Source organism: Chroicocephalus ridibundus, chromosome 1 (assembly GCF_963924245.1).
Source record: "Chroicocephalus ridibundus chromosome 1, bChrRid1.1, whole genome shotgun sequence".
NCBI lineage: Eukaryota > Metazoa > Chordata > Aves > Charadriiformes > Laridae > Chroicocephalus > Chroicocephalus ridibundus.
This window is the reverse complement of record NC_086284.1, coordinates 23486460-23774817: the sequence shown is the minus strand read 5'-3', so window position 1 is coordinate 23774817 and position 288358 is coordinate 23486460. Positions and strand designations below refer to the sequence as shown.

General features: G+C 39.0%; 2 protein-coding genes across 7 annotated transcripts in view; one reads left to right on the top strand and one right to left on the bottom strand.

The window, feature by feature from the left end:
* SACS (sacsin molecular chaperone) overlaps positions 1 to 42270 on the top strand; it is a 64998-nt gene extending 22728 nt beyond the window's left edge. For 2 of the 3 annotated variants that reach the window (XM_063331218.1, XM_063331224.1), the window contains 8 exons: positions 7977 to 8127; positions 11057 to 11144; positions 14212 to 14297; positions 19024 to 19135; positions 20430 to 20576; positions 21629 to 23111; positions 25537 to 25628; positions 29646 to 42270. In XM_063331218.1, the coding sequence (XP_063187288.1) occupies positions 7977 to 8127; positions 11057 to 11144; positions 14212 to 14297; positions 19024 to 19135; positions 20430 to 20576; positions 21629 to 23111; positions 25537 to 25628; positions 29646 to 41209 (13723 nt within the window). In that variant the 3' untranslated portion in view covers positions 41210 to 42270. Of the gene's footprint in view, positions 1 to 7702; positions 7725 to 7976; positions 8128 to 11056; positions 11145 to 14211; positions 14298 to 19023; positions 19136 to 20429; positions 20577 to 21628; positions 23112 to 25536; positions 25629 to 29645 lie in introns of those variants that run through there. The other variant, XM_063331232.1, reaches the window with a different exon arrangement.
* Positions 42271 to 47545: 5275 nt separating this feature from the next.
* Positions 47546 to 188679, bottom strand: SGCG (sarcoglycan gamma). 4 transcript variants are annotated; one of them, XM_063331254.1, is made up of 9 exons: positions 188417 to 188679; positions 146451 to 146542; positions 116319 to 116513; positions 103617 to 103718; positions 99761 to 99848; positions 82874 to 82993; positions 71874 to 71946; positions 51703 to 51826; positions 47546 to 48908 (listed from the first exon to the last, which is right to left on the bottom strand). In XM_063331254.1, the coding sequence occupies exons 3-9, from the start codon at positions 116511 to 116513 to the stop codon at positions 48735 to 48737; spliced, it is 876 nt and encodes a 291-aa protein (XP_063187324.1). In that variant the 5' UTR covers positions 146451 to 146542; positions 188417 to 188679; the 3' UTR covers positions 47546 to 48734. The 4 variants fall into 4 exon arrangements, with proteins under 4 accessions (XP_063187324.1, XP_063187314.1, XP_063187333.1 ...); XM_063331244.1 differs by having other exon boundaries at positions 116319 to 116516; positions 188417 to 188678; XM_063331263.1 differs by lacking the exons at positions 146451 to 146542; positions 188417 to 188679 and adding an exon at positions 144594 to 144718 and having other exon boundaries at positions 116319 to 116516.
* Positions 188680 to 288358: the final 99679 nt, after the last annotated feature.

Genomic DNA, 288358 nt, shown 5'->3' with positions numbered 1-288358 from the left:
AGGCTAACTGAAGAGAAGTTAACTTAGTTAACTTTGTACTTAAGTCATACCCATATTTCAATACAGATTTTACATAAATTATAATAGACATATTGTACCTAATCAACTCCTTCCATAAGTGTGTATGTGTAAATATGAATACATATGCATAATAAATGCGCATCTAATCTGTTGTACATTTAAAAATCTGCTCTGTAACCTCTATAGGTGTCCTGTTCCCCATCTCACTTTCCTTAAACTCCCTTGACTTCTACATTTCCTGCTTCCTTTGTGTCCACATATAGAAGTATACCAAGCAGCATACCATATCTCTTCTGTCACACTGACAGAGATGTAAACAATGACAGCATTTTCAAAAAGCACCCTGCCCCCAACTAGTGAAAGTTTTGCCGTCCACTTCACCTGAAGCAGTTAGCATGTCTTTATGTCTTATCCTTGATGAAGCTACAGGCCAGCACACCTGCCATGCTGAAGATATCACAGCTGCCTTGTGTTTTGCATCTCAGCTCCATCAAAATGAGCCAAATTAGCTCAAACAATCCAAACCGTAAGAATTTCTTAAATTGGGTAATACCATCTGAACCGGGGTAAGGGGCAATTATGTAAGAAGCTCCACCAGTAAATCAGAAAGAAGAGTGGAATGCAGTGGGGGTGCAAGAGGCTGGAGGCAGTTGATGTCTTGCCCCATGCTGCCTTATGCAGGACGGGACATGGAAACAAGCACATCCTCTGATTCCCAGTGAACGATTCTGCAACTCTCGTGTATGAACTAGTGTTTGGAGCGGTATTTACTTCCAGCTATTACAGTTGTGTGACTGGACTTGTCACGTAAGCCAGGAATCCCTTTCACTTCTTCTCTGTGTTTTCCCAGAAGAGGATGCCCTGCGTCGTTTCTTCCCCTTTCCTTCCCTTCCTCTCACTAGGCCTTAGATGTGGCTCATGTTTCTTCCTCTGTGCCACCCATCCTTCAGTTGTTGGAAGGATAAATTGTTGCTTGCATTTCTGTACGAAACCCTGTTACGAAGGAGACAGAACCGATACAGAGCTGGTAAAGAGCTAGTACTACATGAGAGGATATTACTGGGTATCATCCCCTATCCGATGTACAGATACTTGCAGAGGTGCTTGAATTTGTGGCTTTTCATAATTTAAGAAAATTGTATTTCCTTCTTTTTCTCCAAATACATAGGGCTCCATTCGCTGATGCCTAGAAAATATTACGAAGCTTTGGAGCATGATTAGATGCAGTATTCAGAAGCAATAGGGATGGGGAAATGCTTCTTAAAATGATTAATGTGTGTGTAATCTGGGGCCACTGATCTCATTTTAGTTATTGAGTGGATTTTCTTCACTTATGTAGAAGGATAATAGCTTCAATAAGTACTCTGGAATGAAAATAAGAAAAACGTCTTAACGTAGTATGGAAAAAAATACCTTTGATAAACTGCTGACCGTGTGTCCTAAATGGAGGCAAAAAACCAAGGCCTGGATTCATTATGGTATTTAGGAAGCTACTTTAGGCACTGAAATAAATTTGCAAATTTAGGCTCTGCTTTTTTTGATGTTTCAAGGTTAAAGGGGGTGTTCTAAATCTTGCCCTTTTATTGGCACCAAAGGCTGTAAGAAAATACCACCAGTAATTTAACATATTGCTTATTAAAAATGTATGCCAACAGAAGTTCTTGCAACACTGTAGTTCCTCCTAATGCAATTCTCTAAAGAGCAATTGAGTAGTTTATTTTTATCACTATTTCGGTTTAATCTTTTGCATAATTTGAAATGCCAAGCATTTTGTACTGGTATTTTGTTATTTGTACCATCTGGAATAGCAAACCCTGTGATTCTTAGCAATTCAAATTTGTGGAGTAATGGTTACTGTACTATAGTTAAGACTAAGGTTAGGTCTTCTCTTCAAGGACTTAATTTAAAGTAGTCTTTTCCTAGAGGTAGATCTAAGAGGACATTTTACTTTGGCATTTGAGAAGATTTTGGAATTTTATCATTTATTTGTGCCTTCTTGCTCTGGTCTTTATTTCCAAAGAATAAACTGAAACAAGTTTTATGGGCCTTTTAAAGTACTTTCCATTAGCATTTCCTTAGTGCCATCAAGGAACTGGCTTGAACATTAAAGCAAATAACTGAGAGATCAAAATCATTAGATGGAAATAAATGGCTGTTCCTGGCCTCTGTGCCCTTAAATCTTTTGTTTGTTTTTAGTAGCATTTCAAAAGCATCCTGTTCTTTTGATATTTGACATTTATAAACACATCAGTTTGCAAAGGGAATAAGATAATACCTTTCTTCAGTTCTTTAATATTTGACAAAGCCACGATCATACAGATATTTTGCTTAGAAGCTGCCTATAATGGTTTCACATGAGGAGTGCAGAGTAGGAGAATTGATTTAAACTCACTACACCAATCTATTATAAAACAGTTTCAGCAAATTACATTGTGTAACAGATTTTAGGGCAAAACTAGATGTTTTGTTTGAATCAAATGCTTCACAGGCGAGAGGGTTGGTTTGTTTTTTTTTTTTTTGGTCATTTGTACTAGATAGGACTATAGCCATTTCAGTGATTTGTTTAAGAAAAAAAAAAATTACTTGTTTTCTGTTAATGGAGCTATTCAAATGAAATAGAAACTTTCCAGTAAGGGGTGGCTTTCCAATGAGTAGCACATGTGTCATCAGCAAATGGTAGGTTTATTCTCAAACTTCTTGAAAAGGCATTAGTAAGCAAGGATAAAGCAAGCTTCTGGCAGTGACCAATGCAATCCGTAATCTCCGGCTAATGTGAAATATATACAACGTAATGTTTAAAACATCTGTTAGAAACACTTAAGGAATTGATTTAAGAAGGAAGGTAAGTGCTTGTTGTGTTGTAGAGAGTTTTGATTTTGTTTGGTGTGCACTGTCTCAAATCTAGACGTCGTTGTTGAGTCATTGAGTCACTGCCGCTTGCCTGCCAGCACTGCAGGGTGTTATTTGCTGCGCTGGAAGCTACTGTACTGCAGTGGGTTTCCTCTTGTGACCTCATCATGTTTATTTCTTAACACACCGTGTACTCATTTTGCAGACTCCATTCCATCTTTCTAAGCACAGTGATAAGGAAGGGAAGGGGCTTGCATCCATCTCTTTCTGCTACTGCATACTTATTTTAAATTATTGGAAATATGAAGTCATTCCACAACACAGAATTTTCTCTTTTCAGGGAAATGTCACTATAAAAATGGCTTTAATTTCATTTTATAAAAATACTTTAATATTGCGGAGACTCTTCCCATTTTTCTATTGCATGTCTCTTCTTGTAGGGGTTATATGACCTCATGCTGAACCAAACAGAACCCTTGTTTATAGCCACAGGAGAATTTTCCACATGTATTTTTAAATCAAAATGTTGTTCTGCTTGCAAAAGTGGTACAAAAATGTTACCATAGGTATTTCTAGATGTACTACTTAAAAATTCTCAAATCAGTCCCAATCATTTTAGATTTAAAGTATATTTATTTTTCTAACTGCCATGGTTACAAAATTCCCACCTGGTCAGGTCAAATGGATTTTTTTGCATTGTCATGTACAATCATTAATAGTAGTTCTGCATAACAAATATGTATGCGGTATCTTCAACTTCACTAGGATTACACAGCTCCCATAGTTCTGTTTTCCAAAGGGATAAGCAAGATTAAAATTAAAAAAAGGTTGGGGTTTTTTGCTGTTGTTGTTGTGAAAATCTGCAAACTGGATTATGTAAACTCCTTTTTGGTCAGATAGTGTAATTTCTATATAGTCACTTTTCTAGGATACTCTTATTTAGATATCAGGATGTCACTGTCATAAGCTGTAAAAAAGACAGAGTTTGATAATGGGTAACAGGATATGTATAAATCACTTTGTAACAAAAAGGAGATTTATATTCTATATTTCTTGCCAGATGAATGGCCAAGATGTTGCTGCTAGAAATCAGCATTACAATTAATGCTGTAGGAGTGGCTTTAAGTTCCAATTAAATTTCTGCAAATAGGTTTCTACTGAAACTGTACTTGGAATACTTCTACTCTTCTATTTTATTTTTTTTGCAGAGTCTGAGGAGAGCTCATTTTTCCCCTTTCTTTGGATCTGGTGTCAGTACCAGTGTTCATTTTCCTTATCTTTGTTACCTAAATCGGTGCCTTCTCTTGTTAGGAGGCTACGCCATGAAATCGGTAATTTGAAATTTTGGGATCACTGAAATCAGTGGGAGTCCTGCTTATTATCATCAATAGTAACATCTATACAATAAATAAAATGGGATGGGGCTGTAGGGAAGGGGCCAGAACTCAAAGGGTCAGTGGCATAGCACAGCTCACGTCTAAAAAACTTAACAGTCTTTGGCCCTAAACCACAATGTCCTTGTCCGTTCTGCCTGTGAGGAGTTGTCCCTGGTTTATGAACCATGACTGATCAATTGTCCTGACGACTGGTGCTGGTTACGGGTCAAAACTGTGCCAAGAAGCATGCCAACAATTAAACAGTGTGGATGATCAAAAGGGCTGCATTGGAACACATGCCTTAGCCATGCTTACTCTACTAATACAGAGGTACTAAGAGGATGAACATCTTGCTTCTATCTGGATGGACAGAAAAGTAAAAAAATTAACCCAAAGGCAGAAATTATCAGAGTAGAAAACACATGATAAAGGAGAGGCAAATGAAAGGTGTCCCATGGTAAATAGAAATGGGACATTCATTCCTGCCAGTAAAAAAACCAAAACAGTCTCCCTTTTAACAAGAGGATCAGATTTATGAGGGGAACAGGTATGGCTGATTTCCAGGAACTCAGGAGTCCAACTCCTTTGTCCAGAACCTTGCAAGGTTCCATTTCTGTATCACCGGTTCTTCCCAACTCCTCCCCCTCTACTGCAGAGGTCACATACTGCACAGAATCCTTTGTACCCAGAGTTTTTTCCTCCAATATTAATGTTAAATTATCACAGGACATAATTTAGGAGCATTGCCTTGTCATGTGATGTGACATGTGCTGGGGAACTTTGGCCAATCATTGACAGCAGGATTGTCTGTGCCCCTGAATGCATCCCACCATTTGAGATGTTCGGCATAGAGAGTCGAGATGGCTCTGTTTCTCTCCAGGGTCCCACTCAAACAATTGTGCATGCTTCATAAAATGCTAAATCACTCCTCTGATCCCAGCTTGTGAAGAAGAATTTGGTTTTGCCAGCGTGGCTGGGTGGTTCAACTGGTCTGGAAACTTAGTAGCTGATATGGATGGGACTGCACCAGGTTTCACTCCTTTCATTTTGTCCAGTCCTCCACACTTGTGCCCCTCCTGCCACTACCCTTCTGCAGCTAGTATATTCCCTTGGTATCAAGACATGAAAAGTAACAGAAGAGATAATCAGAAGAGATTGGAAGACAGCCTTCTCATTCCTTTGGACATAGTATGAAAATATCTGTGACAACAAACTGTGAAGGGGATGCAAGAAAATGGAAAGTAAAAAAGATGAAATGATAGAAAAAATGAACAAAGTCCTAAACTAAAGCAAAGAGTTAGATCTGTATGGTTTAAGTTAAAATAGGTTGGTTTTTTTTTTTTTAATTATTTCTGGTGAAGGCAGGATCAGACCCACAAAATTTCTATCATTTTCTTATAATCCTGTAGTATTCAATATCCAAGTATTGCTGATGAATGAAATAAGATGTTGCAGTAGTGGCAAAGCTCTGTTTACCTAGATACCCTGTTGGATCCTGGTCCACCTGACCTTTATGCTTTTTAGGCTTCCTTCCATTTTAGTGGGCTCATCTTTTTCTTAGCTTGATACACTTTCTGCAAACAGTTTCATTGTGCCTTTCCCCCCTTCCACAGAAACTTTGCTCTCTGTTGCTGCCAACTGGCAGTTTTAACTCCCTGTCACTGAGTAAAGTCGTAAATGTTTTAGTTTGGTCAGGGACGGGAATTGAGGACCTGTTGGAACGAAATGGAATTGTTGGCTGGAGGTCTGTAGTCCATCATCCCCCTCAAAGCAGGAGGATCACCAATAGTGGATCAGGTCAGTCACAGCTAAGCCTTGAAAATGTCCCAATATGAAGAGTGCCTCTAGACAACCCGTGCCAGTATTGTGCTACTCTCCTAGGGACAGTTTTTTTCCTACTGTCCAGTGTGAACCTCCCAAGCTGCAGTTTGTTGCCACTGACCCTTGTTAGTCTTGCACCACTAAGAGTTCCATCGCCTTTGTAACTGCCCTTCATGTAGTTGCGGGATGTTACTATATTGCACCTTAGTCTCCTCCTTATCAGACTAAACAAGCCCAGCTCCCCCATCTTCTCCTTGCAGGTCACATGCTTTGGGTGCCTGACCATGTTAGTAGTAGTCCCCTGCTGCGATCTGGAACTGAGGAAGCTCAAAACATCACATTCTGGTCATGACATCCTAGATCCAGCCTCATCAGCACTGAGCAGTGACTCGCTTCCCTTGATCTGCTGGTCATCTTCCTTCCAGAGAGAGCATACTGTTACCTTATGTTCAGCCTGGTATCCCCCAACTCCTTTGAAGCAGGGCTGCTATTAATCCCATCACTGATGCACAGACCATGGTCCCAGCTGAACTTCGCACACATTGAAACTTGGGAGGTTTCTGTTGTCCCCTTCCACAAGTTTCTCAAGGTCCCATAGCTCACTGGGGTCACAGTGAGACTAAAACTGTTTTGAGGAGAGACAGCACACTCCATGAGACTTGAGTAGCATGAGGGCTTACCATATACCCTATGAGATAAAGCAGAAAATGCATACCAATAAATCATAGAATGGTTAGAGTTAGAAGGGACCTTAAAAATCACCTAGTTCCAACCCCCCTGCCCTGGGCAGGGACACCTCCCACTAGACCAGGCTGCTCAAAGCCCCATCCAGCCTGGCCTTGAACACTTCCAGGGATGGGGCATCCACAGCTTCTCTGGGCAACCTGTTCCAGTGCCTCACCACCCTCACAGGAAAGAATTTCGTACTAGTATCTAATCTAAATCTCCCCTCTTTCAGTTTAAAACTGTTACCCCTTGTCCTACCACCACACTCCCTGATAAAAGAGTCCCTCCCCATCCTTCCTGTAGGGAGCCCCCTTTAGGGACTCATGATCAATAAAATGACTGACAGAAGAGCAGAAAAATGAGGTTTCCTTCTGTGTTCTGCACCCTTGAGAGACGTGATGTTTGTCAGCTGTAACTCTGCTCCATGCGCTGGTGCCTGAATACTGGGAACCATGTGAAGTGCCCGTGTGCTTCCCCGCCGGCCTGCCCCGCTGAAGGAGGGATTTCCATGCGGGAACGTCCCTGGATCTCAGCGTTAGTCACGGCTCTGTCAGCCTCACGCCGTACCACACACCGCCGCCCGAGACAAGCTACATCCTCCCCCTCGCCCGAGGGCCCCGGCAGCGACGAGCTGCGCGGAGCGGGCGGAGGGCCGCGAGCAGCCCGGGAAATCCCGCCTGCGGGGCCGCCCTGCGCGGAGGCAGGGCCGGGGGGAGCCGCTGAGGCGCCGGGCCGCCAGCCGCCGCGGGGGGTGACTCGCTGAGGGGCCGAGCGGGCCTCCTGCCCGCAGCCGCCGCTTTTAGGGCGGCTTCTCCGCTCGCAGCCTCCTCCCCTCCTTCCTCTTCCTCCGCGGTGCGGGCCCCACCCCTTCCCCGTGTGGGGAGCGGCGGCGACGGCAGCTAACGGTCCTTTGTGTGCAGCGGACGGCATGTGAGTGACGGCGGGACGGACGGGGGGCCGCGGGCGTGCGGTGCTGCGGGAACCGCTCCGCTCGCAGGCCCGGCGGCTCCTTTCCCCGCGGAGTGGGGGGCAAGCGGTTGCTTGCTCATCCCTGTGCTCTCCCCGGCTCCGGCACCCGTCCCGGGCCTCCGGGGCGCCCGAGGGGGAGGGCGAGTGGGCGGCGGGGCAGGGGCGTTGCGTGTCTCTTTCTTCAGCTGGTGTCTGTCGTGTTGTCTGTCGCAGGCTGGCCCGGGTGACCGTCCTCCATGACTGCCTGGGCTGCAGGACCTTCGAGCTGCCGCCTTCCGCGGCTGTGGGGGACGTGAAGGCGCGGGTGGAGGCGGAAGGCGGCTTCCCCCGCGCCGAGCAGCGGCTGTGGCACCGCGGGAGAGAGGTGAGGGGGCGCGGCGGGGCGGGCGGGGGGCGGCGGGGGCACCTCCGCTTCTCCGGTGGCCTCTCGCACCGCCGTGGGGATGAAGTCCCCACCCGGCGGCCTTCTGCATCTTGCCAGGTCTTCTGGTGGGTGGGCAGCGGGGCGTGCGTGCGGCCTCGGGTGGGGGCTTCTCATGGGAAGCATGGTTTGGAGAAGCAGGTAACCCTTGTACTTCTCTTGATGGTGCCAGCTCTTATCATTGGAGTTTTTGTGTCTCTTCCTGACGTAATCCATGTGCTTTATCCTTACTTCTTTGGCGGGGGTGGGGGGGAGCATAAGATTCGCCTGGGAGCACTGATGTGTGTGTGCTGGCGTCCTTTCCATCTTTAATTTTCTGCCTGCTCGCCAGCTTCAACAGCAGAGTTGACGTTACCATGACAGGAAGCTTTTACAAGTTAAAAATTGAGGTCTGGGTACAGGGGAGGGAGATGAATGAATGAATGAATGACCTCGTTCTGTTGAAGGCAGCAGCCTGGTGTCACCGTTTCAGTACTGCTTGGTGTGCTTCTAGCCACGCTCCTGGGAAACGGGCACCTGGAGATATGGGTGGGGTAGGATGGGTAGAGGCAAGAAGGGGAGAGAGAGGAGGTTGGAAATCAGGGTTAAACATCACAAGGGGGCTTGCCAGTGCATAAAGGAGAAGGCGGCTGTGGTGACACCTCATTGCGGCCTTTCAACATACAAAAAGGGCTTATAGGAAAGATGGAGAGAGGCTTTATACCAAGGCCTGTATAGTGACAGGACAAGGGGCAATGGTTTTAAACTGAAAGAGGATAGGTTTCAATTGGACGTAAGGAAGAAATATTTTACTCTGAGGATGGCGAGACACTGGAACAGGTTGCCCAGAGAAGTTGTGGATGCCCCATCATTGGAAGTTTTCAAGGTCAGATAGGGCAAGGCTTTGAGCAACCTGCTGTAGTGGAAGATGTCCCTGCAGGGAGGGTTGGATGTGATGATCTTTAAGGTCTCTTCCAACCCAGAACATTCTATGATGCTAGGAAAGAATTAGATGTTAGTAGTTGTATTGCTCAAGAAGCTTTTAAGAACCTACATGGGGAACACAAGTAATCTTTGAGTGCTCAGGTTTGAAACAGACCGCCCACGTACTTTATCTTTTATTTTCCTGCCTGGTTTTGTGTGTCCTTGATTTTGTTCTCTCCAGGCCTTCCTGTTTTGGGAGGAAGGAGGTCTGTGTATCACTTTCTAAAATGTGCCTGTAACTGAAGATCTGAGTAGCACTCTGGCACAGAAAACTATCTTTTGGCAGGGAACAGTCAGTAAGCAAACTGTAATAGCTATTCTTTTTTTTTTTTAAATATTAAACTAAAATACATGTGAGAATATTCGTACTGTAGCAGTTTTGAAAATCCTTTATAAACTTTTGAACTCCTGTCTACTGGGATCAAGTTATTTTTTAATTTACTGAGGTAGTAGAATATTCATCAGTAGATCTTTTTTCCATTACTTGCAAGTTACAGACATTAAGTAAAATCCAGTATCTCGTTCTCTCATAGTTCCTTACAGTGTTAAACTTGGAATCTATTCATTCTTCTATCTTCTGCTGGTGTTTTGCTACAAAAATCCTACCTGAGAAGATTTGGTTATTCTATCCCTTTAATGCTTGGTGATGTGTTAGAGCATTCTGTGAATTCTTTATTTTAGTGAGTCTTGAGTGGGTGTTATACCCAGTTTAAGCTGTTTTACATCTTGAGACAAGATTTATGTAGGAATTTACAATAAACACGTTGTTGTTCTAAGTACTATTTAAAACTGGCTTAAGTAAAAAGGGATGTAATTTTTTCTTACAATGTTTTTAAATTATGGCTACATACTGTGGACTAGAACTGTCTTTTGCTTATTAAATGTAGTTAGATTGTAAGCATCTATGTCTGTGTAAGCACCTGCTTCTTTCTAGTGATTTGGTTTTGCCCATTGAAGTGAGGAAATAGTCTTGAACTTTGCTAAAAACTGAGACTAATATAATAATATAATTTCACATAATAAAATTTTAATATAGTTAACTATAAATGGAAACTAATTTGAATTGGTTAAGTTTCTGATTAGCACAGCACAACTTCTACTCGTGCAATTGTTACTGTGGTATGCAGGATAACGTCATGGTGTATATGACTATTTTAGCATCGTATCATATATGACTGGGACACACATATAATATGAAACTAGAATTGCAGCAAAACCATAATGCGCCATGTTTACTAAATAGTTTACCAGTGGCTACTAAGGAATTTGTTGCTTAGTTTGCTCCAGTTTCTCTGTGATGTTCCCAGTGAGTCCATAGGTCTGCATATAGAGGTAATGGGGAGTTGAGGCTGTCAAATTTTTCAGGGGTGTTTCTGTGATACACTTTTGCCTCTAAGCATTCTGTATTACTAGCTGCTTTGAGCTGATACTACTTAGTTTAAAACTCCTGTGAAATTGCATACCCATATGTACTTTTTGGAGTACATACACCACATACTTCCTGTATGTATGTTTTCTTTATAGGCTTGCACCTTAGAACAATAACTCTTTTAGTTGTATGCTTCCAAGAAGTTCCCAGAATATAGAACTTTTCAAATGTGAAAACAGGAGGCCATGTCTTGCTCTTCGTATGCTTCTGTAGGCATTTTTCCACCTGATTTGTTTGGCCGGTTTTTTTGATCGCGTTGCTGACAAACTGATACTTCATCTGAAGAGTATCATTAGTCAAAGGAGGCCATCCTAGACCTCAGGGACTGACAGTGCTGCTCAAACTGAATACTGGATATTTCAGAGTATTTGTATACTTTTAGATAAAACCAGACTTCATAGAATGTAGGAAATGAAGCTGCAGTAAACTACTTATGCTGCAGAATGTTCTGATCAAGATCTGTCTTATTTTTTATTTCAGTTATTTGATGGTACCAAGATTGTGGATCTTCAGAAGTCTCAAAATCAAGTTTTTCTGAAGCTTCAGTCAAAAGGGTTGAAAGGAGGAGGTATGAAAAATACTTGTCTCTGTTTATAAACTGAAAGGTCAAAGCATTTTTGAACAACAGTCTGGAGTTAACAGAAATTATTCTCCTCTTTAGATGGGAAGCAGTTATTTTTCTTCTAAGTCCTAGGTATCCCTTCACTTGTTCTTTTCGTTCTGCTCCAAGAAAACTGAACTTCTCTTTTTAAGTGCGTTGGTGTTTTAATTTTTTCTTTGTAATTTCATGTGTAGAAATTAGAATATTGCTGTCCTTTAGAATCAATAAAACCGGCCTTGCAGTAGTGTTAATAGCTGCCTTGTCTCATATAAAATAAGCTGAATACTTTTAAGCAATTCAGATACTGAAAAGTTATCTTTTCAGTATAGAAAACTATACCACTGGTAAAGAGCTTTTGATTGCCTCTGATTTTTTTTCTTGTTCATTTGTTTTTCTTTTAATTCTGTATGTTTAGTTCATTTTTATTACAAAAATTGCAGGTATATCTGTTTATATGGTATCTTGAGTTAGATTATGATACCTGAATATCTTCAGAAGTGTTCTGATTAAAATGTGTAATGATTATGTTACTTGGTTGCTAGCATTAATGTAGGGGAACGAAATAAATGCTAATGGAATGGTAGGATGAAGAAGGAAGCCCTTCTTTTCATGCAGGTATTTTATTTGGTGTCACAAAATGTTTTATTTCTTAGTTATATCAGCTATGAGTGTACTGGCTGATGGTTTTCTAGTGACAGAGGGATATGAAGCATTTCTATATTAGCCAGAAGTTCATGTTCACATTCCCTAGAACCTGCAATGGTTAGAAAATACCCGTGGAAGCGGGCCGCATAGCTCTATGGCATCAAATGTTTTTCTTTCTCTTATTCTTGACTGTTTGATAATTTTTTGCTGTATGTAGGCTGTGATAGACCAATGAGATCAATTTCTTCTCTGAGCTGATTTTTTGCTGTGCAAGTGTATGGACAAGATAGTGTAGTAGCCCTAAGAAATCTTTCATGGGAAAGAAAAACCGTTGCTGTTGTTTGTGCCTAGGAATGGAATATTTGTCTGTGAGCTTTTCTTAGAGATATCACTCTAAGCAGTCCATGTCTAGGTAAAGCACTTAACTTTTTCTGACCCACAACTCTGATGTAAGTCAATCTAAAAGATCTGAGGGCTTTAGTACCAGCCTTTTGTGTTCATTCTGGAGTCTTTCAGTTCTGAGATTTTTCCTTACAGCAGGTGAATCAAGGAAGGCTCTGAATTTTGAACTTCAGGAAGTGCATGGTCAGTAGAGCCAAGCATATTGGTTGCTGAAGTACTCTGAAGATCACGCGTGTCACCTCTGTGTTTGTTCAGCACTGGTGTCTACCAAAGAATTCATAAACTTTTCATGTGATCGCAAAATAATTCATGTTGGAAGGGACATCAGGAGGTCTCTATTCCAACTTTCTACACAAAGCAGGGTCAGCTCTGAGGGTAGACCAGGTTGCTCAAGGGTTGATCTGGTCCAGTTTGGAAAGCCTCCAAGGATGGAGACCCCACAGGAAGAAGTTTACCCTTAAGATTTGTGGAACCAGTTTTGTGTTAAACATGACCAGCTCTAATACTCAAGAAAAATCACTTCAGCCTTTGACAGGATGCAGTAAGTCATGATCTCAAGATAGAGTAATTTTTGTGACATACATAGAGCAGCCCTGCTCTTAGACATAAAGAGTTAGAATAATGTCTGTCTTCAGTCCTATCACTTAAAAGTTACTTGTCTGGCTTTGTGGTTTCCATGGTGAAATGCGTTGTTTAAACACTTACGTCTGCCTGCCCAAGTTAGACTTAGAGAAGATTGGTTTCTTGATTCTTAGAGAATTTTTCCTAAGAAAAGAAACACCCAAACTTTCCTACTGTTGATCAGTTCACCTTATTTTGGAAGTTTGCATATTGCGTGTTGACTTTCATATACTTCTATATACTGTAAAAATAATAACAAAAATTATAAAGTACTTTCCACACTCTGAGCTGTACATTGCAATTTCTTGTTGTTTTTTTTTTAATTGATGCTATTAAGTTACCTTAAATAAAGGGTGATATGAAAATTTTGTAAAGACAAGATGTTTGACGTTTTTACTTGATGTTTTCTCAGCAAATAAATGTCTCATACCTATACCCTTTTTTCCACATTGCTAAGTATTCTGTGTTCGTTTCCATGATATATATAATACGTGTTTTTGAATCTGTGTACTTCATAAACACACATATATGCGGAAGGAGAGGGAGAGAGACGGAATAAGTACTTTTAATAAACTTTAAAGGGAAGTGATAGATGGAGCATCAGTAGAGTCTGTTTTCCTTGTGGGAATTGCATCTTTAATATTTGAAGCACATGTTTTACGGGTTTGGGTTTAGGGAGCTACTCTTTAGTCTCAGGCTGGAGTTTGAATTGAAGATTATTGATCCATTCATTCTGTGATAGACTCTTTCTTCTAGAGCAGAACTTCATAACACTTGTTAGTACCTTTTTGAGACTCTTTTTTTTCCCCTCCTGTGCTAAGCACAGGATACAGAAAAGTTAGCACCAGGCCCAGCACCACCGTATGCCAGAACAGGAAGCGTGCGCTAGAGCCAAAGTATACTGTGCCTGTGTGTAGCTGTCAGTAGGGATTATCACTGACTAAGAAAAAGTTAGATCTATTGCTGCCCTAGAATACAGCCCTGCTACTTAAAAATACTAGTAGTCCTTTAGCAGTTGCTGTACTTGAACATCCAGCAGTTGGAGTTGGGGTATAACAGATGCAAAGACCCCAAATTTCTTTCATCCAGATGTGAAGCAGCACGCTGACATTAACATAAAGATAGCCATTTTATTTTTTTTAATAAAAAGATGTATAGTGTAGTATTTTTACAGTTGATGTTTGAAATACAAGATTTTACAGTATCAGGCCTTGAGTTAGTTCAAATTTTTTTTTTTAAAATTCCCAGTAATTGTTTAGTGAGGTGTTTGGGTTTTTTTATTCTGAAATTAAGCGCACAATTAAGTAATTAATCTGAAATTAAGTAGCACAATACACAGGTTATTTTTTATTTGCTTGTTTTTTAGGTCGTTTTGGACAAACAACTCCACCACTTGTTGATTTTCTCAAGGATATTTTACGAAGATACCCAGAGGGAGGACAGATTCTTAAGGTATAAAACAAATGGTATTTTTAGCAGTCATTTAATATGCATGACATAATACCATTAGTTTAACAGTTTTCAGCAAATCTTGCAGTTGTCATACCTCATTAGATATTCATTCTAGCGCAGGAGATCCATGTTTCCATTTCTGTGGACAAAGTGAAGTGAATTGCGTGGCTTTTTGTGTGTGTGTGTTTAACGTATCTGAGTTTGCTTGTCACAGATGCCATTGTAATTTATAAAGAAATAGAGATGAAATGAAGCTGTTACAATTCAGTCAGAGACTTCACGATGTATTTAATGTGAGCAAGATATCAAAAATGTTTATTTTGCTTGTTACTTTATTGTTCATCTCTGCTGTAAGCTATGGTAAAACCACATAATCACAGAATCACAGAAACTTCAGAGTTGGAAGGGACCTCTAGAGATCATCTAGTCCAACTCCCCTGCTAAAGCAGGACTGCCTAGAGCGCAGCACTCAGGACTGCATCCAGGCGGGTCTTGAATGTCTCCAGAGAAGGGAACTCCACAACCTCCATGGGCAGGCTGTTCCAGTGCTCTGTCACCCTCACTGTAAAGAAGCTTTTTCTTATATTTGAGCGGAACTTCCTATGTTCCAGCTTGTGCCCATTGCCCCTCGTCCTGTCACTGGGAACCAATGAAAAGAGTCTGGCTCCATCCTCTTTCAGCCCACCCTTTAGATACTTGTATGCCATAATAAGGTCTCCCCTCAGCCTTCTCTTCTCCAGGCTAAAGAGTCCCAGCTCTCTCAGCCTTTCCTTATAAGGGAGATGCTCCAGTCCCTCAATCATCTTTGTTGCCCCCCGCTGGACTCTCTCCAGCAGTTCCCTGTCCCTCTTGAACTGGGGAGCCCAAAACTGGATGCAGTACTCCAGATGTGGCCTCACCACTGCAGAGTAGAGGGGGAGAATGACCTCCTTCGACCTACTGGCCACACTCTTCCCTATGCAGCCCAGGATTCCATTGGCCTTTTTGGCAACAAGGGCACATTGTTGGCTCATGGATAATTTACTGTCTACCAGGACCCCCAGATCCTTCTCCTCAGAGCTGCTTCCCAGCAGGTCCACCCCTAACCTATACTGGTGCTTAGCATTCTTCCTCCCCAGGTGCAAGACTCTACACTTGTTTTTGTTGAACCTCATTAGGTTCTTCTCTGCCCAGCTCTCCAGCCTGTCCAGGTCATGCTGGATGGCAGCATGGCCCTCCGGAGTGTCAGCCACCCCACCCAGTTTGGTATCATCGGTGAACTTGCTGAGGATACACTCTGTCCCATCATCCAAGTCATTAATGAATAATACTATATACAATTCTTTGGGAGGGGTTATTTTAGTATAAGATTGGGGTAAACTGGAGACATTAATATAAGATTTTGCTGTAGAATTTCTGGGTGGCTAAGTATATTTTCCTCGGTGAACTTTGACAGCGTCACAAAGTTTTATCATTAGATTAAGAGCATTTTTAAGATGGGGATCTTTGAGTAGCTTTTGCGAGATTTACTCTAGAGTGATAAGAATAATGAACACATCAGGTTTGTATGGGCTGAAAAACATTTTTAGTCTAGACATTGGATCCTATTACAAAAGAATGTCACAGGATTTTCTGAACTGAGGTTAGGGTTCTTCATGGTGTTTTATCGTTGGTCATGGAGACTTCAAAGTATGCAACAGTGGGGCACGTTATGTTGTGATGCTCCACATTTGAATGTTATGTATACAAGCCTAACAATGGAAATGATAACATTGATTTAAGAACTAAAAAACATTTCAGTAAATAGGATGGTGGACTGGTAGGTGGAGTTCACATCACCTTACTTTAGACATGGCTGGAACACGTCTCCTCTGAAGAAGGGCTGAGAGAGTTGTGATTGTTCAGCCTGGAGAAGAGAAGGCTCTGGTGGGACCTTATTGTGGCCTTTCAGCATACAAAAAAGGCTTGTAAGAAAGATGGAGAGAGACTTTATACCAAGGCCTGTGTAGTGACAGGACAAGAAGCAATGGTTTTAAACTGAAAGAGGGTAGGTTTAGATTGGATATAAGGGAGAAATATTTTACTCTGAGGATGGCGAGACACTGGAAGAGGTTGCCTGGAGAAGTTGTGGATGCCCCATCATTGGAAGTTTTGAAGGTCGGGTTGGATGAGGCTTTGAGCAGCCAGTTTAGTGAAAGATGTCCCTGCCCATGGCAAGGGGTTGGACTTGATGATCTTTAAAGGCCCCCTTCTGTGATTCTATGATCTGAAAAAATGCAGATCATTCTAAATTCTGAAGTCCCACAAGGGGAAATACAGGTACATGTAGAAGATGATTTGTCTAATTTATTGTAGTTTTCTATGCTAATGTCTGGAAGTGCCAGTTTGTTTTTTTTGAAGAGCATCTGGTTTGATTAGTTCATAGTTCAATGTTAAACTTCTCATCCAGAATGCTTCATCACATAGATGTTAGGAGATTCATTTCCTTAGTGTATGGGAATACTAGGTTCTAACTAATAGGATTTGGTACAGATAAATGTATATATCTATTTATGTATATAAAACACACCAATACAAATGGTGACAGATGATTAGAGTTCCTGCTGTCTCTTGGAAGGTTTTCTTTGCAACCGTGGAACTAGAAGTTGATTATTTTTAATGTGAATGCTTCAGATAAGCGTATCTTCAATTGTTTTGCCAAACCGCCTCCTGGATGTGTTCCGAGCAGTGTCCATTCATAGGATGGGTGCCTACCTTTCTACTATTTCCCAGTACTAGTTGAATCCGCAAGGTGCATTTGAATCATGAAACGTTCAGACCTTCTTAACAATTTAAATTAATTTTTTCATTCCAATGTGAAGAAATAGGACCTGTCCTTAGAAATCAGATAGGTAAATCTGAAAGTAGATATGTTCCTCTTTTCATGGTTTGCAATTTAGAGTTAACAGACTGGTAGGGAGGCATTACTACCAGGAATTTTGCTGATCTATTAAAATGGATTTCACTGTTTGGATTCTTCAAATACAATGCTGTTACAGCTGAATGTAGCAGATATTCCATGTGCCACAGCATGAATGCAAATCTCTGACTACGTGGTGGTTTCCATACTTATTATTTAATATTTCTAGAGGCTTTTGCTATCTTTCTGTATCTTTTCGAATGATTGCTGTAATTATTCTTTTAGAAGAAGAATTGTGTGTTTTTTGTAATTAAATACGTCATGGAGATTCTTTAAAAATGTATTATGTATGCTGAACTGTGGGTATATTTCTTGTTATCTCATCTCGCTTCAAAATTATGTAGAAGTATCAATACAGAATCCTAGAATGTGTTGGGTTGGAAGGGATCTTTAAAGGTCATCTAGCCCAACCCCCCTGCAGTAAGCAGGGACATCTTCAACTAGATCAGATTGCTCAGAGCCTCATCAAGCCTGGCGTGATATAAAGATATAAAATATAAAGATATAAACAATATCTTTTGGTTATATGTGTGATACGCCTTATGGACTGAACATACTGTCACAAAGTGAAAAATTGAGGGGTTATGTTTTTGATACTAGATAACAGTGAGCTTATTTTATTGTCAAGAGTATATTGGAATGCAACCTAATCTGAAATATCTGCTGCTAGTTGATGCATTTTTAAAGTAAAGATTCATCTTGCTAGCAAGTCTTTTATTTTTATGCATAATTGAGTGAAATTTTTGTTGTATGAATACATTGGATGTGGTGTGATGTACCTGCATAGCTTTTCAATTTAGCTCAGATACTTCCTTATGCCAAACTTAGATATACCCACACAAACATACACACATGTGTGTACATGTGTATATGTATGTATGAGTGTGTGTCTTTGGAGCCCTGATACACTTTGATGATTCAGTGTAAACAGAGCATTGTGTGAAGCTCTAATCCTGTAGGTATTTATAATCATGCTTACGTGTCTGCACTGTAGAATGCTATTGATGAAAATGGACCGGATAGGCAAATTTTATTAAATGGTAGTGTTTACAGAACTGGTTTACTGACATTTTAGTTATTAGAGTTTTCCATAGCTCTCACCGCTACTAATACTACTAAACAAATACTCGGTCTCAACATAAGCCGCCTCCTAGTCTATGGGCTTTATTCAACAGGTGAGCTCTGTTGGTTCACGATTTACAGAGTTACTGGTCAGAACTGTTTTGCAGACCTTTGCTGAAGGAGTGTTAGAAGTGAGCACCATGCCTCGTGAACAGTTGGTTCATACTGTGAAATGTTAACTTAAATGGAATTCAGTTGATGTAAAGAAAGAGTGCTGTGTATTGCCTTTTTACGACTCATTGCCTCACTGTTGTCTTACAGCTGTTGTGTGGGCTTAACAGTAAACTTTAATTTTTTTTTTCTTTTCTTCTGCTATCATGCATTGTTTTGAGACTTACACAAATGTGTCTGATTTGTGATAATGCAGTTATAGTAGTAACAGTTTAGTAGCTTATTTCTAAACTTTACAAATACTGCTTGTGTCTGGTATTTGGGCTCCAAATTCAAATCACTTTTTTATTATATGTCTGAATATTCTTTTTGTAATGTTGTCTATTTTCATTAAGGTAAGCTGGCTAAAATTATTTTGGTTGAAAAGTATGAAAACAATTACACTTGAGACAGTTGCTTATTATTTTCTATGGTTTAAGTTCTAAAGCCGTTCCTAGAATCTGTACAACATTACTGCATTATACTTTGGTTTTGTTTGTTTTTTTGCTGTCTCAGGAACTGATACAGAATGCAGAAGATGCTGGTGCCACAGAAGTTAGGTTTTTATATGATGAAACTCAGTATGGAACGGAAACGCTCTGGTCAAAGGAGATGGCACAATATCAGGGTAAACATAATTTTTATTAATTTTGGCCATTATTCTTCAATATGCATGTGGTTCTGTGTTTTTTCTCCTTGCTGTATGGAGATGACCATATAGGGATGACTCCGTTGCTACTTCCACCTTACTAGGTGCATATTTTGGCGATGTTATAATGTTGATAATTCTTTTCCAACGCCAGTATTTGGTATTGAAGGCCTTACGCTGTCTTCTTGCAGGTTGTCAGTAGCAGCTTTCCAATGGCTTCCACCTTGAGGAAAGTCTTCATGTGCTGCATCATTCTAAATCACTTCTCCCAGGGTGACTGTGTATCCTGGCATTTATTTCCCTGGGTTCACGCCATATCCCAAAATACAAAAAAGGATTTTTTTAATAGAGCAAGTAAACAAAATCTAATAAGTAAGGCTTAGGATAAAAGAATGTTTGGGGTATTAGACAATCATGTTCAGTTTTTTTACATATTAACCTCTACCTTTTGAGAGCTATCTCCAGTTCTTAATGTAAAGATTACCCTAGCCCCTTACATTTCAGCACTCTCCAGGCAGTTCTGTTTTCTGCCCCGTCTCTTATTCTCTCCCCCTTATACTAAATTTGCTCCATACAGAGGTTTTTACATCATCTAACATGGCTTCGTGTGATAGGGGTCAGTTATGTATTTGTCAATCAAATCAGTTTGCGTAATCATCCCAAAAGGCATGATTTGAAGATTTCAATGATGAATGGTCTGCTGCTACTTGTTTCTAGCTTTTTCCAGTTGTTAATCAGCCGCATTATGTCTTCTAATTTGAATTTGTCTGTCTTACTTGCTAGACATAGGTTATTGTTACATCTTGACATGTATTCCCTTCCAGTGGAGGTATTAATAGACTGTGATCAGTCCATCTTTCAAACATCTTTTTGATGGACTGAACAGATTGAGTTTAAGCGTTTTGCCACAGGAAGCTTCTTTCAGAAGTTTTGTTGGTTTCTGCTTGCTGTTCATTTTTTCAGAATCATTCTATTAAAATGTGGACACCAGAAGTAGATACTATGTAAGAATCTTTTGATTCTTTCGAATCTTTCAAATACCATGTACAGAGGTAAATCTATCTTCTTGCTTTTGTTTTTGCTGCAACTCTACACCTTCCTTTCATGCCCAAGCATAATTTGATGTCAGCTTGAGTTATAGCTTCCCCATTAAATTTGCACATGCATACTTTAAAGAAGCACTTTCTCAGTTCTGTAAGTTTGTTTCTTAGAAATTTTTAACAGTAAATGGTTTTCTTCTGTCATCTTTTTAACACTTTCCTATTTATTATAGGGCCAGCATTTTATGCATACAATGATGCAATTTTCACCCCTGAGGACTGGCATGGTATACAGGAAATAGCAAGAAGCAGGAAGAAAGATGATCCCCTGAAAGTTGGAAGATTTGGAATTGGCTTTAATTCAGTTTATCATATAACAGGTACTCTCAGTAGATATTTTAAAATGAAAGTGTTGAAGTTTTGAATTGTTTAATTATTTTAGATCTTTATCAAACGTTTAATATTTTCTCTGTAGTGCATTTTTAAATTAGATCCCTGGCTAAGTTTCCTTAAGAAGCGTTCATATTTTTCTGAAACTTTTTGGAGTTGGCTTTTGGAGGAGATTTGTTTCTTCTAGTAACATCATTATGTACTTAGTCCCTTACATTGAAATGATATAGGGTAGATATGCAAATAGAAGTGTGAAAATTTAGACTAGACCAAAACTTTTATGCATGTTTTTTGCATAATAAGCAATGATTTTATTTTCTGCTAGAAGGGATATTCCATAATAGAGTTATATGCACATTTACATTTGAGAGATATAGTACGTACTCTTTCACAAGCTGGTAATATTCAGTCTTGAAATCTGTTATTTTCACAAAGTGTTCTACTGCTGTACAGAAGAAACATGTAGTGTAAATAGTGCTTACAGTCTACATGGTAGTTACAATAGCACAGGATAAGAGGCAAAGTTTTGCTAAACTAACATTTGTAACTCGTGAAGCGAGTTTGTAAGACACGGGATGTTTTTTCACAATATTGTACCTAGTAGAGCATGAATAAAAGCTTAGTTAATAAGTTCAGTGGTTTAATAATTCTGGGAATTTATGTTTTTAAATGTACAAGATAACTGTTTGCAAGCCTTCAAGATCTGCAAAGTATGAATGTAACAGAATACATCTTTAGTAAATTAAATTGTTTTTTTTTTCCCCTGAAAATATTGGAAAGATAAAAGTATAGAATAGAAAAAATCATACTTTTTGTTGCTCACGATTTGCTAAAATTCAAATATTTAATCACAGAATAGTGATGTGCTTGTTTCTTCCTGTCAATAAGCACTGAATTGTACATTATCAGATTTATACTATGTTCATTGCAGTTTTATAACATTGGTTTTTTTCTTTCCTTTTTAAAATTTATTCCTTAAGACTGTATTTGAAAAGCATGTTGTTTTAGGATTACTAATATGTGTTCTTTTTTATGTATACAGATGTCCCTAGTATTTTCAGTGGTGACCAGATTGGAATGCTTGATCCCCATCAAACCCTTTTTGGACCTCATGAATCAGGCCAGTGCTGGAATCTAAAAGAAGATAGCAAGGAAATCAATGAACTTACAGACCAGTTTGCTCCATTCATTGGTGTATTTGGCAGCACTAAGGAAACCTTTAAGAATGGAAACTTTCCTGGTACCTTTTTTCGTTTCCCACTTCGTCTGCAGCCTTCCCAACTTAGCAGCAACGTTTATGACAAACAGAAGGTTTTGGAGCTGTTTGAATCCTTCAGAGCAGATGCAGACACAGTATTGCTCTTCTTGAAGAGTGTTCAGGATGTTTCATTGCATGTTAGGGAAGCTGATGGAACCGAGAGGCTGATTTTTAGAGTAACCGCTAGTGAGAACAAGGCCTTGAAACACGAAAGACCCAATTCTATCAAGATCTTAGGAACTGCAATAAATCAGTATTGTAAGGGAGTTCCAAGCAATAGTATAACATGTGTGACATACCATGTAAATATAGTTGTAGAAGATGAGAGTGTTAAGGACGCACAGAAGACATCTTGGTTAGTGTGTAATTGTGTAGGTGGTCGAGGAATGTGTACTGAACTGGATAGTTTAGCTGATGACTTGAAATTTGTTCCTACTATTGGAATAGCCATGTCTTTATCAACTAATGAGGAGGAAAAAGGAGCTGTGGCAGACTTTTCAGGAAGAGCATTTTGTTTTCTGCCTTTGCCTCCAGGTGAAGAAAGCAAAACTGGACTCCCAGTTCACGTTAGTGGTTTCTTTGGTCTCACGGACAATAGGAGGAGTATCAAATGGCGAGAGCTGGATCAGTGGAGAGATCCAGCAGCTTTGTGGAATGATCTTCTTGTGGTGAATATAGTGCCAAAGGCATATACCACCCTTATTTTGGAAGCTATCAAACGAATGGAGACTGAGAAGAATGCGGATTTTCCATTGTCAGCTGAAAGAATTTATAGGTTATGGCCTGATGAGAACAAAATCAGGGTACCTTGGAAACCAATTGTAGTACCTCTCTTTAAAGAGCTGCTCCAGCATACAGTTATTTACTCAATGAGTAATCAGTGGATACAGGTGGAACAGGTGCACTTTTCTGAAATGGATGAGAGTTTGGCGTACACACAGTCTGTTCTCAACTACCTCCAGAATTCAGGGAAGCAGATTGCCAAGGTACCAGCAAATATTGCTAGTGCAGTGCATCTTACTATTTCTACTGCTAAAGCTGTGAAAAAAGTGACTCCTGCTGTAGTACGGCAAGTACTAAGGAAATCTGGACACAGTGGACCTGCTGAAGAAAAGCTTCATCTCTTAGAATTTGTGCTTTCTGATGGAGTCTACAGTGAACTGATTGGATTGGAGCTTTTACCATTACAAAATGGAAATTTTATTCCTTTTTCCTCATCTGTGTCGGAACAGGATGTAGTTTACATAACCTCAGAAGAATATCCCAGGTATACTTAGTATTTTAAATACTGTTGGGTTTTTTCAGTTTAAATCCCAAAGCAGAGCTTCAGACTGTTACTTGCTTATCAGCAAACAAGACGATATGCGGCAGCCCATAATGTAATGGAATAATGCATAGATAGAACTCAGTTTTCTGTATATATGTACATGTTTGTGTGCAGGTGTCTCATTTGAAAAGTTTGACAGCTGCTTGCCGTTAAGTTTATAAAGAATCGATTGATCTAGGCTTTAGGGGAATACTGCAGGATGTATTTCAAATTAGCTTTCTTCCGAGAATTATCAATAGGAGGAGGTTAGAAACATGCATAGTAGGAAGTACATTAAATTAGGTATTGATAAGATATTGATAAGAGCTTTTATTAAACTTGAAGCTTGAGATTGCTTCAGGCTTTTTTTTTTTTAAACATAACACCCTTACTTTCAGTGAAGGGCTTAGTACTAAACGCTTATTGGTTTTAGGAAGTAAAAAGATACTTCCATGGGAAGAAGTGGGCTTGTCTTCTACATCTGCTCTTTCTGTTCTTTCTAGTCCCTCTCCAATTAATTTTGCTGTCCTCGTTTATTTCCCAGCTGCATCAGCGTTCCAATTAGGTTCACACTTCATCTGCCAAAAAAGCTTGCACTGACACTGGGGAGGGGATAGGAAAGAGCAGGTTAGCTGGAATGAGTGAGCTTGGGGTCACTGGGGACAAAGCATGACTACTACTTTTTTATGTCCGTACTGGATTATGCATGTAAAAAAATTTTAGCTTAAAACTGGACCCTTCCCCAAGTAATCTCATACGAGGTACTGGTTGAAGTCACTCAGACACACCAGATACCTTAACTGTAGCTGTTTCTGGTCATAAAGTGTTACCCGTATCCTTCTCCTTTCCCTCAGAGTTCCACTAATTTTCAACTTGAGAGAATGTGACACTTGGCATGTGCTTTGCTGCTTTTACTGCCCTATGGACTGTTTGTATGGGAAGTAGAGGTGGGTTGTGGTGTGCTAATGTAGATGGTTATCCAGGTAAAAAGTGCTCCAAATAAGGTCCTTGCATAAATTGTGGCTTGAATATATGTATAGACAACACATCTTCAAGAGAAGGAGCTGGATGCAGGTAACTGGTCTTCCCATGTTGCTTGAGAGGGGTTTGCTTTTTTCAAGCCTGCTTCTGTTCTTTTTCTATTACATTCTAAACCCATAATCTTTCTTGTTCTAGACAATTCAGATTATTTATCAGAGGATTAACAGTACTCAGAGCCTGTGATTCTTGTGTCTCCTTTAAAAAATAATAATAATAATGTTAAAAAAATTTTCTCTGGCATCTGCTGTGAGATGATTTATCTCTTGCTATTCTTCTGCTTTGTTTCTCCTTCCAGAATTTAAGCCAGTATACTAATAATACACAAAACATTCCCATGATGAGACTGACAAATTGCAGCCCTGCTTCAGACTACTACTAAGATACTTTTTGGGGAATGTAATGATACCTTTATATCTTATTGTGTTCTGTTGCTAATGGACTAAGTTTGGTTAGTCCTGTAGAACTGATACAAAAGCATGCTATACCAGGCATAAATCTACTTGCTAGGTATGATAATACAGAAATCTGAAATAGTAATGCTTTATTTGCCTCTTTTCTTGCCTTCAGTAATTATTTTTAATTCTAATGTTATAAATGTTATAAATGACTTATGCTAGATGTTTTAAAACACTTTAAACTTGAGAGTTTGGCTCTTTGCATATTCAAATTTGGAGCCTTCTTAAAAAGCTGAAATAAGCTCTTATGAATTTCTTTCTGTTAACACCTGTGGAAGAACAAGAAAGATTCTGTGTTGGTTTATGTATAACTGACGTGTCTGCTGTCAGAATTAAGCTAGATGATAGTTATTTTTCATTTCAGGAAGACCAAAGCTCAGAAAAATTATTTAGTTTTAAGTGCTAACATAAAGGAAGGGGAGGGATGGGCAGGATGAGACTGACTCTTGTCTATAATAATCTTAACCGCTGTCCGCACATCTCTCGGAATCCACAGATCTTTTGAGGTCCTAGAATTACATGTTGTATTTTTAGTATGCTTTCAAATAGAACCTTTAAGAGACATAGAATAGTGGGTGCTATTTTCTTTTTGTTAGAATACAAATAGATGACAATAACTTTCTAATAACAGTTTTTAATTTCTTACTACCCTCTGCTTCTAAACATATGATTTTCTCATTTATAAGAAAAGGCCCACGGAAAGCCCTGTTCTGCATATGTAAGCAACTGTTTTGCATGTGACTGTCCTACCATGATGATTACTGTGGTGGTAATTCCTATGCGGCAACATAAAATAAATTAGATGCTTTGCTAATGTGTGTTTTGTTTTTTGTTGGTTTTTTTTGTGTTGGTTTTGTTTTGGGTTTTTTTTGTGTGCGTGGTGTGCTTAGGTCACTCTTTCCTGGCCTGGAAGGAAGGTTACTTTCTGATGACCTGAAGCCTGAGGTTCTAGCTGCTTTGAAAGAAGCTGCCAAAAGCCGAGGTAATATCTCTTTTGTATTCTCCTATAGTGAAACAGATTGCTAATAGTTGAACAGACTGGTTCTAAATCCAAGCTTAAAGCGATGTCTTTTTTGAAACTGAGTTCACATAAATAAATAGGTCGTCTAAAAAAATATGTTTAAAATAGACTATGTTGTTTGAATTGGAAATGACACAAATGAAAATTACAAATTAATAAAAAGGCAATGGAAGGAGGATGAAAAATTGCAGTAAAAGAATAGATATTCACTTAGTAAAGCATGTATTCAAGGTTCAGTAATTTTGTGTAAATAGCATTCCTCCACTTAAGACAGTCTGAATTCTGTGTTGTGTTTGTAGTATCTGCAGTATCTATGTCATGGTTTTGGTATTGTGGATCATTTCTTGTCTCACAATCGCAAGTGATCACATCAGTGTGTCTTTTTAAAACCAGACGAAACTAGTTTAAGCATCTAGCCTCAAGCGTACTGTAGACCATGTAATTTCATCAAGTGTTCCCTGAGGCTTATTTCATAGCTTATGGTTGTGTCAATGTGGACCTACTGAAATACTTCCAATCTTGATCAAAAGACTTGGTGAAGAAGTTTGCTGCATCTATGTTTAACAGCCCTCAGATTTAAGTTTTTTTGCCTCTTTTCTACTCAGCGTTTGTCTGTATTTACCTTTGCACCCTTGTGTTTCATTATGCATTTGATCGGTAAGTTTGAGTCTCAGAAGTCTTTTTCTGTAAACATGGTGCAAAGAAGTCACTCCAGCTTATCTTTAAATAGTATATGGTGAGCTGTCTTATTCTTCAATGTCTAGAAAATGTGCCTTTCAGAAAAAGATCCTTGTCTCTCTTCTTTTTTTTTAAATTGCTCCATTTATCAGAATGGTTTTTTAGACTGAGGCCGTTAGGACCAGGCATAGAATACTATAAATCATTGTGTTCATTTGCTTTTCTTGATACCATTTATCATGGTCTTCAGTCATTCAGTCACACTCTGTATTTCTTCAGTCTGTATTCTGACTTTCTTTACGCTTCACTCCTTTATAAGTTCTATGTTTATTGTTCTTCCTGTTCAGTTGGAAACTTACTCCTTTCTCTGTGGTTTGATAATTACTTCGTTATAAAATACAATAGAAAAGCTAAGATGATAAAATTTTAAAGTATGGCAGAGCATCTAGGAAAAAACTGAAAGAACTGGGAGTAACTTGTTGCACAGGGTAAATAATGTGGATATTTAAAATATTATAAATTGTTTAAAAGATATTAAATCAGTGCTGGGACTTTCTTTGAATATGAAGAAGAGCAAGTCTGAAACTACTACAAAGAAAAACTTTTTTCTGAAAAGCAGAATTGTCAAGCCTTATGGCCATATTATATGATGGGTGTTATGTCTATTGTTGCAGTAGAATATGCTTGTTTTAATTATTTTTTACTCTTACTTTCCCCTGGTACTGTTTTTAATTTATTTTGTTTTGTTTTAATACAGACTATAAATTGTTGAAAGTAGTGACTACTTTAAATCGTGTATTCAAACAGTGGATATTCATAATCTGGGATAGAACCATAAAGAACTACTGTTGAGTAGTAATTGCTGGGACTTTAAAAGAACAGGATCAAGACAGCCCCAGTAAGATCAGATGGATGAAAATTTTTATGGAAGACAGGAATCTTCGCTTTGAATAATGCCAGTTCCTCATGATGATATCTTAAATTGGCTTTTAAGATGTATTGTCCTAGATAATTTTCTCCAAGTGAATGTCACAAAGCAGTCAAAACCATGCTTAAATTAAAAAACAGAGCAAAACAAAACAGAGGTTTGACAGACAATATGCTTGAATACATCTTAAACAGAAAAAGCAGATGTGACTAAAATGAAAAAAACTCACCCTATATATTTATAGAGCAATCCCTTACTGAGTTCTTCTAGGACATTCCTTCATTTTCAGTCTTGGTCTCTGAGTTGCAACAAAGTCTGTCTTGGCTCTTTAGTTCCTGGGAAGATTTTTGGTCACATTTGAGGTCTTGCTCCTGTCTCTCTTATTTCTCTGGCAGTTTCTTTGAATGACATTTCTGTAGGAACTTGTTCTTGGTTGGAAGTATGCCTCTCACTGATTAGAAGAACATACATTTGTAAAAGAATATGACAAGTATAGTTCTTCTTAATCTTCTAGAAATGCCTAAAGACTTTTAGATAATCCTTTGCAAGATTGTAACACTCTACTTTTTATTCTACCTCCTCCTAAATTGTTCTTAATTCCAAAATTTTGCATAATGGTAAAATACAGCTGCATTACTATCAAAATTGTACATTATTATAAATAAAAAGTATGTGAGGGGTTCTTGGCAGGCTTTGAAACTTTGCCTCTTTAAGAATTTTACTTACGTAGCTGTAGGAATGATATCAGAGAGATTCCTGATACAGTTGCAGAAATAGAAACTTTTTTCTTTGGGAAGAAATTGTTTCTTTGGGAAGATGGGATGCTTTCCAGATCTTACTTTTTCTCTCCTAAAATGTGTACTGTATTTTGGTAGTTAATAACTGTTTCTATATTTAGTATGTTAATGTGTAACTCGCAAGATGTTTTCTAAAAATGGCTTTGATTATATTCTAGCCCAACAGCTTCTCTGGGGATTTTCAGGTATGGTTGTTAACCGAAGATGTATTGGTTTGGATTGAAGCTTGATATTTGTGTGAATTTGGTGATGAGCTATTTTCATTACCCTAGCTTTCTTGTAAACAAAACTTGCCAAATCGAGCTGCCAAAAGATAGTTATGAAAAGATAGTTATGAAAGAGCTCTAAATACAGTTGAGAGGAAAATACATATTGATGAAGAAAACCTTGTAGCTATGTTACACAGAAGTGATCAGTATTTTCTTTTTTTAATACTTTTTAAAAATAAATTCCCATGCTGTAGGAAGATCTCCAGTATGTATATTCCACATGTATAAATTTTAAAGCAGTATTTCTAAAGCTCTGTGCTCAAGTAATGGGATTTAAGTTTAGTTTTTACGTAGATTCTTATCTTGCTGGCTCACTGCTGCAAGTATTTCTCACTTTCACAAGGCTGCGGTGTTTACCTGTGTTTTCTGTTCAGTGAAACTAACAGAATGTGTAGGTCTCTAGGCATGAAGTGAAATGAAAACTATTTTTTTCTGAAGGATGTCTTGCTATAGATTTCCAGCAGAGCAGGGACTGTAGATTGGATTTAATTGGACTGTTGCTTTTAAGAAAATGGCAGTGCTATGTAGATGGAAGAAACATCTGAAATCCAAATAGATGTCTTGCTTACATTTTTGTCATTGTTTTTGGTGGTGTTGGGAGATAGTGGTATTTTTATATTCTGTACTATTTTCTTACCCCTAGACATTGTGTAGTTCTTAAGTTTAAGCTGTCTTAATGATAATTAAGACACGAGTGTTAGCATATATTTCTTTTAGTGAGGACTTTAATAATAAGTATAAAAGTATATACATCTAAACTTAGTTTTAGCAGTCCTTGCACAACTGAGTTTTGTTGCTTATCTGTTTTAGTGTAGGATCATTTGCACCCGAGCTGCTCTTTGCTATATCTAATAAATTATCTTTCAAATCTATTTGCATCTTTGCAATTATAGACAAACAAATAATGGATTAGATTCTAAGTTACTGCTAGGCAGATAGGTCGTGTAAAGAACCAAGCAAAAAATGTTTGAAGCTTCTACTTTGATTGTAAATCCATAGTTGCTATGTATGCCTGAGGACTCTTGTGTCAAACTAACAAATGCGATAACATATTAATCACTTTCAATTTATTTTTATACTAATATGGAACGTATTTGCTTTTAATTAACTCCTAAAAGCAAGGGGAGCTGGTATCTGCAGTTTTATTTAACAGTTTTTTCCACAAAAAGAAAAGGCAGGGCACAAGTTAGGTTTTTTCTATTTTTTTTTTCCTCCTCTTTCTCCCTTCTGCCCTCAACCAAAAGCATTTTGTTATGTAACTCTGCTCTGTGATTTTCATGGCTTTGCACTTTTGCTATAATTTCAGGAAGGCCGTGCACTCAGCTGCAGCTTCTGAACCCAGAAAGATTTGCCCGGCTCATTAAAGAAGTTATGAATAGCACATGGCCTGGCAGAGACATGGTGGTACAGTGGTTTCCAGGTTTGGAAGACAAAAATCACCCATCAGTTTCCTGGCTTAAGATGGTCTGGAAGAACCTATATATACATTTTTCTGATGACTTGAGTGTGTTTGATGATATGCCGCTTATCCCCAAGACGCTGCTGGAGGAAAACCAAACATCAGTGGAACTGGTTAGACTTAGGAATCCATCACCTATCATTCTGGAAGACGAATCTGAGACTCAGCTCCCAGAATACTTGGCTGATATTATTCCGAAAGTTGGTGGAGTTGTACTTAAGAAGCTAGATACTTCTATCCAGCATCCACTTATAAAAAAATATGTGCATCCACCATTACCAAGTGCTGTTTTACAAATAATGGAAAAAATGTCCTTACAGAAACTATGCAGTCAGGTTGCATCATTCCCGTCGACACATAAAGATGCTCTTAGGGCATTCTTAGCTAGTTTAACTGATGCAAGTGAAAAAGAGAGAAAAATTATTCAGGAATTGCTAATATTTAAAAAAATTGAAGAATCATCTGATGAAAGCGTGCCTGTTTTTACTGCGCTAAAAGGTAGTAAGGTGTTACACCACACTGCCAAAATTCCTCCTGGTCTAAGATTCTCTATTCCAATCATTGACAGCAGCGATGAAGCTACTATTCGCTTAGCTAACCTGCTGAAAATAGAACAGCTAAAGAGCACAGATTGCTTGAAGTTTGTTATACAAGACATAAGAAGTGACTTTTATTCAAGTGACGAAACAACACAGATAATGCAATGGGTTCTTGAAAATCTGACTTTTCTGAAAAATGAGAATACAGACGTGATAGATTGGCTGACATCATTAAAGTTTATAAAGATTTCACAGGAAAAGATAATGTCAGCAAATGAGCTCTTTGATCCTGAGGTAGAACTTCTGCAAAACTTGTTCTATGCTGAGGAGGAAATTTGCTTCCCCCCTGTTATTTTTACATCTTCAGATATTCTTCATTCTCTGAGACAAATAGGCTTGAAAAATGAGGCCAATCTCGAGGAAAGTGATATTATGAGAGTGGCAAATAAAATTGAAAGTTTGCATGCTAACTCTAGCACCGATCATGATTTACTGTTAAGAAAAGCTAGAACTCTCGTGATGGTTTTGAACAAAAACCATACGCTGCTTCACTCATCAGAAACAAAAGCTGCGCTGAAAAAAATAAAATGGATCCCTGCATGTAAGGAAAGACCTCCAAATTATCCAGGGTCCTTAGTTTGGAAAGGAGATCATTGCAATCTGTGTTCACCACCGGAAATGTGTGATGTAGCTCATGCAATTTTAGTTGGTTCCTCAGTTCCCCTTGTGGAAAATGTGCTGTTGGATACTGAAAAAGCCCTCGGCATCCCCACCAAGCCCAGCATAAAAGCAGTCTTAAAACATTTCAAGGTGGTGGTTGATTGGCACAGCTCTAAAACCTTCAGTGATGAGGACTATTATCAATTTCAGCATATCTTGCTTGAGATCTATGGATTTATGCATGATCATCTAGAAGAAGGCAAAGAAGCTTTTAAAGCCCTGAAATTTCCCTGGGTTTGGACAGGTAAAACATTTTGTTCCCTCACACAAGCAGTAATAAAGTCAGTACCTGATCTTGATCTCCAACCTTATCTACATTACGTGCCAAAAACGATGGCAAAGTTTCACCAGTTGTTTATATGTTGTGGTTCAATTGAGCAGTTAACACCAGACCATGTTTCTATGGTCATTCAGAAAATATATCTAAAGAGTGAGCAGTCTCTCTCAGAACAAGAGAGTAAACAAAATCTTCACATTATGCTGAGCATCATTAGGTGGCTGTACAGCAATCAGATCCCTGCAAGTCTGCATACGCCCATGCCACTATACAGCGGAAAAATTCCTTATAAACTTGCAATGAGGCCAATTCATGAGTGCTGCTACTGTGATATCAAAGTTGATGACTTAAACGATTTGCTGGAAGATTCTGTTGAACCAATAATTTTGGTGCATGAAGACATACCAATGAAAACCGCTGAGTGGTTAAATGTCCCATGCCTTAGCACAAGATTGATTAATCCAGAAAATATGGGGTTTGAGCAATCTGGGCAAAGAGAGCCTCTGACTGTAAGAATTAAAAACATTTTGGAAGAATACCCTTCCATTTCAGATATCTTTAAAGAGCTTCTTCAAAATGCTGATGATGCCAATGCAACAGAATGTAATTTCCTGATTGACATGAGAAGAAATATGGATATAAGAGAGAATCTTTTGGATCCAGGAATGGCAGCATGTCATGGTCCAGCTTTGTGGTCATTCAATAATTCTGAATTTTCTGACTCCGATTTCCTAAATATAACTCGATTAGGAGAGTCTTTAAAAAGGAGTGAAGTTGACAAAGTAGGAAAATTTGGACTGGGATTCAATTCTGTCTATCATATCACTGATGTTCCCATTATTTTGAGCCGGGAGTTCATGATTATGTTTGATCCAAATGTTAACCATATCAGTAAGCATATTAGAGATAAATCTAACCCTGGGATCAAAATCAACTGGAGTAAACAACAGAAGAGGCTGCGAAAATTTCCCAATCAGTTTAAGCCATTTATAGGAGTTTTTGGTTGCCAGCTGCCACTGACTGTAGAATCTCCTTACAGCTACAAAGGAACTCTTTTCAGGCTATCCTTTAGAACTCAGCAGGAAGCTAAAGTGAGCGAAGTCAGCAATGCGTGTTACAATACAGCAGACATTTACTCTCTTGTGGATGAATTTAGCATTTGTGGTCATAGACTGATAATATTTGCCCAGAGCGTAAATTCAATGGTTTTGAAATACTTGAAAATTGAAGCAGATGATCCTGGGGTGGCACAAGATGTTGTCACTATCAAAAAGAATCTGTGTTCTTCCAAAGCCTTGACTGCCCCAAATGTAAGTGTTTTAAAGGAAGCGGCTAAACTCATGAAGGTCTGCAACAGCAGTAATAAAAAGCATCCCACTGAAACACCAAAGTCCTCGTGTATCTTACAGATAGTAGTAGAAGAATTTCACCATGTATTTAGACGGATTGCTGATTTACAGTCTCCCCTTTTCAGAGGTACAGAAGACGATCCAGCTTCTTTCTTTGAAATGGCTAAATCAGGACAGATAAAAAGATCAGCTGATGAATTGCCACAGAAAACAGTAGATTCAACAACATGGCTTATATGTTCTTGCATGGACACTGGAGATGCTTTAAAATTTTCATTACATGAAAGCGGACGAAGACTAGGTCTTGTTCCCTGTGGTGGAGTAGGAGTGTTGCTCTCTGAAACCCAGGATCAAAAGTGGATTGTGAAACCTAATTGCAACAACATAGGTGAAGTATTCTGCTATTTACCTCTGCGAATCAAAACAGGCTTACCTCTTCATATAAATGGCTGCTTTGCAGTTACTTCAAATCGGAAAGAGATCTGGAAAACAGACACAAAAGGAAGATGGAATACAGTATTCATGAGGCATGTTATTGTAAAAGCCTACATAGAAGCACTTTGTGTTCTACGTGACATGGCAATCAATGGCGAGCTGGTTGACTACAGTTACTGTGCAGTGTGGCCAGACCCTGATTCAGTTCATGATGATTTTTCTGTTATTTGTCAAGGATTTTATGAAGACATAGCTCACATGAAAAGCAAAGAAGGGATCAAAGTGTTTTCTGATGGTTTCTCTTGGGTTTCCATGAAGAATGTAAGGTTTTTAGATGACTCTATACTGAAACGACCAGATGTTGGACCGTCGGCCTTTAAGATCTTTCTGAAGTACCTTAAAAAAACTGGTTCCAAAAATCTGTGTGCTGTAGATCTCCCGTCCTGGGTAAAGACAGGATTTGAAGAAGCGGGATGCAAATACATATTATTGGAGAACACTTACTCTGAGAAACAGTTCTTTTCTGAGGTATTTTTCCCTAATGTTCAGGAGATTGACGCAGAGCTGCGTGATCCTTTGATGCGTTATGTTCTCAATGAAAAGGTTGAGGAGTTCTCAGGAATTCTTCGTGTTACTCCATGTATTCCCTGTTCATTGGACGGACATCCATTAGTTACACCATCCAGACTGATCCATCCTGAAGGAAGAGTTGCAAAGTTATATGATGCTGAAGATGGAAGATTTCCTTATGGCACCACTCAGGATTATCTTAACCCAGTTATTTTGATTAAACTTGTTCAGTTGGGAATGGCTAAAGATGATATTTTATGGGAAGATCTGATAGAACGTGCAGAGTCAGTAGCCGAAATTAACAAGACTGATCATGCTGCAGCTTGTCTTAGAAGCAGCATTATATTGAGTCTTATTGATGAAAAACTAAAATCTAGGGACCCTAGAGCTAAAGAATTTGCTGCAAAATGTCAAACCATCCCTTTCCTTCCTTTCCTTAGCAAACCAGCGGGCTTCTCACTGCACTGGAAAGGCAGTGATTTTGAGCCTGAAGCAATGTTTTCAGCAACTGATCTTTTCACTGCTGATCATCAAGATACAGTTTGCCTAATGCAACCAATTCTTAATGAGAATTCCCACTCCTTTAAAGGTTGTGGTGCTTTGTCATTAGCTGTCAAAGAATTTTTAGGTTTACTGAAGAAACCAGCTGTTAATTTGGTCATAAATCAGTTAGAAGAAGTTGCGAAGTCATTTGATGGAATCACATTATATCAAGAAAATATCACTAATGCTTGTTACAAATATCTACATGAAGCAATGTTACAGAATGAATCGACAAAAGCTATGATAATTGAACAACTGACAAACTGTAGTTTTATTCTGGTTGAGAATGTGTATGTTGATCCAACAAAAGTGTCTTTTCATTTGAATTTTGAAGCGGCACCCTACCTCTATCAGTTGCCTAATAAATATAAAAATAGTTTCCGTGAGCTGTTTGAAAGTGTGGGTGTAAGACAGGCTTTTACAGTTGAAGATTTTGCTGTAGTTCTGGAATTAATAGATCAGGAAAGAGGGACCAAACAACTAACAGAAGACAACTTTCAGCTTTGCAGGAGAATAATTAGTGAAGGAATATGGGGCCTCATTAGAGAGAAGAAGCAGGAATTTTGTGAGAGAAAGTATGGTGAGATTTTGTTACCCGATACTCGTCTTGCACTTCTGCCTGCAAAATCTTTGTGTTACAATGACTGCCCATGGATTAAAGTTAAAGACACAACTGTTAAATATTGTCATGGCGATATTCCAAGAGAAGTTGCAGTAAAGCTTGGAGCAATACCAAAACGCCATAAAGCTTTAGAAAGATACGCATCCAATATCTGCTTTACTACCCTTGGAACAGAATTTGGCCAGAAAGAAAAGTTGACAAGTAGAATTAAAAGCATTCTTAATGCCTACCCTTCAGAAAAAGAAATGCTGAAAGAGCTCCTTCAGAACGCAGATGATGCAAAAGCTACAGAGATCTGTTTTGTGTTTGATCCTAGGCAGCATCCAGCCGATAGAATATTTGATGAGAAATGGGCACCACTTCAAGGACCAGCACTCTGTGTTTACAACAATCAGCCTTTTACAGAAGATGATATTCGAGGGATTCAGAACCTTGGAAAAGGTACAAAAGTAGGAAATCCCTGTAAAACTGGACAATATGGTATAGGTTTCAATTCTGTTTATCACATTACTGATTGCCCTTCTTTCATATCTGGCAACGACATACTTTGTATTTTTGATCCTCATGCTAGATATGCACCAGGTTCAACATCAACCAGTCCTGGCCGTATGTTTAGAGATTTAGATGCAGATTTCAGAACACAGTTCTCAGATGTACTGGACCTCTACTTAGGAAATCACTTTAAACTGGATAATTGCACAATGTTTAGGTTTCCTCTTCGAAATGGAGAAATGGCAAAAGTATCAGAAATTTCCTCAGTTCCATGCTCAGATAGAATGGTCCAGAACCTTTTAGATAAGCTGCGTACAGATGGAGCAGAACTCTTAATGTTTTTGAACCATATGGAAAAAATTTCTATTTGTGAAATAGAAAAAACAACAGGAGCACTGAATGTGTTGTATTCTGTACAAGGCAAAATCACTGACGGAGACAGACTGAAACGAAAGCAATTCCATGCATCTGTAATTGACAGTGTAACTAAAAAAAAGCAGCTAAGTGAAATACCTGTGCAGCAGATTACTTACACAATGGATACTGAAGACTCTGAAGGAAATCTTACAACTTGGTTAATTTGTAACAGGTCGGGCTTTTCTGCCATGGAAAAGGTATCCAAAAGCGTGGTTTCAGCCCACAAGAATGAGGACATTACTCTTTTTCCACGTGGCGGGGTAGCAGCTTGCATTACTCATAATTACAAAAAACCCCACAGAGCGTTCTGTTTCTTACCATTGTCATTAGAAACTGGATTGCCTTTTCATGTGAATGGACACTTTGCTCTGGATTCTGCAAGAAGAAATCTGTGGCGTGATGATAACGGCGTTGGAGTAAGAAGTGACTGGAATAGTAGCCTAATGACAGCGCTGATAGCACCGGCCTATGTTGAACTGCTGATTCAGCTGAAGAAACGGTATTTTCCAGGCACTGATCCTACGGTATCAGTGCTGCAAAGCACACCTGTTCATGTTGTGAAAGACACTTTAAAAAAATTTTTATCCTTTTTTCCAGTTAATAGACTTGATATTCAGCCGGATTGGTATTGTTTAGTGAAAGCAGTTTACAGTTGCATTTATGAAGATCTGAAGCGCCTTTTACCTGTTATGCGAGCTCCAAATATTGATGGTTCTGATTTGCATTCTGCTGTTATCATCACATGGGTTAACATGTCTACTGTGAACAAGGGCAGGCCATTCTTTGACAATTTACTACAAGATGAATTGCAACATCTCAAAAATACAGAATACAACATCACAACGCGGAAGACAGTGGCTGAGAATGTCTACAGACTGAAGCATTTACTCTTAGAAATTGGATTTAATTTGGTATATAACTGTGATGAAACTGCAAATCTTTACCACTGTTTGGTAGATGCAGATATTCCTGTCACCTATGTGACACCTGCTGATGTCCGATCATTTTTGATGACATTTTCTTTTCCAGACTCTAACTGCCACATTGGAAAGTTACCCTGTCGTCTTCAGCAGACAAATTTGAAACTCTTCCATAGTCTCAAACTTCTGGTTGACTACTGTTTTAAAGATGCGGAAGAAAGTGAAATCCAAATTGAGGGCTTGCCACTCCTTATTACTCTTGACAATGTTTTGCAGATTTTTGACTCGAAGCGACCAAAGTTCTTAACAACATACCATGAACTGATTCCATCTCGTAAGGATCTCTTTATGAACACGTTGTATTTGAGATACAACAATATTTTACTTAGCAGTGAAGTAGCGAAAGTCTTTGATATCAGAAGTTTTGCTGAATTGTTATCATCTGTGTTGCCTAGAGAATATAAAACTAGAAATTGTATGAAATGGAAGGAAAACTTCGCAAGTGAATCTTGGCTAAAAAATGCCTGGCATTTTATTAGTGAGTCTATAAACATTAAGGAAGAGCAAGAAGATACGCAAGCAAAATTCGATGATGTTGTTGAAACTTTGAAGGACTGGACTCTGCTCCCAGGTGTGAGGTTTACTGTCTCAGCTAATCATCTTGTTGTGCCAGAGTGTGATGTTCTGCTGCCTCTCAGTATTATGCATATAGCTGTTTTTCCAAATGCTCAGAGTGATAAAGTCTTTCATGCTTTAATGAAAACAGGCTGTATTCAGCTGGCATTGAACAAAATCTGCTCCAAAGACAGTGCTTTAGTGCCTTTGTTGTCAGGATGTACAGCAAATATAGATAATCCTTCAAGCATTCTGAAAGCCATACAATATATGGTACAGACATCAACTTTCAGGACTGAAAAGTTAGCAGAAAGTGACTTTGAGGCTCTCTTAATGTACTTCAATTGCAATTTATGTCATTTGACATCTCAGGATGACATTAAAATTTTAAAGTCTCTTCCATGTTATAAATCGATTAGTGGCCGATACATCAGCATTTCAAAATACGGGACGTGTTACGTACTCACAAAAAGCATCCCATCAGTAGAAGTAGACAGATGGACACAGTCAACTTCATCAGCTTTTCTTGAAGAGAAGGTTCATTTGACAGACTTGTATACTGTGCTTGGCTGTGTCTCTGTGGATGATCTTGAAGTGTACTTGAAACATCTTTTGCCAAAAATTGAAAATCTGTCTTACGATGCAAAATTAGAACACTTGATCTACTTAAAGAATAGGCTAACTAGCATTGAAGAAGCTTCAGAAATGAAAGAACAGCTGTTTGAAAAGCTTGAAAGCATTTTGATCATTCATGATGCAAGCAATAGATTAAAACCTGCAAAATATTTTTATGACAGGACTGTAAAAGTCTTTGAAGTTATGCTTGCTGAAAAATTCTTTATACCTCAGGATTTTTTTAAGAAACTAGAGCAACTTACAAAACCGAAAAACCAAGCTGCATTCCTTCCATCGTGGGTAACTTTTCTGCGACATATCGGATTGAAATTCATCATTTCACAGCAACAGTTATTGCAGTTTGCTAAGGAGATCAGCATGCGAGCGAATACAGAAAACTGGTCTAAAGAAACACTGCAGAATACTGTCGATGTCCTCCTTCATCACATATTTCAAGAAAGAACTGACCTTTTGTCAGGAAATTTTCTGAAAGAATTGTCATTAATTCCTTTTCTGTGCCCTGAACGAGCTCCAGCAGAATTTGTTAGATTTCACCCTCAGTATCAAGAAGTTAATGGGACCCTTCCTCTTATACGATTCAACGGGGCACAGGTGAATCCTAAATTCAAACAGACTGATGTGTTGCAGTTGCTGTGGACTTCATGTCCCATTCTTCCTGAGAAAGCAACACCTTTAAACATCAAAGAGCAAGAGGGAAGTAGTCTTGGTGCGCAAGAACAACTCGAGCAAGTTTTAACTATGCTGAATGTTAATTTGGACCCTCCCCTGGACAAAGTTATCAATAACTGCAGGAACATATGCAATATAACAACTTTGGATGAGGACATGGTGAAAACTAGGGCCAAGGTCCTAAGAAGCATTTATGAATTTCTTAGTACAGAGAAAAGGGAATTCCGCTTTCAGCTTCGAGGAGTTTCTTTTGTAATGGTGGAAGAAGGTTGGAAGCTCCTTAAGCCTGAGGAGGTGGTAATAAACCTTGAGTATGAATCTGATTTTAAACCTTATCTTTACAAACTTCCTTTAGAACTTGGTACTTTCCATCAGTTATTTAAACATTTGGGTACTGAAGATATTATTTCAACAAAGCAGTATGTTGAAGTTCTAGGTCGCATATTCAAGAACTCTGAAGGAAAGCAATTGGATCCTAATGAAATGCGCACAGTTAAAAGAGTAGTTTCTGGCCTGTTCAAAAGTCTTCAGAATGATTCTGTCAAGGTTAGGAATGACCTTGAGAATATGAGGGATTTTCCCCTTTACCTTCCGAGTCAAGATGGTAGGTTGGTGAAGTCTAGTATCTTAGTTTTTGACGATGCACCTCACTACAAAAGCAGAATCCAGGGTAACATTGGTGTGCAAATGCTTGTTGATCTTAGCCAGTGTTACTTAGGTAAAGACCATGGTTTTCACACTAAATTGATAATGTTATTCCCTCAGAAACTGAGGCCTCGCTTACTTAGCAGTATTCTTGAAGAACAATTGGATGAAGAGTCTCCCAAAATTTGTCAGTTTGGAGCATTATGTTCTTTGCAGGGAAGGTTGCAGTTACTGTTATCCTCGGAACAATTCATCACGGGACTCATTAGGATTATGAAGCATGAAAATGACAATGCTTTTTTAGCTAATGAAGAAAAAGCAGTAAGACTTTGCAAAGCTTTGCGAGAAGGTTTGAAAGTTTCCTGTTTTGAGAAGCTGCAAACGACATTAAGAGTTAAAGGTTTTGCTCCTATTCCCCACAGCAAAAGCGAAACATTTGCTTTCCTGAAGAGATACGGAAATGCAGTAATATTGCTTTACATACAGCATTCTGACAGCAAAGACATAAATTTCCTGTTGGCGTTAGCCATGACCTTAAAATCTGCAACTGACAACCTGATTTCTGATACCTCGTACTTAATTGCCATGCTGGGTTGTAATGATATTTACCGGATCAGTGAGAAGCTTGACAGTTTAGGAGTGAAGTACGACTCTTCTGAGCCATCAAAACTTGAACTACCAACACCTGGCACTCCTATACCGGCTGAAATTCACTATACGCTGCTTATGGATCCAATGAATGTATTTTACCCTGGTGAATATGTTGGTTACCTTGTTGATGCTGAAGGTGGTGATATATATGGATCATATCAACCAACTTACACCTATGCAATCATTGTGCAAGAAGTAGAAAGGGAAGATGATGAAAGTCCCGGTTTTCTAGGGAAGATTTACCAGATTGATATTGGATATAGTGAATATAAAATAGTGAGCTCTCTTGACTTGTACAAATTTTCAAGACCGGAGGAAAGTTCTCAAAGCAGGGATAGCACACCTTCTACCCCAACCAGTCCTACAGAATTTCCAGCACATGGACCGAGGTCTATTCCACCTCTCTTTGCTGGTAGAGAGAGCCACAAGACAATGTCCTCAAAACATCATTCTCCAAAAAAGATAAAGTCAAACTCATTGCCAGAAATATTAAGAGAAGTAACATCTGTGATTGAACAGGCTTGGAAGCTTCCAGAATCTGAAAGAAAAAAGATTATTAGGAGGCTGTATCTTAAATGGCACCCAGATAAAAATGCAGAGAATCTTGATATAGCTAATGAAGTTTTCAAACATTTACAGAATGAGATTAACAGGCTAGAAAAACAGGCCTTTATGGATCAAAATATGGACAGAGCCTCAAGAAGACCATTTTCATCCTCTGCTTCTCGATTTCAGTCAGATAAATTTTCGTTTCAGAGATTTTATACTTCATGGAATCAAGAAGCAACAAGCCACAAATCTGAAAGGCAACAGTATAAAGAAAAGTGTCCATCTTCCACGGGGCCATCATCTCACTCGCAACGCTTTTTTGTCCCACCTACGTTCAGGTCTGTTGGCAATCCTGTAGAGGCACGTCGATGGCTTAGGCAGGCCCGAGCTAACTTTTCAGCTGCAAGAAACGACCTTCATAAAAATGCCAATGAGTGGGTATGCTTTAAATGCTACCTTTCTACTAAACTAGCCTTGATTGCAGCTGACTACGCTGTGAAGGGCAAATCAGACAAAGATGTAAAACCAGCAGCCCTTGCACAAAAAATAGAGGAATATAGTCAGCAACTCGAAGGGCTTACAAATGATGTTCAGACATTGGAAGCTTATGGAGTAGACAGCTTAAAAACTAGGTATCCTGACTTACTTCCTTTTCCGCAGATTCCCAATGATAGGTTTACTTCAGAAGTTGCGATGAGAGTGATGGAATGTACTGCTTGTATCATAATAAAACTCGAGAACTTTATACAACAAAAAGTCTAAGTGATTTGAAGAGGTTAGGCAACTGTTTTGTCAAGAGCGTAGGTATTTCATGTGACGGGATACAAATGCGATTGTGCAGATCACCGGACGTCCAAGAGGTTGCACATTGCCAAGCAGTTCAGAAGCGTAGTGCACAAAGGTGGAGGGTACTGAAGTACTTAGAACTGAAATTTATTTAAACAGGAGTTTTTTTTTTTAACTGAGCCTGCTGTATAAGCAAACTGTAAAACCTGAATATTTTTTAAAATTTGCAAGGAAACTGAGCTGCAAAAATTAGCTGTATATACAATATTGTAATTAATTGGCATATTATTAAACTGCACTTTATATAACCAAAGCTTAGCTTTCTGTTAGATGAAGCCTGTAATTATAACTCCTTATTAGATTTTTATTTCATTGAATATAATGTTTCCAAAATGGTAATGTCAGCTTTCAGTGTAATAATCTTAAGACTGGACATACTATGAAATGGGAAGGAAGGTGGGATGCAAATTAAAATAACTTTGGAGGTACTGCTCCAAGGTGTTTCTGTAGTCTTTTGTGTTCTGTGGACGTTTGTGTCACTCAAAGTAATACTCTTATCAGCTGGATCTGATTATAAATTTGCTGCAGCATCACATTGTGAACATTTAAAGGATTGTTTAGTACCTCTGAACTGGTACAATTATTTTAATGCTGAATAATGATACTTGATGAAACATGCAACTTCATGTCATGCATTGATTGCATTTACTTTATTATAAAATAATTAAGTATTTAATTTACTTTTTTTCTAGAGCCTGTCATCTTTTGTTTAATGAAAAATGCATGTGGATGATATAAAATTGGTGAACATTATTATATGGTGTTTGATGATTTTTTTTTTTTTTTTTTGAACACCAAACTCAGTTTTTGGATGTCTAAATGTTTGAGTTTCCTTTTTTTTTTCCTGTGTGTGTGCCTTTGTGTATGTACATATATATATATATTTTTCCACAAACAAACATTGATAATAGTACAATTCAGTAACCCATTTTTGGTGTACACTGAACACTGGTTTTTGTTACATGTTTAAAGGTGCTGCAATGTAATGCTCTTTATTTTGTTGTTCACTACAGCCCTAGAGAAGTCTGATTTTTAGTTCACACTCTTTTCTTTTATAGTTTGTAATACTTTTGGTAATGTCATGCAATATGTTCAATGTTAGCTATTTGTAAAAAAAAAAAAAAATAAAAAAAATAAAAAAAATTAAAAAAATATGGGAGGATAATGCTAAATGGAAGGATTTTTCTTTGCTGGATCAGCCACATTTAACATAAATGTTAAACATTTTCCAGTGACATGCTATTACAGTTGTTTACTTGACAGCACAGTGAATCTGTAATTTAACCTACAGAATACAAAGGATAATAAACAACAATGAGCTTGCAGGGCTGATAAAGCTGCCATAGTGTTGTAATCCAAAAATAAAAAATCATGGTGAAGGCTTCTCCAGTTTTGTGCAAATTATAAAGGGCTTGTTCTCTTCTGAAAAATCTTGCAAATTGTAGTGGGAAGAAACGTGATGTTTGGAAAACGATACTGCTTCTGATTGTGAAGCCCTATTATTTCTGCTATTAAGTGCCATAATTTTAATAAAGAAAAATGCAAACATGTATTTCAGTCTGATGTGTTTTGGTTTTATAAAGTAGACTAAATTTACCTGTTATTTCATGCTTTTTTTTATATAGGTCAATACGCAACTTCTTTTCAATTAGTTCTAAATAATTGCACCAATATTAAAATACTATTGAAAAGGAAAAATGCTTTTTTCTTGCAATGATAAATGTTTGCAGTTTTCTCAAAGAAATTGTACATTTTGCTGAATTTTGCAATAAATAGCATGTAAGCAAAACACAAATCCTGGTGTGCCATGGAATAAATCAGTTTAGTTAATTCCCTATGTTTTTGAAACAGATTCCTTTGTGGCTCTTACGTACTTTGTGCACAAAGTCAGATGAACGGTATTCGGGGTAAGCAAAATACTAACAAAAGGAAACAGTTCTCATTGTGTTTTTCAGTTTAAATGGAGCTAAAACATAAGGTAACAGAGTAGCACAAAAACAAATAAGAGGAGCAACGTGAACGCTTTCCCGTTTTCAGGTGGGATCTTGGGGAAGGAAATTGTTGAAGCACAGAACTGTGTTTTGTAAGCAACTTATGTTGCCTTACCCATATTATAAGGAACCATTAAAATGGCTGTGCAGAACTACTAAACTGTTTTGTTATGTTTTTATTTTGTTTAGTTTGTATATATTGTTGAGTGCTGACACTGTGAGAAAGAAGATGGTCCCAGGTCTTAGGAAGCTGATGGTCTGAAGTAATTTTAAATCTTGAATCAAGGTGAGCAAGAAAACCCGAATGACACAGAAAAATTCACTTTATTATTCCTGGGTCGATACCATCCATCAGTTGCACTAAAATTTACATACGGATGCAGAGAGACAGGCAAGAGTGGTGTCTCGGTTGGAAGTCTCTTATTCTCTTTTTTTATTTGCTTAACTCACGGTAACAGGTGGCCTAAAGAAGGAGGCCTTATGAAACCAGGAAACCATATTGTCATAGAAACTGATTTCGTAAGTGCCATTTAATTCCTGTTTATAAATAACGCTTAATTCCTGCTTCCTTCTGTCTCAGCCGAGGGCCTTGGGAAATGCAGAATAAGATATTTGTTCCCAAGTTGTGCACGGAAGCTCAGAACCATTAGCATGTGCCGATTCCTTAGTAAGGTTCTGTGGAAGTTAATGTTAGCATGTAGGTTCCACAAAAATACATTTTATAAGCAATTCTGCATATTACACAAGTTCACATGAGAGGAAGGGTCTTTTCAGCCAGGTGTATGTCCTAGTTACCTTCCACGGGTACTGGTAATGTGTCTGGGAAAAGCAGCTCCCGTGGTCCTGTCTCCCCAGTGTGCGGTTTAGCAAAGATCAGCGGTACAGGAAACTGGTTTAACTATACATTTAGTAGCTTAAATCTAAGGAATTGTGGTTGTAACAAGCCTTGGCAGGTTTGTTACTATTTATCTTCTTGTGGAAGCTTTAAAAGTTTTCCTCTAAAACAAGGGCATTAGCACCTATTGTAAAAAGCACTGGTCACTTGACTCAGCAATTAGTGACAAGACCAAGACTTTTTTTCTTTTTTTAAGGAAACACGATTTCTGTGTAGCCAATTACCAAAAGAAATGGTTTGTTGTATAAAGAAATGCAGTTTTGCAATATTTGTTCTCAAATCATCATCAAAATAAAAGTTACTGTGGTGATTTGGAAATCACCATAGGTTTAAGAATTATTACTATAAGGATTGCATTCATTTGGTACTTGGGTTGCTTTAAATGAGCCTTTCATACACTCTATTGTAATTGCTCCAGTTAAAATAAAGGAGGGTAGTACCAGCTTTGAGATTTCCTGTTGCTGGATCTGAACACTTTGAAGGTGGCTGGATTGGTATTGCAGAACACGGGCAGAAGTAATAGTTCAGTAATTAAACTTGGCAGCCAAAGTAGATGTTGTCATTTGAAGAAGACACACGTTTCTGGCATATGGATGTGTTTGTCAATGACTTTTTCGTCAAAACTCTTTTATCTTTTCTTTGGTTTGCTTTCTGGATGATTAATTCAGTAGCACTGGCATATTTTTTTATTTATTTTCACCTACTAGAGGGGAAGACAAAGGAATTCTAGGTGTCCAATGAAACCTAATTGTAAAGCATTTTCTAAATTCTAGAACGTAAGTTTTTAGTCGGGGACAAGATTGTCATTCATATTTTTAAATAATGTACATTTCACATTCTTAGAGTCTTGGGAAGATAATTTTGTTTTAAAAAAGAAAACATTCATTTAAGCTGTGTTTCATTTGAACACAAAAGGAGAAGCAGACTTTTCAAAATGTATAAAGTTTATTCAAGAACTCAGTTTTCAGTTAATTCTTGCAATTTCCTTTTGCATAAAGCTGTATAAAGACAGACAAATGTCAATACGGAAGGACTGTGAAATGGCAACAAAGAGGGTTGTGTTTGGGCAATCACCAATAAAGTTTTACTATCATTTAGATATTTTTGCTTTTCCGCTGTGTAAAAATCCCAACCAGTTACAAGAACTGCTGTAAATAATCCTTTTTGAGGGAAAAAAAATATGCAAACAATACAGTTTACTATGCTGGGTAGTGGTTGGTTTTTTTTTCTCCATTTGGATAACGCTTTGGAAAATAAACTAGATGTGCGTACTCTCACTTTCCTGTGCCATAATTTTCTGTTAATCTGTAAGTAGTTACTGAAGTTTGATTCAAGCAGAAACAATAATTTTTAAGTATTAAAGAGAGATGGAAAGACACTGACATGGCAATATCAGAAGTGATAATGTAGCGATGCATGAACTATATTGAAATTAACAATAATTCAGATTATAGCATCAGCTGATTACACTGTGGTAATTTTAGCATAAACTTTGTTTCTCCACTAACCACCACTAAAAGAAGAAAATCCCAAAAATGTTCTTCAGTGAGAAGACATTGTCATCCATGCTTTAGAAAACCTGCCCAACTTACATGATGGAACTATATTTTCAATGACAATTTTGTAGCATCACGAAGAATGACATTTAAAGAATGACGAGGGGCGAATTGGAGCTGAACTAAACCGCAGACCCATTTAGGTTTTGGTACTACTCAGAATCCAGCTGCGAACTGAGGAAGGTCCAAAAGGTTGATCTCCACAAGAACGGCGGTCGCTATTGCAATGTCTAAGCCAGGTGCCACGATGCTTAGCAGTGCTACCCGCCAGGGAACTGCGCCCTGCGATTCCTAGCTGTATACCACAGCTTTCCAAAAAACGTTAACTAAAACAGAGCCACCTCAATGCAAGAAGATGCAACAGAAGTGGCTTCCAAATACCCAGTATTTTAGGGGCTATTTACTCTTGTGATACATGGAAAGCCTGGCTTCAATCCCTTGCTCTGCATTAGCTGGCAAACACATTTGAAAGTATGCCTCCAAAACAAAAGCTTAAACCGCGTGACTTAGAATGCTGTTTCCATCGCCAGCAGAATGGGTGGATTGTAACCAATGTACTTATTTACATTATCTGGCTAACATCTAGGGATTTGATTAGGTGAACGAGTAGTTCGGTACCACACGGAAGTGGGTGTATGTTCCTTGATGTCAGAAACATAGGTATGAGGACAGTTCAAACGCTTTGGAAACTAGATAGTGGCTGAGTTCTCTAAGGACTAAAGTCCCAGTTTTATCGTTGCACTACATCTATAAAAGGCTGTAGACATTACAGTCCTCCAGGTTACTTGTCGCAGGGGTTTTTAAGTATCTATCTATCTGGCACATGCAATGGAATTTGCTGCCCTTCATTTAAATGCACAGATTTTCTAGCCAATGAATAATCCAAGATGGCTCGTAATTTGTATTGTAAAAACTTGCACATATGGCTGGAACCACCTACACCGACTTTAAAGGAATGCTGAAGGCAGGTTTCGGTTCAAGCCTGTCTTGGCTGAGGGCGTAGTTCGAGAGGCACAGTTGAGAGATACAGTTGTAGAGAGATGTATCCCTCTCTTGAGGACCAACACCCCTGTATTCAGGGTGTACTCAGTCCTGCATGCTCCTGAAGGTAGATGTCTAAGCCCAGGTAAAAGGAATTTCAGAAATGGAAGCTGCGTGGCTTCCCATTTCTCCCTCAGGCAGAATGTTGGCAATCAGAGCGCTCTCCAAATAACATGGGAGGCCTTGATTCACTTGCCCCCTTCGCCTGAAGGGACCCAAAACCTCAGCTGACGCACGTCTCTCCGACTTTTCCTATCGAAGCTCTTCTAGTTTGCATTAATTGCTGAGGCCTCCGCCCTGCTAATGAAGGACAATTTCAGTATTGTACGTTAGACTCATTGGATAAATTACAAAGGCAGCCCTTGAGGCAGGGACTACCCAGGGCTTTGCTACAATAGCAGCAGATGCTGTTAACTGGGGGCTCTTTCTCAACTCAGCCTTTTGTGGGTATCTGGGATCATAACCGAGAGCTGCGTTTCTTTGTTTGTCCACCAAAGCTGAAGTAGCAAGTTTAAAGAACGGCCCAGTCTTAGTCATTCTTTGTTCTGATTCTCCTGCCTTAAGGATGACGATTCTTTTCTCTAAAGGATGGACATTCTGCAGTTTAGTAACGATTATGGGTAAAAATCTTTTTGTGAATAGACACCAAGGCACTATGTGATAGCAGCTCCTACCTGGGTAATAGTATCATCAAGTATATACAAAACAGCATCAAAGGAGTTAAAAACCCATGCAGTTTAAACAACAGACTATCGAATACAAATTCTGCTACCCAGAGGTGTGCAAACGATTTATTCGTGTTCAGTGCAAGGCTGTACAGGGGAATGGGTCTGCAGTCGTGTTTCTCTACAAGGTCAATAAATGGTTTGTCAACTCTGGTGAGCATTTACTCGGTATCCAAACTCCTAATGTAAAAAATAATAAAGAGTAGTTTTACCCTCTCTGTTTGTGATGGAGTCTCACTCTGGCAGCATCAGAAATACCAGTCGATGGCTGCACGTGGAAATTAAATAGTCCTCTTAATTGAATCCTGTGGGCTGCAAAAAAGGATTTTTTTTTTCCCACCGCCCAAACAGTTCCTTGTGTCAGACAATCTGGAGCCACAGTAAGGATTTTTTTTTTTCCTTTTTACTAGTCCAGCTGGCAGAGCAAATTGCCTTGTTGAATTAGCATGTTCTAAAATTTTTATAAAAGAGTTTAAATGAGTACGATGGTACAGGCAGTACAACAAACTATTGCTGTTATAAAATATACTAACATATTTCTCTAGTGTATAGCGAACAGATTTGAGACACAGGGAGATGTCAATGACTCCTGGAGATTTTTGTATTAGTTATTTTTATATGAATCTCAGTAATCGGCAAATCAGCATATATTTTTGCCAAATTAAAATAGAAAGCTATTAGCAAATTAACACCTTTTACACAGAACTTATACAAATACCACATTTTTCATATCTTGTGTTATTGCAAGAACAAAATTGCATAGACCATTTGCTGGCACTTTCTGAGTTCCCCAAATAATGCTTTGTCTTAGCAAACAGTTCAAGTAGTTCCTTCAATTTAATTTCACCCACTAATGCAGTAAGGGTTTACATGTAGTGAGAGAAAAAACCACAGAGCTCAAAAATATTAACAATGACATAACCATCTGACTGAATAATAGTTCAGCAAGGGAACATATTCCTTTTATTTTATTTTTATCCTCTCTGTAAGGCTGTTTTCAAAGTGTTACTGACAGAACAAATAATTTGATTCAAGTCATTCTTCAGAAGTTAAAATGTCATTTGTGCTCTTCTTCCCCTTTCACCCTGTAGTCCAGAATTGTAGATACAGATTTTTTTTCCTAAACTGAAGTGCTCTGTTTTTAAAATTCTGAAAATTCTGCTTTCGGTAATGCTCTTCAGCAATAATATAAAACTTGGACTCGGAGCGGGGTGTGTGGCCTTTTCTGGTGCCTCACTGGCAGACGCGGCTGTATTCTTGGCAAGTGGAGCCCACGCCAGCCACTGACAAGTAGAGCTTTCCGTCCGGACACACGCAGATTTCATAAAGCCCCTGAGAAATACCAGATCCACCCCTTGTACCCTCAGGCAATTTGGGCAGTCGCACAGTTTCAGCATCGAGCAAAAGCTGCATGGGAGACAGTAGGACAAATAGGCTCATTAGAGATAATAACGCAACAGCGTGCCATAAACCAACTTGACTTTATCTAGGCAGTGGTTTAAGAATAGCCTACCCGAACATACACAAAGCTGCTCTTTGGGCCAGGCTCTTGGCAGACACTGGAACAAGGGAGAGGGATAAGCTGGTGCCCATCCTCTTCCTTAGCAGAGACCTCCTGAAGTTCAACAAGGCCAAGTGAAAGGTCCTGCACATGGGTTGGGGCAATTCCAAGCACAAATACAGACTGGGGGATGAGTGGATTGAGAATAGCCCTGAGGAGAAGGACTCGGGGGGTATTGGTAGATGAAAAACTGAATATGACCTGGCAATGCGCGCCCGCAGCCCAGAAAGCCAACTGTATCCTGGGCTGCATCAAAAGCAGCGTGGCCAACAGGTCAAGGGAGGTGATTCTGCCCCTCTGCTCCGCTCTCGTGAGCACCTGGAGTACTGCGCCCAGCCCTGGGGCCCCAAACATAAGAAGGACGTGGATCTGTTGGAGCAGGTCCAGAGGAGGGCCACGAAGATGATCAGAGAGCTGGAGCACTTCTCCTCTGAAGATAGGCTGAGAGATCAGCCTGGAGAAGAGAAGGCTCCAGGCAGACCTTATAGTGGCCTTTCAGTACCTGAATGGGGCCTACAGGAAAGATGGGGAGGGACTCTTTATCAGGGGGTGTAGTGATAGCACGAGGGGTGATGGTTTAACTGTGAAAGGAGGTAGATTTAGATCAGGTATCAGGAAGAACTTCTTTACTGTGAGGGTGGTGAGACACTGGAACAGGTTGCCCAGAGAAGCTGTGGATGCCCCATCCCTGGAAGTGTTCAAGGCCAGGCTGGATGGGGCTTTGAGCAGCCTGGTCTAGTGGGAGGTGTCCCTGCCCATGGCAGGGGGTTGGAACTAGGTGATCTTCAAGGTTACTTCCAACCCAAACCAGTCTATGATTCTATAATAAGAATCACAGAATCACAGAATCTTCATGGTTGGAAAGGACCCTTCAGATCATCGAGTCCAACCAAACAACCTACAATCTCTGCCACTAGAGCATGCCCTGAAGTGCCACATCTAGACGTTTCTTAAACACCTCTAGGGATGGTGACTCAACCGCCTCCCTGGGCAGGCTGTTCCAGTGCCTGACCACTCTGTCAGTAAAGTAATTCCTCCTAATATCTAACCTAAACCTCCCCTGATGCAACTTCAGACCATTTCCTCCGGTCCTGTCATTATTCACCTGGGAGAAGAGGCCAACACCCACCTCTCTCCAACCTCCTTTCAGGTAGTTGTAGAGGGCAATGAGGTCTCCCCTCAGCCTCCTCTTCTCCAAGCTAAACATGCCCAGCTCCCTCAGCCTCTCCTCGTATGACCTGGTCTCCAGACCCCTCACCAGCCTGGTAGCTCTCCTCTGGACACGCTCCAGCACTTCAATGTCCCTCTTGTACAGGGGGGCCCAGAACTGAACACAGGACTCGAGGTGAGGCCTCACCAGTGCCGAGTACAGAGGCACGATCACTTCCCTGCTCCTGCTGACCACGCTATTCCTCATACAAGCCAGAATGCTGTTGGCCTTCTTGGCCACCTGGGCACACTGCTGGCTCATGTTAAGCTGGCCGTCCACCAGCACCCCCAGGTCCTTTTCTGCCGGGCAGCTTTCCAGCCACTCTTCCCCAAGCCTGTAGCGTTGCTTGGGGTTGTTGTGACCGAAATGCAGGACCCGGCACTTGGCCTTATTAAACCTCATACAGTTGGCCTTGGCCCATCGATCCAGCCTGTCCAGGTCCCTCTGTAGAGCCTTCCTACCCTCAAGCAGATCAACACTCCCACCTAGTTTGGTGTCATCTGCAGACTTACTGAGGGTGCACTCAATCCCCTCATCCAGATCATCCATAAAGATATTAAACAGAACCGGCCCAAAACTGAGCCCTGAGGGACACCACTGGTGACCGGCCGCCAAGAGGATTTCACCCCATTAATCACAACTCTCTGGGCACGGCCATCCAGCCAGTTTTTAACCCAGCAGAGAGTACACTTGTCTATGCCATGATCCGCCAGCTTCTCCAGGAGAATGCTGTGGGGGACGGTGTCAAAGGCCTTACCAAAGTCCAGATAGACAACGTCCACAGCCTTCCCCGCATCCAGAAGGTGGGCCACATGGTCAGACGAGGTGACCATCAGAGACGAGGCCCCTGCCTGTACACTGAATAGCGGGCCATGGGGGCTGCTACTGCCGCTGGACCCAGGTCTGTCCTGGCCTGACACTGAAGCCTCTCAGCTGTGCTAGCTGGTCAGGGATGGACATAGAGGTTGGTCTGGAGTTCCTCTGTAGCAGAACTGGCATTGTATAGCCTCGCAGAGGGGATAAACAGGCTGCTGCATGTCACGTGCTGTTGCTGATGTGGCAGCTCTTAACGATACCTGCAGAGCTTCACTCCTTAATTTAGCAACTCTGGGGCCGAATGTCTACCTCTGGGCCAAGGACCCCACTGGGGTGCGTGGGGATCACTGTGCTAGTGGGGAGCTGAGCGCTATCAGGGTTGTATTAGACAGCATTTCTCTAAGCTAATACAACATGATGTCAATTGGTAGTATTATTTAATCTGACCCAAAAATAAAAGTCTTATTATTGGCACCATTAATTTTTATATCCTATCTATCTCCTAAAATCTGAGGAATTAAATTAACAGAATTTGAAAAAAACTTGGAAGTTACTAGTTATATTCAGACAGCAAGATCAACCATGGTTATGGAAACAGAAGGACTTGTACTTACCACACCATCACTGCTGTGTAGTTTGATATCCATCTGGGAAAGAGCTTCAATATTCCCAGCTTGCGCTTTGATATTAATTCCTCGTGGTGCATCCATGCTCAAAGATCGAGTTGGTGATTCCAGCCTGAAAGCAGGAGCGGGAAATCTGACAGTAGCACATTCTCATATGTTCCTTTATTTTTGAAAAGGAAGTAAACTTTGAACATGCACTTGAAGGATCTCGCCTGAAGTCATATAAAAGATGCAGCTTCTTTTTTCTTCAGGCAGACTTGAAAAAGGAGGTAGCTATTTAAAAACACTAAAGTATCCCAAATGAAAAATATAGATGAATTCAGAATAGAAATGCAAGGTATTATTTGAGATATAACTTCAGATTATTTCAGTATAGCAGTAATTTACTCTTTAAAACTGAAACCCATTTTAATATTCTTTAGTTTGAATTTATTTTCATTTTTTACACAATAAGATATTGTAATTAATACAATCAGTGCAGTCTGGAAGTTTTTTAATCAACAAGAGTTTTGACACTGCTATCACTCGGACCAAGATTTCACTTTCTCTGTGTGTGTTGTTTAACTACACGGCACCTGAAACTTAAAAACCAATAATTTTGTTTGAAATAAAAATTACGCAATGTAACAGAAAGTTGCAAACCCTGCAGTGCCACAAGATGGCAGGAAGGTACTGTATTAGCTGAGTAATCACATCATCATGTCAGCTGTGCAGGATTAATGATTTTTATTTTCCGAAGAGACAAGGCTTTGTTTCCTCAGAATTCTGGTATCATTTCCATGGTAAGTATCAGGGATAGAACTACTAATTAAAAACCGTGTTAAGGAAAGAAGAAGTCCAAGCTCAGCAGCAAGCTAGTGATTATATTGCTTCTTTTGACCATTACCTAGAACTGCTTCACCTGGAGGCACTGGAACACGACAGGATCAGATCCAGGTTTTGTTCCTCAATATTGGCTCACCCTTCCTGATGACACCAGCTTGAATTTTACACTATCAGCCAACATTAAACAGGTGAATATTAAGGCTAGAGGAAGTGAATCAACTGGTGGTCCCAGTTTACTTCACATCCGTGTTACCTCCTAAATTCTGTACGTTCCCTGGACACATATAAAATAATGTGGGCTTCATCCATAATGCAGAACTCAGTCACGTGTTCCTGTTACCAGCTCTGCATGTGCTCACCACTGTATCTTCCGAAAATGTAGAGGGGGGGTGTGTTTGTGTGTGTATGTGCACGCACTCCCAGCAGATGCTGTGTCAGCTCCATGCGTGATCAACAGGCACCCATCTGGATGAGTGGAGGACCAGGAGGTATGCATCAGATAGTGAGTCTAGACGCTGACTGCCAATCATGCTAAAGGAACGAAACAACTTCACATGCAGCCCTGATGTAGCTGTCTGATGGGTTTCATTTACTCAGACTGCTTCAGGTCTTCCTTTTTTTGCAGTTACTTCATTAAAACTAGAATTTAAAAGAAGTCAGTTTGTGCTTGTGAGAACCTTCAGTTGTATCTTAGAGTTCTACAGAAGTTAAATCCAGCTGATATCTTAAAACCTAAACCCATGATAGATGAGCGCAATCCAGCACAGTCGCTGAAACTTCATTTTTTAGCCCCAAATCTGAAAATAACTCAGGCAATATTGGCTTATCACCACTGGCCAGAGGTAACAGGAGATTCTATCTTCTTTGATCTTCAGAGGTCTCTTCCAACCAAAACCATTCTATGGCTCTATGTTTCTATGAGCTGCCTCTCCTGAACATCTCCTGGGTTAGTCACCTTCAATTAGTTTAAACTCCAGATTGCTAATTTTAATTCCTAACAATGGATAACTGCATCATGGTTCCACATTAGGACCATAACCATAAAATACTTTGATGCCTTATCCCACGACGCTGAGATGGTGCAAACTTCTGTCATGATCATGCTGAGTACAAGGCCATGAGTACTAGTCTGTTCTGCATCAGCCATCTAGCATAAAGGTAGCAATCTTTATTAATCAGTGTTTGTGATTTAACAACTCTTCTATGACTTTTTGGTTTAGATCCTTAGATTTAAACTTTTATGAAATTGGAAATCAGTTTTTCCCTGAAGGATTTACATGGGAGGTCTGCTTCATGGGACTGTTTTCCAATGCATATTTGTATGCATTATATAATGAAAAATAAATCAAAGTTTGTATTTTTAATATTTAAAGTTTAATATATTTTCATAAGTCAGTGTCACGGTAGTTGAATACAACTGTTCCTTACTTTGTTTTAGCAAAAAGCTATAAACATTGAAATAGCTCATGTTTTTCTATAAAGTATTTAATCTATGTAAGTAATCTATACATAGGCATACATTTTTATTTTTAAGCTCTATTGAATATTACAAGAAGGCTAACTGGGACAGATTTTTGAAGAGCATATCAGACCTGGAGTTTGAAAAGCAATTAAACATGGAGAAATACTTCTTACTTTCTACCAAAATTAATGCTGGCAAGAAGCCTACAGACTTCGGAAGCATTTACAGATTTATGATGTGACTTACATATAATTTAAATTACATGGCAGACTTACATTTGCTATATTAATCACAATCCTAAATTTCTGCTGTTTATACAGGCCCTATTTCTAGATTAACTAAGGGTAGATTTACCTAATTAAGTCATTGGAGCTTCCTGGCAATGGAAACTGCAGTGAAGCTTAAGCAAGGATTTTAAAGCCTTCTGGAACTATTGTGTGAGATTTTAGCAAAGGCAACATTCAGTAGCACTAATGATATATTTCTTCATCCAGCATTCAGAGATTCAGCGCCTCAAGTCCAGATGCAACCAAAGGGAAACAGGCACCCAGTGTAGAAATGACATGACTGAGTTGAACCTTGACTTTAAATGTCCCTTCTCAGTCCCCACTTGGTCCTGAAGACACGTGACTTCTCAGCGCTTTAGACATTGACCTTAAAGTCACCTAAAATTCTTCTGTGACCCTGGCCCTGAGGCGCTTCCAGTTTGTCGCTGGTGGGCAGGTTTGAACTTCTCTTGTATGCTTAAGGGCCTGGGGACCATAGAGCTGCCCTAGCAGAAGAGCTGACTGGTGGAGATACTTGCATAAACTCAGGGTGTCTGAGAAAGGTATGACTAGAGCACTGTAATTCTTAACACCGGTCGTGTTTTAAGTAGAAATTAATAAAGTAAAATGTGCTATTTTTTTTAATACATATCAGGGAACAGATGACGGGAGGAAGTTGCTCTGCATTGTGAATGATTTGGTCAGTCACAAAGAAGATACATGACTGAGTGCAGATGATGGCTGATACGAAATTTTCAAGATTTATTCCCTAGGCAATAAAAGGGGGGAGAGAGTAGGCTAGGCTGAACAAAATGTTGATGTGCATCCCTCAAAAGTCTTGGCAAAACCAGAATTCAATTTGCTTGCAAATGCTGGAGGGTGCATGGACGCTCAGAGGACAGAAGTTGATTGTCTTAAGAGGTTTTGGTCCTTTTTTAGTGTTTGTTTGAATTCAGGCAGTAGAATGACGAAGAAATATATTGTTACCAGTCACTTTATCTTTTTGGAAAATTACAGGCATATAAATTACATTTAACAGAATGGAGTGACTGTCTTTACCATCTAGAGGAATTAATCTATGTAATGTGCTGTCCTAAATGAGACATCTGTCACAGCCTGTATCTCATTTGGGAAGATGGATTCTGTACTTATGAGTAGCTTCTAGGTACTGCGGTAGCTGCCAGGGGTCTATTAGCAAGTGGTGAGGTGCAAGAGGAGTTGATCGGGACAGCACAACATTTATTTGATGCCAAGGACCTGACACCCCCATTATATGTGTTCAGAGGAGTACTCCGGACTAGCTGTTGGCCGACCCCAAAGACTGGACATGCAGAAAGGTTGGGGCATGTTAGGCATTCTCCAGGAGAGCATAGCTTTCGGGTTAATTTAATCCAAATGCAATCCTGTTCATGTGCCCCAAACAATTTCACAATGAGAACGAAGATTTGGGGAGCTCAGGCAGTTTGGAGTTTTCGCTCAAAAGCATGTTCCTAATTTTAAATTAAAACAGTCATGTAGACATATCCATGGAACGTGAAGCAATGGAAACCATACCTAGGCTGACTTGCAGAGCAGGTATTTTGCCTTGCTGTCCTTCACCTTGATCCCACCTGGAGGTTTGTTGGCCAAATGCAGAGAAACTGCTCTGTCTTGGCGAATGAAGGGCAGGGAAAGGCGGGGAAGAAGTGGTCCCTGCTAATATTTCATTGCTCTGTCATCTGCTGGATATTGGTCCTCCAGCAGTCCATTACAATTGAAGCAACTGATTACAAGAAATATAGTATTTTTATCACTGTCTTCTTCCTTGTTGGTAAAATAGTTCCAGAAGCTGACTACACTGTCTTGGCTGGCTGCCAAGGAAATTTGGTGCCGAGGTGTGCAGAATAATTTATGAAGGACTGTGTGAAAGTCTTCTGAGGGAATCTGGACAGCATTCAGGCTCTGGATCTGAAACCGTCCCAACAACCTAACAGGCTGGGAAATTCCCACCCCTTCCTATAAGCATGTTGCTAACTCACGGAGACACCAGATCACCAGAAATTGCTCAGTTGGCTGCGTTCAGGGAGGATGTGAGAGAAGTGACAACCTGCTCTGGTTGTGGTAAAGAAGCAGCTGAACTGAACCCGGACTTTCAAAATCCCTTCTCAGCTGGTACATGCTGCAGGAATATTGATCTCTTCTTTCATCCTGTTCTGGCAGGAGCTGGAAGGATACCTTGCTGATCTACTTAGAAGTACCACAATGCATTATAAATCCGGTTTTAGTACTGCAAAAGAGTACCACAGTCTTCTGGAGCCCAAATTTCCTACCACAATGTGGGACAGCTTGACTCCTCAAGCAGGACGGAGGAACCAAATTGCTCTTGTGAATTTGGGAAATAGTTTATTCCTTCCTTCTGGTCAGTTTTTGTCCTTTCCATATATGAGTCAGCATCTCTCCTGAATTTAATGGGGACAGAAATCCTGGATATGACTTTAGATAAAAGTTCCCCAAATGTATGCATTCCTCCCAGCACCTACCTGAGGAATACCAGGGTTACTGAAAGCGGACTAGACAGACAGATGGACCCAACTGTGGGGGCACCCAACAACTGGTGTGCCCATACATACAGCTGACTCTTCTTTTTTTTTTTTTTTTTTTTTTAGTTAAAATAGCCTGATCAATTTTACCATACAGAAAAGATTTTGTAAAATGTAAACCTGGCACTAAAGTGTTAAAGGTATGGTAAAGAATTTAGCAATGTATAGTGTATTAAGTACTTAAGTGTGTCCTTATATCAATAAAAGAGAAAAACCTAGGGCCCTTGTACACAGGAGAAAATAAAATGCCAAATATACCAGACCTGATTTATTTTACTTTATAACAGATTATTTCACAGCAGTACGTTTGTTTAGATCATTAATAAGATATTGGTCTGGTGTTCACCTATACGGTGGGGTTTTTTTGTGTGATGCCCTTTTAAATAATGAAAGAACATGAGGTGGGTCCAGGCAGAACCTAAATGCTGACTAGTTCGTAATGTCTTTTCATTAAAAGTTTTTCACAAAGCTTGTTGGTATCGATTTTTATGAGAATCATAAAATATTCTAATCCATCTCTTTCACTTCTCTAATATGCTCAGTCTTCCTCTCATAGTGCTTTAGTATAATTAAACAGAAGGATCCATGCACAAGGGTCAAATAAACATCTATATTAAGGTTTTATTTAAGAGCAAAGTCATATGAGGGGGCAGAAGACAGCAAAAGATCCCAAGCCCCTTTCCTTCTCTCAATTAGTCTTTGTAGGACAGAAGACAGTGCTTCACACTTGTTCCTAAGCATTGATACGGGAGCATGCATGGGAAATACACTATTAGAGAAAAGATTGAAGAATGTAAAGAAAAAAAGAGGAGATTTAGAAAATGTAATTCAGAAGAGCTGGAATAATGGAACATGCTCCACTGGTGTGTATTTGCACATGGTCCTTGTTTCCCTTGAACTTCCATGAAGATGCTAACCTGATGACCTCATCAGGATGTCTCCCACGCTCCTTTTTTGAGTCCATGGCTGTTTGACCCACCTCTCAGTAAACAATCTCCATGACTTCTCAGAGTTAGAACACATTTTTAAAAATATGAAGTGCTTTGACTAAACTGTTCCATGGCCAAATAAAACCATTACAGTGAGTTCAATAAAGCTGCCCGTTATGGCACTGAACATCTGATCCTGCAAGCCTGCATTCCTGTGAAAGTAAGCACTGTGCAACTCTCCGTGCAGGAGTACTTCCGCAGCTAGGCTCATCTTTTTCTGAGATTATGAATATATGTAACTTCTCCGTCCTACTTTATTTCCTTGAGAGAAACAGAAGAGTTAGGAGAGCAATGGCGACAGGTCTTATTACAGTCCATAAAGAGGCAGAATTACTGAGGCTGCATAGGGGACAGGCTGTGAAAATGTAGCACAGAACCTCAGATGCTGCTGGCACATAACCAAACCAGCTTTTTCACATTGTAAAGTAAGGAAGAAACCCTCATATGCCTTGGCGTGCAGACAGGAGTCTGGCCATGGACACCTGCCCTTGAGTTCAACTCTGACTTGAAAGGTGAAAGGGGAACAGAAATGAAATTAGGCAGCGATTGGAGGTTGTGAAGCAGAGGAAGAACAGAAAATAAGAAGAAATGGAGGAAAAAAAAACATGAGGAAAAAGCAGGGAAAAGGAGAATCTTTAACTTGTCAAGAAACTAATGTCTTGGAAGTCAAAAAGCAACGTAGAGGATTCTGTGGGCTTAATTGGCCTTGGTTCTCTGTAGGTGTCTGCTTTCAGCTCTGCTCTTTGAACGCATGTTAACCTTTAAAAGGCAATAGGAGTATATTGACTTTTTGATTAGTCTGAAAGCAGTCTCATTCACTGGCAATGCAGCTAGGCATCGTGAGAGAGTAAACCACAGCCAGAGCACGCGCTAGTTACACAGGAAACAGAGATCGTCGCTATTTGTTTATGGTCCAACATATGGAGTTTCAAACCACATTCTCTCTTTTTGAGGAAGCTGGATTCATTTTGACACAAGCTGAGCAAAACTGAACCCGAGCTGCAGAGGTGGATAGCGAGCAGCAGGCGCGCACTAACGCCGGCTGCCAGTTCCCACCCGTACCCGCTTCTCTCCCAGCAGGCAAGTGGGGAGGGCGAGCGGAGTGGGGGAAGAAGAATATGATTACCCACAGCTACGGATCTTGGTGTTCTGCCTTGTGGCTTTTGGTTGTTTGCCAGCAGGTGCAAAGGCAAAGAAGGACGAAACAACAGGACTGAGACCTCAAGTCTCGGTATGTGCCTCATTTCTGGTTTGTTTCGTAAAATTATTTGCTTTGGAATGGCTCCTAAAATTACAGCTTATTTTTGCAAACAGGAAAGATAAGTTTCACAGTATGATCCGCCAACTGTGTATATCTTAAGGACACGGAAGTATTAGTATTCAATGGTAAACTCTGATAGCTCTTACTGAATGTCAAAAACCACAAAATACTAATGAGTCATTAAATCTTCTTCCCTGATCAGTTTCCGCACAGTAATGGAAACGTAGCAGTTACTCAGCCAAGCCTCGGTGCAAAATTCTGATTTGACATAACTACTGTAAATCTTTCAAATGTTGACTGATTTTTCTTCCTAAGACGTACCATTTTGCACCACACATATCGAACGTCTTCATTTAAACATGGAATAATTGCTCCCTACCTGGATGATGCTGTCTTCCATATTTCTTCCTTTCACTTTGACCCTCTAAGTCTGAGTTTCACTGAATTAAACTAAATGAACTATAATGAAAAAAAAATTGACTGAAAACCAGCATCCATTTCCCCTGTCAAGTCCATTAGTTTGCCAATGGTTATATTACATCCTCCCAATTTTTGTAGCTTAGTTCAAAGAAACCATTTTCCAAAGATTATTGCTCCTGGGAGTTGCCTGCATTAGGACACATATTCTGTTTCAGGAAGACTAATGTCGATAGCTACAGCTCCCTTACCCTGAATCCCTGTCTATTATCTATGCCACAATAAAATGTAATATGCCTAACAGTACATTTTAAAGAATCTAATTTGAATAATAATTATTTAAAAGGAAAAAAGAACTTTTTTTGCAGTTTCTTCCAAGTACATCTGACTATTTCATTGCAGGCAAATTCACAGGAAAGCTTATAATAGCACAAAATACAGCTTGATATTAGAATTGTACCTTCACCTTAAGCATGCCAAGGCTAATACCTCTCCAAAATAAAGGTACTGTGCCAGTAATAGAAAAGAAGATCAACAGCACCTTGTGAAAACACAGAAAAGTTGCCTGATAATATCAGAAGAAAACTGATAGTACAATTGAATTCAGAGAAACATACGATGAGGGTGTCTGTTCAGAGGCAAGTGTACATACATAGGAAACGCATTAAAGAAAATTTATTTGGCTGGAATGTCTGTACATAAAGCACCTCATTTTTCTAGTAATTCTGAAGCTTTTTTTTTTTAAATCTTCAGTGGCACTATGCTGCAATTTAGACACTATAAAATAATGGAGCCATTTGTTGTAATTTGATTTTAAAAGTCACTTTTTTCTTGACTCTCGTCCGCTTATTGCTTAAACGCATTAATGAAAATGTCATTTTGGAAGGTCTATCATTTTGTCTTCAATCACTTGGGAAAGTCTCAAAAACATGCTGGGCTTTGCTGGGGAGTTTGTAACATCTCTGACCTCTTAAAAATAGGGACAAATGCATGTTGTAATGAACATCCCAAATACTCCAGTAACAGCAGAGCTACTCTGAAATAATTACACAAGGATGCAGTAGGCTCTGCTTATTCTGGTAGCCTTCTTTCTTGGGACAACGTTTTTAACATTTACATATCGGTACTGACAGTCCTAATGTGTGAAGCACTGGCAGTTGTTACAAGAGGGCTACTAACAGCAGTACAGGACTTTTGTATGGCACGTGCCATATTGCTGCAGGACTCTTTCTTTAAAAAAAAATAATTACTTTTGGAAAATAAAACTAAGATTAAGTTAATTATTTTTTCCTGATATCAGCAAAGTGTAAAGTGTTCATAGTGTATGGCTACTGAGCTTAAAGAATAAACTCTCAAATCTGTAATGGATTCTACATGGTAAAGGAAAATAATATGTTCTAAAAAGCTGCTGTTACCTTTATAGCTAGATTTTCTGGAGGGCACAAAGTTTATTAGATTCCCCTTCCAGGTGTCTGTGTTGGTAAGGGCTAGGAGCACTTCATTATTCTACCACTTCAGGGTTGAGTTCTCAACTCTGGAGAGGAAAAAAAGACCATTGAACCATTTTCATATTCTGCCTTCTGCCAGCTCTCAGGAAGGAGCCGTCATCCTACGTGACACAGCCAGGCTCGTTGTGCTTGGCTGGAACGAAGCAGAGACACAGGGAAATGACAAAATCCCATTGATAACAATGCAGTCAGTATTTCATGAAGAGCCATGTGGTGGTGGAATGGAGAAACCAAGAAGTCAGATCACAAATAATCATTAGGCTCAACTGAGCATAGCTCACGTACAGGGAATGCATTTTCTAAAGCTAAAACAATCTTATAATGACCTCATAGGATCTTGAGCCACTGCAGGAATGGATTCTTTACCTCTTTGTGTGCTTTACATTAGACAATCATTGGATAGAAATAAAATCATAATTAATCAGATTCTGTGGATAAATTGATTTGTCCATAGATAAATCTATCCACTTATCCATGAATCTGTATTTAAATTATTTCATTCATGGACTTATTACACTCTCTTACGCCAAACGGCTTGGAAGCGTCACGTCTGCTACGTGCTGTGCTGCTGAATCAGGGTGCCTAAATTGTAAGTATGGCAACATCAGAGCCAAAGGACCCAAGAAACCAAAAGGGACTGTGTTCCTCCAATGAATTCTTTGTTAAGAGCTCCATGAAAGAAAAGCACAAACAACATAAGATTGCTCTATCCTCTCTTGCGCTTCGGGGCAATCTGGTGATAAGAAGAAAAGACAGATTGTGCTGTTTTCCAAATAAAAATTTGCAGATTTCTAAGCTTTAAGAAAGGAGTAAATTGCAGGAAGACATTGGAGATGAGTGGTGCAGAGCAGTACAGAAAATCAGAAAAACCCTCAGAACTAGAACTGCTGGAGTCAACGGCACAACCGTAAAAGGTAATAAATATACATGCAAACACAAGCATGGGAGGCTGACACACAATTACCAAGATTAGTATAAAAAAGAAGTCTGAATTGGATGCAGAAGATTTGAAGAAAGAAGAGATTCAGAAAATGAAAACATTAGGATTGTATTTTGAAATTCTCAAAGTCTTTAGTGACTATAAGACAACTATGGATTTTTACCAACTTAGAAAGAAAAGACACTTATTTTAGGCAAATATGATGGTGTCATGACTTTTCTGAGAAGATAAGGTTCTAGCACGGCCAGGGCCTCCAAGCTAATTATTAGCTTGGAAGGACTCATTACCTCCTGCCTGATATCAAACAAGAGCCAGTAATTGACAGCTTTTGCTAATCCTAGTTACAAGGTTATATAAACTGTGATTAACAATTTAGATGAATTTATGGACTATAGGGTTACAAGTGGAAAAGCTTTACTCTGGGATTTGAACATTTCCCAGCACAGTGCGTGGCCTTGTTTCTTATGATGAATTTTCATTTCTTTAGAGCTTAACCAAACACGGCATAGTTGATAAATGCGCGATTCCTCTGAACAAATGCAGTTGCCTACAGTAAGGAGTATAGGTGATCCCTCGTGCACCCTTCAAATTAAAAGAGAGAAATAGGCACTGCTAGGGCATAATTAATCTGATCTATTTTAGATGTCTCTGTTAGGATAAAATGTAATACCCCCTAACAGAACCTGTTGCCTTCCACAAAGAGGTGATGAGACCTGGCGTAGATAGCTATGCTCTAGATGTCTAAATGAGCTGAATCAATTCCACCTGAACTATCTGCCCGAGCAGTTGTAAACCCTTGGGGCTGTGCTCCAAGTACATGAATGTCTCTGAAAACACATCTGCATGGGTTTGTGGGAGGATCCCTTCACATTTCAGTCGGTGAATGAATGAATGGTGAATCAGTGTTTCTGCTCCAAGAGAGGGAATTCTAAATCTGGATGAGCATCTGAGATGCATCTGCTCATCCCGGGCACACACAGGTCGTCTAGGTTTGGACTCTGTTGTATGAATGCAGCCTGAGTGGTAACCAGAAGTGTGTGCTGAACTATTAGCTGAATCACACACATGAACAATAAAGAAATCATTTTGGATCAGCGAAACAGATACAAACAATGAGGGTTGGTTTGTTTGGTTTTGTTTTTTTAACCCTACTCCAGATGTATAGGAAGTGTCGTTGACTTTTAAATAAATGAGTCTATTGGGTTTTATTTTAAGCATATCTTGTCTTATGCTAGAAATGATCAAGGATAAAGGGCACTCCATCCCTTTTGGGTGGCATTCTTAGGTGTTGGGAGTATTTGCTGCTCTTCTGTCAGCTGGTGTGTTCTTCAGCATATTTTCCTTTAATTTAAATTAAAAATTATCATCGTAGTTTTATTTCTTGAAATAGTCCGTGTTTCAAATTTGTTTTGTACCTATGTTCCAAATCTGAAAGATTCTATGTTCTAAATCTATGTTCTAAATCTGATGATTCCAGTAAACCTCAGTTATGAGATGCCGGATTCAAGGGAATTGCTCAGCGAAAGCACAGGAGGCACTAACACTGCTTATGGCTTAGGGGGGATGCCTGTGCACAGCACAATTACGAAGCCAGATTTGAATAACAGATGTTTCCAGTTCCCAAGATTTTGGTTAACAGAACTTATATTATGTAAGCAACATAAAAGACATGTTCAAATTTCTAGGACAAATGCACTTACAAGTTCTCTTAAAAAGAGAATAAAACAGTGCCCAGTTTTAATGTTACTTTGAAAAGACTATAAAAGCAATTTAAAACAACACTTATAACCTATTCAAAAACATAACAGATGTGATTATTACAGTGTAGTTATTCGTTTACTAATTCTCCATCCATCTTAAATGTTGCGGCGTTTTTGCCTCTTTGTCCACCGTCACTCAACGCAGACTTGTTGAAGGAATTAAGACTAAAGATCAGAACTGAGATATGATTAAAATAGAAGTTTCTCTCAAGACTGACAGTTGTGATAAAGAGTTGTAAGCAGAGCTAATTCAAAAGAGGTCTCTGTGATGACCTCAATTTTATGATGTGCTGACTCTCCAGGTAATTAAAAATGGCCAAGGCCCCAGTGAATGGGATTGAATCTGGCACATCACAGATGTTTCCAGCATAGCTATCTATTTCAAATTACTTTAATGATATTTTAAAACAACTTAGCGTATTATAAAATTTTACTCTCATATAATAACACTTTTTGCATCACTGTTGTAAAAATCTGGTTAGTATTTTTATTATGAGTCTTTGTTTTCATAAAATTATCTTCCAGGTGGAAGAAATTTCTACGCCTTTCTTTTATATACCTCAAGCAAATTTTTTCTTTAATATGCAGAAGCATATAGAAAGATTTCAAGTAACCGAAATTCTTCAGTACATGCTGCTCATACTGTCCATTTGTTCTGCATGAAAAGAAACACTCAAGCGAAGAGGTCTTTGCTGACAAGCAGGTCATCCCCTTCCCCTCTTGTGATCCATTAGTACAGTGGCTGAACGCACCGCGCTCTCTTCCGGTTCCTCACAACTGAAGTGTTGTATCACAGCTGCACACATGGGCTGAGGGAGAGGGGAAAGAGCACGAGTAGTGACCGCGCACACGTACAATATATCTCGGAAGAATCACTGTTATTAGAAATGCTTCCCTTTCTTCTTCCAGTGTTTGCCACGTGCACAACCTTATGGTGGGTGACTCCTCCTCTTCCATGTCTCCCCCCCCAGCTCCCTTGACACATGTGCAGACAGTTATGTAGGTGAAAGATAATGTAAAGGATGCTCTACCCAGCTCAACATTATGCCTTAGGCCAGTGACAGCACAATCACAGACTTCCAAATAGAGCTCCAGGTGGTCATCTGCAAGGTGTCTATAACTGCGACAATCATTAATGAAAATTTCACGGTAGCTTGCGCTCTGGTGGAGTATCCTGTAATCACCGACGACAAGTTCACTTTAGCAATCTCACCGAGCAGTCTGACATTGTCAAGTACTCAGTTCAGCAGCGCAGGTGTAGAAACCATTACACCTTTGCACTACTGACATAAGCAGCTATGCAAAACACGTAAATGGCTTTGTCCCATACAAGAAGTAGAAACAACTCCTATAGATTTTAATGTGTTAAGCTACATCTCTGAAAACCTGAGGCTTTAGGAAGAACATCAGCCACCTGACCGGCTTAAGGGAAAGCCACTGATGATGGTGGGCAGAAACCCGGCATGCGTTCTCAGGGAGATCTTGCCTGGCAAAAAGGCTACTAACATCGGTGCACGGATTTCCTCTCCTGCTGTTACTGAGACATCTACCGCTCACTCACGGGTTTCAGAGGCCAGCAGTCCTTCGAAACACTAACATGTTGTAGGTGCTCCGGAGAGCAGCTCTGACTGCCAGTATGGGCTCCCAGGGAGAGCTGAGGCTCTGTTCCCACCGGTCACCAAACGCCCCTCCTACCTCAGGAGGGAAACATCTTCTGTGAGAGCAGGACAGAGTCCCTCTGCAGACTCAGAATTAAAGAAGATCTAATAAGTAGAGGTCAATCTATCTCCCAAGGTTGCAGGGTCCACACACATTCAATGGTATATAAGCCCTGCAGGTGAAGCACTGTAGTTTGTAAACTAAATTGCAATGAACAAGAATACGGGTGCACACAAATAGCTAGCAACACAAGATGGAGAAAACAGATTGTACTTGGAAAATTCTTTTCACTTTAAGATTAATATTTTCATGAAAAACCCCTGCTTAAAAGAAGACTAGATGGGAAGTAGTACCCAAACATTTGCTAATAAGGTATTTTTAAATATCCGAGTCATAAACGTTTCTGAAAAGTTGATAAACATGATGTCCTGTACCATCCAATGCTTTTAAACTATACCTTTTCATAGATTTGGGTTCATCAAATGAATAGAAAGAAATTCTTTAAGCTCCCAAAAGAAGTATTTGATGGTGTTCTTAGTTAACCTGAATGCAGTAAAGTATAAGAATGCAAATTTATATAAAATTAATACCAGTGCTCATAAAATTACATTGCAGTAGAAATATCTCACTAGTCAGGGAGCAGAGATGCTTTACAAAAACTGAATCCTAACCGCAGGCTTACTTTGCCATTACGTACTTCATTCTCTTCTGACTGACTGGGCTTTTGATTTGCATAATGAATGCAAATAAAAATCACTGTACTTCAATTAGTCAGATGGTTTTTTTAGGCAATTAGCATGTAAGCATTATTATTACAAACATGATTAAGCAATGATTTAGCAAATGTTTTTACCCTGCTTGGCTTCTATACATCTCCTTCTAGATTTCATTCGTAATTCTTACTCGTACATGCATAAAACCCCACAACTTCAGTTTCCAGCCTTTCTCTCTGTCGTCTTATACAGCTTACCCTCGCAAATCTACACTTTGAGTGCAAAAGGAAGTCATATGGTGAATGGGGAATGGAAAGGATAAAAGCAAGCCTTTTCATAAAGAGTCAGAGAGAAGTAAAAGCCATAAGAAAAGTGGAGCTAGTGGATACCACAGAACAAAAGCCAAAATTAAAGGGGACATATTTATTCTGAATATACAGATAGGGAGATCTACCAGCAACCCATCAGCACCGTAATTTGCCTTAACCAAATACCTCGAAGGTGTATAATTATGCCCTGAAACTATCAATATTCTACAACACGTAAGTCACAAGCTAGTAAATATATATTTTGATGCTTTTGAGTGTTGGACATAAGTATTTCATTAAAATATAAAGCAATGCTTCTTAAATTATATATTATAAAGTTTTAGTCAATGCTGATATTATACATTTGTCTAAAATACGTCTCTTGCCCTGGGAAATACTGAAATCTTTTCAGAGTATACCCACATAAGCTATTAAATAATATTTTAAATGATAACATTATATATATGTATATTTATAATCATAGTCTGACAAATGTTGACTGCCTGGAATAGCGACACCATCCTGCTATAGTGCTTTTCAAATGCAAGAAGGGTGGAATGACGCGGGTCACTTTTGAACTTGGATGTAAACCCCTCAGTTGAAGAACTGGCAAAATACCACAAACTGACTGCACTAAAAGTGATTTCCCATGGGATTTGTGCTCAGAAGACACAGTTGCTGGCTGTCAGACATCCACTTATGGCAAACACAAGAACAAAGCTACTACCATGAGCAGTATATTCATTATGCATAGTATACAGTTAGTTAATAAATGGTAGGACGTCACTTCTGTAAGCACATTTCCATTACTTCGGGAGCTACAAGCGCTCAGTTCAGAAACATTGTTTTGAGATTTACACGGCTTTGCTGATCCATTGTTTTCCCTTAGAAAACCGCAAGGCGTGTAGATCACAAGAAGCGAACGGTATCAAAATGACAAAACTATGTCTGAATTACGTGTTATTCAAGGATATGAAATGTAGGGGGAATAGAATAATATGCTAAATAATATTCTGAGGTGCTGTAAGCTATCAGAAAAATATGTTAGCATCAGACTGGAAAAACGTCTAAACTGAGACAGTATTTTTTTCACAAAGAGAGCGTTATTTGCTAACTGGGGATAAAAGGGTGTGTGTGCTGGCGTGAAACTCTGGATAATATCGGAAGAGCGAAGAGGCTACTTCCAGTACCTAACATGGAACCTGGGGAGAAGCTGGCTTCTAGGGAATTGCTAAAAACGTCTCTGTCTACAGCAGCTCATTCCAGTAGTTGCTTAGTTATGTATTTCCCACCTACATTTTGGGTCACAAGTTACGTATCTGAACACAGGCTTCTATATTTCTGTTTAAATTCCTTCTTTTGGAAAGCAAGGTACCTGGTTTCCATTAGAACTTTGCTGTGATCCAGTAAGAACTAAAGTCCACAGAAGCCCCAGGAGACCTGATTGAGGCAAGTTCTCAACATGCCAAATACACACCAAAGCACAAGGGCTGTGGCCACTTTTATGGAAAACCACGGAAGAGATAACACTTTCCATACTTTTATAATATTCTAAATAATATCTAAAAATATATTATAATATATATAATGTTATACTACATATAATACAATCCTATTGATTTTGCTATTCAGCAAGGATTATGAAGCATCAGTTCAATTCCTTCCTCATCGTGAGGGGAATGAAACTTCTATCTGGTACCTCTGTTTACCAGACTATAAAACAGCTTGGTGGGAGTAAAGAGCTGGATTATGGCCAACCCTGGGTTGAATGTCAGTCTTTGCACAACCAAGTAATCCGTCAAGAAACAGAACAAATAAAGAGGAGATAATCTAGTGGTCAGGACAGTCACCTCGTTCTTCTTCCAGGATTATGCTTTAAATTATAACTACAAACCACTGGTCTCCTCCTGTTCTTGGCAGAAGGCCCTAAACACAAGAATAACCTGTGCTTCCTCTTGCTTGCTCTCCTGTGGTCCCACGACCATACAGAAGAACAGATTCAGCCCAAGGAAAGGAGACATCTCCCAATAGATAGGGCCTTGCTGTCAAAGCAGCACTCCTGCACCTGGAAGCTGTGTCGGCACTTGACTATACCAGGCAACTAGACTGCAGAGAGAAGTAGGAGTCCAGACATATTTCTGTTCTCACAAATTACAATTGGCTAATTTTAACCAGGTACCTCCTCAGTGGCGTTTGTCTGAGGGGGATATTTTCTGGATATAGCCAAGTCTTCCTGTTGCCTGTAACCACGCCACTGAGATGTTTGTCGGACACTCATTACATGTGAGACCCTGTTTTTGTGTCTCCGCTACGTCTTAATGTCTTAACAAAGTTGGTAAATGGAAACTAGGTACCTTATGTAGAGATAAGAATTCCAGGAAAGGAATTCAAAAGTCGGCAGTGTTATTTTAAACTTAGGAATGCTTCAATTTTGAAATGCAGATTTTTGTTATTCTAATTCTTCCTACCAGTTGGAAGTAAGTGCAAGCACATCTTCTTTTCCTTATGGGCGAGTCAGGAATTCAACCTATCAGACTGAAAAAGGCCTCTATGTGTTTCCTTCAAATCACAGGATGGAAAGACAGTTACTGACCACAGTATAATTGCATTGCTCTGTCTCCGTTACTTGGCTATAAAAGGACACGTTCTAAGACACTTATCTCTCTGTTTCCAGAAAAGCAGTCTATCCTGAAAAGCGGCATTTGGACAGGAAAGCCAGCAGAATGTGTAATTCAGAGGGCCATTTGTGTCAGCTTTGTTTGTGATACTGCCCTAGATCTGAATGACAGGGAAGGAACGTGGCCACCGTTAGTATGACACAAGCTGAAAAGCGATGAGCATGAACAGCTTTCCAGTCAGCCCCTTGAAACGCACAACTACACTGGAAGCGGATGGGTTTTCTTGAAGCGGTCGTCCCTATATTTGAGGCTGCATGCCGTGGCACTTTATATCGCATTCACCCAGCGTGTCACACTCCCATGGCACAGCACAACCCCTGAAGGAAAAACAGCAGAAGATAAATAGATGGTGAAAGCGTGGAGCTAAGGCTTGAGGTGAGCAAATAGGTTATACTACCTATAACTTGATACTCACTTCCTTAATCTGGAAAGGAAGCATATTCAAATTTAAAACAGAAACGCAAAACTTAAAATTGCATTTTAAATTTTCATACTGACGTGCTTTCCATCAGGTAGCTTCCTACATTTAACAGCACGGAATGAAACAGAATATTTATAAAGCATTACAAAATTGCCATTCACTGGTAAACTTGTCTCCGCCCCTTCACACCAGAATGCACAGTTTTGTTTACGCTGGCGTTTAAGGTTACCCTTGAAAATAACCTTTTCCCAGTATGAGCCTTGTAAATTGCTCTTCTCTGTTTACATCTTAACTTCGCATCTGCGCTGCAGACTGCATTTGCTTCTCGATCCCCCCCAGAAGCCCTCCATGGAATCACTGCCATCTCTGCTTCCAGACTCGACAGTGATTACGGGTGGTAAAGACAGCAAAAAAAAAAAAAAACAAAAAAAAGCCCACCACCATGTAAAAGGAATGAGGCGTTTCGAACTGCTCTGGGCAAGCTTCGGGTCTTCTGAGCCAGCCAGGACACGAGTGAGCGATGTATTCGTTGCACAGCTTCATGCCCTGATGTTCAGCATCTTTCTTAGGGTTAAGCTAACTTGGTTTCTAGCACAGCTGTTCAGCAGCTCTAGATTTATGTCAGATATTAATGTCAGTCACAAGTGTCAGTGTTGACGACCCATATAGGTACTTCCTTGACATTGTGATAAGTATTAGCGTAACTTCTGTAAGTTCTGGAAGAATCTGTAGTTTCTACTATTGTAAGACAGAACTTACGGGGTTTCAGACAGAACCGAATGGGATTTTAACTGTTACACTCGACCTCTGCTAACACAAAGCAACATTCTAGATTGAAACACGTGCTTATAGTTGACATGGTGAAAATCAGAAAGAGATAAGCCACGAGGTAAACTTATCCACGCAGAAGAACTTTACAAACACTTGGAATTCATCTCAATGATTTCCTTCAAATGACATCCTATTTCAAGAACAGATGAAAATTTTATAATAACAACAGTTGTATGTAGTCCAGAACAGTGTAATTGTTTTTAAACAAAGTGCAGATAAGAACTTAAAATGTAACTTAGCATAACGGCTGCAGGATAAAACTATTAGCTTTAAGCCTATTAAAATATTATTAATTGATGATACATTTGAAGCAAAGTAACCACCACAGAAAATAATTGATATGCATCCAATTAAAATTTGCAGAGAGCTTCTTGGCTTTGTAACTACAAAATTCGATGTCCTACTTATCAAAATTGAGATAATCACAGGAAATGACAAATCTACAACATAATGAACCCACTCCCTCCAAAACCAGACAACGTTCGCTACAATGCGGAATCCTACGTATTGGTCAAAGTCTGTCACATCCAAATTCTACCGTAGTAGAAGAAACATATTTTTGAAAGTGGAGATCAATATGTAAAAACTAATGTCTTGAGCTCATTCTATCTTCAAATGCAAGCACAAGGTATCTCACTGTGATTAAATTTTAAATATAAAGGAGAAAATTAAAAGAAGTATCTTAATAGTCTCCCTCTCATTTGCCATTTTCAATTTGAAAATTCAGTCACCAAGAACCAGACAGTGTTCTTGAAAGCTTTAATCATCTTCCGCTACTCCCTAATAGTCATCCCTATTGGAAAAGAAACACTAAGAAGAAATTATGACAGAACATAGCAGACTGCCAAGGTATGAAAGGACAGAAGTATAATTGTTAAAGAGATCCTCTTTCACTTCAAATCTTACTTTGAACTGGCTCATAAAATGAAACAACATGTTCATGAACAGAACATGAACTGAGTTTATTATCTCACCATAACCAACATACTATAAACTAATTTTGGATACTCAAAGTTACGTAGAATAGTGCACAAAGAAATGCTATCCCAGAGTTAAGGGGCTCTGAAACATACAAGGTACTTTATAATGATTTTCTTCCACCAAACTGCTTTTTAGTTATACAGAGCTTTGCACATTTCCAAACTTTTCTTATTAGTCTGTTTCCTCAGATTGATACTAATTTCTAAAAATCTTGTCTAAGAATAGGCTGATGACCTACTGCAGACAAGCGACTTCTATTGCAGAAAAGGTCATACTTAAGTGTTTCAAAATTGACAAACATAAGTTTGCAGAAAAACTTTCCACAATATTTTATGTCGCCTTAAATATTAACCAATGGCAATAAGTCATTCATAATATATTTCAAAATTGCAGAACAACGTATAGTTTTCCTTCAAAACAATGTCACATAAAATAGAAAAACCAGGTTATTAGCAGTTCTGGAAACGCTGATGAAATTCCCTTGTTCAGCAAAATGTTAATATCTATATAGCAAATAACATTTGCTTATTAGATTTAAGTTTTTTATGTATAAGTTCTTACCTAAGCTGTTTAAAAGCTTCTGCCTTCACAAGTGGTGTTTCTACAGAGTGTTCAAAAAGTGCTCCTTCAGGCCCTGAAAAAAAAAAAGAAAAATACCATATTGTAAAAGTTCAAATGTAAAAAAAAATAAATAGCAACAGTGATTTATATGGCCACTTTGATACCAGAAATTAAGATACAAAACCATATATTAACAATTAATGAGACAATTAAAATACAGATACAGTTTTACTATTACAGTATTGATCGGAACAACACGACATTGGTAAAAGTACAGGTGTAATTTCTTAAAACAAAACCTAACAAGTCTGAAGACAGAGAAATTTTAAACTACTTGGGACCACAAAATAAGAAAATACGATTTTTACAATGTAACTTCTATTACAGTTCATAGAGATAGTGAAAATCCCTCAAAACCTTTGCAAATATTACAGACGCATAATCGTATTTATTTCAGGGTATTATATTCATAGCACAAAATCTGGCACGTAGCTTCATCAAAGATTTCCCTCTAGTTTTAGGCAGACTTGCTGAAAATAAAATCATATTTATGCACATAAAATGGCAATGACTATGGGATCAGATAGTTTACCTCTTGAAATAAGAGTAGTTTCGTCCTAACAGGAAAGAAACAGCACATCTTTCTATTTTCAGCACTAAAGATAAGCCCTACCAAAAGAACTTGACCAAAACTACAAGCTCCAAACTGTCCCCACAATAGGAAGGGCACCCAACCTCACCAGGAGCCTCCCTCTTGGACCTCAAAGTTCTCCAAGCGCCTCCATTTCTGTTCTCCTGAGGACTAGCGTCATTGCAGCATCACCAGCTCAGCGACCCTCTCCTGACCAAGCTTCACTGGGGTCAAGAAGCTAGCTGAAGTAGTACAAAAGCCTCTCAGCCTGAGCCCTCTTTTTGAGCAGCAAAAAAGCAGCTAAACACCATCAACTGCAGCAGGGGTGGAGCTTCTCACCTTCTGTTCCTTGGCTTTGTGAAGGTACTCATCCAAAACTAGGGAGGCCTTAGGTTGAGTGAACATCTTCACTTTAGAGGATTCACATATCTAAGCACTTTTCGGGTAACTATGTAACAAGGCGATATATTTTAGTAGCTAGGATATTACTCAACATGGCTTTTCTGGCTGCTCTTAGAATGAAAAAAGAATGCAGTTACCCTCAGGAAAGAATTCTGGGCTGCAGAAAGCCTTAAGTCGGGGCTTTGGACTCCATCTAGAGAAGCAAACTCTTAAGAGCCCTCCTGAGCATGCACGCATGCGCATGCTTATTTAAATATTAATATTAGCATAGTTAACATATTAAATACAAATATAGGTGGAAACAAAAGAAAACTGCTTTTTACTGTGTTCTGTCTGGAAGACCTGATGATATTGGGATGAAAAAGTGAAAGTACAGATAGAATCAGGGAGAGGGAAGGAAAGACAAGGGGAAATGGATGATTAGAAAGTTATGGTGCAGATGGTATAGATGCAGTGTTAGATGTGGTATAAAAGGAAAATAAATATTGGGGGGGGCACAACAGAGATCATGAAAAGGAAAAAAAGGCAGATCAAGAGATACCACTAAAAATGAACACATCACGGAGCCAGCTGATGGGAACACTTGTCACTTCATGAGGGCTGGGGGAAAGTTCTCCGGATATCCTAAGAAAGCATGAAACTTGCTGCTTTCCGAGAAAAGCTCTAGCTGAAATCATTGTTCCTTAGAATGAAATCTCCTTAGATGTATGGAAGAGAAGTGCACAAAATATAAGACTTGACATACTGAATCACTTCACCACTTCAAGGAAGCATGGCTTTCTAAGCTTCTGTTTAAATTTTGTTTAGCTGTTGATACCCTCCTCATCAATTTAAATAGATGAGTCTTTCTGGAATCTGCTAGCCGCCATGAATATAAAACTGGAAAATACAAAATTCATTAATTCAGACAGGACTTTAATCCTTCTTCATTAGCAGTAAGATTATTTTGCAAGACAAAACTCAATTGCTGGCCTGACATAGTTAATTATTCTCCTGTTCTTGTATTTGTGCTGGTGGGTGTTACAAGGTGACAACCTTACACATTAGAGATGATGAAGAAAAAACCCTAAGGAATGAAAGAAGTTCATTGGAAAATGCTGATTTGGTACAACAAGAGTATTTTGCAGCAATATGCTGAGCTGTCAAAAATTCTGATGTAGTTTACTTGCCAGCTAGATGTGGCAATGAATTCAAGTTTTTCTCAAATGTGATTCTTCTGACACTGTGTTCCTCTGAGAATGTATCACGATGCCTCACTGTCCTTCATTCCACTACGTCCTACATGACAATTCTTAGCAAAGCAAGCATTTCGCTGTTTTCCTCACTCAGATTTTCATCTTGGATTACAGTGAATGAGTTGTAATTTCAGTGAAATATATACTGTCACTACACTTCCCGTGCTAACAAAAGACTTATCTTGTCAGTAACTTTGAATGAGCTCCAAATACATTATTTATGAGGGAAGATAGCTTGATCTTAATGTCTTCCAACTGTAGTTCTGGGAAGTCTTTAGGTATGTCTACATCAGGAGGCAGTGTGACCTGAAAAGGGTGGATTTATAGAGTGATACACTTGGTGCTAAAGATCTGCTGCTCATACTATGCAGATTTAGGGGATTTCACTTTGGACCAATTCTAGTCTCATCCTGTGGGCTTAAAACATATTTGCTATTTTGATGAAGCAAATGCATTCTTAGAGCCCATTTCTCAGTTCGGTTTCACCCAAAAGGAATCCACTGTATTCACTCCCTGACTCCTCCATGGTATAAACCAGTAGGACGCGAGAGCTCCCAGAACCATCAGATCTGCAGCAAAAGTGCAGTCCTGACTGAACAAAATGCTGTTGCAGATGCCTATTTTGGCTTGATAACTTTGGAAGGCATTTTTTAATTTCGTTTATTTTCCCCTTCCTTTTTCTTACTCATGCAGGCGTCTACCATACCAACATACATTATATGGTGTATTCTTCCACTTGAGTATAGTTTGGAATCCATTTCCTTTTCCATTAGACAGTTGTTAAATTTTTTCAGCAATTTTCAGTACCAGCTTAACTGTCCTGTGTCACAGGATGAGGTGTAATGAAGACATGATACAAGTGAATTCCCACTCTTAGATAAGCCACATAGCTTCTTATAATGCCAATTGTATGGAAGTGCACAGTTTGAAATTTCATGTCTTGCTACACTGCTGCACATCCTAGCATGCAACGGCCATGGTGGTAGAGTTCAACTTTGTGCGAATTTCTTGATATCTAAATAACAGCGTCACATAGCGAGGATATTGGCACAGTTTCTGGATAAAAGCTCCATTTCCATCTGGTTTTAAGGTCTGTAGGAAAAGCCAAGTGTTTGGTAACACTGCCATTCTGGACAGAAAGACATATCAATTATCATCTGGCTTCTTCCCGTTGTCTGAAGAAGGCCTCGTCTGCTTCTTCCCAATCAGGTGGTCGGTGGTATCCGCTCCTCATCCATCCCGAGGCCGAGCACCGGGCATTCCCGCTGCTCTCCCACATAAAGGGCAACTCCCCCCTCGCCTTTCCAGCCTGTTCTTGAAGAGCTTCTATTCCAGTGAGGTATTCTGAGTGGCACATTTGTAAAGCACCTTAAGTGTTCGCGTGTTATAGTGCATCGTTACTGCAGATGTGGTCCTCAGAGTGAAAGCACTAAAACAGCCAGTGCACGCTGGAGCAGCTGCACGGAACCTAATGGTATGACACTGTTTTACTGCTATTAAAAATCTAGTCTTATGATTGCATTTTTATAGATTTTTCCTGCTACGGCCATGTGTAAAAAAAAAATTATTATTATTTTTTTAATTTAGTCCACTTGCTGTAAACCATATAGTTTCAATTATTAGAAAGATCAGGCAAGGAAATCAGCACTTCTATTAATATTTTGCAAAAGTAACATTAATGGCTAGTCATAGAATCATGAAAAAGCATATCTAGCTATCAAAGTAATAATCAGAGTAATAAAACGTAAGTGGAGCCTAGTAGTTTAACAACACGAACACACCGTATTATCTGCTACTGCAACACAATAAATCATGACTTCAAAAGGAAAAGATGTGTCTCTCAAACTCAGCTGGTGAATTCTGTCTCCACATTAGACATCACCTGAAAAACGAACCTGGAAAAGCTCTGCTCTGTGCTCTGCCTGATTTTCATATAATTCCGCTGTCACCTTTAGAAATCCATACAATCACTATAGCTCATCATTATTGATTTTTAGTTCCAAAATGGATTAAAAGTGGCATTAAAAGTTGTAAGTATCTGTACCAATGGCTTCAGGGAAAACCATGAGAAATTCAGTTGCGCTCTTTCTCACCTACTCACTCGCACTCAGGTGAAAGTCCAGAAACTCAGGTACCAGAATATGAAAGGCAAGCACAAAATACTAAGGTCCTCTAGCAGAGTAATTAAACACCATCTTCTGCTCTTCTTCCGCCTTTTTTGTATGCAGTATAGCACTGAGTATGAATACATTTATAGCTTCGAATTGAAAATGAGACGACAAGCTTGGCTGATAAAGGTAATAGTATGGGTGTAATAAAACTCCATAGACATTTACTTTGATATCACATCACATTTTGATTAAGAGATTAGAGCAACACAAATCAGCCTGGAAAGCATTATATGCATTAAAATTGACTGATAGGTTTTAAAACATAACAGCAAACAGAGAACTATGAGTGAGGGGACGTGTTACTAGTGGTGCCAAATGCGATGTAACATTTTATCATGGACTTGGAAGAAAAAAGGTAATTACTAATGATGTCAGATGACACAGACAGTGGGAAAGAGGCGATAGGAATGAAAAGGACAAGTCACTGATAAAGGGATATCTCAATTATTTTGCAAATATGACTTTATCAGGTCATCCAGGTTTAGTACCTCTCTAGGCAGAAGCTCCCTTCTCAATTATTTAAGCTCAAACTAACTTGTCTAGTAATATTTTCTGATCCTGATGGCTTTGCTTTGACAACATTCCTAAACTTTAGTAGTCAGAAATCTTCTTCTCTTCTAACTAAAGTTTGGAATACCCTACCGAGTCTTGAGCACCCCAAAACCAGCTCTGCAGCTTGCTCATGAGAGGGCCGTCAGGCTGCCGGGATGCCACATGCCAAAAGTGCCCTCACGATGTCTTGCTATGGGATGTGCAGAGCTGCAAGGCACAAGGAAGGAAGAGCTCATGGCAGCGGAGGCAACTCTTGTGTCTCACAGGCTTTCCTCGTTTCACCCTGGCACCTCTTTATATACAGCCTTTTATGTTTCTCCTACAGCACCTTTTAGACATAATTTCACACTTGGTGATATAAAAATGAATAGTGTGTTTGCATTTGAGGTGTATCTTGATAAGATTATAAAAGAAATTATATGACCTACTTGTCTATGAAAGGGATGTGAGCTGATAAATCAGATGCCTCTCCTAGTCCAACTTTTACATTCCTATCGAGGTTTGGACTTTGTGTTAAAGATGACCAGATACACACAGAGAGATGTCAGCAAGAGGAGTCTGCTAAAATCAACTGGAGGAGGGGAGTGAACATCTATACACAGAGAGATTTGTGAGGCCTGAGTGCAATCACGGGCGCTGAAGCCGTGTTTGAAACGAAGCAGATGCTCGTTTTAGGGATCTGCTCCGGTCTCTTGGTCCAGGATGGCAGGTCTCTGACTACACATCACTTTGTCTCAGAAACAAGGCAGAGAGAGCAGAGAGAGACCAAAATCCCCAGGGGAGCTCAAGTGTATTGCTACCAGAGTCAGCGTTAAAACCCAGGAATTACAGCATTTTAATTAAAAATCATCTTTCTGAATGCCTTTATAAGACACCACTGCCATTGGAGCATTCCCTCCTCACTGGAGGAGACTGAAGCCCATGCTTAGCAGTGAACAGCTCTGTGCATCTCACCCTCTGCTTCTCTTTTCGAAGGTGAACCACGGCAGAGGAAGAAACGAGGGAGCACCCAGCCAGCGGTGGACCTTCACTTTGCTGGCAGACATGAAGCGTGCTTGCTCCCAGCTGTCCCCTCACGCTGGGCACCCAACATGTTGTGTGGCGTTACACAGCACTGTCCTGGGAGGTGGGACTGCAGGAGTGACTTCTCCTGGGCCGAGGGGGGAATTCAGCCTAGGCCTCCCGCTTCCTACAACGGGCACCCTGCTCTGAAAGACAGGTCGGTGGAGACAGAGATAGTATTGCTGGCATGGAAATAGGGGCTAATGGAAGCAAGCCAACTGGAAACAACAGTGTTAATGGTAGCATGGGGGGTGGGGGTGGTGTAAAAGGGAATGAAAAGGCTTATTTACATACTCTAGAGCTGTCACCTCTAAACAGGCAACCTTGCCTTCCTGTGAGAAAACTTCGTCATCAAACAGCATTAAGTTTGAAGAGTATGACAACAAAAGAAAAAAAATAATCTCCAGGCAATTTTTTTTTTAAAATGGCCCTAAATTGATTTCTTGTCTTCATTACCTACTTTATCTTTTAAACTGTGAAGAAATAACATTATTTATGGTATGAATATTACCCTATTTACTATTCTGTAGACTATTGTTTATGAATATAGCATAATTTAATCCTTAATTACACAAGATCAAGATATTAGAGGATCAAAGTCAGCAAGTTTCATTAACACCCCCACACACACTATCAAGCAAGGATATCTGCCTCTTCAAAGTCTAACAGAATGTTTATTCATATCCTCAAACTGTCTCCTACTTAACTTACCTTCTGAGCAGAAGTGTTTAAATTAAACACACATCTTCACATTGCACTTCAGCGTTAGCTACTCAAACTCAAAAAACCTTTCCATAGAACAGAGCACTAGAAAATCACCGACAATACTCAGCAAATACTTTAAGGTATTATGAAAGACAAGGAAGAAGAAGGATAAGTAGTAACCTGGAGAAAGGGTGATATAATACGCTTCTCCATAAAGGTACTGATCCCCTCTGCCTTGCCAGCTTTTCTTCAAGAAGAGTGGAGGGTAAGCAACCGCCTTCTATTAATTACTTATCTATTAATCACCAAAATATTACCCGATACAACAGTCATGATACGTAAATTATTATTTGAACTTGTTAAAAAGTTCTTTTGTGCAGTAGTTGAGATCATTTTATAACTGCTGAATGATAATTATTTTTCTATCGTATGTAATTTTATTTACTTGAGCCTGTTTTCTCCCTTCTATGGACAGGCTTCTAGTTGGCAAGTTTGCAGAGCAGGCAAGGGAGTGGAAAAACAGGAGTCCTGTGTCCATGGACTCTAGTCATTTGTCCAGAAGATCTTTGTTTCCAGCCAGTGCTGTGATTTCACTCCTTCTGCCATGGCAATGTTGTTAGTTATAAAGCAATCGGCTCTTTGCCAGCCAATATACTGTTACAAGGTGGGCTTGACTGTCGTCAATGCCAAGTGAACGTATAAAACCCTACCAGAACAAAACGCTGATGCTCGATACCTCTGTAGCAGCACAATAACTGTCTGCGAAAGATGCAGGCCATTACTGAAATAATATTAGAGAAGATGTGCCTGGAGTACAGGCTCCTTCAGGCAGCATTAATAGTCATGAAAGGTTAAGCTGAACTTAATTTTCACAGATTTAGATTTAAGCATCTATGATGTAGGTGTCACAGATGAGCAAGAGGCACAATTTAGTTGCCTAATTGTATGTACCTACTGTCATCTAAAATACCTTTGTACACCCTGCCTGGCCTCCAGCTGCCACAATCAAAGGAAGTGTCTCCTGCAGGTACAGTGATACCACGCAGTGTCTCACGTAGCCTAAGGTGTTTCAAACACTGCTGGATGCTTATGTTTAAGCATGTGAACTCAGCCACTATGTTCAAGGGAGCTGAGTGAGCCATTGAGCTCATCCTAAAGCAGACAACCGCGTCTGGTCAGCAGAAAAGCTCTCTGCGTGCCCGAACTAGGTGTCTCCTTCAAGGTGAGATGAATCATGCTCTAGGCTGCATTGATGGGGCATTCAACCCAGTTGTCTGAACGTGGGTGGGCATCTAGACCCATCTGTGACCCTGTGGGCTATCTGAGACACTTAGCTGATCGTGGCTTTCCCCAGGCATTTGCTCTTCTTAGGAAAACAGGGAGAGGGTCTGCCACAATTTTATTCTACCACATGGGCCAGAAAAGGTCTGAACTGCAATAGGATGAGTTATGAGATATGACAGTATTCTAACATACCGAATTGTTGGAAAATGACAATTCCTGAGGTATTGGGTTGGATTAGCTTATTCTTAGACTTTTAAATTTTCCTGAAATACCATAAATCGCAGACATTTGCACTTTACTGTATTATATTTTACTTGAAAACTGTCAAGTTTTCTTACAAATTGTTACTGAGCTTTTCAGAATTCACATAAATAAGGAGAAGTAAGATCAAATAGTTCACTATATTGTACATAAAAAACTGCAAAATGTTCATTGTGTATTTTAAGCCTGAGATAGTCTGTTTCTTATGGTATGAACTTTTCAAAATTTATTTCACATTGATCTTGTTCTCTATCTAAAATGTTTAAAAAATTATCTCAGTACGCAAAGTATTACTAATTTATCCTTCATGCTAATAGTATCATTTAAATCACAATTTTAATAAATTAATTTGAAGCAAAGTAGGCATGAATCTCCTCTCACTTATATAATTTTACAGTGAAATAACCTCACTGACTTTAATGGATTTGCTTTTGAATTGTACTACAGCGTAAAAAAGAAACAGGCAATGTGTCTTCCTACGATATCTGTTAAAGTAAACTATTATCCTTGCAGTGTAAAGATTAATATTGGACAAGTCAGAATACATGTTTCAGCATAACAATTTCAACTCGTGTGAATGATTTTTACTTACTTTGAGCAGAGACAGACCTTTTCCAAATCAGTTAACAATTATGCAGTTTTTCATATCTTTGTTAAACATGCTTTTCTATTAAAGTTTAGCATCCCTTGGGCAAACAATAATTATTTGATACGGTTTCCTTCTTAAGCAAAGTTATAATTTCAATTAGGTTAAAAAGTAAAAAAACCTTAAGATAAAACCCTCAGGTGTAAACAAATTTTATGAACACATTTATTATAACTTCAGTTTGTCTTTGAGGCACTAATTGTATAGTTACTACCACATTTGTAGTGGTGCACAGTGAAAGAATATGAATATATACATTCAAATTAAGACCTCAAGATTTCAGAAGACCAATAATTATCAAAAGTTAAACATGATAGTTGCTGTATTGGGTTTGCGTGGCAGGGTTTTGGTAGCAGGGGGGCTACAGAGGTGGCTTCTGTGAGAAGCTGCTCGAAGCTTCCCCCTGTCTGACAGTCAGTGCCAGCCGCCTCCAAGATGGACCCGCTGCTGGCCAAAGCCAAGCCCACCAGCAATGGTGGTAGCGGCTCTGGGATAACATATTTAAGAAGGGGAAAAAAAACCCGGGCAACTGCAGCCGAAGAGAGGAGTGAGAATACGTGAGAGAAACAACTCTGCAGACCCCAAGGCCAGTGAAGAAGGAGGGGGAGGAGGTGCTCCAGGCGCTGAAGCAGAGATTCCCTGGCAGCCCGTGGTGAAGACATGGAGGTCCACAGTGGAGCAGAGATCCACCGGCAGCCCGTGGAGGACCCCACTGGAGCAGGTGGATTGGCCTGAAGGAGGCTGTGACCGCATGGGAAGCCTGTGCTGGAGCAGGCTCCTGGCAGGACCTGTGGACCCGTGAGAGAGAGAAGCCCACACTGGAGCAGGTTTGCTGGCAGGACTTGTGACCCCGTGGGGGACCCACGCTGGAGCAGTCTGCTCCTGAAGGACTGCACCCCGTGCTAAGGGCCCACACTGGAGCAGTTCATGAAGAACTGCAGCCCATGGGAAGGACTCACATTGGAGACTGTGGAGAACTGTCTCCCGTGGGAGGGACCCGATGCTGGAGCAGGGGAGGAGTGTGAGGAGTCCTCCCCCTGAGGAGGAAGGAGTGTCAGAGACGTGTGATGAACTGACCACAACCCCCATTCCCATTGTTTTCTCATTATCCTACTCTGATTTTGATATTGATAATAAACTAATTTCCCCAAGTTGAGTCTGTTTTGCCTGTGACAGTAATCACTGAACTGTCTCTCCCTGCCCTTACCTCGACCCAGGAGCCTTTTGTTATATTTTCTCTCCCACGTCCAGCGACAGAGCGGTTTTGGTGGGCACCTGGCCTCCAGCTAAGGTGAACCCACCACAGTTGCAATCAGATTAAAAACGTAACTGAAAACAAGTTATAGGATAATTTCAGTATTTCCTTTGATGGATTCTTCCGCTTAAAGAGAAATCACACCTTGATGTACCTGTTTTAATGGAACCTTACATCTGGAAAATGAAGGTTGACTTTATCGGGTCATATGAAACGAAATAGTTTTTCACGTGATAACTTTGACATCTTAGTTTGAAAATGTGTACTCTGGTGAGCTGCAGAAATAGCCTAAGACAAACTTGTCTTTTGACAGACGACATTTTAAATATACTACAAAAACCATCCTGTGACATATGTGCTACACACAGAGCAGAAATACTTTGAAAGATAAAACCATATAAAAATATCAGAGTCTAAAAGGTTTTCACAAATAAAAACTCAATACAACTCAAACTGGAATATCTAGAATTTTTTCAGCCTCAGTTAACATTGTGCTCTGGAAAAGCTAAATAATTCAGAAAAAAATGCACCAGTACAGCTCCAATCACTAATGGCTTTAAAATAAAATACACACATGCAAACATATATACATATTTATATATAGATGTTATTATTTTTCTGTTAAGAGTTCTTAATGATTATTTATTGAAAAAGGTCAGACTATCTTCAGATTCCTATTTCCTAAGGAGGTAAACCCAGAACTTGCGTTCACGCCCAAAGACATATTTTAAAAATGCCACTTTTATTGTGCTTTTCTTGTGGTTATTATTTGGGCATTTCTCAAACTGTTACAAACCTGTGACTCGAAGTTTATCTGTGCCAATTACAACCTCGTTTTCATCCACTGTAAAAAGCGGCTTGCCGTCCTTTGAGTTGATCTGAAATTGCTGACCGTGGAATTCCACCATTTTAGGACCTGCAAAGCACAGTAGAATAATGGAATAATTACATCAGCTTTCTTCAACTTTCTATATAAATTACTAATAATTTGAATTGTGGTCTTAATAATATAGCGACTCATTTAAGTACATTAAGTATCACGAAGCACCCAGCTATTCTAAGGATAGTGGCCCTGTAAATACTGAAATTGGATAAGTCTATTTACATGATCTAATTTGTTGTTCAAAACTGTGCCTGGAGTCATGCTTTCAAGTTGGGTTTCCAGAGAATTTAGGAAATCCCTCACGAATTGATCAAGGCAAACATCTATCTTCTTGGTGTTGAAACTGCTAAGACGCTTTAATCAGTATGAGTCTATCATCTCTTTTTTTCTTTTTCTTAAACATAGAAACTAGTTATCAAAGTCTTTGCATCATCATCCCTTTTGATCATGGAGGCTTAAATTCTTTAAAATTACAAACATCCCGCGTAAGGGCAGGACCCTCCGCTCTTCATAACAAATGCCAGTTTAGCTCCACATATCTAACAAATGTTACTGATTGGGTTCTTAGAATAGTTTCAAAAGGCTGCGAGAGTATTTGCAATTGGATCTGGTACTCCAAAAATTGAAGTAATTGTGTGCAAGAGAGTCTTTACGTATTGGCTGGGTAAGCGGATATAAATCAAATCTTCAATATTCCCCTTTCTAACCACTTGCTCAATTAAAAATTCGCATCACTTAAGTTTGAATGTCTGTTTGACAGAATCATCATCTAAATCTATGTTCAGAATTAGAATTACAGGGAATGGTCAAAGCAGTTAAAACTCCTTTTCAGCACTTTTTAATAAAGGTAATTCACAGACGTTCTGTGGGAGCAAGACGCACTGAGCTGCTTCCTCCCCAGTAAGAACCTGTCCTACCTTGCCTACTCCCATAAACATTAAATGTCTTCCAGGCAGTAATTCTCAAAGGAAACAGGAATTTTTGTTAGATCTTACATTAAAATGGCGTTAGGTGACAGACGGTTGATCCTCATAAGAAATACATTCAATGCATTTCTTAAAATATGCATGGTAGCTGATGCAAGAGATGCATCCCATAAGATCCTATGCAAATCGCTTATTGCTTCATTCAGCAGATGCAAACTGTTGCTTTTAATTGCTCACCGAGCACGGAAAGGGTTATAGAGGCCGTAATGTCCTAAACTAGGCCATAAACCCCAACGCTGACTCTACCTGAAAACGATCAGGGCAGAGGGCTGCACTCTGCCGCACATCACGCTCTGCTGGACACGTGCAGCCAGGCACTGCCTCACTCATCTCGATTTGGCTCTTCTCTAACGCTCCTCCGAAGCACGTGGCTTTATTTCTGAGAAGCGTACTGCAAAAAGTGAGCTCAGGAAATATCTTCATTCAGTGAAAAGGTGTTAAACAGTCCTTTTTTTTTTTTTTTCCAGCAAAAGAAGCAGTTCTGGGTACGTGAAGCAAGGATGGATCCCTATCAATGTTTCCTAAAAAATCTTGGCTCAGGTGTTCTAGTGTTCCTATTTCTGCCCAGCAGCAGTAATGAAACTGCCCGTTTATGTTCCGTAGGTAGGTACTTGTTTATTCAAACAAACCAAAGGCCTAAGTAAACTGACTGTTATCAACTCCCCTGGGGCTGCAGGGGCTGCTTCCTCTTCTCACCCCTCCCGTTCATCTAAAACCACGACTACAGTGCTCAGCACGAGCGTGGGAAACCGAGGGCAAAGCCTCCGCTGTCTGACACCATACAGGCCGAGTGACTCAGGCACGCTGAGGGAACCACGCTGTTGCTGGAAGGGATTTAGAGGCGTGATTCTCCATCTCTTCCGTTGAAGATGTTTTACACTGTATAGGAAAGGAAGGTACTATTTGGAGCCTTTATTTCCTCCAGAGGAAGGGAACTCCAGTGTCCAGCTTCCAGGGTCAACACGCTGGCTGCAGGACTGCTGGAGAGAAGTCGCGCTACCACCTTTTCTTCTCCTGACGCTGCTTATTGTCAGAGCTCATTCTAAAAAGCGTGCAATTAAAATACCTGCTGGATTAGACCCAGCGGATGAGAGAGAAATGAGAATGCCTACTCTGAAGGCTCTGACAAGGTTAAGTACTTTTCTTTGCAGTGCTGTCAATATTTTAGTAGGTCTGGCATGCCAGAAGCAAATATTTTTATATAGCCATAGAATATTTATCGATTAAAAGAATTAATAACTGAGTGAGGATACCGAAGACTTACATTTTAGGTATATGAACTTTAAAGTAAAGTAGGTGCCCGAGAGCTTCCACAGACCCAGTTCTAAGCTGTGAGGTTTTATAATGTGGGTCATCTTGAAAATACTGATTAGAAACTGCTGTAAGTGGACTTGTGCAAGCCTGCAAACAATATGCAGCAACATCTCTAAAAGACAACTCAGAAATATATACTGATAATTTCTGTGTAATTGCTAATTATTTACACACATGATCACAGAAAAATACTTTCATATGACAAAATACTGTATGTTTAGAGGGAACGCCATCTACTGATTTCCGTGGTATGCTGGCAGTCAGTTTTTTGAAAATAAACTGCTGGGCCTGAATAGTGGCACTTCTGTTTTTTCCCTCCTAGCACCTTGGCAGAGATGGAAGTTGTCATTGATAATAACGCAGCGGAAAAAAAAAATATTTCAAAGAACTGGAGAAGTGTGACATGATTTGCACCAGGCCAAATTTGATCTTGTACGTTTATCTTCTCAATTTGCTAATTTGCTGAATTGTTTTACAAGCGATCTTGTCAAAGAAAGATTTTTCATGTTTCTTGTAGTGAGAACAGGAAAGAACTACCGCAAGCAGTATGAATCGATTAATTTAATTTGTACATCTGCATAGTGACAGTAGATCGACAGGTTTTGTTAATTGGATTGTTATGGAATGTACGTTAATTCACAGAGAGATATGACATGACAAAAGAAAATAATTATAAGATATAGGAGCTGCTTTAACTGTTTGAACTTAGGATGAATATACACAAATTAAATAGCATTTACGTACTGTGGACCAAATTCTTTTTCTCTCACCTAACCAAAGCAGACAAACGCATATTGTGCAGACTGACTTTCTCAGCTGTCCTCTCTAATGCGAATTTCAGCCACGGTGTCCCTACAGAACATCATACTGATGCAACTGGAGGTGCAATATATACCAGTTTAATTAAACTGGTCCGTGTATTCACTGACCGCATCCTAAGAGTGACTGGAACAAGGCTGGGATTCAGCCTTTCTACTCCCAGCTAATTGTTTTGAACTTCAGACCACATAAGCCTGTTTTTGGGCTCTCCTCTTTTCTTCCACTTGATATCTCATTATTCCAGGCAAGGCGGAAAAGCTTTAGCAGGAGAAATTGAGGGAGTCCTACCCTAAAATAATTAGATAGGGGGAAAACAGACAAAAATCTCTGTGGAGAGAAGAAGAGGTATAACAGGATTTGTAGAAACGTGCCAATCCTGTCTGAGCAGTACCTGAATCCATCTATACCGGTAAATTAGAGAAAGCCAAGGCAGAGGAGACACAAGCACTGCCAATTTCTGTTAATCTGGTAGCGTGCTCCTCGACACTGTCTCAACTTGTGCCACACAGCGACCTCCCAGACAACGCCTGGTCAGGGGCTGCTCCCCACAGAAGGATGGATGAAGGTCTCCAGCTCTGGAGGGAAGTAGGCTCATCGCTCATCTGTGTAACGAGGGCTGTGCCGTGCCACCTGCCCCTGGGGCAGATGGTGGGTCCTGGCCTGGTTGGGTTGCTAATGTAGATGTAGTCTGCTCCTATCTGCTAAACAACTTCCTACTTTGGATGTTTCTGGTCATGCACTGAGTGATTCATTAAGGTATTTACAGATTTTTATTGCTTAATAAAAGTTTGGTGCCTACTGCTCTTAACTTTTTTTCTGAGCATCCTAAACGTTGAATTTGAGCATGTAGAGAGGAAGTTAGGTTGGATCTAAGATGGGTGCATTGCGAACTATACCCGTTACATTTTAAAGCTAGACATTAAATAAGAGAAAATACTACAAGCACTGAGAGCACTCACTGCACATTATATGTTTCCCAAAGGAGTCTTAACTGGTGGCTCTTTGAAACTACAACTCATGGCCTTGTCCGTGCTGGGTTTGCAACCTGGTTTCTCTCCTGTTTGACTGTGGTCCTTGCACACTTGAACAAATCTTTAAAAATAATCTTTACATCCATTGTTTTCTCAGTATGAATGCCCCAGTGAAGTGGGACAAGGATCTTCCTATAGATAATCCTCATTATCAAATAATGGTATGTGTAATAAATGATGCATTTTAAATCTTTAGAGGGAATGCTAAGGTAAACCAAATTCAAGCATATGTTTTATTCATGCCAGAGATGAGACAGCTCAGTGTACGTGGAACAAATTTCAAAAAGTAAAAATAGGCTTTTAAAGAAATGGGAATAAATTTATGTAACCAAAAGTAGCCATTAATCTCTCTTAGCTGTGTTTCCCAACACACACGCACTAGCTATATTGCAATAACACTAATTGTATTGTGATCCCAGCAAGATTCATTTTCAGCTCATGAACAGCAGCTGAATTCAATATCTGAAACTTTAATCTCCGAATTCCTCAATGTATTTTGTTTACAATCCTAGTATTTAATTACATGTAAGTCAACTCATACTATATAATCATACTCATTGATAAAATCCTACAGTTAAAAGAGTAACATAACTGAACACATGCTACAGAGAGCATTTGAACTGTTTTCCCATTGCTGCCAGAGGCATCACAGGAATTCCCAGGCTGGTCGGCTACCCTTGCTAATCAGGCTGACCAATAATTGCTCATTGTTTCTTTACACTTCCTCCAGTTCTGACATTGACCTTTTATGTGGTCAACACATCTTGACACCGAGGATGCCAGTTTAAATGCTGAAAAATTGTTCCAAAAACAACTGACCTATTGCCTGCAAAGGAGCACACTCCCAAGCAGCCTTCCTTTTTGTTTCTCCTCCTCACTCTTGACTCCCCTAGGTGCTTTTCCAGGGAAGAAAAGTCTTCTGTTTTGTGAGTCCATTTCCGTGGAAGAGTATTTCAATTAATTCCCTTCTACTGCTACCCAACCTTTGTATTTCAGGCCAATGCAAATGTAGTAGGACAAGGTGGCAAAGAATAGGGCCTGCCATAAAATACATACCCTTAATTAAGATTTAACATCAATTAAATTGGTAACATGCAGGCAGACTCTTCAACTCCAGTTAGTTCTGTCAAGTATTAAGCACTTTTAGTGTGTCTTTAGATCTTTCAGGAGAAAAGGCTCTCCAACACTGAAGTTATTTATTTAATTTCAGATCTTTTCTTTTCTTAGTCTCTTCTGCTATCCATCATTTCCGACAACCTGTGGCTGTCACCTACTCTGTATGCTTCATTCTTCTCCTACCACCTAGTATCATTGAAGTGTTGACTATAAGCCAAAATCCTGAGCACTTTGGGGTATTGCTATGCAATTTCATGTTTTAGTTAATTTTTATTATATTAAAGCACCTTACTTAAAATAAGATCTCATTAACTAGTGTATTAAAAATGTAATACTCCTACAGATTCAGTTCTAGTTCCATGAGTAACACAATACCAATAAATGTAAAGCTATTACTTTCAGAAGAATAAAATGAGTCATATTTTCGTATGGAATAGTACAGAAGTATTTGCTGATCTTTTATTAGAACAAATGCGTTATTACAGAGAACATGCAGCATACTGCATATAAACATTTCATGTCCATATAATATACCTCTCGTCACTTTTAAAAACATCTCTGAAATGTTAATAGAACACTTGCTGCTCCTGTTTCCTGTTTTTCTCTCAGCTCTCCTTTTATGTCATGGATGCAACAATTATGCCTTCGCAGACCAAAGTAAGGATGCCTTACTGTCAGCACTTCTTATACTTGGTTGTTCTCTATGGTTGAACCCAAGCCTAGAGATCTTTTAAAAACTGGTTCTGAATGATCATTGCAGACGCTGATCATACAGACACTGGCAACTCAAACTAGTATTAGGTATTTAGGTGTAGTACTTTCCACTCTCAGAGTGATTTAGGTAACGAAATGTCTTTATCCATCTAGGTATTATTCTTATAGAACACTCTATTTAAATACAAATAAAAATAAACCCATTAAATACTTCATTGTAAAACGGATTATTGCATGTAGAAACCACGGCAGGAATAGGAGATCACGTTTCTCACACAGTGACTTGACCAAAAGGTGTCGCTTTTTCTCTCAAGCCTAGTGAATTCAGAATTTGTTGCATGATGAATAACTTCAACACGAAAGGGTGAAACACACAGTCCTCAGACAGGTAAGGTGAAAAGGAAAGTACTAAAGGAGATGAGGCATGATAATCTGAAACCCTGTATGCGGAGAGGACAGGTGATCCGAGTCTCTCATTCCTGAGCGAATACTTTAACCACTCTGTCTTCTGTATAATGCATAATTCTTCTTTCTCTGAGTTTTTTGTTTAAAAAAAAAAAGCCATGATAGTATTTTTTTAAGACCAGGCCTAGCACTGAGCTTCAGCAGTATTCTATGCATGCCTACTGGATCTGGGCAGAGGACAATGTGTGAGGACCAGTTAAACAGATGGGGCATGACTCAGCTGCCTAGTGCCATTATATGTACTTTGGTGTTCCCTGCCTGACCTTCAGCTTATTTTAGATGCCCTAGAAGGGGGCTAGAAGTTCTGACATGGGTCTGTAAGCCACCTGAGCCCTTCCAAAGTGTCGGCTTAAGACTGGTCAAGACGGAATCACAGACAAATGCAAGTCAGAGGCCACCTCTGGAAGTCACCTAGTCCTACCTCCTACTTACAGCAGGTTAGAAGTTAGATGAAGGTGCTCAGAGCCTTGTCCAGGTAGAATTTCAATAACACTGAGGTCGGGGAGCCAACAGCCTCTCTGGGCAACCTGTTCCCATGGTTAACCATTCTAACAGCGATATTTTTGTCCCCCTTCTATCCAGTTGCATTTACTCTCACCACAACCTATGACTGTCGCCTCCTGCCCTTTTGCTGTGTACCTCTGAGAACAGCCTGGCTTCATCTTGTCCCTAGCCATCCCAGAAGCAGGCAGAAGCCCCCTTTAAGCCTTCTTTTCTGCAGGTTAAACAAAAACAACTTCTTCAACTTCTTACGCTTCGTGTGCTCCCACTCCCTGACCATCTTAATGTCTCCCTGTGGGAGTCTCCCCACTTTGCTCATTGCTCTGTCCTACTGAAGGGGGCTCAACACCGTATTGGGTGATGCAACCTCCCACGAGTGGAATAACGCAGCCCAGTCTGCTATTAGCCCTCACTGCCACACGGGTACACTGCAGATACGTGTTCAAGTAATCCACCGCGAGCAGGAGTGTGTCTTCTTCTGCAGACCTGCTGCAAAAAGACAGGAATCTAGCTCCTTGTTTGGCCACTGCCGTCGGAAGTCTGGTTAGCTTTAAGAAGAAAGTACTGTTACACTTGAAATGACTAGGATTTTAGACGTACTTAATTATCCAAATTCTACAACAGATTATAGTCACAATAAATTTCAGTTATTTTAAGATTACCTTTACAAACTCATCTAGCACTGACCAATGCCAATGATTCAATCTTCTTATTACTATAAAGGAAGGAAGTACAGGAACTCTCCTCACCTTCAGCAATAACTAGGGGGAGGTGTCCCTGCCCATGGCAGGGGTTGGAACTAGATGATCTTTAAGGTCCCTTCCAACCCTGACAATTCTATGATTCTATGATACAATGACTTATGTTAATGCTGACTATACCAGATGAACCAAAATATGCTGCTTGGGATTGCAATTTACTGAAGACCATGAAACTCAGAAGGTTCTCCCTTTTTTGCCCCCTTATTTTGAATTCTTTACTCCCATTACAATAAAGGGAGAATGGGGCTATTCAGGTGAGTGAGTACTCTCTGATGAGAGACGGGTATCCACTATTTGTTTCTTTTTCCAAATAAAAAATGATTTCCCTAACATTAGCCTTTTTTCCAGAGCTAAGCTCTGTAGACTTGTATGCATATTGCTTTTCTCTTCTTCTAGACCCAGTTAGAAGAGAAATGACAGCATAGGATTCAAATTCCCTTGGCCAGCTTAAATTTCCCCTTAACTGTGATGGTAGCATATTTAAGCAAGTTGGCAATGCACATAACTCCCTCATTATCTTCTAGACGATGTTTAAGGTCTGGCTTAAATCAGCATGGCTCACCCTCAACATTATCACACGTTTCATCATAAAAATTATGGTATTTGGGTACTGGGTGTGTAAATCTTGCTATGGTAAGCACCTTACTATACATGGTACATAGACATCAACGGTATTTTTTTGCAGAAGAGGATACTGTTCATTTGAGTCTAAATATTAAGCTGTAGCTGTAATGACTAATAATTTAATAAATAAGTTTTCATGGCAATATGCTTAGCTAGCTTTAATTTAAATGTATATTCATTACCACTTACTTTTTTCTGCTATTTGTTTTAATTCGTTTCAACATTATGCCCATTTAACTACACAACGGTCTCACAAAAGACTAACAGCATATGCATTTAGTATAGAACAGAAACATATCTGCCATGAATTAAAACAGGAAATTAGAACAGAGGATCAGTTAAAAAGTCTGAAGGAAGTTTTAGCAGCCGCCTGTCATTCCCTAAATTTCACCTGATGTGAGTCAACTAAATTTTACTTTTAAATAAAAGTAGCATGTGTGTCTTGATATGATCAGATTCATTGGTAGCTAAAATTTTTATACTTCTGGAAGTAAAAATCCCTACTTTAATCCCCATGGGAACAAATATTGTAAGTTCTTGATCACAGGAAGACTTAATCACCTCAAAAATACTTCAATGAAGTTTCCAATTTATCTTCCTATTAATTACTCCTGTGTTGTATCTTTTCTTCTTATAACCCAGCTGGACAGCAATTAAAGTTGTGCAAATAATCATCTTCGTGCAGTACAAAGATCTTCAAGAAATATGTTCTGGCTTTTATCTTAAAGATAAGAAAGAGCTTATTTGGACAAAAATGGAGTTTTTAATGAAAACCTTCTGGGAAAAATAAAGAAGGAAAAGCTAAATGGTTTTACAATGTCATTAATTAAGTCAAGTTTATGAAACTGGCCTCAGGGTTCTCCCTGTGAAAACACCATCAAACTCTTCTTACATACATCATGCTTCATTAACGCTGTTTTCTTCCTATTATGTCTCTGATGAAAAAATACTGTCACTTAAAAATGAAACATCAAAATGCTGATAAGAAAACCAGAAATTATTTGACATTGGAAAGCAGTACTTTGTAGACAGAAATTAATGCTAATGAAGCAATATATTAGGTACTGACGCTTGTCTGTTTCCTCAGAATGCTGTTGCTGGTTGAAAAAAGAGGGATGGGATGGCGCAGACGCTCTCATTGTAACAGCTGTTCAGATTAATGTGATGGACATGAAAATAGTCTCTAGGCAGAATTGTGACTGTGATTCTGTTTTCAGACTGCATAAACCATTTTGACTTTCACCATATTCCCACGCTTTCTGAGTGGTGCTGATTTCATGTTTCAAAGTGCGGAACAGCTTCATAAGAGAGTTATTTAAATAAATTCCCTCTAGCTTGAAAGAGTTTAAACTGAACTCCTGACTTGAAGCTACTGATGTTACTGTTCCTTGATTAAACTAGGAGGAGGACCAGCAGTCCACTGTACTGGATGGCATCTGTTCTCACAGACCTTGCATGACTTTGGAAGCCCCTTTCCTTTGTGGCTTTTTTTTCTCCTGAAAAAGACATATCACAAGCAGAACTTAAGGTCTTCTGTAGGTTGAAGCCTCCTTATGCAATCTTTGAAAAACAGGTCTTTGCAAAAACTGGCCCTACTTTTCAGTAAAGACAGTTGGAAACATGCAGCTCTTCATCCTCTTTCTTAATATTCGTCACTGGAATGCAACTGCAAAATCAGACTGTATTACATTCATCTACTGGTAGGCTGGATAAGTAAGCATATGTTTACTCAGGTGAAGCGTTATTTACTGTTTGATACCAATGTTGCTCTTAGGTATCTGATAGTTGGCTATATAGTCTCTATGTTTCCTTTACATAAATTATATTTTTTATCTTTCATTATTAAAAAAGTTTCACAATTCTTTACGCAAAGTTGCTTTCTTATGGCCTAGGGTATAAATCAAAGGTGCTACATTTCTTTTTTATTCTAGGATTGAAGGAGTCTTTGAAGTGGTAAGAACAGGAATCTTGGAGACGACGGTTAGTAGCTTTCTTCAACTGCTTTCTTGGATTATCAAAGACAGCTCCAGATACTTCAGTTTTGAAGGTGGGTGAGCAAGCTGTGATAATGATATCTTCTGAATCTTATTCATGATTTTAAAGACAGGAGCTGTTCTAATGAAAATAGTTACCATCTGTTCTGTAGACAGATGCAGATGTAGACAAGGATGTAGACACCCTTGCCTCGCCTATAGGTATCTCTCTCCACAGCTTTATTAATTCCCTCTGACTCTCAGACCTGTACCTTCCCACATCTGTGCCTTGCTTAGATTCTTTCCTTGCTATTTGTTGGCCACCATCCTTCTCTTAAGTCCCATTTCTCCCTGAAATCATAGAATCATAGGGTTGGAAGGGACCTCTGGGGACCATCCAGTCCAATCCTCCTGCCAGAGCAGGTTGCACAAGAACTCGTCCACGCGGGTTTTGAATGTCTCCAGAGAAGGAGACTCCACCACCTCTCTGGGCAGCGTGTGCCAGTGCTCTGCCACCCTCAGGGTAAAGAAGTTCCTCCTCATGTTTAGGTGGAACTTCTAATGCTCAAGTTTGTGCCCATTGCCTCTTGTCCTGTTGCCAGGCACCACTGAAAAGAGCCTGGCCCCATCCTCCTGACACCCACCCTTTAAGGATTTATAAGGATATAAATCCTATAAGGATTTATAAGGGCACATTGCTGGCTCATGGTCATCCTGTTGTCCACCAAGACTCCCAGGTCTCTTTCCACAGAGCTGCTCTCCAGCAGGTCAGCCCCCAACCTGTACTGGTGCATGGGGTTATTCCTCCCCAGGTGCAGCACCCTACACTTGCCCTTGTTGAATTTCATAAGGTTCCTCTTTGCCCAACTCTCCAGCCTGTCCAGGTCTCTCTGTATGGCGGCACAGCCTTCCGGTGTGTCAGCTACCCCCCCCAGCTTTGCGTCATCAGCAAACTTGCTGAGGGTGCAAGAAATATTCCCAAAGCAATCACCTCCCCAAAATCACTTCAGTAAATGACCCATTTCCCTTTTTGCTTTGAATTAGGGTGGTTTTTTTAAATTATTTACTTGGTTTTTAATATGAATTCCTTTGGTCATATGTGAGTTTTATATGATTTTAAAGGGTAACTCAAACGAAATGGGTATCTGGGCATCTTTGTCATTCAGAGGGATACTGGGTGGTTGGTTTTTTTAAGTTACGATCCTTATTATTTTCTAAGTCTTCTTTTCCTGGCAAGCAGTTAAATGTATTTGCATTCAGTGAAGCTTCTAAAACACAACAGCACTTATAAAGAGCTATGACATCCACATCATTCTTGCAAGAAGTATGTCATGGAATCATGGAATTTTTCAGAGTTGGAAGGGACCTCTAGAGATCATCTAGTCCAACTCCCCTGCTAAAGCAGGATTGCCTAGAGCACATCACTCAGGACTGCATCCAGGTGGGTCTTGAAAGTCTCCAGAGAAGGGGACTCCACAGCCTCCCTGGGCAGGCTGTTCAGTGCTCTGTCACCCTCACTGTGAAGAAGTTTTTTCTCATATTTGATCGAAACTTCCTATGTTCCAGCTTGTGCCTGTTACCCCTTGTCCTGCTACTGGGAACCACTCAAAAGAGCCTGGCTCCATCCTCCTTAAACCCACCCTTTAGATACTTGTAAACATTAACAAGGTCTCCCCTCAGCCTTCTCTTCTCCAGGCTAAAGAGTCCCAGCTCTCTCAGCCTTTCCTCACAAGGGAGATGCTCCAATCCCTCCATCATCTTTCTTGCCCTCCGCTGGACTCTCTCCAGCAGTTCCCTGTCTCTCTTGAACTGGGGAGCCCAGAACTGGACACAGTACTCCAGTTGTGGCCTCACCAGTGCAGAGTAGAAGGGGAGAATGACCTCCCTGGACCTGCTGGCCACACTCTTCCCTATGCAGCCCAGAATTCCGTTGGCCTTCTTGGCGACAAGGGCACATTGTTGGCTCATGGATAATTTACTGTCTACCAAGACCCCCAGATCCTTTTCTTCAGAGCCGCTTTCCAGCAGGTCCACCCCTAGCCTATACTGGTGCCTGACATTCTTCCTCCCCAGGTGCAAGACCCTACACTTGTCGTTGTTGAACCTCATTGGGTTCTTCTCTGCCCAGCTCTCCAGCCTGTCTAGGTCACGCTGGATGGCAGCATGGCCCTCTGGGGTGTCAGCCACCCCACCCAGTTTGGTATCATCAGCGAACTTGCTGAGCATACACTTTGTCCCCTCATCCAGGTTATTGATGAATACATTGGTCCAAGTATTGACCCCTGGGGGACACCACTGGTTACAGGCCTCCAAGTCGACCCTGCTCCATTAATCACAACCCTCTGAGTCCTGTCACACAGCCAGCTCTCAATCCACCTCACTGTCCCCTCATCTAGCCCACACTTCCTCAGTTTCCTAAGGAGGATGTTATGAGAGACAGTGTCAAAAGCCTTGCTGAAGTCAAGGTAGATGACATCTGCTGCTCTGCCCTCATCTAGCCAACCAGTTATAACATCATAGAAGGCTATGAGATTGATCAAGCATGATTTATCCCTGGTAAATCCATGTTGACCACTTCCAATAACTTCCTTCTCCTGAACGTGCTTGGATATGACATCCAGAACGAGTCTCTCCATTACCTTCCCAGGGACGGAGGTAAGACTAACCGGTCTGCAGTTCCCTGGGTCCTCCTTCCTGCCCTTTTTGAAGACTGGAGTGATATTGGCCTTCCTCCAGTCCTCAGGCACCTCTCCTGTTCTCCATGACCTTTCAAAGGTGATGGAGACTGGCCAAGCAATAACATCTGCCAGCTCTCTCAGCACTCGCAGGTGCATCTCGTCAGGGCCCATGGACTTATGGATGTCCAATTTGGCCAAGTGGTCTCTAACCTGATATTCCTCTACTGGGGAAAACTCCTCCTCTCTCCAGACCTTCCCCCTTGCCTCCAGGGCCTGGGATTCATGAGGGACAGAATCCTGTCATGCAGGTAAACTAAGGAGCATACAGAAACTTAAATAAACCAACAGTGCTCCTGGTGGGAGTTGCTCGCATTTGATGGTGTTTTAGTGTATCTGTGATTCATGAGGGAAACCTTTTCCATTCTTGAATGGTATGTACCTGTTATCCTCATGTGGGGAATTTCATAGAAACTCCTCAAGTAAAGATTTGTTTCATACCTCTCTTGTGAATAACTTCTATTGAATACTGGGTATTTAAATCACTCTTAGTAACTCATTGAAATATTTTAATGTATCATTTGAATCACAATTTTCTGTGAGTTAAAAGGTATTTTTGTTATGATCTTATGAGTGATACTACATTACATTGTCGTCTTTGGAATGATCCCAAACTTACCTATATAGCTCCTTCACAATGGCAACTCTTCATATTTGTAAGATGAATAGAGTATTAAAACGTAATTCCAGCATGCTGGCAACTATGGAAGGCATTAATTCTTTAGCAAAGGCTTGTGCATATGAAGTAAATCAGCCATATACCTATTTTTCACACTTCTTATACAGAAACATAATTTTATATGCATGCATTTTATGACTATGGACAATGGCTAAAAATATCAAGCTGTTGTTTGACCGTATCTTTAGGTATTAACAGAGTGCTTTACAGTAGTAAGTTTTTACTGCTCCTTCAATGCTTTTCCATCAGTCTAAAATTAGTAGTATTTAATATTAGCAATATTTCATGTTAGTATTTACAATAGTACCAATTACACCAGACAGCACTTAAGACCAATTATTAAAGAATTCAGTAACTAGAATTGCCAGTCAAAAAGAGATTACTTAAATATCAAATATCTCAAAATAATTTGCAAATGCATTTGAGCACTTCCTTTTGATGTAGGTTTGATTTTCTCAGGCTCAAATCATTATTTCACCCTCTCACCTTTTCTTTTAGAGCATTTCTTTTACAGCATTTAGAGCAAGTCAGAACTTTCCTGCTTCAGTGTTGAATTGGAATTGCCTTTGTACACTGACCGCTTCTAAAAGATTTGAGATGCAGGTCTTCCAGTCTACACTCTGCTCCTTCCTACTGTTTTCCTCGTGTATTGGCTAAGCCAGATGCAGCCCCTCTGCACCGCCAGGCGTCTGGACACCAACTATTGGGCTTTCCCTCAGCAAAAGGTTAAAGAGCTGTGAGATCATACGGTACAGTAAGACAGAACCACCCATTACTGGGAATAGGGACAGAAGACCCAGGGGAAGAAAAGCAGAGAAACTGAATTAAACTATCAATAAGAAGAGAAAATGCTAAAAATTGATGGTACTTGCTGTAAATGAGTCACTACTGACAAGACAGTTCCAGCAGAACTCTCCCTGCTAAACACCACAGTCCCTGTTGTACGACATGGGTTTGTATTGACCCTTCTCTGTCCATTGGGTCTTCAGTTCACAAGTTTTCTTCAATCTAGATGTCTCTAGCCCTACAGAGCAGGTATTTTTAACACAGCACGTTCCACCTCACTTTCTGTACTGCTTTTTGTTATCGCTCTCACAAGACTATGTTGTGACTGGGAAGAGGAAAGAAAGGAGGAAGAGGAAAAAAAAGAGGAAGAGGAAAGAAAGGAGGATCTGAGACTTGTCGTTATTTTTGCCCAGCTTCATTTTCCTAATGTAAGACCTATAGACACTGGCTGTCACCACAACTCAAATATCTTTATATCTTTCAGTTAAAGAGGTCACACAGGCTGGACACAGCCTGTCAAACAGTTCATCAGGCCTTTGGGCTTCTCTCTGACATGATTTTACCCGTAAGTTTCTCAGACTTCGTCAGGGATCAAGTTGTACAGATTAGTGTGGTGGTCAATGATCTGCTCTGTGGTCTGCCCTTCCCAAAGGAGCTCCTAACACCTTCTTCTCGTCAGGCAGGACGGGCACATGACCGGAGTGCAGATACACATCTAGTGAGTCAAACCGTATGGAGCAGACAGTATCAACAGCACATGTGCCATGTCACAGGCATTCTGACCGTGTGATGTGTACATTATCGGTCACGTGGTCACTGCAAAACAGTCTGAAATAACTGTACTAATAGTATGAAACTAGAAGTACTGTACATTTCATACCCCTAATTATTATCAAAATGAAATATCATAGAGTCATAGAATCAAAGAATGTGCTAGGTTGAAAGGGACCTTTAAAGGTCATCTAGTCCAACCCCCCTGCAGTGAGCAGGGACATCTTCAACTAGATCAGGTTGCTCAGAGCCTCATCAAGCCTGGCCTTGAATGTCTCCAGGGATGGGGCCTCCACCACCTCTCTGGGCAACCTGTTCCAGTGTCTCACCACCCTCATTGTAAAGAACTTCTTCCTAATGTCTAATCTAAACCTGCCCTGCTCTAGTTTAAAACCACTGCCCCTCGTCCTATCGCTACATGCCTTTGCAAACAGCACTCAAATATGAATGCCACTACCATGTATTAATAAATATCTAGAGGCATTTTTTAAAGAGAAATTATCAGCTTGATTTAAAAAAAAAAGATTTGAAAACATTTAAAGGTCAAATTGTGATTGATTGTTTAATTGTACAATTATACATTTTTAAGGGGAATAGCAGGCTCTTTTATAAGTTATAAATTATAGTTTTTATTTGAAGTTGGGTTTTTTTTTTTTAAAGAAGCTTGCAAAATGTTCAATGAATTGATATGATAATTCTTCAAACGAATTGTCAGAGAAGTTACACAGTCTCATCAGCACGGAAGAGTTACTCATCGGGGTTCCAATCTAGTAAACTACGTAAGCACATCAGGTCAGTCTTACAGTTAAGTAAGTTGAAATTTATGCTTTGCTGCATGAGGATCTTAGAAGGAACAAGTTCATAAATTGTTGCATTTTTCTTCCAAGTCAAGAAAAGGTTGAAAAACATTAAAAAAAACTAAGAAAAATTCTGTTGTATCTGACACATATTGCTGCCATTCTTGCTTAAAAATATGATTTAGAGAGTAAGGTATGCTTATTCGTGCTGCCAAGATCTATCACCTACACCCATCTAGATCTATTGATTTAACTCAGTAAACCAATGTATCTTACTGCTACCAAATATAGCAAAATATCTACATTTCAGAGTTGTGAACCAGCAGGTTTTTTTAGGACATCTGCTTAATTCTATTAGTCTCTGGAACACTAGGAAATGAAGAGAGACATACAGACCTTTCCAGCCACGTTCTCCTGTTGCATTCTCTTAGAAAATTATTTGCAACTATCAATAGATACCTACACAAGGAAAAGAGTAACTTCTGCAGTGACCTTTCCTGCATGACTCTGCAATGAAAAAGTGCTTCAAATATTTACAGAATTAACGCTTAACTGAGAAATTGAAAATATACTGTTGGCACTTATTAAGTGGCAGCTGGACTATTCAAACATGATCATAACAGTAAAAAATAATCACATGTGTAGCACTTTATATCCTCCAAGCTACTTGCAAATATTCATTAAAATGTTTCCAAAACAACGAAAAAGGAAAAATCACTTGGACTTACCCACATTTAATCTGCCTGTGACTTCCCCATTTGAATTGCGAGCGTTCACAGTCACATTGTGGGTAGACTGGAGAAGCAGGGATGAGTCCTGGAGTATGGAGGAAAAAAAAAAGTAGATTCAGCAGAAAAATTAGAACTGTAAACACTTACAGAAATACACATTTTCGTAAAAGTTTAAGGGGATCGTCCTCGGTTCCAAAACTTTGTGGCTGGAAAATTATCTAATGAAAAATAGAAAGTAATAGACATACGAGAAAGCATGTAATTTTATGTTAAAACCTAAATCAAACTGCAAAACTACACACTTGCACAGACGAGAATATGACCGACAGGAGGAGGATGTTTTGACCGTTCTGTGCTGAGCTGAATGAGAGAGACGACTGCCAAACCCCTGGTGACACGTCCCGGCTACAACAAACTCCGGGTTTGTTGCAGGAAAATCAACAAATCATGCAACAATCTTCAATGCCCCTGGAATCACTGGAAAAGAAACTTAGCCACACTGAGTGGGTTCTTCTTATGTTTTTCTTCAATCTACCACCTGAATTGTCTTTAAATGCAGCTGATTGTCAGGGAGATCATACTGGCCACTGTTTGTACTTGGTTTTAAGTAACAGAAAACTATCTGGGGAGAAAAAGTTTGATCACACTCAGTTGGATCAGCAAACTGTAGCCACTCCAGTCGACTTAAAAAGAGGGGAGGAAGTTTTTCTGCAGTACACGTGCTTTCATACTAAAGCATACTTTGTTATCTAAAGGACAGGAACCTAGTAACTGATAAGTGTGTCTGAGCAGATCTCGGTTGCCAACGTATGAGGGAATATGTGACATGAAGAGGGTACTAGGAAGCTGCCTGCTTGTGACCTCAGAGGGGATACTCATTCCTAGATAAATGAGTGAGTTTCCAACTACCGGACTACTGTTAAAGATCGGTCTCATATATATGGCTTCTGGTACTTTTTCTGGACTCAAGAAAGACTGTGCAGCACCTTGAAGGGCTAACCCCTGAAAATCACTCACAAGTCATAGAATCATGGAATCATAGAATTGTAGGGTTGGAAGGGACCTCTGGAGATCATCTAGTCCAACCCCCCTGCCAGAGCAGGGTCACCCAGAGCAGGTTGCACAGGAACGCGTCCAGGCGGGTTTTGAATGTCTCCAGAGTTGGAGACTCCACCACCTCTCTGGGCAGCCTGTTCCAGTGCTCTGCCACCCTCAGGGTAAAGAAGTTCCTCTTCATGTTTAGGTGGAACTTCCTACGCTCAAGTCATGCTCCCATCATAATTTAATGCTTAGAGATAACCTCAGAATTATGAACATATTTTATGCAAAGAATCTGACTACACAGGCTTACCTAATAACAGTGGTAGGAGCTATACACAGTTTGGAGTCCAACTTACACATTTTTTTAAAAAAAAAGAAGTGTTAGAAGTAGGAAGATAGGCTATCTCAAAAGAAGTCACTGAGTGAGCAAAATAAATGAATCTCATTTTGTAAATTATATCAGGAAAAGGTGAAAGCTAACAGAATTAACACCAATAATGAAGTCTCAGGAAAAAAGTAAGCAGTGTGTTAGAATGAATATTAATGGTGACAAGTTAGTGTGAAGTGGAAAAGGAAGGTCAACAAAGATCAGGTAAATATATTACATATAAGTACATGTGCTAAATGACCCACAGATCTGGGCATCTTTATAGCACTTACTTGACTGCCACCGGTTGATTTAAAAAATAAGTTAGTAATTCGTAATATCAAATATAAGTGCAAATAAACTGTATTCTAGACCTGCAGCTTCCACATGTGTGTTGTTAACTAATTAAAATCTAGTAATATATTTATAAATGCTCATCTTTTATCTTTCCATGAATATGTATTAGCTGAGATGCACCGGTGTTGCCCACAACTCTGTGTTGGACTCATAACGAAGGCATAAACTTGTAATAGGCTCCAGAGATGATGCACAGCAAGTAGATTTTCTGCTATGTATTTTCTTAGCACTTTGGAGACCTCATTAGGTGAGAAAAGCTGTTAGGAAACTGCGGGGAGAACATTATTAAGGCAAGGGAGAAAGCTGCTATGATAGCTATGAGTGGCCCAATTCTCTAACAGACAAACTTAGGAAAAGAAATCATAACAAATAAGCAACCTTATGAGGAATATATAATCTGAGAATATACAGATGGCACTCAGGAGATCAAGCTACAGGCAATTAAGCCTCTAGAGAGTTTAAATATTTGAAAAAGCAAGCAAGCAAACAAAAAACCTCTATTGAACTATCAGTTCACAGGGGGCAGAGACATGCAGTAGCCTGAAGGCTCTAATTAATGCATGCTACTAATGATCACAAAGGGTCATTACACAGCCAAGCATATATTAGATGCTGCCACACCTCTTTCCTCCTATATTGCACTAAATGTATTAAGAGCTGCAAGACATACTAAAAGAGCACAAATGGTAGCTTAACATTGCGTAACCATTTTTTGGGGCAGAGGGAGTTTTTAAGTATCAGCAATGCTGGTTTTAAGAAGTTACATGTCTTATTGGATAAACAGCCTCAAGGAAAATTCATTTAAGGACATAAATAGTTTTCCTGCTGCCTGCGAGGCAGAAAAGAATACAGCATAAGAAACAAAATGGAAATTTAGATTTAGCAATGGAATTTCACCATCTAAGTAAGAGCTGCTCCTGCTACCAGAACTACTCGTTGCGGACAGACCGAAAAAGAAAGGCTTAACAGACATAAAATACGTTGTCATTGCTTAGATTTCAGTAATTGAGCATTTTAACAACCTCACCCTAAATCCTACATCAACCATGTTTTCTGATAAATTTATTTACATTTTCTCTTGCTATAGCAATACAAACACTAACTTTTTCTCTAGTTTCAGAAAAGTCTCATAGCTGGCTATTTCTTCTAATAACTCGGAGAGGATGATTACATGTTTGAAGTAATGAAAGAGCCATATTCAGCTTTTACTCTCATTGAATAGTACTTTTTGGTTGATGACTTTGTTCATGAAACATGGCTTTATTTTGTGAGAGTTTATATTACAGACAATAGTTCTGAAAAATATTCCTTTTGTTGGTCAGAAACAGATATTGCTCGACAAAAAATTCACCTGAATAAGTTTCAGAGTTCACCTGGATAAATAAACACCAATTCAGATTCTCTCTTTCTCCCTCTAAACCCAGTACTTCAATAAAAATCTTTCATTTTTATTCTGCTTGAACCATTTTAATCTGCTTGATAAATATTTTCTTTGACCAAGTTATTCCTTTTTACCTCAATAATAATATGTTCTGTCTATGTAAACATGATTCAATCCTAAATCTTCCCATTTAGTCTTGCAGATTTTACACAGTTAAATATATAAAGATATCATACATTTAATATCGTTGTCCGAGAAGTGACAAAACCTGAACTTCTTAGAGAATTTTAACTTTTCCAGTAAGATCCATGAATTTTAGATATATTTAAACTGTTCTGTAATGGATGAATAAACAAAACAAGCAGTTTCACAGGGAAGCCTGCATTAAAAAATAATCTGAGTAAAAATAATGAACAACTTTATACACACTCTTAAAATTCGAGGGTTGCTTATATACAATGACCTTTATAATTCCTTTTTGAGCTATTTGCTATCACATGCTTAGGAGAAAAATGTTAATTCTGCCATAGTATCAGAACATTGATCTAATGATCATGCTTGCAAAGTGTGCAACAATATGTGTGTACACACACACACACACACACACACACACGTATTTCCATGACAGCTGCCTGGACTTCACCTAATTCAACTGTTCCGAAGTGCACTAATTTTATTTTAGCATTACTGGAAGATTATCTGCTTACCACTCGAGAATGGATTTCTTTGGCATAAAGAGGGAATAAGAATTCCGATTCCCCTTCCAGACGAAGGCCTTCTTTCGTGACACGCAGGTGTCCCATTCCAGTCTGAGGAGAAGATGCAAGAATTATGCACATTTTATTATTGTTGCTGTATTTATTTTTTGTTCTTTTCATAAACAGAAGATTTCCAGGCCTGCCTGTCTCCAGTCTATTGATAAAGCTACCCATACTAATGCATTTAAAATTTTCAGAATTCCTCATTTCTTCCAGGACTATTTTTCTTTAAGAAACCGTAGCTTTTAAGAAAAAGTTATTAAAGTTGGGATTTTTTTTTTTTGAGGAAAAATGATATTACAGTCATTAACTTAAAAAGAAGTGAATTGGTATTGTCTGTGCTGAAATAGCCTTTGTACTTGCCTTCTAAAAACATCATGAACGATAAACTTTTACACATGAGTACTCACATAAAACAAACCTTATGTTGGCATCTCAAGGTTTATCTATCAATAATACATTACAAGGAAAGCAATACTTCTGAGCCTATTGAAGAGAAAAAGAGGGATTTTTATTTGCTTCCGTTTTCCATAATTACGTTTTTCTTTTTAATTCATTTTTCATCCCTTGGTTTATTTTAATTCTCCTCTAATCATAGGTGAAGTCTCCACCTCTCACCATCATCTTCCATTCTCTCTGTCACCTGCTGTTCAGTTTCTGTATCTTCCTTATTCTCTCTGAATCGCTCCCTCCTGATTTTAGCCCAGTTGTGCTTTCCAGCCCATATCTTATTTCATTCTTTCAGCTTTCTCTCATCATTATCATAGAACTGATCACGTGAAAAATGAGTGAGGAATTACTTCAGTAAGTACCTCTGAGGACTTGCAGCTTCAGCTGCAAGGTATTTCACAGTTTTTCAACTAATCTGTGAGGGATTCGCCCCTCCCTCTGCTATGAAAAGTGAGAAAAAATGGCCAAAAATTTGCAGCCTTACAGCTCGGCCACACACGATAGTATTTCAAGTCAACTGCCTCAGACTACAAGGAGTAGGTGAGGGGGCTAAATAATAAACAACAAATCCAAAAAGCATTTCCAGTCCAAATATTTTTCGGGTTGTTCTCCACACAAGAAGAGATACACGACAGGCCACTGATGATACATCAATAACCTGTTCATCCAATGAATTATGCCTACCACAGGAAAAAAGCTGTAGCTTTAAGAGACTTATTTTCAAATTATTTTCAAATATAGCATGTTCTCGCCAATGAGACTATATATATAGATATATATCCTATATATATAATATAGGATATGTATACATTTTTTAATATATATTTATTTATCCTACATTATACATCCTATAATATGATAAATATATATTAATAATTATATATCATTGTTATTAATATTATAATTATTACTATATTATGTATAGTGTATATATATATTAAAAATATATATGATGCTAAATAACATGTCTAACCAGCCTTCAATGAAAAATTGTAGCTATTTTCTTTTCACAGGCTTGAAGAGAGACAGAGAGAGAAACAAGCTTTGCTTAAATTCCGTAAGGTAAGAAACATTCATGTCAGCAGTTCACTCCACTGGAGAGTACAACTGCAATTCTTCCCCAGCAAGGATTTATTTCAGGGAAGAGGCTTTTAGAATACCTATTTATGGAGTCTGTTATTCAGTGTCAAATATTTTACTGCGTTGAAATACATAATGTACTGACTTTTCTCAGTGGAAGGAGATACAGCTTCTAGATTCTAGACCACTGCAAAGCTTTTAAACAGTACCTCGCATTTATTGATACATCTCATGAGGCAAAACTAAAATAATACATATGATGAGCCCCCTATGGCTTTCATAATCACAATTCCTAGGCAGCACTGAGTCATTCAGAAATATGTTTTTCTTGTGAGGACTACGAATAGTTTTTTCTAACCTGTAACACAAAACAAAGATCACTTCAACACCATAAAAACACACAGGTTTTAAGACAAACACTTTTGAAAAATATGACATGAAATATCAGTATATTCTAAAGAAATACCACTAACAAATGGCTCTCATTTAATTAACTAAATTTAAGGTCTCATTAGAGGTCTGATCTCATGCCTTTTCACATCAGCTGAAAGTAGATTACATTAACCATCAGGTTTAAACACAGTTTTCATATTTTCCCTTGAACATAAGTAACGAAATAAACAGTATATTATAGAGTAAGTATAAAAATGATATTGAGATTTAAGAAGACAGAGGAAGAAGTAGAAATTAATTCTTGCTCTGAAACACACCGGGGAAAATCAAAAAACTTCTGGTGGCAATCTCTATCCTGCCTTTGGCTTTGCCAGGAAGAAATTTTACGTAGAGACAAATAACCTATAATTGATGTTGAAAAAGAAGATTATGCAATTTACTCAGCACGCTCTTTCTAATGGATTCAGATTTTTCAGCAATGATTATACTAAAAATGCTATATAGACAAAGGAATGTCTTTGACATCAAGAATAATATGCCATGTGACAAAACTTAGCACTTTAACTTATCAATAAATTCTTATTTTTCAGTAAATCCAGTCATATCACTCAGGATTACTTTGTATAAGTACAAGTATGTCCTGTTTTATTCATCAGCTATTTCATTTAAGCGTTGACACAAAGCTCACATGCTCGTGTATCTGAATAAGACCTTCATCAGCCATTCTCATTGACCACTCAGGAAATGCAAAAACATACGGGAATTTAGACCTGGGTTACCTGCACGAATGATTATCTGTGACGACAGGCAGATAAACTCTGTAACGTGCATGAGAACAACAAAAACATGGATTTCATATAATGATCCTCACTTCTTTTACCATTGTGACTGTAAACAATTATTATTTCCTTAGTACCACGATATTTGAGCATCTCAGGCTTGTAAAAGTATTGAGTTATGCAGTACCGTGAGATGGGGAAATTCTATTATCCCACGTTTATAATTGGCAAATGGAAGTTACATGGAATGTAAAAGAGAGGGATTTAGGATAAACAACCACCCTAATGCACTGAGATCCCATGATAAGTTCCATAAAAAGGACTATAATAGTTACACATAATGTTCTCTCAACAACCACTCTGCTCTTTACATTACCATTTAGGAGAAGCCAGTGATTATTTACTGAGAATTGTGACTTCCTCAGTGATGAACAACCTTGCTGCTTTCAGTTTCAAGGATTTGGTTCTGTTCCTATTCAATTCACTCAATAAAAATATTTCTATTGCCTTGAGGAAAGAGTCCAAATATCAGTTAGGCATGGACTTTGATGCAGTTCTACAATTAGCTATTGATTAGGAAAAAAAAAAAGCTTCATTAAACATAGCTGATATATGGCAAGTCTGGGTTCTTGCTCTCCTGATGATGCCTGAGTGTGCTTGGCCCTGAGCTGTAACACATTGCTGTGCACGTAGCCCCAAGACTCACATTTTCTGATTAGTCAAAGCCCCCAGCGAGGTGGGGACTGAGCTGTATAGAAGAGGAGGATGAAATGGTATCCCTGCAGACACTAAGCAGATTTTGCTGTTGCTGCAAGGAGTTGACTGGCATGGGAACTGCTGGCAGCTGCCAAACCCTTATGCACCAAAGATGCAATTCAGCATTAGAGTTCACAAAGGTGTGACCAGTTCTCATTTCAAAACTGCTAGGCATATTCTAATCGGAGTAACAGGATGTCTTCAACCACAGTAGAAGCATTTTTCATAATTTGAAAATGTCTTGAGGAGGTAAGCGCTTGTAGAAACAGACACAAGGCCTTCTACAAGAAATTCAAGCCTTAAGTGTGTTTAAGCCTCATAAAAGCCCAGCAAAAGGCTCTGATTCAGAAATCACGGTCTAAAGGATATTTGACAGCTATTCTGCAAATTCTCTACATGGGGATACTCCAAACCACCTGAAATAAGTAGCTATCACTACTGGAATTCTAGGGAAGACTAGTGCTATGAAGCATCTGGATGGGAGGACCATCTTGGATGGGTGATCATTCTCTTAGATTCTGGACAGAACAAATGCAAAATATTTTTCCTCTGAAAAAAAAAAAAGGAAGCAGTTCCATCCCCCACAAAGCCAGTAGAGAAGTGCAGTATGTCCACAAGCTGCAGAAATGTCAAGTTTCTTTCAGAGGACTATGGAAGGACTGAGTCCTTCATCAGGACCAAAATGTTCCAAAAGTCGTACTTGGGATTTATCTCCCAAGCCAATATAATAACATAGAGGTCTGCTGCTGTAAGCATGTGGCCCTCAGAAACGAGGATGAGGCCTGCGGAACGTGCATTCAGTTTATAATGAGTATTTCTAGTCACCTAAATTCAATCAAGCTGTAACTTGCATTTTCCTACCAACATAGAAACTGATAGATGTGAGGCCTTACTATATTGGATCAACCACTCTTCCTATTATATCGTATCACCACCGTTTCTGCACCTTCTCAGCATTAGATTCAATTCCAGCCCTCATACTCCTCTAAACAATGGGTATTAAGCACCTGCTCTATGTATCAGCTAATAACTGCACACGAAGATGTGCATTTTCCTCTTTTGGGGAGACATCAAATCCTGGAAAGACAGGCATACCAGATGTTAGCACAGTTACAACAATGAAATCTCTAAGTTGATTCAAACATTAGCTTTAACATGCACTCAGTTCACATTAAAGTAGCTCCTGTCTCAGGAGTTAATAGCATGCTTGATTTGTAATACCTGCTCCCTGAATATTCACATTTTCCAACCGTTAATAGTCCACACACACTGTAGTTGCTGACTGGAACCGATAATATTAACTTCAGAGTAGGTAGGACACAGCATTTCCATTCAGGTAACACCTTTTCTTACTTACAGGATACTTACAACCTACTTTTACGCCAGCCCAGAGAAAGACCTTGGCAAGCTCAGACCAAGCCATCATTTGTTGTGCCCCAAAGCTAGCTCAATTAATGGCTTTATAGATCCAGCTTTCACTGCAGTACTTCTTGCAGCAATTACTATTTCGAGAACTTGCTTTGCAAACACGAGCGTACTGTTTCATTGAGATAATAGGGCTGTGGGTAGAGATTGTTAAAGAGCAATCAGCAAAACAGGGTTGGTAATGAATCTGATGGAACTCTCTGTTTGACTTACAATATCTGTTTTGGAGCTAAGTACGTGCTTGGTATAATAACATCACTGATGCCTCATCTCATTTTCTGTTGCAAGGACTCTATTCCCTGGGCGCAGACAGAGAAGGTTATCCAACTCCTCTTCTTAGATGACAGTGGAGTCTTTTCTGTCGAAGACATTGGTCAAATCAGAGCCCGTAGCGACAGCAAGCCCTCCTGGTATAGAAGTTAGTGTCACCTGGCTTAGGGCTGGACACGAACTAAAACATTTGAGGTTACGGCTAGAAAGTGGGTAAGTAATACTCCATGACCTAGAAAAGTAGATGGCACCTTTGAACTCAACAGGTTTGTAAGGAAATGGCTATGAAAGATGCAAATTCATCATACCATTGACATTTGCTTAATTTTGATGAGATTTCTTTCATAAAACAGGCTTCATATTTAAGATGCATAATTTCAAGATATTTTCAGGTCCTCTTTGTCCCAATATGTAGAATAACAGACTTTCTTAAATAAAGATAGATATTAGTTACAGCAGGTATTACTCAACATCAAAAAATAGCTTCTCAAAACAGCTTCAGTTCCAGCTTCGTTTCCTTGTTCGTGGAGGAACAAATTCTGTCTCTGGCTCTGTCTGTACTGCACAGACATTTCAAAGCTGGATAACACTCTGCTAATAAAAACACCGTTACATCCGGCATTACATCTTCTGTGACTGATTTACTCAAGATTAGAAAAATACACTGCTACTCCCACCGCTACATATATTTATTCAGGAATTGAGTTGTTACAAGTTGGCTAATTAATTTTATTATATTAACTTTTATAATTACACAACTTAGCTAAAGAAACCAAATTAAATATTTTCCTTTGATTTGCAAAGGTTGTCAAACGGATTTTCTGCTGAACAGTGCATAATGTTTATTTCTTGAATTACTCTGAGGAATTAGGGATGTTTGCATGGTGTATGTGATAACACAGACCATGTATGGATTCAATATTGTAAATCCTATCATTTGTACTAGGGAATGTTTCATCTTACGGTCTCAGTGCTCTATGCCTTGTGTAAGCACACGGTGACAATCACCTCCACCCTGCCAGAATTTGCTGTCTAAATAGTCAAGATGATGAAAATGTGAGATGAAAAAAGGACAAAGAGATGTTGCATCCCTCACAAAGCACCCTTGAGGCAGTCAACAGCTCTGTGTGAAAGAATGACTTAAATATTTCACCTTATGCTTTGTCTTGCAGCTATCATGCAAATTTATTTTAAAATGGTATTATCATATTGAATAGCAACCACTGTAGTATATTGACATGAAAAACAGATCATCTCCAACAACAACCCAACCTCATTTCGAATTACCCAGCCTTCCCCTCACCTTAGTATTACTGATTAAATAAAGTTTAAGAGCAGAGTTTTGGTTACCTTTGCACCATCATGACCATTTTTTAATTCATGGTACAAAAATTTATAGTGACCACAGAGATTTTACACATAAAACCATAACAATCTACTATGATGCTTCTCTAATGATGTTATTGATAAGTGCATTTTGTAACATATCAAGCAAAATGGAAAACAAATGTTTTCAATTCTCCCTATAGTGCATCACAGCAAGCTCTACCCTAGCACTGACAATAACAGCACCTTTAAAATAATGGCATAAATATACGCTATGCATCAATAAAATGACAGCTTAACATGTATTTGTGTAAATCTTGTCGTGCTCACAGGTCCCAATCTGGATGGAAGCCCGTTGTGGTAGACATTGCAGAAATACACGGGCGGCGTTTATTAGCTGCAAGTACTAACACAGCAGACAATGCATGAACTGGAACATGACATACGAAAGATGTAAACAACGTATATCTTAGGGAGCCATCATTTGAGAACAGCGGTTACTTTTCTGTCTCACCAATTTCCACCGGAGCTTGGCAGGCTCAGGTCATTTTAGCGCCAGTCTCAAAACTGACACGTCCTACAAGTCCCACATGGAAAAATGGCAGTTGAGGAACTCTGCACCGTGAACGTTTCTGATCAGATGGCTGGATTTCATACCTGAATGTATAGGTAATTATTTGTATACGAAGCACATAAATAGGAATTAAACCCAAGTTGTTCAATTTCTCCATCTTGTGGTTATTTCAGCAGGCTGGGCTTGACTTTGGGTATTACATTGCAGAGTAGGTGCACGCCACAGCGTGTCCCCCATCACCCACCAAAGGGGTGTCAGCAGGCATTGATCCTGTGAGCATCTGGGCACCTGAGGTCAGGGCTGGAGCTCACATGCAGGTAAGATGCCTTCATCAGGATGTGCACTTGGATCCAGGTACTGGGAAGTAATAGTGGTGTTGAGTATATGATGATCTAAAGATATATAAAAAGTCTTTAGGGATGTTCAACCTCTTTTATGAAGGCAGGTGATAGCACTAGAAACAAATAGTCAAAGTTTCATGGACAGAGACCTTTCTCAGGTCACTCCTGAGCTACTCAAGTTGTAAATTTCACCAGGTCTGTAATTCATAATTCCTGTTTCCTGCATTACAACAACTCTCCTTGCTCCCGGGAGCAAAAATACTTGCCAAAAACCACAGGAAAATGTGCAGTTGAGTGTTAAACATTTACCGGTTGTTTCAGGGCTCAGAAAAGAAGGTAGTAGTCAGATGACGAGAGCAGAACATCTGATTTCCCTTTGGCAGAAGGTTTGCCAAGAGCAGCTTCATTTAAGTTTCCCCATACAACTTAAAACTAGCAAAGCAGCATCAGGAGCTGCGCTCAAGCACTTACGAGCTCACCCCTCCACCGTTCTTAAACTTGTGTGTACGCTACAATCTCACTGTACTCAGATTATTTAACACTCTTGATCAAAATAAACGATTCCAACAACAGTAAACTTGGATACTTTTGTTTTCATTTAAACAAGTGTTCTTCCACGCTTTTTTACATACACATGATTTGATTCATCATATAATTCAGATTAATCAAATGCCTCAATAAAATACCTTATATATATGTAAGTATATATCACACTATTGAGAAGTCTGACTTTGATAACAGATTTTCTGCAATAAATATCTCAATAGCTTTCTTTTCAGCTATTATGCTTTGCATAAAATATTTAAATAATCACTGTCTGATAGAGACAATGGAAAGCTGTGGCTTGGTCGGAGGCAAATTATATTTAACTTAATGGAAAAATAGCAAAATGCAGCTGTTGAGGATTATTCACACTAGAAACTATGGAATGTTGGTGTTCTGACACGAAAATATTTTAGTAAAATTTAGGATGAGAATATGTGAATAATTAAATAAATATTTCATTTGAGTATTTAAAAATGTAACATCCTCAAAATGGCAACTAATTCCATGGAGCATACGCTGTTAATGACAAAACACATGGAAAGGCTGTACAAGTTCATCAGTGTATGTCTTTGCAGTGAAGGAGAACTCTTGCTGTGAACGAGTGTTCTTTACCCTACATTTTTATGGCTGTCTAGTCTGGTTTTAAATGTTCCAAATGATTGGGCATCTCCAGTTTAATAAGGTGTGCTATTACACAGTCTAGTAAGTCTCACTGCCAGAAAGTATTACTTGATTTTCAACTTTGCTTTCTTAATGCATCACATTCCTAGTTTCATTATTTTTCATAGTTCCTTAAGTAAGCCCCTACATCTTCAGTGCCTGAATTTTTCAAGTGCTTACATAGTTGTTTATGTTAATTATTTGATTATAAAATGAATATAATATTTATAGATCTGTACCGGTATAATTAATGTGTATATATAGCCATTGGTTGTATATATATAATGTGTATGTGTGTATATATATATACACACATTATATATATATAATGTCTATATAATGTATAATGTGTATATATAGCCATTATAACTATTATAAATAGTTAGCTTTTCAACATTTTCTTATACAATGAAATACAAGTGAATTGGCATTGCCTTATAGAAAACTCTGGAAAGTAATAACAAATATTTTTTAATACTTTTTCTATATTAGTTATTAATTTCCCATGAGAACCCAAGAAGATTAGCAGAGTGGTATGTCTCTGATAAAAGTTTCTGGGAACAGGTATGTGGGTAGAGCACTCAATAATTACAAGTAAGCCAAAAAGAAGAAAATACCTGTGAATAATATTCAGAAAACCCTGTAATTTTTTTTGTCCAACTATAGCAACTGTCCTATTTATTCCAGTGCCAGAAATACCTGTGCATAAAAGAGAAACTAGAAGTAAAGACCACTGCCAGGGTCACCATTGGCTCATGCTCAGTTTGCTGCCAACCAACCCCCAGGGCCTTCTCCACAGAGCTGCTCCCAGCCAGGCAATCCCAGCCTGTGCTGGTGCCAAGGGCTCTTCCTTTCCAGGAGCTGGATTTGCATTTGTGCTTTTTGAATTTCATGAGGTTGGCCCATTCCTCCAGCCCCTCTAGGCTCCTCTAAATGTCAGTATTGCATGGTACACCCAAATTGGTACCACCTGCAAACTTAGCGAGCAAGCATTCTGTCACCTCTTCTAAGTCATTGATAAAGTTGTTAAGAAGGACCAGTCCCAGGATAGACCCCTGCAACTCTTACTATTAGCCTCTATGTAAAGTACAACACAGCAGTAACTATCTTCCGAGCCTGATCATCCAGACAATATTTTTTTCCTTGCCTGGCTGGCCACCCTTTGTGGCTGCAATGTCCTAACTAGGGTACAAGAATATTGTGGGAGACTGTCAAAAGCCTTGCTAAAGTCAAGGTAAAAGACATCTTGCGCCCTCCCATTATCTGTAAATCCAGATATTTCATCATAGAAGGTAACCACGTTGGTCAGGCATTGTTCACCCTTAGTAAATCCATGCCGACTGTTCTCCACTATCCTTCTTCATGGGCCTTGAAATGTCTTCCAAGAGGACCTGTTCCATCATTTTCCCAGGGACTGAAGTGAGGCTGAGCAGCCCATAATCCACCAGACTGCCCTTCTGCCCTCTTCTTCTGAAGACAAGTGCAACACTTGCATTCCCCTGAATCATTGAGGATCTCCCCAGCCTCTATAACCTTTCAAATGTGGCAGAGGGCAACTTTGCAAGAGAATCAGGCCGTTCTCTCTGCACCCATGGATGCAGCCCATCTGGTTGCCTTTGTAAGTCTTAACTAAAGCTAAGCTTTGGCTTTCCTGGCACAGGAAGCCTGACACAGGAAAAACCTGAGATGCCGTCCCCCTGAACTCCCGGACAGAAAAAGAAAAAAAGAATGAGACATATCCGACACCTGCGAATCAATCTGCACAACTTGGGGATGTTCATATGTTAGGTTACCGGGGCAATATGAGAAAAAGAATATATTCTCGGTTCTGGTTGTTCCCTTTTAGTCTAAATTTTATGAAATGAAATGAAATGAAATGAAATGAAATGAAATGAAATGAAATGAAATGAAATTCTGTTCAGTTAAGTCATGTTCATTTACTGCTGAAGGCCTCTCAAACAATGGAGTTTAGAAAAGTCTCTGTCTTCCATCGTCATTCCAAATTTCTACAAGGAGATTGAAATCTATTCATCTTGCAGCATGTCTATGTCTGGTTCATGTTCTCCTTTATCAGCTTAGCTTGTTTGCTAGCCTTTATCAGACTGTCTGTTTTTTTGGGTTGAGACAGAAGATGCGTGTATGGATTAATTCTATGTTGTTACTGCTCTTTTTCAAACACTAACCAAAAACTTGGAAGAATAAATGCTTAATTCCAACAGGAAAAGGATTTGATGATAGTGTTGGTGATTTGTATGACTGTTGCCCTCATTCTTTACAAACAGTATTTCCTTAGACACAGGAAAGGACTGTGATGCTTCAATCACACTTCCAGACTTTGAACATGCAGTTAATCCCTATACTCTTCCTTAGAGTTTTCTTAGAGGGTAGCTGTGTTTCTCTGGATATTTCTGGCATCTTCAGGGTTACTTGTCTTGACAGATACACTCTATTAAACTATACCCAGCAAAAAAAGTTCTCTGTTCTTAATGACCTCACACATACTTTTGCTGAGGATTGTGACACACATGTGTACTTTGCACAAATGTTCTTGTAGCTGATATTTAGCTGAAATGGAGATATTTGCCTAAAATTACCCCAAATGAATGAAGGCATTACAGTTAAGTCACTATTTAACCAGATATGTCAGGAATACAGATTCTTTAACAGAGAATTAGGAAAACCCTTATAACCACGGCATTCATAGTCCCTGTGACAGAATACAAGCTTGCTCTTCTTAAGCTGTTATTCCACTGCTCTCGTTGCCAAGGCAGAAGGACGCTGTGCCTCAGAAGATCAAGGCATTTGGTGCCTTCCTCAGAGAGAACTAGTAGGAGATAGGCGTATCTAGAGTTTCTGATGCTATTTATTTAGTCCTGACTGATATTGGAGAAGAAATACCCAGTTTCATACAGTGAAACCAAACCAACAGAAAATAATTTTCAAAACTCCTTAAAAAATATAAATCTGAGCCTCACAGAAAAAAAAATTAACAGTTATTCATATTCTCTGTGATTCATGATGTGCAGTCGCTAAGTGCACATCTTCCATGTGAACTGCGTAACAGAAAAATTATATGTGATCGAAGATGTTCTGCATGACAATCTGTATGACAGTAACAGTGCTGAAAAGAACTTATGTGGAGGAAGAAACTTGTGGGAGTTCAAGCAGTAGTAACTATATTAATAAGTAGCACTTAAAATTAACCTACTTCCTTCGTAGTAAGAGCAACTATAGCAATGCTTCTGTGAAGATGAAATGCCCTTCATTTAGTGTTATAGACATCATAATATAACTCTGTCTTTAGTAGCAGGAGCAGAGCTGTAGGAATTTACTATTATTGTTTTTCTCGTAACAAGTCTATTCAAATCATTGGTGTATCACGGCTGCATGTTAGGAACAAATGAGCTTAGCTGCAATGTTCACTGATGCATTTCATTGCATTCTGACTAAAGCCACGGCTTCCAGACTTCTGAAAGTTATCTTATAATCTACTACATGCAAAATTACATTATAAATATTAAATATAAAGGACAGTGGAAAGTTATTAAATTTATTCCCAAATACTATAGCTGCTTAATCTCAAGCACGAAGTAGTAATAATTACCTCTGAGCTGTAATTAACTGGGCAAATAAACTGTTAAATTTTAGATGCCGATAAACAGGAGAAGGAAGCTAAGAAAAACCAGCAACTGTCAGCAGGAATTCTGTGTGAGATAAAATTACAGCAAACACATTTATAAAATATAAACTAAACAGAGACTGTGAGACAACAGTAAAATACATTCTCTTAGAATGGCTGGAATTCACTTCAATGTAAGGTATCAACAACCGCAGTATCTTAAAGATTATTACCAATACAGGAATCACAGATCAGTAAGTATGCTCAAAGATAGATATTTCTTATATACTTTCAACCAAAGTACAAATTACAGTTGAGAAGGAAGAAAGAAGAACCATTTATTACATACAGAGAAGCTGATGTACATAGGAAATAAGTGAAGTGGTGATGCAGGGAAGAGAATATGGAAAGAATGGAAAATTAAACACTTACGGGAGAAAACCACATCACTTTCAGAATCCAAATTGTCAAAGAAAAATTCACAACCAGGATGATAAGCAGGAGGAGAACGAACAGGTAGAGGCAACGCTTTCTCCAGCCATAAATTCCAATTTTGTAGACATATTCATTCTTCGGCCTCTCTAGGCTAGTGCCTGGTGTTGTTGTAGTGTATTGTTCACGTACCATCTGCTATGTAAGAAAAAAAGAACAACTGCTTAGTTGTTTGAGTTAAATTAAAAATATTTATATAAAAACCCCAAGGAAAATATGAAGATACAATTGTAATAGCAAGTTACTAGAAACTAGAAACTCTATGAAGTTTTACCTGGAAAGCATATTCATCACGTCCCATTCAAATTACACTTAACATCTTACTTTTTGGTACACACCATGTGATGTTTCAAGACATGAATTGCATCAGTTGACATTTTCTTTACTTTTTGGTACACACCATGTGATGTCTTCATCAATTGCCATTTTCAGGAGGCTTAAATTTGTTTTATCCTACACAGAATGGCAACACTTTCCTCCCATTTGTCATAGCATTCTAATTCTCCCATCACAAAATATTTCATACAATCATATCATAATCTGCGTCTCACAGAACATTATTATTTTACTGTAAAACAGGTAAAAGTGGTAATGGTACCTTGTAAGCACAGGTTTAAAAACACTTCTACATATTCTTTCCTCAATTCAGTAATAAAATGCATTCTTTGTGATGTAAAACTTAACTGTGTATCACTGGAATGCCAGAATATGTTAAGCTTCAGAATCCGTATATTAAGAAATGAAATGATTCTTAATAATGTAAAGGAAATAATGATTGCTGAATTTATCAGCTAGTTATATTTAAAGATATATTAGCAATAAAAACATTACTTACTGGGTTTAACCAAGTGCCTTCACTTTATATTATAGTTCTTAAAGAAGCATTCTTTGAATTTAAAGAAATCTTACCAGATTGCACTTCCTTAAAACATGAGGATATTCACTAACTTTCACCTTTACAGCACAGAGACCACCAACAATTCAAACCATTCATTAAAGCTTACAATTTCAGCCAAGAAAACAAAATCTTAGCAGCTGAAGCTGCTTAACTAAACAACAGTGGGCAACATCTGTCTTATTTCCACCGATACGAAAAAAACCAACCCACAACCCAACCACGGATGTCAAAAAGAAAATAGGTATTGGAGGTTCAAGCACTTCCTATGAGCCAGGAATACCCACAGGCATCTTGCCTCCAAAACCTACAATACAATGTTCCCAAACGAGAGTGCCTTCAGACCGGTTTCACACAAGGTCTCCTCTCAATTCTGAATATACTCCTGGGAATGAGATCCCTGTGCTCTGCACACACCACTTTCAAAACATGATTAAACTACATCCTTGCGCAGCTGCTGAATTACTCCAAGTCATTAAAGAAGCTCTTTTCAAGTCTCCTGCAGAGCCATCCTGTGTCTGTAACAAGCTTGTGGCTCTCCCTCCTAACCCTCATCTTTAGAAATACGTCATTTTTTGTTCCTGTAGCTTCCTATCGAACTGTAAGACAGAGAACACAATACAAGTTTACAATTGAACAGAAGTTCATCCATTACCTTTATGTATATACGCAGTGTTCATCTTATTTCTGCGCTTCCATTCAAAAATCTTTTAATTCGTTTATTTGTATTAAATAATGAGACCTGATCATCAGCAGTTCATAACGTAACTGTGCTACAGTCATTATGGGACAATATTCTAATTAATTTGTTGCTGCTATCAGTCGCGGTTGCTTATGATATTGTGTATGTAAATCTTTTCATCCGCTGAAAATACTGGAAATAGTATAATGATACATTAGTAGAGAATCTCAGCTTCTGAAATAACGTGGCTTAACGTTACTGCAAAACACTGTAGATTTACAAGATGCTACTTCACATTCACCACATGAACTATGTTTGTTTAAAAGTATCAAGATTAGATTTTTCAGTTCCAAGTATTACTTAAGTACCTATTACTGATCATAGGATACTGTTTATATATTAATTGCTACTATCTTTTTCTGCTGTTTTCCTGCTAATCCCTGTATAACAAACCATACCACACACACAGAAGTTGCCCTTTATCTTGAACTTGCTTTACCATGCTCTGCCAAGTAAGACAAATCGGGACATTTGTACATACAATGGGCTCCATAAAATGCTCAGAAAAACCTTTACACTTCCACACAGATTTCTCCTGAACACTGTAACTTATGGGACAGGATGCAGTGACTGTTATCTGGTGACACCAACAGGTAAAACTTTGAGAAATAACCCATGCAGATCTTGCTCAGGTGTAGTTCAACTATTTAATAACCTAACAGAGGGCATCCTCTGAGTTTCTTACTGCTTCCTTCATCACACATGCTTGCTAAGTGTCAGCATAACAAGAAACGAGATGGATGACAGCTACAGAAATCTCTGTAGTAACAGAAGCCCCCTTCACAAGACACGCTGCTTTTTTTTTTTTTTCCTTTTTTAGGAGACAAATAAAATCCGCTTCTAAGAACACTCAAAAGGTTATTTCAATAGGGCTGTGGGAAAATGGACCATCCTTCAGAAACTGCACAGTCTCATGAAGTTAGCTCAGCCTTCGGCAACAAACCTCTAGCTGCGGCATCCAGACTTTGCCTGTTCCTTGTGTTGCTGCCCGCTACACCTTCAAGGTAAATTTTGCCACAGAAAACACCATTTGACAGAGAAAATTAGCTCTCAGATCTTCGCATTTTTATGTCAGCCTCATCACGGCGGGTCTCTGAGGCTGGGATTCATCTCACAATGTTAGGTACCAAAAATTTAGCCTTCAGTGTCTGAGCCAGTCAACCTGGACTCCCTTTTTGGTCAACAGAGATAAAACGAGCCCTGCTGGGAATTATTTATCTGACTTATTTTAGATGTATACTTCAGACATCCAATGAACTGCATCTTAGATGTGTTTAACTTCTTTCCGTAAAAAGAGAAATAAAGAGAGCCTGGGATGATTTTTTCATATGTTTATACCCACATGTTTTAGACATAAGCGTCTGGCCAAATTAATTCCAACCAGAATGATTTCCAGAAGCATGTAATCTAACAATTCTTTTGATTCTTGTTCCCCTCTGTTCCATTTTTAACCTGTTGTAAAATGTTTATTGTGTGAGTTGGGGTTTTTATCCATAATATATTGTGTACTGCTGTTTAGTGAGGCGAGGTCAAAATCCACTATGCGTTTCACCAAAAAGCCTTTGGGTGTTGTGATTGTTTTCAGCCCTTCAGAAATTCCGCAGGGGACATCTCCCAGTGCAGCGTTGTCCCCTGCACAAATTATTTTTTCCTGACAGAAAACAGTTCTGTTGTTCCTGAGCATTATTAATACAGCCAAAAACTGCTTTCTTCGTAGCAAATGGGTAACGCTGGCCTAGACAACTGACTAATCTGATAAGGATTAAACTTTTCCACTTAACATAATATTTCACGATTTTTAAGAGAATTAGTGGCCCAGTACCAAGTAATTACAGGGGGAATCCTTAAAGAATTGATACTGTCGGTCTGCTTCTTCTGTAAGAATCAATTTACCATATTACTGACTTATACGTTCATGAGCTTTAACGACATAGGAGAATAATCTCAGACCTGTCCGGAGAAATCAGAGAGAAATTGGGCTGTTTTAGGTAGCTGAGCTGAAAGGAAAGCCTTAGACAGGCAGATCTCACAGTTGGCTGGTGAATGTCTGCCGGGATTCAAGACAGGCTCTTAGAAGGAAAACAGCAGATCTTTAGTACAATGATGAAAAATGTGATTTGTAAACAGAGTAACCGTGACACTGTAAGCTGGTTGCGTAGGAGCACACTAAACAGATACCAAGAAGGAAGTGGTTACTTATACACCTGGAAGTACAGAAGTTAGGTGGAGAAGCAAGGAGTTTGCACAGTGAACAATGACTTCGGTAACCCTTATCTTTACATTTTACAAGGAGGCAGCACACAGTGACAAACTACAGAGGGTAAGAAAGGTCCTGGCAAACTATAGTGCAGATAAAAGGGCAGTTCAGTTTCAGAATGAAAATTCTGACATCATTCCAATGGGCCATGAGAAGATGTATTATTTGGATCATGTCAGCAGCACCATAATAATAAAAAAACTTCTAGCTAATTGGAAGTGGAATTTCCTGGTGTTCCTGCTCAAGGGCTCAGACAATCAGAAGTCAAAGAGGATTAAGGTCAACTCCTTGCATACTCCTTAAGGATTTTTTGTATATGTGGCTATAGTTACTGGGATCGAGCTCTACCATGGTAGTTTGCTATTTGAAAGCATCTTCCAGTGGTAATTGTCTGTTTTACTGGGATCCATTTTTATCCAGTTATATCTTGCCCCTTTGCCGATTTAAAACAGGTACTGAATGCTAATTAACTGCCATATCTATTTGTCATAGATTTTAAATGATAGATATAACTTGTGAATTCCTTGTATGCTGCAGATATTTTGACCATGTGAGATTTTCTCATGTGCTCAGGGATTACTTGTAAGTGTTGAACGTAATGCATGAAATTCATGTTTATAGGAATATACATGTGAGCCGCCGCTGAAAGAGCCGTGTGTTCTTTACACCGTGTTACTAAAGCTGCCCTCTAAAAATAGCCACGACAGAACGTTTCCTTGGATCTATTCCACCTTTTCCATGCAAGACTTGGAGACTGGCCTCTGTGATTTGCATGATTCAAAGGTTCAGGAGATTTTTATACCAATACCTAGATATTGAAAAACTGTCCATCAGTAATGTTACTGTTGGATATAGGCTACTTTGGGCATCAAGTTCAAAATCTATCCTGATAGCTGCGGAATATTCAATTAAGACAGCTGTGTTTTGAAGAAGGAATTTGCAAGCTTATCGGTAAGCCTGCTTGGGAAAGCAAGCCTGAGTAGAAGCTTCTTAATCGTATTATTTTCAAGAATTATTTATCTGTAGGAATTACTGAAGACAGAACACTATTTCAATTAAAATAAGCAATCTCAGTTTATTTCAATTGTAAAAATATTTTCGCTGTTTTTGTTCATAAATGGCTATGTTCTTTTCTTGAACTTAAATAAAATTATCCTTAATGCGCAGTCAGAACTGTATACTCAAGTACTTTATCATGTTGTCATAAAGGAACTAATTCTAATAAACTATCAGAACGCATAATTTAAATAGAAAATTACTTAGTTGCTTAATGCTAATAACCAACTATAATTCCAGTAATAATTATATAATTATTAGCATTTTATATTTTTGAACCGTTTCCAACCGCGTTGGGATTTTCAGGAAAGACACAAAAAGCTTGGCGCTCAAGAGAACATTTTCCCGTCAGAGCTAAGAGGAACTGGTGAGGTTTCATGCAGAAATCTGCACCCCTGACGCTCATGCTGTACACCTTCTTCTGAAAGGGAACGTCAGCCATCAGTGCTCCTACTCTTCTGTCTTTACGCGAAGTATGTTCATTCGCATGCAAGAAAATTTCGCAGTACGCGTGGGGACGAAAGAGGTGATGGCGCTAAACTAAAACAGTTCGGTAGAAAGACCATTTTAATAATTTAAACTAAATTCTTGTGCCATTATAAACAAACTGTAAACTGAAATAAAACAACCTGTCAACTCAGGCAAGTGAGACCTATTTTTACGACCTGTAAAATACCATATTTTACAGGTATACCATACAGTATCTTCACGGAACATTATGTTCAATAATGTTGGTTTTATATGATGCATTGGGCTAGATGGGTATTATTATATAGTATGAACATCAGAAGTGCATTAAGACTTCACACTTTGGTGGCGTTCAGGCTTGCACACTTTTGTGTCTGTGGAGGACCAAAGCGGGAAATAGGTGCAGCTGGAATATTTTCCTGACAAAGGAAAAACAGTTGAGGCAAACCTGTTGTTCAAAGAAAAAAAAAAAAAGAAAAGGCGGCGAACTTTTGGAATCTATATGGAAAAGCTTTCAAGACAAAATCAGAAAGGCAGAGAAAACTCAAACTCTCATGACTGGATGAAAATTTCTGAATTCTTTTCAATCCTCCCTTGTTCCAACGTATTGTATTTTATCTTGCCCAACCTTGCCTTGCTGAGATTTGTGTATTATATAGTATATTACAGTTTGAATTGTAAACTAGTGTCATCAGCTAAACAGAGCTAGATTCCTGCAGCGTAATTTGTGGAAACTGGCAAACAAATTCGTATGGCCTAGTTAACTTTTTGCATACCCCGCAGTGCAAATTTGCATAATAACTATGACATGGTCTCAATTAATAGCTTTGCACATTTTAAGTACCAGTGCAATAACTGCAAGGTAGTCACTGACAGCAGAGGATGAAATGCTATGTTAAAAATTATTATTTGTCTAATATCTGTGTACTTTTGAATCTCATTTACAGTAAAAATGTTTTTAAAACTTGGTTTTCAGTCTTTCAACTTGATCTATTTTTCCTCCTTTCACAACTCCCAAAACATTAATCAGATCAGAAAGAAGTCTTTTGATTCCTTCAGAATCAAAAGGCCAAGCAAAAATACTAGACTTTTTTTTTTGTAAATTATTTCTAATTTTTGCATGCCTTATCAACATTTTAAGAAGTAGCTAATTTCTGGTATAAGAAATCCCATGTCTTTCATGTAAAATGCTTTTAAATTAATTAAAACCAAAAGTGAACCTCCCCTCTCTGAAATTCAGTCACCATTACAGCTAAGTTTCCTTGAGTACTGTAATGTGGAAAAAAATTTAAATCTCACAATTATTTACTTTCCTGATATCCCAAACATGTACGTTACTCTGTCTTGGTAGAAAATAAAAATATTTTCAAGAACACGAAGAGCTTAGAAAAACGGATGTAGAAGTGGTTTGATGATGACACGGGTGAGACACACATCTAGGTGAGCGTCTCGTCCACAAGGCTACTGGCTAGACCTCGTGGAGCTCTCACAACTACTACAGATTTTAGAAGTAAGCCTTTCAGAAGAGAGAAAAGAGCAGTCTGTACAGCCATTGTTTTCATTTAACAGTTGTTAAAGGCCGAGATCCAATAACGGTGTCAAGACCGTTTAAGTATTTACATAAAGGACTGCAAGTCCACCAGGAGAATGGAAGATACATAATGTACCGCAGCCAATATCAGATCAGAAGTTATTGCAGGTTGCTGTGAGGTTTCTCTCTCTCTTCCCTGGACTTAAAAATCTTTTCCACATGAAACAGAAGCCAGAATAGATTAAATTCTGTTAGAGTCCTTTTTCTTTAATCACACATTTAACAAAATGTTTACAATTAAGCTAGGTATAAACTAAATGACTCAAATTATAAGTAATTTAAACTCTTAGTTAAGGCTTTCAACTAATACAAATAGACAAAGCAGAAGGAGACTGCTTAATCTGCTTTTTTTTGTGCTGTACAGTATGACAGAAGACAGGAGTTTGCTATGGACTGAGGGTATCCCTGTTCAATTGTTCATGAGGTGATGAGAGGTCGTCTTTGATTTATCGTGTAACAGTTTTCCCAGAAACAGAATAACAGAATCACAAAACATGAGTGTTGGAAGAGACCTGTGGAGATCATCTAGTCCTATTCCCTGCTCAAAACAGGGTTAACTTTGACATCAGAATTGTTGGAATTGTTGGAAAAAAAGTTGCAACCATACATTATCAGGAATTTATTTTCTTCAATAGCCTTAGTGTCTCTGAATAGTCCTGCTAAACTTTGACTGTCCAGAGTCTCTATGGCAGCCTTACATGCAATTTAAAAAAAATATTTATGGGTTTTCTTCAAGGTCTTAAATACTGCTTGGACTCTTCTACTGTCACTGCATTTAGCCTATTGGAATTTTGTCCTTTTTACCCCGTTTGACACAACTAACATGTTTTTATGAATACCTTCCTGCTTCTAACAACTTCTCTTGTCCTGCTTTTTAGCTATACTAGTTTAGCCATGTCTTTTAAATATGTATTTACCCTGAGCATGTGATAGGATATTTTGAAATAGTCACATGCAAAAAAATTTTTTCTTTTCACAGGCTGCTTTCTTTTTATATAATGCCCTTTTCTAAGTTAAGAGCAATGACTAAAATTCTTCAATTCTTGTTACTCCACCAAAGATATTTACTCTTAACATCAACATGGCCGATGTTACAAAACACTCCTTGACAACAACATGAAAAAGACCTTGTACACTGCTCAGAATAAAGTCAGGAAATTACTCTGCTTCCTGAAAAACTGCTCCTAAAACCAGTCATTTATGTGATCTAAAAATATGGTCTGAATGTTGGACCTAATTATGACATTTATACCAAAAAAGGTAAACAAAAAAAATGCATTTTCCTCTCAGTGTTTCTCATCCACTACAGCAAGGCACAGTCATCGTAATCACCCTGGTCATGTCATTGGGACTATAGTCTTTAATATAAGCTATAATATTTATACTATTAATAATATTATTATGTTTAGATTGCACATTTCAGTCAATGAACATGTCGATGTAACTGCTGAGTTGTTGATACGACTGCTTTATCAATCTGTCTTTACAGTAAACATCTGCTAACACATGGCACCACTTGCATGTCCTACTCTGTCTTTCCCAAAGGTTTTTAACTTGGTGTTACCCACTGACTGTCTTCCTTCTGTTACTTTTTCAACATGATTATGGAGGTTCATTTGGTTCCTAGCTTCCTTAAAGCTAAGCATTTTAATTTTCCTATCTTATTTTGAGGTTATAGAAACATGCATAAATTTCCTTTATTTCCCAGACTTCTACCCCCAATTTAACTGAGACTTTGTTTGTTCATCATCTCCTTCTGCCAGGTTCTATTATATCCTGTATCTGGGGATGTATATTTTTTATCACTTCCCTCTTCATGAGTTCCAATTGTGCTCCTCTGCACTATTCAGCTTTCCGTCAACCTTAAGCTTAAAAAGTTCTAGTCTTTTTAAAATGTCAGGTGCCTGGTTCTATTTCTGTTAGAATGAAGATGTCATTCCTATTATTGGTTCTCTCTAGTTCAAAAATATTCCCAGCTCCTAATGAATTTGAGCCCCTTTCCTTACTTATAGGTTCTTTCCACATGGTCTTGCATGTGGTAGTAAAAATATTTCAAAGATTGCTACCATGGATATCCTGGTCTTCAGCTACCCATGCCCCATCCCTGAGGTGTTCAAGGTCAGGCTGGACGGGGCTTTGAGTGACCTGGTCTAGCGAGAGATGTCCCTGGGGGCTGGAACGAGATGAGCTTTAAGGTCCCTTCCCGCCCAAACCAGTCTACGATTCTATGATATCTCAGTCTAAGCTTTGCCTTCAGAACCTCTCTGCTAGTTTTCTAGACTAGTTTTCTTAGTGGTTCCCTCAATTTCAAGGTTGCAGACTTGCACACTTTCCTGGGTCTAGCTGACTGAATCAGCGACTTTCCACAAAATCCTGCTGCCTTCCTTCACCTATCAATCAGCCAAATTGATAAAGTTTCCCAAATACCGATACTAGGTGTAAATTATCACTAATGTTAGTCAACTTAAATCCAAGTTACTTTCTGAACAGCAGGTGCAACTACTTCCGAATACAGCTTCCTCTGCCTTGCATATAGTGCTGGAGGTACTGGTGCTATAACTGCATTCAGAGTCCAGAAATGTGCTGCTTTCTTCCATCTTTGTTAAAATTCTAGATATATGACTGCTGCAGATCTGAAATCCAGCTGCAGTAGCTGAATTTGGTAAGAAAGGAGGGAAAAAAGATAAATTAGCCAGCTATGTATGGAGCAGACTTTAAAACGCGGTTCTGTTGCAGTCATAGAGGGATATTTTATTCCCGTTCACTTGACTAAGATTCTATGCTTAATGAGAAGTTCTGCTTCCAGCCATAAAAATATATTACATTACCTGGACCTGCAGAAAGTTTCATTCTACTTAAATGTTACTAACATATATATAGACGAGAAAATGGTGATTTCCAGTTTAGTATACCAACTCAAATTTTCTTCAACATGACCTTCACTCTCCTAAAATTGTCTTTCCTTCTCCCTCCTTCAACATCAGGACTGTACTAATGAAGTTTGTTCTCTATCCCAAGACGCTGCTTAGTTTATCTACTAAAAGTTGCCAAAGTTGCCTTTTTGTGGGGATGCAACTCATTTCTTCGAACACTGACCGTAGTAGCTGCGTATCTAGGAAATTACGAGGTTGGAAAAATGAATAAATCAGACAAGATAATACATGCAGAACTTTACTGACATCCTCCTCTTTCTTCCTCCCCTCCCAACACGGGACTATTTTAATTTAAGGTGCTTCTATTGTCTTGCAAATTGAGCTGAGATCAGATTAAATCATTCCAGCCCTCAGTAACATTTAAGCATGAAGAAACGCTACAGTGGGGACTCTGGTATCAGTAATACGTGTTAAGCCTTGGAGGACTCCTTGGTATAACTTTCACTTCCTCTTAAATGGAGGAGGAGGAATCCAGGTACCTACGCTTCTTCACTTCCCAGCTACAGAACCCCCTGCACACTGTCACCACCTCCCAGTCACGAATTCTCTACCCGTGCAGCTTTCAGAGATTTATGCTCTTTTGCAACTTGTCTGCAACTCCATGATTCCTTTTAATAACATTTTGGGGAAATACTGCTTATAGTTCACCCACATGAAAGAAGGTCAAGCTAGATGTCATCAGTGGAGCAAATTTTAGAAAACTGAAATTAAGAATTCTTGTCTTAAAGTATTTGCTCAGGATGGAAGAAACCCAAGGGACCCTACTGTAGTGTATTGAGACAATGGGAGTCAAATTCAGGATAACAGTCAAGCCCAGATCCTAAAAAGCTCCTTAGCTCAGGATCCAGCAATAGCTCAACTGCAAGTGTGAACGCCAGTGAACCCGCAAGCTTGGAATTGCTTTCAGATTTTGTAGTCTAGGGTAGTTAAATGCAATGGGTTCAGAAGTCATGCAAATGCTGATGGTGGTGAGCACATGAAAACCGTCAATTCCACTGCTGTAACTTTCATCCTTCACTCCCTGACGTGGTGCATTTTGTCCCCTCCCCTACTCATAATGATGAGCAAGTCAAGAAGGAAAGAATTAAGATTTCTGCTGAAGAAGAAGGATGGCGCGACGCAGCTTGCAGGGTAAGAGGGAAGGGCAACTCCCATTGCTCATGCTGGGAAGGGAAGCCTGAAGCACCGTGAAGGTACGTCCTTAGTCACTACCTGAGGAATTCCTGCTCCACAAATTGAGGCCTGAAAGTTAAACATAGCAACTCACATACAGTTATTCTTTTAGTTGATGCGTTGTACAGATCTGCACCTTAGCAGTGCCTTCCAAGCACCCGAATGAATCATAAGGAGATGATTATCCATTACTTTTTCATTCCTTTTTCTTACGTATAAGGGGAAATACAAATGAAACATGGATGCAGAAAATGCTACAGTTTAAAAAATCTTTCCTGGTAGTGCTAAGAAGCCTATTTTCTATAATTAAAACCTCCAATGTATTCCTGAATGATAAATAATACATCACAGACTCTTAAAACCCCCCACAATAATAAACACCCTTCTTAATTGATAATCAATGTATTTGGATATGGAAGTTACAAAACAAAAGCAATGAATGAAAACTAAACGGACTGGAAGAATGAGTAACACCATGGTTAAATCCAACCTTAATGTTAAGAGGAACTGTTTAACTGCCTGCGTTTATACAGACAAGTCTTTAAACGATTAGCTTGAGCCCTGCAGCACCTGCCTTGAGATGGGTGGAAGAAAGGAACAATTTCAGGCAAGGATTGCTGAGAGCTATCTTGCCTTTATGGAAAGGCTACCATAATCTCCCTCTTCCTCTCGTTAAAAGTTAACAAAAATACTGTCCTGGAAAATAAGAACAGTGCGCATCTAGTCTACTGTGTAATGGGCTCACTCACTAAAAAAGACAAAACAAACTTAAAACATGAAGGGATGCTGTGAAGATCTAATAAATTTTTCATCTATACATTTTTAAAATGGTAGTCTTTAGAGGATTATAAATTCCACTGAGAGCTGAATACCATATGCTCTCTTATTCTGATCATTTAATCCTTGCAGGTATCAAAGGGCTTTTCTTCAGGTGAAAGTGGAAGGTTTCCCTTCAGGTTGTCATTTTTTACAAGTAATGTAACTTTACAATGCCATCCAGGTATTATCTGACACTCCAAGAAGAGAAACGCAGAGGAGATGGCTGGCAAATTTACAGAACTTTTACTATAATCTGCCAGAGGTAGTTTTTGTTCAGTTCTTTTATTCAGTGACAGCTAAATGATTCTCTTATTCAGAATAAACATGCACATTACATCGGAAGAAGGTAAGGCCTTTCTATTCAGTCCCTATTATAGTAATTTACTCAAAAAGTCTGGCATTGAATTCTTAAGGTAGTTTGCAAGTAACTTGATGAAAAAAAATCTGAGTAAAACATCAAATTACAGAATTCTGTCTGATTTCAGATCTGCAAAATCCAACAACTGTTTTAGTTACCAGACAAGGCTGTGATAGTTACTGTCTACAGTACATAAATAATGTTCTTATAATACGTGATCTATCCCAGACATCCAATTTCAAATTATTATTAAAGAAAAGTATTAGATCAGGCAACATAAGGATCAGTTGAAATCAGAAGTTAAACATGACAATTAAAAACACATATTCAGTCAGACCAAGATTTAGCAACTTCTTGCTGTGTCTCTACCCAAGTCAGTCAATAATGCAAATTAATACCAGTACTAGCAGCTGTCAACACAACTTGATAGAAGAAGCTGATTAATTTCAGTATTTACCAACATTTTTGAAAGCATTCTGAATTTCAATAACTACAGGGATTAAAATTCAAGGAAAATATTTTTCAAATGGTCAACATTCATGGCAGTAAAGGAATAAAAAGGAGAAATAATTCAGCATGAACTAAGGACTAGAACATGCTTCTAATGAAAAGATGCTTCTTAGGATACAGTTTATCATTGCAAAGTCTTGTAAACTGTTAAAGTATTACATAAAAAATAGTGACGCTTTTTATTTATTTATCTGCTTCTTCATACATTAATAATATTTCTAATACCGGAGTTCAAACTGTTCTCTTGTGATCTCTATGGTCTATTACTTCTGCAGTTCCACAGTACTTGATATTGAATTGTTTACTTAATAAGTGAATGCAATTTCTTAAAAGTCAGCTCTTCAAGCATCTAAGTATGGAAGAAACAATTTCAGTATTTTTTCTGTAACAGAACACACTAAACCCAAGAAAACTAGCACTGAAGCAAATGGGGAGCTTGTAGTCTAACAGCTAGCAGTTTCTGAACGACACACAATGAGATATTCTATGCAAAGACCACAAATTAGCTCACAAGTCAGTCCTCCTGTCTCCTAAGAAAACCGACATTCAAAAATAGATGATGTAATTACAAACCTGTGGAGAAAAGGAGAGAGGAACTGATCCCAGTCCGCTGATCCCTGGCTGATGCCAACCATGATGATAGCATGTACACAGGCTGGAAGGCTGGGGTTTTGTAAATATTCAAATCTGACATTTAACATTTTCATTACTTTGTTATAATTAATAAGTGATAGTATTGTTGTGGCTTCTCTGTTTTAGAGAATAAGGGAGTCTAATAGCATGGATGCCAGACACTGTTCCTGTTGGACTATCCCGTAGGCACATTTAAATTAGCAGTACAGATCTAGTTCTTCATTTTTTGTTTGATGGTTTGTTGGTTTTTTTAAAGTACTTGACTTTGCTACCTTCAGAGTGCTCGAAAGTCTTTCAGCTTCTGTTTTATATGTCTTCCTAGCTAGACTCCCTCCTGAGCATTGGGTGGAAGTGTCTTATTTTTTGTCCATCTGTCCCAGAAACGGCATCAGCTCTTCCCACATAAAACTATCCATATCGCTGTTGTCTTCCCCTTCTTCATGCCGTAAAGTCTCAATTTCTTACTTATTTTAGCCAGACCTAGTCTCCTTTCCTATCAATCAGCTGCATTTCTCCCAGGTTTTGTCAAATCTCTTTCTCCTTCGCTACTTTCTTACACTTTTAACATCTTTCTTTCACCCCTTATACAATCTCAGTCTTCCTTCTCATCTCTTCTTTGCCACTTTCCCTCTGCTCCAATTTTCTGACTCCTTCCCTCAACATACTTATCCAGCTATTTCATATTTTGACTTATATCTTAAAATATCTCCTCTCCTTTAACCTTCACATTTATTGGTAGCTCCAGTCTCTTTGTCACATCTGTGCCTAGCATTTCTTCCAAATCCAACACTTTTGGCTGACCAGGCTCAGTCCCAGTCTCTCTGGAGAACTGACCCCCTTGTATTTATCTTCTTCTTCCCACTCCTTCTTTGGCTTTTGTTCCCTCTGCTTTAACATCAATTCTTCCTCCACCTCCTTTGCAGAGACCAGCAGAGCTGTAAGCAAACACCTCACTGAGAGCAGAGATTCTTATGAGAGTCAAGATCCCAGCTCCCAATTCCTGTTTCCACACCCAAACCTATTGCAGGGAAAACTGTACTTCATCTCTATACTCCTGACAGGATTATAACTAGTCAGTCAGCACTGACGGCACATTAATCCAGTCTGGAGAAAGGTTGCAACAAACTAAAGTATACACAGAAACTTAAAAGACTGGCTGAAACATTTCCTTCAGGGATGCCAAACTAACTGTGATTTTTAGGGTTAAAAAATTAGTTGTGTTTGGGCAGATTATTACAGAGTCATAAAATGCATACAAAACCATCCTTGATTTGCTGACCCAGGCCATTTTTTACATTAAGAATTTTCCTACCCTAGGTCTAGATTAGTAAACTAAGCAGGGCTGAGGCGTGCACTGGGAACATCCGTGCTGTTTCGCTGACAGCGAGGACCCTGGAAGAGCTCAGCCTACACCCGCCAGCACTCGCCCAGCCACGGCCACCGCCGCGTTATGGTCTGGGGATAGCACTGGGGAGGGTTCGCAAAAGGCCACTCCGTTTTGCTGGGGATGAAAATTAGTTATATACATCCAAGCTGTGTCGTGCCATTTGCCAAGCAGTTAAACGTCTTACTCAAGAAAGAGAAAAGAGAAAGAGAAAGAGAAAGAGAAAGAGAAAGAGAAAGAGAAAGAGAAAGAGAAAGAGAAAGAGAAAGAGAAAGAGAAAGAGAAAGAGAACAAAAAAAAGGAAAAGAATAAAAGGAAAAGAAAAAAGGCAAAAGGAAAAGAGAAGAAAGATTCATCCCTGTTCAAGTGAACGTTCTCTTCGTTTTCCACTTAAGCAAACTATTTCTCCTCCACCGGTTTGTGTTAACAAGAGCTTGTGATACCACTTAAGTAGTCTTAATTAAATATATTGAACAGAATAGTAACGAGTTCTAAAATAGTAAGCAACAATCATTTTCCTACATAGATTAAATTTAATGGACATTTCACTGCCTTTTTTTTTTTTGAGGAGATTACCAGAATTATAAAATCCCTGTGTGGTGAACAAGAATACCATCTGTTACACAGTTTCAAAACTACTTCTCAGAAAAATGTTCTCACTTTTATAAAAGGGACTAATTCCTCATTTGAAATATAAATAAGTTTTACCAACTTGTGACAGTCCAGAGGAAGTCATGTGGTAGCTCCATCGAGCTATATAATACAACTACAATTTATATTTTAACTTAAATTTGCCTCTAGGCACAGGGGATGTCATTCTGACAAAAATTCTGGGATGTGCTCTGATATTTAGAGGTTCATTTTTCTTTCCTCCCTGCTACAGCCTTTTCAACAACTGCTCCAAATTGTAAATTATTTGAAAATTCTACCAAAGGTAAAACATACTTGTGCTCTTTAAAGATGTATTTCTGTTTTGTATTAGAAATTGGAAGCCTGGGAAACAATCTGATGTTTCAGACATTTAATGAAATTCAAATTCTTCCTCTTGATACCGTATTTTTACACCACAACCTGTTGTACCTGCAAAAGCAATACCTTCAGACCTGGAAGAGAGTGCCAGACAGAAAAATAAGGACGTGTGAGTCTGCCGTTCATTTCCAGACTGCTCTACAGAACTATTCCTGTATTATCAAGTACACGTGAACATCTCTACTGTTCCCCAGAGAAAATCTCTTTCACTTGGATTTACAATCACATTGCATTGGCAAGTCCAGACAACTACAGCACTTGTGAGAAAAGTACAGAAAATAAGTACCTTTAAGACACTGCCTTTGTTCTTTAAGTAAAACTATTTCATATTGCATTACAATGGACTAGGAAAATGTCCACAGTACCTTCAGAAGTCTAAGCTTATGGAACGTTATCCTCCTATTCAAGGGCTGTCACTTAAACCATTCTTCCCCAATTGCTTGCAAACAGCTGCTGGTCTCTGTTTGCCTACTTTACATTTTACTTATTCGTAAGAGACTCTTTCTTTAAAATCCCTTTATAACCATTTATAAACAGACTGAAGGTCACATTTTGGCTTAAACTGACATTATTGGTCTTTTATTTGTTCAAAATATCAAAATAGGGATAATCTGCCTGGGGATATTCAACTCACACTGACGATGCTGAAATTCTTTCTGTTTGCATACAAAAATTAACAGGAATTGCATAATATTTGAATATTTATTTGTGTTCCTCATCACTATTCTACTCCGTACTCTGTCTCTTGGAAGAATGGACAGTGGGAATATATTATTTAAGCAAAGCCAGAATCATGCAGTTAGCAATACCTAAATATATTGAAAGCTCTTAGGGCAGAAACTCAAGCTCAAGCCACGTCTGATGCTATCTTGCTTCTTTTACCAGAAAGGCACACAAAGAATTTTTTTCCTTCTGAACATGAGTGAATACTATCTGGTCCTGGTGTCAGAACAATTATTAATTTTATTGATTTGTCCCAAAATATCTTCTACTGATATTTTCATTTGGGACATTTCTTCAGAGTCATCCTCCAGAAAGCAGGGGCACATACAGGAATTTCCCAGACCTCCTCAATGAGGAACACTGATGTTAACTCCTTTAGGATTTTCTTTTTGATATCTCTGTTCAGGCACATAAAATATAAACCTTCGGTGCATATCAAGTACCCAAATGTAAATTATTAATATACACAAATAAATACAAGTCAAAAGAAAAAACCACAAAGGAACTGAATGCATACTGTGGACCGCATGAACACACCTCCCAATGCTCCTGTAAAGCATCAGGTCAGCTACCTGCAGTATCAATCACCAAAAATATTATTCCTAGAATTTGATAGTTTTTACCATCAATGATAACTGAATGTTAGAACGTATCTAACCCTGCACACCTCCTGCTGAAGAAGCTGTTCACACCTACCTTCACTGGACATTTTGCTAAAATGCTTGTAGTAAAAAAATAATATATCACCGTTAAGACAGTGATTCAGGTGTGGCTAGGTACACAGAGAGTCATTTAGGAAGTACTGCAAAGCAGAGTTTCTGTCCCTGTGGTGCCTGATAAACCAATATTAATTTAACACCTACTGAAGCTGACTCGTGATACCCCAGAGTGATCCAACACAGGAATTCTTAGATGTTACAAACGGCCACAAGACTTGAAGGACTGGTCCTCGCTACCTCTGATCATGAAGCAGTTCAGATGTTGTATCTGAACAGACAGTACACCTTTTATGGTCACAGCAATAATATTCTGAAACAAACTCAGAATTTGTGTTGGCAGGTAAGTGTTTCATCTAGGAGGAACGCCAGGAAACAGCAAACTAGGAAGCCCAGTTTATGCTTACCACTTATAGCAGCAGCAAAGATGAAACCGAAATTAGTGACAGGGTGCAAAGGGAATAAAAAGAGAACGGGTGTGTTTGCTGTTCCTTTCAGTTGCGCCTAAAAGTCCTTTAAAAAGAGCAAAGAAACAGTGGAAGCTTCATTAATGATTTGTACTACAAACAGAAGAGGTAATGAGGCTTAGTTATATACAGATTTGCACCTTTTGTTCTTCAAGTATCCACATCAATGCAGTAACCTCATCACCTTTGCTCTCTCCAAGCCCTTTATAAAAATTTCCTGGGCAAAAGATCCCAGTACTAGCTAGCTTGAATTGTGTGTTCTGACCCAGTAGATACTATTCACGTGCCAACAGAATGTACCAGGACAAAGTTTTCCTTTAATGAGGGCATTACCTCACAAGAAACTTTCATGGTATTTGAAAAAACTTCATGACTCTGAAGACCTCTGTGCCTCCATTTTATCATACTCAAATTCAGCTGCAAAGTCACAAAAGATGGGGCAATTCCACAGTAACTCTACAGTAAGTAGAACTTCATCAGTTTAATTTATTAAAAAACCCAAACCCCACAACCCAGAAAGAAATATTGATAGGTAATATTAATAGGGTAATATTTTACATAGCTTTTACAAACAGGTTTTATTTTAAAACACATACTTTTCCTACAAGAACAGAACATGTGATAAATAATAAAACAAATCATATATTAAAAAATATTAGGAAACCTAATAACTGATGTAATTAAAAAATTTCAGAAATATTTTTTTCAATTTTGTTTCAGTTGCTTTCTGTTACTCTGTCCTGTTCAGTCAGTGGACCTCATTTGATAACAAATTGACCTACACAAATAATCAAAGTACATTTTTTGTGTTTATTATCTTATATGTGAGGTTAAAACCATAAAAGGGACTACACTGGAGCAGACCAAAGGCCATTTAGCTCAATAGCCTCTCTCTGATGATACACCTAAACGATGATACTGATGAAAGAACAGAAGCCTTCTCACAGATCTCCATCACATTTTTCTCTCTGTCCCTGGTCTTTTCTTTTCTAGGTTGTGTTGTTCTCCTTGTACGAAAGCAGTGCTACTCCTTCGGTTGTACTTACTACCTTCTTCTTAACTTACTCAGTTCAGAGCTGGAGGAGGAATAAAACCAGCACACGGGATTCAAAAGGCAGGTAGATTATGGAGCTGTACAATATTGCCTCTACCATTTCCCCATGAATTCCAAATGTTTCATTTTCTGGCAACTAGTGGGAACTGAAAACTGGTGTTCTCAATCCATCATAACCCCAGGATCTCACTATGAAGTTGTAATAGTTCAGATACCATCACTTTGCATTTGAAGGCCTTGTTCCCCCCATGTGCAAAACTTCACATCTACCTAGGCTGATTTTTATCTGCCATTTTCGTTTCTAACCATTCAGTCTTGAAATGCCCTTCAGCGAAGTAAAAAAAAGATGGAAAGTGGCAACATGCATAGGTAACTGGCAGGTGATAGCCATTGGAGACTTCCTTTAGCAGGAGACAGAGGCACCCATCCACTGACCTGATTTTGGTGTCTTGGGAGTTCTGCTGCTTGCTGAGTGAGCAGATATAGGAGCTGCGTCCAGCTCTGGAGCCCCCAACATAACAAGGACATGGACCTGGTGGAGCAGGTCCAGCGGAGGGCCACAAAAATGATGAGGGCTGGAGCACCTCTCCTGTGAAGACAGGCTGAGAGAGTTGGGGTTGTTCAGCCTGGAGAAGAGAAGGCTCCGCGGAGACCTTATAGCAGCCTTCCAGTACCTAAAGGGGTCCTATAGGAGGGATGAGGAGGGACTTTTTACGAGAGTGTAGTGATAGGACGAGGTGTAACAGTTTTAAACTGAAAGAAGGGAAATTTAGACAAGATATTAGGAAGAAATTTTTCACTATGAGGGTGGTGAGACCCTGGAACAGGTTGCCCAGAGTAATTGTAGATGCTCCATCTCTGGAAGTGTTCAAGACTAGGCTGGATGGGCCTTTGAGCAACCTGGTCTAGTGCAAGATGTCCCTGCCCATGGCACGACCTTTAAGGTCCCTTCCAACCTGACCCATTCTATGATACTGCAGAGGCTTCTGAGGCTTATCCAGCCCCTGCTGCTCATCACATGGGCAACAATGATACTGCTAAGGGTGAACAGATTAAGAGTGACTATGGAGAACTGGGGGAGGGATAAAGGATGTAAGAGCCAGCTAGTTTTCTCCTCAGTCCTTCCAGTGAAAGTGAAAGGTTCATATATACAGGAGGGGACATACCCTGCATGTTAACACCTTACCACGTAGCTGGTGTCAGAGGCAGAGTTTTGGCTTTTATGACCATAGGACCCTCTTTAAGGAGTGAGAACTAGTGAGAAGAGATAGAATCCCTCTGACCAATTGGGCAAGAGCACCCTTGCTAACTTAGTGAGGAAGGCTTTAAACTAGGTACACCAGGAGAGGGTTCCTGTACCCTTAAGAGAAGTGAATGTATGGCAGGGCAGCAAAGAAGCATCCTGGGGACAGCATGATGGAGATGGTTCTTTCCCATTCTTTATAAAAGCAGCACGAGCAGGGCCTATCTCCAGTGTCTGTACATGAACGAACACAGCATGGGAAACAAACAAGTGCAATTAGAAGTTCATGCGCAGCTGCAGAGCAATGATCCCACTGGAATTACAGAAATACATTTGGATAGCCCACATGACTGGAGTGCTGCAATGGATGGACACAAGCGCTCAGGGAAGAATGGCTGGAAGGCAGGGAGGAAGAGGGTTGTGCTGCATGCAAAGGGCTGAGTCAAACACATACAGTTTTGCATTGAAACGGAAAATGAGACATTGAGGAGCTTATGGGAAAGATCAAAGGACAAGTGATGTTCTGCTAGGAGTCAGCTACAGATTCGCTGATCAAGTACAGTAGGAGGATGGACTAGATGATTTCCAGAGTTTTCTTCCAATCTAAATTAATCTCAGATTCTGCAGTCTTCAGAGATGGCCTTTTATCACTATTCACTTATTTTATTCTTGAGTTCTTTAGAGGTCTTTCGTGAATACCTTCTGACTTTAAAATATTACTATACATTTTATCTACAAGTCCCCTATAGATAAGCTTGTTCTATCATCCTTTTAATCTAGAATAGATCCTTTGATGAGTACCCCATACAGCGGTGTTCTAGCACAGAAAGTGTGCCGGTTTCTCCCACACTTAAGACTGAAGCGCAAATAATTCATTTTGCATACTTCTTACATCCTTCACTTCTCTGACTGTTCTTTTTACAGTCTGATCATCCATTTACCATACAAACGACCTGGCAGGTTTTGGTGGTTCTCACGTTTGAAAGAAATATTCCTTAAAATATTTTTGCCCACTTGTATTGTTTTTAGATTTAACCTGACGAAGTTCATGATCTTCTCTATTTTGTTCATTGTACACTCTAGATAAAAATAGTAAAGTCATACTAATTTGAATTGAAATTATATTCCTTCATAAAAAGAGAAATAAAAACAATGTCACAATTTTAACCTGGGTGATTAAATAGAATTCTGGCTACTTTAGAGTGGTTTGTATGTCTCTGGGTATGATGGACATTAAGAGAAGTTGTTTATTTGAGTACTTGACAAAATGGATACATCCATGCTGATTGTATTGCGATTTAAATTGCTGCACTCAATTACTTTTTTTTTTTTTAATGGATTGCTTGAATCCTCTCAATTACTTTCGACTCCTTTATCATCAATGTGCAGTATCTTAAGAAAAGAAACCCCATGAAGTTTTACTTTAACTTTAGATAGTAAAGTTAAACTTTGCAGACAGGATCTGGTAGTTTGTTGCTTTGAGTTGCAGTGAAGATAAGGTTTCTGTATACAAAATTTCATTTCTTAAGGACCATTAAATGTAACTAAGAATTGGTTTTGTGGCCTTCAATTTTCCTTCACTGGAGACAACACCAGGAAGCTCAAAAGACTGGTAGGCATAAACTTTTAAAAAACTTTTTTGTCATTTGTCATCCTTTTGCTGGCTATTTATATACTTAGGGGAAGGATGACAGATGTGCCAGAACCGCAATGTAACTCGGGGGGAGGAATGGGGAAATAATCTTCATTTGGGTTGTTTAAAACACTGAAAGGCTTGAAGTTCTTTACAAATGTCAGGGAAATGAAAGCAATCCCTCTGATGGAGACAAATCATGAGAGAACCTCTGCTACCATCCTCTTGTGTGCGTGCCTACCAGTCAAAGAATAATTGTAGATACCTTTAAAAGACACTTTTAAAAAAAGCTATTACATCTTTTTCTATTTAAAAATACTTTATTTTAAAAAAGATACCTTTTTATTTTCTGTATGCGTGATAGTGGACCCTTTCCATCATACAACAATGACTACGCGCAAGGCCAAAATATGTCTTACAGAAATACTGCTCCTAATGCAGGTCCTGCTTGGACAGAGCTTTTAGCAAAAGTCCTTTAACACAATCCTCAATGCTGTTCTCAGAAAAAGTGTTTCATGTCCTCAGTGCTGGGAAGGGGTACTCTCCCTGAGAGCAAAAAAGAAACAGCTCTATTTAAGTACATAAAGACGTATGCATCGGCATAACCTTTTCTCTTTTTTCTGTTCTTGCTGCTGCTTTTACGAAAGTGCTACTTCCAGGCAGCACGCTGTTATCTCTTTAGAGGCACACTTCAGTTCACACAGTACAGCACAATTACAAAACACATAACTCCTTTCTGTGGCGCTTTCCTATGTTGGCTGAGGACCTTGAAAAGCTGTTTATTTAGCCTTGCTAAATGATTTCACACAGTAAATGGAGTTACACTGCTAATCTGTGAAGCTTTTTTTGAATAGCGTAGTGAAAATACACCAAAGAAACACGGAATGGAACTAGATGCAGAAGCTAGAGATGAAAATTAATCCTCATGTCTTCCCTCCCTAATTCAAGTGATTGATCACGGATATGTTTTAAAAAATGTGAAAGAAGAACAATTTGACCTTGTATCTATAAAGTCACAATTGTGCCCATTTTGAAAAGTCACATGAAACTGAACTAAAAATACAAAATTCACTTTCCTTTACAGTACCAAGGGAAGCAAAATGCTTTCCTATGTATACTGTGTCTCGTTATATATTTTAAATCTCTGCCCTTTTCTGATTAATTTTAAATGTCAATGAACACAAACTCATGTGCTTCTATTGCATTGTAGTCCTGGTCATAAGAGCTTTGTTACTCATTTTTACTTTAGCAGGGGAAAACCAGATTAATTTAAATGGGTATTAGACACATAAGGAAATCATCAAAAGCCATGGACTACAGAAGCCTTTTTTGGTGATGTTGACTTCAACTGTTTAGGCAGCAACCAGCTCTAAGATTCTTCAGCAACCGTGACAAAGCAATAATGCAATGCAAGAAACACAGATGAAGAAGACAGCAAAATGTATAAATACAGGTTTTGATCAGTATGCCACTTCTTGGATTAAATAGGAAAGACATAGCCGATCTTTCAATTAGCTGTAAAAACAAATGAAGCATAAACAAAACCCAGAAGTACGTGTTAAGTATGTATGTATCGCAAAATAAACCAAGAGCAAAATCTCTTATGACATAATATATCCTTGTATCTCAAAGTAGAATTATTCATAAAATTAGTTAGTCCAAAATGGAAATGAGCATTTATTAATAAAATTAACTTTCAATTATAGCTGATTTACTGATGTGAAGTGTGAATCACAACACTATCAGTTCAACAGATCTTTAACTAAAAGCAAAATTAATAAAAAATACAAATCTAAATGTAAAAAAGCAAGTACTCTTCACAGATCTTGAAAATTGTTACTAACAGAATTTCAATTAAATATACAATTCAAAAAGAATGTGGGGTACTGAAATAAACACAAACAGTGGTACGTAGCTTACAAACTGTTTCTTCTCTGTTATGAAAATACATTAGTAAAGTCTTATACAACTTCATGTGTATAAGAACTGCATTTCTGTTTGAAAGCATTATCTTCACACATGCATGGAACATAATTATTGAATGACTCATGAAATCATGGTCAATGAATATACTATTTCATAATACAGTTTTGTATTTAAGCAGTTTTCAGAAGCCTGCTTCAGTGCTTTCATTAAAATGGAAAATACCTACTGTAACACAACAGAACTAAAAGTAGAATGTTACAAGGAAGAAAAGTTTTGTGGGTAAAATAAATATCTTTTATTATACCAAACAGTAGGACTGAAAAAGTAGACAAATTTTTTGGCATATAGGCCCTTCATCACATCTTTTTGAGACTAGAAAAACAGCCTGAAAAGTAGCATGAGCAGCATAGGACTACCGTCTCCTATCCTGGTCTTGCTGCCCATCCTACAGAAAGTTTGGCTCCATCTCCATAAAACTCTATACTACATCCCTCCACACTGCATAAAACTTAGCTCTGGGCACTTAGCTCTGGGCAAACTTTCACCTCTTTGGCCCTCAAATACGACCGTCTTTTTGTGGAACCAGAATATTTGCTAGAAGCCTTGGGGTGTAATATGAAGGTACAAAGCTTATCAGGATACTATTACAGGCATGTGGAAGGAACCAAACCTGATGCAGCCTCGTCGGCCTCACCCATGCTGACTTTTGGGAGTGTTCACCATACCCTCTATCTCGTTTGGCACTCAGGCCAAACCTCAATTAACCTCTTCCTCCTCCACATACTGAAATCTATCTTATCATTTCCTTATCCCTACCATGAAAACTTTCACTCCAGCAAACAATAACTACCACCTTTTCTGCCAGTCTCCCAAATATCCTCCTATGACTTCTCAGCTCACAGGGAATGCTGATATTAAAATAATACTCACTGTTACTTTTTTGGCTTTAAACTCTGAATCCATCCATTTCCTTCCTTGTATTTCCAAGTAAAATTCAAGTCAATATTCTGTCAACTCTTACTGATTTATAGGATATTTATGCAGGGACTTGAGAATACTGCTAGCTACCAACCTCCCGTGACATCTTATGTGGTAAACTGTGATGCCTCCTCATACCAAAAACAGACATGAAATCTGAAACATTGCACATTAGATCAGCTAGTAAGACAACCAGGGGAGTAAACAAGACCAGTAGTAAATAATAATAACAATAAATGGAATATTCATGAAAATCTTTCTGAACAAATTCTGAGAATCCCAGGAAAAATGAGGCTGCAGTGGACCTCTGCAGATCTTCTATTCCAGTTCAAAGCTGGGCTGGAACAGAGCTTCGGACACAGCCTCGCTAATGCAGCCTGGTCTGCAGTTAGGGTCCGTTGCCATCGCTGCGCTCTGCTGACTCAGTTTCATTCCACCGCATTTATTTTTTAGAACCACTTCCACTTTATTCTGCGTTCAGCAGTCTCCAGTCACTAGAACATGTTTTTTAGTTACTTCTTATTTCAATCTCCTTTTCCTCAAACCTGAGGAAATTGGGTGCAGTGGAACTTTGCAGAGCCGCCTCCTTCCATCAGCAGCCATCGCCGACAGAGGCCGAAGGCTTCTCAGAGCCAGGTCTAACAGCTCTGACATTCAAAGTAGGACCTCCGTGAAACTTGAACGTGAAGCAGAGGCTGATGTACGCTACACAGACAGCCTCTTCTGAAAGCCGCTAGTATCCATAACTAATAAGCCAATGATGCAAAAAAGTCTTTCTAAAATTTATTATCTACATCTTGGCACTACTGGAAAAAGCTGAGGCGAAGACACGGTACTAAGACTTCTGCTCCTCAGAGCACTGACCACACAGCAAATAAATAAGGAAAAACTGAAGAGTTTTAACAGGCATTACTGCAAGAGGATTCCACGTCTACATTCCATTACTGAAAATACACATACATATGTGATTCTTACAGACAACCCTCAGGATATACATACGCACACACACAGATCAACATCTTTTAGTGAAAACCATGTGTTTTATGGCTAATACCAGCAATATCCAACACTTAGCACATACCATACTCCATTTTTAAAAATATCAATGTACTTTAGTTTATTTTCCTCTTCACATTCTTATACAGAAGTAGTACTTTGTCCACCACAGAAACACCACCAACCACAGCATGAAATGCAGCAGCTGTTTAACAGCTTCTGGCAGATATACAGAAAGGTTTCACGAGAAGACGGGCCCAGGTAGCCAAAGTTAAAGATGAATTAAATAGTGAGAATATCATTACCCAAGCTGAAAATTTGACCAGGATATTAAATTAACCTGTCATCCAAACTGCCATGACGTTTTTAGCCTGGTTTAATAAATAAAAAAGGAACCACCTCTATGTCACTAAATCGTCTGTCTCCCATTCATTTCCCTCCCTCCTACAATAGCTTTTAAGCTCAAAAGCTTGGCCAATTTCAACCAAATTCAACAGACAAGTGGAGGTCTCAGAAATACTACATTCCTACAAACTTTCTGAAAATAAGACAGAAGAGAGAAGAAGAAACTCCATTTATGTCTCCACTGAGAGACTGCAATGGGCCAGAAGACCTTATTAGATATCAGAAAACCTGTATGAGAGAAAGACCCTGTAAATGGCTCTGTTATGGAAAACCGTCAGCCACTGCTCGTTAAACATCTAAGACAACCAGCTTTGAGAAATAAGTCCAAAAGAAATCTGGCTTACTGAATTCCAAGTCATGAAAATAATTAAAAACTGTAAGAGGTCAGGACTTGGGATTTGTATCTCATGTAAAAGGTATTACTTTTTTCACAGGAAGGAGTAACTCTCACAAGGCTATTCAAGCGAGGATCTTCGTACACCCAACTTTTCTGTGCCTTCTGACAGAGGCTTGGGTTCGTGTGATACGCTACATCCATTTCTTTAACTATTCCTCCAAAACTCTTTTCCCTTAGCTTAAAACATACATTCTTGCACGAGTATTCTCAACACTAAGTATAGTCACACATCTGTATAATTACAAACCTATACAGTAAGGATGAATATTGTATCTTCATATTGTTACCAAAGCCTTACGACTGTGAACAAGAACTAAAATATAACCTGCTTTTAACCACCGAGTTTTCAACCAGGAGAAGTTGCACATTATTAGCAAAAGTGTAAAGGTTTAGAAAAAGATATTTTAAATGGTTCCCTCTAATGCTGGGCTTAATTTAGATCCCTGTATTTTTAATTTAACTCCACACAGTAGTTTTCTTACACTTTGGTGGTATTCTAGGACCATTTGTTCTTCATTACATAATGGAAAAAGAGGTCTATATCTAATATATGAATATCACGTTTGTTTAGAAGATAAAGGGACATTCATCTCAGCCAAAGTGGCATCAGTTGTGACTATGCATCACAACCAAAACTTCCAAAATCTTAACTGATTGCAAACTTTCAGAACTCTATAGCACAAAGTTACTGTAGTTCACTCACACGGATTACTGATTTGGATGTGGCTACACAGGCAGAATTCATCTCACCAAACACAGGCAACACCAGCCATACTTACCCTGACCCCCTCCACAGACAATGCAGAGAGGCCGACACTTCTAGGACACGATTCATCTCCTCCTCAAGTAAGATGCAATTTAAGATAGGTATGGTCAGACCACCCATATTGCTATAAAAGGAGCCTAGCTGACTGGTGTTGATGCAGTCAAATCGCATTCCTACACTTTGGCAATATTCTCTTCTAGGAACATATGTGCTCATTCTAATGCGTGATAAAATATGCGGTGCGAGCACCTGTTGGTGGAGATCACCAACTAGGTGGCGACCAAATATCATCCAATAAATCATTTGATAATGAATCACTGACCCCTCATACCTGGTTAGTAATTTTCTTTCAGTCACTGAAATTATCCAAGAGAAAATGTATTTGAATTCAAGGAGATTACAAACTTGTAAAAGGAGTTCTGTATACAAACAGCTGGACGCTCCTTATTAATTCCAGTACACTTCACAGAAATTAGAAGTGATTTTGGTAACAGTTCCTCAGATGGAAGGTTATTATCACTGTTATTATCATCATTGTCAAGTCAAAAAGAAGTGTTCAGCAGAAGCACGGATCAATTCTTTGCTAAATTTAACTTTCGGTATGTGATAAATAAACTGAGGAATGTGATAAATAAACTGAGAAAAATTAAGAACTACAAACATCACAGGTTCACTGCTGCAAAGTAGATATCTAAGTACAGTAATGATACTGTAAAAGATTTAAAAAGTACTAAAAGTTAGCTTCTTAATATTACACAAGTGCAAGTTTAAACTATGCAACCTAATACTGCATTTAATTGTAAAAAAAAGGATAATTAAACGATCAGAATCTAAAATAATAATTGTATATAAAAATGAACACTTAAATTTAGGTCCTAAAATAAATCACATAAGCATTAACATGATCCTTAAATGAGGGCAGTATCAGCCTGAAACGTTGCACAGAAAATCAGACCGGGGAGAAGCTCAATACATGCATGTAACAAACAAAAACCAACTCAATTATTAATATGCTATTATTTTAATACAGACGTAAAAAGAAATCTTAAAAATTGCTACTTACCTTAGAGATCTGAAACAATTTGGACTTCTGAATAAACTACAATCTGTCTCTTCTCAAGAGCTAATTGTCTAACTTTTCCACTACTTTCAAATCTGGAGTGGAAGATATTTTAGGCCTGGCCAAATATCACTGGAAGAAAATTTGTTCACATGTTTGGCTGTGTTTTGCATTCCATCCTGTTGCTTTGGCATACAGACACAGCTAATTATAATCTGTGACATAAGCGGCTAATTCTACTGCTCAAATAGTTGTATACTGACTCCAGAAATGAACTGCCCCACTGTAAGGCATAACCAATCATACTAAAATGGCCCAACCTGTCACATAATGCCAACTGCTTTATTAAAATCTGAGAATATGCAGCACTTCATAGAATCTGCACGTGAAAACCTAGTCAGCTGCTAACAGCACACATTGCAAAATTAGAACCAAAAAAGACTTCTGCTTTCTTTTCTGAATCCGTATGTAACATCCAACTGAATTTTAATACTCATTTTTCTGAAAACTTTTAATTTTAATGCTAATATTATTCTCACTATAATCTACACTGGCTGGTTAAAAAAAGGAAATACATATATTATAACGTACCTAAAATAGTACATATGAATTTTGTACAATAACTACAGTAACAATTACCGACCTTTCCAAAAAAGTTAAGCCATTCTTGGTAATTAAGAAAGACGCATATAAATACCAAGAGCAATTAAAAACAAAGTTGCATCTATTACATTAGGATATTATAGGAATTTTGAGAGCTCTTTTTTCAGTGCTATTTAAGCTTTGAGTTCTCTAATGCAGAAACAAGAATTCCAGCCTGGCACTACTTATATTAAACTGACTACAAACACTGACCAAAAGACTTTCTGTTCATCCTACGATATTTTAGAATCTGTGCTGGTAGCTGTCTGCATTTTAAAAAAGCATTAAAACATACATTTCTAAGATTTATAGAATAAAGTTTTGTGCTATGTGAAGCATTGCAATCATCATCCATATGTTTGGACAATTTCATTTCCCAAAGCACAACGTTTCCTTTTTTCTAGCCATGCACTCACACTGTTATCACGCTCTAGAAGATGAAGCTCCTATCAGACGTTCAACAGCTGCAGATCATAAATTTAGGTCTGACACAAATCCAACTGGCTTACAAGATACTTTTTTCCCTTTATGAATTCTGTGGCCATTAATCCTTTATCAGACTCTGTTTACATATACAAATGGAGAAGTTCTTTTCTACATAAAGGAATTAATTCACTGGTATCTGACAAAAATGACAAATATTTTTCATAATAAAATATTTATCAATATCTTTAAAACAGCCGTTATATTTAATCTCATGGATTTATGAAAGATAAACTGGGAGGAAAGCATTTGTATATTCTGTTAACATCAAAGCTCTTCTCGAATTGAAATTCCCTGCAAGTATTAGAGGAAGAAAACTATAAATGCCAGACAGTTTGGAAGCGTTCATTATTCAGTCATTATTTAGGTGATTGGGTATTCATGTCTAGGGATTTCCTGCAAAATCTTTTGTCCATTCTTGGAGAAAAGCTGAGGATCAGCTAAAACTGGATAGAAGATCCCCCAAAAGCAACATTTTAACGGCATTTTGATATGTTTCCTTTTGGCATATTTTTATTTATTTGATTTATCAATTTATAAAAAAAGATTGACTAACATAGCGCCCAGCTATAGAAAGAGGTTAGACTGTATCACCCAGTAGCTCTCTTTATGGACAGACCTTTCGTGTTATTTTCTACATATGATTACTCTTCGGCTAGATTCATTATGTCTTTCGTCTGCTCTTCTACCTAACATCTGCAAAGTAGAAATTCTAAAAATGAAAAGAACAAATACCTCAGTTAGTATCTTCTGAAGTTCTCATGAAGCAGGACTGAAGCAAGAGCAACTGTTAATGAGTTCTGTATCATCTGAAGGCAGCTGTCTTCCTATTTAAATGCAAAGAATAGAAAGAGAAAGGAAAAATTTTCATGAGTATGGGGAAAGAGGACATATTCCTGAACTGCCCTCCTGACTACTTTAACTGACAACTTCTTACAAGTGATGGACCAAAATCCACTGAGCTTAAAATTGTGGAACTCAAATGATACACTGTACACCCAAAACGCGTTTGGACTGCAAATGTTCATGACAGCACAGTTTACAGTAATGAGAGATAAATATTCATCAAAAATCTATGTGAAAAATAATAAAAATATTTCTGTTTAAAATTCCATCTAGCATTAGAATGCATTAGTATAACGAACAATTACTTCAGTTATGAGTTTTCATTGTATTTGTACAAAAACATTTATCTCAGTCAAGTAATTATCTTCACAGTTCAAGAATGCTGATGCCCCACACCTCACACAAAAACTGCCAACCTCCTTTTCAATTGGATTTTGATAGTCCATGACTGAAAACTGAGTCATGGAAAGGTAACTAAGCAAACATATTCATCTTCCACGTTGTCAGAGTCCACTCATACCAGCAGCTGACTAACTAGAAGTACTTGCAAACTTACGCCACGACAAAACAATGGCAAAAGATACAAGAATTGTGGTTTGAATATTCTGCCACTAAAAGATGTCACTTTTTTTAGAGCAAAAATTAGAATTTTGGCAAAAATCTACAAGATTTCAAGAACATCTGCTTATCCCTCAAAGTACAAGACAACACAATGGCAGAGAAGACAATGACTATCATGTATCAGTTTAACTAATTAATCTAACTAAAACAGACATAGAAACCATCTGGTCCTATCTGTATCAACTTCTCCAACTTATTAGATACTTTGCAAGTCTGTGGTATGTTTAAAGAGTTTGATAAGGGTTTGATGATAAGGATTTGTTAAGCAAAGGGCACGTAGGGCAAAAGAAGAATATTCTAGCCCAGAGTTTATCTTAGCAATAAAGTACTACACAAGAATTTTACAGTAATACGAAATTTTGGCTTTATTTTAGACTAGATTAGACTATTTCCATTGGAAGGGACCTACAATGATCACTTAGTCCAACTCCCTGACCAATTCAGGACTGACCAGAAGTTAAAAGCACGTCATTAAGGGCAATGTCCAAATGCTTCTAAAACACTGACAGGTTTGGGGCATCGACCACCTCTCTAGGAAGCCTGTTCTAGTATGTGACCACCCTCTCGGTAAAGAAATGCTTCCTAATGTCCAGTCTGAACCCCCTTGGTGCAGCTTCGAACCATTCCCATGTGTCCTATCACTGGATACCAGGGAGAGGAGACCAGCGTACCAGGAAGAACAGATCAGCAATTACTAAATTAAAAATTTAATTCCTGGTGCCCAGCGACAGGACAAGAGGTAATGGGCACAAACTTGAGCATAGGAAGTTCCACCTAAACATGAGGAGGAACTTCTTTACCCTGAGGGTGGCAGAGCACTGGCACAGGCTGCCCAGAGAGGTGGTGGAGTCTCCAACTCTGGAGACATTCAAAACCCACCTGGACGTGTTCCTGTGCAACCTGCTCTGGGTGACCCTGCTCTGGCAGGGGGGTTGGACTAGATGATCTCCAGAGGTCCCTTCCAACCCTGACCATTCTGTGATTCTCCATGTTAGATTATGTCTATTTGTCAAAAGGCAGATGTGTCCATAGAGGCTTTTATACTGTAGTCAGGAAATAGATTCTTAGAGCATCTGTGCAGTCAAGAGTATCCAGCTAGTACTGGAACTGTGCTCTTCATTTGTAGTATCTTTCTCTTTGTGTCCTAAAATTAGTCAGTCACAGTCCCTCCTTCGGAAAAAAACAAGATACCCCAAGCGTCTCGTATCCCCAAAATTGCACTGCAAGAGATAGTTTATAATGAAGATAACTAAGAATAGAAGTCTCTACTGCTGAACAATTGCAATTATGTGGCAAACAGTAACTATAGCTAAAATTAGGTTGTATGGATGTATCATTCCAGATGAAACAGAAGTTTTGCCATATGAAATATTAAAAAATACCTTGATAAAGGCTCAGAAAGGTCAAGTAAAACAGCGAAAACAACTTTCGTTAATGACAAATTGGGATATACTTTGGAAAAAAAAGTAAAATTCACATGAACATATATTCCTATTAGAATTAACAAATGCAAAAAAAAAAACCAAACACAAACCACATACAAATATTTATCTATTAGAATCACTGAATGCAAAACCCCAAAATAACCACATTCTCAAGCAATTAAAATGGGGGGTAATTTTATTAATGGTCAGAAAATATAAAAAGTAATTAGTTACTAGACATCTCTGGACTTCCAAGGACTGAGGGGAAATGTCCAAGTCTTCTTGATTCTTGTTCTTGTGCATGTTTATCACTTGTGAGCTTGAATAATGATGTAACAGAAAAATCACCTCTTCAAAAAAAGATTTTTTCCAGTTCTCCTGACTTCCCACTGCTGTTAGAGCATCTAATATGACATGAAACAAGAACTGTCGGAAACAATTGTTTTAGTGTTTCCCCCCAAAGCATTTTGAGTTGCTTATGTTTGATGTGTTTTTTAGATTTGTAAGGGGTAGGACAGACGGCCATTGATGGACAGATTGAGACCCTGCCCCTTCCTGAGGATAGGGCTACGGTGAATATCTAGAAAGGGATGTCATCTTCTAAACCTGAGCAAAACAGCGAGCCAAAGGAGGACCGAATCTTTCACCTATAAATAGAAAGAAACATCTGAAAGTTACTGTTGCACCCATTAAAGCTATAACAATGTAATTGTTTTAAATAGTTAAACAAGGTGGAAAATACTCCAATAGGAACCTTTTGGAATATAAGCGCCGGACCCCCGAATATACAAGGTTTTAAGGGAGACCCGCCCAGACCGTCTCATTAAAATGATATCTATAAGGAGGTCCAAAAAAGCTTTGAAACTCAGAATATTTACGTTTTATTAGAGTATGAACAAGAATAAACAAAACAGAAAAATCTGAAAATCACTATGCAAGACAAGATGAAAATAAGACGACTTATTATAAATAAGTATCCAACTGCCCATCGTGTCAGTGCACAGCAGGTCCTAGAGTCTGGTTTATAGAATTTTTTCCATTTATGAGCACAAACAGCTGGCTGTGGGTCTACTGCCTTACTTGTTATATACACTTATACACTAACACACTTAGCAGTACTTCAATATCTGCTTCAGCTCCTTGCTGCCACGCTCCTCTTCCTCTTGGATCTTCTGCTTGGATTTCACCTTCGCACAATTTGATTAAAAGCTATTTACTTTCTGTGGGTTTAATTCTGTACGACCCTTTAAAGAGGTTAAGCAGCGAGGCAGCAAGTGAAAAGCTGCACGTCTGCTTTGCGCTCGCTGCTGTACTCTGTGGGAAGATGAGCCTGACAGGTGAACTGGAACAGGGGTAAGGCAGCACAAACTGCTTTTCTAAGAGCAATAAAGCAAGCTCAGGTTTGTAGACCCTTTCAAAGAGTCCAGCTAAGGAAGGGAAGACTAATTTGGAGTCTGTGGCTTGCGTGCAGACTGGAAGATGCAATGGAGAGTCCCTGCTGTAGTAGTATCTTAAAGGCAGAAGATGTTGCCTACCTTAGTACTGGGGAGAAAAAAAAATCCCACCAAACTTCAAATGTCCAAGTAGATTTGGAATGATTTTGTCCTATTGCACGGCTGGTACAATTCAAGAATTCTCCTAAGTATGAAATTCAACTACTGTTGGCTTGAGAAAATGAAGCGTTAGCTTTTTCTCAGGAAGAAAACCAGAAATGTGTACTTCGGTTTATATGAAAGTCTACAATATTCTGGTCAGGGGAGTAGAGTAAAGCACTTTCTAAGAGGTTCATTATTTTGTGCACTGGCATTTTTATTTTAGGGTATGATTCACTGTGCAGCTACTCACAGCTCCATCTGCAAGCACTCTGTGACAGGCAGAACAGTGTACTTACAGTTGTATTCAATACAGTCTGTCAAATCACTTCTACAACAGATGTCAACAACACTGACAATCAACAGAGAACCGTGTTTCCCGTTCTTTGGTCATTACATTTCCTTTTACATCACTTGTCCTTCACTAAAACAACAGCAAAATCCCCAAACCCACTAAACGTCCAGAGCAGAATAGTCTAGTCTTCTGCCTTGCGGTATCTGAAGAATTCAAGTGAAATGCATGGCTATCACCCAGTATAGGTGGCTGTATAAAACAAAACTGAATGACTGACACTCCACGGTCGAATAGGTTTAATAGGTCTTGGAAGCTCTGCATCTGTACCCGTATTCTCATATTGCATAAAGCTTTGTACAGATACAAACCCTAAAGAATATGATGAGTTTACCACTCTCTTTTGCTTTTTTCCTATTTCTTTTTGCCTTCCCTACCCACAGACATATCAGAAGTATAACTGACCGAGAGATATAAAAGTTCCCCCAATTTATTTTATCATTAAATGTTATTTTTCAGTAACATAATATGTATTTCTGATGTAATAAAGCAGATGTATCTAATCTGCATTTGAAATAATAGCATACAAAATCATGTAAAACTATGTTTAAATCCTGTGATTCAGTGTCTACTTCATTAGTTAGAACAGGTTTTTTCATTCAGTACCAGCACGCATCTTCCCAGAAAGGCAGGAAGCACAAGAGAAAAAAAAAAAAAAAAAAAAAAGGATTTAGGCACCCAAGAAAAGTGTCTCCTGTTCCAAAAGATTTAGGAGAAGAGAAGTGGAAATATGAAAATTACAGTGCTCTGGCCAGGACACTGTAACAGGAATCACGGTCCCTGAGCTCATTCCCTGACGGACTCAATGCCCAGAAAGTTTTAGTGGATTGTAATTTTATATTTGGAGAAACTCACTATTGAATTATTTCCATAGGAGGAACCTGCCTTAGTTTAATTTTCTTAAAACTGCAGTCATCAATAACCATGATAAAAAGATGGAACACTAGTTAAATATTTATGAGAAAAGATGAAGTGTTAATAAAGTGCTTCTTCCCTGTTAAACAACTGGAAAAAGTTCTTGTGCGATGGTCATACTACAGACTAGCATGAATGCTCAAAGAGAGAGAATAAGTCAGAGTGGCTGTTTAGCTAGTATAAATTAAATTAATAAATTCTAAATAATTCTTAATTTCTTTTGTTGCACAGGTTCAGCTTTCATAATCTTAGAAGTACTTCCAAAAAATAAACTGAAATTTAAAAGCTAACAGAAGAAAGCAGAAGAAAATAAATAAAAATGAAGGAGGAGTTAACCCAAAAGTAAGTTTTAGCTAATATGTAAAATGTAGTCATTTACCTAACTAAATCTTGCTCCAAGAGAAATGGGGATGTTAGTATAAATCAATGTGTGCAAAACAAGCACATACAGAATCTATACCTAAATTTTATTTAGCAATAATCTAGACAAAAAAGAAGCTTTAAAAATTTTCATTGTACATGATTGCTCATGTTCACATGTTTTGATGAATATTCAGTGTAGAAGACAAACAGGAATAATTGAAGGCTTCAGCTGTATAAGGAAGTTACATGATCTATTTCTAAACAATCTGTCTTTATATTTACATATATAAAACAGAACTTTGCAGAGGATCTGCTTAAAACTTTCACTTACAATGAGCTCCTCAAAGTAAATCAGAAGTTTTTAAATCTCAGTTACATGATAAAATATAACTCTTTTTTTTTTTTTTTTTTTTTTTTAAATAGAGAACCTGGAAGCAGCCAGGTAAGGCAAAACATAAATAGCGGAAAGCCTACAAACAGGTAATTTCCTGCTCATTTCTCTTTGGTCAGAGAGAACCCTTGCTTAAAGAAAATGCTGGATTTCAGACCTGATGTCTGTCCCCTCAGCAATTTTATGAGTTCTGGGAAACCCTGAAGTTTCCTCCAGAATCAAGGAGGTTTCCATTTTATCACCTGTGAAATCTGACTTGCAGCTCTGTGGCCTTTACAGCAATTTCTCCTCTTGGCTGTTCCTCTGGAGCTGCAGGCTCCTAGACTCTTGCCATGTTTCTCTCTGCCTTTTTACTCCTTGGTAAACTTGTGTTTTCTGACATTGCCTTTTCTGGAGTATTTTTCAATGTCCTTTAAGGAATGAACAACCTTCTCTGCTTCCATGAGGTCTTACCTGATTCAGTCACTCTTGTTAATGGAACACAGCAAATAAGAAGAACAAAAAGGCCCGAAGTTAGGCAATCTGCCATACCCACCTATGTCTACATTGGTCGCATGCTGTAGGATGAATTAGCTACTGGACACAACAATACACTTTTCTTCAACAGTTTGCATAGTATATGCCACATTATAACCAAATAATGGATTCTCTGAAATCAGACATATTTCCACTGTTACTGAATGAAACAATTTCTTGCAGACAGTGTTGGAAATGCTTTTATCCAATACTGATTATCTCCCGCAGTTTTCTTTGGTAGCCAAAAAAAAGTAATATTCCCAAAGCATTTTACTTTTCCTTTAAAACTATGCTATAAAACACTAAATGATTAATGATTTTCCATTTTACAAGTTGCCATTGTAAAACTGTTCTGAAGTAGATTACTCTTAATTTTGCACTCAAAATCATACTACACCCGATGACTCACTAAAAGAATGTCAGGGAAAAAAGCCTTAGCATTTTAAAATACCAAAAATGGGGGGGGAGGAGGGGCGGAGAAAAGGCGCAATAAAAAGCATTTTTAGTGCTACAAAGTGAAGCAGCTTAAACACATATACGTCAGCTATTATTTCAGAAACTAGAAGCATACAGTATTTTGCAGCATCTCCATTTTTCACTCTGTAACTGAGTCTGAGCCTCTCGCTTCTAAACTGCTAAGGTCCGTTTAGACCTGTACCACACAGGTAGAGTCAACCCAGCAAGACAGTTCACAGAAAGGATTCCTCACCTTGAAGGCCTCGCCCATCTTTGGTTAACAAAATGCAGCTATATTTTAAAATATAATTTGATTGACGATTTCCTGAGATCACTTCATGAAGACTGCGTACTGAACCATCTTTAAGACTCCCAGGCTGAAGTACTTAACCCAGAGTCACTTTTCTGGGTCAAGATGATGGTCTTCATCAGGCAGACGATAGAAGCTCAGCGTTTAGCTGAGATCCTCAGGAGTTTTTATCCCTTCTCATGTTCGAGGAAGACAAAAAGACCAATGGAAAGGAAGCAGAAAAAGGACAAACAACTTTTCTCACCAACCACAACAATAAAATAGCAATTTGTGCTCTGACCTTCTTTGGTAGAAACTCAAACAGCCCTTTAAAGAGCAAGAGTAGAAGTGTACAGTAAATCATCTTTAAGAGTCTGCTTTTGAAGTTCAGAACTTGTACAGAGGTAGAGCTTTAGTACCAAAGGTTAAGTCACAGCCCTTGATCCATCAGATCATTTCTGAGCTACCACTCACTACAAAGGCTGTAAAAATAACAATTATTGTTAATAATATACCCCAACAATCTGTTGGCCCCACTGAGATTTTAGCTTTGCCAAAAAGCAAGCAGAAAAATTAGGCACATGAAAAGTGTATTTAATTAGGAACTTGCCACCTGGCATAAGTAAGTAAATTATAAGTGTAGCCCTTTTAATACAGAAGAATCTATAATCAACCAGGGAACAGACCATAAGCTATTTCTTGTTTGACTGAAATGCGTAAATTAGGTATGGGAATAGTGTAATTATCTAGAATTTTGAAGGGTTATCCAGGAGGCTGAGCAGTGGGTAACCACAGCAAGCAGAGTAACTATAGTAAAACTGTTGACTTAAAACTGACAGATATAAATTGATAATTTTGGCAGCCTTTAAGAATCTGACGCCCTTCCTTATTAAGCAAAGTTATAACACACTTGGAAAATAAATAGCTGAATTAGTTTAAAGAAATAAAAGCATGCCTAGCATTCTTTCTGAAGTGCTATCCGGAGCAACGTTTATTAGAATTGGGTATCTCATCCTGACATGCTATTTTGGAAAAAAAAAATAAAAAAAGAAAAGCCAAGTACAGAAATGGGCAACAAAAGTAGGTTCTACTGAGCTGCTCTCATTGGGCAAAACAGGAGACAATTGATTTGATCTTAGTAATAAACATTACCAACAAAAGCCTAAGTTTCTCCTTTAGTGAACTAGTAATTCATAATAGCTTCAGAATAACTAGTCAATGTAATGGTTGGTTATGGTTAAAGAGTTATGGTTAGAAGTCCTTTCCCCTGTTATTTAGTCGAAACATTTTACTTTACATCTCTACTCCTCACACTTAGTTGGATTTGCATCTGCTAAAGTGAGAACAGCTGCATCCTACTTCATATGATCATCTCCTTCACTGTCTGGGTAACTACACCACCTAGGCAGGCTGCTTCATTTTTAGCTCTGCAGTCAAAACACCCAGCCCATCGGCTGTTAGCAAATGACTGCAGCGCCAAACATAGACCCAAGCTGCGGATCAGCCCCTCCAGTAGGAAACAACTTGGGCCTGTTGGAGCGGGTCCAGAGGACGGTCACAGATGATGAGAGGGCTGGAGCACTTCTCTTCTGAGGACAGGCTGAGAGAGTTGGGGTTGTTCTCAGAGAAGGCTCCAGGGAGACCTTATAGCAGCCTTCCAGGACCTAAAGATGCCTACAGGAAGGATGGGGAGGGACTCTTTATCAGGAGTGTAGCAACAGGATGAGGGGTAACGGTTTGAAACTGAAAGACGGGAGATTTAGATTAGATATTAGGAAGAAATTCTTTCCTGTGAGGGTGGAACAGGTTGCCCAGGGAAGCTGTGGATGCCCCATCCCTCGATATGTTCAAGGCCAGGCTGGATGGGGCTTTGAGCAGCCTGGTCTAGTGGGAGGTGTCCCTGCCCAGGGCAGGGGGGTTGGAACTAGATGATCTTTAAGGTCCCTTCCAACCCGAACTGTTCTATGATTCTATTTAACTGGACTTTTTGAAAGCAGAGATGAAATACTTTTGTCACATTATGTTGAGCTGATCTAGTTTTTCCTCTGGGCTTGGTCCACTCTGTCGTAGCGGTGCTGCTGTCTGACATTTGGACCTGGAGTTTAGCAACCCAGTCCCAGAGCAGCTTATCAGTCCCAGTCCCAGCTGCTGGGAGGCAGCAACTCTCTTCTCCAGCAGCAGTGGGTGTCTGGGTGATCTTTAAGGTCCCTTCCAACTCCAGCCATTCTATGATTCTATGAACTTCCAGAAAATCACTGTCCATTTCCTAAGATAAAGGTGTTTGACAGCCTCTGACCTACTCCGTTACGTTTTTTTTAATCCATCAGAGCAGACAAGCACCACAATCACTGTAAAAGCGTGGTGTCATGGTCAGCTACTGCACAAAACAGAATGGACCCTTTTATTCACAGTACAATTCCCTGCATACCCAGTTCAACCATGACTTACAGCTCTCTGCACTATTCGTAGCATTTTCTAACAAAGTATTAGTCATGTTTCCTGGAATATTGACAGGAAGAGGCCTTAAAGGATGACTAGCAACATATGAGTAGTCAGTGCCAACCAAGCCTTTCAGATTTTCAGAACGATTTTCAGAATCTTTGGGGCTCCTTTTCCTTATTAGTGGTTGTTATACTTTATAATTAACTGGTTTTACCGGCCTTGTAGGATCCTTAAAATTTGATTCTAGGCTTGGCCACTTAATTTTTATATTCTCAAACAAACTCTAGTGGATACTTAATGTACTTCTCTTTCCTAATTAACTGTGTTTGATGTGCTTGGATTTAAGCTTTTTTTAAAGTCAAGGACATATTGGTTTACTAACAATAGCTACTAGTTCTTATTTCTTATAAAATCTGATCCTCCTTGGCTGCCTTCTATACAATAGCCCCAAAAGAAGAAAAAAAATGAATGAAACAGACATATAGCCCGATACATACCTGTATGCATGTCACAATATATACAGATATCTCCCAGAATTCCCCAAGTCTCTACTGGCTGCCACAGGACAGAGGAAACAAAAGTGATGGTGTTTTTTTAGACTACCGAAATAGTTCAAGAAGAAAAGTTCTGGCCAATACTATATTCAGATTTTCTCCAGAGAATGGTACAGGAAGAAAAGCAATATTTGTGGATCCTTGTGTTCTCCTTAAATTTTTAAGACTGAATCAAGGAGGGTTTGGTACTTTGACACCCAGGGACAGAAGAGAAGTTGCCTCCAGCCACACAAATTTCCATGACGGGGTCCCTGCATAAGTCATTAGCTGAAGACCGGGAAGTCAGGGAAGACGGAAACTGAGTGTTGTATTTGTGATATTCAGCATCCAGCAGCACACAGGAATATTCTTCCTGCAGCCACATGGGTGGCCAAGTGACTGCCAAACATGAAGTCAACGACTCATCTTCAGGTTCCACATTCAGAAACTGTTTGGAAGGAGCTGAACAAAAAGGTCTTTAGACTGTTGCTGGGGAAGTTGTTCAATCCTTGGGGTGGATTGTAACGACACTTCATGTGAAGGCCATACATTGAAAGACCAGGACAAGAGCAGGAAAGTACTGTAGGAAAGTTTGACCTTATTCTGAGATCAACTAATGGAAGTAATCTCACTGCCGCAAGAGACAGACCCTGAACAAAGAAGGAACATTTTGGGGTTGCTGTTTTAGTAGGCAATCTGCCACAGGCAGATACCACCTCTGCTCTTGATGCTTAACATGGAGGTTACAGGTTAAGGAGAATAGCCTTTAAGATTTGGAAGACTACCTCTATGAGAAACAAATCTGTACACACTGAACATTCTCCAGTAACACATTCCCCAAGATGATACAGGAAATTAGTGGACCCATTTAATCATACAATGTAACCTCTATAGGAGAGGCCAACAGATAAAAAGAGATTCTTATGCATATAATTGTATGTCTGTGCTCAAGTAGCATTTTATATCCATGTATATTGCAAGGACCTTGTATCCTTCCCTTGTCTTTCACTGCAAAAGAATAGATCTAATGCACCTCTCGTTGCCAGTCAGTGGTTCTCTGGCAAGTACCAGCTGCCTTCTCTTCATGGAACTGGTGATGGTGATGCTGTTTCTTCACTCACGCTCAAATAATCTGAGATAAATATATGGACAGTCTTGGACAGATACTTGGTTAATCCTCAAACCATGGTTTAGAATGGCAAATTATATAAGGATCTATATATTACATCTATGTATTTTAATCAAATAGATGTGGATCAGGATACAGAGATATATATAGGAAATGGTGTGCACGAAGCATTATATGTAGACTTCGTGATACGGACTTTAAAGAATTACGCAATCAATTTCTGATTAACTATCTTACATTTCTATTGTTTCAATAAAATGAATGAAATAAAACCCTCTAATTTATGTGAATACCCTGTAAAATTTGAAGTATTCTGTGGTATTTTTCTAAATAACACATCCTTGCTGATTGCAGGGGAGGTTGGACTAGATGACCTTTAACGGTCCCTTCCAACTCAAACTATTCCATGATTCTATGATTCTGTCTATCCATATTGCATGTCAGTACTTTACACTCTAGGCCAGACAAAATATCATAGATCACACACCTTAAATTTTAAACAGTTTTAACATTGACAGATACATTAAATAATTCTAAAACTAATTAGAAAGTTTTAGTTGTTACACTGTGCCACTCCAAATTACTCACAGTGACAAAGTTGGTTTCTCAAGCCACCATCTTGCAAGTGTATACACGAGTTAGACAATATATTTTCTGTACTTCCTAGATTGCAGTGGGATCAATGGCAAACATAATTGTAAGCATAAATTTAAATTTTCACATAACCACAGTCCATTTAATTATCTGTTTGGTCCGTATCTGGCAAGACAGTTTTCAAAAAGATACACCAAATATATTTGTACGGTTTCATGGATTACATCAGTGTTTTTTGTTTGTTTTGTACTATTATTTCTACTTGTGACACATTCTTAAAGTAAGCCTATACCTTAGATAGCTTACTTTCTTTTCAAGTAATCATGAACATTTGGAACAATGATTTGCATACACATTCTCAAACAGCCAGCTCCACTTTAAATCTTCCTCTTATACTAGTAAAGATAAGCAGGTAATTTGCATTTGTTAATTATTTTATGGTTTAACAAAAAATATGGAGGAAATATGTCAATGTAATTCATATTTACTTACAAAATCAGTGTTATACACCCATTTATTACAAAAAAATCAACATAATTAACCGAAAATATTTTGGGCTATATAAATTTTAAACGGCATATTAAGAAAATAAATATGCCAAGCAAAGATAGATTCATGATGTGTTTAGTAAACAGTAAAATTAACATGCTTACTTATATTCCTCTATGAAAAATATAAGTACCTTAGAATCATTTTTTTAAATGGTCTTACTGGAAATGCCACATAAAATCAACTTCTTATTCTGTGTAGGCCCAGGGAATAGATCCAGAGGAGGGCAAAGGACCCAGTCAGCAAGACGTGCTAAAAAATAGCAAGACAAACAGACGGACACGCAGCTAATAGTGTGGCAATTTCTTATGAACAAAAGTTAAAAAAAACAAAACACCACCTTATACTTACTTTGCGTTCCCAAAAGATAACTAAGCATAAACGAGCTGTGGGTATTCTTTTTTTTTTGTTTTACTGAAATGGTAATTTTCAATTATCAGCGCAGAGAAGGTTCTGTATCGCTCCCTCAGAACCAATAACCTTTCAAACTTTGAGATACGTATTTGAAGTGTTTGGTGCAGAAGAAGCACTACTGATAACTGGCTGCCTCTGAAGGATGCTTCCCTGTATTCAGTAGATTGCAACACAGCATTTGTAACAATGTCAAGTAATAACAAATCTCACACCTCATTCCTAAGCCAGTCTCATGCAATTAATTACAGTTCTTGGTTTCACCTGTTTTAGTAAGGATCCATAAACGAGAGCCTTGTGAGAAAACATTCAATTCCCCAAATTAATGCTTTCCTGAATGTGAATAGTGTAAGTTTTTCAGGGAGTTGCATCCATCTCAGTTATCAGACCTGGTGACCTGCCTTTGGAGATACCCGTAACTTTTATTATGCATGGGTGCCTCAGTCATCTTGCTTCTTTTCAGCCACTGCGAAACTAACATTCAGTCTGAAAAGACAAAGATTGAATGAGGCAGAATGCTCACAGTCATTAGAAAATCCTGACTTCTCAGAACTGTTAAGAAAATTCTTATCACAAATAACCCTAATAATAAAAATGTAGAGTATAATTTTGTGAGTAAAATTACCAAAAGTCTGCCTAGTGCATTTGTTAGTCTATGCATTAGCTTCACATAACCATAATCATAAACAATACCACATAATCATAAACAATAATCTTTGGCATAAACTATGTAAAAATCTGAATGTTTCACTTAATAAATTAAATAATAATTAAAAGGAGGAGGATATTGATTTTACAAGGAAGGAACCTTATGAAGCCACTGAAAATTTACACTAAAAAAAAATCTCCAAAAGAAAGTTTTACAAATTAGCAAGCTTTGAAAAATTTACAGATTTCAAAGCAGTTAAAGCTAAAAATTTTCATAAATTACTCAAACTATAGCAATGCAGAGAATTTGGCTACTATAGACCATTTGCCGCATGTTTTCCATTTTCCTTATAGCACTTACAAAACCAAGGTGAAAGCAGAAAAGGATTTTATCACTGTGAGTTGCAGAATCTCACACCAACAGACCTAAAGAAACCAAAAGGGCCCAAACAGGGAAAACTGTGGATGTGTCAGGTGTTCTGCCTGGAAAGAGGAACTGCAGTCAACCCATAAAATAGAAGCGGTAACTACAGAAGTTCAAGACAAGTTTAGGGCAAAAAACGACGTCCTGGTGTACCACATCAACCCTCCTGCCAGAGCGCTCTCGCTGCCTTAATAGCTACTCAGCGTGCGGCTACAATCTAGGTCCCAATATAGGAACAATTAAAGAAACACCGGACCCTACATAGCTACAATACGACATCAAGCTTTTTTTTTTTTTTTTTAAATAACCAGAATAAAAGCAATCTCCTTAGAAAGGTATTTAAATTCTTAGAAAAACTTAAAAAGTGAGTTCATTGAATTTTCCCAAATTGTAAATAGTATATTATCTTCCACTCTCTATAAAACAAATGTTGCTTTCCACATTAAAATCTGGTTTGATGAATAGCTATTGAACTCCATTTGAGATAAAATTTGCTCGTGTACTATTTACTTTTTAACTGTTTCAACTAATTTACAAAAATATGCAAAAAAATGTAGCTTAAAACCAAAATATTCACTATCTACCTTGCATCTGTTGCTAAAGTCAATGATTTTACAGCTTTTTACTGAAGGGTTTAACTCAAGACTCAAAAATAAATTCTCTTTTCATCAAGCTCCTGTCTGTGAACCATTCAGCATTACATAGGGGAATTGTCCTATCAGCGTTCATAAATACAGCACATTGTAGCTAGGCAAAGAAACAAAGCTTATCTCCAATGTTATTTTTAACCCTCATCCAACATCTTCTATGGCTTCTCAACTGAAAGGGCTGTTAGATCTCCAGTCCCTTCTTTACCCTGATATTCTTGCTTAGTTGCATTTTTGAAGCTCCTTCCTACGATTGTAGTTTTCAAAACCAAGGGGAAAATTTCTCCTTACCAGTAATGGTGGATAATTCCTCGGATAATTCACAAGTGCATTTTAACAAAGGGTGTGTTTGTCCTAATCACAAAAGACTGCAGTCTTCCCTTGCATGTCCACAGGAGAAATGCTCTAATCCCTGCCCCACTACCACTGCATAAGGCAAAACATGCCCACTGCAATTTCTGTACCAATGCCACCTTCAATCAGTTCCTTTCAGATGCAGAGACATATGTAGAGAAGACTTGCCTTTTCTATCTAATGTATGTATAGACTAGAAACCACTTTTTTTCAAGGACTCATGTCAGCAGTCTAACAGCTGATGGCACGCACTACCCAACCATCAGTTAAACAGTGGCGGTTTGAAAAGTTCCATTATAAAAGTGACTGCAGACTTTGGGAATGGTGCAGTGCTTGATGTGTGACTTTATAGCAAGATGTCTGAGGAGAGATGTTAAAGAACACAGCTACTGAGGTCACTCAAGTACCAGTAAAATGCTGGTAACATAAGAGGATCAAACACAACACCACATATGTTAAGACAAATTCTACACCGAAACAACAGAACGTGCTTCACACCGTGGAAATGAAGAGTTTGGGAAACTTTCTGTAAGGCTTACACATGCAAAGGTAATGTACGAACACCTTTTTGATCTAGAGCATTTAACAATACAGAGAGAGATGAAGAAGCGTAAGGCCGACAAAGAGCACCAGGAGGTGAATCTCCTAGATTAATTTAATGGCATTTTGCTGCAACAAAGAAAGCATCAAGGAAACATACTGAGGGACTTTCCGCCTTTCAGAAGGACAACACGGCAGTTGGACTAGATGATCACTGGAAGTCCCTTCCAACTGAATTATTCTGTTCTATTTTGTTCTAACATACATTTCTGTAACCTGGATTTCATTTGCCATTCTATTTGTGTCATCACTCAGCATCAGAAAGTCCTTCTGAAATTATTTAATTGATCCTAATTCTTTATTCTTTTGAAATATCAGACCTCCAATCCCCTGCACAGCCCTTTTCCAGGTCTTTTCTTTGATAGTACAAGTCACGCGTGTTGTGCAAGATCTGCATTATATGAACAGTCTCAGCACTGACTGTTGCAGATCTCCAAAGACAACGTTCCTGCACTGCAAAAATTTAGCATATATTCCTACTCTCTGTTTTTTAAGTTTAAGCAATCTGTTCATCCATTCAGTACCCTTCTACTTGTGCCATGGCTGCTTAGTTTCTTGAACTTCTGGTTAAGGATTCTCTTGAAAGCTTTCTGGAAAACTGAGAAACCTATAATCAATGAGATTGTTTTTACTGATATAATTTCCCAGTGCAGGGACACATGATGTCATACATCTAGAACGAAAATTACACTGGAATTGCTCAAAAGGCTGATCTAAAGTTTGAAAGCAAAAATATCTAGCCAGATTCCAAGTCAAAAGTATACAATAATTTGCTTTATCGGGTTCTTTTCGTGGCTGTTTTGCCTTTATGACGCATACTTCAGAAACTTAAGAATTTATCTCATTTTTTACCTTTCAGGGTACAACAACAAAATCAATGTCAAAAAGCTGCATCTAAAACTTTCAGATGCATCAAAGAACAGAAATTATACATGACAATGCTAAAGACTGACACAATGCAAAGAAGCTTTTATTTTAGCATCCAATTTTCTGAGAATTAAAGAACAAGTATCAAAGTGGTAGCAGTATTAAAATGAAGGTTGAAAACTGTCAACTTTTGATAGGAAGATTATTTTTAAAGTGGTAGAAACTAGTCAGACATTCCTAAGCCAAATGAGAGCCAATTAACAGCTTAAATGTTCAGGCTTACTTGGGAGAGGTACACACTAAAATATAAAGAGAAAAGTCTTTAAAAAGAGGCAGCTCACAGCTTATAGAAAGGCAGAAGAGAGTATTACACCAAACAAAATTCCACAGAACTGAAATAGCTTCTATTGTAATTAGAATTATTAACATAAAGGAACATGCTACTTTATTTAGGTAGAATTATTTTCCCTATTTCATGAGCCAGTGCAAGGAATTCTGAGATCTACTTTGGCAACCTATGCATGGTGATTTAGGTACTCATCATTCTTCTAGCAAACAACCTTGTGGATGATCTGCATGGCTTCAGACTCTGGAAACAAAAGACTACAACTATCCAAACACCCAGATTACATAATACAACTTGGTTTCAAGGGAAAACAAAGGACAGACAAAAGAGAAAAAAACCCACAGCTTCATGAGGGTTCTGGGTAGTTCTACTGAAAATGAAAGTACTCTCAGTATTGTTTAGAAATCCCGATACAGAAAAATGGAAAGAAACTCCATGAATACATATATTTCAAGATGTAAAACAGTCTCTAAACATTCCTGAAAAAAGAGACTGTATGTTTTTATCAAGAAAATACATGAGGTAGTTGAAACTATAGGCTCTTAATTTGCTTGATCTTTTAACAAATCTTTCCTATCTTTCATTGTACATTTTTTTCTCTCATGAAGCTTTTTTACCTACTGTTCAGAATTTTCTTGTACATATGATGAAAGAAATATTACTCATGTATATTTCTTTGAAATGGCGTGCTTTACTCACATTCACGCTGTGTGCCCACTTTCTGTGTGTTGGTGTCTGCATATAGAAGTAGCATTTCATCTGAATGCCTTTTGCATCAGCAGAAATATGCATCACCTTACCTTGTGCCGTGAAATGCAAAAAAGTGTATTCTCAGTTCCTTCTAACCCCACGTCTCCTAGTAGGAGGAATTCTGAAGGAGAGGCAAAGGAAGGCTAGTGAATGTGCATTTAAGCAATACATACATATAGAGGAACTTTCTCCATTTCTTTCTTTTAGGTACTTTCTAGACGTCCATTCGCAATGCGAGCAAGCTCACAAAGCTCTGCCATACACAGGAAGTAAGTGGAAGTTGATTTTAAAACTCTCCGAGGAAAGCCGCTCTGCCAAACAAATGCGACATCAGTCCTGCATGTCTTTGCAATAACAAACTGGTTTCTAAAAAGGTGAATGGAATTAACAATAGCTATTCTACAAATACTTAGATATAGTATCTTTTTTTGACAATTCCGCTAATGTGGTTTGAACACAGCGCAGAACTGACAGAACCACTTGGGAACCTTTTAACCATCTGAACAGCCTCTGAACAGACATGGTGATGTCCTTTTGATTTCCTCATAAGAGAAACTGCTGTGGAAAATCATCAGAAGGGTCAAGTAATCCTACCCTCCTTTTATTTTGTAAAACCCAGACAAATACTGTATAAGGAACTGTCTTCCCACCTGACCCCCCAAAAAACCCCAAACAAACAAACACGCAAAAAATCCAAACCCATGAGGTTTGGGCAAGAAAACAGATGTATTAACATCCTGATTCCAATTCCATCCTGGAGTTCCAGTGCAGCTTTGGAACTTCAAAATGATCCCGAGAAAATATCAGGGCCAGGAAAAACTACTGAATACAAAGGATGAGGCGTAAGAGAGCTTACATACCTTGAACTCATCCTGACACAGATGATAACTGCAGCTCAAACAGAAGCCCATGACACCTAGAAATTTTAAGTGTTCTAATCAGGGTATAATTATTATTAGTTTGCCTTGAACCCAAATGCATACTAAAAGTACTGCAAACAAAAGTGTAAAGTGTACTGCAAGAAGTGTACTAAGACACCGTAATCAAAAACAGTATGCAAGTATTTTGTAACACTGTAATGACACAGCCTGATACAATGCATAAATATTTTATGTAAATATGTGAGTAACATGACTGCCAAAGGGCCAAATGAAGATATGTTTAGATGGAGTAGGCCTCCAAGCAACAACAAATTGCCAAAGAACAAAATAAGCACAAGTTATTAACCCGACAGGGGATTGCAAATAGGCAGAACATTCTGTCAAACACCCAAGAAAAGCATCTGGAGAGACAAAAGAAAGTAAGTTAAGCAATATCAGGAGACGGTAGGACATCCCCTCCCTCTCTTTTGGGGAGAGAGGCAAAGAGGATGAAAACACGAAGAGGAAACACAGAAGAAAAGACAAGTCTGTTTCAGTTCTGTCCTCTCTCATCACAGGGCTCTCAAATTTGCTCACCTTGAACTGAATGACTGAAACAAAAGACCATAGTCATCAGTGCTAATTGTATGGCACCATCCCCATGGTTTTATATATTCACAGCAAACCTGTAATATGATTGTTAAAGACTTGTATTTTCATATATGTTGTGATAACAATTAGCACAAACTATGTTGTTAATGATTTTAGTTGGCAAGATTTTGTTTTAAAATTTAAAACTGGCCTGATTTGTCAGTCTTCTAAACATTCCCTCCCGTTACAGCAATCTGCAGTTCCCTGATCTTATATGCGTGTGTACATACCTACATCTACATATATATATACACACACACATATATGTATATCCATGATTATACACGTACACCCATTCAGCTACAACAAGGACATGTATTCTTAGAGTGGTGCAACTAGTAAGTGTGAACCTGAAGTATTTTTAACCACGTTTCAGTTGGACACGGGATTCCCAATAGGTGGAAAAATGTAAGCAATTGTTTACAACTGCAGCTATAGTATCACTCTGCTCACTCCTTTTCTGCTTTACAAGGCTGCCAGAGCTCATGAGGGAGATCCTGAATGAATGAGGTTGTAGACGTAGGGGTTACAGAAGAACATCAAACTAGATTTGACATTCACCACAGGTCCAGAAGCCATGTAATTCACAGCAAATAAAGCTCAGGTTTTTCAAAAACTAACATCTTCTGCTTCAAAAAATCATGGAGAAATTGCAGAGAGAAAATAAAGCAACACAGAAAGGAGGTCAAGAACCTATCTTTTTGTCACAGACTGTGGCAGCCTATCCCTTTATAGAAGAACTTCACAGGTGCAAAGAGATTCAGCTACAGTCATGGAATAGCCAAAGACCTACACTGATAAAACACTCATACACAAGTAGTTGGTCAAGGTGGGCTGACGATAAGTGGGTGCACTGGTTTTGCCTGGGATGGAGTTAATTTTATTCATAGCAGCTCACATGGTGCTATGTTTTGGATTTGAGACCAAAACAGTGGTTTGATCTGTGTCTCAGCTATTGCTGAACAGTGTCATGCCCTTCTCTGTTTCCCACACTGTCTCACCAGCAAGTGGGCTGTGGGTGCACAGAAACTGGGAGAGAACACAGCCAGGACAGCTGACTCAATGGACCAAAGGGATATTCCATAGCAAACATAACACATGATGAAGCTCTGCTTTTCTGGAAATGACTGAACATCAACCTGCCAATGCGAAGCAGTGAATAAATTCCTCATTTTGCTTTACCTATTAAACCTACACAGTTTTTGCTTTACCTATTAAACTGCCTTTATCTCAACTCACAATTTTTCCCACTTTCACCCTTCTGATTCTCTTCCCTATCCCGCTGGGGAGCAGGAGCAAGCAGCTGTGTGATGCTTAGCTGCCTACCAGGGCCAACCCACAATGGTGGGAAAACCAGTAACTCCTGGATGCAATAGCCACTCCAGACTATTTAGGGAGACGTGGACTTTTTAGAAACCACAGCAGTACCCCTCTGTCCCGTACATGCTCTGCCTTGTGGCTAGCAGCATTGCTCTTCCAGTAGATACTGGGGTAGTTAAATCTCCCGTGAGTAACAGGTTGTGTGATCGTGTGGTTTCCTCCAGCTGTTTCAACTATGTAGAAATATAATGCTCATATATCTTTCTAGAGATATTGTAATTATTTGTCTGATTTCAGATTGCAAGAATACATTACTTATCTTTACATCACTAATTGTCTACTATACTACAGCTGTTAATTCTGAATTGTCAGGCAAATGAGATAGTATTTTATATCGCGGATGTGAAAATAGATAAAAAGGTAGCAATGCCCATAACTTCACAATATGAGAGTATCAAAGTGAGAAGAATGAAGGACAGGAGGGAAAAGCATGAAAGCTGGCTGAAAGCCAGCCAAGAAACCTCAAGAAACATCTACTCGCTTTTTTATGCTCTGGTAACTTTCCCAGTGTCAGCCTCCTCTCCAGGCACGATCTGGTCCAGGCACTAATAAGTTTACACCGTTGGCACAACTGGCATTTTAGAACAGGGTTAAGCAGAGAGGAATGGCACTCTACTGCTCATCTCAAGGGCCTAATCTGTTTTCCAGAAGACATCTAAAACAGCACAACTTTTTGATTTACTCAAGGTAGACTACAAAAATAGGAATGACTGTTAGACCAGTGCATCCCAGGCAGCAGACGCTAACCAGTTCTTTCCTTCTCTTTTCTTACTTCACCTGGAGAGTTTCAGAAAAAAAACCCACCTAAAACTGACTTCTGCCATCACTCTCAGGATCTTAGATGGTCATTTACCACCAGCTGGCATTCAGTCCCTGTCAAAGCAATGTCTGAGTTATCTTATTTATATATATGATCTGCAATGGAATGACTCCAGCCAAGATATTCACATAGAAAACTGCAGCATTTGTTCTTCCTCTGTGTGTGCTTCAGGAGGGCACGCCTGGGAAACAGAGGCCAACTACTCAGGACTGAAGTGTGTGATATCATTTCCTCCACCAACTCTGATCACATTTCAGACTACAGCTCACCAGTATCCAATCTCTATATGCCAGTCTGTCTAGCAGGAAGACACTTGGCAAATGACTTCAGACTGAATTACAGTTTAACTTCCAGGGGCTGGTAGAAAATTTACTGACTCAAGGAGGACTCTTTGACTAAAACTCCAGGTCCAGGGCATGAAGGAAGAAAAGGACTGGGCCTGACTTCCTTCACTGTTTTCATAGGGACTTCCTGGAGTATGAAACTAGTGAAAACATGCCACAGCACAGTAGTATTTCAGAGCACGGTAAGCATATGAAATGCAATGATGCCTCTAGATAGTATGTATGCTAAGAAATTAGCCAGATCGAAAAAGAAAGGTGGACAAATTCCTGGAAGAGAGATCCTTCTAAAACTCACAAACAAAGGCATGGCATCCAGCTCTGATAATTCTTGAAATACATATTTCTAGAGTGTTGGATAATATTCTGGGGAATATCACTAAAAGCTTGACGTTTCCTGTATTCTTTCCTAGGCACTTGTTGAGACCCACTGTGAAAGACAGATTAATGGGCAAGATGGAGTTGTGGCATTTCCAAAATTTATCATAAATACAGCACTGGAGATACCGGCATCCCACACGCCTCTCTGAATCCTCTGTTTTATGTTAAGGTGAGGAAAGGCACAATTCATTTCTACCTGCAAGAGTTCGAGACTGAGCTGTTGCCCCTGTACTGGCTTCAGTTATCAAGGAATAGCTGTCACCTCTAGCAGGGAGCAGGGCGTAACTGGCATCCATCACAATGTAGACCAGTATTCTAAGACTGATAAAGATGATGTCTCAGGAACAGCAAAGAATCCTGGAAAGTAACCAAGTCATTCAAAGAAGTCCTACATATAGAATGTAGATTCAGTTGAAAGAACCAGTCAGGGAATCCACAAGTCTTCCTTGGCAGCCCACAAATCTCCGTAGAGAGCCATGCACTGCAACTGCCACAGTTATAAACATTATGTAGAGAAAGACATATAAACAGATGCCATCTACTATCGCAAGACACATGGGGACTCCCCTTGAACATACCCCCTATAAGCTTGGTTCTTTTCAATATGGATGATTTGCAAATATATTTTTTACAATTGGCTATGAAAAGATTCATACTTGACTCACGTAGGCTGAAGTCATTCCTCAGGAATGAGCTGGGGGTTGGCACACGCCAAAGATAAGTATCATTCTTCTGTGCAATAGGGACAGGTGCCCAGAAAATGGAAAAGCAGGTGTCAGTTATCCTAGGCTTCTACACAGAAAAAGTCTAGACCTGATCCTGATCTCACTTCAACAGGACAACCTAGTGCAGTGAGGACTAATACTTGATGAAAGCAAACAGGCAAAGAGAATTATCCGTGGCAAGACAGCCGTCTCCTCCAAAGTTTGCAGTACAAGACCACAGATGCCAAATTACAACATTTCATATTAGCTCATGCTGCTGTATCCCATAAAAGAGGACAACCCTAAATAAACACTCTGGGATCACAGCGTCACCAATGGTGACAGTTACAGCAACATCATGTCAAGGCAATTACCGCAAACCAATGGCTTGTATAAACACAGTGATGGCATTCAAGAGCTAAGCCATTCAAGAACAAAGAAGCCTATGTTGGAAAGTTCAAAGCGTTCTGAAGTAGCTGCTACACGAGGTACACTCCTGCTTATATGCAGCAGGGATGCAACTTGCCTTTCCAAAGAGTCTCCGGCTTGAGAAGAACGGACGTCAGCCAGACCCCACTAATCGTCTCAAGGAACAGGTGTGGTCAGTGGACATTCTTCTCTCTGAACTATTTTCTGATTGTACTACAATGTTATGTTCCCTGTTACTTACTCTCTGTTATATCTAAATCTTTTATTCTTTGCCACACAGTGATCTAGCACAAACAGACTGGCGTGAGAGTGAGCCCCTCTAATATTCATCTACAAGATGAAGTAGCACGCTCCAATTTGGTTTCTGAATTTGGTTTCCCACTTCCCTGTCCCTTTCTCTAGCCTATGACCAAAAAGGTAGACAGCTCATCAACCGTACCTTCTTCCAAGTTATATTAAATGAAGTTCAGTACTCTACAGTGTAAAATAACTCCTTTGCTTCTGTTCTGGAGAAAGAATTTTGGACTTCTAAAATTTACAGCCACTGCGCTGCACTACATATGTCTATTTTACATTAACCGTATGTGCACTGTACATCAAGCCATGAATTATTTTAAAGACCTGTTGAATCATGCACAGTAGGTCATACTTAGCACAGGCAAAAGCCTCACAAAAAATTCCTAATAAGAAGTAACCTTGAGAAAAGGCCCACCTTGCCAGTCATTGTGAAAAGGTAAGCCCTCATTATGAGACTGTATTTGGTTTTGCATATTTTGTAAGTTTGTATACAAAAAATTCAATGTTACACACAGTATTTCCTTTCTTATAATCTAATAAGAATTATATTATATTATATTTAGCTCATTTTTACTTAGCTTGCAGCAGGTAAATTGAAATTCTTTACGGTAGTCCTATTTAAATCTTTCAAGAACTTAAAGAAACACAGCCTGTCAATACAACTTAAACTCCTACCATAAAATCCTGAAAAAAATCTGCCAAAACACATCAATATGAAGAAATTTACATTTATTTGGTTGTGACCTGTAATTTTTCAGGATGACAGCTTAGGCATGTGATTTATTTACAAAGATCATGTATTCCCCTCTCAGAAGGACAACTTCGATAACATTTAACCTGTCCTTGACTTCTGCTAACGTTTATTATGCCCATTATTATCTATTTATGTATTCTGTACCAAATATTTCTCTTAATACTTTAAACACGTGTGATATATTTTAAGAACATCAATATTCCATAATTCTAAATATACAACAAATATATAAGATTTGTTATAAGACTGTGACTTTCAGTGAGCTTGACAACAGAATTCATCCTTTTACCTATGCAACATGTTGGAGAGATCTGCTGTTACAATTTCTTGTAAAGGGTGCCTGCTCATTAGCAGTGCATGAGTATAATTCGCTTGATGTTTAGCCTTCTCTCAGCTACTGCCTTTTCCAGAGAACTTTTCAGTGTCAGGCTACAGGATGAACTAACTGTATGGGCAACAGCAGGCGCTTTCTTTTCTCAGGATCCTTGGGACAGAAATCAAGGAACAAGCACTGTACTGGACAAGCCCTTCTGGTGGTGGCACACTTTCAGTGGGCTGATTTTCAAAGAACCAACGAGCCCACTTTCTCTCACAGTGGCAAATACAATCTTATGCCAAAGAAGAGTCTGTAAGTCTTCAGAAAAAGATAGTGGCTGGAACTAGATAGCCATCACAGAACCATCCACAGCCTTTTCCCTGTGATTTTTGGGAAAGATTCAGCACCAGGGGTAATCAATTGTTTTTGAAAGCAACAGATCACTCCAAACTACTTGGGAGTACACACATGGAAGTCTACAGTAAATATGGAGTAAGCGTAATATTTCTGGAGTGAGGAAAAAATATTTTTTAAAAACTACTCTTAACATTTTATTTTCAGCTTTGTAGCAATATACGGGAAAAGTTTAGACCTGAGAAGTTTGGTAACTTGGTCAGTTACTGCGACCTTGTTTGTTACTTATGAAGGAGAACAAAGATGTGGTATTTTTGTTCAGTTGAAATATCTGAACCGCCTGCTAGCTCTGCTTTTCATTAGTAATTACATGCAAGGTCAAGCTGCTTTGACACCACGCAGTTTTGAAAAGGTGCTTCCATGGTTAAGCTACAAAAACACTGTGACCTTAATGTTACTATCAACTCAAGTTTGACGTAAATGTAAAAAAACTGGTTCATGTAGCCAGGAAATACTACATACCAAAATGTATCAGCGAGACTAGCTGAGAAGAATACACAAGCAAAATACAAAGAAGCATACGTGTGTGTTTATATATATTAAAAAATATTTTTTTATATATGCACATAACAAAAGGGGGTTGTTCCTTGAAGCTTATTCTGAGGCAATATTTACTGCATTAGAGGACTCCATTCTGCCATACCTTACTAAAGGTAAACAAGACAATAGGAAGGACTTGTGATAAAACACAACAGCTTTTATTCCAGTTATAAAAATGTCCATTCTGCCACCTAACTGCTGAAGTAAGCCTGTGAATTCTCATTACAATTTCAGCATGGATGGTCATTAAAAAAAAAGGGTAGCAAAAGTTAAAAAAAGATAATTGGATTCTTATGTGATTGCAAGATAATCTGACACTTCTAAGTAACTCTGTACCTTCTGCCAGTGAACAAAAGGTTACATGGCATGGGAAGTGTCTCCTGTCACTAAATAAGCAATGAGATTTATCCACTTGGAAAACTGGGCCCTATTTAGTTTGATATTTACGGAAGTTAGAGCATTATGACTTTATTATAAAATTATACATAAGCAGAGTACAACTTCTCAGTAACCTATTGCTATGTATTCTCTGCATTTACATCAAATCTATGTTAGATTCGCTATTAAAATACAAGGTCAATATTCTGAGAGACAGAAGGCAGTCCTAATGGCTCTGCAGAGGGATCTGGACAGGCTGGACCGATGGGCTGTGACCAATGGTATGAGGTTCAACAAGGCCAAGTGCCGGGTCCTGCACTTGGGTCACAACAACCCCATGCAGCGCTACAGGATTGGGGCAGAATGGCTTGAAAGCAGCTCGACAGAAAAGGACTTGGGAGTGTTGGTTGACAGCCGGCTGAATATGAGCCAGCAGTGTGCCCAGGTGGCCAAGAAGGCCAACAGCATCCTAGCCTGTATCAGGAATAGTGTGGTGAGCCGGACTAGGGAAGTGATCATCCCCCTGTACTCGGCACTGGTGAGGCCCCACCTCGAGTACTGCGTTCAGTTTTGGGCCCCTCGCTACAGGAGGGACATTGAGGTGTTGGAGCGTGTCCAGAGAAGGGCTACAAAGCTGGTGAGGGGCCTGGAGGACAAACCTTATGAGGAACGACTGAGGGAGCTGGGGTTGTTTAGCCTGGAGAAGAGGAGGCTGAGGGGAGACCTTATCACCCTCTACAACTACCTGAAAGGAGGTTGTAGAGAGATGGGGGCTGACCTCTTCTCCCTGGTGACAAGTGATAGGACGAGGGGAAACGGGTTCAAGTTACATCAGGGGAGGTTTAGATTAGATATTAGGAGACATTTTTTCACTGAAAGGGTTATTAAACATTGGAATAGGCTGCCCAGGGAGGTGGTGGATTCACCATCTCTGGAGGTGTTTAAAAAAAGGGTAGATGGGGCACTGAGGGACATGGTTTAGAAGTGGCTCTTGTCAGGGTAGGCTAAAGGTTGGACTCGATGATCTTAAAGGTCCCTTCCAACCTCAACAATTCTATGATTCTATGATTCTATGAAATGGTGTCGTGTCTTATTTGAGTATTTACTTGTACAGACAAAAACGAACTACTCAAGAACAGTAAGTCTCCAGAACCACAGCTTTAATTATATTTGTTTAATTCTGGGAAGAAGCACTAGTGAGTAGAATGTTCTCTTGCCTGCAAACAGACACTTCTGTAATGGAAAAAGATCTCTTAGTGGGACAGACATCACTCAATAACGATGATGGAGAAGACTTATGTAAAATTTAGAACGATCAAACTCATTGAAACAAACGGCGTGGTTTCTTATGGCAGCTGTGATGAGAAAGACTAGGTATTTATTTCCAACAGTACATTAACTACATTACAGACTCTTCAGTAAGCCAATGCTCAAGAAAACTCATATAACAAAACGTTTTACCTCTACCTTATTTAAAACTAACCTGCGCTGACCTCCTGAAACTGCTTAGTGAAAAGTCTTCCTCTAGGCTAAGCAAAACTTCTTCTGCAATTTCTCCTTCCAGTTATTGGAGCTCACTGTGGAATTTTGCTATGAAATGAGGCCAGACAGCTTTTCACTGGGGTTTCAAAATGCAATTGGCTTACGCTCAGACAATGAATAGAAAGAAAAAGTTATCTATACTAAAGAGAAGTGATAAGATTGCGTTATAAGAGGTAAGAAACGTGAATCAGGGGAACAACACGCAAAAGAAAAACCAAGAAATCGGATGAGAGAAGCAAACAAAAGGAAGGGACTGAGAATGGGTGGAGAAGATGGAAACAATCCGCAGTGGTAAAGCACACTCACAAGGAACAACTGCAGATCATGAAATAGGACACTATATGAAGGAATAGGCAGAAATATAAAAAAAGGAAGATGAAACAGGCAGGTGGAAAGGCACATTCCCACATACAATCTGAAATTCAACTCAAAATTCTCAACTATTTAAGTGTTTTGTAGAATAGCTGACTGCCAGCAAAACCATTGAAAATTATGTGTCAGTGGCCTAGTAATAAGGCCATTGGAGACAGTGGAGAGGACAGACTACTAATGCCATCAGTATCGCCATTTACTCAGGTGATATAGGGCTGTGTTGCATAAGTATGGATGATGACCGATGATAACTCCCATGAAGAGACAATACAATAACATTAACAGTTCTTATTAATCAAGTTTTAAAATTACCAAGAAAAAAGAGACATAAAAACAAGAGAAGTCACAAAGGCGATGACAGTAATTTTATCACTACATAAGCAAAAGCTATTAAAATCTTTTATTATAACAGAGAGTAACAGGAGCATCCCATCAGAAAGGAGTCAGATGTTCGGTATTTCATAGGAGTAGATGGAAAGTACTTGCTACTACCAATTACTGGAAGCCTGGAGAAGTTTCCACTTTTCCTTAAGAAGTGAAGGGGCCTGGAATAGAAGCTTGTTCATTTGCATGATTTTACAATGAGTAAAGACAATTACTGAAATTTTAACACTACTTAGCAAAATTTAATGGTACTACTTAAAAATTGGAAAGCTATAAAAATTGTCTTGCTTAGATAGCAAGTCAACACAGACCACCAGTATTAACCCGCAGCATCACCAAAATCACTTAATTTCAGCTCTTGGCTGAATAGTGTATATGGTAAGATGCAATTACTGTGAAATAGAAGTCACTCTTTTGCTCAGTTTGTAGAGGTGAGCTCACCTGTGCCTACCTACAGGAAATGAAACACTGCATTTTCTCTTTACAAGAAAAATAGATAATCTTTTCTTTCCATTCAAATCACCCTGTTTTCTTAACCTTCTATGACTACTGAAGATATCACCAGTTGTCCCTGTTTCTCATGGAGTACCAAGTGCTTTCTTGGGACAAAAGCCTGGAGCTTCTCAATTTTATCTCATGATTTTTTTTTCCTCATTGAAGACCTACATTGTGAAAAAGCGTAATTCACGTACTTAATGCCAGATGAGTTACATCTAAAACTAACGGGAAGACATGCCAGCGTCTCCTTTAGAATAAAGTCTGTATTAATAAGCTATTCAAAAGGATGAACAGAAAGAATGAATTCATTTTCCAGAGTCACTCAGAGAAAGTCATGGCAGTCTCTCCAAATGTTATCAGGATCAGGCAACTTCTATGTGATGTCTGTTGCAGCTGGCTGCAAAGATAGCTTGTTACTACAACCAGCTTCAGTCAATCCACTTACTATGCGGGATGCATTTTCCTCTTTCTTCACGTGACTGCAGACAAAATAATAAAAATATTCTCACTGATGCTTTTAGTTAGCTTATTGGTTTTATATAGTAATTGTCTTTGGAGAATACTGTAGAATGGAACAGAATTAAGAAAGAAACGGTAACTTATTTTTTATGTACATTTTTTTTAAATTACCATACATACTTATTTTCCATTTTTAGCACTCATGTTTTTATGCACCACAAAAGGACAACCCGGTAATTTTGAATCAATGGGGTCAACTGGGGCAGCATAGGTATTTCATGCATTTCCAGAACCTGGAGGACTTTACAGAGTAAAAACACTTCGAACCGTTTCCTTTATCAATAAATTCCTGACTATCTCAGATTCCAAATTTACAAGATTACAGTTAGAAAATGGCGAAGACAGGCCAAGACACAGAATATATTTGTGTTTAGAGACATAAATAGCTTTTTACAATGTAGCCCCCAAAATCATGGCTCTTATTTATAGTAATAAGAATTTCTTATTCGTCAAATTAATGTACACAAGCATATTTTGCTGTTGAAACTTTTCAAGAAGTATTAGTTTGGCTTTGCACAATTCACATAAAGACTGGGAAAAAAAAATATCTACATGGATGTGTCTGTCTGCCTGTCAGCAAAGCTGCAGCCTGTCAATGGAAGACCTTTCCAGTTGTCTAACTGTATTTTAGGTGCCTTAGAGCATATGCAGCACCTACACGGGGCTACCAAATATGGGAGACTCCTGTCCTTCCACCACAACTTACTGGCCAGACAGGACACCATAGGGTCCAGATGCCCATCTTCAGTCAACTTAACTATGCTCTAATTGTCTACTTCAAAAGTAGTCTTGGAACTCTTTTCCTAAAGTTTTTATCAGCTACAAACACAAGCACAGTGTTTAAGAAATACGCATATTGACAATTACGCTGTTTCTCTAGTAAATAACAAGCAAGCTGACAGTAAGACTATGTCTCAGAAAGAACACTACGGCAGATCAAGCCTGAAGACAGTGTGTGCAATAATCTTTGAATCTTTCCAAAGTTTTAGCAGGTCTCGGTAGGTTGAAATTGGATTTGAAATTCCTTCAAATTCCTAACCATTCACAGGAAGTTTGTGCAGACAATTACACTGGCTAAGAGATACCTCGGTATTTGAGATGAAGTTTCAGTAGGATCATTATCCCTATGAAAAATCCACATATGGGAGACGTGCCAAAAATATTTGTAGCTTCCTTAGCCCCTGTAAATAATATTTTATTATTGCAACTCGTAAGAGACAGAAAAACCAGAGAGTATCTGACCGTGTGAAGACAAATTCAAGATCCAAGGAGTAGTCTTCTGCTAACTAATAAATCTGTAACTATCATTGTAGAACTTTTTGCCACATGAATAAAAACATCATCGCCAGGAAAAATGCATAAATAGTAGACACAGCTGTGAGGTAACTTGTAGCTGTATCCCTATAGCTCCACTAGGTATTCCAAAACCCCACAGAGCTGCAATTTAAATGAAAACAGGATTTTGTATGCAGCCATAAAATTATTTTAGTCTAGTAATTTCTGCTGTTAATTACAGTTTTCTGCACACTGTGCAAAAAGACTCTTTGAGTCCATGATCATGATTTACACGGAGAGCCGAAAGCTGCAGTACTCACGGTAAAGAGACTGACCCTGAGTCAGAGATTATACCTGAAAATGACAGTACAATCAATAAATCCTAATGATGGATAGATGAGAAGCAGATTTCACAGATGGCCTCAACTCCTGGATATTTGCATGAGGAGCTGATTTCTGGATAGGTGGGGACCTTGAAGTAAGCCTGCCAGTGAAGAGTGGATGCAGCAAATGTCTGCTGGAAACATGGGCTGGAAAAATGAGAAAAATTTTCTGCACTTGTTCAGCGGCTTGATGATAGGACTAAAGAAAACACATGAATCAGCATGCATGTCCAAAAATGATTATCTGGCAATATAAGGTCTTCAATCAGTTTTGCATTCATCACCGATGAAAGTCTGGCATGCTCAAAGACATACGTGCAGGTGCCAAGTATATACACAACCTGAGACAAGAATTCTCTGGCACGCGTAGGCACTTGCATTTTTTGTTGGAATGGGAGACTGAATGGATTTGTTATTAGCGTATTTTTGGACTCAGCTGAGCAACTAATAACTATACATGCTGGGTTTGGGTTACTGACTGAACTGGCTGCAAGCTAACCTATCATTCAGACACCAAAAAAAAAAAAAAAGAAAAAAAAGCCTGACCACCGATCCAAACAAAAAAAAAATGCCATAATTTACACATACTTTCAAAATATTCCAAAGAATTCAGTATTGTGTAAAAGACCTTGTATAATGACAGCAACAATTCCAAGAAAACGTGTGACATACCCCCTGTGTCTTAGAAAGATTACCACAAGAAAAGATAATTCCAAAACTCAGAACAGTTTAGCGATTATTAGGTTTAGCCAGAAGATAACAGAGATACACAGCACCATACTTTTAAGGGAATGGAGAGTGGGATGTTTTCTTTTAGTATAGATATTTCATTTGTCTCAGATTTAAGATTAACCTTCACTTATGGGAATAAGAAAGCAGTAACAGCGAAAATTCGCTTACCATATATACATACTTTCTTGCTCAAAGGCTAGTGTTTCAAAAAATACAATCTATTCCTATAGTCATGAAGAGAGTCTCTAAGTAGGGATCAGAAAGGTAGGTGCAAGCTGGACAAAGAGCAGAATCATACATATATCATAATTATACAGTATTAAGAACCCAGTAACCTATGTTGATGGCTTATCGCAGACACTTCAGAAGTATAATGACCTCCCCTAAAAAGGCAGGTCTGATGAGACTGCTACTTTGTTCACAGCCATGAGTCAAATCGTGCTGTTAAGAAGACAGCACATGCTAACAAAACTGTATTACTAAAGAAGGAAAAAAAGACCTTTTCCCCAACATGTATGTGTTTTCTTTGAAGGCCTGTTATTTTAGCTAGGGGGCTGGGGGAGAAGTTTCACTGCTGATAAAGGCAAAGTTGACTTTACCTTTCTTTTGAGAAGTTAGAATTACAGATTTCAGCAGCCTCACGTTTGCTATAATCCTAAACATGCAATGCTCAATATTAACACAAACAAACTATGCCCCTTAAAATGTAGTATCTTTAATTGCATTTTCATTTTCTTAATGTATGCCCTTGCATTAAAATCAAGAGAGACCTGTGCAATGCTATTGTCATAGATTTCAAAGCAACGTTCAGTTGCATCAAGAACCAAAGCATGTCTACAATGCTTAACCTGAAACAATCTTTCAGAACAAAGAAAGTCTTTATTGATATCTCGGGTAAATTCTTTGCAAAACTTGACTGAAATGTCCTAGTAATTCCACCATTGAAAAAGCAATGATGAGGGAGTCTACTTATCCCCCAAACCACAGTGCTTTTTTGCACCTTTTTTAGTGGCATTTAAATTAACTACTACCACAACTTAATGTCATGACTATTAATGGTGGTTTAGTTCAAAGGAGTAATAAATAATTCAGACCATCTAAATTTTGTGCTGTAACTTTCTCTACACAGCATTGAATGTTCTTGGATCAAAACACTACATTTGACAAGATAATTTAATTAGACTCCAGTAGAAGGCTATCTGAACACACTCCTTTGAGACAGATGCCCATTTGCAGGTGAACACCGCATGCATAGCTTACAGCTGAACATAACAGTGGCCAAATTTTGTATAGTCACTATCTTGTTTCTGATAAAAAGGATGCTTATGAAAAAAAAAAAAAGTAAGAAATAGGTCAAGGATTGACACTTCCATCACTGGCATGTTGTTCTACCTCTCTGCACTTGAGACTGACTAGGAGACCTCCTTGCGCAGAAACTGCCTCTGGACCATCTCCACCTGATGGCTACCAGTGAACTCAGTCCATCAATCTGAATACTCTGCTGTGAGGTCCTTCATGCATGTGCCTGTTATAATATCCTGCGGCAATGAGTCTGACAGCTTAATTACTTAATAATTTCTTATATTTTATTGCTGACTGATAATTTCACTGAATGTTCTCACGCAATGAGCAACGGTCAATAATGAGCCCCTCTTCACCTTTTTTCATGCCACTCAATGTCACTGACTTCTGTCACACTACCTTTTAGCACCTCTTTTACAAGTTAAAGCGCTGTAATCTGTTTGATCACCTGTTGAAGAAGATGCATCTCCTTGATGCGTTTTCTGCCTTTCCCTCAATTGTTTGTAAAGGCGTATCTTTTGAGAAAGAATAACTGTAACTGCCAATGGTATTTAAAATTAACAGAAACGCATTCATTTTCTCCATTTTATATATTTTTTTTTAATGTTGCTCTTGGTTCCTATTCTACTAATTCGAAATACTCATTCACTTTTCTGACCATCACTGAGCCATGAACTCACATTTTCAGAAAGTTATATTCAATAATTCCAGTCCTCTTCTTTGAAGATCCAACAGTATTCAAAAAACAGATGATTAAGGGCAAGAGCTAAAGCAAATATCCTTTGAGAATTTACTTAGCATCTACTGAGAATGAAAGTTAATATGTCCAGGAAATAATGCTGCTGTTTTAGTAGCAACTACCTTGATTAATTCACTATGATTCAGCTAAAGCTCTCACCTTAACACTAGCTTTCTTCTTCAAATAATTTATGAGTTCATTGAACAGCATATGTTCCAGTATCTCTTAGCCCAACACCTCACTGGTAATCTGTGTCACCTGGGGAAAAAAATAACCATTTATTTCCATTCTCTCTTCCCAGGTTTTTAAGCAACTATTTCCCCTTGAGAGAATCTTCTCTCCTACAACACAGACTCTTTTAGCGGTTTTGGTAATAAATATTTTAATAACTTTGAGGAAATTTCATTGATAGTTCTCTTTAATTCAGGAGATAAAACCCAAACAATTATCACGTACCACACTGTTTCAGAACTGCTTGTGTCATACTGTACATCAATGAATACGTGGGTGTGCTGAAGCTTTTCACAAATAGACTAGGAATATACATAAGCACACTCTCATTGCTGGCAAAGGAGACCTCTAACCAGATTTGGGAAAAGCAACTTGGAAAGCCCCCTGCTTTAGATTGTACAACAGCTCTTTAAAAGCATACACTCATTGGATATATATGATGGAGGAGAACAGCAGCAAGATTCAAAACCACCCTTTGCAGAACAGAACTTTAAACAGAGAAAGTGGAAGCAATAGGCAACAACACATCAAAGGCCTTCTGCAGCGAATTTGTGTCTACAAATAGTGCCTCGTTAGAATGAACTGACCCTCCAAAGCGGAGAATAAAAGCGCACAAAGTTCAGAACACCAAAAGCTCTGATTTTTCACAATCAGTACAGGATCAGGAAGGAGCTGCTAAGATTCACCTCTCACTGGAATTCAATGGGCTTTCAGAGTGCCTTCTGCTTTTTTTATTTTAAACATACATTTTGCCTGTCTGTTATAGAATAACTGGAAAAGAGACGCTTATCATCCTTCCTGCCAATGCTGGTGACAACGTAAAGCAAAAGGTGAGCTTCATAAAACCAGCACATGATTCATAAATACGTATGAGGTAGTTCTGATCTGTTGGCTAAAAGTGGAACTTCCCTTATAACATGTATTTTTCACTTAAAAATATATAATTTATTACAAACATTAAACAATCTTGAAAGAAAATAAAAGAATCCTCCCTCCCCTGCAGAATATCAGAATTGCCTTTCATAACTCTTCAACTGTTCAGGAAACTGGGTGCTGAAGCCAAAGCATCAAGTGCTGTGCTAAAGCCAGACATATATATTTTTGTGATTGCAACGATGAAGCTACACACATCATATTAAGGGATCCGTATTGCTTGCACCATTCTTCCGGGTAAAACCAGAAATTATATTATTTCTCACTTTTCTTTCTTCAAACTAGGGCTTTACTGTAGACTATCCTTTCCCTAAAGGAAAATAGTGAAAACATGCATATAAGTAAATTGGTTTTGCCAAGGACAAAGTGCTAAAGAAATTAACCTTTCTTTTCTTTTAGAAAAATCTTCAACTCTATTTTGAATATATTGATACTTTTTTTCAAAACAACAAATCCAAATGATTTATAGTCTTTCTTTATAACACTTCTTGGGGTGGAGGAAAACTTCCACAATTTCCAGTAGCTCATTCCACTTGCAAACATATAAATACCTGCTCTTTTGAAAAGCTGTTGTATGCTCAACAATAAAATTGGTTTCATGTTTTTCTAGCCTTTTCAATTTAAATTTTCCTTTAAAATTTTAGAATCTCCTCTCTAAAGAATTAGCCTGGCTGCAGACATCTAGCTCTAAGTATTTCCAGACTGGCTGATCTCTGATTACTTCTATGGATGGAGTACCCAATATATGTGATAGAATGAAATTTTTCCAGGTTGGCAAAAGCACTAGAAAGAAATAAAATCCTGTGAGTAAAAAAATCCTAACCAAAATAAGGTAGTTTCAAAAGAGACATGATTATAAGAAACACTCCAAAACCAAACTGGAAACCTCGCTGAATTCATCTTTAAGTTTAAGGAACCAGGTAAGCTAACTAATAAAAAGTTAACTTCACTGGTAATACAGCATATCAAAACCATCATGTTTTCTTGACAAAGGAGACCCAGTTCCCCTTGCTTTTTGGTTTACAAAGTACACAGTACTATCAAGAGCTGCCAATTCTTATCAGCAATTCCTGAAGTTTATGTAAGAACGATTTTCATGCATTTTGTACTTATGAAACTCAAAACACCGAAATGAAGCAACTGTTACTGTGAACACCATTGATCTTGATTCAGACAAGCACCCACCCTATACAGTTACCATCTATGTTCTCACTGACTGGGAAGAGTGAAGACACATACCATCATGGGTTTGGTTAACCTGCCAGAAAAGGGAAGCCCTGATGTCTGAAGGAATAATCACTCAATGTTCAAGCAGCTACCACCTGAGTGAATTTACTCTAAAATGTTAGTTGAAGAATATGAAGCACCAGGAACATGTATGCTACCATACAGTACACATAACCAGACACTATCATATATACCACGCATACATACAGAAGTCATTCCCCAACCATAATGTTTTTTCCCACCAATGCCCACTACAACGAATCTGGCGGAATCACAATGTGCATGTCTACAATTGCCTCAACAAATTTTATAGACCGAGAGGAACAGGAGAGCATTCTTCACACTGACAAGACCATTACGGTTGTTCAATTTCACTTGGTCTTGCACTGACCAAAGCAATTAAAGAGCTTCCCGAGATGACCTTGGTTTAGCCAGCCAGTGAACTAAGGGAGGAAGGAGATCTCACTGCCTACAAGGCTTAGTGAACTCATCACATGCCTGAAAAGATCCTGAGAAGACCTCTAATCATGTTTGTAACTGGGCCTGACTTCCTTCTAGGTCTGTAAAGAACACAGGTCATCCAACGATGAATGTCCCAAGAGAAGTAATAATATGACCTTGCACTTCAGACAAAAAGATGGCTCTGGCCGTCAAGTGTCAAGACATAGTAAATGGTTTTCTAAAAACTAAACCTTCTTTCTAAAGAATAGAAGGCTTCAGAACACAGTGTCAGCTCAAATAACAAGGAGGCGGCAGCAGGCCGTCTCTAGACTTCCACAATGGCTGCTATCATACTCTTTTCAAGACTGGTTACAACCTTCTTTCTCATATGATTTTGGGGAGTTTGTTTTTGAGAGTGGAGTATGAGATTCCACAAAAAAATTCTTTAATCAGCCAGATCTTTCCACTTCAATTCTCTTTTCTTGGTGTCTGATTCAAATACTCGCAGGTTTGGAAACTGACACCAGGAAAAGACTGAGTACTTTTTATTTATGTACATGTGCACCTCTGTGAAAAATATATACAAAAAATACCGGTGTCCTCAAACCTCCTAGCAAAAACCATGCCAAACTTCATAGCCCGAAGAAGTGTTGTGCCTAAAGAGATCAAGCCAAAGAAACAGTATTATGCTATGATTTTTCACATATTACTTTTGTCACAAATAACATTGCAAATTACATTACAATTCCCCATTAACAAAGAAACTTTATTTTGGAAAAACTGCCAGACAGTTATGTAAAGAACTTCCTTGTTCCTGAAATCAAATAAATTGCTGGGTTTAGCATAAACTTATAAATATGCTATTTTGTCATTTTTTTAATTAATGCATTTTTTTTCTGTACACATTGCACAATTTCTTGAATCTTGAAACTTCTTCCTCAAAACTGTCCTATTCTAAATACTACCTACTTTTCTACAACACAGACATGTTTTTACTGGTAATTTTTCATGATAATAATGAGTAATGGTGTTCACTACAGAAAATTCAAATTCCATAGATCAACTCTTACAAAACAAATAGAAGCTGTCTCTCCAGGTTTATACAGACATGACATTATGAAGTTTTCCACATTTTTTATAAAAAATGTTCATCTTCAGAAGTAGTGAATGTTTAATGCACAACCACGAGTTAGTAATTTATTTTTGTGTGTATTTTTGTGTGATCTACATATGTCGCAGTTTACAAAAGTAATTCTTCAATTTCAGAGGCTGATACACGTTATGTGACTTAAATCAACGGCAATATTGACAAATACATTAATTTGGAACATTATAGTGAGCCTCTCCACTGAAGTGGAAAAAAAAGATAATTAGATGTTCAGTATCACTCTGTTAAATCTAAACCTCTACATATCAGCAGCAAGCAGGTAAATTTAACATCAAATTTAATATAATGACGATTTCTTAAGAGACTTCAGATTGCTAAGATTTTCAGGACATATACCCCTAACAACAAATCCTATTTTTCAATCCTATATGTAGTTTTCCTCTAATGTTTTCATAAATGTGTACAAATGTTGACCTTGCATGACATTTAGAAATTATCTAAAACACGGTAGTTAATCAAACAGCTCAGTAATTTGACTATATTATTCCCCAATATTTGCTGACTAAAGTCACTTATTATGAATAATTGTCAGGAACTAAAAAGCAAAACTAGCACTTATATTACCTTGGTAATTTTTGTGAAGTTTGTGGAAAGCATTTTAATTACAAGCAGTATACATGATACGAGGCAAGGTACATTGCCCAGGAGTATTTTGACCTGACATTCAAGAAAAGGTATTTGGTTGCTCAGTGAAAACTACTGCATTAAAAAGAATTTCTAAACTTGAGGCCTCAAAAGCACCTTCTTTTCTTGCAAGCTGTGACAACAAAACCTTTATAACACAGAAATACATATTACTCCTGCTTTAGGCTTGATAATAGCTGGTAACAGACAATAATACCCGTATTTATGCACTCATATAATACCTACAGACTGAAACCCGTTGCCTTGATTTTATTTTTAAAATAGGTTACAATACCATATTCAGAGAATCATTATTACCAATTAATTAACAAACTGGAAGACTTTCTTAAGAGGGGCTTCTCCAGTCTGTCCTGATATATAATATTCACCACTTTATTAATAAACTTAAATGACAAGAGTATACTTATTAAATCTGAGCATGACTTTAGTCCAAGGAGAGCTAGAAGCTGGAGCCAGAAGTCCTAATATACAGGACTAAAATTCAGAATAATCACGCTAAACTGAAGACATGATCTAGGAGAAAATTAAGATGCAATTCAAGAAGGTAAATAATTTATGTAAGCATCATCAACGGAGAAAATAGAGGATAAGGACAAATAATAGGTAGCTATTCTTCAAAATGGTATTTTGGTGGTTGGAGTTACCAAGAGCTAAAAGGGATCAGCAACAGAATATTCTCACATAGAAGACAACACACTGCCTTGAAGTGTAAACTAATCTTTACAGTTTACTTGTTGGTTAGGCTACAGGTTTACTTTTTTTATAGAGAGCACTCTACCTAAGGAATGCAGAAGAACTAAAAGGAACTCAGCAGAAAATAAGAACTGCTAGAGGTCTAGAAAAGCTGACATAAAAGGAAAAATTAAAGCATTAGGAGTTGAGAGGAGACTGAGTGGTGATCTAACAGAAGACAGGGAAAAACACACAGAATGGGCACGCAAAGGAGAAACCTCACTGCTCATTACACAGGGATAGTACTTATTTGTGGCCACCAGAAGGAATCCTTTCACAAAAGCTAGCCCTTACTTTCTACAGATTGCACATTCTACAGTATGCACTCCCCAGTGCCTGGGTGTTGAACTTGTAACTAAGATGGAATTTTCTTTAGCCAGTATTCCATTTTGCATCAGTCTCTTGCTTCTACACAAACACTACACTCAGTTAACTAGTTCACCGTCATTTTACCTAGCTCAACCGCACCAAACAGGTTTAACAATGAAGTAATGCATTTTCTGTCATGGTTCAAGAGAAGCCTTCAAGAGAAGGCTTTAAAGTATAGCAGTACAAGGTTTGCAAACCGAACAAGAAAAATGCTTTATATGCAACCATAGTTTTCAGGTAAAGGCAAATACCTCAACTGTTTGTCCAGGTATACCTTTACCCCAAATCCTCAAGGTATGAAGTATCTTCAAAAGCTGGTAACAGTTTTTACGGCAAAAGTTCATCACCCTCAATTCCTGAATTCCTTCTCTTTTTTCCCCTTTTAACAAACTTCCCACGCTTCGATACCTTAATGGCATTTTATATGCCTCCCTTGCTCCACCTGGCCATTTTCACTGCTTAAGACTTCACATGCTGTAAAAGAACATTTGTTCAACACATGTTTAAACTCCTGACTCCTAACATGAGCTTAGCTTTAGATAGCAATAGCTATATAGAATTTGGACGTGTTATCAGAATAGAAAGCTTATTAGCAAACAAAGCATTTTGCTTCAGGATGTTATAAAAAGCAAAAATCCACGCTCCACCTCTATGTAGCTTAAGCACTGCTGCATCAACAGTACTTTCATGAGTTTAACTGGGATGCCAATATGAAGAAAATTAACTCAAATACCTGTTTAAAGAAATAAAACCATAGGCATACAAATATTAAATCTGTACTCAGAATCTTAAATTAGATCCTACATCACTACATTAATTCTTTCTTCCCTCTTAGTTATATCCAAGCAGTCATTTTACAAGCGATATAATCACTTTCACAGACACATTGAAAAGTTAGTCAATGACAGTTTAGAATGACACCTTCTTTTAGTGCACTACACATGCTCGTTCCTATGCGAACCAAGTTTTAACTGTCATGCTGCCAAGAAAAATGATAATTCCCTAGTCATATCTATCTTTTAAAGGAAGTTAAGATCTACAGAACAATTTACAATAGAAAATTGTTTCATATGTTTAATAAAATCTGCCACTTGCATGAAAGCCCAGAGAGATGTTACACTGGAAGCTGACAATGAAAAAAAAAAAACAAAACCCTAACCAGAGGACAAAACACACAAAAGTGGGAAGCTTTTCAAGTTTTATACATGCCTATACTTCTCTTTCCTCAGCCCCCTCTCAGCTTAATCAGTATAAAAGTCCATTAATAAAAAACTGAGCTACTGAAAAAGTAGTCTCCAAGCTGCATTCGGTCATTAACTGCCATAGACCTTCTTAGGAGGATAACAGTGTGTTTAAGAAAAGTCTCAATCTGAAAACCAGCGTTAACTACACTGCTTTATCAATGTCCAGTGAGCAATCATTGGCATTACCTGCAGTAACAAATGCTGTTGCTCAATCTAGCATGCTTTTGAATGCTCCCCTAAATTTGGTTCCAAATTTGTTAATTACTAAAAAAAAAAAAAAAGCAAACCCCAAAAAGCTATACATCCTCTTCTGATTTAATGAAATTAAGTTCGTTGCATTCAAGTTTTTCTTTTGGCTTTTGCAACGAACACCGTATTTGAAAATTTGGAAGTAAAATAGAACCACAGATGGTAACTCTTAAGGTAGATTCTCTCTGATTTAATCAAGGGAGTTAGTGCAGAACATTCTCTATGAGGGAGACCTCACCTTATTTAAAATTACTTAAATCTTTTCATTCTCAAGGCAGTTTGCAATGTACACATCTTTCTTTGGGCTGGTAAGGAAGGGGGCTTTTGAAGGTATAGATTTTTTATTTGTTTGTCTTTAAGGTGGTTCAGTGTCATTTTCTCACTTTGTAGAACTGGTACATAGAACCTCTGTGCAGCACTCTGTTCACTTTTTATTCCTTAAATGACTTTAGAAAAACTAATAAAAAAAAACCCACAAATCCGATCTGTTTTCCTTTATAAGCAAAGGGGGACGAAAATCACTGTGAAACACTGAAGGTGGGATTTAATCTCCAATAGCGTTAATGATAATCCACAAATTTCACTCAAAGTTTATACCAAATCCACAAACGTTCAGTTAAAAAGCCCCAGCAGGGTGTGATTCAGGAAGAACAGCCGTGCATTTAGAGTAATGCCATAGAATACAAGCAGCACACTGAATTCCCAGGTGTACCGCTATGCATTTCTTTCTGCTAAGCTTTTGTTGTTTTGGTTTTTTTGTTGTTTTTTTTTTTTTTTTACTAAACATCTCTACGCTGGCGCAAGGAGGTTAGCAAATTCCACGGAAGACCATTAAAGATGCCAACATTATACCTCTACGGATGCTTAACCCTACCTCCCCGCGGCGAACGGCACCCGAGGTCGCAGGAGTGGAACAAGTCCGGCGAAGCGCTGCCGACACCGCTCCCGCCACGGCTCGGGTGGGGGGACCCGCCGCGGCGCCCACGGCCCCTTGTGCCCCCCCGGCAAGGGCTGCGCCCCCTCCCCACGCTTCTCCCTGCCCCTCGCCCTCCCGCTGCAAACTTTCTGCCGGCCGCAGCCCCGGCACCGAGCCGCGGCCGCCCAGGCAGGGGGACTCCGAGGCCCCGCTGCTCGGCGCCTCCCCCTCCCCCCCCCGCGGCGGGACGAGCATCGCCTCAGCGACCCGGCGGAGTTTCCAGAGCGCGAAGTGGGTCTCGCCGAGACCGACGTGCACCCTCTGCACCCAGGACTTGCCTCCTCGCCTCCCTCCTCCGCCCCTCGGCAAGCGGCGGGAGGGCAACTTTTCCGATGGCGCTTGCCCTCTCCCGGGCCCGGCCGGGGCGAGGCGCGCAGGGCTGGGGAGGGCGGGGGGAAGGCGTGCGGGGCCGTTACCTGATGTCCCCGCTGGGCAGGGCAGGGCAGGGCAGAGTCCCCGCGGTCCCCTTCATGCCCGACCCGCCCTGAGGCACAAGTCTTCATCCAGCTTCCTCCCCCGCAGGCAGCGCCTCCTTCCCTCCTCCCGGCGGGGCGGCAGCCCCGGGCGCTGGGCGGGCGCCGCTCTGGCAGTCTCGCCGGCGCGGCGGGGAGGGAAGCAAGCAGGCGGGGAGGGAGGAGAAGAGGCCGAGCAGGGGGCGGGAAACGAGCTGCTCCCTCCTTCCCTCCCTCCTCCACACGGCGGCCGGGCAGCAGCCCCGCTTCCCGAGCCGCCAGCACCCTCCTCGCCCGGTGGCCCACGGCCCGCCCCGGCGCCCGCCCTCCCCGCGGCAACAGGCGCCCGGTGCGGCCCCACCGGCAGCAGCTCCGCGGCTCTGACAGGGCTGCCCCCTTCACCGCGCCGCAGCTCTGTCCCCCCGCGTCTTTCGCGGCCGGCGGGTCCCTGGGGCCTGTCGCCGCCGGCAGGGAGGGCACGGCAGGGCAGAGAGCGGCCGCCACCTCTGGAGGGCGCCCCCGCCCCGCCTCGGCAGAGGGCGGCTGAGTGGGGCCATGGGACGGGCAGGGCTGGGCTCGGCCTGTGCTGGGGAGCGGGTTTGGGGTCATGGAATCACAGAATGGTTCGGGTTGGAAGGGGCCTTGAAAATCACCTATTTCCAACCCCCTGCCATGGGCAGGGACACCTCCCACTAGACCAGGCTGCTCAAAGCCCCATCCAGCCTGGCCTTGAACACTTCCAGGGATGGGGCATCCACAGCTTCCCTGGGCAACCTCTTCCAGTGCCTCACCACCCTCACAGTAAAGGATTTCTTCCTAATATCTAACCTAAATTTACCTTCTTTCAGTTTAAAATAATTACCTCTCGTCCTATCACTTCACTCCCTGATAAAGGGTCCCTCCCCATCTTATCTGTGGGCCCCATGATCACTTCGTCCAACTGCCGGACCAACTCAGGACTGACCAAAAATTAAAGTATGTTATTAAGGGCATTGTCCAAATGCCTATTAAACCCTGTCAGGCTTGGGACATCGACCACCTCTAGGAAGCCTGTTCCAGTGTTTGACCACCCTCTTGGCAAATAAATGCTTCCTAATGTCTAGTCTGAACATCCCCGGTGCAGGTTTAAATCATCTGCATGTGTCCTGTCACTGGATGCCAGGGAGAAGACCTCAGCAATTAAGTTCTTTGAATACTCGAAGGCTGCTATAAGGTCTCCCTGGAGCCTTATCTTCTCCAGGCTGAACAGCCCCGGCTCTCTCAGCCTGTCCTCATAGGAGAGGTGCTCCAGCCCTCTGACTACCTTCATGGCCCTCTGCTGGACCTGCTCCAACAAGTCCATGTCCTTCTTATGTTGGGGGCCCCAGAGCTGGACGCAAGTACTCCAGATGGGGTCATGGCGTGGCAGGGCATGTTCATGGTCAGCCTAGTGTAAGAAAGGCAGGTATTGTTTTTGCAAGGAAGAAAAGCTGTTTCCATCAGAGGTGACATGATAAGGGAATGACTAGACAAAGAGGCTCCAGCAAAGGCTTGTAGAACATCTCTCATCACACAGACAAAAGGACAAACTGATTCATACCGGATTAGTGTCTAGAAGGGTAGTGAAACATTTAACCAGGGCTAATGGCATTGAGCAGTTTTACCAAAAATGAAAGAAATAAACTAGTCAGATAAGCCCTTTAGGTGTAGTATAAGGAGAAGTAAACAGAGGCAGGACATCCAGGAAGAATTTTAGGCGCTCCGGACAGAGTGTGAACCCTGGAGTACCTAACCAATGGGAAACAGGGGAGGGAAAATTCAGCTGGGGATTAGGAAATAAAAAGGTGTGTTTCAAGAACCAGAAGTGTGCCTACTTGCTGGGTCACCCGTTCTTGCAAGAATGTTCAAATAAAACGTGCTTCGTATCGTTCACTGTCTGAGCTGTTGTTATTGGATAAGGAGCATTTCTCACACTGGGAGGTATGAGTTTGGGAACACTTTTCCTGGAAGAGTCCGGGATGTGTGGTCAGAGTTGCGTCAGGACAGAGGGCACAAAAGGAGCAAAGGGCCTATGCTGGAGAATGTTGGGGTGTTGGGGGAATAAGGGATTGGGAAGTTTGGGAGAAAAAAATGGGATCCAGAAGTAAAGAGGGAAATTGCCCATGACAGAGAAGAGGAGTGATTTGCAGACTGGAAAGATAAATGATAAATATATTTTTTCTGACAAATTTTACAACAGGGGTGTTCAGAAAGGCAGAGAGGAGTGAATATCAATGGGATAACTGAAAAGGAGAAAGGAGCAGGAAAAGGTTGTCAGGCAACAAAGGAGAAAATGTATCATGTACGTGGACAAGGGCAGGGGTTTAGAAGGTGAAGAGAATGACAAGATCAGGGGCTTGGGGAAGCCAGAATGTTACGGAGCTTGGGAGGAAATGCATGTGAAACTGAGATGGTGGGTATGGAGGAGAAGTTTGGCTGCCTTGTCATGGACATTTGAAAATGAGCCATTGAGGAAGAGATTTTAATTTAGAAAGGATTTTAATTTAAAAGGGATTTTAATTAGGGGAAATATGCATGAGTGAAAGCACTGGAAAAGTAGGAAATAAGGGAAGTGCTGCAGGAATTATTGGACAAGAAGGGACTTAGACATCAAAAGAACAAGTCACAGCTTGAAAGAGAGCAAATCTGAGCTGAACACATGGAAGTATTGGGTTGAAAGGAGTGGGAGTATTGGTTGTATATGTAATAAAAATTACACTGTCCATAATTACACTGTTCCTACATGGGTAGTGGAGAGTTGTATTGCAGGTCTCCAAACTGAGCTCACCTTTACAACCAGTGTAGCAAAGTGTATCCTAAACACCCAGGAGCAGCGGTAAAAGCAATATTGCCTACAAACTTGATGTCATCCTAGTCCGTGGAGAACTGAATTGAGTTTTAACTTTTAGCCAATGCAATTTGAAGCACATATGGGCATGCAGATTCATTGCTTTTAATTTTTGCTGATGGGAAGGGAAGTTTGTGCTGATGAACTGAACTGCTGATGGCTGTTCATGAATGGCTGCTGTCCCTCAAGAGGAAAGTGACTGAGATATGAGATGGGATACACACTGGCATACATGAAACTGGAGCATAAATTGCTTGGTTTACAATGAAGTATTTACTTCAGAAATGAGAGGAGGAAATGCTGAACATCTAATTGATCTCTTCATCCAGCTTATCTTCTATGTGTGGAATAATCCCTTCCTCCGTTGACTTCCTGCAACTTCTTGGCATGACCTACAACACTTTGAAGTGTTTCTCTTTTTCAGTCAGAGTGTTATTCCAGTCTCTTCCAACCCCTTGTATCTCAGCTTTTCTGGGACAGCTGTAGTGAACTGTGGTGGACTTGTGTCTGGCACAGGACTTGTGTTTTATGAGTGATTTACAGTAATCAAAGTATTGTAGGCATAGACTAGCCAGGGTATAGCTTGGATAATTAAAAAAAAAAAAAAGAAAAGAAGAAGAAAAGCTAGCCTACTTTAGCGTAGGACTATACAATCCGTATGTTTCCCTTTGGTTTTGTCTCTTCATTATTCTTCCTGCCCTCTGTTGTGCAGAGTCTTCCATCTTCTTTGTGGATCATCAATCCTGTTGCTGTACCAATGTCTAAAAATAATATTAAATATTTTGTATGTATAGATATTTTTGCAAAAGTTGTTACCAGAGATCCTAGAGGATGATACTTTAGTATAGAAAATGGTGTGCCAATCTGGGCTTCCAGGTGCTGTTGTAGTATTCATGAAAATAATAATTATCTGGTTGTTCATAGGGGTTGGAAGGTCCCTGGGAGTAACCCGTGGAGCTGCTGCTCAGGACTGGCGAAAATTCTGTGCATTCTGTACATATGAAAGAAGGAGAGATCAACATTTTCAGGTTACTTCTGAGGTTCGTTGTCACTGTTTTTTTGCTGATCATTATGAAACAACCAAGATCTGTAGCTAATTGTGAAATCTTTTGTGAAGGGCCCCACACAGGGGTGCTGTTTGCTACCAGTTTGTATTATGTGTAATAAATCTCTTCTGCTCCCTTGAACTGCTATCTGTCTGAATTTGAGATAATGTACTGCAAATTATTTTCCTGGATATGTTAGTGAGTTACATCAAAATCAGTGGAAAATTCAGTCATTTTCTTAAATAAAAAAAAAATAAGAAAATACCTGCTTTATATCGTAAAAAAAGGTTGCTAGTGATCAAAATAAATCCTTCTTGCAGAAAAAAATTATACAGAACGAGAATGACAGGCTGGTAAGTGAAACAAGTTTAAGAACATTCAACTCGATAGAACATTGCAAGTTTTGCAGATATATATTTACTGTATATTTTCAGGTAAATATACCTTCATAAACTGTAGTTTGTCATAGTTATATACAAGCATATTTTTCTACTAGAAGCAAGTAATACTTCATTTGCTCTAGCTTGTTTCAAAAACTATGTACCTGCTAACATACCGTAATTTACATGGATTTGTACATCAAAAATATGATTTTAAAAATCATTGGTGCAAATAAAATGTTCACAATATGTTTTAATCACTGGGGCAGCAGCAGAATTTGATATGTTGATCACCTAGACTTAAAGGTAGTAATAACTTGTGCATACGAATCTGTTCCATAGAAAATAAAATATCATATTATTGATAGCAACTGTAAAATCCTTGAAGAAAACTCATTTATTTTGAGTGACTGCGTATTCACTTGTTTTCGAAGACAGATTGCTTGTACAATGGAATATACAATGAGTGAGATATGAATGTAAAGAGATTTGGTTTTGTAATGAGCTGGCTAACATGGTGATCGGTTAGGTTTTGTGGCATCTATACCATCATGTAAACAATTGAGTTCTCCTGCCTCACCTGTCCCCATCCCCCATCCACTGGCCTGTTGCTTATGTCTTTTTGTGAATTCCTACTCAGCTGTAACAGAAACTAAATGACTTTCCCAATAAAGAAACTCAAGGTCAGAGTTGGGAATAGCTCATACTGACAGCGTGGATCCACCTGTACTCAGCTGGCTCATGGCCACTTATTCATCTTTCTCCAAAGATACAGCCTTTGGGTTATTGTGTGACTTTTCTCAGTGCCATCATGAGCCGTGCTACCATTACGCTGCCAACATAGCCCTGTCCTGAGTGCCCAACTTCAAAAGTATGTATACTGGGGTGTGAAATAGCCATGTTGTTTCTGTGAAATCTCTTTGGCTCATGCTATGTATCCAATTTGAGCACTTATAAAAAACCCAAAACAAACAACAAAAAACCCCCGAGCAACCCAGGGTTCTTAATGTTTTGAGGGATTATGCCTGAGTGATCAGCTTCTCTCTGAGAAAAAAATCTCAGGTAGTTTTATGAGGCCATCTCCCTGGACACCATCCAAACTGTGCAAGTTCAAGGTCCAAAAAATTCAAGGTGGTCTACCTCAGGACTAGAGGATGCAACAGCTGTTCTGAGGCTATATATCATCACCTGCTTCTTCTGTCAGGAGGACCTATAAAAAATTTAAAGCAGGTGCCTTCTAGCAAGCCCTTGACAGCATATTATTCCCTCCCCTCCAAAAAAGACAGAGCTTTTTCTGAGCTCTGTGATTAGGTATCAGTAATAGCTCCCTGCTTGAAATTAGATAGGGTGACAAGGTGTTTCTTCACATTCCGACCCAGTATCTATGAATCGGACCCAACCTAAGTATGAGCTCCAGAGGACTGAAGCCCTTCGGGGACCTTCAGAAGTACAGTGACTGCTGATATTACTGTGGAGGCTACCTTTCTTCACTGGTACTAAGGAAGCACAAAGACGTGTAGGCTCTCGCATGGGAACTCTTTTGTAATTAGACACTAGTTGGTTTCTGGATCTGGCAGAGGATATAGGAGCTGTGGTGAAACATTTCTCAATTTCTCACCATTTGGATGCTTGGAGTACACACAATTGTACCTGTGTTCCCATGTTTATCTGTAGGGCCTTTAATTTCTGTCTCCTGCTTCTGCTGTTGTACTTAGGTTATACGTTTTGCTGTCTGTACAGCATCTAGCACAAAGTGGTTCTGGTTTCTGTCTAGGATTCACAGTAACTATGGTAATAAAATGATAATACTGATATTAGTGACAATGATAGCTGTATTTATACTACTAGAAAATTATATGGAAAGCTAGAAGATACACAACTTCTATCATTCAAAGTTCTGTGACAAAAAGATAGTTTTTGCTCATAGTAGCAACTTGTTGCACACACATTTGTAGATTGTGATCTCTTCCAAAAATTAAAAGGATGAGCATCTGAATTTATAATGAAAACATCCCTTCTTTTCCAAGAATCAGTTTGGTTTTGCAGCTCAGTAGTTATTGACAAAAAAAAAGAAACAATAGAGAATTACAAAAATCTAACTTGAAATGTCTTTCAGCTTTCATTCTTTATTGTACTTGATGTCACAAATATACAAGTTATCATGGAGTCTTTCACATAAGATTTTAAGCTGTAACATTAAAACACTAGATCCATCCATCCGGAGCAAACTTTTTGCCTAAAGGAATCAGGTTTTCATCTCAGGAAAGCAGAATTTTCTTATTTGTTCCGTGGCTTACATTCAGACTGTAACCACGTAAGCTACAAAAATCCTGGTATGACCTCTGAAGAAGTCTCATCATTCTAAATCCTCAGTGGACACAGATGCCTAAGGCTGAGCCCTGAAGCGGGCACCTGAGCTCCTGGGGCATGTAGAACATCCTCCTCTGCAGGTTTTCTGTTGCCTGTTGTATTCCTCACGCAGCATCTGGAATCCATGATTGTCTCTCAAAGTTGTTCAAGCTCTTTATATAGCCTACCAAGAGCTGAGTGTAGCTTAGGCAATAATCAGGATTCATTTGCAAGTAACTGAGGATTGCAACTTTTTCTGGCACCTTCTCCAGTGAGGGGCCCCAGTGTGTAGGTACTGGTTCAGTCCTAGGCTCCTTTCAGCGCAAGCCTAGGAGGTCCAAGCAAGAGGAAACCCAGACAGGAGAGTTTCCTTGGCGTTCATTCCTGGCAGACGGTATGGATGAGGACCATTCCTAATTGCATTCCCTCTGTCGAGGACAGTTCTTCCAAATTATCCCTTCAGACTTTGCATGCCTTCCTTGCTCCCTTTTTTTTCCTTTACTCCTCTTGCTGTTTTTCCCCTCTTATTTTTGAACGTACACTTTCAAAGATTCCCTGCTTCAATGGAATTTTACTATAATTATTTCAGACTACATATTTTGCTTGTCTTTTTACGCCTTTTAGAACTGACCAATATGAGTGCACTGTCAGTGGAGCGTACACAGTTCTCATTTCTACCAGTTCTGTAACAGTTTATATTGTATTATTTTCTTCTCAGTTGCTATTTTTTTTCCTCTATCTGTGGAGAAAGGGACAAACTAATTAGGTTTTAAATGCCATATTGCAGTTCTGAATAAGGAATTATTCATTAAAATAACCTCTATTATAACACATCTTGTTTCAGTAGGGCACACATTGACTCCAATTTTTTTTATTTTAAAAAAATTATTTTTTTAAATTCTATCTGCATAAATAAAATCAGTCAGTGATACATTATAGTTGGATAAGTGTTTTAGTAGTATCATGGTAAAGGTGGTTCAGGAGCATGAAAGTGTTATTCTAAAGCAATTGTACAGTGGCAATTGATTGAAAAAGTAATTGTTTCACAATCATACATGTTAAATAGTGTATTATATTTAAACCGGGTAAATACAACAACTAAGACTTACTTGTTTGCTTTTTTTTTAAATGGATTTATCTCCTGTACTTACTAGAATCTTTATTTCTGTAGTTGTACAAAGAAGATAAATCTCTGTTACAGGTATTCTAGCAGTAGTTTTAAACAAGTTTTTTAATGTCCTTCTGAAAACCGGGTTTACAACATCGTTAACAATGTTTTTTGTTTGTTTTGTTGTTTTTTTTCTCTCTAAATTGTACTCTGTCTCTTGCCAAAGTGCTATGGGCATGCATGTAGCATAACAATTTTATTTTCAGGTCTATTTTCAGGGCTTCCAGGACACTATATAGGGAAACGTGAATTCCTTGGGGTCTTTATAGTGGTAATCAGTACTTTTGAATTTTCTTTTGTGCTGTTATTCAAACTTCAGCAAAAACATCATATAGTCCCAAAGAGGAATCTTTTTTTTTTATTAACTTACTAATTCTTGTGTCATCCAGATGAATGCATGCCCACTGTATGTATTTTAAATGTACCAAGTAATGGGTAAAGGTAATGGTAATAATAAATCTAGTGCTTCAGCTATGCCACTACATTGAAATGTTATTTTACATCATTCTTTTACTGTGCAGTAGTTGTGCTGTAATTACTTCTGCTATCATGTGTTACATCTGTCATAAAATTTTAAGTTTAGTTTATATTGTTATGTGCATTTCTGTTTCACTTATTTTTTACTTTTAAGAATACAGATAACATGTGTCCCTGTAAGGAGCACAAGGAAAGTAAATAAATATAAAGAAACCAAATATTGTTCATTACAACAATCAATACAGAGGCAAATTAATACATAGTAGTACTAGCATGAATATGTCATGAATTCTACCCTATTTGTAGGCTGTTAGGAATCTGTACCACTCACTTGAGCTGTTGTACTGCATATATTCAGTTATATACATGGTTAAATATTTACAGAGCAGACCATTAGTTTATGTACAGTAATGCGTAGAGAAGTTCCTTGGTAGTCCCTAAAGATAAAACCATTTAGAATAGTTAATGAGAATTAGTATAGGATTCATGACAAGTGCATCAGGTTTTATGCCACAATCTCACACATGGAATAGTGATGTGCCATCTGTCCTGTGCCATTGTTTCTGTTCTGACTAAAACAAGAAAAATTTGGACTGTTATGAAGTCTTCATACAATTTGGAGTCTTTCAGAATTGCTTATGCCTAATCAAAGCAACTTTCACCTTCTAATCTAGAGACTACACTGATATTTAGAGGTTTATTCTTCCATGAGAGGTGAGTGATGCAGTACACTCCAAATTCTCCCTTATGTGCTCATAGAAGAATTTCTACTGTATGTTCTTACAAAGTTCAGATAGATTCCAGTGTGACAGATCACTTACAACTCATAAGAAAATATACTAGCTTAGTCTTGTTTCTGCTGTTCTGAAACACAATAAAGAGGCAGACGTATTTTCCCACTGAAAAAGAAGGAATTGTAGCAAATGGCAGCCAGAATAAAATAGCTACTTTAGAATTGCAGCTACCTCTGCAATTAAAGCCCAGTTCCAGGAAAATACAAGAATATGCAGTAACAGTAATTGGCATGAAATAGTCATGAAGAAAGCCACTATTAAATTCCACTTTAACGTATTTTCTCTGTTTAAAAAAAAAGTGTCTCAGCCTTTACTTTAATATTAAACATACATAATTTTTCTTAAACAAAAACCAGTTATGACATCCAAAAGGACAACCAAATAGGTTTTGCTTCTGTGTAGCTAGTGCAGGATATAAAATTTCTTTGCAAAATATAAATTCATTTAGAATGAATATAATAAAAAGTAAGAGTTGCTTATACAGGCATAAAGTGGGAAAACATTTCCAAATCTCCTGTAAACCCCCACTACTCCCAATTCTCCTTCAACTTTTCAACCTTCAGTGTTATGAAGGGCATAAACTTAGTTCCTGCTTAACTTTTTATTTCTAGGACCTGCATTTCCACGGTTGAGTTTGTGAGCATATTAGTTTCATTCTTTAGATCTGGTGAGCAGTGAAAGAAAGAAAGTTTAGATATCCTTCTGTGGGCAGTGTTTCTTAGGTCTCTGATTAACCTATATGTCATTTTGCATTTTTTTAGGGGAATCCTATCTTTGTTTGGGCATTCTGTATCACTTAGTTACCTAATGCAGGTTCCTGTATTTCATGCTGGTAACTAGAATCTCCATTACTTATGAGGATTAACTGAAATCCTATGCATTCTAGGGGGAATTAAGTATATGTATATCTGAAGCTGTATGCTTAAAATTGCCTTCATAGAAGCATAGAGTAGTTCAGATCAAAAAGGAGCTCTGGAGGTTGTCTTAGTCCATTCCCTGCTCAAAGCAGGTCTAATTAGGTCAGGTTGCTCCAGGCTGTGTCAAGCTGAGTCTTGAACACCTCCAAGTCTGTAGACAACCTCTCTGGGCAACCTGTTCCTAGATTGGATAATCCTCAAGATTATTTTTTTTCCCTAATATCTAATCAGAATTTCCCATGTTCCAATCTGTGTCTGTTTCCTCTCATCTTACCCCTGTGCACCTCCAAGAAGAGTTTGTCTCCATCTTTCCTGTATCTGCTGATCAATTCAACTTTATTTGCATAAACACATTATTGGATATATTCCTAAGTGATGATGGAGCCAACTGTCCATTTATTTCTGTAACATACTGGGAGAAGAAGAGACACCACTTTTCCTGTGTCTTTAGTAGAAGCACTAGGAGTGCTCTGTACAGACCGAGTTGGGTCCTTTGGGCTGCTTGATCCATTTCACTTAAGCTCAGGTGGGATCTTGTCACTGAGCTGTGGAAGCTGAGTTGTTCTGAGTACATGTAGGTGCAGAACTGTTGGAGACTAGAGAGCTTTACATCAAATCAGGTACCCCGTAAGATTAGGTGCGTCAGAGAGAAGATTTTTCAGGTGCAGTTTTGTCTCAGGCAACTAATACCCATGCAAATGTTGTTTTAAGAGTCATGTCAGTTGGCTACCTGCAGGGGCCAGTGCTCTTTGATGTGCCCTAAGGGTATCTTATGGAACCTTATGAAATTCAACAAGGGCAAGTGTAGGGTGCTGCACCTGGGGAGGAATAACCCCATGCACCAGTACAGGTTGGGGGCTGACCTGCTGGAGAGCAGCTCTGTGTAAAGAGACCTGGGAGTCTTGGTGGACAACAGGATGACCATGAGTCAGCAATGTGCCCTGGTGGCCAAGAAGGCCAAGGGCATCCTGGGGTGCATCAAGAAAAGTGTGGCCAGCAGGTGGAGGGAGGTCATCCTCCCCCTCTACTCTGCCTTGGTGAGGCCGCACCTGGAGTACTGTGTCCACTTCTGGGCTCCCCGGTTCAAGAAGGACAGGGAACTGCTGGAGAGGGTGCAACAGAGAGCTACCAAGATGATTAGGGGACTGGAACACCTCTCTTATGAAGAAAGACTGAGGGATTTGGGTCTCTTCAGTCTGGAAAAAAGACGGCTGAGGGCAGACCTTATCAACACTGATGAATACTTAAAGGGTGGGTGTCAGGAGGATGGGGCCAGGCTCTTTTCAGTGGTGCCCAGCAACAGGACAAGAGGTAACGGGCACAAACTTGAGCATAGGAAGTTCCACCTAAACATGAGGAGGAACTTCTTTACCCTGAGGGTGGCAGAGCACTGGCACAGGCTGCCCAGAGAGGTGGTGGAGTCTCCAACTCTGGAGACATTCAAAACCCGCCTGGATGCGTTGCTGTGCAACCTGCTCTGGGTGACCCTGCTCTGGCAGGGGGGTTGGACTAGATGATCTCCAGAGGTCCCTTCCAACCCTATGATTCTATGTTTCTATGATTCTATGGTCTTACCTGGCATTCAGCTGCCATTTCAGCAGTATGCAGCTTCCCTCTATGTCCTTTGTCATTTTGCCAGCCCCATATGAATTTCTTGGACAACCTAAGACATCTCAAATGACATTAGACATTTGTATGTGGGCATCTGCTTATGCCCATTATTTGTTTTTTGCTCCAGTTCTAAGGGTGGGATTCAGTTTGAAATTTGAGTCCAGCGGAGGGCCACAAAGATAAGCAGAGGGCTGAAGAACCTCTGCTATAAGGACAGGCTGAGCGAGTTGGGGTTGTTCAGCCTGGAGAAGAGAAGGCTCCGGGGGGACCTTGTAGCAGCCTTCCAGTACCTGAAGGGTGCTTATAAGAAAGCTGGAGAGGGACTTTATACAGGGGCATGTAGTGATAGGATGAGGAGTAATGGCTTCAAACTGGAAGACGGGAGATTTAGATCAGATATTAGGACGAAATTTTTCGCTGTGAGGGTGGTGGGACACTGGAACAGGTTGCCCAGAGAAGCTGTGGATGCCCCATCCCTGCAAGCGTTCAAGGCCAGGCTGGATGAGGCTTTGAGCAGCCTGGTCAGGTTCGTGGCAGGGATGTTGGAACCAGATGATCTTTAAGGTCCCTTCCAACCCAACCCATTCTATGATTCTATGACTCTATGCTTAAGAAACCTTTGTGCAAGTGCCCATATATATCTAACTAAACTAAAGGTTTAAGCTTCCATTATCATCAGTGGGGATCTGGGACTTGATTCCTTTGCTTACACAATTAATTGAGCGTGGTCTGCTCTAGCATATCCAAGGCAGCCATGGGATCTAACAGATGTGAGATAGGATTTGTGGGAGATGACTGTCTTTCTGGGGTGGCAGCTGGAGGCCAGGATCTCAAACTGCAGTAAATGTTTCCTGGACAGCTGAAAACTTGTTAAATGCTTGTTTCTTTCTTCACTTCAGGATATATCATGGAAACTTTTTCCCCTTTCTGCTGCTTCTACTTCACTGTGCAGTAGTATGTCACCCTGCTGTCACCATTCAGTTATCACTTAATTGAAAATTGGCTTGATTATGAATTGCCTGCTTTATTAAAATCAATTTAAACATAAATTGCAGTTCAATAACATACTTTGATGTCATTCAATGTTATTAGCAAAATTGCTGTGCTTTTTCCGTACTTCACTGATGCTTATTTCAAACCAATGAAAAAGTATTTTGTTATATATTTTATAAAAATGTAATGAAAGGTACAACTCCTTTCTTAGACCCAGTTTTTGCAGTACATGCAATGTGCTTTGCAGCCCTTTTCTCCTGTTTTGTTAGGTGCCATTACTTCTTGTTTTCCTATCTTCCTTTTAGTCATCTTTCTTTGAAGTTACAAATACATAGTATAATGCATCTACTTAAATATATAGCCATACATTTCTCTTTCACAGTGTACACAACAATAAATCATCCCATTAAGTAATTTGAGGGGTACCTAATGAGCATCTTTGGGATATAAACTTTATTGTATATATGAGCTGAAGTCTTCATAACTATCCTTGAAAGTCTTTTTTGACTAGTGGGATTAATTATATATCTCACAGATGCCTGTCATGCACTCTGTTTACACTATAGGGAAATGAAATAGGATAGTTAATTTTCTTTTATTCTGTTAAAATGCCAAGGTTTAATTAAACTGCTTCAGCTTAAGTATTGCACAGCTACTTTCAGCTGTCATGAAGCACACTAGAAATTGATTTGTCATTGCCTACGTGCCCAAGAAGGCATTCAGTAGGCATTGTAATTTCACTCAAAATTGGTTTTATTAATCATATCTGCTTTCCGATTTCTAAAATTTGTATGAGAAACAGTGTATTAAAATAAATTTCATCCTTATGCTCAGGCAGAAGAAACAATGCAGGTGCCAAATATCTGAAATTTACATTCCGTTTTGAACTAACAGCAAGGTTTTGCTTTTATGTAAAATTTTTATGATTTTGAAATTTCATGCATTTTTGAAGATTTTAGATAGTTATTTCAGTAATACAATAACAATTAGGCCGTGTCATGAATTAGCAGTACAATTGCAAAGCAATAAAGCCATCATTTTTATGATTATGAGAAAGAAAAACGTAGCAACAGACAATGAAAACTAACCATCTGCTTGCAGCAATACGTATTTATATGTAATGTATAATAGCCATGACATAGAGGATTTTCAAAAATATTGGCATTAATGATATTAAGGTTGCTGACTTCAAGCACTCCATACGCAGCCTTCCGTGATCTGAGGAAAACAGGAACCATTCTGAACAAGAGAATGCAGCAACTACTGAATCTGCGTCTCCATTAAAAAAAAGCGCAAAGCCAAAACCTAGATATATAAGGAGGTCCTCAGTGGTCTCTTTAAACACTCAGGGAAAACCGGTGTTACCAAAATCCTTTTTCCTCTACCACCCGTGTCGCATGGACGATCTGAGTTTGTAGCGAAAGCCGCAGCTGAAGTCTGTGCAGCGCCTGCTGTCAGAACGGCTGAGGGTTTGGCAGTATCGAGTATCAGCTTCCGCACTAATGAAAATGTAATGATTTCACATGAAATGTAATAATTTGCATAGGGACCATTAAATAATAGGAATAATAATGAAACTAGTACTAGCTAAGTACTACCCCTGCTAGCCTGCATGGGGCTCCCTCCCCAGGTTGGGATCCTGTGTGAGGCCCATTATTGGGATTTCATTTTTGATCCGACCTTCCTGTTTTCCATTCTCTAAGGGTAGCTAAAAAATTGTTTCGTTCTGTGTCTGTGATTAGCATGATGTCATTTTGAAAGTTCTGTTTCTCAGATGCCAGGAAAGCATAAAAATTCTGAAATTTTTAGTCAAGGTACTGATGGCTCTTGATCCTAACCTGTAATTTAACTATGGATAAAGTGTTTTCCTGAGTGGGAGAGTGAGGTTCAAATACCTGATTCAGATCAGATAGAAGCTGATCTGAAGCTGTTTCCCAGCCAGTTCCCTTCAGCCCAGGCAGAGACATCTAATTCTTTTTGAAAGGCCGAGCTCGGAGTCGCTTCCCTACTCGTAGTTTTTGCTGCCTAAGTTGGTTTACCTCTTGCTTGTCATGCAAGCAGACCCTTCTTCACCACCCCCTCCTTCCCCAAGTATTAAGCAACTAAGGGTGTGGTTTACAACTAGCAACAAGTTATTAATCGAGCGTTGAGCTTTTATGCACCTCTCATCGGGGTGTGCACATGAGATGAGCGTGCATACCTCTGAGAGTGATATGAACAACTGCAAATATACTAAAAAATTACATTGTGACAGTCTTATCAAAACATGGTGGCAGAACAAATGAATTTTAGCAAACTGAGTGGAGGGTTCTAGGATATATTTGATTATATTAACTATTAAAGGAAAGTAAACCGAATCTTTAGGGACTAGAGTAATAGATACTTTTATAGTATTTTAATATGGTAAAGGGAAGTAATCTAATATATTCCATGTGTGGCCTCCACCAAATTTTTTTTTATAGACACTGAGATATTAAAACAATCACAGTTGCATAGGAATTGTTGTACGATATTTTTATTTGGAGAACTAAATGGAATAAGTGGTTCTAAATATCCGATATAATTTTGGGAGAAGGAGTAGGAGGTAGATCATCATGTGGTGTAGACTGGCATGGATCCTTTCCTCTTATTGGAAGTGATGCTGATGGGGATCTGGGCTATAGACTTTAGACATAGAGAGTTAAATCAGAAAGAAAAACTTTCCTTTCATGCACGCCCATCAAACACTTCAGTGGTATTTAATTTAAAATAAAAACCTTCAGCTCACATAACACACCTTAAGATCTCCATGTAAAAGTCTCGTCATAGTTGCGTGGTTTCTGGAACAGAAGAGATCCTTGCATTTTAATTTGCCAAGGTTTGTCTACCACACTTGGTTTATTTTAAAAGCACACACTGTGAAGCTGAAAATACTTTCCTGGGAGATTACCTTCACTGTTTCCCCTTGCTTCAGCTGTCGTCTGCCTCAGATACAGTAAGTGACATTATTTCATACTCGTTCATGCGGGGTGCCCGTAATAGGCTCACAGGAAAAGTGATCATTAGTTGATTGACTGTAACTTGGTTGCCTGTGAATGACTCTCACAGGTTTATTTCTTCATTTCAGCAAGGCGTGGAAGCTGCCACACCTCAGTCTGCAGATTTTTGAATATAACTTTTATTGGCATAGGGAAATGCTCATGCAATAATAAAGTGGCCAGCGCAAAGTGTTCAGCTGATGCTATCTTCAATAACACATGGGTATTCATAGATCAACCCATACTGAAAATAAATAGAGAACAGAGCACAGGAGATAGAGCTATAAATAGTTCCAAAGTTGTAAGCAAGTAGTGTTTGATATTTCTTTAGGAGCTAAATGCCGTTGAAGAGAAAAAAATTAATTTAACTGGGGTATGGATAAGGAGCAGGGGGGAAGGATGATAATGATGAGGGGGGAAAGAGTGCAAGTGCACTGAGGTAAATAAATAGAAATTACTTATCCAAATACAAGATAGGGTTTTTTTGGTGGACAAGTAAAAAGCTTCAAAAGAAATATTTAAAATTAAAATATCACCCCCTAATAAAATGCAAGTGATTTAATTAGTATTTACTTCCTGTATTTTAATAAGCAGTTCTTAAAATAATATGATAAAGTAAAATAGTCAATGCATTATATCTACATTGTTTTAACTATTGGAAACATTAGTCATGTTTTGTTTATATGCCTGGGGTTTTTTTATAAATTGAACAAATTGCACAAAAGCACTTGATTTATCTATTGTTGCTTTATATTATGTGCAGAAATCCTCCTGACATTAAAAAAACCTAACATTTTTCCTGCAATTAAGTTTGGAAAGTTTCCTAATAATAGTCTGTAACATCTGTACTCACAGTATCATTCCCATACCGAGTGTTTCAAGAATGTGTGTAGTTTTGGATGACTGTCCTAGATGTTCTGAAAGACTGAAAAAGGTCCCTTTATTTTGCTTTATGATCAATGATCAATTAGGAATGTAATCACATAGAACACATAAACTTTCTTGTAAGAAGGGTCTGTCCAGGATGCTTGGTTTGGTGAAGAAGTAAAACATACAAGTGGTAACTTAAGGTGCTCACAAGATAAAAACATTTATAAAATACGAAAAATAAACTAGCTAAATCTATCAACAGTTTTGGGGAGGCTGTTTTCTGAAGAGATATTAGACAACTTGTTAGCAGGACTCAGTAATATTTTACAACTTTCTTTTCAAAATTCTGTGGGGAATTTCTAATCTTTGGAAGAGGAAGACAGGCCTCAGAAATGCTTCTTTTCAAGACATGTTTAACAAAAACTTATTAAAACCGTTAAACGAGAATGAATGATTCCAGAACAAGCGGGTAGAGGAACACCCTTTGTTCTTAGTGTTGTGACAAGCAAAGACGCCTTGCTTTCTGCGTCTCCTTTCACCGGTAGCGTCCCTGTGTCACACACACACAACTCTTCCTAACCAGCCTGCCTGCTTGTCCGCGCACCCACGTGTTCATGATGTTTCTCTGCGTTAACAGGATTTGTGAGTGTATTTGTAAAGAAGAGCAAATAGGTTTAGTCGCACATAACAGATATTAGGAACTATGTATTCCCCCCCTCACTCCTTTATGACTCAGTCCTGTAAGTTTCTTTGTGCATGTTTTGGTTTATCTTTAAATTTCAATATACATTTAGTATTTCTTTCTGCTTTGCATAGATCTTTTCACAAGTTAAAAGGGTGTTTTTATCAGGTTGCTGATAGGGTAATGGGAATTGAAATTAATTTGAGTTGAGCAAAAAGATAACGCTTGTGTTTCCTTTATGACTCAGAATGAAGTAGCAATAAAAGAGGCAAAAGCAGCACACAAACTCGTCTGTAGATGTGCCTAATGTAGTCAGTCCTTTCAGAGTAGCAAACAGCTGTCATTTAGAAATGTAATTTGTAACAGTTTTTTACTGTGTTGTTAGCTTGAAATTTTGCTATGACTCAGCACGATAAGTGCTTGTGTAATTAAACCAAATACTGCATTTTACTTAAACTGGCAGAATTAGCTACTCCTTTGTGCAATTAATATCTCTCTCCATTGACTATAGAGAGGGCCTGGGCTATGTAGAGGTCTTGAATAAGGCTGGATGAGTAAATGGGGATAAAATGAGGAAACTTGACTCCTAAGCAGTGTATAATTTTTTTTATATAAATTGTTTCTACTGACAATATTTGAAAAATAAAGGCCTCTTCACGCTGCATGAAGTTTCCACACATGTTTGCGTTTGGCTCCATAACATGTCTGTGACATAACTCCAGTGTGTTTACTTGCAGGCGTGCTCCCAGTGATGCACTGATGTTACAAGGACTACTTAGGTATCACAAAAAAGTAAACCAAATTAAACTATTTTGTGCTGTTCTATCATGCCCATTCCCACCAAGACAAAGTCTGGGGGGAGCAGGATTACTGGCATCGTAATGGTAGCGGTACAAACAGTACTGCAGCATTACCAGCTCTAGGGATGCATTGCAACCCCACTAGTTTTACCTTCCCATGATTGAATAGGAGAGCTCTTGCACAAATAAAATCGTTCCACATATGCTTTGTTGGGTAATTTGGGCATTCTGAGTAATGGTTGAAGAGAACGGGGAGAGTACTCTGAGCTCGATATGGCTATCCTGAAGGAGGTATATCATGAGGATTATCCTGACAGATGCTCCATCTCATTAATTGTAACAATCTAATTAAATGCATGCAGTAAAAACAGACTCACAGTCAAATGGTCACACAGTAACTCTCTCTCGTCTGTACAGTCTCTGTTCAGAGTGGGATCCAACTTAATTATGAGAGTTGCGGAGGGGTGATGCGCAGCGCAGTGCAGTTGCATCCCGTTTTCCCAGACCATGTTGTCTTTCTCTTAGTGTTAGTTTCGGTCGAAAAATACCATTGATGTGTCTCGCCAAATGTCGTCACAGAAGCATGCTGCCACCTGGCTGTTGTTATGAGACCAGATGAGTTTTAAGTTGAACTTTTAATTTATTGTGAAAAGTAGTATCTGACTGATTTCTGAACTTCATGGCCTCAGAGATCCCTTTTTATGCACAGCTCTTCTATCGCGAGTTTCCTAATGGAACATAGAACACTTTTGTATCACAGTGCCCTCAGAAATGTAATGATGCTGATCAGTGCTGACATCTTAATTCCATTTCCATTTTTCTCTGATTAATGCATGTGTAATAATTATCTTATGGCAAAGCTCTCTACATAACAGACTTTATTTGCTTCCCCGGACCTAATGAAAATCATGTGCATGGTACGTTTTGCTGATATCTTGTCCTTTATCATTTGGAATTTATACAGGTAATGGTGCATAATATAGCAGAACAGACTGACATACGGATCACAAAAGAATAATGGCCTATCCCCTGGAGAAAGTAGAGGTCATCCAGTCTTCCCATTTATAATTCAAATAATTGAGAAAATAGATTCGCCTCTATTGAGGATTTAGTATGTAGTGAATGAAAAATATAAAATGAGATTAGCCGGTCATACAAATTGAACACAACATATTTGCTTGATGAAGAGTAACACGTCTTCATGCTTTTCTTGCACTCTTCAGCCTCTGGACTACAAAATTCCTTGTTTTAATCTTGGTTTGCACTGTGGAGGGGCCAGTTAGAAGAACAAATTCAGAATTGATACGGTCTTTTTGACAGTTTTCATTAAATGTAAGTGGGAGTTATAGAACCTCGTATTACTTGGAGAAGGGGATATCAACTAATTCTGATGCACAGATCTGTCCTAGTTTTTAAAATTGTTCTGGATTTATAGGGGATAACTGGCTACAGATTGTATAGGTCACAGATTGCAGCCATAAGACGGGGAGCTTGCTATTTGGCAGAGGTGCATGTAGTCTCTGCCTCCCGAATGACAGACACAATGATTAGGTTAAAGGAACAGGATGAGTCTTGTAGGGAAGGAGGCAATGTAAGTTATGCAAAGAGCAACTGATTAATGTAAACACATTGCAAGTAAATGATTGATTAATAGGCACGACTAGTATATGAATAAAGTCATATTTTTCAGCTGCAAACACTATGGTCTCACATTTTAAAACTGTATAATTACAGTGATTATGCATGCAAATCAGATAATGACACATACAAGTAGCCACTTAGATGCACAACTGGCCATTTGCATATAAATTTGCATGCAATCATGTTATAGGCTCATTAAGTACAGAACTTTGATTAATTTTGTGGGCACTGTCATTCTCTGAATGAGGTAGATCCTCAGAGAAAAGTAATGTATGACCGTACGGTTAAATAAGGCGCCTAAGCACCTGAAAATTAATTTAAAGTTACACAGGCAAACTTTAATTCTAACATTTTCTAATCTCTGCATGGTCACTTTTGCAGCCTTAATGTTTTTGGTTTTTTTAACATTACTTTTAAATTGTGTATTTTTATGAGCCATATGTATATGAGCCATACATAAAAGCATTAATTTGTACGTCTAAAGAGATTTTTAAGGTGAGATCACTGTCTTTGTGATTTTGAAATCTAATGTTCTTCAGGCTACTGTGACCATGCTGGATAAATGTTAACTCATTTTGAAAAATGGTGGCCTTTTCAAAAGCACATAAGTAACTTTGAAGCCTTTCCCATTTTCACAAGGTGACTTAGTCATTTAGAATCTAAGTCCTAGAGACTGCCACTGGAGTTAAGACTCTTGAATCACTTTAATGTCTCTGGATATCCTATCCAAATATCTTTGTTCCTAAATGTCTAAGGAGCATATTTTAATAGTTGTATAGTTACCTAAAATATTTATGGGTGATCAATGAGAATTTAATGTTATTTTGTTATTTGACATGTAAATTGCTTATGGCTATCTCTGTCTCTATCTAAATGCCTTTGCAAGTCTGGCCTTAAGTAACTTTTGAAAAAATTGTGGCTTAAAATTGCAATTAACTTAGATACTTTGCAATGTTGACCCAATATATTAATTCTCCAGATTTTAACATTTTTCATCAATCATCCATCAAAAAAAACCCCACAACCAAATTAGTTCGAAATCTTGATCTTTAATCTTCACGGTAACCTTTGTAGCACAAAGACCTTTGGGGGAAAATCTGGAGAATTGAGGTCTGAGTTTCTAATTGATTTTTCTTTAATCCAAAAATATTCCCCATTGTCTGTGATTGTAAAATGTTATTGTAAAATATAAAGTGTTATTGAAGAAGAGCACTTACTAGGTTTTCAAAGATACCGCAAGTCCTGCAAACAACAATCTGTTGGTTAATCAAGTACCACTTTCACTTTTTAAGTACTTTTATGATAGATTTTATTTTCTCTCATGCTTGTGATAAATTTTTTGAGTCTGCAGTTAAAGTGGAAATCTGTGAGACTTCTATGGGTGCCTGGAACTATTAGTTTTAGTGTCATGTCAGTTTGGATATTCTTGACTCAATTAACAATTAGAAGGGGCTATTGGATCAATAGTCTTTCAGGGTTCACAGCTGTGATGTATAATGTCTGAAACTCAGTGAACCCTAAACCCTCTTTGCCAGCTGTTGCTCTTGAATAGCCTTCAAAAAGAACATCACATTTTAAATCTGAAAAGACAGCTTTGTTACCTTTTAATGATAGAATAAGACTGAGAAGAATAGCACAAATTGTTTGCGTGAACTTTGTCTGTAATTTTATTTCTGATGAACTTCACTCCTTTGCACAAAGAAGAAAAGCCCCATTTGTTTTAGTCCATGAAATATTCAGTTAGACTGTATAGTTTGGCTTTCTTTCAAACTTGTGATTGCTTTTGAAAGGAGGCCCAGTGTTTGTAAATATCACTGAGTCACAGAACAGCTGAGGTTGGAGGGGACCTCTAGAGATCATCTAGTCCATCAGGGATCAGCTAGAGTAGGTTGCTCAGGGCCATCTCCAGCCAGGTGTTGAGTGTCTCCAAGGATGGAGACTCCACAATCGTTCTGAACAACGTATGCCAGTACTTGATCACATTCATAAAAAAAGGTTCTTCATAAGTTTGTGTGGAATTTCTTGGATTTCATTTGTGCCCATTGCCTCTTGTCCTGTCCCTGTGTGCCACTGAGAAGAGTCTGTCTCTGTCTTTTTTACTATCCCCCATCAAGTCCTTATAAACGTGGACAAGATTCCCCATGAACATCCTTTTCTCAAGGCTAAACATCCCCTGTCTGTCACTTCTATGTCAGATACTTCAATCCCTTAAATCCCTTCAGTTTTCTTTGTGGCTCTTCACTGGACTCACTCCAGTATGACCATGTCTTTCCTGTACTGGAGAGCCCAGCAGTGGACACAGCACCCCAGAGGTGGCCTCACCAGTGCTAAACAGAGGGAAATGATCACCTCCCTCAACTTGCTGTCAGCATTCTCCCTAGTGGCAGCCAGGATGTTCCTTATATTCTTTGGTGTAAGGTTGCATCACAGGCCCATTTCTCCTGTCTGTTGAGGTCCCTCTGAATAAACAACCATCTGGAGCACCAACCTTTCCTCCCAATTTTATATCTGAAGGTGCGCTCAGTCCCATTGTCCGGCTCATTAATGAAGTTGTCAATATTGACTCAGTACTGACCCCTGGGGTCAGCCTCTAGTGGCTGGTCTCCATCTGGATTTCCTGTTGCTGGTCACAAGGCTTTCAGACTGGCAGTTCAGCCAGTTTTCAATCCACCTCATAGTCTACTTTCCTCTCCTGTACTTCATCAATTTGTCCATGAGGTTGTTATGGGATACAGCATCAAAATGCTTGCTAAAGTCAAGGTAAACAACATCCAGTGCTCTCCTGTTGTCCACCAAGACAGTAATTTTATGATAGAATGCTGTCAGACTGGTCTGGCTCCTTTTTCACCCATGTTTTCTCTTTGTAAACCCATTCTGAGTAATCCCAGTCACCATCTTGCCCTTCATATGTTTGTAAATGGCCTCCAAGAGTATTTGATCCATCACTTTTCTAGAGATTTGAAGTAGGGCTGACTGGCCTGTAGTCCTGCCGTCCTTGCCTTTCTCAAAGATAGGAGTGACATTTCATTTCTTCCAGTCCTCAGGAGCCTCATCCAAACACCATGACCTTTCAAAGATGATGGGTGGCTTTGCAATCATAGAATAGTTTGGGTTGGAAGGGACCTTTAAAGGTCATCTGGTCCCACCCCCTGCAATAAAGCAGGGACATCTTCAACTAGATCAAGTTGTTCAGAGCCCCCTCCAATCTGACCTTGAATGTTGATGGCGCATCTACCACCTCTCTGGGCAACCAGTGTTTCACCACCACCCTCATTGTAAAAACTTTTTTGCTTATATCTAGTCTAAATCTTCCCTTTTTTGGTTTAAAACCATTACCTCTTGTCCTATTGCTACTCATCAGGTCCCATGTATATATCCAGTTTGTTTAAAGGCTCCCTAACCTGATCCTCCTCTATCAAGGTTAAGTCTTTCTTGCTCCAGACTTTCCCTCTGATCTCAATGGCATGGTATTCCTGAAGAAAAATCTTAACAGTAAACACCAAAGTGAATAATGGACTAAGTACCTTGGTCTTTTCTAAGCCCTTTGTCACCAGGTCACCTGTCCCATTCAGCGGCAGGACTACATTTCCCCTAGTCTTCCTTTTGCTGCTAATATACGTGTAGAAGCCTTTCTCGCCCTTCAAGTCCCTCCCCAGATTCAACTCCAGATAAGCTTTGGCTTTCCTAACCCTGTCCTTGATGCTTGGACCATGTCTCTAGAGATCCCTGGTCACATGTTCCTGCTTCTGTCTCTTACATCTCCACTTCTTTCTGACATTTGAGTTTAGTCAGGAGCTCCTTTTTCACCCATGCAGGCCTCCTGCCACCATTACGTGACTTTTTGAGCATGGGGAGGAACCATTCTTGAGAATGGAGAAGGTGACCCTTGACAGTGTATCAGCTCTCCAGGACCCCTCATCTCTCCAGGATGGTCGCCTGTGGGGTGCTTCCAAGCAAATCCCTGAACAGACTAAAATCTGCTCTTCTGAAGTCCAGGATTGGATCCTGTTATTTGCCTTGTTTCCTCTTCTCAGGAGGAAAAGTTGCTCTTTTTTTATAAAAAAAAAACAGCTTCTTTTTGTTTGTTTGTTTTTAAAGAACCATATTATATGGGTCCTAAAGTTCAGTTATGCCTGTAATTATTTTTGAGTATTGGAGGGATGTTAACTGTAACAGAAAGTGGCTATTCTTGAAGACAGAAAATATAGTATATTCAGATTGTAGTTTGGCTGATTCTTGGAAGGCTTGTGATGAAATCATATAGCAGAAATACTGAAAAAATTAGTAATAAACTAGGGGAATAGATGCTGTGTTGGAATTAAACATTATTGTTGGCAATGACTTTTAAACTTATAATAGTTCATATTATCCCCGTGTGCAGTAAGAGAAGGAATTATTTGAGGCTTTTAAAGGAGACATAAAAGGTTATTTTACTTCTCATGGATATCAGCCCTTAATAGAAAACAAATGAGAATCACCTGGTACAAAAATTAACATTTAAAATGCATTTCATCTTGTGGTAAATAGAGCAAAGCACATATGATAAACAAGACTTCTTCTTTTGTAAGCTCTTCAGAATAGGACTGTATATATGTTTAAGGTGATACGAGACCTTGAGTGTTTTAATGGAAAATAGATGCTAAAACTAATAGTAGTAATTAATATTAAACATCCATGTTAAAGCATGAACCTAAGAAAATCTTGAAAACCCCACAGTGATCTCCTCCAAGCCATTTCCCTATGCTAATACCTACAGGCAACCTACATTCAATATGCAAACTACATGTATTTATGTCTTTTTGCTCTGTTCCAATGACATATGAAGCCCATTTTTCCTTTCCTGTGTGTAGGGTACTCATACATTTCTGAAGCGTTATGATAGTTCCTGAATTTATTTAAATTACAAGGTTTTATTTAAAAGTATCCATTGTATAATAAAATCTAATTTGCATTAATATAATGAGGTATTTAGTCTAAATTATTCTAGTGAGAGTAGCTATGAAAATTGTTTTGAAGGATTTATTTTCCACTTATGAGTTTCTTTCTTAATGAGGATTACATCCTCAAAGGAGAACAAGTAATTGATAAAAATAGTTTTTTTGCCTTTCAATAATGTTTTCACTCCCATATCTTGTTCTAGAATAAGATGTTAAATCTTTACAATTTGAGACAATGAAATAATAACCATTCCTAAGTCCTTACTGTAGTCAAAGAGTTTTAAATTGTCAGCTACACGCATTATAAAACTCACCTAACATTTTTGCTCAAGGTCTCAGAATTTTCTTTTCTGCTTTGCTCAATTGTATGGAAGCAGTTCTCATTTGATTATATTATACAATGAAAACAAATCTCTGGATTTGCCACATGCTAGTGGCTTTATTAATATTGTAATAAAGTAATTTACAACCCAGTGATAGGGCTTGACTACTGCTGAAAAGTCCTAAATCCGAAGCAAACACAAAAAGCAGCCGTTTTATGAATGTATGTAATACTCCTTGGGTACACCTGTGGTCAGTTTTGCCCACATCAGAGCTGGAGTGCATACTCTGGCTCACCTGCAGGTTGCTCTCACATCTTGCAGGTACACATCTTGTACACATCTTGTACACATCTGCTGGCTCACATCTTGCAGGTACCTCCCAGGAGGGCAGAGAAACAATTCTGAATGAGATCAGTGGTGCAGGCTAAGGAAGAGCAAGGAAATTATTTTCATATTTTACTTTTTTTTTCTCCTTTAACCATAAACTATGACCCTGTTTCTTTTGTCTTAGTTCAAGAGAACATGAAAGATAACTTGTTCAAATCTGAAATTCAGAATAAAGGCCTCCAGTGAATTTGGCTTAGTGCTACTTTGTATCTGGTATTGTGAGCTAAATAATGGTAGTATTTAGAGAAATAATTTTTTTGGGGGGTCAAGTCTTCTAAAATAATGTAGTTAACTAAAAAATACAAATAGGAAAGCTTCTTTGCCTAGGTTCTGCTTTGCCTTAGTCTCCAAGACATGAAAGCGACATTTTTTTCATTAATAGTTATCTAGTTAAAGAAAATAACAAAGATAATTGCCATTAGAATATACGAACTTGGCAAAAACTTTTTTTTTTTTAAATTATAACACACATGATCTAGGAACGTGTGTATCTTTCATGGAAAACTTATGTTCCCAAACAGGATGATATTAATCGCGCAGTTGGCTTTACTCTTGCGTCTGAAATCATAGTGTTAGAAAGCAACCACCTTTAGGTAAAAAAACCCGTTTCATATTATTCTTGCAAGAATTCAGGTTCTAAACAGCGTAGTCTAGAAAAGTATAAACTAACTTAGCAATGTCTTCCTAAGCTTTGTGTTTCTATATTGACTATCCAGAATCCTGTTATGTTGCTATGTTTTTTGAACTGATGCTTCAAACCTCAGTGCTTTTTAACGGGAAGTAAAGAGAGTGCCTTACACTTCAAAACACACGCTTACAAAAGTGTTCAGCTTTCCATTTAAAACTCAGGAAAGTTCAACAGAAAAACCTTCAGATACTCATGGCCTTTTTAGATAACGCATATATATGTATACACACCCATATATCAAATATTTACTGTATATTTTTCAGGAAAACTATTTGCAAGTAAGTATTTCATGAGCATGCATCTAAGTAGGGTTAAATAGGTTATTAAGTTATTGTAATGCAGAAATTTCTTGGAAAATCCAGATTTAACCTTACTGCTAAGAATTCTTTTCTTTGTATCCTTTGAAAAATTGCAAGACTTTCTATGGAATCTACTTTATCTCGATTTTGAGAAGGAACAATAGATACAGTTCTGGGAAGGGTGAAACAGAGTGAAGAGTTAAATGAACATTTTAAAGACATATAGAACGTCCGTTTTGGAGAAAGGGATTTCTGAACTTTGGAAGTAGTCCAACACAGGCAATTTATTAAGTGTCCTAGGGATACGTAGCAGGAAATTACAAACTGCTTAGTTTATTACCAGTTGTAAGGAAAGATTAAATATAACTCTAACAGATAAAAAACCACCAAGATAGAGGATCTTGTTTAAAAATAGTTTCACTGCCATTAAATGGCCAATATTCCACAAGGAAAACAGTCACAGCTTTTCTATTTATAAAAAGATTCTACATGGATAGAGTCCAGAACAGAAAAGTCGATGACCAAAAATAAATGCTTGTTTTCTTTAGAAATGACTCTTTATAATCTTAATATTACAATAATATTTGAGTAAAAACTGCTAATTTGACCATGGAAATGAAACACATAAAAATGGAGTCTGTCGTAGTTTCTTAGTTTCGTGTGATCAGGGCTGTAGTGGGAGTGTGGGGAAGGTTTCTAACTTTGTTGATGATGCCTGCCAGAGCCATGGTTCTGCTTCCAGAAGGTCAGGTAGGTCCATCATCCATATCTCTTCAGAATTGTTGGTAATCAATTCCCAAGTCTGTACAAGGAACAGAGTGAAGAAACAGTCCCACTTCTTTCTTCCTGGCCTTTTGCACGTGGTCAGGTTCTTTGGGCCCCAAATATTTCCAACTAACAAGGAAATCCTATAAAACTGTTTATCTGTAATTGACTTAAAAATATTCCAGTAAATCTTTATGCCTTATCATTATTTTACTCAATTGTATCCTGATCATCTGACCACCAGCTTTATTCGAAGGCTTTGTCTGCTTTATTCAAGTCCAACAGGACCGTGTCGTGTCTTCTTTTTCCTGAAGATTGTTATTTCTCTTGGTGCAGCGTACTGTAATCATACATGATGATTTCATTATTGTCTGTATAATTTGAAATGGAAAAAAAAGGCCTTTGTCTGAAAATACTCTCTGAAGGGAAAATGAACTTCATTGTGGAGCTTTGGGTCCATTTTGAGCCCAACTTCAAGAGCAAATTTTATATTAAAAGATATACTGTTATATATACGTGTGTGCAATCTACACATCAAAAAGAAACTGATTTATTGTAATATGTCTGTTGCTAGGAGGCTTTAGGTACAATGGTCTAGGTGACTAAAACTGAAGAAGAGATAATTGTGATGTTATCAGGTAACAAAACAAGTTGTAAAAATAGTCTTTTACCTCTGAGCATGTCAGAAAATCATAGACTCATAGCCTGGTTTCGGTTGGAAGGGACCTTAAAGATCATCTAGTCCAACCCCCTGCCATGGGCAGGGACACCTCCCACTAGACCAGGCTGCTCAAAGCCCCATGCAGCCTGGCGTTGAACACTTCCAGGGATGGGGCATCCACAGCTTCTCTGGGCAACCTGTTCCAGTGCCTCACCACCCTCAGAGTGAAAAATTTCTTCCCGATATCTAATCTAGATCTCCCCTCTTTCAGTTTAAAACCGTTACCCCTCATCCTATCATTACACTCCCTGATAAACAGTCCCTCCCCATCTTTCCTGTAGGCCCCCTTTAGATACTGAAAGGCTGCGATGAGGTCTCCCAGGAGCCTTCTCTTATCCAAGCAGAACAACCCCAACTCTCTCAGCCTGTCTTCACAGGAGAGGTGCTCTCATCATCTTCATGGCCCTCCTCTGGACCTGTTCCAACAGGTCCGTGTCCTTGATGGACCTGTTTGGTCCAAACCAAAAGATGGTTTGAGTGCCTGGCTGTAGTCCCAAGCAGCAATGCAGTAGTATTTTACAATATCATTGTAAAACTACAGTGGGAGAGAGTGTTGCCAAGACCGATACTCTGAGGACCTGACTGACAGAACTGGAAAAGTCCTTGTTTGCTAGTACATTGCTGAGTTAGGAGCTGGGAGAGACCAACTGAACTGAACAGAGGCTAGGCCACTGTTATTCCAGGCAATCATGCCCGACTGGTCTATTTAGAAACTTAACAGTGTTGATCTTAGCTAATGAGAGGTTCATCCCACACCAAAGCTATCTCTAGCATAGTTCCAATGCAATTACTTTTACTCCCATTTATGGTCTGATTTATTGAATTACAAACACATTTCTGACAGAACTGGCCTTTTCTTCCATGCTGTATGTCAGTAGATCACCTAATGTATGTGACTATGGACAAATAATAGATTATCTCTGGGATATCTTTGGAAGCTGAGGTTGGCTGAAGTTATGCTCCTCTAGGCAATAGAGCCCGTCTAAGCACTCTTGATAGGTTTCTTTTCAGTGTGATTAAGTTTTGCCTGTGATTCTACCAATTTTTGTTCTGGCACAACAGTTAGACAGAGTGTGGCTGTGGGCAGAGGAATATTGTTCAATAAGTGTAAGCTGGTGGTAGCAGCCCTGCAGACACATGTCTAGCCAGAGCCTAAATTGGGAGTTTGGGCATTCAAAAGATTGGGAAAAGCAAGTGGGAGATGCTAAGATACTTTCTTTAGCTAGATTTGGCTTCTGGGGCTGGCTTTTCTGTGGGTAAAGCACTTGCAGCGGGTGCTCCTTTACAGGACTTAAGTACTAGCTTCTTCTCTATATTCACTTTACAGTGCATGGGATGTCAATACTCTGGTTGTAAACTGTTACCCAGTATTTCCAAACAATCCAAGCTCAAGAACTGGACTCATGCTTTCAGCAAACTAGAGGACTTTCAGGTAGAAGCAGCTATTTTTACAGCAATTTTTAGAGTTCCAGAGTAGGGTTATGCTGTCCAAATAAACACTGATTATTTGAACATTACTCCCTTCTTATTTGTGTAAGGAATTTTGTTGATAACTTTCATTTGAATGTATTCAAAGGAAAAAATAGCAGTAGGAGGTGGTGGTGCTGTTTAAAACATGACTGCCCATTTGAAAAACTAATTTGTCTCTTAAGTACAATATCCTGTGCATTGTTCCGTGACTAAGCCTACCTATTTGGTAGCAGAAGTTAGGTATTGATGAACCATTCAAGAAGAAAGGGAGTGAACACACACAAAAAAGAGAATGCGTGATTATGTTGCAGGGATGAACTCTCAATATTATCCTGGCATTTAAAGGATTTCTTAATGTATAGAGTGGCTAGTCTTTTAGGGAACTTCATGCTCTCCAATTTCACAGAATCACAGAGCGGTTGAGGTTGGAAGGGACCTCTGGAGGTCATCTTGTCCAAGCCCCCCTGCTCATGCAGGGCCACCTAGAGCCTGTTGCCCGTCACCATGTCAAGATGTTTTTTGAACATCTCCACATACTCCACAACCTCTCTGGGCAACCTGTGCCAGTGCTTGGTCTCCCTCACAGTAAAAAAGTGTTTCCTGATGTTCAGACAGTGTCTCCTATGTTTCAGTTTGTGCCCATTGCCTCTTGACCTGAATTTGGATTTGTGTTGCTCTTTCTTAATATGTTCACATTTTTCTTGTTGTTCTTTGAATTGGTGGCTGAATTTTCAAGCCCAACTTGAATGTTGTAAAACTCAAGAGAACTTTTCAACTTTGCCTAGGTGTTTCTTTCCTTAATCTCAACACTACAGTGTTATTCAGCCACGAAAACACCCTCCTCTTGATTAGACCCAGTGCATTTTTCTGTATTCTGTGCATTAATTCTAAATCCTAACTAATCCATGTTAAAATATATCTGTGTGAAAGTCACACTTTTCCCCAAGCAATCCTATTTTGAGGATTTTTAACATGGTGAGTAGGTCTTAGCTGGCCTCCAACAGAAAAGACCTTTGCATTTAGAATGTGTATTTTACACATCAGTAAATTGCCAAAATATCCTACCACTGAATATATCAATAGGTGTGAAATCAGTGGTCACCTAAAAACAGTTGCTTTTTGCACTTTTAATTGGGTAAACGTGAGGAATTCAAACTAAGTATCTGTGATTTAGTAGCATAAAAGCTATTAACTTTCTGTGGGATTTAGACTTCTAAGTTACAAATGTACTCGAGAAATTTGCTGAGACCTCTGTGAAATATGCTGTGGCTAAATACAATAAAGTAACTAATTATTAAGTGTAATTTTTTTTCTCGAATATGAAGTATTCTATAATAAAGTACTAATCCAATTGAAAACTAATTACTAAAAACTGCTTGCTTTTTCCATCAAATTTCAAATGTCATCAAAGCCCATCTTTGACCTTATACTTTGCTGTCTGATACTTTATTTTTGTCACAGAACGATGGTACAGGCTTATGAAAAGATGACTCATTTAACAAAAGGAAAATTAAATTAAAAAGTGGGACTTCATACAGTCTTGCTTCCTTAGACTTCAAAGACGAAGTGAAACTGTTTCAAAGCTTTCAAATAGCTAAATTATTCTCACTGCAGTTTTTACTGATTCTTTATCATCTCATCTGTGAGGTTTACATTAATCATAGCTGGAGACTGAGGTTCCAAGCTTAGCCATGCTTAAGAACCTGGAGTTCTGAGGCCAGTTCTTTAAACATTCAATTCTACCATAAAATAGTTGTTTAGCCTCTTTCTGTAGACTAGAACGGCTGCAGTGGGAATCCATTCCGCCTATTTTAGCAGCTCTCGTGGGTGGAATGAAAGGATTGCCCTATGTAGTGCCTGTCACTTCCAGCTGACCCAGAGGGAGCCCAGGCAGCTTGTTTAGGTAGGACATACAGTTACTGCAGGTTTAGAATGAGATGTTGGTCCCTCACAATTGACATACCTTAACAGCTCCAAAGGGTGTCTTGCTATGCTTCTACAGAGGAAGAACATTTTCTCACTTTATTTGTCTCGTGTTCTGCTTGCTGTTAGTAGTATAACCTCTATTGATAGCAGTTGTACTGCCTCAAGTCTACACAAAGCGATGGGGCGTTTTTGTCTGCTAAAGGGTCCGAAGAATCCAAGTACAAGAGAATATCATATTTCCCTGAGCCTGGCCTGTCACCTCTCTTCCTCCCTGGTTTTGTTGAGTCAAAGCCACACTTTAGTCATCATGCTGCTTACAAAGGGTTTAGAAGAATAAATAGCTTTTGCTATTTCTTAAAACACAGAGCACGGATAAAGACAGGATAAATAAAACATTGTATGTCCTTGTTCTCAAGGAGAAAGTGATCATTCTTTTTGCAGAAAGTAGTGGCTTAGATTGCTTGATATCATATGAAATACGTAACCTGAGTCAGTTAACCTGAGTCCATATAGCCGGTTGTGAAAATAATGCTAATTCAGTACAATTGCAAACCAAAGCAATTGCTTAAGCTTGTTATTCAAATTAAACATTCTGGTATTGACAGTACCACATACTGAAAGCAGAGCAACTTGTGTAATATTAAGGGATGTATAAATAATAAAATAATTAATCATATTTTAATAAAGAATTTTCAAACATTTTAAATTGTCTGATTTAGTGAGCTAAGCACATAGTATACAACACTGAATATTGCAATTATTAATGATGTTTGGATTTTTCCCCGCAGATTTCAGTGTCAAATGAGACAATTTTGATCACTGACCTGCCTGACTGCCCAACCCAGATCATGCAGTTCTACAACTGTGCCTTGAGTCCTGCTTCAAATTGACAACTCCTCATTGGGAACATGTCCTTCCAGAAGGATCACCAACCTTGATCCCCAAAATTCAAGTCACGGAGAACCACTGAAACATCTTAGTAGACCTTTCCGAACTTATTAATTAATTCAGCTTTGATAACATATGAACATGGAACTGAGACATTGCCTAATATCTGAGACTTTGGTCAGGTATGAAGAACAAAACCCAAAGTAAGTAAAAATATTTTTGCTCAACTTCAGCAAATTTCTACCTTCTGCAAGACTGCAGATATTGGAAATGTGTTCTGGAGTTCAAAATATGCAAAAATAGTCTCCACAGAATACACGTAGACAGATATAATGTGAATTTATAATTACAGTTACCAGATGACTGTTTCATGTAATAAAAGAAAGTCTTTTTTTTAAAAGCTGGTGGGTTGCTCGGTAATAAACAGAAGACTGCCAGCTGGACAAGGAAAACATTGTCAGAAATATCAAAGTATTTGTAAACAAAGTAGGACTAATTAATTATAAAAGACATACTAATACAAAGTGTTAGCCTCATCTCCCTTTTCTCCCTGTACCTTTAATCATAGATTTTAATTTTTCTTCCTTTGCTAAAAAAACTCTGTCATTTTCTGTCCTAACTTTTGCAACAGACATGGGTCCAAACTTACTGGCTTAAACAAAAGAAAAATGAGAGTTCTAAAAATTCCTGACATGAATCAAGAAAGTTCTTTATGTCTGTAGCATACACATACATACAAATCAAAGTAAGCTAAATCTATTTTGCTAACAAAAAATAATTTTCTGCTGACTTCAAACCCTCTAATGACTAACAACTGCAGTAAAACCATAAAATCTGTTCCTTTTTTTCATATACTGTAACTTTTTCCACCACTGCAAAACCCAGGGAGTTTTGATAACTTTCAAAGATCTGTTAATCTTACCGCTTGCAGAACTGTGATACTCTCATAGTAGTTTCTCCACATTTGGAAGATTCCAGGGAATATATAAACATTCAGCATTCCATATTCCTAGTTCAGCCTTTTTCATTTTCAAGGTGTTATTCACATTACGCTTTTTTTTCCCTTCTAAAGTTTAAAATAAAATAAAAAAAAAATCAAAACTGATACACTATCCCTTCAAAATGGCAAATGAAATACAGCAACTGACCCAACCTCAGCATTTTTCAGGTTTTCAATGCGCTTTTTGAAATAGTTCATGTTATCAAAATAACGTGGGTTGGGCTCCAGTTTAACCTTTCAGGGTCTTGATCTAACAGCATGCTGTTAGAATGATAAAGCATCAAGAAGTCCTGCAGACATCTGTGGAGCTCTGTAAGGATGCAACAGTCTGTTCGCACGTTATGAATTTTAGGATGGGTCTCTACATTAGTTTATCAGGCAGGTTAACTGGCAACAGTAACCACCACAAAACCTCCATGGTCAAACCCCTTCTTTCACGTAGAGATTAAGAATAGTTGATAATCTGAAAATTATTTTGCATTATAAGCAGGCAAATTAGTAACTATGGAAAAACTTACAGATATCAGAAATTAAATTAAAACCTGCATATATTTTTAAATGGCAAAAATTAGTGTTACCTAGGTTATCTATCCTACAATCACAATCATTCTGCTGTGAGGGAAATTTCTTATAATGAACTTATTTGGAGGTAGCAATGCCTCTGTTAAAATCTTGTTCCTCTGGAAAGAAGAAAAAAGGCTCAGAATTGTCATCAGTTGTTCCCAGTTAAAATTTCGCGCTGTACTTTTTTGATATCAATGCTGTTTCCCAAGACTCTGGTGCTGAAGTGAATTAACATCATCTTATTTTATTCCCATGTCACAAAGTGTCCCAAACCTCCTGGGTTCTCACAATGAGGTCTAAAAATGAAGCAGAAAGATATTTTTTTTTTAAGAAAATGGTATCAGTGCCATTATCAAAGATAACTAAAGAGGGGCTAAAGTGAACCAGAGAATTTGACTGAACCAGAAGAACCAGTTGTGAAGTTGGGCTGGTTATATTTAACCTGGATTGCTCATCACTTTCTGTGAAAGAAACAAACAATATTATCATGCTGATGTGGAAAAGATTTAGGGGGGGGGGGAGTTGGAAGCAAGCAAGCATTAATCCTGCCTCTACAAGGGGAGATTTTTTTCCTACTGCTTCTGCGCGTGGTTTCTTTCCAGACTTAGTGAGAAGAAGAACCTGTGCCAGTGTCATTTTTCTTGAGTGGAGGGAAGTGACCTGGGGGTTGGATTCCTCTGCCCTGTACTCAGTGCTCTTTCTGTTACACTGACTGGAATTTGAAATAGATAATCAGGATTTTTCTACTGCTTAAAAGTTTTATAGACATAGACACACCATGGGAGCATGCCCACATGATGACCTGCTGCAGCATGTGTTTGCCACCCTGTATTTAGGAGAGAAATAATGCAATGAGGTGTTAAACATGAGTAGCCGTAGGCAGTATGTTAATTTTTCCATATATTCTGTGGAAATGCTGCTGCAGCTGTGAATGCCAGTTACACTATGTCAGGAGCAGAGGGACTCTGCTGGACTTGCTTTTTTGTCTGTGGCAGAGGATAATGTTTTAAGTATTGTGGTCTATCCACTGAACGAGATGATGCTTCTAAAAGATGTTTCTTTGTGGTTTTTTTTCTGCTATTTAGTTTTTCATGGTCAGTATAGACAAATTTAGGGGGTGAGGGAAAGGTCTGTGGAGTTATATCTGCATGCATTTACTTCAATAATTAGTCTGGCTTTCAAGAGATGCGAGCAGGCTGCGGCCTACTCCTGGAGACCCGATCAGTGGCAAATCAGCTGTTTAATTTCACTGGACCGTTTAGTATAAAGTGTTTCTTGTGCTACTTAAAGTATTTCTGTAAGAAAATGCAAACTAAAATCCATAAACAATTTTTAAAAGGGAAAAGATGTGTCATCCTAGTCCTCAGACACTACTGTATATCATAAAAAAGGAAATAAAAGTATTGTTTTAAAATCTCTTTAGTGAGATTTCCCACTTGGTTTGCCATGAGCCAGAAAAAGTAGCAAATGTATTTTCTATTTTTGAGTGAGTAGTCTATGGCATAATTAAGTCTAAGCAATTTAAATTCCGAATATGCCATTCTACTTAACATATTTTGCTTTCTTGTCACCTTTCCAATTAGCTTTTCATATGCCAGCACTAAAGAAAATTTTTTAGTGTACCTGCCTTACTGGTTCACCTCATGCATTTTCAACCACTGGGAGCAATTACTGATATTAAAATTATTAGTGAGTGTGTGCAATATGTGTTATACTTATTTCAACATTTTTACAACTTTTAAAGTAAAAAAGCCAGCATCGTAAACATGTTAAATGTGCTTCCATTTTATATTTGTTTACAAGCTATTACAAGCACTTGTTTTAAAATCTCTTTAGTCCTATAGTTTTTGGAGTACTTCTCATTCAGCAAAGGAAGGTCATGGACCTATTGGAACAGGTCCAGCAGAGGGCCTCAAAGATCATGAGAGGGCTGGAGCACCTCTGCTACAAGGACAGGCTGTGAGAGAGTTGGGATTCTCCAGCCTGGAGAAGAGAAGGCTCCAGGGAGACCTTATAGTGGCCTTCCAGTACCTAAAGGGGGCCTACAGGAAGGATGGGGAGGGACTCTTTATCAGGGAGTGTAATGGTAGGACGAGGGGTAACATTTTTAAACTGAAAGAGGGGAGATTTAGATTAGATATCAGAAAGAAATTCTTTACTGTGAGGGTGGTGAGGCACTGGAACAGGTTGCCCAGGGAAGCTGTGGATGCCCCATCCCTGGAAGTGTTCAAGGCCAGGCTGGATGGGGCTTTGAGCAGCCTGGTCTAGTGGGAGGTGTCCCTGCCCGTGGGAGGTGTCCCTGCCCGTGGCAGGGGGGTTGGAACTAGATGATCTTCAAGGTCCCTTCCAACTCTAGCCATTCTATGATTCTATGATTCACCATTTTTAATACTATGTCTGTTTATCTCACATTATTTATCTCCATTATTGAAAATAACTCTGGCAGCACTAAATAGTAATAGGTAACTAGGAAAATCTTTCTCATGAGTTAGGACACAGAGGTCCCTTTTTAGTATCTCTGCTTAGATAATAAAAGGAGAAGAGTATTAATTTGTTTTCTGTGGTGTCCATTTGTTTGGAAGTTTTCGTTATAAGTACTCCCACAAGCAGCAGTAATGTCTCAGTGCACAGAGGTCTTGTCACCATCTTTTCTTTTTACAAGCTTTATTTGGAGAGGCTGTTCAGAGCTGGTGTTACTCAAACCTAGTGTAATGCCACTTCTCAGGGTTACATGTATATATATATCTCTCTGAGCTCCATCGCCTTCAAGACCCTGTGACTCAAGCCCTGCTTCATTCTAGCAAATACCTCTGTGTTTTCTCCCAACCAGGGCAATGCAGAAAACATCAGAAAACATAAGTCTGAAGATAATACTTTTAGAGAATGCAGTGATGGCAGAACAGAGAATCTACCTTCCTCCCAGCAGAGCATCCTTTTTAGCTTGTGAAACTGGTCCTTTGGCACAGAAATTGCTCATTAACAATGAAAAATAACTTGATAGTAAGTATTCTTTTTAATCCTGTATATTACTTTTATTTCCATTGCACTTAGAAGCTGTTTCCATAAACAGACACCTGCACACACCAAGCCCTGTACAAACACAGGTTTAAAAAATAATAAATCTCTGCCTCCACCCCAAATTTCTATGTCAGCATAGAAGGAAGGGCAACAGATGGGTGCAAAGGGATAGCACAGAAACATTGAGGCTCTCTTGCTCAGCATCGTGGATCTTAGCAGAGGTCTCTAAATCATGTCAGGTACTTCTAGTGTAAAAACATCACAGTAAAGGGAGGATTTGATGGAGAATAAGGAGGTGGTTTTGTGTCTTTTTACACAGAGCTCCTTCGAAGTATGGTGGGTAGAGTAGGAGAAAGCAAGAGGTTGTTTGACTTGCAAAAGGCTGCAGTCAGTTTAAAAGATGTTGGTGAGCACAAGGCTGAAAGAGGGGAGATTTTTTAAACTGAAAGAGGAGAGATTTAGATTAGATATTAGGAAGAAACTCTTTACTGTGAGGGTGGTGAGGCACTGGAACAGGTTGCCCAGAGAAGCTGTGGATGCCCCATCCCTGGAAGTGTTCAAGGCCAGGCTGGATGGGGCTTTGAGCAGCCTGGTCTAGTGGGAGGTGTCCCTGCCCATGGCAGGGGGTTGGAACTAGATGATCTTCAAGGTCCCTTCCAACCCGAACCATTCTATGATTCTATGATTCTATTTAACTGGACTTTTTGCAAGCAGAGATGAAATACTTTTGTCACGTTATGTTGAGCTGATCTAGTTTTTCCTCTGGGCTTGGTCCACTCTGTCGTAGCGGTGCTGCTGTCTGACATTTGGACCTGGAGTTTAGCAACCCAGTCCCAGAGCAGCTTATCAGTCCCAGTCCCAGCTGCTGGGAGGCAGCAACTCTCTTCTCCAGCAGCAGTGGGTGACTGGGTGAAGCAGAAACTTTCTCCACGTCTCTCTCCGTGTCATGTCCCTGGTGATGTGTCTGTCATGTTTCTTTCAGCACAGGCAAAATGCACTTGGGAATCCAGACAGAACTTGTGAGTGAGATGAGATAAGTTACTTGAATTAAATTCTTGTGCTGCGCTCATGCCTCATTTCATTTGTACTGGTTAATTTAAGATAGCATACCTGGAAAAGGGAGAAAGCCAATGAATTTCTATGCCGAGCAAGTCAAAGACAGTCTTAGGCAGAGGGCAATTCTTCAGCTGCATTTTGCAACTAAATAGTGCTTCCTATGCTGCAAAGTTGTATTTATGATCTCCTCTATAATCTTTCTTAAATAACACAGAATTTTGAGAAATGTATTGATGTTCCTGGACTGCCTGAAACTACTGATGAGGAAGGATAAAATGGATGTGAATGTATTTGTATGTTTCAAAATATCTTCATCAAATCAACTCTGCAAAGGTTTTGCTTCTCAGGAGCACAGCGCTCTAGCAGAACAACTGTTCTGGGGAGAAGAAAATTATTTTTCACGTTTTATCCTTGTTGATGTTTCAATTCTATTACAGCGGCAGTTGCTAATTGCATGTTATTATCTCTGCTGAAAAAAGGAGATTAGCTTAGCACTTCAGTTGCAGGACCGAGGCAGGATTTCATACAGAAAAACATCAACATGCATAGCACAAAGTTTTCTCCTAAGGCCAGATAAGTATGGGAATTTTTGTTTTGACTGTTAATATGAAGTAGCGTCAGAATATAGATATAAAGTCTGCAGTGCTGAAACATTAGCTATAAAGTTATCTAATTTATGAATTTCAGATATTTCTTTCCTTTTATTTCAAATTAATTTTAAGAGGTTTTTTTGTTTACTTTTTTTTAAATGTTCACTCATGCAACAAAAGGTCTCCATTCTCTGATAGTAACTGGTTACTGCATGAAATTAAAGTTTGAAATAAAATTTGTTGTACTCATAGTGTACTCACAGTACACAATATTATGTTAGAAGCAGCATGTAATTCAGGTGTTTTCCTTAACAGTAAAGAAAGATTTCACCATTCATGAAGTCATAATAAAAAACTCTTGTCTGTGCTACTTATTTGACAAGTATGAAGTTTTCTACTCTTTTTTCCCATTTTGTAAACATTCAATTACTCTGATCAAAAAAATCTGACTGTGGCACTAGAAAGACAAGGTCCTGCCCTGAAAACTTTATAGTCTAAAAGACAGAAGACTGCTAAAAAAGGATTAAAGCACACAGGTATCTGTGTGGGTAAGGCTATGGTTCACGTCTTTAATGATGGTGTCTTCTGTAGATTCCTATTTTTTCCTATTTTTCCTATTTTTTTATGTGTCCTGAATCTTTGTGACTGCATCTTTCATTTGCCTGTTCCTTCTTTACTTCTAACGTAGACTTATTCTCCACAACGTATCCCCAACTCTCCAACTCCCTTAACATCCATCTTCCCTACCTTGTCCTGGCTTTTGAACCAAAAAAAAAACAAACCAAAAAAAATGCCATCAGAGAGAGACCCCAACACCAATCTTGACTCTGAACATGGAAAATATTTTTCTTAATCTAATAATTCTTTTCCTCACATGCTAGCCCTATGCCATGAAGAACACATGGCTTTGTTCTGGGGCAAAAGACATGGGAAGCAGAGAGGGGCTGTCTGTATCGGTGGAGATTGTTCATAGTCCCCGGGTTGTATGATTCATCTCCCAGAGAACGAAGGATCTGAAGTTTCCTCCTGGTGTGCACTTCTGCAAAAGCGGATCACAGGCTGGCCATCTGATAGAGAGATTGCTGCAAGGGCAGGATAAACTGCTTCTGTTCCCAAGCATGAATGGGACACAGCCCTCAGAATGGCAAATCCGCCCAGAAATCATGAGTTTCATACAGAGGAGGTTTTATACTTTTTTACTGTCATTTTTGTCTGATCTTTATTCAATATCCAAATGTATACAGGCTTTAATTTTTTAAATTACAGGCTGCTTATTTAAAAATCAGTCAGCAACCCAGCTGGAATAGATTTTCTAGACATTTCAGCAACGAGCATCTCACATTCCCGTGTTCACTGACAGATAGTCAGAAGAGCTTAGCACTGAAGATAAGATCTCCTTAGTCATTGCAGCCAGTTCTCTGCCCTTGCAGGCAAACAGGACACACAAATCCCCTTCATAAACTTATTTAATTCAATTCTAAACATGTGCAAAAGTTTTGTTCCCATTACTCTTTCTGGGAAGTTGTTTCAGACAAGTCTGTGGATAGATTTGTTTCAGTAGCTTCAGTGTTAAAAGATACTCGTGTCCAGTTTATTACCTCCAGTTGTTCTTGTGCAAGCATTGTTCTTTAGCATAAACAGCTTTATTTGATCTTAGCATTTAACCCTATATATATTTATAAGCAGACATATATTTTTTTGGCCTGCATTTTGTCAGGCCAAACAAGCACAGCCTTTCACGCTCTGTCTGATCCCAGTGGTGCTATCCTGCACCTTTTCCAAGTCAGAAGTGACTCTTCTTGAGCATTGGTGACAAGTGTTATGCGCTGTACTGAAGATGAAGCGTCACGAGCACCTTCTACAGCAGCACTGATACTTCACTACCTGTACAGCTAACACAGCCCAGTATTGCATTTTGTTGTTTTGTACTGGTAGCTCACTGTTCCTTCCCCTCATGATCATTTCTATTCATTACCTTCTAACTTGCAGTGCAAGTTACTCTTACCTGTCTCCAAACCCTGGATTCAACCCAGCCAACTAGTTTTCTTAGGCCTGTGTGCCCTTTGTGTAGACCATGAAGAGATGTAAGCACTTCCAGCGAGGGTTCAGAACAGAGTTGCCCTCTGAAGATGCCTCTTTCTGTTTCTTTTTATTGGCTTCTGGGCAACAGACTTAAGTGCGATCGATGCAGATCCGAGTACATGGCACCGGGTCCATTTCCTGTGATCCTTGTCCTTGGGGTCTTCAAGCTCCTGCCGTAAATGGTGAAGATACTGCTCGATATCAACTGTGCCCATTCATTTTATGTGACCAGCAAATTTGTTAGCACAAGATGTGCCAGTTTCATTCATGGAAACATTAAAAATGATAAGGCTAAGATCTAATCCACAGCAAAGTCTGCGAGAAATCTGTTTGCATTTTCCCTTTCCACACTGACCTACTGCAGCCTCCTCTTGACCTATGTCCTTAATGTCCTCCAGTTTTTTGTCTGTCTTCTTAAGTATGGATATTACTTTTAGTACTCTCCAGGCATCTGGGACATCTCTCTCCAGACAACAGATGTGGAACACCAGGCTACCTGGGTAGCACCATCCAGTACTTGTAATTTTGGGCAGCAGTACATGAGATGTTTATTTCAGAAGGACTTGTAGAACAGCTGCTCCATGTGCCACCATGCCAGCTGGGCATCCACAGAATGATTCCTTGTAACGAAGTTAAGATCTGCAGTAAAAGACAAAAAGTCATCAGTCTTTAAGTGCCACAAAACAAATCAGGGGAAACAAACTACCGATGTCCTGGGTTTTCCTTTTTGTTAAACACAGTAAACATTTGTTAAACAAGGTAAACAATACAGTGTTAGAAAAACCTTGCTGTAGAATCTGCAACTTGATATAGCAGCTTTTCCAAAGCTTTGGAAGATAGCTATCTTTGGTCAAAATTCACTAATGTCTTGGGGTTTTGCTTCCACTTAAGTAGAGATATCTCATTTCCATTCCCATTATCTCTCCTGCATTTGCCCCCAAATTCAACTTCATTATCTGTATTGACAAGTGAAGCAAGGGCTCATTTGGTTTTGAGGACCTTCCAAGATTATCTTTAATCTTGACCTTCTCAACAAATTTATTTTTCCTTGCTTCATTTTAATTAAAATTGTTGAGAAATATTTGCTACTATTTCAAATAACCTTTGAAAGCTCTGACAGAGCTTGACTTTCTGTCCTCTTGAGCTCTTGAAATAACGACTGTTTATTCCAGCATTTCAGTGGGAGGTGAAGGCTAACCTCTCTGAAAATCTAGCTCCGGGAGTGAGTTCCAAGCTCATAAAAATTCTAGCCTGAATCCTTAAGTATTTTCAAAAGCATGCAAGAAATAAAGAAGGTTAATTGCCAGTGACTTGCATGTAAGTCATTTAGATATTTTTGAAATTTTTATCCAGGGTGTAAAGAGTGTCAGTCATGCAATGTGAATCTTTTGTAGTTAGCTCATTTTGTACACAATGAACTACTAATTTATACCTTCTGCATTTTCGAGTATAAAAAGGCTAAAATTTTTCAGAAACAGCTTTCCATATGTACTTATGATCAGCATCATTTCACTGCACGTGTTCCTTTTTTACCATTTCACTGTTTTGAGTTAATACAAAAATTACAACATATCAGCTTGTCACGTTTTCACTTGCTGGCTTATCTAAAAATTGTCAACATTTGTTTTATTAAAAATTAGTAAAAATTATCATATTTTAGAAACAAGAACTGAAAAGATCAAAGCCGACTACTAAATCTTTTTGGGGCTTGCACTAACAGTTATAAAACTCTTCCTTCAAACTAGTTTGAGGCATTTTTTAAAATGAGGTACTGTTTCATGATTCTACCTTCTGGATTATTACTGGGGAAACGTCCTGTCACTTTTAATACAGGCAATATTTTTTACTTCTGTTTAATATATAACCACTGGCAGTAAACTGGAGATTTAAAATGCTTTTTAAAATGAGGTCTCTTAGTATTTCTCCTTGAGTATATACACTATGATGATTCTGACAGCTGGACAAACACTAAATAGACTTTGTCCTAAAATACAATAACTTTATAGAAATTAGAAAGTGAGAATCTGACATAGTCTCAAGGTTATATAAAGATAAAGCAATTAAATACCAAGACTATGCATATAAAGGAAAGACTTCCTGTCTCTAGACTTCAGGCACAACCTGCATATACTGGGATGGAGAGCACAGATGACTATTCTGCCAGTACCAACACACCTGCAGCTGCTAGGGATGCTGAAGTGTTGCCCTTATGACAGGAGCAAATCACTGCAGTTTGGATCACTGATCCTCCATCCATTGGCACAGAATAAGAGTGACACGGAAGAGAAGAAGATTAGTTGGACAGCTTCCATCTTGTCTGGAAGCCAAACTCAGGCTTGGAATGGTTATTTTATTAAAAAGTAGTAATTTCTGCACAAGCAGAGAAAAAAGTTTCACGTGCAGATCTTTTTTTATTTGGCATTATGTGAATATGACATACGGGAAGCCTGCCCTGTGCTGCCATTGGGAGGTGCCCCATCATTCCCAAGTGATGGGACATAGTCTGTGTGTGTCCATACTCCTGACACGCCAATCTGCTTGGTGAAGATACAGCAGCTTGTCCAGCATATGACAGGAGTGCTTGTCCCTGCTTTGGCTACCCTGTAGTCCCTGTGCTGTGACAACATTGACTTCTTTTAATACACCTTACCCTGAGTGGTCCGCATCACACCCTGTGTGGTGGCACTGGTGTGCTCCACGCATGGGGAAGTGAGTCTGACATGAGCAGCCCCTCGCCCCTCACTGAGGTCTTTCTGCCTCCTGCTGTACCCACGGGCCGGTGCCTGGGTTTGCTTGGACTGGGGTTGTTTGGACCCTCTGCATCTCACAGTGTGTGTCAGATGTGGGCACCAACCTGCTGCTGCGCCGAGCCTGGAGTCAGACATCTCACCCCACTCCTAGAAGAAAGGTGGGGGTTCCCTAGCTGCGTGCTCCTTGGTCATGGCCCGGCTCCATTTTACCCGCACAGAGATGCAGCTTTGACAGATGGCGGTGTGTGACTGTGCTGTAGGTATAGGGCAACCAGACATATCCTCTTATCCAAACCTACCCTCTGTAGTGCAAAGAGGTCTCACTGCTAGATCTAAATCTATGCAAATATCTGGCAATTGCCCAGCAGCACCAGCGCAACTCCTTCTGAGGCCCCACTTCCTTGGTCAAGAAGGTCATCATTGTCCTGCACTGCCCAGTTGCTCTCGCTGATTCACTTACTCAGGTTAAAGTGAGAAAAACTCTTATTGTCTCAAACGTAAGAAAAGTACAAAGCCAGTTCTCTCTTTTAGCTGTAATTGTAGTTTTTTGTCAGGTGTAGTAGTCTGGAGCAACCGGGAAGCAGGGATAGCAAGCAAAATACACCATGACCCAGGTATGTTCTGTATTAGAGAGGTCAGCTCTGGGTGGCTCCTCCTCCCTTCAAATCCCAATGTGCCAAGCCACCAATAGCTGACAGGCAGTGTAAGTTTGGTAACTCACCCTCTGCACACATTAAGCACAATTATTAACTCAGCAGTTCCAAATGACAGAACATACCTTGACAGGGAAGGGAAACCTGGCAGCAAACCAGCTTTAAATGGAAAGTGATTACTGGAGGCTTGATCCTTTGTCTTACCTGTGTAGGGTGTGGTGTCTTGCGTCTCAGGGGCTTTGTAGCCAGGATGCTCAAGGAACCCAAGCAAGTAGTATTACCCGGTCACTGAGTCACATTGGGCTACTGACAGGACAGGAAGATGGTCCAGGTCCAGTGGGGAACTTCTGTATTGAAGACAAAATCACCTCAGACACAGCTGATCTTCCTTTGCCAACCAAACAGTTATTAATAGTAGTTAATACCTCTATTTTTAAAAGCAAGGTAAGGGTCTGTAAAGAATATGAGATTTAAATGCTTAGAGTAACAAGCTGTAGATTAGCTCTAATGCCTCTGGAATCAGTGAGATCTGATGATTTATCCTGGTTGAAAATCTAAATTTTGGTACCTATAAGTAGCCCCATGAACACCATTGGATTCAGTAGTCTCACTGTGTTTCCTGTGCCTGCACAGGAACTTGAAGTTTGGTACCAGTATAACTATTTGTCTTATTCTTTATTTCATGATCTAAAATTCTAGACATTTACAAGTAATTAAAATAAATGTTATTGCCTTTATTGTCCAGTATCGTGGAATTGTCTTCCAATACTCTTATGTTATTATTATTTAAAAATTTTTTAGGGATGCAAAAAGCTTCCAATTTTACTCACTTTTTACTCTTCAAGAAATGTGGCTAACAGTTTTTTTGCTCTTGAAAATAAACAAAACCAGCTATAGAATAAGTATTTCATTCTTTCTGGTGTTTTGCTCTGAAAATCTAATATGAACGCCTGGAAAACATTATAGCATCTGACCTCACTGAATAGTAATTTACAATGCAAATATATGTAATTTTCTTTAGGCATAGTAGACTCAGGGGAAAAAAAAAAGAAAAAGGTGTGCAGTCTTGCTCTGTAAACACATGAAGAAAACTGCCCCTCAAACTGCTATTCCAGTCTCCTTTTTCTTCAACAACTCTATCTTCATTAAGATTATATTATATTGTTGGGTTTTAATGACTGTCCTGGCAGTCTTATGTGGAGACTTCAAATAATGGTAAACATTAATAAATAACTCCTAGAATTAAGATCTCAAAAAGCAGAAAATAATCGCTTCCTTTTAACAAACCTTTAAGTCTCAGTTCAGAAAGAATAGGCTTATATTATCTCTCATATTTTAAGCCGTGGTGAGGAGTAGATATGTTGGTAATTGAAGGTTTCAGTGTCTGTCCCAGCGGAATGACAGCTCTGGGCTCTTTTGTCTGTTTGCTGTGAAGTGATAGAGGGAAGGAAGGGGGACCAGAGGAGAGGTGGTAGCGTCCATGGATCTGTTTCCCTGGGATCATGTCAAAGAAATGTGGCTGTAGGAGTTAACTGTGAAATATGTCTTCTTACTAACCTCCTCTCCCCATCCATGGAGCCCAGCATTCCTCATGTCTTTGGCTGTATGCAAGAAACTGGAAAGCATTTTAGCAAAAATGTTACAGTCTGTGGAATTTTTCTTGGTGATCAGGTTACTTTTTTTCCTTTCACCTCTACTCATCGTTAGTGCTAGTATGTGTCTTGATTATGGTGTCTCTCAGACTTTCAAGATTTACAGAGTTAAGTGAAATCTAGTATTGTCACACTGAGTAATAGTCTGATAAAGCATCTCTCTGTTCTTTTCAAACCTAAGGCAGACACTTCCAGTGACCTTCCTCCCATTCACAGCCTGTGGCTTCATCTCCATTAGGGTTTTGGGTTGGAAACAATGTGAGCTTGAACAGAAGCCCTGAGTGTCCTCATTTCCCATGTCTCCAAACTTGTAAAGCAGTTCTTGGGGCTGGGGTGTGGATTTCTTTTGGGGGAAACTCAATGGGAAGCTCCCCTCCCAGGTGCATTACATGCACTGCAAGCACAAGTGCACATATACAGGGGAACCAAAGACTGGCCCTTCAAACAGCTTCAAGATGCATGCTTGGTGATAATGTTCCATCCAGGAGACCAGATTATATCTAGCCAGATAATATCCCTGAGCCACAGGTTATGTGGGATTAGGGGGCTCAGCACCACCTCTTTTGGTCTACTAATCGACTCTTTAATGTAAAATTAAGTGCTTGCACAGACGTACCCTGAGTCTCACAGCTAGATTTCCCTCCTAGAATCATAAAATCATAAAATAGTTTGGGTTGGAAGGGACCTTTAAAGGTCATCTAGTCCAGCCTCCCCTGCAATAGGCAAGAACATCTTCAACTAGATCACGTTGCTCAGAGCCCCGTCCAACCTGAACTTGAATGTTGATGGGGCATCTACCACTTTTCTGGGCAACCTGTTTCAGTGTTTCACCACCACCCTCATTGTAAAAACTATTTTGCTTATATCTAGTCTAAGTCTTCCCTTCTTTGGTACCATTACCCCTTGTCCTGTTACTACACTCCCGGATAAAGAACCCCTTTCCATCTTTCCTGCAGGCCCCCTTTGGGTACTGGAAGGCTGCTATAAGGTCTCCCTGGAGCCTTCTCTTCTCCAGGCTGAACAACCCCAACTCTCTCAGCCTGTCCTCATAGCAGAAGTGCTCCATCCCTCTGATCATCTTCTTGGCCCTCCTCTGGACCTGTTCCAACAGGTCCATGTCTTCCCTGTGCTGAGGGCTCCAGAGCTGGATGCAGTACTCCAGGTGGAGTCTCATGAGAGCAGAGTAGAGCGGCAAAATCATCTCCCTTGACCTGCTGGACACACTTCTTTTCATGTATCTTGATATATTTTTTATATATATATAGATAGATATATTGTATATATTTTTTACACTTAGTGTAAGCACAGAGACTATTGTGAAGATTGAAATGATGTCTTTTTTCTACTAGCTAAAAATGCTGTAATGTTGTTATCCATGGAAATTCAATGCTTACAGAATGTGATTTTCAGTGAGAGTCTGTTATTTATTCAATTTTCCAGCAGGACTGATTGATACCGAGTGGGTGGCAATCAAGTAACCTGCCAAGGTCACACACTGAGTTGTTTCTTTCCCTAAAACTGCAGCCCAGCATCCTGCTGACTTGCAGTCCTGCTTATTACAGGCAGCCTCCACCTGTTAGGAATTAATAGAAATGGCCGTATAAGTACCAACACTGAAGAAAAATGGAACAACATTTAATGGTCCCCACATTAATGGATCTAGTTTTCAGGTGAATACTAAACAAAGGCAGAAACAGTTCTGTTGGCTGGATTCCTGAATAGCGTTTTCTTCTGTGGTGATCGCAGTCATGCTATTTTAATGGCCAATTTAACGTGCACTTTTAGAGTGCATTCTAAAATTTATTTTTTTTTAAAGATTAATAACTATTTAGGATTAAAAACATAGCCCTGTGCTTTTCTCATTCCTGACCTACTTTGATAAAGATGAACATTTAAGTTGCCGTGTGTAAATTATAATGTGTAGAATAGTGGCATTCTATTATCTATGGTTTTCGTCATGAAATTATTTCTTGTATTCTTAGTGATGCCTCATCTCCTGCTGCCCAGGTATGCTGGTTTGCTCCATATGAAGTTTAAATGTGAAGAAAATTATACTTTTGCCATTCAGACCAGAATAACTGAAGTGTTGTTCTTTTTAGTCAGGATTACTGGAAATATTTCATGCCGCCTGATTCTTTCTTGTCCTCAGAATCATCAACTAAATGGTTGAGAAAAGAGTAGCGAGGCCTGTAAGAATGTTAAGAGAAAATAATTATGAAATGCTTGATTATGTCAGTTAGTGTCAATATAAGCATACTTTGACGGTAAGTATCAGCCTAAGGTTCCAAAATCAGGGATGATGTAGAGAAAATTGAATTATCTTTTTCAAAAGTAGAAGAAGAGCATGAAAATAAAAAGAACTTTACACAAGTGATAATTGCTAAATGGTTTAGATAAAAATAAAATAAAAATGTTGCCAGATGGCTTTTACGGCCGTGAGAGAACAGAGAGATAAAAACTTAGAAAACTCACCCATCAACTTAGAAAACGTCCTCTTCAGTGCGCAGCAGCACCTACAGATGCAGGACCCTTCCCCATCTTCCCATTATTCCTGCACATGGAAAAGATGTAAAGGAAGCCATAAAAAAGATTGTGATGAGAAACAGCCACAGGAACCGCTACTCCTTGTTCTGGGTCTCTTTCGTGCTCACACTTTGCATTGCAAGGGGAGCAGTCCATCTGGGGGGTAGTGTCCAAGAATCCTTCAAACCTAGAAAACCTCCAGTCTTACCCAGAGAGGTGCCCCTGGGCCAGATTTGGGTAGTACCGCTGCAGCCCATCGCCTCAGGCGAGTGGGTCACTGAGCTGTGTCACTGCTGGACATCTCTGCTCTGACGTTACGCTGCTTTTTCTGAGAATCTTGTGGACCTGCCGACCAGGTGGTGGAAAGACCAGGCATTTCCAGGAAACCAACCTGTCACCCAGTGGAAAACAACCTCAGGACAGAATGTTCAATCCTCAGGACAGAATGTTCAATGATAAAACATAGTTTTTTTATTCAGCTTTAATTCATGCACTTGTCCATTTAAATGGCATTGACATGACCAGAAGAATAGCTTAGTGGAAAGGAAAAGCCTTCTCCTTGTTAAAAAATACCCCACCAAACTTGGTTCAAGCATAGAATAAAGAAAGCAGCCTCTTTAAGTCTTTAAATATTCATATTATTTTTACCTGTGTGATCTGAAAAGATTATTTTAAATAGTTTTTTTTCCCTTGACTAATGAAATGCAAGCAAACAATGTATCTCTTAGTGAGATTACCAAAATATGAGGTTAGGGCCCCAAATTCAGGGAATGATCTTCAGAAATGCTGACTATAAAATGTCTGTTTGCCTGATATTCACGTCACTGTACCGTGCAATCACAGAAAAAGCATTCACAAAGTGACAGGTTGAGCCTGACTGGTTTTGAACATTTGCCTGATAAGCAAATCCTTATTAATCTTAAGCATTTATTTTCTCAGTGCTCTGCTGTTTTAAATCCAAATCACCAAGATATATTTCCTCAGAACAAGCTTTTTAAGTAACTATTATGTCACATAGTATGTGACAACTATCGTCTCTCTTGCTCCAGAACAAGAACTAAATATTTTCTTGTTACTCCAAACAATCTCTAGCAATTGCTGTAATTTAAAAATATACTACATTGTCTCTTTGAAACAGATCATTTAATATTAGATGTTATGTTGACACTCTTGAAGTTTACGATGCATATTCTTAAGGATAATTCTTGTGTATAGAATAGAGTTCTCAAAATTCAAAACACACTCTGTAAGTGACATTGTCACTCTAGAAATTCCACTATAGACCAACCAAAATCAAGAAGAATATGGTAATGCGAGCTGTGCAGAAAAACCTACATAGGTTTCAGACTAGCCTTATCTAACGGATCTTTCAGACACCACAGTGGAGTGTTCCTAAACAGCTATGAATATATGCAGTGTCATCAGTTCCAGCTAAGACTAGTTAATCATAGAATGGTTTGGGTTGGAAGGGACCTTAAAGGCCATCTAGTTCCACCCCCCTGCCATGGGGTTGGAAGAGGAAGAGTTTCTTCTTGTGGTTCACCAGGCGGTTTAGCACAGCATAGATTTCATCCCTGTGCAGAATATACTGTTCCAGATCTTTTTCAATCCATTTGTACATCACTCCTTTCACATGAACATCACTAATAGCATCAGATATATCCTTGTAAAGATGCACCTGGTCAAACTCAATGCCATGAGTTATGAAGTAATCAATGACTGAAGAGAGCAGCGTCATTTCCGGGAGAGAAAAAATATCCATAAACTGCTTAAGCGATGGACCCTTGCCATAGAAGTCACTCATCTGGTGCAGGGGGCTGTGCTGCGTACCACCGTAGAGTTCAATTACCTCTTCATCAGGCACTGGTTTGAGCCCTCTATATGCCATCCCCAGCTGGACATAATGGAAGGCATCGATCTTCATCAGAAGACTCTTTTGTACATCAAAGTAAGTCCACGTATGGCAAACCCTGGAATGTAGTCATGCTTCCCAAGCCCTTCTGGATACTTGAATTGTTCTATTAGGATGTCTCTGGCAGTGTTGAAAACCATAGAGTGTAGCAAATTAGAATACTGTGCTAATGTGTAATCACAGTCAAAGCCATATATCTCAACATCTCCCAGACTGATCTCGTTGTTAGAGTAGATAGTGACCAGGCTGCTCAAAGCCCCATCCAGCCTGGTCTTGAACGCTTCCAGGGATGGGGCATCTACAGCTTCTCTAGGCAACCTGTTCCAGTGCCTCACCGCCCTCACAGGAATTTCTTCCTAACATCCAATCTAAATCTACCCTCCTTCAGTTTTAATCATCAGAGAGATGATCTGCTCAGGAAGAGGAAAAAATATAAACATTTTTTTACCCCCAACCCTCTCCATGTTGGGCTGCCCAGTGGCACAGGAACTGCCGAGATCCCTGTCGCTCCAAAATTGGGGATGGGGATCAATAAAGCCACTTTACCAGGAAAATCTTTGCACACAGTGTGAAGTGCCATGCATTCCCCTTGCCATCCACATTGGTGCTCCAGCTGCCAAAGGTCTGGGATGGCTTCAACTCATTGGCCGCGTTGCTGTGTTCAGAACGGTTTTGTATGGTCAAAGGGCAGATTCAGATGCCTCGGAGAAAAGTAACAGTGAGGAGGCCAAGATTTTAAAATGCTGTCTCGGAATATCTTGCTAGCCATCTGTAGTCTAAACAACTCAAAAAATAGCCTGTTGAGTGCATGGTGTGCTTTGCTGCAACGGGGTATCTAAATCTACAACAGGATGTTTTACAGTATTTACTGAAGCCTTTGTTTCCTCCCATGTAAATAGGTAAACTAAAAACTGATCCTATCAAGGCAGTACAGATAATTTATTCATTAATATAGCCAATAAATAGGAATAAGTCCATGCAGAGAGCTATTAATGAGAATTTCATCCCCTAAAAGTATTTCAGGAGAGGAACGCAATAATCCCCTCAAAAGAAGATCAAAACTGCCAACAAGAAGCAGAAAGTCTGTTTGAAGTTACTTTTTTCACTGGATAACTGGATAACTGGATACAGGTCTTGCATCATGGTTAAAGGACTAGTAGCCTTATAAATTTGTGGTCAATTAGATCATTTACAAAACACCTAGTTATTAGGCACAGCCTAATATCATGCTCATGAGTGCACCTGAAAGTGTGTTATTGTTAACACAGTAGATGATGTTCAAAAAGAGTTTAAATGAACCAACTTGCTTGAAAAAGACATTTTCAGATTCTGAAATCTTTCCAGAGCTTTGTTCGTTCAAAGACAATAGCTGGCAGGCTGCCTAAGAAAGTGAATGTGATAAAGAGAAAACTATTATATCTGGCACTTCTTTTGCAGGAAACTGTAACTCCTGTGTCTCTTTTTTTTGCTCTGCTTGATAATGTAATAATTCTCATGAAAGGAATACACAGAAATGTAATGAAAAAATGATATGATTGTGCAGTGAAAGATAAAGCTATTTGAAACTCCGTGGTTTCAAAGTACCGCACAGTGCTTTAGCTGAAGTCAACACGACTCATTTGCCTCCAGATATTCACACTACCTTGAAAAGTGAGTTGAGTTCAGTTGAGTCGTAGTCTCCGGACATATGTCTAGGAGAGTCATTTCAGGCTCTATGTGTGCATGGCGCAAGTGCCACAGAACCGCATCAAAATTTTACTTCACAGGCAAAGCCCATTCAAGGATGGGGGGGGGGGCGACATTCCAGTGTTAACAGTTAAAACTCCTCTTTCCTGTTCCACAGTGAATTTCTGCCGCACGTGATTCTCTTTGAAAAATATGAAATATGAATATAAAGAAAATGTTTCTAAATAATAAACAGTGCAATCTGCAAGTGACACTGGAATATTATTATTAATGCTCTTGTTATCAATAAATTAACAACAGGCACACTGCAGGTTTACTTGTAGGCATTCCTGGGAAATAATTAATTCAAGACTTAATCCAAATTGTACCAAGTTCATCAGCAGTTGGTTGTTTTTTTTTCTACAGTAGTCAGCTTTTGAACAAACCCTTAACATCTTCCATTAGATGACTACACTGAGAATTTGATCTACCTCATTTATTAAAAGAAGCGCTGAGCAATTTTTTCTTATGCGGTATCAGCAAGTAGCATTCGAATCTGGAAAATAACACAAAGTGTCAGAATATTTCTGTTTCTCAAAATGCAAAAGCATTTGGAAACACTTGAAAACCTCCTTTCTAATGAGGGCAGAGTGCTCTTTGCAGGCAAAGCATCACCGCTGGGGAACTCTGGCTCCTGCGTGCTCCGCAGCGGGATGTGCTGCCCAGGCTCCTCCTGCAGGTAAATAACATTCTCCCACTGGGCTGCAGGGCTGCGTGATGAATAACGTGCTGCAGAGTCAGAGACAGAAACAGAAGGAAGTCTGAGAGCCGCAGAGTACTCCTGCCATAATGGAGCACGAGACCCAGGTTCAGGTGTGGAAGATTGATTTCATTTCGACACATCCTCAAAGCACTCAGATTACAGAGCAGCCTCAGGGCAAAGCCTCTCAAAACAAATGCTGTCTGCCACTGAACCCAAATATTGCTCTTCAGGAGACAAACCTAGTGTCTGTATTTTGGTGACATTATAGGTACTAGATTCATTTTAAGCTGATCTGGCAAGCTCTGAAAACAGTAACAAGAGGAAAAGATCAAAGTCATTTAAAGGTATTCCTGAAACCATAAATAACGGTTTCTTGTACCGGTAGATGACATTTGGGGACTGAGTTAAAAAGATCAAATCAACATTACTAATATATGACCCCAAGGAGCAACAACTCAAGAGCTTATCCTTGAGGGACTGCTTCAAGGCTATAAGCAGCTTCAGATCACTGGTCTTTACAAAATAATTATTTCATGTGGATGTGATGAAGAACATTTCAGCCAGGCTAAGGCCAGCTCTGGTACGTGCTTATCCTGTTGCTTTCAGCTATGCTGGCAAAAATGACACTTAAATATCGAATAAAGAAATATTTCTCTATAAACACCTGTTATCTTAGGATGAAATAATGTCAGTCATGCAAAGAGTGGCAAAAATACTGCAATGTGGAGATGTAAAGTCAAAATGTTGGAACATTAAAATTGCATTTGTAATTGTATTAGCAGTATAATAAGTTACAGTATGGAAGCACTTTATAGCTGCCAGTAGAAAAGAGAGAGAAAAATCATTGCAATTGAGACAAAAGCCTGACCTGGGACAGCACATCCATCAGCATTAGTTGGACAAGCAAATAGGACAACTGGGAAATAATAGTTATATGAGCAACTTTACATTTAAAGTTTAACTATAAAGAAATATTCTATTTTGTAAAGCTAGAAAGAGATTTTTAAAAAATCTCCCTACTTCAGAGACAAGGTAAATACACTGTATGTTAATGACTAAGAACTACAAAAAAATTCTTATTGAATGAGGAGCTCTTAGTCATAAAATGAGTAGGAGTTGTGGAATCCAACTTCATGTAATGCAGTGGAATCAGCCTAAAAAATTATAATTCACAGTTTCATTATAAGTATAATGAAATGTGAGCTTCCAGATCAAATAAACTCATCATTAAAAGCTGTGAATCAAAGAAGCATTAAAGCACAGACATATTTGACAATCTGATGCAGATATCGAAATCGGTATTGGGCTAATTAAAATGTTCACTAAAATACAGAATCTTTTAGATTTAAAAATGTTATCATAAGCTGCCAAGAATAAAGATTTAAAAGGCTGATAAAGCAATTCCTTAAATGACTTAAATCCCTCACTCTTTCCTTGTAGAGTTGTGGGGTTTACTTCAAACCCAGCATAGTGTTTAGAAAAGAATAAGGAGAAGTTGCATGGAAGAAGATGCTTATTCCAAAGGCTGGTTTCACAGAATCGTCAAATGGTAGAGGTTGGATGGGACCTCTTGAGGTTGGATGGGACCTCTTGAGATTGCCTGGCCCATCCCCCTCTGCTCAAGCAGAGTCAGCTGGACTGAGTTGTCCAGGACTGTGTCCAGTTGGGTTTTGAATATCTCCACAGGTGGAGACAGCGCAACCTCTCTGGGCAACGTGTTCCAGTGTTTAATCACCTTAATAGTAAAAAAAAAAAGGTGTTTTGTTGTATTCAGATGGAATTTAATACGTTATAATTTGTGTCCATTGCCTCTTGTCCTGTCACTGGGCACTGCTGAGCAGATTCTGGATCCCTCATCTTAATTCTCTCCCAACAGGTATCAGTACACATCGATAAGATCCCCCCCCTCACCTTCTCTTCTCCATGTTTCCCTTTATCCTCATCAGAAAAAAATATTTTGTCATAATTCAGCAGAGCATTGGGTAAAATACTTGGAAATTGTACTCCCCTGCTCCAGCTTTTTAATTCCCGCTTTGGGACAGCATGGGCTTCCCAAAGTTTATTCCATCCCAGATTTTATGGGGCATTTTGAGAAACCTTGGATAGACTTTCTGGTCTTGGCTCTTTAATTGTAGTAGGTTGCTAATGGAAAGCTGTGAGCATAGTTAACTTCAAAAGGTTTGTTTTCCTTTGCTGAAGAGAGGATGCTAAATAGTGTCTCTTTGTAGTGCTGTGTCTGTCAGCAAAGAAACATTCTACCCTGAAATCCTTACATGGATCCAAATACGTAAGACTATAAATAAATGAGGTTTTAAGCTAATTTACCAGAGGGGCAATAGCTTGGCCTTTAATTATACTCCCACAAAAAAAAATTTTAGTATCAGTCAATTGAAGGAAAAAATGGATGCTGCCCTATATAATGCGAAGGCACAATTTACCTTTTGCTCTGTAGATCACAGATCGGGAGTTGTACCATGTCTAAATGCTAACATTTATGTCCTCAAATAATTGTGCTTGAAAAGTGATACGTGCAGTTAAGTTCAAGCCTTTCAGGTGTTTTGGATCCACGTGGCCATTTCTCTAGTGCAGCCCTGAGCTGAACCAGCTCCTAATTCACAGGAGAACTGACACTGGGAATGCTATCCAGGGGGTGCCAGACCCTCTCCAGAGGATCCTGTATCCCAAGGATCCCCCTTGCAGTTGACCCCGCTCAAAGACAAAGTGTGTAGACAAGGGTCCTCTACTGCAAAGTGTTGTGTGGGGCATCAAGTCCAAAAAAGGTGACAGAATACCCCTCAACCCCTATATGATTTTAGAGGTGCCTTGGACACCAACAGAAGAGCCCATTCAGGGTCCTTTTATTAAGTAGTAGTTCGCTGTCCCTTGAAATTAGTCTTGATTTGCTTATTGAAAAACCCTGGGAAAAAAAAAGAAGTATACTAGCCTTCTTTCGTGATCAGAAAGCAATTAATATTCTGCAGATCTCAGTGCTGGATACATACTGTGTTTTCTCTGTTTTCGGAAGAAAGAAAAAAAGTGCGAACATCCTGAGGAAAACATTAAGCAGTGTGTGTTACGTTGCCCGACGTGCTGGAAATACCCTTTTGTTGGGGAGGTTACCTGGCAGTTTATTCAGCTGCTTTGCTGGCAGGAAGAATGCAATGGTGATGTTTCAAAGTGGCTGAAAACCAGTTGGAGCAGTTTCACATAGCTAAGTACTCAAAACGAGATAATAGAAATCTTGGCATATAAATGTGTGAGTTTATTGGTTGTTTTTATTTTTAACTGCAGTATTCATTGCTGTTCATTGAAATTTTGAAATCTATGTTTTGTTGAAGTAAGCAGTGACATTAAGATCCCTCCAACAGAATACTCAATTAATAGTTTGATTTCTTTAAAATCAAACTTCATACTTCTGTACTTAATTTGTCACATTTTGTCACGTTTTGAAAGCAGCTATCAGAGTATTTGATGAAGGTGCTCTCAGTTTAGCTAAAAGTCATAATTATAATGAAGGTAAGACACCAAAGCTAATAATTCTCAGAAAAAAAGATCTATTTTGTACAAAACTACAGACTTAGGAACACTGAACACATTCTTCTGTATAAGTGCGCACTGGCTGGTTTAGAAAAGGCAGCAACCAGTTTAATAAGTATTAAAGATAGTACATGGTCACTTAGTACATTAACTGTAATGTCTCCTCAGTGTGAATATAGTTTGCATCACCCGCAGACATACCAGGGAGGATTATTCATGGAATAGAAATCACATTAATTAAAAGTGAAAATAATACCAAATTCAGAGCTTTTCTTAATATTAGGAAAGAAAGCAAAAATGACATGAGAATACAGAAGTATTAATATGTTCAGTAAATGAGAATTCAGAATTCCTATTAGAGAAAGGCAAGGTGACAGATCTGCTTGAAAATCATCTGCAATAATCAATATGAGGGAAACATGAAAAACAGAGGAAATAGCGGGCAACAGATGATATGTTAATTTGTAACGCGATACAGCAAGAAAATGATGAAGACTGCCTGCACAGCTGCATTAAGCCTGCATTAAGCTGGTGATGGTCTCATGCTATGCAGCTCTATCAGAGCAGTTCCTGAAATACTGCCTTTATTTCAGAGGCTCTCTTTAAATGAATGAAGTAGACAAAATGAGAAGGAGTTCAGAAACAACTGTGATGAACAACTGCACCAACAGGAGCTGCTGAAAGACCTCCCTATGCTCCTTCTGGTACTGAAGAAGGGTCTGCAGTGTTGTGTTAGGTCATGGCTCAGCCGAGTCAAGCGATGCGTGATCATTGTAAGATATGTGTGTATCTGTGTGCTTTTTGAGGGCTATAGATGGCTGTGTCTGGAAAATATACCTTTTGATTCTTGCACAATAATAACTCCTTATCCAGTTCCATGTGCCTGACCCAACTAGTAGTTTCACCAAGCTGGACAGCTGAACATGGCACATGGTCTTGCAGAACTGGAAAGAAGGTAAGAGCCTACACCTCTGGTGGTAGAGTGTAAGGAAGGCATCAAAGGGTGTGTGAGATTTAATGGGTCCGCCCAGAGGTATGGGTGGCCTCGCTACAGACTGCTTAACTTAGTGAGATCAGATTTCAACTGATTTCTGCACTGATTTATAAAAACCAAGCTGGGGTTGAGGCAGGATCTGAGGTTTTCTACCCTGGTAAACCCTCAACAACTCTCGGAGCACTGTGAAGCACTCTGAGCTCTCTAAGGAAGGTGAAGGCTTTTACAAATGGACATCTGAGGGCAAAGAAAAATCCTACATATGAAAGGGAAAATATATGTTGGGAAGCCAATGGGATGTAATACACATGGGATAGGGAGCCCAAAGTCCAATACTCATACTTAAGTACTTACATATGTGTCATTAAAGTCAATGTCGTGTTTCATAGTCAAGTACTTTGAACCTTGATACAGTTTAATGACAATTTCAAAACATTTCAAAGTCAAATCTTAATGATCCCTTAAACTAGGTTTCAGTCCCTAATTCTGCTACTCTGGTTCCATAAAATCTTGATCTTTATCAGAAGAAAGAGTACTTGGTAATCTTGGGAATAAAAGACAGGACATGCAGGTGTGTTCTGTTAAAACAGAGGAATGCATACAGAAAGGAAAAGTGTCTGAGGTTCCTTTTATGTAGGTCAAAATAAAATAATTACAATTTCAGGTAAGAATTCAATCTGTTTTAGGATGGAAAGCCACACTGCAAATGATCTGCCTGGATCTGTTTAGTCTTCTTCCTCTGTAGCAGCAGGTAAACTATCTGCATGGCTTCAAGTGAATGAGTTAATCCGAGGGTTACCTGTACTCCAGCCTCCCCCTGTTCTGTACACTGGAGAGGGAAGATTACACGGTTACAAATCTCACAGTCCTCCCTGGTATGTTGAATGAGAATAGAAGATGCCAGCCAGATCCGACCAGAACATGTGGCTACTGAAAGAAAACCTCAGAAAAGCAGTTAAAAGGTCTGCTTTGGAAAATTACAGCTGCTGTTAGAGTGGCTATTCAGATTATTTTTCCCACTAAACACTCATGACTCTTTCTAAAAAGCTGAGCATGAGTCATCAGTGCACCACTGCAGCAACAAAGGCAGGTCAGATCCTGGGCTGCATCTGCAGGGCACATTACTAGCAGAGACAGAGACGTGGTCATCCCACTCTACTCAGTGCTTGTCAGGCCACACCTGGAGTACTGTGTCCAGTTCTGGTCCCCACAGTTCAAAAAAGAAGTGACAGGCTGGAGAGGGCCCAAAGGAGAGCCTCAAAGATGATCAAGGGGCTGGAGAACCTACCCTGTGAGGTCTTTTCTCCCTGGAGAAGAGAAGGCTCTGATGGCTACCAAGAAGATGGAGACTCTCTCTTCACAAAGAGCCACATGGAGAAGACAAGAGGTAGTGGGTACGAGTTGTACCGGGGGAGGTTTCATCTTGATGTAAGAACAAATTTTTTTTCAGTGTGAATAATCATTCACTGGAACAACCTCCCCAGGGACATGGTAGAGTCCCCATCATTGGAGGTTTTCAAGATGCGTTTGGACAAGGTGCTGGATAATCTCCCTTTCCCACAAAAGGTTGGACCAGATGGTCTTTTGAGGTCCCTTCCAGTCTGGGCCGTTCTATGATTCTAACCTAATTTGGAAAAACTGGGCGAGGTAACAGCAAATGCTGGTTTGGGGCAATGTCTTGAATGTGGTTAAATACCATTTTAGGAAACCAATGCAAAACCCACCTCTGACAAGTGTACAGAGAATTAAATTAGAGTCAAACATAATTAGTTTTCACTGAACCCAGGTAGGTAGTTTATGCAGCTGACATTAAGTACATTTTCTTGACTGGGACCTTTCCACAGAAATAAATGACACTATTTATTCATCTCAGTTTTCCTGTAACAGAAAGAGCAAAATAGACCAAAGATGAAATCTTCAGCCCAGCCTCAGACAGTTACTATGGTCATGTTATTTAAAGTGACCTAGGCATTTAGAAGACCAAGTATCATTGCAGAAGACCTAGATATGAACTTGCAAATCAGAACTGGGAGGAAGGAGTTGCATTTCATTTAAGGACTTTAGCTTAGAGTTCTGTTTTTCTCATTGTCCAGGAAGAACACCTACCTTGGACTTTTTGGTGTTTATATAATGCAGGCAATTACATTTGCTGGCCATAAGCAGTGGAAATAAAATCTAAAGATCGATCTTGGTGGACAGAAGTATTTCTAAAAGTATAGCTTTGATTAGTTTAAAATAATTGTGAAATAGTATTAAATATATCATAGTATTTTTTTTTTAGAATTCTAGAAAGAATTACACACTAAAGTAAAGCATGTGAATAAAGACTACACGTATTGCTAGAGATGCTGGTTTTGAATGAGGCATATTCAAAGTTGCCCTGTGTTATTTGTTTAAAATTGGTTAACTACTTTTTTGCATAAATTGCTAGCTAAACAGCAAAATGAAGAGTCATGGATATGTGTTACAACAGATTGATTCTGTTCTAATTTTTCAAAGGGATAGTCCTAAAAAAATATCTATTGAAAGGAAATGTGGATGGTTTCTCTACTAGGCTGCCCTTTGGTAACCATGGAAACTGCAGACTTGCCCAGGACATAAAAGAGAACTATATTGCATTGGACACATTTATTTGTTTAGATTCGAAGTTTTTACAGCAATGAAAGTCATATAACATTGTACGGTGGTTCTTTGTGAGGACCATGACCTCCACACTGCAGCAATACTCCTTGGAAACAAGGAACTCTGTAAATCTCCGGTGATCTGGTACAACAACAGCTGTTATTGGTGTCAGGTCTGTATTCCTGTGAAGCAGAAAATCATTACTGATCGATAAATCAGACTTCTAAGGAAACATTGGAAGGTGATGGCATCACCTTTCACTCTTCCATCCTTGCAGTGAAGAGAGACACAGTGAACACACGGGCTGCCCCAGCAGCGTCTTGTCCCTGCAGAGACATGCAAGAGAAGTGGCCCTCGAGTGAGCACTCACCCCCTCTTTATGAGAATGGTATGTCACATTCAAGAATTATTAGCGCATAAAGATGGCCCGGATCCCCACTGTCTGGAGACACAGGGTCATGGCTATGCTGTAGGTACTACTGTGATACCCAACCTTTGCTTCAGGGTAAAGATGACAGAAAGTGCAAGGAGGTGAAGAACTGGCCAGCTGAAACTCGAAATGCTAAGAAGGCTGTTCCTAAAGAAGGGAAGAAAAGCTTAAAAGAAAAGGAATTTTAATACAGTTTTGTCTGAGCATTCAGTGGCGAGGCAGTTGCACAAACGTTTTTCCCAAATAACTCCATAGGAAGAAGGGATACTATTTCAATTGCCAATTTTGTCCAATGTAATTTGGAAAAGATACTTAAAAAGTCAATTGGTGACACATTTTAACTAAAAGGTCTATTAAGAGTTTCCAGTTACTTGTTGATTATACAAATACGCCCCACAATTAGAATATTAGCTATAATGAACATTCGCCCCCAAATCCTGACTCTACTAAGGATTATTGAAATGAATTGAGGGTTAGCTTTTGGAATGAAAATTTATTTTTCTCCTTAATTTAACTTAAATAAATTTTGAATGCACTCTGGAGAGAATAATATTTATTCCCTGGTGACTAAATATGACTAACTGCTGCTGTGCACATTTTTAATCAAACACGTGCCCTATGCATTACAGATCAAACCAAAGGTATTCTGACTTGGAGACACCGCTGGGTTTACTCAAAGCATCCCCTACTGCTTAAGGCAACATGTGTCCAGTTGAACTGCGTGAACAACAGAATTTGCAGCTCCGTGACCAAACAAACAAAAATAATATTTGAGTTTACGAATTGAAGTAAAACACTTCGGCCAAAATTTTTGTCTTAAAAAACAATTTCTGAGTCAGTTTGATTTCAAAACTGAAAACATTATACAAAACAAAATAGTTTAGATTTTTAAAGTATCTGTATTTCCTTTTTTTCCCTGAAAATACTCAATAAATATTATATGTAGCATGAGCTTATGCTGCAGCATAATTATACTTTGCAGCTAATTGTTGGCTGTGTACTTCAAAACAAATATTTTGCCAAGATGTGGTGAGCACTTGGTAATATCACAAAAATCTTCACACAGAGCACAGGATTGTAAGGAATTAGAGCCAGAGAAGCAGACTTTGAAATACTTGAAAACAGATTTTTTTCCTTGGTATGATTCTGCACTGAAAGGTGGTTTGGTTTTGTTTGTTTTGGGTTTTTTTTGTCATCAAATGTCAAGCAGATTAATTTGGAAAATAAAATTCAATCCTTTTCCATCGGCACAACTGCTTTTAATTTACAGCTTCTCCGAATTTAATTTTCCAAAATGGTGCAGGGAACACTTTTCCACATAGTGTTGTGACTTCATTATGAAATACATCCATAACAGAGAAACAATATTAGTGCAGACAGTTTGTTTATGCTTTGAAGAGTTTTGACTTAATCTTTAAAATCTTATTCCAGCAACTCCTTCTTAGCTTTGATGTGAGTTTTGCTTGAATATGAATTTGGGCAAGGGTCCAAGGAAGAGGAAGGAAAGGGTGAACTTTCTGCTATTATGGACCATAAGAATGAAAATTAATAAAATGATCTGGAAAGCTGCCACAGCTGTAAGAGATGTATTTATTAATCTTGAATAGCTTTGAAAGAAAACATAATAAATACAAAATAAATAACATGATAGTCAAAGAGCAAACTCATGCGGAAGCTCAACATGAAAAATAAATTAAAACTGTATTTAAATTTCGGAGATGACAGATAAATGGAATCTTTCATCACACTGGAAAAACAAAATTCTTCTGTTATTTAGGGTATTTCAGGTAATTTGAGAAAAACAATAAATGTGTGCTCTAAAAAGCTAAGACAAAAGAGAAATATTGTGTGGAGATCATAGAAAGTAATTAAATGCCAACTCCCTTGGAATTAGTAATATGAAAACTCTGTAAACCTGCCCTTCGGATTATGGGATTATTATAATTTACTATCTCAATGCATTTCTTTGTCTTTACATGCAGGAAAAGCATTTGACAAGGTTGAGTGGTCAGTTTTTAATCAAGCAAACTTTTCAAAAGTGTTTCAAGGATATAGAAGTACAAAATGAGTTTTAAAAAGCAGTGGCCTTGATGTGTTTTCCTAAGAAATTTACTTCCAAGGAGAAAGTAAAACATTTCAGAAGTTCACAGCTGTTTTGAGAGTTACATTTCATTCCATTTCCTACATCTGCTGGTGTCCTCCCAAGTAATCGTAGGAAAAATAAAGCATTTTGTTAGGAAGCTCTTGATGTCTGTACGTGCCATTTACATTATAAATTCTGTTATGTTGAGGATGTGCATTATAAAAGGGAATTTCAATCCTGATATGTGAGCTGAAACCATATTATAACTGCAAAACATATGGACTATACTTGTCAGAGGACAGGAACATGCGTTAACACAGCCCCAGAAGAGCTGAACACCAGGAAGCCTCACCACGCCAGGCCATCGAGCCTTTGCTGGGGTGGGCTGTAGGGTGGGAACTTTGCCACTTCTGACCTGCATTCGGAGTGTAACTTGTAGAATTATTGACACTAGGGGAAAGTGGGGAAAATCCTGATTGCATTGTCAATCTTGATCTCACCAGGCGTTATTGAGCAAAGAAACATTGAATTAAATTCTCCGCTTCTTCTCACGACAGGGAGAGCAAAGGATGCGCAGCCTGGGAAGAGGGTGGATGTTTAAGGAAGGGGCATGTTTAAGGAAACTCTCTAGAGCAGATTAAGTGAATCTTGCACATGTTGACAAGATGCAGCCCAGCTGGCAAAAGGACTCCCACCGAAACTGCAGGCAAGCCTAATGCAGTGATAGGGTGGTGTAAAAAGGTGGATTAGAAGCCAGTATCTGGCCCATTTATTTTAAGTTTTTAACTATGGACTTTACTCCTGTTTATACTTTTGTCTTTCAAGGAAATTTACGGTAGTAAGTATTTAGTATAGTTTTATTTTAAATGCTTCATTAAGTTCTATTATAACTGAAGATGTTGGCAGAGGAAAGGCATAATTATTCTTAGGTTATTATTATTATTATGTATTTATTGTTCACTTATTTAAATTTTGCAGCACTTGTTACAAATTAAAATAATTTCTTTTCAGTAAACTGGAAGCTGAAGTAGTGTGTGATTCCCCTGAGATCTGGGACTGCCGTTGGCTTGTATATGCTGTTCGCTTTGCGAGTGAATGAGACCATCACATCGTGTTGCTCATAAATATGCCATTGTGATATACAGTAGACTTTAAGTCTCCAAATTCAGCAACCCATCCACATCTTTTTCTTAATCATAAGCTGGAATTAAACTTGTTCAGCTCATCTCTTAGCATAACAGGGCCATCCTCCCCTCTAATTGCAGCAAAGGTTTCATTCCATCTCCCTTGCTTAAAGGTCTTTATTAGGTTTTTCAAGCTGTATTAAACTGAGTAAGGGTTATGTCAAGTCATTTGTCACTCTCAGCAAGCCAGCATGAGAGGAACAGTAGATTTATTCAGGATAGTTTTCCAGTCAATGTATTTACAGCCTCCACATTTATTTTAGATAAAGCTAGGCCAATTCCTAGAGTGTTTTTTCAAAATAATTTACAGCAGAGTCCTTCTGCGAATTTTCTATCTTGATTTCTATTTGTCCATCTCTTCTGATTATTGCAAAAATCATCCTCAGGTGGATGGAACTGGTTCCTTTGAGAACATCGCTGTTTTTTTGTGTGACTTCAGAGGCCACAGGTGCTATGTTTGGGGCAGTAAATTTAACTGCTTTTGGCTTGCATTTGCCTTTTGCTTGCCAGAAATCTCCCAGATACTTTCATGACTTAGAAGGGGCCATGGACAATAATTTACCTCTCAAGTATTTTCTGTTCTTTATTCTAGAAGAAGAGAAGTTTAAGAAAAAGCTTAGTATACAAAATTAGATTGGAAAGTGTTAGTGAGTGTTTTAAATAATTCATTTTACCTTAATTTTCCATACAGTCATTTCATCTCTCATTCCAGCATAGCAATATTGCCAGGCAAGTAAGTTGTTTTTTTTCTTTATATGAAGACGGGTTCTGTGATTTTTTTCTATTGCCACAGCTGAGCACTTCTGCACAGTTGTGCGTGTTGAGAAATGCAGTGGCTGGCTGATGGGAGGTGGTACAACGGTCTGTGAGTGCACAGTGTAGTGACTCGAGTACAAAATTAGATCAAATGCCCTCCTAGGCTCTGATGGCAGGGGCTGTAGGCAGACCTGGGTTGGAGTTGTGCCTGCAGTGCTGGAAAAACAGTGGAGGTGATTCTGGTACATTGAGTATGAAAGCCAAAGGACAGGGAGTAAGGAGCAGAGAAGTAAAGGTGCTGCTCCAGCTATTCCCTTGATCTACACCTTTACTGTTTTTCTCTCAACAATTAATGAGAGTATTTGGTTCTTAGTGACTTCAACGGAAAAAAATGGCCATTAACTTGTAAAGGACCTTGTAACTCTGCTATTTGCTGCTTTTTGCAATTAACTGGCATTGCTATTTCAAGTTACAATGTGCAACAGGTTTCCATTGGTATCTCTTTTCAGTGGGGCTTATGTGCACTGCAAACTTATAATCGCGTTGGCAGATCCGTGCAATACTGTCAGAGTAGATTTCGCTGCCATGAACAAGTTTGCAGAGCAACTATTGGCTCAGGTTGAGCATCGAAAGGGGCAGGGAGGAGAAATTACATTACCTGCAGAGTACATATAACATCATTGTTTAAACTTGTTTTGGGGTGAGGGGGGCTCCCTGACGGGGGGCATCAGGGCAGTCCAGTCATTACTCTTTGCATATGTACCTGTTTTTCTTCTTTAGCATGGGAGAAGTTCAGAATGGGCATAGGGAGAAACCTTTTCCCCATGAGTACGGTCACACCTTGGCACAGGTTGCCCAGAGAATTTGTGCAGTCCGTGCCTTCGGGGCATTTTCCAAACCTGCCTCTTCCAGCCTGGATTGTCCTGTGATCCTACAGAAAGAGAGGAACTGCCTTTTGCCTGTCAGAATGCTGGAGTGACTTTAAGTCAAGATTATTCTCCTTGTATGTATGCATACACAGGTAATATAAACAGCATTCCTCAAAGATTTGTTTTATAGTATAAATACAGAGGGAACACACAGTAAAAATCAAATATTGAATATATTTATGGTGAACCATTAACACAGCTAAGAATACTTAAAGAAAAAGCTGTTCCAGCATTTCCCTTTCTCAGCAGAATAGGCTGGTATTACCACGTAATTTCACAGTAAATCTAAGTAACAGTCTTGCTAGCTAGCGGCTGAAGGTCTAGAAAATTTCAGGCTCGGGGTGATGTGCATATTTCTATATTCACAGCTGTTATAATATGAAGTTCACATTTACACTGAGATAAATGACCAGCCAAAGTTGTCAGCTTTTGTGCAGCAGAAAGATGTAAAACTGAGGGTGACTGTAGTAAAAAATGAAAGACCCATTAGGTGATGTGGTCTTGTCTTGTTACAGCACTGCTACTTACATGAGTAGACCAGGTGGCTAAGAAAGAGTAGAAAGAGAGTCTGGCCTGGAGGTGAGTCCTTCTCCAGGATTTTCTCAAAGAGTTCCAAGTCCAGGGCACTCGCAAGACCAGGAAAAGTCACCTCCACCATGAACCTAAACCTTAAGGGTAAGAACATGCTTAAATGTTCTGCTGGATGAGCACTGAATTTGCTGTAACATGTTCAGTCTGATCTCACTGAAATCTGAGAGAAAGTTATCATCTCCATCATTTTGGGATTTGTTCTTATAATCCCATTGTGAGTCTCTACCGGCATGGCTATAGCAGGGAATAAAGCACATTACACTCAATAAACTGAAAACCAGCAAGGAAGTTCCACTTCATCCATGGACCTTGAAATGTCAGGCACACTAAAGCTCACAAGCGCAATAAATTTTAATTATGCGAACACATGTTCTGCATCATATGAACCACACAAAATCTTTCTGAAATCTAGCTTAATTTCATTGTGTTATTCATCAGGTTTTCTTTTAGTCTGGAAATGTTACAATAACCTTAGCTGAAAAGGCTGGACATTACAGCCTCACAATGCATGTGGAGAATACAGGCACCGCTCTGTTACAAGAGAAGCATTACCCATTGTCCTGCGTATAATCCTATTGAAATGCTTTAGAAACTTGATGATGAGAGGATTGTATTTCAGACTTGTTCTTCCAGCTCTCCTTTGGGAAAATGAAATGGTCAATAGAACTTTCTCCTCTTATATCTGCTCAAGGCAAGACAAAAATAAAAAAGGTATTTGCATACATGTATGTATCTGATAGGAATTATACTTCTATTAATAATTGTTCCCACACATTGCATTGCCAAAACAATGATAAAACCCTTTACAGTTTAATTTATATTCAATGTACTCGCATATTACTGATTTGCATACTAGTCACAGTAGCAAAATCCTAATTCTGTGAGAGTTGTGAATGTCCTACAAGATTCCTATTGAAGCGAACGGTAATTGAGAACCCTCAACACAATAGAGGATAGAGGGTACAGTATAATGTAACTCCTCTATACTAATTTCTTTGTTGTTCTGGTAATAGAAAGCTTTTTCTTTTCATTCCTTATCAGTTATTTGCTGGATCCAGTTTTCTCTCTGAAGACTATGAGCAAAATTCTTTGCTGACACAGATGGCTACATCTGCTTTCACTGATGTTGCACTTATCTGCACCGGCAAATCATTGACCCCAACCTCAAGAATAACAGTGATTCCATTATATGAATAGGCTGTATTATTTTTTCCCCCAACTGAGAAACACCTGTATTATTTCTGTGACTGTGGCACACTGTTCCTGCTCCTGCTGAACTGGTTGCTGTGGTGTTACACAGAAGAGACTGCTAATGGGAGCAAGTAGGCAGGGTGAAATGATGACCTTGGTATGGGGCAGGCCACCAACAGCACCCAGGTTCAGACCTGGCTCAGGTGAATACCAAGCCCCAATCCAAGTGACAATATCACACTAAAAAGAAGTGGATGTGAAATGAAAGACCAGAGTTTCCCCACAGCCCTCGTGAGCGCTGTCGGGCTGTGGTCGCTCCAGGAGAGCACTTCATGGCTGGGATACTCACAGACTCAGCAAGCTGCCGTACCAAGTAGAGCTACATTAGTGCCAAAATTAAGACGAAATTAAGACTCATTTCTGTACAGCTTGTTTGCTGTCTTGAGAGTCCAACATGTAAGACACCTTGTACCCTTGTGTACAACACAAACAAAAATATTAGCTTGTGAGTAGATGCCTGGTCTTACAGGGTGAGATGGAAGGGGAATGCCTGGGTGTCCTGCATCCGCCTCTCAGCACAGCAAGACAAGGAGGTGTTTCCCTTTGCCTTATTTTGGCCGTACCAAAAGGAATTTGTCTAGTCAGACGGACCTCAGACACTCAGACAAGGCCAGGGAATAGCAATGGACATCTACTAACAGCAAAACGACTCCTCTGTAGCACTGCTAAATTAATTGTTTTGCTCTCGATATTTGTCTTGGAAGTGCTCACAAACCCATGCTATTCAATGGCCTGCTCTCAATTTTAAATACTGGGGTTATAGCTTGTGGTAAAACACTTGCAATAGTAACTGATATATCTACTTCTTGCTGACATTGAAAAGATAGCATTTGTCTAATAATGTGTTGATACATTTAAAGAATCCATTTTTAGAAAAATAAAATTCATACTACAAGCTTTACATAACCTTTATTTTCTTGGAAATTTAAGAGGTGGATTAAAGCCCCTTTGCTATTGCTTTGAAATAGTTGATTTGATAATGTCAGGTAGTATTTAAATCCTCTTGGCTAGTCAGTCAGTGTCAATCTTTTCTTGTTTCAAGCAGCCTAATGGCATCCTCTGCTTTATCTGGAATGATTACGGAGGGACTGTAAATGCAAAAAATGTCCTTGATAAAAGAATCCTTTTTATTATTGCCTCTTTGCTCATTGAATTAAAAATTATTTCTTTTTGGTCTATCAGTCTGCAAGTTTCTAATAATCATTCAGTGTGATCTCGTCTTTGCTTATCCACAATGAATCTGGTTCAATCATGGCTTCTACAATCTGAGAATGTGATTTAAATCAGGTTAGAGAAATTCCAGTGTAACCAATTGGTTTGCACGAACCCTTTTTTTGCAATCTAACAATAGCATGGCCAGCTGAGATGGCTGTACACAAGGCTGTTCACACTAAAATCTCCTATCCCAAAGTAGGTTGCCTTGTCTTTGAACAGAGAGTCTAATTAAATGACCTTTTCAAATATCTTTCAGGCGCTCCTAGTTGTTTAAGGAGTCCAAAACAGGAGGTGCTCTCAATAAGTTATGCATTTCTTCCCCACCATAACACTGTTAACATCATGTAAGGACCCGCTTTTACTTAGAATACCTTAAAATGCACGTGGAAAACAGATACGTTTCTAGAGTTTTGCCAGACTTTGTACTGAATACTCCCTCGAGGTTTTCTTGGTTAGCCCAGTTAGCTCAACAACAGTGAAAACAGCAAGTGGTAAGTTGATAATTGTTGGAGGATAATTAGAGGAGGAAACAAGGATGATGAAAGTTATATAGAAGCTTATATAGAGGAAACAACACAGAAGAGGTGTCTGCAGCCTGGAAAAAGGTGGGCCAAGTTGTATAAAATCATAAGCGGCAAAGATGAGATAAATAGAGAAAAAATATTTGCTGTCTTTTTGAAGAAAAGAGAAATGAAATCAGGAGGTGAATATTTCAAGACAGGTAGAAGAAGTGGTTGTTCACGCAGCAATGGTGAAGCTGTGAAACTCCTCTGTGCAAGAGAAAGTGGAACACAACTTGCCGAGGTTTACACTGAGTAAAAAAAGGTAGGACAAATGCACAGAAGAAAAAGTTACACAGGACTATTAAATAAAAACAGCAATAAAAAATGCTGAACCTGTGGCTTAGGAAATCCCCAATCCATAATTTTGGGATGTGGGAAGAATATATACAGGAGGTATCACTATTTGCTTGTCCTCTTTTTTGCTCCTTCCTAGGCACTCACCATTAGTCATTGCCAAGGACAAGAAACTGGGCCAGAGGAATATTTAGTCTTACTCAGTAGACAGTCTTTTGTGTTACTCCTTTATAAGTTTCACATTGCTTTATCAAGCTTGCTATTTCTAGAATTTTCTTACCATTTCTTAGAGACGTATAGAATTTTTCTTCATAAAAAGCTGCAAAAGTAGCATATACTGCATTAGAGATTGTAAATAACCCTTACCAGTTGTGTTTGCCTGTAAAATAAGAGATGGTTCCTAAGTCATTTTAAGCTTTAGTGCCAATAAGTTACAGATTTAATTTCCTTTTTCAGAAAATGTTTTGTGTGCCTAAGGGATTTTCTAATGGTTTCTGTCATCATGTGCTGTTTCCCTCTAGTGTTAGTGACTTCTCAGTATACTATTTTGCATTGGCATTCTGGTGAACCACTCAGCCATTTTTATCATTTGTCCTAGTTTTAACTTTTCTTCAGCTCTGTTTATCAGCTGACTGTCAAAGACTGGTTTACAACATCCTTTAGAAGGCGTTTCTCTATGCCCTCCTTCTGATTTATTTGAAAGCAACGTCCTCTAATTTTTGCAAGTGAATCTCAATCCTGGAGAAGATTTAGTTTCTTAAACATGTGATCTCACTTCCACTGGGATGGGACCCAACCATGCTAAAATAGCAGAATCTTTACCACTTCATTAACAAATTTGAAAGTTAGGCTGGAATAAATGCATAGTGTGAATAAATTACACAGTCTTATTCCTCTAGTAGAAACCATTGATCGAACGTGAGAATATAAAGGTTAAATACTTCATTATCTATTATCTTTTTATTTCTTTTCTTTTTACAATTAAATGATACACAACTGAAGTCCTTCCAGACATAATTTTCTTTCCCAGGATATAGCAATAATTCAAGGAAACACCTTCTATAAGAGTTTCTTTTTAATCTGGAGTGTAATTTATTGTTACTAATAACTGAAAAATGTCCCTATTAATAAGACAATTTATCTCTTTTTTTTCTTAAACAGATATTTGCTTTCAAAAATATACATTTGACAAATGCTTCTTATTATTTTTTCTAAATGTCTGCCGAAGAAGGCTCTTTCACACCCCTTGAAAAATGGCAAAATAATTTAAGCAAAGATATTTCAGTGTTTCCAGTGTTTTCTTGCCTTTAGTAGTGCTAATTAGAAGCTGCTCCTTTAAAAGAAAGAGATACTCACATTCAATTTATCTAAAAGCCTGGAAAGTTTATTGGTTCTTTGGATGTTTCATAGGATTGGGACTTATTGGCAAAGGGGTTTTTTTTGTATGTATATACGGAGTATGCCTGAATATGGCTTGGCTGTAAACTTTGTGTACTGATTCCTCACTGTGTGCCAGTCCCCTCCTGCATCCTCTTCAAGACCAAAAAAAAAAAAAAAAAAAGGAAAAAGAAGAAGAAAAGATCTAACTCAGCTCTAAATGGCTGCTGCAGATTGCTGAACTATAACTTTCCAGACACGGAAAGTTATGGTGATACAGCCTGGATGTGTGAACTATTTCTTTTGCAATCTAGAAGAGGTACATTTCTCACCTATGGTCTTATCTGTGTTTGGGACGAATTACCTCCAGGTTCTGGAGTTACCCACCCAGGATGCGCCAGACACTTTGTCCTCTCTCTTTGCTCTCATCCCAGAGGGCACTCTGGTTCTTTCTTTTTAGCCTTTATTTTCTCTTTTTTAACATACAGAGACTTGTTCTACCCAAGTTTAAACAAGTTGTAAGGATGTATGAAGGCACAGTTAGTATGGAATCAGTAATGTTTGACAGTCAGTCAAAACCTGTAACATTTTGGGAAGAGCAAACACAGTTATTGCAGCACTACCATGCCACTATTAAATCGAACTTCCCACAGGTTTCTCCACAGCTTTACCCTAATTTTTATTCAAGTGTTTGACATGTGACATGACATTCATTGTGCCTACCTCTCGCTGTCCAGACACTGGGTGTTTAATATAAGCTGGTTGTCTAGTCCTGTTTGCAGGAGATACCTCCTTAGCGGGATTCATCGCAGTTGTGTTACATATTATCTTAAAAGAGGGTGAATTTCCTCTGTCATTTCTCTGTCCTTTGAAACACAGAAACTCCAGGTAAGTGACAAAACAAGACATTGTATTGCCCTGTTGTAGTGACCCTGACCAGAAGACATGGAGCAGTTAGTGGTCCACACAGCAGTTCACCTGAGCGTGCCCAGGTCTGTGCTGTGCCGTGCTGCACGCACGGTGCGGCTTTCAGGGCTGTACATGTACATTGTGGCTTTCAGGCCTGTGCTGGGCTGCACAAATCCCTTGGCCGTGGGATAAACTCAACCATCTGACCACGACAGAGCATCCTGAAGGCAACTCCCACCTGTTACTGGTGATTATACCACCCATGTGGCCTTGCCTTACCTAAAAGTGCAGCAAGACGCTCTCACATGAATATCGTTTGACTGTAGAAATGATAGAGTTGTTTATTTGTAACAAAATCCTACAATAGCTTGAATGACAGAGAGGGGAGAATCTCTGCTATGGACAGGGTCTGCATGGTGTGCCATGCATGGGCCAGAGTCCTCTTTGGTGCTACACCACCTGGGGTCCCTGGCATCTAAAGGGATGTAAGATTTTCTCTGCTGTTCTCTTCTTATCATGCTAGCTCTACTAAGTCGCATTGTGAACGATACCTTGCAGAGTTTGAGTGCCTTTCTTACTGGTATCATAAGGGACCAGCATCTCCTGGTGTGAAACACCTGTGTTAGGCAATATTAATACCAGAAGGCAATAGCTGCTTCTCCTACGGAGAACACCTGGTTCCCATGAGACTCCTTTAACAAATCTTATTTTCAGACTGCTGTTACCCATGAAGACCAAAGCTTTTAGAATTTTGGCATTTGTACTTCTAGTCTTCCTTTTAAATAAAAAATTCTGAACAAATGTAACAAGATTAAGTCCACGGTGAAACAGAGTTGTGTGTGTGCATATGCAGATGCTAGCTTTCAATTACCCAAGTATAAATATAGCATCTCAAAAAAAGTTCTTAAAACACAAAAGAGACGGTTTTTTTTGGTTTCCCCCCTTCTATATCTTAAGTAGCCAAATGGAACTGACTGATATTTACAAACCCATTCTTTGGGCCAAGAAAAAATATGAGAAACTTCAGCCTAAAGGTATTTTTATTCAGGATGGAATTTTTAGTTTGAAATAGCAGTATTGCAAGAAAGATATTTCCAGAACCTCAAGGCCACCCTATGTTTGATGAGATCAGGAAATCAATTCAACAATGAAAAGCTATAGCACAGATTGACACAACTAAGGCATTTACCAAAATTGGCCACATGGGTTTTTTTTAACCACTGAAGATACATTAAACCGAGTGAACAAAACACTGGTATGGTGGGAAGCAGATGCCCTAATTTACTGGTAGTGGATCTTTTAGATATTAATTTAAGAGCTATGAGTTCTAGAATAACAGAAGAGGCTGGTCCTCTAGTCCCTCAGTTTGATCCTTTGTAATCTAATATGAATTAGATTTAGCGGGATTTGTGCTCAGGACCAGCTATTTCTCCAGAATGAATGCTGAAGGAGTTACAGATGGTTAGGCCAGTCCTGTTGAAATCACTAAAAATTCAACTCTTGCCAAACTGGCAAAGGAAGTAATTCGCTTCATGTTTCTAAAACATCATTCTGGATAGTGCAGAATAAAATCAGATTAGGTCTCAATACTGCTGAATACTGTGCCAACACAATCACGTTACCTGTTACATAGGTTTCTCCCAGACATACTATGACACATCCAAGTGTGTGTGGTGACTGTGGGTGTCCAGCCACCATGAGGCCACAAGGCAGTGTTCGTCCTGTACAGTGTTCTTGTACCATTATGAGCCTTCGAGTGGCATGTTTATTTAGGCAATCGTGTTAAGTTTAAAAAGCAGCCTTGAACAGGTGTTGGCCTTTGAAAGACAGATGGTTTTACTCCAGCATGCCTTTGGAGTGAGGTCTTGGCTTTGAACCAAGCTCATAACACCTCAATCTGGAAACATCTGCGATAACTGCTAACTGAGCTGAGTTGCTCAGTTTTACTACAGTAATTGAAAATGAGTATGAAATAAATATAGATATGCTAGCACTAAAATGAAATGTGGGTCTGACCTACCTTGATCTATGTTAAGATATTTTTTTTTAATTTAAATTTCCTTGACCTGCAATCGCTTAGGGATCTTTAGGTGAGACTCTGAGGTCAGGAAATAATTATCTGTCAAAAGCAAAACTCGGTAAGAGAAAGGACCGGGCTTTGAAGCCTTCTCATGTGGTACTGACATGGTTGAAACATGCCCTTTCAACTTTTAAAATAAAAATTTCAATACATTTCCAAATTTTATCTAATGCTTTCCTTAAGATGTGAAGGTTTTTTTAGCAAAGGGAAAATGAAAAAGAATTTTTCAGGTATATTTTAAGACAGACTTTTCTGTAGCTGAGATTTATTGTTCTTTTAATATAGTTGAGTCATGTAAAATGTCAACATTTCAACTTTTTGTTCTATTTAGTTAGAGATAAAATTTTCAAAACCTTAGAAGCTCTCACAGGATGGAAAGCTCAACCTGCTAAACCCTGGTCTAGTTTTGAAGATCTTTTGCATAGATTTACTTTGAACAAATTTGAACAATCTGTTCCAGGACTCCTAGTCTTGTTACTTTGGAAATCAATGTTAGAAACATTAGAAAAATAAGGTCACTGGTGGCAGTAAGAATGTGATTAGATGCAGAAGGTAGGATTTATCTGAGCAAGAAAGAGACACTTCTAAGGCATGGGACACTTCATCCTGAAATAAACGCTTAAAATAGGTCAGATAAAGGCTACCCTAAAAGTGCCTGTTTCCTTTGGCTGGCTATAAAAAGATGACCAGTTTGAATCTAGACAACTACACTTTAGACACAGAGATGAGATGTATCCCACCCACAGAGACTAAAAAGCATTAAAATAGCTGATGGCATCTGCATTGCCACCAAGCTAGGATGTCTAAAGTGCCTGAAATATTGTTATTGTCCGTTCATGACAGACAGCATGGGAGGTAGAATGAAAATACAACTGTTCACTAATAGGATGGACGGAGAAGTCTGGAAGACATATGGGGAGATGAGGCCAGAGATATTGACTGGTTAATGGGGAACATTTTCATGAATGGAGAACCAAGGAAGAGGCTTGATTTTGATAGAATCATAGAACGGTTTGGGTTGGAAGGCACCTTTAAAGATCACCTAGTTCCAACCCCCTTGCATGGGGAGGAGCGGACAGGAGACCAGTGACCCAAAACCGACCACAGGGTATTCCATATCATCTGCCTCATGCTCAGTATAAAAGCCGAGGGATCAAACGGTCAGAGTCTTCCTTCAATGGCTGGCATCCAGTGAGGACTCCATCTGTTCATCTACCTTTGATCCCGATCTGTGACTTCCTGAATCCACATCAGGAATCCAGTTCCCATCTGTTGCTGGGTCCAGTCTGGGATTTTCCCAGTGCCTGCTGGTGATGCAATTGTCATCCTGGGAGCTCAATATTGGTTTTGCGTATATTTTATATATTTCATTATTTTCTGATTAACACTATTATCTTTCTCTTATTGTTATTATTTTAGTTTCTTTTTCAATCCATAAGTCTCTCTCATTCTTCTGTCACTTGTGAGAGAAGTTAGAAAGCCTCTGTCATTCATTTTAGTGGCCAGTCCAGCCCAAATCAATGTGATCAGATCAAGAAGGGATGTGGTGAGATTTCTTAGCAACTGTAAGGAAACACACCGGAAAAAACAGGAAGAGGTGATGTTATGGGATCCAGAAAGCCAAAGTCCTTGACACTGTGGGGTGCCCAGCTCCAGAGATACCTGGTAGCTAAGCCGTTGAGCAAGATAATCAGCGTGGCAGGAAAAGGTATTGCCTCTGTTCTGCCACCATCCCTGAAATCAAAGTGTATCTGTGACATGTTTTGGTCTTGACAACTGGGAGGATGGAATGGAGAGAAAGCATCATCAGAATTTTTTTCATCCGTCTAGAAGCAAGAGCCTATTGTTCAGCAGTTTTGATTTTAAAATGATGTTTCTGTCCAAAGAAGATAAAGGAGAGGCAGTGAGAGGTGACACCAGTATTAGATTTATAAGCTCTGATGGAGCAGTGGTCTGATTTGGCATTTCTTTTGAGAATAATTAGAACTTGGTTCACATAAGAAAATGGCCAAGCTTATTCAGCCAATCATTTTAGATAGCTGCCTTCAGACTTGCCACATGTCTGTTTGGATTCTGTGTCTTGCTAAACAATAACAGCACATTTTAAAAAAGGTTCTGTTGCTCCATTTCAGCATCTACAGCTTAGGAGAATTTATTGTGCAGTCACCTTTTTGTATTTACAATTCAACACCCTCACTGTAGATGATTTTATGCATGGACAGTATTCTAGACACTAAGGCAACAATTGTTTTCCTTGCAATGAAGTGCATTGAGCATAATTAGAGAGTTTGAAACATATCTTAAAATAATTTGTAGGACAACAGCGTCTAATTAGGTTGGATGCAGAAGTCTGGCATGTAGCACTAACTACTGTCAATTGTAGCACTGAAAGAACTTTAAATGAATAAGAAATGTAATTTAAATGGCAACATCAGGATGATGAAACTAGTTTATGTAACTGAAGGAAAACAAGACCTAATTAAATATATTGTGAACGGTGCAGAAAGTCCTTCTATAATTTAACATTATAAAAGTTAATTCTCACCGTTGTCGGGGCTGTTGATGTGTTTTGTTTTTTGAAAAAAGACTAATTAGCAGATGTAGATTTCTGTGTTTAGATAAAAATGAGTGTTCTTTGTGGTCCTTTGGTTTCCCAGCATAATGTGTTTTGTAGAACTAATCCTTTCCACAGCCTGTCACATAATTAGTGTTGGTGCGCATCTGCACTGACGTTTTGAGATACTGGTGGTATATAATTCTATCTGGAAACATTTCTTGGGACAAACGAGTTACACAGTGTTTGCCTACTAGTTTTTTTTTGTTGCATTTCCCATTTGCAAAATAGTTAATGAGCTCCAAGAAGATGCTTTTTTCCCTCAAAACAGACATTTTTCCACTATTTCTGAATTACTTTTGAACTCGGAGCAAGCACTCTCCTAAGAAGAGGAACAGGTGGCTGCCTGGGGCAGCCAAATTCCGGGGGCAGCAAAATTGTTTGCACAGGTAACTTCAAGCTGGCAAGGTTGATTGGGCATTCAGTGGCAGCCTAGTTGGGCTGGGCAGTTTGCCTAGGGCAGCAGACCCCTCTGGAGCTTACCCTGTTTGATTTGACCAGGCAAATAAGGACTAATGCTCATTGAACATATGGCTGTACTGCTTAATGTCTAGGCCCTTCTCTGACAAGAAGTAATTTTGAGCAGCTGGGTAGCCTTGGACTTAGTAAGTGGCTGGTTTCTTTCTTAGAGAAGAAAAATGAGCAGGTACTGAGTAAATAAATTATCCCAATTAGGTTTTATTTTTACTATAGCACTGGGTAAATACGGATATTAAGGCCAAATTTCAATTATAAGATCGAGATTATACAGGAGGGTTCAGTAGGTTACAGAAAGAAAAATCCTTGCCTCAGTGAAGTGGCGTAGACCCAGGGCCACCCCATAGTTACTTCTGCTACCTGATAACTGCAGGGTCCTGGTAGTTGCCCAGGTCCTGTCATCCATCAAGAAAAGCAGTTTATGAACTTACTGTAGGAATCTCCCTCCCCACCCAAGGATTTCTGGCTTCTTGCATAGTCTTTATGGTTGTGAAGAAAAATTTTAGGCTTGATCAACCCCACTCTCTTCTCATTACTTTCCTAGGAGGGGATGATTGGTTGTCCATGTCTAGGTTATTCTGACCTAAAACACTGAGAAATTTTCAATCATACAAAACTTACCATATCATTAACTTAGTCACTCACCAGACAAAGGTATCTTTGCTTATGAACAGGTTAAAGTTTCAGGATTTGATTTTCTTTTTTTTTTTTTTTTTTTTTTTTTAAGATAAAACAGAACTCAGCATTGCTCTGTACAACAGGTACATCCTTCAGGGAGAGAATAGTGAAAATCCATGACAATACAGAAAGTGCAATTAACTGGATGATTGATTCCACCAAAGAATGGAGTTAAAAGAGGGATGTCAGGGCAATTACGTTCTGTTGAGGTAACAACATTATGTTATCTTTTATCTTTTATTTTGAGCAGAGCCTGTTGTGATAGGACAAGGAGTAATGGTTTTAAACTAAAAGAGGGAAGATTTAGACTAGATATAAGGAAGAAATTTTTTATGATGAGGGTGGTGAAACACTGGCACAGGTTTCCCAGAGAGGTGGTCGATGCCCCATCCCTGAAAACATTCGAGGTCAGGTTGGAGGGGGCTCTGAGCAACCTGCTCTAGTTGAAGATGTCGCTGCTCATTGCAGCAGGGTTGGACCAGACAACCTTGAAAGGTCCCTTCCAACCCAAACCGTTCTATGATTCTATGATTATCTGAAATGCAGTGTTTGGTAAGCACAGCATTAGTGGCAGGTGGAAAGGTCTTAAACTTCTGCTTGTAGGTAATGCTAAACTGGTAATTTAACAGCACTGAAATAAGTAGGAATGACAGCAATATTTAGACAGCTTGGCTGTTGAGGTAGACAAAATAAAACAGAAGGAAATTTTGATACTAAGAAATTAAGACCACAAGTGACAAAACCGGAGGAATGAAATACTTCAGGAAAGAAAGGAAATGCTTCTTAGGAAAGAAAGGAAACGTGAAAAAGAAGTGGGAAGTGGAATCTTCCCTTGTGGTATTAGGACTTACAGAGCTTGAAAAGATCTGGAGAAGTGGGATTTGTTCAAGTGCAAACAAGATCCAAATGCCTTAGAGTGATGATGCTTTCAATAGCACCTTTGTGGATATAAAACCTGAACTGTTACAGAAGCAAAAGAACTCGCTTCCGTATACAGCGCACGGGCTGAACACTTTGCCAGATATAAATTCTTATCATCGTCATATTATCAGTAAGTGATTCTCAGGAGTAAATGTCCTTGTTGTGGTTTAACCCAGCAGGCAGCCAAACACCACACTTTCCCCCAGTGGGATGGGGGAGAGAATCGGAAAAAAGGTAAAACTAATGGGTCGAGATAAAGACAGTTTAATAGCACAGAAAAGGAAGGGAAAATAATAATAATGATAAAAAAATATACAAAACAAGTGATGGACAATATAATTGCTCACCACCCACCAGCTGATGCCCAGCCAGTCCTGGAGCAGCTGCTGCCACCCCCTGGCCAACTCCCCCCAGCTTTATACAAAGAGGGTAACGTCATATGGTATGGCATATCCCTTTGGCCAGTTTGGGTCAGCTGTCCTGGCTGTGTCCCCTCCCAGCTTCTTGTGCACCCCAAGACTCCTCGCTGGCAAAGCAGCGTGAGAAGCTAAAAGTTCCTCGAGTTAGTGTGAAAATTCCTCAACTTAGTGCAAGCACTGCTCAGCAGCAGCTAAAACATGAATGTGTTATCAATATTATTCTCATCCTAAATCCAAAACACAGCACTATACCAGCTTCTAGGAAGAAAATTAACTCTATCCCAGCTGAAACCAGGATACTGCTGATTGTAAACTGAATGTCAGGAATAAAAGTGTGGTGGACGTGAGAAGATGCAAAGACCTAGAACCACAGTTCTTCAGGAAACCATCAATCAGAGAAGGTCAAGAAGTCACATACAAATAGCTTGGTAGACCTAGCATCTGAGAATAGCACCTGAGAAAGAGCTTCTCTGCTCTTCTACTTCTACTGAAAAAGAAATCCTGCAAAATGATGTCCTCATATTAAAACTGGCTGTGCAGCAACAGCAGAAGCATCATCTCGGAGAGCTGTCACAAGGGCAGAAAAGGAATTCCTTTCTCATAAAAGCACCCTGTAGTTAAGGGGAAGGAGAAAGATACTACTGAAATACTCAAATGTCTTATATTGCACATTTGTAACTATTTCCTCCTGTTTTCACTGCATCTTTAACAAAAAACTCTGAAGATTTATTAACATGTATTAGCATGGTATTAAGAAAGACAAGAACTGTTTTTGAAACCTCATAGGTTATTATTTAAAAGCGTGATGATGTAGAGAGGCAGGGACATATCATATGCATGACTCTCATTTATTCCAAAGAGATTAGCATGACCTATTCAATACATAGTTGTATTAACTGCCAAACTCATGCCAAGATATGTTATTTAAAAATTAAAGCAGCAGGAACATTCCCCTTTTATTTCCAGTAATATGATGGGACAAAAAAAAATCTGTTAAACATATTTTTAATGAAAAAATGTCATTAGCTACAGCACCTCTACTAGTAAGGCTGTGATTATTTTAGCAAAATTTGTATCATAAAGAAGACTTTTTATTAGACTTCAATTGGATTAAGGAATTTCATAGATATTCTCATAGGGAATTTTTGGATAACTTCAAGGTGAGCTTTTGTATCTGCGACTGTAGCTTCAAAAAGCCAAAAAGTGAATGATTGTGCATTTTATTTCAAGTTAGCCATCTGGGAACTGAATGTTATATTTTGTTGAGTTTTTGAGCAAATGTCTGGGGATCAGTAAACAGGATAAAATAAACCACTACTGAGGTAATATAAATTAGGAATCAGGACTGTTGACAGTGTAAGTACTTTTAATGTGCTTTTAACTGAGGGACTGTTTAACTAATGAGGTACAACATGAATAGTGTATTTTAAAGTATTAATATATAATGCTCACATATTTGTTAAACCATAATAAATACGATTAATATTCTCTTGCTATTTAATTAGGCATTTAGCAAGATTACAGTAAACGGGCTATTTAATCTAGCAGTTTATATTTAATCAAATAGCTACATTCTTGTAAACATGTGCCATCAACATTAAAATAATATAATTACAATCTTGTAAATACCAAGTTAGGTGCCCCATAACAGTACAAATGGGTAAGGACACAGCCTTGTGCTTCTATAGATTTTCCTCCTTTTGTTCAGGACTTAAAGCCCAATGCAGGATGTGCCGGTGCCTGCTCTGGAGCAGGAGGCACCTGCCCAGTGCTCTATGTGAAAAGTGTCCTACAGAAACGATGAGTCACTGCCTGACCAGCACCTAAACACAAATCCACCGACCAAAATAGTCCTGGCCGGAGCTGCTGTCTCCCCAGGCAGAGAAGCCTCCAGTAGGTTCGGTGTCCCACCGTGCTCCACTGTGGCTCCAGTCCCCGGGGGCTAGGATTGCCAGCGGCTCCCTGTGGGTGCCCCATGGGGTTGGGGAGCACTGGGGTGGCCCTTCGCACGCTGCCCAAGGGAGCTGGGAGGGCTCACTTTGGTTCTCCACTTCCTGCTTGCTCACAGTGGGATTTTTATAACAGTTTTAGAAAATGACGTGCATTTTCTGAATAAAGCCCCATGATTAGCTTGTCTTTTAGCATGCAATTTCTGATCTCTTCTTCAAGCATTCCAGGTTCGAGTGAAAACAAATGGAAAAAAGCCCATAACAAAGCAGGAGTTCTTTTGCTCCATGTTACACCACCATAGCAGATGAAGTTGCAGCCAGCAGAGCCTCATTCCCCCATTTCACCATGTCTAACAAACCCAGCAACAAAGATATCATGCCCATGTAATGGCATCTGAAAAGCCCCTTGGCTTCCCAGTAATCTTCTGCCCAGCGGGACAGAGCTGAGAGCATCGTCCCAGCACATGGCCGGCTGGAGGTGGTGTGGTGGGAAGTTGTCCCTGGGCAAAGGGAGCAGGAGCCAAGCCCAGGGTGCTGCCCAACACAGGACTTGCAAGAGAGAATGAAAGTCCTTCAAGGAGGCTCTGTGTGGTCTAAATGGTGGCACAGTCTGCAGGGCAACACTTGGTTCACACGAGAGGGTAGCTTCACCTGCGTATGTGCTGACGAGAGGTGTCCCTAGGCAAGTATTGCACCTAGGCAGGTATTTAGTTGAACACCCATCCCTGATGTCTTTCTCTTACACAGAGTATAAACCTTTTCATGAGTCCCTCCCCACTCCAGTAAGGGAGGTAAAGAGGGGAGGAGGATGCTGAGGAAATCAGAAGGTTCTAGGAAAGTAGCAGAAAATGAAAGCAAGTTGGACTCCAAGTAATAGGGAGAATTTAAATCAAATAGAAAAAAAAATCCATAACATTGTAAAAAAGACAAAAGACAAAATTACATCTTTTCGGGGGAGGGGATGGAAGAATACTACGAATTGCTAAAGAAGAGGGAATAATTAAATGTGTATCAGAAAGTGATATGGAGAAAGTGGCATCAGTATACAAGAAATAAGAAAAATGCAAATAAAAAGCATTGGGTGTGTGTAGTAGTAATGCTACTAATGGTAATGTAGAAGTAATGCTTCCTAAATTACTTGGAGGCATAGTTTGAAAGTGGAATTAAAAAGTGAAACATAGTTCACCAGCAAAGTTGGAAAATTAAATATTACCTATCAATATGTGGTAGACCGCAATAAAAAAATGAAAGTAAATGAAATAATTTGCTTCTTCAAATTAACACAGAAAGTATTAGAGAAAGAATGCAGCAAAGACTGGATTAGTCCTTTTCTCCTCATCACTTGACTTCTTTGTTATTTCCCGTACTTAGAATCATAGAATCACAGAATCGTCTAGTTTGGAAGGGACCTTTAAGATCATTGAGTCCAACGTACTTTCATTTGACTAGTTTAAAAGAAAATATTTTTTTCTGCAGATAATTTTATTTAACATTTTATTGAAGTCAGTAGTTTAAAACTATTTGAAGATTACCTCTGGATAACTCATAAAATTTAACATGTATAAAAGTCTTCTGAATTCGAAAAATGTTTTCAATTTTATTTTTTCCCATGCTTAATAGCTCTGAGATTTGCATTTAGGATCAAAAATTTGGGTACAATTTGAGCAAAAGAGGGGTGCACCTTTCATATGGCAATTCCCCGAACTGCCTTTTGCCCTTCATCCAGCTACAGCTCTGTTCTCTGAAAAGACTTCTTACAGTTGATGGAATCCCCTATCTCAAACTTTACATAAGTATAGTGGCATTTTTGAATTATCTGCTCTAGTTTAAGAACATCAATGAATAATTTAACTGCATGGTCAGTTCTCCCTCCCTTTGCAAGAATTCCCAGTGACAGCCATAGTGAAGACAAAGGGTGGTATCATCTAGGCACTTTCTTTGTTTAGCCTGTGATTATGTCTGGACATATATTGCCTAGAAATTGCCTAGAAGATTCATTTGAATTCCAAAATTTGTTTTGGCTGGGTCCATGCTCATATTGTATTCCCTTTCTATTTGAGTCAAGAACAAATTTATACCTTGTGCCCAACTGAAAAGCTTTAATTCTGATTCACAAACAGCAGTCATTGAACGTTTCACAAACAAGCCACCGGGCAATGATTAATCAGAGATTTTGTGACTATATTAGAAAAATTAGTATTATTTTCTCAAATGTAATTTTTTGGGGGGAGGGAGAAGTTATTTGCAGAAGTTATTTGCAGCAGAAGTTATTTGCAGCTAAAGTTATTTGCAGAAAACAACAATTTACCAAATATATGATTTGATATTAATTATTCACCTGGTGTTAACTTTAAGAATAAGAAAGAAAGCACAGCCCTTTGCCTTGTTTGTACATCATGTTCCCTCTGCAAGGTCAGGCCTTGACTGAGCTCGGATGAGAAACTTTCAGAACAAGTATTATGATCAATATGAGAACTCAGGATGCCTGGTTCCCCACAGATTTCTTTTGAGGTTGGTTGACTTTGATGTCTAAGCAGGCGAGATCTATGAATGAAGCTTTTCACTTCTTGACAATATTAATAATGGCTCGCTCCACGTGGATCCTCTGATGTCTAATCAAGGTTAAACCTCCACTGCAGCCTTTTCATCAGTGGAGGCCCTAAACAGGCTGCCTCAGCTGCCTTTTTTTCTTGGCGCTTGTAAGAAGCAGATTGCTTTAGGAACTGGGCAAGTTTCACCAGTTTGGGTGCCACTGACCAGTGTTTGTTGGGGAGATAAGTTATTTGGGGAGCAAGGCAGACAAGCAGATCTAGGACAGGATCACAGAAGTTTTCCCTGGAAAACAAAGTAAAACCCACGGTGCTGCGGGTTCAGTGCACCGCTGAAGTGGTGCTGAAGCCGAGACCCTCCCCTCTCAATCTGAGTTAAATCTAAGGCTTCCTGCGGTTACAAGGAGGCAATATGTTCCTGGGTGTCTCATGAAAGACAAACTGAAGCGCTGACCTCTGATGGCTTTCCCTAGTCATGGGAGAGGAGCTGTTATGGATTTCTCATTCAAAGCGAAGGAGTCTCTGCCCATGATTAACCTGTGTGGTTTCCTACACAGAGACACTGGTATCCAGTAATGACTTCAGCTATTTTGTGCCAGATGACTGAATCTTTCTCGTCAGGATGTAGGTAAGTCACTAACAGAAAGATTTGAAAACACAATCACAAAAACGTTTCCAGTGTCAACCCTTATTTCCAAAAGTAGTGGCATCTTTGCAGAGTCACCAAGTAAACAAACACAGAATCAGGGTTAATACAGCTTAGGAAAAGTCAGGTTATCGCTAGCAGGTGTTGAGGGTATCCTTATCAGACATGAGCAGGAGCTGCGAAACCACTTCCATTTGTGACAGCCCTTATCGATAAACTGAACAGATCAAGCTCTTCCATCCTTCTGATTTTTGCCAAGAAGCTTTCACACTGCTCACTTAAAATCATGGGGTTTGTCCAACTTCAGGCAGGTGAAGCCCTTTGAAAAAGACGTCAACATTTCAGTGATAAAAATAAACTTTATTTTGTGCTGCAAAATTGAACTGAGAGATTAAAAAAGCAGTTTCTGTATTTTTATCTCATTTGCACTATCTTGCCGATCTGCTTTTTCTCTCTTACTTTTCAAGCTTGACCAACCTCCTCGGGGAGCAAAAGGAGCTGCTGGAATGCTTTACTTTGTTTTGGCTTGCAGAGTCAGATCATGAGCTCCTGATGTTATCCAAAGTAAGCTGAAGACAGTGAGAGTGTTTCCATTGACTTCAGGGAGCACCAGATCAAGCTCAGAATTCTTATGGCTAATGAAAATGGTGATGTATTCAGATGTGATCCTCCAGGTTGCAAAAAAATCGTGAATTCTCATTGGGAGAAATAGAAATGAGGTTTTCTGAAAATGTAGAATCCAGTCTTGTTTTGAGTTACTTTTTTAGCTGTTCAAGTGGAAACAGATCCTGTGCTCCAGAAGATGAAATAGATATTGATTTAAGATGATACCACTGTTTTTTGTGTTCCTGAGAGGGTAAAAGCAACAGGGAAATTAATTCGTACCACTGATCCCAGGAGTCAGACAAACACAAGAGGCTGTTGAGTTCTTCCTGCTAATTGGAAAATTAGATACCACGTAAATTCAAATCTCTAACAATACTAAATGATTGTTTACTGCTTATTAAATGAGGCAGTTTAAAACAAATGAAATAACTAAGTGGAAAAACACAGAAAAGTGTCTGCAAGTTAGTTTTCTTGTATGTTTCAAAAAAGCTTCCATGACTTGTCAGCAAAGGGAAAAGGACAGTACACAGACTCATGATTCTGCTGTAGTCAGCAACATCTAAAAGAAGAAAACAGTTTGGCTAAAAAATTGCACTCATTATATTTATACAGCAGCATGTGGGGCAGCGTGTTTCATTTGACTTTCCATTGCAGCTGTTGCAATTGGTCTTTGTGAATCCTATAGGCAGGTATAAAAATAACGTTTGTCTTTAATTTGCAGGTTCCTTGTGCACTGAGGAAAAACCACCAGAGCTCCATTTCTCCTGTTTCAAAGTATAACAACTTACCTGCACATTTTCAACAAAGAAAGGCTTTATGAGGCATCCGCCAGTTGTCATGGAATCACACACTATCTTTTTAAATAGCATATCCCTCCTGGGCACAAGCAGCAATGATCATAAATCACATACAGGTTAGAAAAAACGATACTGCCATTGGTGAGAAAAGTATGATCTACATTTTTAGGAGTATGTGCTCTTCCTGCTCAAACCGAAGAATTTGAATCTTTTCTTTGTTTGTTCCCCTATAAAGAAAAGAAAGAGGTACTCTAGGTACAATTTTCGTCTTTCTTCCTCACAGAAAAAATAAAAACAGAAGACATTTTTATGAGAATGTCTTCCAGTGTATTGACATCATAAACATCTTCCAGTATCACATACATTTATAAATCTTGCTTTTAAGATTCCACAGAATCCCAGCAAGCATAAAACATATTTTAAGCTTCCCACATGACAAATCTTTCAAAATGAGCCCATGGGAAATGTTAGCCAAATGTTTAGGTCCTAAAAACTTGAAAAGTCATGTGAAAGAACCGCTGTCTTAGGAGTATTTAAGAATACTCAACTGGATGTCTCAGTGCTTTAGCAGAATGAAAGAAATGCCATAACAACTTCAGAGGGAAAAATAGGTTATTACAAAATTCCCAGTCCTACTAATAAGCTAACAATAGATAAAAGTAATATATATGGATTTAAGGAATACTGTCATCCATACTGTTGTCTGCCTCTACCTTGCTCTACCTGAGCAATAAACAGTGCAAGCAAGTTGAGAGGTATGTTTTTGATGTACTGAGCTTGAGAAGTGAATGCATCTTGCAAAATAATAGTTTTTTGTTGTATGTGTATTACGTATAGTAGATATAGTGTTTAAACATACAATTTAAGTTCTAAAGAAATGTAACCAATGCCAAAGAATAAAACAGCAGCTCTCAAAATTAAATCCTTGCAAGTAAATTAGGTATATTACTTCTTAATACTTCCTCATAGATAGTGATAATTTGGAAACTTCCATAGAAATATTTTTTCATGCAAGGGAGTAACCCTTAATACTTGTTGGTAGCATAAGAATTTATTAGCTACACCCGGAGCCATCCATATTTGGCAAAAACTTTAAAACAGACAGTAGAGGAGATAACTTCTTCCACCTGGAAGACTCAGAAATTCATTATGTGATTTTTCATACACAACAACCACTAAAGTCAAATAATTGTTTCCTTCAGGTCTTGGTAGCAAGCAGAAGCAGTATCTGCATTTTCATAGATGAAAATAGAATATTATTCTGTTCACTGTACCTATTTGAGCTTCAAAGATGTATTACTGGTAGTGTATTGAAATAACTGAGGCCTGATTCTGCTGTAAATCAGTGTTATTAGGATTTGCCTTTATTTACACTGGCCTCATTTTTAACTGAATGATGCCACTTACTCAAGTGGTGTTATTCATGATTCACAGCAAAGTACCTTAGAGCAGAAATATACCTCCCTGAGATTCCCCCCTGCCCCAGCTTTAGTCAACTTTGTTTGTCAACTTTCCTTCTGAAAATGTAGTAGGTAGAAAACAAAAACTTCCACCAGGTACTTTGATTTTACCAAAGGGCAAAACAGTTTCTCCTTTCTGCTTGGCTGAAGCGGTATTATTTGATTTACAGTATTGACCCACAGTGTCTCCGTTAGGTGAACAACAGAGGGAATCTGTGAAAATACATGTCGTTTAGGCATCTTAAGGAAACAGGGTTACTCAGAAATGGCTTGATTCCTTACAAGGCTGCTTGATTTTGTTACTGCTTTTCAGATTTTTATGTAAGTGTAGTTGCCTGGGCTTAAAGTAAGAGTGAAATATTTCCACTCTCTTCATGGATGGCTGGGCAGCCCAGAAAAAAATGAGAGAATGGGGGACAAATGAAAGGGACTTCTGCTAGATGTAAACCATGTTCAATATATTGGTTTGTTACCTGAGAGACATTTCTGTTAAAGGAAACGTAAAAGAAGTGTGGAAAAATTTCTTATTGCAATAGTACATGGAAATTTACCTCAGCTACCTTTGCTTATATGAATCTGCCAGAAGTGATGACTGCCACCAGCACCTGGGTCCAAAAAGCATAGCCTGCAACTAAAACCAAGGGTCACCTGTCTTCTTTAAAGCAGGTGAAGCTGTTTAAGAGTCTTCTTTATGCAAGACCTACACAAGTCCTCAGTGATATAAGCATAGTTGCCAAGCACTGAAATCACAAGAACAGACAACCCAGTGGCAGTGGTTAGACCTAGCAGCTAGCAGAGGAGGATGCACCAAGAAAAGGCTCATAGGAACAGAGCAAGGAGAAATGACCCTTGGAACGTGGCTGGGTGCAGCCGTCCCAAGCTGTCCTTTGGGTGTGACTGCACGGTCGAGGTATCCAACTGGCCCATGAGCAGAGGGCATGACATTGCAATTCTTTCAGCTCTATCTTGGGCAATGATTAATGGGATGAAATTTACCAAGTCCAAATGCCAGATCCTGCTCCTAGAATGGAGTAACACTGGGCACAAGTATAAATTGGGAGAGGAGTGGCTGGAGAACAGCCCTGCAGAAAGGGGTCTGGGGGCGCTGGTTGGCAGCAGCTCAACAGGAGCCAGCAGTGAGCCCTGGCAGCCAAGAGGGCAAACCTCATCCTGGGGTGCATCAAACGCAGTATGACCAGCCCCTCAAGAGAGGTGATCATTCTGCTGCACTCAGCATTGGTGCGGCCTCACCTTGAGCACCGTGCAGTTCTGGGCCCCGCCATTTAAGAAGGATGTGAAGGTCCTTGAATGCGTCCAGAGGAGGGCAACAGAGCTGGTGACAGGGGTGGAAGGCACGTCCTATGAAGAGTGGCTGAGAACTTTGGGCTTGTCTAGTTTGGAGAAAAGGAGGCTAAGGGGCAACCTCCTTGCTCTCCACAGCTTCCTGAGGAGGCAAAGTGGAGAGGGAGATGCTGAGCTCTTCTCCCTGATATCCAGTGGTAGGACACATGGGAATGGTTCAAAGCTGCACCAAGGGAGGTTCAGACTGGACATTAGGAAGCATTTCTTTACCAAGAGGGTGGTCAAACACTGGAACAGGCTTCCTCAAGAGGTGGTTGATGCTCCAAACCTCTCAGTGTTTAAAAGGCATTTGGACAATGCTCTTAATGACGTGCTTTAACTTTTGGTCACCCCTGGAGTGGTCAGGCAGTTGGACTAGATGATCATTGTAGGTCCCTTCCAACTGAAATTTATTCTATTCTATTCTATTCTATTCTATTCTATTCTATTCTATTCTATTCTATTCTATTCTTTAAAACTAACTATTAATGTTGCCCTATTTTTCTAGCTTACTTTTCATGCATAAAATACTATTTGTAAAGTTAGTTGATTCAATTTGAGAAAGGGAAAAATTATTTTACTTAGTTTAATTTACACAGCCTTCCAGAGAGAGGCTACACCTGGGGTGTTATTAGCAATCCCGTTCAATCCGACCCTGACCTTGCTGATGCCAGTCACATCCTGGAAGAAAAGTTACATGTATATTTATTTTACTTTACCACCATTGCTTTTACAGGAGTAACTTAATCAAGTGATTAATTATGTTTAGGAAAACCAAAACAAGCCTTCTTTTCAGTGGAGTTCACCTTAAATCAGAGTGTTTCTAAAAGGTACTTGAAACAGGTTGTGATTTGAGTAGCACAGGTGAGATTTCATGGTCAAAGGCACGGGCCAAAAATAAGAGTTCCTCTGCTGAGGGGGAACTTAGTCTCTGAGACACACTTCTTTGCTCTTACTCTAGAAACAGATGTCCCTCCTGGCAAAAGGCAGGCAGGGCCATGGGCAGCAGCACCCGTAATTAGCCTAATCTTGGGCAAAGGGTAAAATATCCTCCCTTTCCTGTAAGCACTTGCTCCCCCTTCTGTTGTCCTCAGGACTGAAGGCATGGATCCGCTCTGCCCCAGGACAGCAGCGTCACCTTTCCATCCATGGCCACCTGTCTTGGTTTCAGCTGGGAAAGAGTTGATTTTCTTTCTAGTGATTGCAGTGAAAGGAATGTCAACAATACATAGTGTTTTAGTTATTGCTAAGGTGATGTTTATGCTTTTCAAGAACTCTTTTCAGCTTCCCATAGAAGCTGAGAAGGAATATATACCAAACAACAGAATGGCCATGTGCTGGTTTGAAGTAGAGCAAAACCAGGACAATAGAATATTCCATACCATAGACGTCAAGCTCAGTACGTAAATGGGATTAGCCAGGTGGTGGCTTCTCATGATCACTGCTTGGGATGGTGTCAATTCACTGGGCAGTGAGAATGACTCGTGTTATTACTATTATTGTTTTTGTTATTATTATCGTTATTTTCCTTTCATGGTATTGTTCTATTAAACTGTCTTTATCTCAGCCCATGAGGGTGTTTTTTTCCCCTTACCCCTCCTTTTCTCCCTCTTCTCCCTACCCTTCTTGGGGCAGGGAGGGGGAGTGAGCAAGTGGCTGTGTGGTCCTAGTTGCCGAGTTCTTTCCTCAGTGCTGCTGCCTCTCCCACTCAGCCTTCTCTTGCCTCTGCCAGGGTTGTCAGGGGGCTGGTGGAAGACAGCATTAGGACAGTCTTCACCAAGGTCGCACCTAGGAGAACTCTCCTATACTTTCACCTTCTTTTAGCAAAGTTTTAGTTGGCAAGGCAGAAATGATTAAAATTGTCTTAATTTTCATGCTACACATTCCATGAAGTGCTTTAGGTATCATTTGTTTCAGAGTATCTGACAATTATAATCATGATTATCAGTTTAATTGTATTATGGTGCAGACAGGGGACCATGAGGGGAGATTTTGTTAGGTGCACTGAAGCTTGTCAGAAAAAGACATCCTATATCAGTATTGTTAACTCAAATGTTCAAAACCTTGAGTATGTCCTTCCATCACAGCCTAAAGTTATGAGATGGAAAAAATAGGCATTTTTAAAAATTGTACCATTCTGGCTTTTCAGTTTTAGACTACTTAGAGTTTTCAAATTTTTCTTCAACCAAGAGTGCCTGTTAAAAAAAAAAAAAGAAATCCAGTATTCTCATGAATTTTTATGTCTTCTGAGGAGTAAGTGCTGTTTTTGATAGAGCACATAATAGTGAATGAAGAGTTTCTTGGTTTTCTACTTACATTAAATTTTTATATTGGTAATTTAGTCCCATGTCTGCAAGCCTTTGCTGTGCTTTAAAGCACGGCAGGATTCCCTTTCCTGCTGGATCCTGAGTCCCACTAGGATCACATGCTGTTCACAGAATAGTTCAACTTGGAAGGTTGAAATCCAGAAGTCATCTTATCTTGAAGATGTTGAACTGGACTGGACCCAGTATTGACCCCTGGGGCACACTGCTAGTTACCGGCCTCCAACTAGACTTCGTGCCACAGGTCACCAGCCTCTGGGCCTGCCTGTTTAGCCAGGTTTCAATCCACCTGTATGCTTGTCCAGCCCATACTTCATCAGCTTCTCTATGAACATCTGACAGTAGACATTGTCCATTGTGTCTTGGGAATTCAGTGTTTACTGGGTGGTTTTCAGTAAGTGCTGAAGTCCAGATAGACAATGTCCACTGCTCTCCTCTCATCTAACAAGCCAGTCCTTTCATCATAGAAGGTTACCACGTTCGTTGGGCATGTGTTTCCTCCTTTTCATGCTAGTCTGTTGCTGACTGCTACTGGACTGCCTCAGCTGTGCTGGACCTGACTGGGGGGAGATACTAGCAAGCCTCTGCAATCCCTGTCACCTGCTCGTTCTGGTCAGGGACCAATCTGAAGCTTGCACAGGTCCCTTTGTCCTCTGAGCATCCATTTTCATCTCCTAAGAAGTGACACCAGAGGTTATGCAGACAGTGGTACATACTGGTGCATCTGAGCTTTTACTGAATGTGGAGTTTGGATGTGGGCTGATGAACACAGACCCAGAAAATCAGAAGCCTGATTAAACATAGCTCCTTTGAAGAAGGGGGATGTAAGCAGTTTCAGATGCTAACCTAAAAGGGCCAAAATGTCCTAGAAATACACCTTTTCCTTATCAAATAGCTGAGAGACACAATAGTGCATTACAATAAAAAAAATTTCAATTGACGTGTTTGTGGAAACTTCTTCTGTTCACACAAGATTTTTGAATAACTGTATTGTCTACATTGCTAACATTGGAAAAAAATTATCTGAAACAATTAGAGGGAGAAAGAAATAGCTAAACTTCCCCAGGTTGTCTTTTGTGTTTTGAATATCTCATCTTCTTGTGGTTCTTATCACCAGAGAGGAGAGATGAAGTGGCAAGAAAGCTTCTTATTTACACACCTGTTTCGTGAATCAGGGAAAACACATTTACTATGCGATGAGAGCAAAAGATGTGCATGTGGTGTGGGCTGACAGTACAAGTGGGACATGGGGTTTTTTGTTCTCAAAAAGAAAACAAAGCCATAAACCAAAATATTTTCAATAAGGTAATAAAATGATGGATGATTTTGTGTGTTCTGAGGAAAGCTTTTGGGCTAGCACATTATCACATGAAAAAGTAAATCTCTGTTGGCAAAATCAGGACAGGAAATTGTATCTCCAGTGCAAAGTCATACAATCCTCAGGAAGATAAACTTCCTGTATTCTTACAGTCCACAGGAGCAGTCCCACCTGAAAGATGTACTTACTGATGAAGTAAAACCATGAAAAAGGTGCTGAAAAATGCAGTCTCAGGCCACACAGATTCTAACAATTTACAGTAAATGTGTTGCTTTGAAATAGAGTTGTGTTTTTCTGAGTTAAGGCTCACAAAAAGGACAGTAATAAAACAAATCCATCTAAAACAATGCCTCCAATTTTCAATAAATTTCGAAAAGAAAGAACATGCAAAGTGTATCTCTTTGTCATGAGAAGGACATTCATTCAAGAAAGCTCACAGGGTGCTGGGGAATGCTGAAACCATGTTTGGTGCAGCCCAGGGGTCCCCTCATTGCTCTGGCTCTGGCTTGGTTGAAACAGGCCTTGGAGACAACTCTGTGCAGTTTTCACAAATGAAGAGCATTTGATTGTGTTTTTTCCTACCACAAAAGCACAACATTCTGGGGAATTTTCCAGGTCTTTCTGTCAAACTAAGGAGGCAGATGGTCAGCGTTGGCACAGTGGCCAGTCAGTGCCTTGCAGAACTGGGCCCTCCCAGCACTAATTTTAATGGAGGCTCCACCTGTGGTCAAATCTATAGAGAGCCATTTTTATTTACCAAATGTTGAATGATTGGGTCATTGTCCTGAAAAATGATTGCATTTCTGTAATACTTCCATTAAAAAAAGCAAATGAACTCTTCAGAATCATAGCTTTAATGACAGTCATGCAATTCATACATTTTAAATAAAGTCCCTAATTGGCTGTCTGTGAAGTAGAATAGAACTGGTGCAGTGAATGGCTTAAATGCAGCAATTACAATATTTCTTATTCTTTGCCAATCTAAAATTAATGAAAAACCTTTCTTGCTGTGACCTTGACAAATGGTGGTGTAACCTTTTTAAATTCTCAGAGGGTGCTGAATTCTACCCTGTGAGAAAGTGATGTAAAGGAATTGCAGCTGAACATTTCTAATTAGTAAACTGAAACTCTGTGACAGGGAAGAAAGCTAAAAGGCACTGATTGGATTTAACATATATTAGATACCATCCCCAGGGAACAGAATTTGGAGATAGCTCTGAGTATTTTAATCTTCGCATACCTGATTATCTCTGGGCATTACTGAATTGTCTGCAGAAGTTGTGTAAACCTACTAGTTTTCACTCAAGGTAAAATCTGATGCTGTAAAGTGTTGGATATGTTCAATTCCTACTGCTTTCAAGAGGTGCTCAGCTCCTCAGAGAACTGGATGCGGAGTGCAGCTTCCCAAAGAAAGATCTAACTCTCATTTGCACTGGAGCCATTTCACCTATTACTGGCGTTACTAAGGAGTTTTAACATGGAGGTACAGCACAATTAAACCGTCTTTAAGCCCTTTTACCCTTCTGACGTGGTATGAGGGAATCTTCAAATTCAAATCTAATTTGTGTAAGTATCATTTCCATGTAGATGTACATTAGTGCTGGGTTACTAAAAGAGATTTGTTGATTTGACAGCAAGAAAACTCCCGGGAGACTTAAAATCAAGAACACCCTTTTCTTTCCTTGCTAGGTCACAACTCTGATGCATAATTATTCAGGTTATGTTGTATTTCATCGGTTCTATTTTTAGTCCTTCTAAGAGGCAAAGAATCTTTGGGTGATAGGTAAAGGAGTATGAGTTTTTACTCTGTCATACTTATTTGAACAAAAGGAGATTTTTGACCTCCACCATGCTAGAGTGATCAGTTACTAAAATAAAAAAAAAACAACAAAAAAACCCCCCAAAACCCCAAAAGAACTATATTAATTTTACGTATATTATTAGTTTTCAGAAATGCCAAGATTTTCCATGGGCCAGATCATGTGTCCCCTTCTGGTAATGATAAGCCATTTCTGTGGTTGGATGAGTTACGGAAAGCTGACATGAGTCAGGCTGCCCATGGGCCCAGTCCATTACTACTGTGAAGAAAAGGTTGACAACATGAGTGGTCTTAAAGAGCACTAGCTGTGATCTTTAAGATCAGGGATGAAAAAAAAACATCTACAAAAATTGCTTTTTACATTCTGCTTTCCCTGACTTTTGTAACAGGCAAAACATCTCAAATTAACGCTGCTGAAGTCATTGGGCCATATGAACAAGAAAAACCAGTACAAACATGAACTTGCCCCCCTTTTTTTTTGTGTTGCTAAACCCTATTTTCAAGCACCAGATTGTCTAAAATCTCCAGGGTGTGTTACAAGTGCTGATATGATTACTATGATTATTTCCTAATTTCTCGGATAACTCAGAAAAGTTCTCAATCACTTTTGAGAAGCTGAACATCTTGTATTTTATTCAGTAATTCATATCCTGATAACCCTTCTTTATTATGAGTCCCACCTCCCTGACTCCTTTCTGCTAAGCAAACCGAGTGCAAATGTAGGTCAGGAAAACTAATACCCAAATTCCCTTCCTCTCCTGTGAATGGAGCGTATTAAAATTTTCCAGTGTAATTAAAGAGACTCTGCAAGGTTAGTGGAGCAGGTCTGTCTGACATTAATTTTTATTATATGCTAACTATTTTGCAAGTTAATTTCATTTTTTAATTTTAAATTCAGAATAGGCACTTTTTCTTCCTAACAGCAACTGGTTGTCTTGGTCCTTAGTTCTGCCGACAGAAATCAGCCCTGTAACAACAAATGATTATGTTTGTGTGAGAAAGAATAGATATTGAAAGTAAATAAGGAAATGTAAGTGTTTTTTGAGAAGTTATCAGTGTAAAGATATATCATATGGAATGATCTGTACTGTAACATGTTCTTCAAGATATCTTCAGGTGACTTCTCTTATTTCATTCTTTATTTTCCTTAATTCTTAATTCAAGGATTGATTCTGTTTGTGCAATTCAAGATCATAGTGATTTCAGGTAGGGCTTTTAATGATGTTAGCAATCCTTCATGACAAGCAAAGATGACAGAAATTGCTTCTCCCTCAACTTTATTTCCTTTCTTCAATCTTTTTTTCCCTCTCTGTCCCCCCTTCCTCCCTCCAGTTTTCCTTAATGTCGTTTCCTCAAAAATGTCTGATTTTTGAGTGAGGTAACTATAACATTGGTTTATGGAATAATTATAAGTACTTGCTTTAAAACTTTTTATTATATGCAAAATAGTATGTAACATAATTGCACCCGAAAAGTAGAAACATAATAAAAATAATCACTCTGCTATATGGGAATATTTTTACCTGTGTGGAATGACTTTTCCTACTGAGTGTCTTTAATACTAATTGAAAAAGTTTAAGAAAATACCAGTACCATAAGTAAAATGAATAGAGACCAAATAATTGAACCAGAGTAACTGCAATCCTAGATTATGTTAAAACGGATGGAAATATCTTCTGCATGAAGAAATCTTTCGGATCACATTTTTAATATACATATTTCCCCTCTAATATTGCATAAAAATCCAGTTAAGTGTCAGGGTTACTATTACAAAGTTGTACAAAAGAGACAATTGTCCACATTAATATTCTTGTGTTTGTTATCAGCAGCTTCATTCCATAGGACACTAAGAAACCAACATATTTGGGGCCTTTCTATAGTTTTTGTAGTAGTATTTCATAATACTTATTAAAATGGCTAGAGCAGTGAAACTGAGACAGAAGCAGTCCCTGAAGACCAAACTGTTCTGCAGTCTCTGTTGTGCTGCCTTCAGTATTCTTTTTGTCAGGATCTTCTCTTTTTTCTGATCATTCACCTTTTTTTTTTAAAAAAAAAAACTGTTCCAACTTTTCCTATGCATTAATACATTAAATTGCACCTTGGAGTGTTCTCAGATAACTTCCCATGAGATTATGTTCCCCTAAATGATGGCTTGGTATTATTTTCATTGTGGTTAAGATGATGAGCTTGGAGTCAGATGTAATTGGCTCAAGGCCAGTTTACTACAGCTCCTTTTAAAAATGGAAAATAAGCCAAAGTTTCCTTTCATATAACTTACATTGTCATTGAAGCAGGTGGCGGATTTCAAGGTTGCAGAGTCACAGAATAGAAATCTCCAGCTGCGGATGATTGAAACCTATTGGAAATGAAGTCAGAAGTTGCCGCGAGGCACCGATGTTAGAGCTGGTGCTGGCCCCTCTGCCAGCACCTCAAGCCAGTTTTGCACCACATTTAAGGTTTTTCAACTTCGTTGTCATTTTGATGGGAGTAGAGCGGATCTATCATGGGGTATTATCTGCTCATTCACACCCGTGTTTTTCAACAATTGCACTGTCAGTAATAAATTCCACCAGAATTGCCCCTCGGACCTAGTCCAAAATCCATTATTGTCAGTGAAAATCACCCCAGATGACTTACAAGGGCTCTCCCAGATCTTGACACAACATAAACGCGTGCAAATCCTTCACAGTTTATTGGTAATTCCTACAAATGTTGACATTCTGAAGGAAAAAAAGAAAAGAGCTCTTAAATTCCTAAATTGAAACAGAGTCCTTTTTTTTTAAAGTCAGTACGAATTTGTACAAGAACTTTATAAAGAAGTCACCAGTTAGCACACAAAAACTTAAAATAGTACTGGAATCAGGGCTCTGTTCCCAATTACAGCTTCCTGAGGAGGCAAAGTGGAGAGGGAGATGCTCAGCTCTTCTCCCTAGTATCCAGTGACAGGAACATGGGAATGGTGCAAAGCTACACCAGGGGAGGTTCAGACTGGACATTAGGAAGCATTTCTTTACCAAGAGGGTGGTCAAACACTGGAACAGGCTTCCTGGAGAGGTGGTTGATGCTCCAAACCTCTCAGTGTTTAAAAGGCATTTGGACAATGCCCTTAATAACATGCTTTAACTTTTGATCATCCCTGGAGTGGTCAGGCAGTTGGACTAGATGATCGTTGTAGGTCCCTTCCAACTGAAATTTATTCTATTCTATTCTATTCTATTCTATTCTATTCTATTCTATTCTATTCTATTCTATTCTATTCTATTCTATTCTATTCTATTCTATACTATGCTGTGCCATGCTGTGCTATTCTAATTACTCTGGTGTAAATCTAGAACAGTTCCACTGAAGTGGATTGTTTTCTTTGGCTATACATGTGTTACAGAGATCAGGATTTGGATCCAGCTTCCCCCCTCTTTCCTCCCCTACCCTTTCTTTGAGGTAGGATGCTGTGTCCAGGAAGGGACTGGCTAAAATTCATTGCTCTTTATTGTACCTAAAAGCTTAGGGAAGTGATCAGACATCTCTAAAGCTCGGTGGTTTTCAGCCCCGTCGAATGATAAGTAATACCACTTATTCTTTCTTTTGTAAAAATGAGTTTTTCCACTTCGTTTCTCCACTGAAACTATTTACATAATGTCTGTGTTCTTTTATGACTTGTACAAAAACCAGTGCCATGCTCCTAAATTTGCATGGGCTTAGGGAGAAGGCTGAAATAGGAAAAAAAAGTAATAAATGCATATGCCAATCATTTATCTTATTTTTATCCATTACATACATTATAAACTTCATAGAATTTTCAAAGTAATAATTTCTAACAACTGAAGGATGCCTATCTCCTCACGAACTTTCAATATGCTTCTATTTAACATTTACTGGCCCAATTTTCTTTGTATAGGTCAAGAGGATTTTTTCACATCTTGTTATGGGAAAAAGGGTACTTGAGTGGAAAAGGTGCACTCTCTTTTATCACCACAGAATTTCAAGTAGCTGAGCATATTCATTAGAAGATGGAGGACTTTAGCACAGATATGAGATATTTGACCAAAACTTGTGCACTCCTATTAGAATAAGAAATGGTTATAGCTGAACTGATATAAAAGGCAATGCTCACATGCCAAGTAGGTCTGAGTTTTAGTTGAGGTTTGCACATCCCACTGTTTGAGCATTTGCTAGTCTTTTAGATCGTTAAACGACTTGCCTTTAAGAAAATTCATATCACAAAAGTCCCAGTGACACTACTGATGCTCTGTTGCCAAGTCCAGGCATACATGACTGTGTGATGTCATGAATTAGCTCATTCATGCTAGCATTGTAAAACCAGGGAGGCCTCCGTGCTTGTGTATTGGAGCGCTGGGGAGAAATCTGGAGATGGAAGGAAGACAGAAAACTGAGCCAAAAGGTAAATGAGCAAGATAGCTAAAATGAATGTTGTAAAAGATTATATTCCTTCCTTGAATTTTGTATCCTTTGAGTAGCTTCAGAACTAGGCGAAAGAGTTTCTTTCAAACCTCTGAGTAAAACTCAGCTATTTTGCTATTTGCCTAATCATTTTTTATGTATTTTAATATATTAAATAATCAATTTTAATAAAATTCAGATATTACAGCCCATAGAGACATTTTTTCTTTCAGTTTTGTCTAAGTTGGCCTTGAACAATTAAATTTCTCATTAGTTTTCCAAAGGATAGTTGACATTTAGGAATTAGTTAGAAATTATAGCTTTATTGCCCATGTTATTGCAATGTAATGTTCATTTGGAGAGAAATACAATGTCCTATTTAAGCAGACTGCATTTAAATTATCCATTTTGTTTTATTCTGAAAAGTATTTGCATGATGATAAATCAATAAAGAATAATAATTTCCAAGGAGACGGTGTCTCTATCCTTGAGTTAGAGAAATGAAGGCCAAATTTGGAAGAAATGGTCTGGGAAGATGCTGTTTCTACAGTAAAAGAAAGCACTGTTATCTGAAGGATGTCTCCTAAGATAACAAATCACTGTCTGAGGAGGAATGAAGTACAACATGACTTAAAAGGACTTCAATTGTAAAATAAATATTTTTTTTTTCTGCAGCAAAATTATTACAGGAGCCATAGTTTTCCAATTTGATTGCGTAAGTCTTCATACATATCACTGACATTTTAATTTTCCATCATTTCTCTTGATTTCCTTGTGTCAATTCAAGCAAGCAGGAGAACACGTTTTAAAATCTTCAGACACGATACTGCTCAATTGACAGTCCAGCTAAATAGAGTCATCATTGCATGTATTCAGATGGAACTCATCCAGACAAACACCTACAGAAGTACCGTTCCCTTCATTATTATGGTATGTGCACATCCATCCACATGCACAGGTTTTTCCAAGAACCTTAAGAGACAATTCTTCCAGCTTGATCACACCAGCTGATTTGAGCTCTCTAGAAGGAAGCAGTAACCCACCGAATATAGATGGGGGCAGACCAACAAACTTTCTTTGATAAGGAAATCGCTTTTCTAGAGAAGAAACAGTGTGAAATTTCATATTTTTCGTATTTTAATCCTAGTAAAATATCCACTATGTTACTACTTGGGAAATTACAAATTTGGAGAAGGAATTAATAGGAGAAATATAAAAGTGTAAGAACCTGACTGAAGGGACACAGCAGATGATGGTATCAGGAAAGGAAATTCCAAGTTGAAGGGAAGTCACTATTGGACTTTCTCAAGGATTAAGCTTTGGACAAATCTTTTAAATATTTTCATTGTGATCTTGGCTTAAACCCAAGAGATGCGTGCATGAAATTTGCAGTATCATAAACACAAAAGGAAGACTGAGATATCAAATGACTAAAGGAGTAAAAAACTCTTATGATTGCAGGAATGACAGAAGGGGGATCCCAGAAAAATGAAATTTCAAGTACAGGTATTAGAGAATTAATAACTAGAAAATCAACAATTAAGTTGTTGTTTAGAAGTAACTAAGGAAAATAAAGACCTGGTATACTATTTGTGGGGTAATTGCAAACCAACATCTGGAGAGTAAAAGTAATCTGGGGAAGACTCAATGCCATTGGTAAAACTACATCTGGAATACTAGGTAAATTCTCAGCTCCTTCCCTGGAAGCTGAATTCACATTTGAACAACTGCAGAAATGGTACACTGTGACGAAAGGTGGATCAGAAATCTTCAGGATGTGAGGAAAGAGGAGAACGTGGATTAAGCAGCTTGGCAAAATGGAGTATGCTCTTTAAATACATTGGGAAGTATATATAGAAAAGAAGGAGAAGCGTTCTTTAAGTTAAAGAGCAGGACTGGCATACAAAATACCTGGTCATAAATATGATCAGAGAGGAAATGAGAGGGAGATTTCTAATCAGCAGTGCAGTGAAATTTTGGGATTACTTTCAGGCAGAGCAGTAGGAGCACCTATACAGTTGCCTTTAACCTAGCATTTGATTAGCTTGAGAGAGACCATTTTGAGAGATGTCACGGATAACTGGAACTGCACTACAAGATCCTTTTGAGCCCCATCCTCCATATCACTGGGTAGTTTTGTTTATAAAGGGACAGGTCGCTTAAAATCACAAATCATAAAAAGTGCCTTCCTCTTTTTTGAGGGGGGACCTGGTGGATTTATGTTTTAAACGGGGCGGGGGCGGGGGAGGGAGAAGGAATAGGTAAACCAGTTCCCAAAAGGGGTTCATCCACTGTGGTTTCTGCTGATTGCCTTTTTCTGAGTTATTGACATTCTTTAAAGAGAGATGATAGGCAGGAATACAGATGTGGTCCTTTCAGCCTGCAGCACACTACTACAGGGTTGCCTGAGGCTGAAAAGAGCAGAAATATATTAAAGAAGCAGCGGAGATTTGTATTATTATGGCTTACTATGTTATTTCATTTAGTTACATATCTGCCTAATGATAGATAACTCTCCAAAACAATTTTAGG

Bases quoted from the DNA above. Each gene is read 5' to 3' on its own strand.
- SGCG (XM_063331254.1), bottom strand. From the start codon at position 116,513: ATGGTACGTGAACAATACACTACAACAACACCAGGCACTAGCCTAGAG. The intron at 99,849-103,616 runs GTAAGCAGATAA...TCCATACTCCAG, and splicing joins AAGAAATCCATTCTCGAGTG to GACTCATCCCTGCTTCTCCA. The intron at 51,827-71,873 runs GTAAGAACTTAT...TCCTGCTTTCAG, and splicing joins GAAGCTTTTAAACAGCTTAG to GCTGGAATCACCAACTCGAT.